The 277983-nt window shown below is 50.3% G+C and overlaps 12 protein-coding genes and 1 long non-coding RNA gene across 34 annotated transcripts; 2 read left to right on the top strand and 11 right to left on the bottom strand.

Moving 5' to 3' along the window:
• Positions 1 to 733: 733 nt before the first annotated feature.
• Positions 734 to 6442, bottom strand: LHX3 (LIM homeobox 3). The gene is made up of 6 exons (XM_048966177.1): positions 6373 to 6442; positions 3749 to 3920; positions 3381 to 3583; positions 3076 to 3227; positions 2818 to 2989; positions 734 to 1152 (listed from the first exon to the last, which is right to left on the bottom strand). Exons 1-6 carry the CDS (start codon positions 6440 to 6442, stop codon positions 734 to 736), a joined length of 1188 nt encoding a protein of 395 aa, XP_048822134.1.
• A 1605-nt stretch (positions 6443 to 8047) lies between these two features.
• On the bottom strand, positions 8048 to 30789 carry QSOX2 (quiescin sulfhydryl oxidase 2). 2 transcript variants are annotated; one of them, XM_048966220.1, is made up of 12 exons: positions 30544 to 30789; positions 26770 to 26870; positions 26435 to 26483; positions 25414 to 25522; positions 25122 to 25212; positions 23501 to 23646; positions 22463 to 22606; positions 20408 to 20537; positions 18109 to 18231; positions 16959 to 17109; positions 13947 to 14135; positions 8048 to 11911 (listed from the first exon to the last, which is right to left on the bottom strand). In XM_048966220.1, the coding sequence occupies exons 1-12, from the start codon at positions 30773 to 30775 to the stop codon at positions 11361 to 11363; spliced, it is 2016 nt and encodes a 671-aa protein (XP_048822177.1). In that variant the 5' UTR covers positions 30776 to 30789; the 3' UTR covers positions 8048 to 11360. The 2 variants fall into 2 exon arrangements, with proteins under 2 accessions (XP_048822177.1, XP_048822179.1); XM_048966222.1 differs by having other exon boundaries at positions 25414 to 25519.
• Positions 30790 to 33118: 2329 nt separating this feature from the next.
• CCDC187 (coiled-coil domain containing 187) lies at positions 33119 to 46591 on the bottom strand. Of its 3 annotated transcripts, XM_048966344.1 has the most exons (13): positions 46484 to 46591; positions 46234 to 46344; positions 45843 to 45946; positions 45570 to 45703; positions 45255 to 45391; positions 44979 to 45166; positions 44407 to 44494; positions 44036 to 44182; positions 43492 to 43655; positions 41314 to 41498; positions 40693 to 40814; positions 39855 to 40432; positions 39331 to 39438 (listed from the first exon to the last, which is right to left on the bottom strand). In XM_048966344.1, exons 1-12 carry the CDS (start codon positions 46538 to 46540, stop codon positions 40184 to 40186), a joined length of 1686 nt encoding a protein of 561 aa, XP_048822301.1. In that variant the 5' UTR covers positions 46541 to 46591; the 3' UTR covers positions 39331 to 39438; positions 39855 to 40183. The 3 variants fall into 3 exon arrangements, with proteins under 3 accessions (XP_048822300.1, XP_048822301.1, XP_048822302.1); XM_048966345.1 differs by lacking the exon at positions 46484 to 46591 and having other exon boundaries at positions 45843 to 46022; positions 46234 to 46340; XM_048966343.1 differs by lacking the exons at positions 40693 to 40814; positions 41314 to 41498; positions 43492 to 43655; ... (6 more) ...; positions 46234 to 46344; positions 46484 to 46591 and adding exons at positions 33119 to 34036; positions 34317 to 34442; positions 34847 to 34990; positions 35624 to 35959 and having other exon boundaries at positions 36599 to 39438; positions 39855 to 40166.
• A 30867-nt stretch (positions 46592 to 77458) lies between these two features.
• GPSM1 (G protein signaling modulator 1) lies at positions 77459 to 128002 on the top strand. Of its 6 annotated transcripts, XR_007380608.1 has the most exons (16): positions 77459 to 77828; positions 83915 to 84097; positions 92550 to 92771; positions 93222 to 93357; positions 93641 to 93783; positions 94656 to 94779; positions 95428 to 95543; positions 95762 to 95917; positions 97018 to 97126; positions 99681 to 99807; positions 109394 to 109464; positions 111162 to 111341; positions 123769 to 123940; positions 125439 to 125647; positions 125808 to 126321; positions 126484 to 128002. XR_007380608.1 is itself a non-coding variant. In XM_048965733.1 (15 exons), the coding sequence occupies exons 1-15, from the start codon at positions 77770 to 77772 to the stop codon at positions 125994 to 125996; spliced, it is 2184 nt and encodes a 727-aa protein (XP_048821690.1). In that variant the 5' UTR covers positions 77459 to 77769; the 3' UTR covers positions 125997 to 128002. The 6 variants fall into 6 exon arrangements, 5 of the variants coding, with proteins under 5 accessions (XP_048821690.1, XP_048821689.1, XP_048821691.1 ...); XM_048965733.1 differs by having other exon boundaries at positions 123769 to 123928; positions 125808 to 128002; XM_048965732.1 differs by having other exon boundaries at positions 125808 to 128002.
• Positions 126333 to 133656, bottom strand: DNLZ (DNL-type zinc finger). Of its 3 annotated transcripts, XM_048965744.1 has the most exons (6): positions 133238 to 133341; positions 132192 to 132296; positions 130114 to 130207; positions 129307 to 129477; positions 127560 to 127671; positions 126333 to 126477 (listed from the first exon to the last, which is right to left on the bottom strand). In XM_048965744.1, the coding sequence occupies exons 3-6, from the start codon at positions 130168 to 130170 to the stop codon at positions 126404 to 126406; spliced, it is 414 nt and encodes a 137-aa protein (XP_048821701.1). In that variant the 5' UTR covers positions 130171 to 130207; positions 132192 to 132296; positions 133238 to 133341; the 3' UTR covers positions 126333 to 126403. The 3 variants fall into 3 exon arrangements, with proteins under 3 accessions (XP_048821701.1, XP_048821702.1, XP_048821699.1); XM_048965745.1 differs by lacking the exons at positions 132192 to 132296; positions 133238 to 133341 and adding an exon at positions 131477 to 132178; XM_048965742.1 differs by lacking the exons at positions 126333 to 126477; positions 127560 to 127671; positions 129307 to 129477; positions 130114 to 130207; positions 132192 to 132296 and adding exons at positions 132519 to 132790; positions 133468 to 133656 and having other exon boundaries at positions 133238 to 133377.
• Positions 133657 to 134640: 984 nt separating this feature from the next.
• CARD9 (caspase recruitment domain family member 9) lies at positions 134641 to 142428 on the bottom strand. Of its 4 annotated transcripts, XM_048965740.1 has the most exons (13): positions 141508 to 142428; positions 140530 to 140753; positions 140257 to 140394; positions 139815 to 140140; positions 139199 to 139378; positions 138876 to 139028; positions 138467 to 138592; positions 138165 to 138356; positions 137610 to 137651; positions 136973 to 137018; positions 135615 to 135685; positions 134899 to 134981; positions 134641 to 134811 (listed from the first exon to the last, which is right to left on the bottom strand). In XM_048965740.1, exons 2-13 carry the CDS (start codon positions 140711 to 140713, stop codon positions 134718 to 134720), a joined length of 1635 nt encoding a protein of 544 aa, XP_048821697.1. In that variant the 5' UTR covers positions 140714 to 140753; positions 141508 to 142428; the 3' UTR covers positions 134641 to 134717. The 4 variants fall into 4 exon arrangements, with proteins under 4 accessions (XP_048821697.1, XP_048821694.1, XP_048821696.1 ...); XM_048965737.1 differs by having other exon boundaries at positions 134641 to 134981; XM_048965739.1 differs by having other exon boundaries at positions 134641 to 134981; positions 138891 to 139028.
• Positions 142429 to 142543: 115 nt separating this feature from the next.
• SNAPC4 (small nuclear RNA activating complex polypeptide 4) lies at positions 142544 to 158971 on the bottom strand. Its single transcript, XM_048965731.1, has 23 exons — positions 158819 to 158971; positions 157469 to 157509; positions 156810 to 156968; positions 156163 to 156288; positions 155650 to 155728; positions 155023 to 155104; positions 154049 to 154153; positions 153356 to 153428; positions 152885 to 153049; positions 152519 to 152666; positions 151698 to 151804; positions 151337 to 151431; positions 150545 to 150639; positions 149253 to 149338; positions 148347 to 148739; positions 147798 to 147887; positions 147356 to 147596; positions 147182 to 147252; positions 146804 to 146878; positions 146529 to 146556; positions 144086 to 146106; positions 143601 to 143733; positions 142544 to 143042 (listed from the first exon to the last, which is right to left on the bottom strand). Exons 1-22 carry the CDS (start codon positions 158961 to 158963, stop codon positions 143605 to 143607), a joined length of 4554 nt encoding a protein of 1517 aa, XP_048821688.1. The 5' UTR covers positions 158964 to 158971; the 3' UTR covers positions 142544 to 143042; positions 143601 to 143604.
• Positions 158972 to 159423: 452 nt separating this feature from the next.
• ENTR1 (endosome associated trafficking regulator 1) lies at positions 159424 to 161777 on the bottom strand. The gene is made up of 6 exons (XM_048965741.1): positions 161432 to 161777; positions 161147 to 161220; positions 160198 to 160309; positions 160010 to 160072; positions 159759 to 159898; positions 159424 to 159538 (listed from the first exon to the last, which is right to left on the bottom strand). Exons 1-6 carry the CDS (start codon positions 161753 to 161755, stop codon positions 159445 to 159447), a joined length of 807 nt encoding a protein of 268 aa, XP_048821698.1. The 5' UTR covers positions 161756 to 161777; the 3' UTR covers positions 159424 to 159444.
• Positions 161778 to 161871: 94 nt separating this feature from the next.
• On the top strand, positions 161872 to 167716 carry PMPCA (peptidase, mitochondrial processing subunit alpha). Its single transcript, XM_048965774.1, has 13 exons — positions 161872 to 161947; positions 162028 to 162230; positions 162309 to 162388; positions 162660 to 162742; positions 163010 to 163104; positions 163262 to 163362; positions 163724 to 163987; positions 164166 to 164258; positions 164527 to 164645; positions 165099 to 165189; positions 165445 to 165507; positions 165872 to 166016; positions 166342 to 167716. The coding sequence occupies exons 1-13, from the start codon at positions 161895 to 161897 to the stop codon at positions 166509 to 166511; spliced, it is 1560 nt and encodes a 519-aa protein (XP_048821731.1). The 5' UTR covers positions 161872 to 161894; the 3' UTR covers positions 166512 to 167716.
• Positions 167717 to 167838: 122 nt separating this feature from the next.
• On the bottom strand, positions 167839 to 177584 carry INPP5E (inositol polyphosphate-5-phosphatase E). 2 transcript variants are annotated; one of them, XM_048965773.1, is made up of 12 exons: positions 177373 to 177584; positions 177014 to 177252; positions 175426 to 176455; positions 174377 to 174500; positions 173578 to 173675; positions 172814 to 172938; positions 172540 to 172659; positions 172050 to 172157; positions 171617 to 171778; positions 170838 to 170953; positions 170283 to 170419; positions 167839 to 169571 (listed from the first exon to the last, which is right to left on the bottom strand). In XM_048965773.1, the coding sequence occupies exons 3-12, from the start codon at positions 176271 to 176273 to the stop codon at positions 169439 to 169441; spliced, it is 1971 nt and encodes a 656-aa protein (XP_048821730.1). In that variant the 5' UTR covers positions 176274 to 176455; positions 177014 to 177252; positions 177373 to 177584; the 3' UTR covers positions 167839 to 169438. The 2 variants fall into 2 exon arrangements, with proteins under 2 accessions (XP_048821730.1, XP_048821729.1); XM_048965772.1 differs by lacking the exon at positions 177014 to 177252.
• Positions 177585 to 177677: 93 nt separating this feature from the next.
• SEC16A (SEC16 homolog A, endoplasmic reticulum export factor) lies at positions 177678 to 204983 on the bottom strand. Of its 6 annotated transcripts, XM_048965771.1 has the most exons (33): positions 203783 to 204167; positions 198490 to 201078; positions 197239 to 197721; positions 196620 to 196765; positions 194502 to 194587; positions 193582 to 193717; positions 192863 to 193061; positions 191679 to 191856; positions 190870 to 191012; positions 190608 to 190669; positions 190257 to 190395; positions 189773 to 190015; positions 189397 to 189494; positions 188845 to 188926; positions 188538 to 188655; positions 188198 to 188309; positions 187818 to 187923; positions 187455 to 187595; positions 187246 to 187359; positions 186429 to 186633; positions 186001 to 186249; positions 185509 to 185597; positions 184517 to 184564; positions 184177 to 184335; positions 183507 to 183584; positions 183290 to 183346; positions 182891 to 183002; positions 182443 to 182580; positions 181771 to 181871; positions 181301 to 181375; positions 180546 to 180605; positions 179618 to 179692; positions 177678 to 179254 (listed from the first exon to the last, which is right to left on the bottom strand). In XM_048965771.1, exons 2-33 carry the CDS (start codon positions 201001 to 201003, stop codon positions 179186 to 179188), a joined length of 6615 nt encoding a protein of 2204 aa, XP_048821728.1. In that variant the 5' UTR covers positions 201004 to 201078; positions 203783 to 204167; the 3' UTR covers positions 177678 to 179185. The 6 variants fall into 6 exon arrangements, with proteins under 6 accessions (XP_048821728.1, XP_048821721.1, XP_048821722.1 ...); XM_048965764.1 differs by having other exon boundaries at positions 197239 to 201078; positions 203783 to 204983; XM_048965765.1 differs by having other exon boundaries at positions 182443 to 182577; positions 197239 to 201078; positions 203783 to 204982.
• A 4351-nt stretch (positions 204984 to 209334) lies between these two features.
• Positions 209335 to 242943, bottom strand: NOTCH1 (notch receptor 1). Of its 2 annotated transcripts, none has more exons than XM_048965963.1 (34): positions 242696 to 242943; positions 241212 to 241293; positions 229683 to 229945; positions 228899 to 229237; positions 226398 to 226520; positions 226011 to 226244; positions 225736 to 225891; positions 225468 to 225653; positions 224978 to 225091; positions 224262 to 224375; positions 223121 to 223354; positions 222719 to 222829; positions 221829 to 222021; positions 221597 to 221742; positions 221245 to 221358; positions 220326 to 220445; positions 220072 to 220224; positions 219495 to 219723; positions 219172 to 219373; positions 218919 to 219072; positions 218597 to 218781; positions 218323 to 218455; positions 217754 to 218011; positions 217561 to 217673; positions 216582 to 217153; positions 215405 to 215833; positions 214446 to 214594; positions 213621 to 213837; positions 213185 to 213275; positions 212778 to 212943; positions 211737 to 212032; positions 211323 to 211470; positions 211135 to 211232; positions 209335 to 210898 (listed from the first exon to the last, which is right to left on the bottom strand). In XM_048965963.1, the coding sequence occupies exons 1-34, from the start codon at positions 242751 to 242753 to the stop codon at positions 209426 to 209428; spliced, it is 7653 nt and encodes a 2550-aa protein (XP_048821920.1). In that variant the 5' UTR covers positions 242754 to 242943; the 3' UTR covers positions 209335 to 209425. The 2 variants fall into 2 exon arrangements, with proteins under 2 accessions (XP_048821920.1, XP_048821921.1); XM_048965964.1 differs by having other exon boundaries at positions 217754 to 217873.
• A 28474-nt stretch (positions 242944 to 271417) lies between these two features.
• On the bottom strand, positions 271418 to 275544 carry LOC125702532 (uncharacterized). 2 transcript variants are annotated; one of them, XR_007380631.1, is made up of 3 exons: positions 275365 to 275544; positions 273629 to 274351; positions 271418 to 273430 (listed from the first exon to the last, which is right to left on the bottom strand). It is a non-coding gene; the product is annotated as an uncharacterized LOC125702532 (long non-coding RNA). The 2 variants fall into 2 exon arrangements; XR_007380630.1 differs by having other exon boundaries at positions 271418 to 274351.
• Positions 275545 to 277983: the final 2439 nt, after the last annotated feature.

The raw sequence follows: 277983 nt of genomic DNA, 5'->3' as shown, positions 1-277983 counted from the left end.
AAAACCACCTCTCGCCATCGTGATGAAGGTGGAGTTATTTGGGAATAAATACATCTATTCATGGTTCAACGCTTATATGGAGGAATGAAACTAGCAGCCTACAAATCAAAAAGATGCGAAGCGGAATCAACGGGTGGTCTTCACTTTACAAAGGAAAGGGGTCGATGGTGAGTGATTGGCATACGAAAGAGCGTCTGGATTTAGAGGAGTGAAGGTAAATTCAGAAGAAAGCAGAACATACCGCCTCAAAAATCAGCTGGAAGAACAGAGATGTTCGCTACCATGGGGTTCTGAAGTGATCCACTATTAACATTTCTCCTACAGAAATACAGACACGGTCGCACCTTGCACCGCGGATGAGGACTTTATTTTCTCTTCAGAAGGTTTTCGGTGCGGGTGGGTGATGGAAGAAGTCCTCGCTTTGGAGAATGAACTGACAGCAGAAAGCAAAATACGTCCTATCAAATCTGTAAAGCACAACTGTCGGTGCTCAGTAAGGACACGACGCCCAGGTTCGTGGGATGCTCCTCACGCTCACCGCTGTGCCACGTCTCCCTTTGCCCACCGTCCACCGCAGACCCACCACCTGCTCGCCCTCCGCAAGCACATCCACGCTCTGCAGGCAGCCGTGCCGTCCTGCACTCAGCACGTCCCTCCTTCTTTCCCCATGGGCAGATGACGTTTGACAGCAATGAGTCCTTTCCCTTCCCACTGCACGGCGGCGGATCCTCTATCAAAACTGAGCGTGGTCGACTTCATCCAGCCAGGAGGCCGGGCTGGCGGGGAAATCTGGGTATCCCCCACTGCTGCCGGTGGAGAGGTCGGAGCTGGGCCCATTCCCGGCCAGGACCCGCATGGACTGGGGCACCCCCTGTCCACCTTGTCCCATGATGCCCAAACCGCTGTCGGGGTAAACCAAGCTGGAGATTAAGGGCTGGTGGCCTGGCAGAGCTTGCAACGAAGCCGGTGACTGGGGAATCCCATAGGGGCTGTTGGATCGCAGGTCGTGGTACTGGTCCTGAGCTGGGATGCCGCTGTGATCCAGAGCGAAGCCCCCATTTGTCCCAGCCTGCCTCCCCAGGGCTGGGGACGCCTCGCTGAGATTGCTGTAAATCCCATTGGAGTGGCTCATCTCGGACATGGAGGGCTCATCTGAAAGGGAAGCGGAGTGCATTTACTGCGAGGGCGATGGCCGCGGCCGGCAGCACAGACAGGAGCTCCTGAGAGCCCTGGGTACAAATGGATGGGTGGGAACTGAGCAGCCATGCACTCGATACTTGTATTCCTTATTATTCCTTATTATTCCTTATTATTCTTTATCATTCCTTATCATTCCTTATCATTCCTTATTATTCCTGCCCTTGCTGATGAGTCTCCAAAGAAAGCCATGGGATTATTTTTTCTGACTACAAACGTGTAATACATTTTGGATCTGAAACACAGGCATGAAAAGCACCCATTAAAATATAAGACTGTGGTTTTAAAATAATCCTTTAACGAGGAACGTGAGTTCAAGTTCTTTCCATCCTTTTTTTATTATTATTATTATTTTTTTTTTTGGTCTCTCATTTCTATTTGGCTTTGAGGTTTATTTCGAATTTCAGTCTCATTTTTAGGAACTACCCAAGCATTCAATCCATGAGAAACTGTGCATTGCTCAGAAGAAAACGTATTAAATCTCAGCAGCGTTTGTTTTCTCAGGATTGAAATCAGGAGACGGAAGGCTTAAAAACACTTCTGAAAAATGAAAATATTTTGCAAATTACCAGCAAAAATTGTTTGCTTTCGTTTGGGGCTTTATGGACAGTGAGAGCCGTTCTGTTGCCTTGGATACAAATCTGCCTTGGCACCCAACTATTGATAATTGTTCAACAATTTTAGTTATTATTTATAGCACATCCATAATTAATGACACCACGGCACAGTGTGTGTGTGTATTCACAGGCTGGAAAATCAAACAGTTTTTAGGAACACGGGAGAGAGCAGAAACACGAAGCTGGGTGCGAATAAACATCCGTGCATCGCAGTGTCTTTGTCGGCACAGTTTTCCATTTCAACTTCTGCACAGCTCTGCATTTCAGCTTCTCTCCCGTGCCCCTGCAAACGATGTCCGTGCCCACACAGCTGAGCCCCGCGGGGATGCAGTGCAGGTGCTGTCAGTGGGGATGGTTTGGCGCTGCCGTTCCTGTGCAGCCACCCCAGCGCAGGGCCGGCAACGAGCGGCCGCCGGGCTGAGGAGCACAGAGCGGTGAGCTCCGGGGTTTACCTGCAGAGGTGGCTGCCCCAAAAACGGGACCCTGTAACGCAGAAATCTTCCAACACGAAGCAAATTCCTTTTTTACAGCAGGGAGGTAACGGCTCCCACAAGACTGGGAAGTATTTAACCAGGAACTACGCAAATAAAACGATTTTAAATGGGGTAATGCAAAAACAGCAGCCAAAGGGAACATATGCGCCTCTCATAGTTCAGTGCAGTAATTCTGAATTCTGAGTTTTGTGTTTCTAACAATCCCTCGAGAAGGCTGCATGCAGGGGCTGCTCCAACAGCCCAGCGCTGCCCAGAGAACTCTCCCTGCTCCGTCTGGGATCACGGACGGGGTTTTCCCGTGCCGTTTCTCAGCTCACGGCTGTCCCCGGCCGAAGCGGCTCCGGCTCTGCCAGGGCGATCCCTCCAGTCCGCCTTCCTCCTCCCGCGCTTGTTTTCCCTCATTATATTACAGCTAAAAATTATTAATGTGGCCCCGATGGGGTGAAGCGAGTCCTGCCCGGGCCGCGGATCAGCAGGCAGCGCTCGGCACAGCCCCGCCGGGCACCGACCTGTGAAGGAGACCTCGGCGTCGCTGTCGGGCCCCTCCTCCTGGATGCTGTCCTTGTCGGACTTGGAGCTCCCCCGGGACCGCTTCATGTTCCTGAAGTACTGCCCCCAGCGCTGCCTCCCCGCGTCCTTCTTCAGCCGCTTCTCCTTGGCCCTGCGGTTCTGGAACCAGACCTGCGAGTAGAGCACGGGGCAGCTCGCTGTGCGCGGGGCCGACCCGACCCCAGCCGCCTCCCGGGGTGGGAACCGCGCGGTCTCACCTGCACCACCCGCATGTCCAACCCCGTCTCCGACGAGAGCTGCTCCCGGACGTGCCGCGCCGGCTTGGGCGAGTTGTTGTAGGCGTTTTTGAGGGTCTCCAGCTGCTTGGCCGTGATGGTGGTGCGGGGCCTCTTGGCCGTGGACTCGGCCTCTGCCGGCACGCTGAGGGTTAGCTCGGAGCTCCCCGTGGGGACCCGGGACCCCCGCCCTCCCTCTTGCCCAACCCTAAGTACGAGCGGAGCCCCGAGGGCAGAGCGGCCCGGAGCCGCCTCTCTCTTCCGCGGGGGCGAAGGGCACGCGGTACCTCTCTGCTTGGCCGTCTCGTAGTCAGCCTTGCACACCAGCCTGCTGTCCTCCATCAGGTAGAACTCGTCTCCGGTGGCCAGCTGCCGCTTGCAGACGATGCAGGCGAAGCAGTGCAGGTGGTACACGAAGTCCTGAGCCCGGCGCACCACCTGGGTCGGGGGGATGCCCTGCTGGCAGGCGGCACACTTCGTCCCGAAGCGCCTGGATGGGGCGACAGGCGGCGGCCGCTGAGCGCGGGGATCCCGCGGGCCGAGCCGAGAGCTGCCGCTGTCCGCGGTGCTGAACCCCGGGACGGAGCCGCTGTCCGCGGTACTGAAAGCCCCCGGTTCCCCTCCGCCCCCCTCCGCCGCCCCCCGACCCACGCACTTGAAGAAATCCTCTTTGCAGTACACGCCGTCCCCGCGGCTGAAGCACTTCTCGGCCAGCTGCGTCTGGCAGTCGGAACATTTCAAGCACTTGCTGTGCCAGTGCCGGTCCAGGACCTTGAGGATGAACCTGTCCACGATGTGTTGATTGCAGCCGGCGCACAGTGGGATCTCTGCGGGAAGCAGCCCCCCATCAGCTGCCGCTCTGACGGTCCCACTGCCACCCACCGCCGCCCGATCCCCCCCGGCCCAGCATTCCCGGAGCTGCCCCCGTTTGAAACCCCGTAGCTGGCCCCGGGAACGGCGTGAAAAACATTCTTTTTCATTCAAATTTGTTGGTGCGGTGTTGTGAGAGCCTCTCCCCGCAGCACGGAGCGCAGAGACACCCCTCTCCCCCCACCCCCCGAACCGCTCACATCCCAGGAAAACACAAACGGAGACGCTGGGAATGGACTTCAGCCCCAGCCGAGCCGCCCGCACCACCTCTCATAGTTATTCCATCCCTTTTCACTTTTCCGACACTTCAAATATTCACCAATGAATAACGGCGGGGCAGCCTGGCCTGGGAGGGGGCGAACAAACTGCCCAAAATAATGAAAATTCTACTGAAAACAAAACACAGCAGGAGTGTTCTGTCACCCTGCAGGTATCAGAAGTGATCTCTGGAAAGAGATGATATAAAGATATAGAAACAGAGAGAGAGAAAAATGAAAAGGTGAGTAGGTTAGAAAGAGAAAACCTACAGATATATGGACATAAATATACAGATATTGGCAGGTACACAGAGAGAGATAGAAATGTAGATGCAGAGACACAGAAATACGGATTTATCAGCACAGATATAGATATAGAAATATACAGACACAGCTGCGTGGATACAGATAAACACAGACATATGGGTATCTGTATGCAAAGGTAACCGTGTAGAGACATACAGAGATGTACGGCTGTGGGTAGAAGCAGAGGTTCAGGTGATGCCGTTATCGCTATAATCGTCTGCTCTACTCTTATCGGCGTCCGAACAAACGACACCCGCAGCGGTAGCGACAACGGCAACGGCGTCAGCCGACCCCGAGCTGCCGGACAGCCGAGCAGCGGCACCGGCATCGCGGCCCGGAGGCAGACACGGCGCTGGAAGGGGCCGGCGGCTCTTACGCTGCATCGCGCTCCGCTCGCTCAGGCGGGACGCACCGATCCTGGGACTCAACGGGGCGCTCCCTCCGCCGGCCCTCCCCGCGCCCTCAGCTCTCCGTTATCCCGCTGCCGCCCCGGGATCGAACCCCCCCGGGATGGTGATTTGCAGCCGTTGGCCGTTCCCGCCCGCAGCTCCGTACTGCGCTGTATTTAATCCCCTTCTCGGCTGCGCTCTGCGGGAGGGAGACGGTACCGCGGTGCCCGGAAACGAAATCCGGGCGGGGCCGCCCCGACGGGGCTGAGGGATGGCGGGGGCCGCGCTGGGCCCTGGGGCCGCATCGGGGGAGGACAGGAACGGGGGGGGAAACGGCGGTCGGTGCCCGGAATTCGTTGTGCGCTGAGAACGGCCGCGAGCTGCTGAGAAAAGGGATTGACCAAAGGATCAAAATAAAAACAAAACAAAACAAACAAACAAACAAACAAAAAAAAAACAAAAACAAAAACAAAAAAAAAACCGGAAAAGAAAACGAAAATGAAAACGAAAATGAAAGCAATTACTCAATAATAAAAGCACGACGAACTCAGCCCGCAGCGCCCCGCACTGCCTCCCGGTGCCCCTCTCTTCCCCGGGCCGCGGGGCTTTTTGCGGGCGTCGCGTCCTGCGGGGACTCGGCGTTTTTGTCTCGTTCCTCCCGCCGTGAATTCGCTCCGGGCTGTTTCGGTTCCTTCCCCGCCGCTAAGAGGAACCACCTCCCGACGCTGGGGGTCAACCGCGCAATTCCCGCAGTGAGCACGGCGCGGAGAGAAGCCGGGGAGAGGTGCAGAGACACGCGGGGCTCGGAACGGAACGAGGGGCAGCGGACCGACGGCGGGGAGCTCCGGCAGCTCCGGCACCGCGACCCCGTCCCTCTCCGCCTCGTCCCCTCCTCGCTTTCGTTTAAAACCCCCGCACCGACGGTTCTCGCCTGCATCGTCAGCGCCGGCATTTTCGCCATTCGTTAAATTGAGAAGGGAAAAAATAAAAAAAAAAATTAAAAAGAGGAATTACGGGGAGATTTTCCAGAGTGGGAACGGAAAGGGTCGGAGCCAACGGGGGTCGCTCAGGGGATGTCCGACCCCGGGCAGCAGCTCCTCATCTCGCCCCGCCGTCGTTGTGCGCTGAGCTGCAGCCGTCACGGGACAGAATCCGAAGCTCCGCCGGGGCCGAGCAGAACCCTCCGGGTTCGGGCCGTGCCCTCAGCCCGGCACAGACGCGACGTTTCCCGCTCGGCAGAGGCGGAGAGTTTCTGGCTACACAGAAGGCACGGACGGACCGAAACGGGCACCGGGAGCAGGCACAGGGCACAGCCGGGATCGGGACACGTCGGACAGGGGAGAAAGGAGGCAGAGGCCGTCGGGCCGCTCGACCTTCCCTCGGCCGACCCCGAGCGCGATGCCACGGGGCACCCGGACCCATCGGCGGTGTCTCCGCGGGGCTCTGCGCCCTCTCACCTGGGCTCCGAGGGAAGGGGCAGAGCTCCGCTGCCTTCTCCGAGCCGGCGCGGACCCTCTCCAGCAGCATCGCGGACGCGCCGGGTGCACGGGATGTCCGAGATGCGCGGGTGGCTGCGGAGGAGTGGCGGAGCGCTGCGGGGAGCGGCGGGGAGCGGCGCGGGGCTGGACCGCGCCCGGGGCGGAGCGGGGCCGGCGGGGGGGCGGGCCGAGGGCGGCACCGAGCCGTCGGGCCGGGCCGCAGCTGGGCCGCGGTTCACCGAGGGACGATTTAGCATCACAAAAGCGTAAGGGCGAGGGGGGTAAGGATCGTTCCCCACGTCCCACGCGTGCCCCGGGCCCCGTGAAGATCCCGCGGGGGGCACCGCGCTGCGGGCGGAGGTCAGGGGAAGCGCCGTCGGGTGGAGGTCCGGCCCCCACAGCTCCGATTGCGTTCGTTCCAGCGGCGCGGGGCCACCGACGCTGCCCGTGGGGAGCGGGGAGCCGTCACTCTCCGTTAATTAGTTAATGAGCGTGAAGAAGTAGCGGGGAGAGTATCTGACCCACGGCAATCAGTGCCCTGAAGCTGGCAGAGGTTAATTGTGTTAATTGAGCATCCAAGAGCGTGCAAGGGGCACACATAGGAGTGCAGGGATGTGCACAGTGGGGCTGAGCTACGTGGCTGTGAGTGCAGCTGTGGGTACCTGCAGTTGTGTGCAGTGCGTGCGTCCATGTCAGCCTGCGTGTGCTCTGGGTGTGCAACTGTGCGTCTGCATCTGGTGGCTGTGCTGCATTCTGATAACTCCTGTGTGTGCAGGTGTTGTGTGTGTGCACATTCTGTCTGTCTGTCCACCTCCCATGCTGTACAGCCCCATAACTGCATGCACACCGCTTGTCCCAGCAGCCGGAGCTGATAATTGTGGTTGTTACTGTGAGACCACTAATCCCTCGAATCCCTTTACCTCCTGCTCGCAGGGGATTACAAATTAATAAAAGCAGCTTAGGGGCAGGAGCCTCCAAACACACATATGTTCCTGGCGGACGGCGGCACGGTGACTTTCACCTGCCTCACAGCAACACCGAGCTCTGCTGGGTGCCACGGCCAGTGGATGGGTGGGTGGGGATGGATCCCATCCCAGGGACGGCTCTGAGCTGCAGGGCGATGGCACAGGGAGAGGGACGGAGCTCCTCGCACGGGGTTACAGCAGCGCCCCCAGCACCGGAACACTTTGGCTGTCCCCGGGGCCACGAGCAGCTCCTGGGGCAGGCAGTGACCCACGCAGCCTCTCTTAAGCTTGGGTTTCTAAGTGGATTTTATGTCTGATCCTCTAAGGAAGCAGTTTAAAAGCCTGCGTGCTTGCAGGCGCTGTGCGGCAGCCGCTCCCCGTGAGCAGCTGGGCAGGGCGGCAGCCCAAGTCTCAGCCAGGTAACCTTCAGCACCCATGTGAAACAAGGCAGCACACCCATTAACTTCGGACAGTGAGGGTGGGTCATCCCTACCCAGCCCCAGAGGTGAACGTCTGCATTTCTCCTCACGGTATTTGGGCTGTAACAGTGAAAAAAAATGGAGTAAGACTTTCCAAATTCATTACCTACAGAAAACAACGGGTATGATTTGAAATGGATGTGCATACAAGCTGTGCCTGCACTGGAATTCAACTAAAAAGATCCCAAAAACACAGATTAAAAACTCCAGCTGCACCACTTTGCCCAAACGTTTGTATTTTTAACAAGCACATCAGCTTACAGTTCAGTACAAAATATTCACTTTTCCTTCCTGGAGTTTAAAAACACCCCTGACAGAACAGACACGAAAACATCAATTACTGAATCTAAATAAATAAAACATTTAAATAACGGAGCTGTTACATCCAATGTCCCCAACATCTGATACGCAGTGCACAGATGGAGAAAACACACCCCAAAGCTTTGGTTCCACTCATAGGTCGCAGTCAGCTCTGAGCAGCAGCAGGACGGATAGCAGTGCTGGGAATCACAAACCAGAGGCATCACAAAGGATGCCAGCGGGGCTCTTCAGCACTCAACCTTTTCCTTCTCTCTCTACGCAGGTCCAGTATTTCCTCTTCACAAACATCTGAAGAGCAAAGAAGGCTCCACGAATTACAAAGGCCCAGAAATCCTGACGGGAAACGGCTGCTCCAAGGATGGTGGGAGCCACAGATGGAAATGGCATTGCAGAAAGTTGGTGCATGGCACAGAAACAGAAGTCCCAGGAGGAAGGGGATGGTGCTGCAAAGCACTGCAAGGAGATGCTGTGTGATACCTGCCAGCACAGCAGCAACATCATGCATCTCCCAGCAGATGTACAACATGCATACAACCAAAGGGCACGAGAGGATGACATCCGTCATGACAAAGATACCAAATAAGTAAACCAAGGTTGGCACAACTGAGTCCAAAGTCAAGAAAACCTTTCCAGATGAGGGCAGTAAAAGCAGTTCAAGTGAGAACCTGCGCCAGCTTGCTGCTAACACCACGGGAGCACAGACAAACCCACACCTTCGTGTCGTGCTGCTATGCTAAGAAACAAAGAACACCACTGCAGTTCCACGTGTCTGGCCATTTTGTCATGGAAGTTATTGGTATGTACCAAAGCAACCTTATTCCAGCAGCACATTTGCTGCTGTTCTGATGGCAGAATCGCCTCTACAAACCTTCAAAGCCTTTTGTTTTCTTTTGGAGATGAAAATACAATGAAGAGTCAAACCAACTGGGGTCTGTAAAGCATAAAGGAAGCTTAAAGCAGTGATGACTGTTCTTCTGCTTCAAAACACCGCTGGCAGCAGGAAGCCCAGCAGTCCCAGGGAACTGCCACATCTCCCAGAGCCCTGCGCTGCCTTTTGCTGTTCCTCTGGATGTAGTTCAGTGTTTTGGTTGGTTTGTTCTGAGAAGCAAAACAGTTTTGATTGGCTGATACCAGGATCTCCCCAGATCCGTCAGTCAGAAGTGAACCAGTTTTCAAGCTTAAACTTCACAGGTCTGGGCTTTCCCATCAGCTCAGCTCCTCCTGGGAGCTCTCACGGGATGCACAGTGGCACAGATCAGCCACCACAGGTCAGCCACCCTTCTACCTGCTTACAAGTTGTTTTCATGTTCAAACCCAGGCACTATAATCATAGGGACTCCTACAAATTCCTAAAGAAAAGAAACCCCCAAGGGCTCCTTGCACCAGAGCTCTCCAACACAGAGCACGGCCAGGGAAGGTGCTCAGCTGCAGGCACAGAGCTCACAGCACACAGATGGCTGTGCAGGGCTGCAGGTAAAACAAGCCTTACGTGCACAGAGCAACAGCACCATGTGAATGGAGAGCTTTTCCTGACGTGTTTACAACAATGACACGGGGTTGTTACCTTATCTGTAGGTTGTTTTGACACTTAAAGGAACCGTTCATCCGCCTCAATTCCATTACTGGAGTTTGAAGCTGCAGAAAAAGCTGTCTGAAAAAAAATCCATTTTGTAAAGAAACCCATTTAGTGATGAAAAAACATCTTTGCTGAGTTTTCGTGCTGAGCTTGAAGCTTTCGATGCTGGGATGTGCAATGGGAAGAGGCTGGCAGATGCAGTACAAATAACAGAATGAATCGGCCAGGGACTGCTCACCTCTCGTGTAACAGAAGAGCTACTGAACATTCAATTAAATTACAAGTTGGAAATGCAGAATTGAAAGGAAAACCCTTTTTATATAACATAATTAATCTGTAGAACTCACTGCCACGAGAAAACATTGAGGCCAAAACCTATTAGGATTAACTAAAGATTAGGTAATGGATAACTAGAACACGCTCAATTACATTGGATAGGATTATAAACTTCACTACCCAGAACATGAATTATCCTCACAGATCAGAAAGGAACTCCTATTCTGAATGGTAATTTTATAACTGTTTTCATGCCTCCTTCTAATAGCTGCCAGCCAGGATCCCTCTCAGATCTGCAGAGCCATTGGCCGTTCTCCCCACTGCTGCCACATGCAATGGAAGAGCTCTTGGACCCACCTACAGTTAAAACCCTCCCTGACCCCACAGCAGAGCTCTCAGCACACCACCAACACAAGCTGGCTGCTTCTGAGCCTGCACAGAGCTCACACCAGCAGGTGACATTCCCATCACTGGACATTCCCATCCCAAACGAAGCATTTCTGCTGACTTCCAGAAGAGCAATGACTGCGACACAATGGAGACATTCAGCATTTAAGGAATGTAGTATTTCTACACCTGAGCATCTGCTCTGGCACACTGATGCAAACAGCCTCAGTTTCCTTCACTACAAATGGTGTTTCTCTTCCCTGCAGTCCACCAGAATTGGCACTTGGCTAAGACCACATTCAGTACTGAGCTGCTCCTCCAGCTCACAAACGAGCCATCCAACGCTCTGTTAATACAGCCAACAGCAGTGCACACAAAGCGTCGCGTCTGAGTCGGTTGTTGCTTACACCTGAACTCCATTAAACAGATGATGGCCTCAGCAAACACAATCAGGCTGCTTGCAGAGATGCACACCAGCCCAGGCCTCCTGTCCTTGCAGAGGCACACACATCCTTGGCTGCAACACGAGGGAATGGAAGAAGTGCTTGAAGATGCTTTCTACTCTATGTATGCAGTGTGAGCAATACTTGAGAAAGTCACAGAGGCTTAGAATCGATTTAAAGCAGACCTCATAACCTACACTGGTACCAATGCTGATTGCATAAAGTCATGCTTACTCTGCAAGTGAGTAAATGGTGTAAGCCAGGGAAAAATCCTCACTGAAAAACGCAACACTTCCCTCACTGGGTATTTTGTGACAGCACCGTGTGCCTCAGAGAGAAAGGCTGGGGTTCTTACAGCAGGCGCCTTACATTAAGCTAGAACACTTGTGAAATGACTTGGGGAGAAAGGGCTTTAAAACAAGGAATACTGCATATAAAATCCCTGATCATTAATATTAAAGTCCTATCTGGTACTGAACAGCCACGTCCAACAGAAACAACCTGGCTCCACCGTGAGCTGTTACACAGATGGGCGATAGTACTTCACCTTCCACCTTTTGGATCTCATTCGGAAAAAAAAGTACATGATCATCAGAAATAAGGATGATGCCACATACAGGACGACACACAGACTCATGTCTATGTTGGAAAATCCAATCCCTAAGAAAATGACAGACTGCCTGCTCTCCTGATGGTGAACGGCCTCAAATGCACCCTTACTGCTGTCTCTGGCAGGTCCGTGGCTCCCTGTGAGCTTATTGAACAGCTTAGACTCTGAATCTCTCATGAGTTCTTGGTTCACGACCACGTTTTCTCTATTTCCACCTGGTTTCTCCTGCAGGCTTTTGTCTTTCTCCTCCCTTGCATCTTTTAGTTCAGTATCACTGGGGTCAGCCTGGCTCTCAGCGTATTTATTAAGAATATTTCCACTGTCGTAGTGATGCTTCATGAACTGCAGAACTTGGGCCTCGTTCCAGCTGTGTAACCCTTTAACTTCCTCGTGACACGCAGGACAGAGGTCTGGAGTTGGCCACTGAACTTTGGGAAATTTTGGGTCTTCTGTCAGATCACCTGTTTGAGAGAAGGACAAAAAAACATCAGAAATGAATGAGGGAGGCAGCTGAACTGTCAGACACCTCAGCAGAAACTGCAGTGTGTATTTCACTTATAAATAGGGAGGCTGGAAAACAAACAAACACCAAAAAACCCACCACAGCACAGTGATGTTTGTATTAAACCGAAGGCAATCACAAATTAAGCCATCTGTGACTTCCCTGACGGGTGCTTGCTCTGTCCCAAAGCACTGCTTCCTCCTCTAAGGTACAAACACTGTCAGTTATTTTCCTCTTCCCTCACTAAAAGATGCAGCACTCAAATTCCAATACAACAGGATCCACAAGTGCTGTGGTGCTGGAAGGCATGAGAACATCACCAGCTGGGCCTTTCAGGGTTAACTGCAGTCATGCTTTGAAACAAATGCTCTTTTGCACTGGATGCTCTTTAATCTTCCAGCCTGGTCTGCAGTAAGCTGTTACAAATATTTGTCTCTGCTATTCAAATGGGAGAGCACAGGTCTGCCTTTCAGATGTCTTACAATAAAAAAAATCACTCTGTAATCACTTTGTTTCACCAGAGAAAGCAGAAGAAAGACAACTCACGTTAAGATTACCAACAGAAAACTTACTGCACCTCGTGTTCCCCCGCCAAAAAGAATGCACACATTTTGTATCAGGAATTGAGTAGGGCAGAGCTACAGACAGCAACCTTATAACCCACACCTGAGGTCTGTGCCAAGGTGCTTTCATTGACCACTCAGACATTGTTTCTCATGAAAGCTATCTATGTTGCCACAAATACAGCTGCAGCTTTTAGGGATTACAAGAAGTTGCTGTTCCAAAGAGAAATTTTAGCAAGCTTAAAATGCATTATTTGACACTGTTCTTCGTTCCAGTTACACTTCTGACTAACAGTGTTTCAGCCAGCTGCTGCATCATTTCAATCAATATCCACGTGGGTTTTCCAGTGACTGAATGCTCTAAAGCAGCACATTGCTCCACTGTAGGAACTCCACACCAGCAGGATGTGACTCCCTGTGTTCTGTTTGGCAACAGTAGCAAACATTCAGGGATGAGTTTTTGCAATACCTCCTCATAGGCTTCTTTCTTCTTGCAGAAAGGAGACCAACTGCTTCTACTCACAACAGTATTTAATTCTTCATAAATCTTGGGAATTCAGCCTAACCATGACATAAACACAGTGCAGCATATTTAAATTGTAACTAATGCTACATTACACAGATCCATAACAGGAGGCGAGGATTAAGTGCAAAGAGAAACCAATTTTCTTTAGTGCTTTAGCTATTTGATATCCCCATAACAGAACAGATTAAATACAACCCAGTATTTTAGCTGTATTTTTAGTCCAACTGAAAACACAGCAATCGAGGCAGCGGGGGAAAACAGATATTCCTCATATGGCAATTTTGTATTATTTGGTTGTTGATCTGATAGTAGTTCAGGCTCTTTTATCCTGAGAAAGCCTCCTCTTCAATTATCACCCTCTCCACTAAAGCATCTTTCTTTCCAGAACAAAATGAAGATGAGTTTTAACATCTGCTTCGATTGTAACGGAAAGAAAATTAATTACTTTTATCCACTAAGTAGCTGGACTGCATTGCTCCTTTTGGAAAAGCATCTCATCAAGCAACAGGTGACATCTCAGAAGGAGCATTACCTCTGAGAAGCTTTTTCACTGCATGTCATAAGAGATAAACTGTTCTACTGGAGTGTGTAACAAGCGTGGATATTCCTCAGTCAAGAAAAAGTTACCAGGCTGGTCTTTAGAGTTAAAGCTGACTGAGATGCTGTAAGTCTTGCTCTGCATACAAACACCCTTAAGGCTGTTAACCTTGCACACCAACAGAATTACGGAGCTGGTCTTAAGCCAGTATTTCATAGGGGACATTAAGCTGAGACAACAGCTGCTGTTGGTTTGAACCCATGTCACAAAGCACTGCCTGCACGCCTGTTTGTTCCAAGACAAACTACACTGTATAAAATGCCAGAGCCTTTCAGCACAGCTACCCTGTGTGCGTTTTCCTTCTTACCTGCAAGTCTGCTATTGACTACATTGTGTTTCTCCCAGAGCCAGAGAACAGCCCTGTCCCAGGTTTGCACCGAGCCCATGGATTCCTTCGCCATCTCCTCAAAGTGCTGAGCACAGGCCTTGCATCCAAAGAAGTGATGGACGTATCTCTGCATGACCTCAAGCACTACTCTGGGATTGTCTTCGAGACCTAGAAAGGCAGGTGAGATGCATTCAGCACCATTGGGACAAACACAGCTTCAGTGTGTGCTCTGTATAACACACCTGACAGTGAACCAAAGAAGGGAAACCTTGTTCTCTTCTCATCCCACGGATAAGAACACCTCCAGAGGCACAGAACCTGCCCCCTTTCCCATTGACTAGCACATGTGTAGTCATCAGCACCAAAACCAAATGCTTGCCAAATTCAACAGCTCACGATGCAGTGCCTCACTGCAGTGCCTGAGCAACTGCTGCAGCCAAACACCTGGGAGGAACCCACAGCACAGGGCTTGCAGATTACGTGGTAAAGGCTTCCAGAGCTTCTGTCCCGTTCTGGCAGTGAAAAACAGAGGCTGGGAGCACATGTGCTCTATGTACATGCTCAGAAAAAGAATCCTTAGCAAAACCTATTCAAAACTGCCAGAGTATTTGTCTGCTGCCTGTGGAAGAGACGCATGGAGACTCCACAGCACACCTTCACTCAGAGCAGAGATGTTATTAAAGCCAATGAGAAGCAAACAATCTCTGCTCAGACGTTCCATATCTGTGATTGAATAGGCACGTATAAATAAAAGCGAGGAGATTACAGCAGATTAAATTACCATCTTACAAGAAAGGCTAAAAAGCGTTTTGGAAAGTTGAAATGAATTTCAGACAAAAGAGTTTCATCACATGAACTGACTACAAATTTAGGAATAAAATCAGTAAGAAATTACTAGCAAACAATCTCTTCATGCAGAACAAATTTAACTGTAGCTGTTCTCCTGTGTAATGTTACATTCCTGAAGTCTCCTTCAAAATTCATTTTCTAAAGAGGGCTTTCAAATTTAGCAACGGATTAAAAGATTCAGATATGGAGTTAAAAATCCACAAGCAAGTCTTATCCACACCAACAGATCCCATTCATTGAGAACTCCTCCATACAAACGAAGGATGCCCAGGATGAGATTTCTGCAGTGATTTTTATCTGCCTTCTGAAGTGAACAATTCAGCTCCTTTGGGGTTCCCGATGTTCATCTCATTGCAGCTTCAAATGACACAGCTCAACATTAAAACACGTCAAATTTAAAGCAATAAAAACATTCAATCAAGAAAATCATGGTAAGTTTATGCTGGCTGCTGCCAGACTCTGCAAGGAGTGGAAACTATCAAGAAAAATCCGGCTGGTTTAAAAAGGAAACAAACAATTGCAAAATGGCTCATTTTGTTTGTTTTTCTTTTATCAGCCCAGCGATGAATCTTCTATTAACATCTGCCATGTATCATCGTGTAATCCTCCTTTTCTCTTTCCTCCCAAACTACAGCAATTCAGGGTAACCCTAATCTTTAAAGTGGACAAGAACCATAAAACCCTACCTGTGGTGGGAAGGATTAGGGAGTACATCATGCTTTTTAGTAGATGGGATTTAAACAAGCAATAAGGAGAGGAAAACCTCCCAAGACATAATCCGACAGTCTCAGACTGACCCAATTCTTTTGCCATAAGAAGTGATCATCACATATCTGCCCCGATTTAAATCGAGGGGTGAAGTGTGCCGAAGAGTTCTCAGGTTCTGCAGTGTATTTTTAACTTCAGACTGACAGCTTGGAAGATGGGAGCAATGCCAGCTGTGATGTTGTACACCTAGATATTCAGAACGCTTTTCAATTCGATTCAGTTCCAGCACTTTGCCCCAGAAAAGGGGCAAAGAAAAAAAGGCCATTCAACTCCTGCACGATGCTGCTGCACAGCTACTACAGCATGCAGCACAACAAAGAGATTCAGCCTATTGTCCCACAAATAACAAACAAAACAAGGCAAAATGAGAGGAAAAAGCCCTACAGCATGATGAGATTAGCTACTCAAAGTATGCCTATTTGCAGGGCATTCAACATTAAGAATTGAGTTTTTCACTGTGACTGCAAACTATGCTGGACAGATAAATGTATCCAGGATTTGAACTATATTTGTATTTAATGTATAATTGACAACTGGAAAACTGCAAACTACTGTTACCATGGCCTGGTAGCACTCTATCTAGAATTCTTTGCAGAAGACATTAAAAGCCTGAAATTAAAAAACAAAAACTAAATGGAACAATAAGGAAACAATGCACTGCCCTGACAAGAACAAAATCAGATGAAGAGCAATATTTCAGCATCAATTCTTTCCATTGTGCTGAGACAGCATCTACCTATGCAGAACGCTTCTTAAATAGGAACCAACATCAGAACACTAACACTCTTTCAAAGACACTGCAAGTCTAAAAACAAGGGATTTTACCAAGCGTTTGCAAAGGAGTGAATGCCTCGCACTGCAACAATTCATGGGGACTCAGCTGAAAACAGATCTGTCTTGAAATTCTGTATTGCTGAAATTTAATTACAGAAGGGCTAATGGCTGTCCAGCTTTTATTGCTGCCAAACCCCGTGGTTTCATCTCATTCTTCTCAAATAAACAGCGCGACCTCACAGCCTCAACAGGCTCCCTCCTTTTTCAGGTGGTTCAGAATTTCTTCCTTTGAAATTCTCCCCCTCCTTCCTGTCTTACTGCTCACTTCCCCAGGGTCACGTACTTTCCTCCTCCATTTACCACGGTTCTAAGCAAGGACAAACTGACACACTTTCTTTTAAAGCCTTCCCACCGCAGGGAAGCTACGCTCTGACCCCTGCTGGCAACAGCCTGCAAACTGAGCCTGGAAAGACACTGCCCATGAATGCATTGGCCAAGAATTTACAGGAAAAAGATAGCTTGAATCCATTACCTATTTTGTTGCCTAGCAGATCAGCTGTGTGTTTTTGCCTTGCAGACCCTCACATAACTGCTACTTACCCGTATTTATCAAAGCTGTCGGTCGCAGCGCAGCTTGCACAGTTAGGGTATGAAACAGCTTCCAAAGGGAGCAAGTATAGCCTCTGAGCTCCGGCCTGCTGCCCTGACAGCCAACCCACTCCGTTCTCTTAGTGAGAAATATCCCAGAAATCTGAAAAGAATACATGTTTCAGATACATGCAGCCCTGGGACTGAGATTAGCTTCAACATTTGTAGACATGCTATTTCTCTCCAAAGCCCATTGCTAAACTCACCCGTCTTGCAAATACATTACATGACATGCAGTAACAGCCAGTGATGTTAAACCTGCCAAGATGCACATCAGGGATGCCTGATTAGTCTGCCAGGATACCTTAAGCAGCTTAACTTCCAGAGACTTTTTTTTCAGCACAGTATGAAAACAAGACACACACACTGCTGTAAGCTGTGTTACAGCTTCCGTGGGCACAATAAAAACTGTGCATCACTCAGCAACATCCATGGAATTTACAGCAGTAACACCTTAAGAGGATCAGATGTGAAATTAATGTTTATTTCTTCTTAAAACTACTACTGCAAATGAAAATCTTGCATGGGATTTCTTTCCAATGATTCATCTCTGATTCCTAAAACACACATGTCTGCTTTCCAAATCCCAGACAGCAATCCCACTTCATGGGGAGAAAGACTCACATTAACTTCTGTGCAAAGACAGCTCCATCACAGTGCTTTTCATTACCAAACCGAGATGGGATTCCTGGCAACGACCAAAGTCAGGAAATTAAGTAGGAATAACGAAGAATAATTTACCCTTCAACGGGCAAATTTCCCACCTTTTACACTCTGAACTTAAGAGAATTCTGCTGATAGCAGGCATAGCAAATAAAGCCAATTCTAACATCTCTGCTCTCCCATGGTTTGAAGCTGACATTAAGGAAGGCAGCAATGCTTGCTGATAAAACCACGCCAGGATTGCCTGCTGCAATTCTCTCATTCCAATTTCTTCATGTGGATTTTTTTTCTCTGGCAATGATTTCACTTTATTTTCATTTTAACCTTCTTATAACTCCATTACGGCTGAGGGACCATCAGTCAGTGATGCCTTAGATTTATACAGAATCTTATCCTTTACTAATGCTGTATTTTACACTGGAAACTGGTAACAGCTTACCCGCATTTTGTTGTTGACCAGATCCAGAATAGCATCATAAGGGATTTTGTCTAATGGAAGGCTCACCAGCCACTCCTGCAGGGTCTCTAACAACTTCACCACAGGCTGACGGCCAGGAAAAAGCTGAGGATATTAAAAAGAAAAAAGAATATAATGTTTTAAAGCACAACTTCCAGCAGCAGCATGACAGTTTGATGTTTACCTAAATGTGTTTTCTCATCTCTGAAATGCATTAGCTCAGTTTAATAGACAAGATTTTCTTTTGTTGTGTGCTTGTTCTGTTTATCAGTAAAGCAGTTTATCAGTTATCTCACAGTAACTCACAAAATTTAACACACTGCATTTGTAAAATGTTAACCAGCATGAAGATGCTCAATCTCAAGCAGAACAACCTTGGGCAGATGACACAGAATTTTCTGTGAAGGTAATTCAGCTAAGCACACAGCTGGAGGAGCATAAGACCAAAGAAAGGCTGAAATCCTTTCTCACTCTTTGAATATAAACCACAGCAATGGTTCTTACAGTATTTTTATTCTGGTTGATGATGGCAGTTACCTAGAAAAATAACTTTCCTTTTCATACGTGTGATTCCCAAAGTGGTTTGCAAATGGTGATTACAGTAACTTGCAAGTTAAAGCAGTCGAGCTCTGTCAGACAAGCACAAGGAGCTGTAAGTCAGGGGTCATATCATTATTATACACTAGAAATGCTTGACTGATTGTTGTATTTACTATGGAATTGAGTACACAACATTTTCTAAGCACCCTTCCAGAGGAAGGAGAAACAAAGCCCCTGCACCTGCTGTCTTAAACACATCCCATGTATTTAATAGGTGTCAGGAGATGCTCTGCAATACAAGTCCCTTCGCAGCCACTGTCCAACTATACAATTAAAACAGCTTACTTCTGTACTACAGCCAGCATCTATAATCCTGTAGGAATCCCAAAATATCATACTTTACTATCTAAAAAAAATAATAGTAGCACAGTGTCTCTGATAGATACATTTCATGGAAGAAAAAAGTAAAATCTAATTCTACAATAACGAAGATTTCCCTAGTAGGGGGCAGAGATCAGACCTCTGGGTTTAGAATGTAGCATCATTTTAAATGCTGTTAAACAGGAAGATAGGAAAACAAGTGTTGGAAGTCCTGATTCACAAAGCTGTTGTTATGGATTGAATGCTGGGAACTCTGTTAAAAAGGAAAGCAAGAGACAGGGTTTAACTTTGAAATCCAGTGCGTGAGCCTGCAGAACGATGCATGTAATGACAGTACCAGCACTGCAAACTCAGCATTCTGACTGCCTCAAATGCAAGCAGTGCACATGTCAGTAAGTGGGAATTGTGAGAACCAAGGGAAAAGCTGTTCAAAACAAAAGAATGCAAATGGAGGACAGGAGTCCCCATGCACAATGGCAATCTGGAGATGAGCGTGCAACAGCATTCCCCACTTACGCACTAATAGCCAGGGAAGCAAATGACATAAGCTGGCCAGGAGCCATCAGGAAGAACAGAGGATGTTTTAGGGATAATATGATGGAAAGATTACCACCACACTTTCTTAAAGAAATGAGGCCAGCTAGAGATTTCTGACCTCTGATGGCTGCAGGGGGGCAAGAAACCGACTGATACACCCAGATAGCTGGGAACAGATCATACAGCCCCTGTTATTCCCTTAAACAGGAACTGGTTAAGGTATTTTAAATAAAGCCAAGTGTTAGCAGTCAGTAAGTACATCTAGAGTCTGCCCTTTTCAGAAGGCTGATGTGACAAGGTGCAATTTCATTTTCTTTCCAAGTTAGATGGCACGTGTTGCTGGTATTACAGGTGATGTGCCTGCATCTCCATTTCTGGAATACTCAACCTCGAGAGTCAAGATTCAGACTGAAGTTAGAAATTTCTAAATAGAACACTACTTGTCAAGCATGCATCCAAAATTAAACAGTGAAAAGAATACTTTTACTTACTGAGTTAAAATAGCTATTTACCCCAAAGATCTGATAAATGGACTGTATTAAGAGCATTCATTCAATATGCTGCAGGCTGCTTAGCCTTTATTCAAATTTGATTTGTCTAAGATGAAATTAAAATGCCTTTCAGCTCTTTAAGGATATCAGAACGGCACAAAGTAACTCAAAAACAACATTTAAAGAAATTCACAAAACTATTTTTAAGCTATTGGGAAAGCACACACTTAAATACATTCTGAAAGGCATTTTGAGAAGCTCACACCACAATAAATTTTATGTTACAGTCATTTTTTTTCCCCCTAAAATAATCAAGGAGTGGAAGCACACACCTTGGCAGAAATGGTAACAAAATCCTTGAAGGTCTTCAGCTCAGCTCCCTCAAGCATCCTGTGTGTAGCAAGCTCCACCCGGAACAGGTAATGCAATCCAGATTCAAGGTCAGCCATGTACAACTTCGATCTGAAACACACACACATAAATAACATCGTGACAGGGCTCTTTCACTCATTTCCTCATCAGTCACGAAGGTAAAATTGATATATAGTAGGTGCCATTAAAGCCTCTACATTTGCCACTCCACAGTGATTGCAGCATAGCCTGCAGCAGGCACAGGGAATACAGCAGTTGCTTCAGGTGCTGGGAATGGTGTAAAGTTCATTGAGACCCACTGCACCTCCTGAACAAGTTCTGTATCACTCAGCTCTGAGCTCAGACATGTGAAGCAAGACCACACTTCAGCTTTTTGTTTCCCAGCCAGCTGCACCTCGCAATGAAGTCACAAACCACTGTCAGCAAGGAAGTAGAAATTACAGCTTCTCTCCAGAATCTGACACAAACAGTAAAATTACATCCTACCAGAAAAGGGAGACTCCTGCTTAACATACACAGATGATGCACAGGGCAGAAGTGCAAGCAAGACTGGCAAAAATCATTACTGGAAAGGACTGAACCTAGCAATCCTCTGCCAGATGCAGCAGTATTGCTGCAGGCTCCTTGGATACAGAGTCCTGTGCAAACAATTTTATTCACAGCTGCTCTCAGTTACACACCTTATGACAGGTACAAGTAAAACAACTAAAGCAAATTAAATATTTTAACATTCTCACAACTAAATGTCTTTACAACAAGAGCTACTTCAGATAGAATCCATCAGGTAAAACATCCTATCTTTCCATGTTCTCAGAGTCCAACCTTCACACTGCACCATGCAGAGCAATGTAACTGAACAAACAGAAGTTCACACAGTATTTTTTGTAAGAGCTCAACAAGATCATGGCTTCCAAACCAAACAAAACCAATCATTCAGCTGCCTCCACCTCTAAAATCACATGCATGAATTAACATATATTAAAATGCAAGATAATCTACATTTTTAACAACTCAAACTACAAACTTACTTTGACATATCTCCTCAGTTAATAATGTACTCACTTAAATTGAGAGGAAAAAAAAGAAAAACTCTGCTGGCTTCAAGTTTCTTGAACACAGATCCATACGTGTGCATAAGGGTCTCCCAGAAAAAGCCCATTTGGAAGATACTTGGACTGGAGATTCATATCAACAAGATTTTGGCTTGCTGGGAAGCAGCTACATTTAACTAAGCTGTTTTAATAATACAATGCTTTATGTACAGTATTTTACAATAGTCATTGAAAGAAGATGACACTAATAGTCTCCAAAAAAGGAAAATAAGTACAAAATGAAAGCACTCAGTCCTGTATCTTTTCCATCTAAAGATGCTGAGGGATTATCTCTCTGCAAAGCCTTTGTATCCTTCTCTCAAACAGAGAATGGGGAAAAGAGGGTAAAGATAAACCTCATCAGATTTGGTTTGGCAAACATCTTTCACAGAGACTTTAGCATTTTCAACTGCATTTGCATGTTTGAGCATTTTTAGTGGGCACTGCTTACTTTCCAATACACACAAAGAATAATCATTTTCTACAGAAATGTGCTACAGCTCGTTGCTTTACTGCTTATTTTTTCAGGGAATTGATTGAAACACTGCTCACAAACACAGAAATGTTACCTGCATTTGGCAGAAGCTGTAACCTTGGTGCTGGAAATGAACTAATTCAGTGCCATCTCAACATACTGAGAAACAGATCAAGCTGAAGCAACAGCTGAAGCACTGCTTCCAGCTTTGGTGCTGTAATTTCTCCAGCAATAAGCATAAATGCCTTAAACTTTATTCTGCAGAAGAACAAAGATCAGAAAGTCTGATCAACCTATTCAAATCGAGCTACATCAGATGGGATAGACAGAAATACCATTTTCATCTGCACCAGAACTTTACAATGACAGGGCAGCCTCCTATGTGGCAAAAAGAAACCACATGTGAATTTTAATAATCAAGCATTGATCTGGAAATCAGAATTGCTTACTTATCAAATTCCTTCCACGGCTTCATCTCTGCGCTCTCCTCCTTGTTTCCTTTAGCAGGCAGCTCAAGTGGTGCAAGAAGTTTCTTTCTTACACCTGGCAGCGACTTCAGATATGAGGAAAAGACCGACCGCAGGGGCTTCAGACTGGGTGCAAATGGACAAAATTCAGATGATTTTTATCTTGGATTAATAAAACATCCAAAGCAAACCAGCATATTTATATCACACTCACTTTGTTCTCCGCTTCTATTTTGATAAATGGTGATGATTTTAGGAAGAGTAACAAAAATAACTGCAATTAGTAGTCGAAATTCCACATGAATTAAAAACATCATTGTTCATCAAAATATCAGCTTGATTACACAGGCAGTGTCCACATGGAGAAGTATTCTGACTTAGAAGCAAGCTTGTCAGACCTTGGATGCATTGCTAATTTTTCTCATTTTTATTCCAAAGTGTTTTCCTTTCAGATACATCACAGCAACAGGCACAGAGACTGTAAGTAGGCAATAATGGCAAGCAAGCTAATATCAAGTCTCTTATAAAAATATATATATAACAATATTAAATGCTTCATTAGGAACAGCACACAGCTATCAGCATATGCAACTCCAAATAACCAGCAGCCACCTATTCCCAGACAGAAGCACTACAGAAGTGGCTGCTTCAAAGAAAGTTTTACAGTAAATAATCTTGTCAGTGCAGTGCAGCAAGCCAAGGGTTATGAGGTTATGAGGCCACAGGACTCTTTCATAGTAACTCTTTCTACTGGCATAATCCATCTCTACATATTATAAGCATTCATAAAGAGCAAACTGTATAACGAGACCACTGAATACAATTAATAACAGCTGAAGAGTGCTCAAGACAGACAATTTTCAAACACAGTGCACTGAATACACACTAAGACACAATGTCATCATACATGTGCAAAAATGACTATAAAATATCTTACTTTGTATAAAAGGAAGCTATAAAAAACAGTTGCTGTAGCTTGGGTGAATCCCCCTATGTTCCCTTGAGACAGAAAGCGCTCACCTGTTAACCAACCCATGCGACCCATTAGGATGCATCAGGTAGCATGAAGGGACTGAGGTAATCCCAAGTTTCTCCAGGAAAGACTTATCAAAATTCACTGCTCTCTTTACAACAATGTTTTCATACTGGATCAAATCCAAGATAACCTGAGTAACAAAAAGGAAACACAAATTAAATACATTGCTGGTGGCATATCCAGTCTTGCAGGACAAGACAGGTAAGTAAGCAAAGTGCATCAACCCTTAAACTGTTCACCAAGAAAGTGCATCTGTGAGCATCCTGTGGACACCAATAACATCAGATGAAGATTTACTCTGCAAGTTATTTACTCCTACCTTCAATTCTTTCTTTGTTCTATTCTGATATTTTTCTTTTCCAGTCTAACATCTGAAGAAAACATGAGAATGAATGAGGAAATGTCCTCAAACCTCAAAATAGAGCAGGGAATATTCCATAGGCGACAGCAGATATGTTTTGTGCTACATGTGCAAGGTAAGTTTCCACTACATTTTTCCTTTCTGGGTGCACATTATCTTTGCTATGTTTCACCTCACTTTTGAACTTGTAATTTAAAAGACCCCTCTTTTAATCAGTAATAAAAGCACGGACTTCATTTCTTCAGCTGTTGTGACTTCTATTAGGTTTGTCTATACTGCCTAACGCTGAAAAACTGAAAGTAATGTTGTTTCTATTTTATCAAGCTGCTTTATAAATACAGAATTCTCTACAACATTAGCAAATATTTAGCCTTCTGAAAGCAGATTCTATTCTTCTTACTCAGATGACAATCTGCTTTCCCTGCAAAGGGGAAACAGTGTTAAAATCAGAGACAAAATGCTAGAGAACTTGATAATCATCACCTCCTTTTTGGTACTGCCTGCAAGGACCAAAACAGCAGCTTCCAGAAACCAAATGTCTGGAAGCAGTCTGCTTCTCAAAGTGATTCTTGTTTTTGGCAGCACACCCTCCTCCTCTTGTACAACTCAGTCATCTTGGCATCAAATCTAATTAGAAACATTTCACAGACACAGGATGTTTCTGCACAGATTATACCTAGATAATTGTGCACTTTATTTACTTTACTTATTCCAGATCTTGGCAGCAAGAGAAAAGTAACAGCTCTAGGCGAGCAGCAGGCTCGTTAAGTGGTGAAATGAAGCCAAATCAAATATTTTATTGGGGGGGAAGGAAAGATCAAAGACTTTCACTTCCTCAGTGGCTCAGAATGGAAACAATTGCATGCTATCATTTAAATTAGAACCACTAATATTATGAATGTTTCTCTAGCAGTCACAAAACATCTGACAATGTTTTTGTTGGGATTTTCCTGCTCTTGAAACAAAAGAACTGTGCTAACAGTGAAACAGCTAAATTAATCTTCCTCTCAAGTGGGAACAGAAGAAGTTAACATAACATGGCATACAGCTGTAAGCAAGTTTTTCTGCATAATTAAATACAATAGCCTTATGTAACCACCTGATATCTCAAAAAACACGACCTGACTTTGACCATCCTTCAATCCAGTCCTAGAATCACAAGCTCTATTGCTTGACTAACATAAAGCTCAGCTGTTTCATAATAACACCCTTTCATACTCACGATGTCACAAATCATGCATTACCTCTCGGCCAATGTAGGAGTTATTACTTTCAACCACAACAGCAGTGTAATGAGGGGTTTTCTTGTCAAAGAGAGAAGTAACTTCACTGGACCTTTTATGAAAAGATAAAGCATTTAGCACAGGAAAATGCAATAAGCTCACTGTAAATCAACAGAACTGCCTTTTACTATCTCGTAGTAGTATTGATAACAACAACACTAAAAAGCTTACTTTATCTTTAGTAAGACTATCTATATTGTGTTTAATTAACACAGCAGATGTACATTAGCTACATTTTAAACAAGGCACTTACGAAACTGGATCCAATGGTGGGCAAGCAGGAGGTCTTGACTCCTGAGAATGGTTCTGCAAGAAGTCAACCATCACCTGGCGAACTGTTTGCAGCTCACGATCTGCTCCTGCTGAGTCCAAGGCACAAAAACATGCAGTGCTTCAGACAACTGACACACAGCTGTGGCAAACACTTCAGGTGCAGGTTTTCACACATTCTCATACTTTCCTGTGGCATTTTCGTTTTTTGTTTCACATTCAGACTGGGAAAAAGAGGCACTGTTTTCTGTCTGACGAACAGGTACCAAGGATTTAATTGTAAGATTGCAATTTAAGGTTGGAATGACAACTTAAGAACTATCAACCCATCCCAAAATTTATAAAATATCAAGACTTACAAATCTATCTGCCTGCCTTGCTGGTTCTCTCTCAAAACAACACTTCATTCCAAATGTGTGTTTGTTTCCACAGCAGTTGCAGATTCTAATAGGCTTTTTTCGATAAGGATATTCGTGATAGATTAAAAACTGCAGACATGTGGCACTCATACCAAATGTGACAGGTGACCTTACAAAGCCACGTAACATAAAGGAATAACTGACCTGTGAGATCATTTTATCAGCTTTAAAAGGAATAAATCAAAATGCAGGAGCTCTCACAAATACCACAAGTAACAGGTACAGCTACAGTCTAATTCTACACAAAGGGTTAATGGTGCAGGTGGTCCTTCTTCTGACCTTTGGCCTTTTAAATGGTAATCCATTAGAAAAGACAACATTACTTTTGTCCCCACACAAACCACCTCAAGCTGTGATCCTGTCAAACACAGGGGATAAGCCTGCTTTCAGTTAGTCAACATCTGAGTGGGGGTTCCCCAATGAAATTCAGGATGCCTGGAAACTGACTGACAGTTCAAAAGGCACCAGAGCCACGACTGAGCAAACTGCATCTCAGGCTGCAGAGATGTGGGCTGGTTTTGTCCTCTGGGACTTCCACCCCCCTCCAGATGAGGGCAACTCACACTTACAGCAGGATATTCCTACCTTTGTAATTTTCTCCAGTCGTAAACTGCTTTGTAAATGCTCTGAAGAACTACAGGGGAAGAAAAAGAAAAGTATTACTGATTTTAAAAAGTCACTTTTGAAGACAAAAGCTCTGGTTTCACACAGTCGTTTTTAGTTTTTACAGCTGTATTACAAAACATTTCTATCTCTCCATTCACAAAATAGTTTTTACTCCTAGCTTATAGTTCCAAAGCCCTGGCTAGAGCATCAGAATTTCTAGTAAATACTCTCTGCACATAGGTTGATTTGTATGTTTTAGTTATCATACAACACCCATCATCTACCTAAGGCAATAAATTCATCACGGCACTTACCCTCACAGTTGGATAGAAGTGGATCCCATACTCCTTACACGTCTCATAGTTCTCTTCCTCCCCGCAATCCAGCACACCAATTCTAATTGCAGACTCCCAGTCTGAAAACAAAAATATGTTTCCATTTTCAGCAGAAGCGACCTCGGATCCCAGCTGCAGACTGGCCTGGTTCCCAAGGAAATCAACTCCACAACTCTGACAGATTCCAGTAGCACAGAAACCAAGCTTTAGGTTGGCCCTTGTTCACAGGCCATTTCCACCCTCAAGATGAATGAAGGTCGTTGAACATCTAAAAGCTCCCTGGCTGGTTGGGCTTCTGTTGTTTGAAGCTGCAGCACTATTCCCAAGACATCTAAATAAGAACAATCTCAACATACAATGTGACAATTATAGATTTTTTTCTAATCAAGTCCAAGAAGATGAAATAGGGTCCAACCCAACAGAAGGTTCCAAATCAGTTCTGCAGTCAGCTAAGCCCATAAACTGAACACATGGAGCACATTCAAATGAATAAAACAAATCCAATAGTTTCTCATCCACGTGGCTGACAATCACCAAATGCCACACTTGCTGCACCAGGCATCACAGCTAATTCTCACACAGGCTCACTGCTTACTGAGCTCACAACGTCCTCAGAGGCCTCCAGATCTGCATTCAGCCCAACGCTTACATTTTGCCCACTGAAAGCTGTCTTTACTTTTTAGTGCTCCTCAGGCACGCTCAGGATATGCTTCTAAAATACCTGAGTTTTAACTGGAGTGCTACAGAGTTGGGTCCCCACATCACTAGATTTCCTAATTTCCTTTATAAATGTTTCATAGGAGTAACCACAAGAGTTGAAGTATTTCCATAAATGCACCTACATAACTTCAATAAAAGCTTTCAATTCATTCATAGCTTTTTCCTTCTCCTTTTGCCAGCTCTGCTGCAGCAATCACTTTAAGGAAGAACTGCTCCAAGAGACTCCTTATGCAGTTACTTTTTACGGCTGAGCTGAATCAAAACAGCTGTGGGCAGAATTTGAAGACACACCGTAACTCCCAAGGATCAATAAAATATAAAATAAGCACTAAAATTAAATTTGCTTTTATAGCAAAGAGCCCAAAAGCTTCATCAAGTTCAAGATCTGATTGGATGCCTGGCTGCTGCTGAAATTTAGCTTGACCTTTCCTTGTCTTTGAAGGAGGATGGGGCAGCTGAGTGGGAATTTCAGAGCATGCCAACAGCCCAAAAGGCACAGCAGTAACTACAAGCATCCTGGAGCAGATGGGCACACATTCACAGCAACACAAAAGATACAACAGTCCATTTTATCAAACAAAATGCAAAACAAACAACAGCAAAAGTTTGGCTGCTGGGTATCCAACCCATCCAACTTTCACCACTCCTCCTTTTTCCACCTGCCTTCATATCCTCCTCCACACCATGAATAGGAGCACTATGAACCCAATGCAAATCGCTCACTTGTAACAATGAAAATGCATCTCTGGCTAAACACTTGGGTTAAAGAGCACCAGCTGGGGGTGTGCTGCTCAGCATTTGCTTCTGCTTAGTGAGGAGCTCCTTGTTTCTAAGAGACGTGAAAACTGCTGCAGCACACGGCCTATATTGGCAACACAGTGTAGATTTGTTTCAAAGAAAACACTGCTGATTTTTAAACAGCACTTTTAAATAGCACTATCATTGCACATCTAGGCTGCTTCCAGCATAACAGCAACGTTTCTGCAGTTCCCCAAAACAATTTCTGGAAGGAAAATGTTGCTGCATTTGGGACAACTGTGCAGAGAAGTGGATTATTTCTGCATATAATTCAAGGGTTGTATGTGGGATCTCTATGAGTTTGTCACTTCTGCACAGAAAACCACTACATGTAATTACAGCCCACAGACATTCTGGTGGGTACATTCAACCACCTTTTAAGTTACCAGAAGTGAACTGTAATACAGCTAAATGTGTGGTTAGGGATGCAGCAGTGACAACTCTACGCCTATTCTGAGAGAAAGCATCAAAATGAAAACTGCAAACAAAGCATGCTCTGTTCCTGAGTTTCAGAAGCATCATCTTTAAGCTTGCAGTCAAGTTGCCAAGGTTGAACAGATGAGAAATGGAATAGCTCTCAGATGAAGCTACCCATAGAAAGCATGAGCGTTCTTAGTCTTCCACTACAACCCATCCATTCCCAGTCTGAAGGGGAAACGTTCTGCTGCCCAATAACACCAGACACCCACTTGCATTTGCTGATATGGCCAACATCCACACACCCCAAAATCCACTTCTTCAATGCAAGTCTTTCTGAAGACTTTGACCACACTTTATTGGTCCTTGAGGGGTTACAGCAGTGCAGTGTACATCGTCATAACTGCAGATAAGTAAGAGAACAAGGACCTGAAGCCATTAAAAGTTACCATGATTGCCTACAAAGATATCACACCGCTGCAGTAAAACATCAACATTTTATTTTGAGAACAGCTCTGCTCACTTTCAGCTCTTCATGATCTCCATTGCAATGCCCACACACCTCCTGGCTCTTTCATGTCTTTAAAAAAAGGTCTAATACTATTTTGGCCACAAGGCAATCCAATTACAAGGTGAAAATGTTACGCAAGCTTATGTAAAGAAACAAAAAAAAAAGAGCTGCAGCTTATACAAACAACAAAAGCCATGAAAATAACAAGTGCCTGAAAAGCTATGAAACCAGCGCTGCTCTGTTTCTTGCTCTTTGAGTTTCTGCTCCGTCCAGCACATGACAAACACCCAGGGCCTTACTCTGGGCAGGTCCATTTCTGTGCCTCTAAAACCACATCTAAAAGCACATCTAACACTGATCTACGCTGTGTGTTCATCATCATTGCTTCTCACATCCAAGGCTGCCAGAGAAGCCAGAGCTCCTCACTGCCTCAAATAGAAACCACATCCATGCACCAGAACTGCTGCCCCCGCTGTGATATCATCTCTTGGGTAAAAAAACACAGTAAAGTTTGAAAGCCTTTAACACATCCACATTAAGAGCAATTTCTCCCAAGATTCTGTCTCAGTTCAGCTCCCCACCACAGCTACAAACACCTCTAAGCCCTGCAGGTTCCTTGCATCAGCTCTACAAACAGAACAGAACGCTGCAGCACGTGCCAATAAACCCACGAGCAGATTGAGACGCAGCAGTGTGAGCATCCCTCTGTTGAGGCACAGAGGCCAACGACCCACTTAAAAGAACAGTGTGATAAGCACAAAAATGTGTGTCCCTCTTTGCATTATCACCTGGCCATTCTTTTTTCCCTTCCAACCCACTCCTGCTCTGTTGGTTTTGCACGATCCAACACCAAACACACGTGGCATCTCCAGCACTGCAGTATTCACGTGCTTTCTGCTCAGATCGGGATGATTCCTTTCAAGCAACCAGACGATGAAGATCTCAGAGAGCTGACACTCGGAAGGCATCTCGGTGCACCCACCATCAGCCTGCAGTGCCACCTGGGCAACCGAGGAAGGCTGCGGGTCGGAAGGGCCGCACAGCTCATCCATCACACACACGGCGGCATTTCAGTGCTCGGCTCCCCCATGTCATTCAACCTGGAGGCTCATCGCTGCTCCCCACAGCCGCTCACAGCTCAGCTCTCAAGCAGGACGCGGTCCGGGCAGCGCCCACGGCCCCGCAGCGCCCCACGTGCGGAGGCCCCGCAGCCCAGCCCAGGCCCCGCGGCCCACACCGGCGGAGACCCCGGCAGCCTGGCCTCGCAACGGCGGTCCGCGGGCAGACCCCGGGCCGGGCCCCCTCACCTTTGACGTCCCCCGCCAGGGCTCGCCAGGTGGGGGCGAAGGCGATGCAGTGTCCGCAGGACGAGCTGTAGAACTGCACCACCCAGGCGGCCGAAGAGTTGAGCAGCGCTCGCCGCACCGTGCCGGCCGCCAACACGCTCAGCGGATCCTCCCCGGCCCGGTACAGCCGCGCCGCCACCCCCGCCGCCAGCAGCGCCAGCAAAACCAGCGGCCCGCCGCCGCCCGCCGCCATGTTGGGACGCCGGCCGCTCGGGGCGGGGCGGCGCGGCGCGGGGCGGCGCCATAACAACGGCCGGGCGCGGGGACGCGGCCTAGCGGAGAGCGCGGCTCTCAGCCCGCCTGCCTGCGGGCACCGGGGGAGGGGAGGCTTAGAGTGCCCGAAAGCGGGTTGTGGCTGGCGGTGCTCGCAACTGCTCCTTGTGATCACTCAAGGACCGAAGAAGAAAAGAAATTGATCCAAATCCTCGCGTTTCAGGCGCTCCGGTGCAATTTCAGGGGTTAAAATCTAGGCTAGGATCGTTACGGCAGGCTGGCTGCAGCGATGTGATATCTTTGTAGGCAATCATGGTAATTTTTAATAGGTTCAGGTCCTTGTGCTCTTACTTATCTGCAGTTCTGACGATGTGCACTGTACTGCTGTAACCCCTCAAGGACCAATAAAGTGTGGTCTAAGTCTTCAGAAAGACTTGCATTGAAGAAGTGGATTTGGGGGTGTGTGGATGTTGGCCATATCAGCAAATGCAAATGGGTGTCTGGTGTTATTGGGCAGCAGAACGTTTCCACTTCAGAATGGGAATGGATGGGTTGTAGTGGAAGACTAAGAATGCTCATGCTTTCTATTGGTAGCCTCATCTGAGAGCTATTCCATTTCTCATCTGTTCAACCTTGGCAACTTGACTGCAAGCTTAAAGATGATGCTTCTGAAACTCAGGAACAGAGCATGCTTTGTTTGCAGTTTTCATTTTGATGCTTTCAGAATTGGGTTGAAACAAGATGACCTTTGAGGTCCTTTTCAACCCAGGCCATTCTGTGGCTCTCTGTGCAGGAATCCCACACACCAAGCAAATCATATGAGAACCAGCAGACTCTGCCACATTTCCCTATTTTTGCCCATTTCTCTGTTTTTTGCCATCACCATCTGAAGTTCAGTCACATCCTTCCATCCACGTGCACTGCCCTGAGTCATTGCTTTCCTTGCACCACGCTCCAATGGAGCTTTTTGTCTCCAAGCAGTAACAGGAGGTGGTTACAGCAATGCAATCCAATGGTATAAAAGGAAAACCTTCTTGCAGGTGCTAATTAGGATTTTAAAATCTTCAGGTATTTCAGAGCACATTTTGTTCAGAAGAACTGCTAAAAGTGCAAAGATGAAAGAGATGGATTACGGGAAAATTAAATGTGGGGTTTAACTGAGAAATAATCATTTTCTATGAAAGATAATGACTCCTCTTGAGGCTAGTATCGAGATTTATTGACCCGGGAGGTTAATATTGATCAAAACCAAGGCAAACAAAATGTTAGACCTTGAAGTAGAGTCATCTTGATATTGAAGTCTTGCCACTGACTGAACAGGTCAATATATCTGGGTGCCAGAATCTAAGGCTTGGAACAGATAATGGCAGGGGATATTAAATATGTCTGACATGTTCTGTGTGTACACTTTTTATTCTCATCAGCAGTAGTTACTTTATGGCTATGTCCTTCTGTATATAGCTATCTTGCAAGGGCTCAGGCTTCACTCACAAACCTAATTGCAAACATAACGGTTATCTTTCTCCCGTGTAACACAGAGCTGTCTGAAATTAAACAAGTTCTTCATCTATTCATTCACATATATAGATGATATTTTTTAATAGCTTTCATTCCCAACACACAACAAGTGATCCTGCTGCTGCTGCAAAACTATAGTGAAAATAAACTGGAAAGCTGTAGTGCTTCAATATATAGATTTGTCATTGTATCCAATAATTTGCCTGTGAGTCCAGGGGAAAAAAAAAAAAAGCCACCATTGAATTAAATTCTAATAATAAGCTGACAAGAAGAAAACACTAATCTTAGAACAAATAACTTATCTGGATTACTGGATTAATTAATCAATGAGGATAAGGGTCAGGAGGATGGGGGGGGCTGGGGAAATTCTCACCCAGGAAGGAAGAGCTCATTTAGTGCTGCATCTCAGCCCCACCATCAGCCCTAGGATTGCAAAGCAGGAAAGTCGAAAGTCCAACCAGAGAGCCAAGACGAATTAAGGGGTGCTGTGGCCAACTCTTTATCATCACCAAGTACTGCAGGCTGTATCAGGCGGTTGGTTTGGAATGAATTTGTAGCAGACTTTTAGGAAAATGTACCCCAGGGAACATAAAGATAGTTTACAGGGTAAATACAGAATTTAATGTGCTTGGGACAGAAATAATCCTTTTCTTTTCACAAAGCAGCTGCCATTACTGTGCTTTGAAATGTCCTAAGAGCTATTTGCAAAACAACAGAACTACTCCCATTCACTAAGGAGAGTAGCAGCGTATACAACAAAATCTGAAATCAAGTAGAATGTCTGTAAAAATAAGAATGAGATACATTCGATTTATTTTGTTTATTCAGAAAGCAATTCAGTATGAAAACAGCTAAACCATCAGTGCTTGAAAACAGAAACAAAGTGCATTTCATTAGTCTGTAAATATGATTTTAAATACAAACACAGGATGTAAAAACTGGTGCACCATCACCTCTGTAATGGTGCTGAGCCCATCTGGAGAAGTTTTAGACTTGTTCCCATTAGAAGAGTTTATTCCAAGAGATCAACAACGATTTACTTTCTGTAAGATTTAATTCCATCTGCGCCCTGATTTTCTGAAGACAGACAGCATTGATTTCCTGAACATCTTTCTTAAAATGTGATTCATCCATCATCATTCACAACCAGGGTGCGATAATGAAGAATAGATCATTTACACATAAATTGCTTTTGAACCCTGTCTGTATAATCATAGACTCCTACACAATTTTAAACCCACAAGGAGCTCTTAAAATGCATAGGTGAATAAAAATGCTATCTTGATAAAAAAAACAACCAAACAAACAGAAGAATAAAATTGTCACCACTCAAATCATGTGTAAAACCACTCTAAGAAGAGTATTGAGCTTAATCAGCGTTTCCAAAGTTCAAAACTGAAGAAGAAAGTTTCAGGTAGCATTTTTGTTACTTGCATCCTTTCATTGTAAATATGAACATGTAACTTAGGCCACACCTGTGTTGGGTAAAGCTCAGAGTTAAGATTATTAATTGTGCATCTCTTGCCTTAGAAGTCATGGTGGAGTTTTAATCCTTGAGGGCAAACTTCTAATCACTGGCTTTTCTCAAATAAATCTTGTTGAGAACTCTGACTGTATCAAGGATCAAGCTGTCAAATATGTCTTCAGTCACGCTCATCTTCACAGTTAATTCATCATCACCATAGTAAGTCCACTGAGATTCTTCTTTGTGGAGCTCCTGAATCTAAAATATAACACAGATATGAATGTTTACTGCAAGAGCATGGTCAGTTCTGGGAGGCACCAAGGAGCTGTGCCTAGCCTAATGATTTTACATATGCAATATTCACTTCAAAGTCATAAGAAATTAAAATACTGAATAATTATTGCAGGTGCAGTGAAAAGGATGCCCATGACCCCTGTAAGTTCCAAAGTTACTTTAAGTAAACAAGATGAAACAACGTGAGCATTTCTGGTTTCAGTGTAGAGAAAGTAAACAGGTCTTTGTTGAGAGGTCTGCTTACCAGGATGAGATCCACTCTGTCTCTCTCACAGTTTCCATACTTAGTCATATTAAGGAATTTTCTTTTCCCTTCTAAGTCATTCCTTTCCAGGTTCATTATTTTAATCATTTCCCCCTGAACAAATGTCTAAAAGATAAGAAAGGGTGAGAAGAATTGTTCTCATGAGAGATCTATCGTTGTGAAGCATTGGAAATGTGTGAAAAGGGCCAGTGTGGAGATCCAGCATCAAATCTAGGAATGCCCCACATTTTAGGGGGCTGGTTTAGAAGCAGCTGATTGATACCGACCAAAGAACACATTTTCAATGTGAGATCACTTCAGGGGTAGCACCCAAGATTACTGTAACCATGGACATTCAGAAGCCTGTTGTTCCTCTTGAAAGCCCTCTGCACTTGGAATATTGGGACAGTCTGTATTTACTGAGATATTTCAGTTGCACTGCCCCAACCCTTCCAACTTTGCCACTGTGTCACTGCAGTGCCTGCTCTCTTTACTCTTGCTGTTCTACAGTTTACATTTCCAGAATTTACCTTAACCTCATCGACATCTGTGCTTCTGCAGCGACACCTACAACAGCAAGATCTCAAGTTTTCTTTCAACCACGGAAATGTTTTTGGATGTGCAGTCACTTGATACTCCGCACGTAGAAGCTCGTGAGTCAAATCGAATATAACCTGCAACATCAAAAACACAGAGCCAAACTGAGTACCACGTGATGCTCTTTCCAAAGTTCTCTTAGCGTTTGACAAAAGATACCAGGCTGCTGACAGCAGGATCTTGCATCTCAGTGCAGAATTTATGATCATAGCTCACATCACAGATTTTCCTCTAGCTGTTGTGATGATCGTCACCTAACATCAGCCCGTACAGCAGCAGGTCTCAGGCAGTAATGTGTGATCATTCACTAAGTACAGGTTATGCACAAGGCCCTGGTGGGACTCAAATCTGCCATGCAGACAGAGGTCCACAAAATTCAGTAATTCCATGAAGATCTGTCCAAGCTCAGAGGCGGTGCACTTGGACTCTAGATTGTAGCTTTCCAGACAGTTTGTTTTGTTCTGACAGACCCAGGGTCTTAACAGAAGAGCTGAAGCAAAGGGCTCGTATCACAGCAAGGATGCCTATCCTAGAAGAATTATTTTGCAGTTCATTAACAGAAGCAATATTTTGCAATAGCTTTGTCAGTGTTCCTCTGCTCTATTCAGTATCAGCAGCAGGCATAACAGTAGGTACCAGCTAATGCAATTCATCCTACAGAACACTGAAAAAAACACAACAAACAACAACCAAACACTTAGAAAAAATACCTGATTATACATCCGTTTGCTTTCTGTTTCCAAATCACTCCCTGTGAAGTCATTACACTCAGACTGCTTTGGCACATTGGTTCTTGTGAAATTCGAACAAATGTTTTCTGGAGTCCATAATTCTTCTACAGCATATGCAGACAAGTTCTTTACATATGAAGTGTAGTGTGGTACCACAAGGGGAACCTCTACAGTTCTCTTCCAAGGAGCTGAGTGCCAGTGATCCAACAAGTATTGCTTTTGTGTTTGCCTTTCCAGAGCACGTTCATTAGAGTTTGGCTGATCAAAGTCTTTAGAGCTTCCAAAAACACCAGCGTCGAGGATTTTTAAAAGGAACTTCAGTGGGGAGAGAAAGAAAAACAAGGTGATGTACCCCATACTTTTCCACTGTTTTTTAGAGGCATTGAAATCATTAGCAAGTGATTTAGGGCTACACTTAGAAATCAGGAATCATATGCTCTCACTCAAGGGCTCAAATAAAGGCTTACTGATGCATCAGAAAGAAATAGGTATTTTAATTGTATTTACTAGAATTCAGAATTAGATTTACCTATTTGAGTTCTATGAAAGTTTTTGCTATTTCTACATTTTTGGTTCTGATTTGGGATTGCTTTTCCTACCCACTCCTCAAACCAAGTCTTGATTGTTTTTTAAAGCTTTCTTTTATAGTGCTTCCCATGAACTACTTTGGAAGCGAAAAATGAACAGGCTGGAAATGGAAGCAGCAGGCATCAAAAGTGCCATTTCATTGGAGTTCTAGGCTCCCCAGTAGGCTGAAGGAGAAGTGAGAGAACACTGCACACACGTCATCCACCAGCTGCAAAGTTCTTTAAATGATGGTTTAGCAGTTCAGCTCCATATGTCAACACAATGCAGTTTTTAATGGAAAAACAACTGGGCAACAGAAACGCTTGCAGCATAGACCCAACTTCAGATCCAACACTGAAGGTGACAAACTTTTCTGAGTGTACTTACAGGCAAAGTAGTTGGAGAAGTCTCTGAAGATGAAGGAAACCTCTTGTCTGTTTTTACTCCTTGTTTTCTTTTAATCTTCTTATATTCCTTAACTGCATCCCCTACAAATTTAGCCACAATTCTTTCTGCTATCGTGTGACAACCATGAATGCTAAGCATATTGAAATCATGCAGTAAAAGATCAGCAACCTTTGCTGATTGCTCAGTTAAGCAAGCAAGTGGATTTTCTTTGATAAGAAATTGTTTCTGACTGTCCCCTTGTTTTAGGCCTTTGGTATAATTCGTCACATTTTCTTCAAAGGCACCTTTGTATTTGTGTTGAGCTGTTTCAGAGAATGCAATTAACGCCTCCAATAGAAGTTTCTTACTGAGTTCAGCTGCGATATCATCAGTGAGTTTATTTCTTTTCTGATCCTCTACCAAGCAACAAACATTTTTGTTTGTGTTCATGCCATCTGCATGGCTAGCCTCACTTTCCTTTGGAGGCACACCTGCGAGCATCCCTTGTTTTATTTGTATCAAGTCTGTTTTTTCTTTATCTGATCCCCAGCACATTAAATTGTTTTGGTGATGACATTCATCACATTTACAGTGGTCAGAATGTGGAAGTGTTTGACTTCTTCCACACTGCAAGGCATCATACAGCCTAGACTTCTTTTCTGACACTTCTGATCCTCCTGGACTTTTTGTATCTTCAGCTTTCTGCTCTGTTACCCCTGCACCCTGCTCACCAACTTCAGGGTATCTGCAGTCTCTTCTGAAGGATTCATCATCATAGAAAGAGTCTGAGTCTTCATCCCCAGTGGAACTGGAACCATTGTTGTTATCCTCCAACAGGTGTGAAATCTCACCAGGTCTGACAAAGACACCACAGTGCTGTGCACATTCAAAATACTTCACCCCTTTGTAAGTTCCAGCATGATCACCTTCAGCTTTGTCCAGTGCGACACCAGCCCAGTGGCCGCTATCAAAGCGAGTCCGTCCTTTGAACATCAGGGTTCCAGGTTGGGTCTGCTTTACTAATACTCTGTCTCCAATTTCAAATGCTGACAATGGGTCATCACTGTCCTCCTCAGCTAATGGCAGCATTACGTATGTTTTGCATTGTTTCATCATGGAAGCAGGATTTTTACTGGCCTGACTAGAAGAAATAGGATCTGACACAGGCAGAAGCTCCAAAGACTGCGAAGGCATCTCCTGTTCTCCTTCCTGGTATTCTGACAAGTGCTCCTTTGCACAGGAAATATCTTCAACTAAGTACTGTTCTGAGAGGTTACCTTCCTGAGTTGAAAAGATATCAACTGGCTCTCGATTGAACGAGGGATATTCCTCAGACGCAGTGTCATCAGGTAATGGGGGAAAAGCATCCATTTTCAGGGATACATCTTCATTCATACACTGTCCAGTCTCTGGGACTGTCATTTGTTCTGGTGGAGATGGGAAATCATCTGTACTGAAGCTAGAATCATCATTTTTCATTGTATCTACACCCAAAGGGGGAGGAGGGAGATCTTCCCTTGGAAATGACAAATCCTTTTTATTAGAGGATGGCAAGTCAGCACTTGCATAGGACAACACTTCATCAACAGGAGACAGTATTTCTGACAAGGTAGCCTCATCAGCCAGAGGAAGGCCCTCATCACTAATAAAAATTGTATAATCTTCACTTCTGAAAGAGCTCTCAGAGTGAAACAGTTGCTTTTTTGAGGAAGAAAACTGTCCATTCCCCTGTTCCTTTGTGGCTTGCCTGTCAGTTTTTGAGTTCTTATGAGCTCCTGGGGCCAACCTCTGCAAAGACCCAATGCAGGTGGTTTCTGTATGGACGTCCCCAGAAATTCCCTGTGTGGACAAGGGCAGAGATACAATCTGATCGAGTTCTCCAGATATGCTTTTCTCATTCAAAAGCTGTGCATGATCATTTTGCACTGTTGCATTTCTGGACAGTGAACACGCTACTGATTTGCCATTTGCAATATCTTTGTCAGGTGGAAAAGAGACAGTACTACTAAATTGGTTATCAGCCACATCTAAAGGTTTCAAAGAACCCATCAGTGGAAGACTTTGATCCCCTAATAAGCTGCTAATTCCGTCATTCCTCTTTGATTTGTTAGTGATAGAATCAGGAGCGTGCTGCTCGCAGTTCTGAAGGAGGTAAATGCCATCACTGCACAAAGAGCTGGCAGCTGCATTTTTTGAGTTCCCTGAGGCTTCCAAGTGCAGCTTATCCATTCCCTCGGTGGGTTTACCAAACTGAGAGGAATCCAGTGCCGTTGTTTTGGAGGTATTTGCTTTGTCTGCTGAAAGGAAAGAAAGCAAATGACCAGTGCACCCATGAGCTGAAGCCTCTCCAGGGCATTTCTGGAAGTTCTGAGAGCATGATGAAATCTCTGTGCTGCTGCCATCCTTGGACACTTCAAGTTCATTGTGTTTGTCACTTTGTAATGTTTTCCTCCCAGAATTTATGGCTATCGGTGCCTCTTTCGGAACATTAGGAGAAGCATCATAGACTAATTCTTCTGGAATAGTGACATCAGCGTCCTCTCCACCTTGCACCTCTAATTCAACATCTGCAATAGAGCATTCTGAAACATCAATCCAAACTGCAGACACTTTCTGAAAATCTGGGAGAGAACAGTCAGATCTGGCACTTTCAGAGCTTGGAGAGAAGCTGTTTGACTCGCACAGTGATTCAGTAGGACCTAATCCTTCAGAAAAAGCTTTCCTCTGTAGTTCTTCAGCAGAAGTTTCTCGAGAATGATGGCCCAAAGGCTTCAGAGACTGGCTGCCATCCACCTGGTGGATCTCAAAAGGGGCAGACGTTTCCACTTCACGTGGAACACCTAAAGAACAAATTCAAGAAAGTGTTTTTATTTTGTAGAAGAAGTTGCTGAGAGGTAACTGGATTCAGATCTATTGAATACTCAGCAGTAAATTGCATTTAAAAAGTCTGCAGCATTAAATTCACTATCAAGTTGGAAATTAGTTGGATACCATAAAAACAAGTCAGGCTTATCAAATAAAGATGAAGAAATGAGTGTTGTAGCAAACAAGCAAATACAACAGTGCCAAGGTAGTCGATCAGAAGAGTCAAAGGCAAAGTTTTCATTAAGATCTCTATTATTTTAGCCCCAGGAGGAACTTCACTGCCTGATACAAGTAGACCATTATTCTCTATGGACAGAGAGTTCTCCAGGAAGAGCTGTTACTAAGATTATGATAAAGAACCACAGAAGCCCTATGGGGAAAAGGCACTTACCTTCTGAAAAAAGGATTTCGGAAGGTGCTTTTTCAGCTACACGCATGATCTGCGATTCTCTTAAAGAACCTGGGCTAACCCTGAAAATACAGCATTGTAATTGGATTAAAACTGAAATCACAAAGTGCACAGCACTCAGAAGCATTCAAAAATGTTGGCGCATTACGTTACGTTTCTCTAGGTGTATTTCTACCCATACACAGCACAATGCTGGACATGGCACCTTGTTCTCAACTGTTACTTCAGATGCTCTCTATTAAGACCAAAGCACTCTGTAGATACATTTTCTGAAGTTGGTTTCAACATTCATTCAGTTGACTCAAAAAGAATTACATGTTCAAAGAGCAGAACCAACTATGAGCATCAAGCTCAAGCAAGGCAACATTTGACACGTGAATAAGCAGCAGAAGGTAGGACAGGAGGTCTTGATCTTGACAGGGATGGTACCTCAGCTCAGCTAATGAACTTTCTTTCCTTAAATGTATTACTTCCATTACTGTAGATTCACTTGACATTGGTGCTGACCTTTTTTCACTGTCTTGGCCATCAAAAGAAAGATCTTTCTTCCTTGTCCCAGCCTGGAGAGGCAATGATATAAAAAAATAAAAAGCACTGAATAAACAAGAAAACTGAAGAATGCCAGTGAATTGCCACTGAAATTTCTCCAGGTTTAAGGCAATACAACACAACAGAACTTCAACGCAGCATCAACTTCATTATGTACAAGCTGAGTTCCAAGTGTGATATCTCCATGACAGACAATACCGTGCATTTCCTCCCTTGAAAATTTTATGCAAAGATAAAAAACAGGTAAGAAAACCATCAGCTTGACACGTGCCTGAAATGGACCACACGGGTCCTGTTCTTCTCTACAAGTCCTGCCATTTCTCTGCTCCCTGGGTGCTTTCTCCACTGTCACAGGGTCATTCTCTTGATCTTGTAAGAATGAGGTGCCATTACCTGAAATGTACAGATTACTCAGCGCAGAAGGAAGATGCGAAAGCCTTTCACCCTACACTGATTGTTTCCCTGTTTTTATTTTGCTCCTACTCCTTGTCACCCCAACAGAAGCTAAAGGGGCACTGGCCTTATTCATCCAACCACCCCTTATTTATCTTCCAGTTATGGAGCAGAAACTGTAATTCTCACTTCCAGAAGTTTCTATGCAGTCTCTCTTCCTATGCACAAACGCCACCCCAACAAGACCACTTACAGCTTGTCACACTTTCTTCTTGCTAATCCTGAGCAGATCCTCGTACCAAAACCCACACTGCAGACAAACAAGGAATAGATAAGCATCACAAGTTCTCTCCCATAGGCTACTCAGCTTTACAGTCCTCTTCTAAAAGATCATTTGAACTGCTCCACAGCACTGCTGAGGTTTCAACTCTCGCCTTCAGTAATTTAATTTGACTAGGTGTTCACAGTTGGCTACAGAAGTCCTTTTTTAATTGTGTACCTGCATTTGTGGAATGTCTGATCACAAAGACCATGCCTGTGGTTTGACTGGTAGCATCACACACTTTCTTGGCCACTGTTCCAGACACATCAGGACCTCGTGCACCCAGGGACTGCTGCAAACTCAATGGCTCCTCTGTCTGTTGCTGGTACTGTAGCAGTGCTTTCTTATTCTTGGTAGAAAAGCTGAAAACAGTCAGACAAGGAATTCATGACTGGGTGTTTCTTTGTGTTCCCAAGTCACAACATGCCTCTGCAAAGTCGATGAAGACATGAAGTAAGAGTTTCTGGTAGCCCATGCTGGTACCTATACTAGTAGCATGTGCATTATAAAAGCCAGTTATTTCTCTCTCTCCCTTCCACTCACAGGACTGTATTTTATACAGGCATACCAGAACAGAAGACTAGAAAATAAATCATCAGCTCTGAAAATGAAAAAAAAAGACCAAACCACAAAACCAACCCCATGACTATCAAGTATTTAAGGACATGAAACCAAGTATCCCAATTTGGCAGATTCATTCTCAATCCTTAGCCAAATGCTTGCCTGCTTACAAGAATTCATAACTATAAGCTCCGTGTTCCTTGTTTCTTGTATTTCACATCTACTGTTGAAACCCCAAACCAGCAGCTTTTTCTGCAGGTTAGCAATTTATTTATTACTTCACTTTATTTTTTAAATAGCATTTCCCAATCCCTTCCATTCCCTGACAGCCCTGCTTATTAACTTGATCTTCCTGGTCAGGATAAAATATTAACATACCTGCACAGGGGGTGGATGGCATCATTACCACTCCACACTTATATGGGAAACAGATCCATACACAGTAATGCAGCAGAGTTTGGGTGCATTGAGCTCCACCAGGCCCTGTCTGCCCCAGACTTATGCTAATACTGCTCTCCTATGAGCAGGCTTGTCAGTAATAAGAAGCGAAAGCACAGCCAAGAAACCTTTTAAAGATCCCTGTGACTTGTAATCAATAACACCATGAGTTATGGATCAATTCCATGACGGGATTTATTTGAAAGCCTTTCCCTGTGAGCAGTGCTCTGGCCAGTCTGCACAGGGTCTGTGGAACACCAAATGAGGGAGCTTCTCCTGCTGTCTTCAGCCGCTTCTCCTGAAGCAAGCTGGACGTTTGTTCACCTGAACCATTTGGACAACAGCCACACTGAGCAGCATGAACACTGCGAGTCCTCACCTGCACTGCTCAGCACCTCCTGCTCAGGGCAGAGCAAATGGGGGTGTTGGGGTGATGGCATCTGGGGAATGGGAGGTCAGTGCTTTCTCAGAACAGTTCTCCCTGAACTCCCACATTACACGTGACTGTGGGTATTTTACTGACACTTCTAAGCATCAGTTTATGCATAACATGAAGCCCCATGTAGCACAGAAGCCTTCTGTAGTTAAATCCCAAAAGACAAACCTGCTCTGAGGGGTTAAGTGATACATAACCTTAGAGTGGATGACAAAGGAGTGATTTTCACCAATTAAATCAATACGTTTCTACTCACTTCACCTGGGTATTTTGAAGTTTAATTAATACATAGTTGCAAAGTGCTCTGAGCTTGTAGTTAGAAGTCATCATGACAATGTGAGTTATCATCAGACACTGTATGGCATCATTAAAAAATATCCAGGTTATTAAAGCTATGGAAATTGAATGGCATAGGTCTGCTGTCAAAACTACAGTTGTTCCTAACGTTACAGAGATGGGCTTCAGTCCCACAGAACTGCTTAACAGTTCATAATACAGATAATCCTAGGGAAATGGCATACACTGGTAAACGTATTCTACTTGAAGAGTTTAGCAAGTAGTATGTAACCTTTATATATCTCCAGATATGGATCTATACCTCAGCTTACTTGGAACTGTTCACATACCTGGCAATAAGCTGGTACTTGCCCCAGTGAGCTTACCATTTTAGATACGAGATGGCAGACTGAACAAACAGAGGACACACAGAATAATCGATGAGGCAATATCGGTCAGAATGTTAAGCAGGGATATTGATGCATCAACTGCTTGACCACGGAGGTTTTCAAAACTTATCATTATAAAACGCCCTCTTGGGAGCATTTAAACCTCACACAATTATCTGGGCTATAACTGCTCCTGCCTTCCCCACCGGATTGGTTTTTGTCTTCAGCTATCACTGCAGAATGGGTTTTACTTACCCATCATATTTTTTGTTTTGTTTGTTCTTTAGCTGGACATAATTCTGTTTGTCCCCACACGCATCAGGCCCTGAAGATTCTGCCAAGGGGGAACCTAACATAGCATTAGAAATCTGTCTCATCTTTGGTTTAATTACTTCTTCGGTTGCTGGGCTCCTGGTAAGCTGAAAGGAAAAGGACTGCGTAAGTTTTCACCTGGGTATTAGCTGCAGTGCCAGCTCTGACTTTGTTATTATCCATCCACATAAACAACCAAAAAGAGCATTGAGACTTCTATTAACAGCCTCATTAGGACTGCAAAAGTAATCAACAGGCTAAGAATTAGTTTAATGGAAACAATCTCATGTAAGAATTGAATGGTCTGAGATGCTGAAGTCCTGTTCAGATCCAGCTTTTATGAGAATCTTTACCTTAGATTCAATTCTAATAACGAAGAACACCTGTTTATTAAGAGAATAAGCAGATGTCCAGCACACAAGTCCAAGCCTAGCACGACCTGCACCCACACAATTAAAAGCTATCACTCATTAAGTGACTTGATAACCTTTTTCTTCCCAGTTAGATGATGCAGTTCTTCCCGGAGTTTCGCTGTTGATTGCTGTATCATTAAGATTTCTCTTTGTTGCTTTAATAAGAGTTTCCTCTCTTGATGGGCCGCCCTGTAGATATTTTGCAGGTGCTGTATTTCTACCTGCATAAAGCAGAGAAAGAAAACAGTAGGAGAGAGCTAAGAATGAATTTTAAAAAGCACCAGAAGGTAGGAAACAAACGGAACAATGCACATGAAATAACACCAGTAACCTTTTCCCTTTAAAAATACAAAAAAAGCAATACGAAATCTTGCTCCAACCACCTCCCAGTGCTGCATGAAGCAGGGGGGGATGCAATGAGCCCCAGATGCTCTTGCAGCATTACCTGCTCTTGTTTCAGCTCTGTTAGGACTCTGCGCTGCTTCTCAGCCATGGCAGAGGCTCCCTTGGTGTCTTGCAGGAGTTCCAGACAGCTGAGAACCAGAGAAGGACAGGTACCATGGTCAGGTGGATAATTTAATGCCATGAATGCAATAGTTTCGAGGGGGAGAGGGAAGAGGGGGGGAAAGCAGCTATAATGCACAGGAGCAAAGCTTCTCTCCAAAGAGCTGTGGAGCTGCAGTAGCCATAGCAGGCGCTGCAGAAGGTCCTGCTGGGCTGTGAGGGCACATCACCATGGAAGGCCGACCCACACGAGGAGACCAGACCACCCTGAGGGTCAGAGGAAGGGACACCTCACACTGCTGGGATGCTGCAGCTGCCCCTTCTGCTGTGCTCTGAAGAGAAGAAAACCAGCAGGTCCTCTCCTGCTTCTTCACCCGCACACACTCCATACAAATTGGGTTTTATATTTGCTCTCTTTCCCCTAAAGGAGGAAGCATTCTGACAGAGCAGGAGCTGCACCCCTCCATCACAGGACCCTCCCCAGTGCAGGCCCACCTGCCCAGCTTCCCTCACCGCCTCTGGTGGCCCAGCCAGGCCAGCTCAGCTCTGGCTTTATCCCGCACGGCTCCCCTGCGCAGCTCCAGGAGGGCGGCCTGGTGGCGGGCGCGCAGCTCCTCTCCCCTCAGGCACTGCTCTGCCATGGCCAGGCTGAAGCAGCAGAAGGAGCTGGAACGTCCATGGTGCCGGCCAGCATCACTCCACTGGGGACAGAGCAGAGCGAGTTTCACACGGGGACCGAAAATACAACAAGATCCAAGCCCAGTAGGGTGGAAGCAGAGCTGGTGTTACCTGGCTGTCCTGGTCACTGCTGTCCCTGGAGCCATCTGCTGTGCAGGGATCCCCGTGGGGCAGCTCTGTTGGAGCTGACAGCAGGTTCAGCCCTTGGTGGCCATGCAATGGCTCCCTGTCCTCTGCTGGCAGAGATCCTGAGGAAGGGAAGGTTTCAAGTCATCATAAATAGAATATCTAACAAATAGAGAAAGAGAAATGACTGAAATTTGTGATTAATGGTTCCAGCTCTTGAATTTTACAGTATATCGTGAGCCATGCTAAAAAACACCACTGTTTACACTGTGCCACCAAATCCTTTAACTCAGAGCTCACCTTCATGAAGGGCTGAGCCAAATGAACTCCTTCCTCCCAGAGATTTCCTTTGTCCCACAGCTTTGGAGTCCACTGGGCTCCGATCTCTCTCCACATTCAATGGAAATTGTTCCAGGGAATGCATCTCTTCATTACTGAAGGTACAAGATGAAGGACATTTTTTTCTTGTTGCAATTAGAGAGAAAATTTAAATCCCCAGCTTTCTTTGAAAAACCCTCAGAGGAGGCATCTGATGGCACCGCTGCAGGCTGCACTGCACACTGTGTCCCATACCTGCCAGCTGTGCTGTCACCTGCAGACTGCTGTCCTGCCCATGTTTGCTCTGCATGGTCCAGCTTCAGCACAGGGGAATCGCTGCCTTTAGAAGCGCTGCGCAGCTGCAGAAACAGAAATGGTCCATAGATGTGAGCGATCTATTTGGAAGGCAGAACTTTCAGTCCTTCTCCCCTTACCCTGTTGGGTACAAATATATTTATTTTAACAGTTATTCCTTATGAGCTCAAGGACCGATGAGATGGGTACTACTGACAGTGAAGTAACTGGGTATGGAGGGCAGGGAGCATCACTCATCCTTGGGGTGTATAAAACATATGGAAAAATAAAACAGCACAGAGGATGCTTGGCTCAATCCAGAAGCAGCAGCACAGGAACTGGAATCACTCACCTTTAAATCGTTCTGAAGCAGGTCACTCAAAGACCTCTGGCTTTCCTGAAGCTCTAGCTTGGCTTTCTCACTCAGCACTGCCAGCCACTGCTTCTGCTGGAGCTGATATGCCTATGGTAGGAAATGACACACTGCATATGGTATTTTTAACTGAGTCACATGGCTCCTCAGAGCTGGGTGCCAAAGGGCAGCAAACCCTGAGAGAGCAGCACAGGTACTGTGCCACCAACCCCTGCTGTATCCTGCATACCCTCTGGAAGGCAGCCCAAACACTTCTCTTTGCCTCAGCTAGCACAAAACAAGGCATTCGTGGCCACCTGCACTAACATAGCATTAACAAACAATAAATAAAGCTTTGCAGCTCTCCCTTGCAGCCACATGGATTTTATAAACCTGCTGCAGAACCAGCTGATGCCAATTATGGCCTGAACACACCTGTGTCCTTGGATAGCCAGCAATTTTTATTTCATTTTATTTTTTAACCTCTGATAGCAGCACTGCAATTGCTTTTTGTCTGGACTGCTTACTGTACCTTCAGTTTGTGAGCCAGCAGGAGGGAAGTTTGTTTTAAGTTGTGCAGATGGTTCCTGTGTTTCTCTTTCAGTTGTGCACAGCTAGGGTCTGCCTCACCTGCAGAAACTTATGAAGTGGATGTTAACAGTCACCATATTTTAATTGAAAAAAATAAAAAGAATCCATGCTGTATTTAACAGGTGCCAGCAGAAGAAAGTATCAGAATTTAGGAGAGGGAGGCAGCAGAAGGAGATTGCTTCGGATTCCAGTGGGATGCTACCCTGAAAATGCATTTCTATGCTGTCAGAGTCCATGGGGATTTAGGGATTTGCCAGGAGGGGCGGCTTGCTGGGTCCCAGCTGGGCACACAACACCTTGTGAGCAGTCAGGATATTTTCAGCAGGGTCCCAAGGCATCCAACTCCCAGCTCTGCTGCGTTTCAGGCCTGGCTGTGCTTCTCAAAGCACTCTGAAGTTGTAACACACGGACATAAACAGGGCTGTTGAAAGGGAGAGGGTGATGCATACATTTTTGTACCTGTGTTTTCCTTATGAATCCTTCCTGGACCTATAATTGGAAGACACCTAAATCTCACATCTGCCTTTATTCTCAGACCAGCTTCTCTGCATGTATTTAAGAAGGAAATCGTCCCTACCTCCATCCTGTCAAGAAATCTGTTAGCAGGCAGTCCTGCAAGCAGTGGGGAGAGGGAAGGGGGTCGGATTCGGGAGGGTTGTGCCAGGAAGCAGGACTGAGGAGCTCCTAACTGTTCTCTGGTCTGAAGTCCAGAGGGTGTGTTTTTGTCACTCTGCTCCTTCACTGCACGAGCAGAATCAGATCCACTGGTTACAAAAGAAGAAAAGCTTCCCAACCTGGTGATCTCTGGGGGAGCCCTAACAGCATCACATGTGCCCTCCATCCTGTCCCTGTGCAGGGCTGCAGCCTTGACGGCTCTGTTTTGTCACGGGGGAGAAAAGCCTTTGCTTCTATGTGGGGAAAACAACCCTTGTTCCAGGTGCGCCTGTTTCCCTGCTACTTCCTTATTGTGACTCTCTCATCTGCCTTTTACAGTATAGGTGATGTAATGTTTACCAGTGATGTTCTTGGCTGCCTTAGGCTTCTCAGATGAATTGCTAAGCTTATGCAAACAGGTTGAGTGTTTACTCTGAGCTGTGCCACTGTCACAGCAACCAGAGTCATAAGTGAAGCGTGGGTCATAAATAGAAATAGGTTTGACTTGATAACATCAGATATAATCATGTTCAGATCGCCTGAATCCAAATGACCCCACATCCCAGGGTAAACCCACAACACGCAGGGTTCAGTTTTGCTTATGTGAATCTCCCAGTTCTGGGTGGTTGTTTGGAAAGGCAGAATCATACAGAATGGTTCAGCCATCACACGGCCAGCAGAAGGTTCGCTTTCAACAACTGTTGGTTTCACCTCACGCTTCCCACTCTGGGGGTCTGACTCAGATTATCCAGTGCTCACAGCTACCAAAGCTCAATGTGAGGGTGGCCTCTTCAGCGCAGAGAAATAAGATGATGTCACAGCAAACCAAATAAATAAAGGGAAGGTATGGAGCAGATCTATTGGTGCTAACTTGTCTGAGTAGATTTCAATACCAACGTGTGAACGATGGGAATCTATTAGGGCACTGTTTACAACTGGGAAGTATTTTCCATTTGTGCCTCATGAATGATGTTATTGGTGTTCCATTCAGAGATTGACCACCAGGATTGATCTCAAGGTGAGCACAAAGTTTTTTTCTGAGATGTTTTCACTCCTCTTGGACATCATTTTCCTAACAGAGGCTGTTGCCAGATGCATTCATTGTGTTACAACATCCTGCGTTAAGGAAAATACCATCTGGCTAGAATTCACGTATGATGAATGGCATTTCACTGCATATCCAGATAGCTTCAATGTACACACACTCTGTCTTTAAAAAAAAAAAAGCTATTTATTAAATCAATTTCCGCTGCACCTGCAGAATCTCAGCAAAGCCCTGTAGAATCTCTGTGACATGTAATTAAAAAAGCTGGGCTAAAAGTCTCATTTTTCTAATCACTTGAAGCTAGGCAGAAGCACTTACTGCTGCGCTACTCAAGGACAGCTTTTCCTCTTTCTGCCCGTGTCAGCAATCAGTCCAAAGCAGTGATTACCAAACTGCTTCCATGCTGCTTCAGATGGAAGCACAGCTTTTACTGCATCGTTCCCTGGATGTCAATGGAGGTGGGGTGACAGTGGTCCAGAAAGGTCTCCTGTAATGGAGACACGGACCCAGCACTAAGAGACCACTTGCTGCCCAAGGCAAGGCAGTCTTTCTCTCAGTCATCACTGCACTGACCTATTATGTGATGAGCTCTTCAGGCTTGGGGTGGGTGAAATCCCAGCCAGGCGTTTCAACACTTTGTTGGTGTGCAGGAACTGAGTTGTAGTGATGACAGGTGAGCAGAGCTGCAAAGGTTTTCTGACTCCAGATCAAACTGAGACATGCAGCACCAAGTAGGACAGCTGTTCATCCTTCCTTTAACAAGACCTGAGCCAAAAGCAATCCCTAAGTAAGAGACTCTAATCTTGAGAGCTACACTTATTTACCCAGGAAAATCAATGCCCTCATCTGCATCCTTGAGTACCTTGGAGAATCTGTATTTCCACATCTGCAGTTTCTTCTCTCTTCTATAACTATGCCACTTGTCACTGAGGGGTAGCTGCTTGCTGGACTAAGGGATTAATGTGGCCGGTGCCACTCCTGTCCTCTGCACGTTTTGTGCTTATATTTAAATCCTCTGGTGCATGGGGTTGGCCAGAGTTCAGCTTCCAGCCAGATGTTGCAGCACATGGCCATACGTCACCCTGCTATTGACCCATCCATGTGTGGCATCTCACACACACAGCAAGTCAGCAGCTCTTGCCACAGGCTAGCAAGAGATGGGCCTGCACCTGGACCTAACCAGCACACTGACTTTCTGTGAAATGTTCCTTCTGTGTCTTATCTGTTGTATTAAATTCCCTCAGCCTATTGCATGCCCAGCACAGGTAAAGCCCCGCTCTGTGTGGCAAAGCAACACTGGACCCACAGAGCAAGAAATACACGTATCCACATGCTTTGTGGCAACGTTTTACAGGTGACTTTACAGGTGGAGCTCACCCAAGCTTTGTGAACTACAAAAAGCGGTGCCTATTTTGTGGCAAAACACGAAGAGCTCTCTTATCTCTGAGCCATCAGTCGGAGGACCATTGGCTGCTGCACTTCTGTGCTGATGGCGTTAACTTCATCGTGTCTCCCTCTCCCACAGACAAGAAGGCAGCTCCCTCTAGTGATGTGAGACAGCACTGGATCAGCAGCTAAGCACATACATCGTAGAGATGAACATACACCTTTTGTGATCCAGGTTAAGATTATGCATTTTAAGAACGATGGGCACCATTCCATTGGTTTCTCAATGCCACAGCTCTCAATCAGTAGCTGTGTGGAAGATGAAGCACTCACAAAAGACTTGTTTAATGGCAATTCTCAGCTTATATCTTGTCTCTCGGATACATAACAGGAAGAAATGAGGGCCTGGCATACTGAAGTGGGCTTTCCCACTCGTAGTCCATGTGCAGATGGCATTTACAGTTCTGGGTTTCACATTGGTTGTGTTCAAAAACAAAATTCAAGAGCTCAGGACAGGCTCACTGTCTCCACACAAGCAGTGAGCAGTTACAAATAGTTTGTGAACATCAGTTTGGTGTATTCTATTATATCTGAAAATGCCAGTTGTCCTTTTGCCGAACGTGTTTACAACAGAGAAGAAGTAATTTCTTTGGCACAGCAATTAGTAGCTAGGTGATGCCTGTGCCTTCTACGTGTAAATATTTATACTTTGCCCTGGCTGTATAATTACACATCATTACGCTGCGTGTGCACGGCAACTTCTGTGTCCTGTGAAAGAGAACAGAAGCAACTGCTGTGCCATGCATGACAGCAGACAATGCAGCCCTGCGTCTGAATGCCCTTTTCCAGATACGAGTGGGGAACGGATCCACCGGTGACCCATATTTCAGGAGGACATTGTCTGCAGGATGACAGTTGTGTGCCTCATCTGCAGCAACACGGCCGTCGTGGGGCTGTGGGCTCGTGGTCAGAGCTTGGGCTGAGCTCACTGTCAGCTCCTATGGACACCCGGGGAAGGTGGAGGTGTCTCCTGGCGCAGGCAGCAGGCAGCTGCTCCCATTGTGCAGGGGCAGCAGCGGGCAGAGGGCTGTCTGTCTGCCATAGCTTCCAGAACTGGGCCTTTCCATATTAATAGTAAATAAATACAATGTCTTTCGTTGATGGTAAACACTTTGGACAATGGACTTCTGTCCAACCCTGAGAGGAACTCATGTGGTCCCCCGGGGACCGGAGAGAAGCGCAGCAAACAATGCTGGCTTCCCCACCAATCTCAAAATCCAATATTACTTATAAAATGTTGTGGGGAAAACAATGAAGAATCCTTAATAAGAGCAAGGGCTTTTTGTAAGTACCCTCTTTGAGGAAAGGTTATCTGATCTTGTTCTTTTGTCTCAGAAAAGCCCTTAAAACAATGCACCATCTGCTGCTGTTTGTTGCAAGCAAGCAGTGATCTCTCCAGCCAGAGCAGGCCTGCATGCTGCTGTTTGCTGCTTAACCCTTTCAGCAGCTAACTTCCCCTTGTTTCTATGCAAATATCTGCTGTGAGCAGAAGTGGCACTTTGCACCCACCCTTCCCTTGGCCTTCCCTTGGCTTGAGCCTCATCCAGCCTGCATCCTTTGTCACCCCCTGTAAGTGCTCTGTGCTGCACAAGGCGGATAACACCCCACGCTTACCCAGTGTATTAATCATGGGGCATTAATTGCAAAGCATCCTTCAGATGCAGCCACAAGGGGATGGAGATGGCTCAGATCTGAGGGAGGTTTGTTCCGTCAGGGCAGTCTGTGGCTGCCACCATCATCGAGGTGACATTCTGCTGAGTTCACCTCTGCGAGACAGTGAAGCACTGAAGAAAAAGCCAAAGCACTCCTGTTGCATCTCTAGCAGAGTGTATCAGTGAAATTGGACGTGACATTTGGGGGGTAATGCTAGCTGCTGATTCTCTCCCAGTAGCACAGGCAGCAGAGGGGGGAGGCACAGAATACCCACCCACCCACCCCATGGAAGCATCCCCTTACCGCAGTGCTGCTCAGTGCTGCCTCGAGCTCTGCAGGGCTGCAGTGTGCGGCTGCCTGCTGTCCTCAGGCTCTCCATGCAGGGATGGCGTTGGGCAGCTGCCCCTCGATCCTGCAGCGCTGGAACTGCCCCACACCTCTGAGCTGCAGGGTCTGTCTGCAGGCTGTGTGGAGGTAACAGTTACTGAGAGAGTTTTTGAGGTCAGGCACGGGTATAAGCATCTGCTGAACTCAAGAATGGTTTATTTCATTTTAGCAAAGCTCCCATTTCCCTCATTTTGTTAAACAGAAACAAAAGACCCACAGAAAAGTCACGGCTGCCCATGTACACAGCTACCCTTCTTGCACCTCAGTATTGTCAGGAAAGCCAGGAACGCTCATTGCTCTGGGACTGCTCTGCAAGAGATGCCTTTTTCAAAATCAACTTTGCTGTTCCTAAGCTTTATTTATTAGGGTTGCACTGCACATCACATGCCATTGTTGGCACCTGGTTGCACAGTCCAGCTCTGAAACTTGGCAGACGTTTCCAAAATCTCTTTAGAAACCCAACGTAATGATCTCAATTCCAGTCTGCCTGGGACTATGCTGAGCATGGCCATGGCCCACCTGAGATCTGTCAGTGTATTTCCATATTTCAGCACAGTTGTCCTGACCACACTCTCAGGTAACTGCCTGACTTTGTTTTTATCCATAACTGAGCTGAACTGAAAAGATGAGGAAGGAGCAAAGGTGTGAAAATGGGCATTTATTGATCCAGCCCCAGCTTGAAATGCAGGTGGGGGACACATCAGAACGATGACAGATGTTTTCTTTTTGATACAGAAAAAAATGATTGTGGAATTTTTATTTTTTTTTTTTAATCAGCAATCAGCTTAGGGAAATCTCATTTCATTTTTCTTGTTAATAAGCTTTTCTTTGTTTGTCATGACCCAGAAACAGCTGAAACGATTAGCGCAGCCTCCGCTAGCGCGCCTTGGATGTGGTCTTCAAGCATTGGGAGCAGAGGGGGGTGGGGGAGAAAGAAAAGAGGCAAAAGGGATTTCTTACAAAGCAGTTCTAGCATTGGCTGGGCAAATACGCTGAGTAGCGTTTCTGCCTCTTTGTTGTGTTAGCTTTTCAGTCAATGCCACTTTTTCCTTTGGCTGTTGATAAATGTCTGCTTCTGTTTGGGAAGGCTGTGAACATCACTGGGAGTCAACACTTTGTACGAGGAGACACCGCACAACCAACAGTCCCTCTCCTCTAAACACAACCAGCTCTGCAGAGGGCATAAATCATCCCTAAATCACCCCAGTTGCCAGGTGAGGTTCTTTGGATCAACACCACCCAAAGCAATGCAGGAGGAGCCGGCACCTGGCAGCCCCTGGACACAGCACCTCCACCTGCCCCCTGCCTGCTCTGCCTTGGGCCATAAGGCTGCCCAGGGCACTTCAATAAATGAACGTACAGCAAAAGTGCCATGATCTCTTTGGCTCCCTGGAGACGTGGAAAGAAAGAGAGCCACTCCGATAGGTAACCGAATCCAAATAAGGATGAAATCGCATCAGCATTTCGTGGCGGTTTGGAGAATTCCCATCAGTGAGTCATTTGCATCAGCAACAAATCTCCGTCAGCCGCCTCTGCAGACTGCAGAGCAGCCGTGCATGAAATGGGAGCATTTCTTATGGAAAGATGCACCTGTGGGACTGCTCGCATGAATATGAATCGCTGTTTTCACAGCTCTAATGAAACATGTAAACACAAAACCGTGCTGTTGTAAGCAGCTATGGTAAGGTCATGTTCAGGAGCGGTGATTTTGTAACGCTGGATGTTTTGTATTCGTGAATGAGGCTGGCAAACAGTTTTGAGCAGGTGGCTTTCTTTAAATGAACTCTTGAAGGGAATATGCATGCCAACCAACGGCAGGCACACAGCAATATGGCAGCTAGCAGCAGCACAACTCAGATCCAACTCAACTGCTGTTACCGTCACGTTTCTAACCTTGCCCTTGGCTACGCTGGTGATGTACACACACGGATTTACCAGTGCTTAAGGAAACACCAGCTGAGCGAGGAGCACTGTGAGTCACCTGCTGGTGTCCCACTGCTCCTCTCCCCAGAACCTCACATCGTCATACAGAGGGGTTCAGACCCAGCCACGGACTGCTGCAGTTGGCTCAGTCCCACCTGCAGGGTGCTGGGCAGAGCTGGGCCATCCCCCCAGCACAGCACCTTCTCCTCCTCTCCCAATGGGAAGATGGGGACGCAGAGGCCGGTCTGCTGCACAGATGTCCTTTTGGGTAATGCCTGTCCAGGTCATATTTAATCTCTGAGGGTTTGGAGGATTTATTCTCCAAGGGAAACCTCTCTGCAGGGGCTGCGTGGCCCTGCTGGGTCTCTGCCATTCTTTATCAGCAGGACAGGGCATGGTCTGACCTGCGGGTAGCGATCCCTATGAGCTAATGGGTCCCATCCCTGCAACCAGGGACATCCCACCTGGAGCAGCCACACACACAGCACTTCCCTACCTAAAAATACCTAATACATCTCAGCAAAGCGTTCTCTGTCTGCTGCCATTTACACTAACCATTGAATTAACGTTGGCTGACTAAAAATAGCCCGAGCCCATGCAGTCCTTCCTCCAAACTTCCTGCTTTGAAACACATTTTCCATAATTGCTGTGCTCTGCCTCCAGCTCTGCTTGAGGAAATCGGGCGCCTGTGAGGAGGTGTTGCTGCACACACACACAGGCTGTGGAGCTGCTGCAACCAGATTGTTTCGCCCACTTTTGGAGCAAAGTGAGGGAAAACAATTTCTGTAAATGACTTTATAGTATTCAGTTGATTAAATCAGTCTTTAATCCCCTGCAAGAAGGAGATCAGTGCAGATTTAACTAGGTACTCATAAAGATAATCAATTTATGATTCTGTCAATGCCATATGGTGAAAGAGGGAGGTTTTTACCAGGCTGTGGAGGGAGGTGAGATCTATGTGTTACTCTTCAGAAACGTTTCTGTTACAAATCCTTTGTTATTACTCAGAAACAGAGCAGAACTGTGCTGTGTGCTCTGTGTGCTCTCTAGGGCTCTGATGTTTTGAGACAGTGCAAAACAGACAGAACGTAGTTAACCTACTTCAAGCATCACCCTCTGCATCAGCTCTCCAGAGGCATTTTATAGCATCACAGGGATCTTTCTGAGGTGTTCCTCTGTCCTGATGTACCAGTTGGTTGAGGTAGGGGCTCTGCTGAGCTCAGCCAGCTTTGCTGGCTGTAATAATTCAGGAGCACAGTGCTGATGGAGCTCCTGCAGTGCTGGCAGAGCCCAGTCTGTGCTGCCAGGAGCTGGGAGCCTCAAGTCCTGCACTGCTGCACTTCTGGCAGCTTCACCTTCAGTGTCATAGAGAGGCAGGTAAGCACACAAGGTGAAATCTGGTGCCCAACACTGCTGCACAGCTGGGAGCCTGCATCTGGGGGAAAACTTGTGTAGGGCAGATCCATCTCTAGGAGACTGAAACCTTCCTATCAATCTTCCAGCCCTCTAGAAATAGGTGGGTCCCTCTTTCAGTATATCTTGTTGTTGTGTCAAAATCTGCCTACTTGGCAATTCTCTGGGTGAGGAGGAAGGAGCAGTCTGGCTCCAGGCTCAATTGGTGCCATTCATTTTAGCTGTGCGTGCGCGTGGTGCATTTAGCAGAGAATAATACATCCAAATTTGTTTACCTTCCAGCAAGGAATCCGTGAGATGGAAAGGCTGGGCTGGATATTGGCTTTTCATGCAATAGGCTCATGTCCACTTTGGAGCCTTTATTCACTGGAAAACCTTTTAAAAAGACAAATGAAAGCATTTAATAAACATGCTCTTTGTCGAAATGAAATGTCTACGCTTTGGCATCAATTCTCTGCCCGTTTATGTGGGAGCACTTCCATATAGCTTTTCTTATCCACCGATTTCTAAGCACATGAGTTAGGCTTCCAGTTCTTAGTGCTGGGAAAGCCAGGCACCAGGAGATGAAGTGACGTGCCCAAAATCAGTGGCAAAACCAGATAATATAACAAGATGGCCATACAGGAGAAGCTATGAAGACTCACCTCCCAGGGGCTGTCCCACGACACAACACTATGATGAAGATTCACAGCTAGGAAAGCCCTGGGCTATGGTACCAAGAGTCTCCCTGTCTCATCTTACTGACATTATTTACCTTCCAACGTGCCACTCAAGCTCTCCCCAGCACTGGGATGTCTCTGCCTTATCCTGTGGGTGATCCACGGCCACTCTTTGCTCACAGCACTCCCACCAGACAAAGAAGCTGTTTTCTTCTCTCTGTCCAGGTCTGCTGTTCCCTCAGTGCCATCCACAAGGCTAATCCTGCCTGGTCCGTGACATCCCCTGTCTGATGGCACATGTAACTCATCAAGGCCTGGGGCTCCCAGCAGCATCTGTGCAGTCATTGTCCTGTCCTGCTCATCTTTGGGTGCCTCTGGCTCAGGGATGGAAGATTCATTGGAGAGGTCCCAGTTTATCCCCGCTGATATTTTACCAGCAGAATCTTTACCACTGCTTGTTGCACTCAGCCTCTTAGTTGCCATCTCAATCTTTTCTGCAAGCTCCTTGGATAGGTTGTGTATGGCTTTCACTCGGTCCCATTTATTTTCCCATTTATTTCTATATGGAGAAAGGCCAGAAGCTGAGTAGTCTGGTTTTGTATCTTTCTGAGGAGGAGAAAAGCTCAGAGGAGGAGTATCTGGAGCTGGGGGGGAGCAGTCCCTCAAGTCCTGACATTTCAGAGGACTGGGAAGCCAGGATTCAGATGTCAGTACTGTTGCAGAAGGTAATGCCTCTGTGTTTGTAAGTGATTGAACAGTTTCTAGAAGCTGATTCCTGTTTAAATAGAAAAATGTCAGAAAAAATAAATCAAAATCCCCCCAAAATCCGAATAGAAACATCAGCTTTTTGCACTAAGCAGTATCCCCAGTTCAAAAAAGAAAAAGAGACAAATTTGTCTATAGATACATTTGTCAAATGACAGATTGAGAGCAGAGCACAAAGTGCTGACGAATAGGGGACGAGTTGGAGTCCTGCCTGGGGCTGACAAGGAATAGCAATGTAAGAGCATAAGAGCAGACTGCAATGTTATCCTGAGTCTGCAGAGCCCTGGTGCCCAGAAGCACTTCAGGATGGCAGAAGTGGGCTGTGCATTGCTCAAACACTGCTGATAAAGCTGAGCACACAGAGCTCTGTGACCACTTTGGACTTGGAGCAGTGAGGGAGAGGTGAGATACGACAGGGGACTCGTCCATTGCTCTGGTTTTATAGTTTGCAGCACAACGCTATGGAAAGTACACAGAGCTTGGTGGGAAGGCTTTCTGGAGTGCAGTCAGTGCTGAGTACCTGTCCCTGGGATCTCGATGCACTGCAGTAGGGGATGCTTTTTCCACCCAGGCCGTGAAACTGTGCTTCAGGGTTTCACCACTGGTTTGTTCCTGAAACGAGAGTGACCATTCCTGTAAGCACTACATAGCTAGGCAACACAAGAGCAGTGGTTGGCTTTTGTTCCACTTAATAATAGGTTCATTTAACCAGAAAAGCACACAAGTCAAACAACAAACCTGCTCTTCTTACTGCAGCAATTGAGATTTCCAGGCTTTTGACCCCAAAGTCACGGGTTCCAACCTTGCTAATGAGCACAACAGCTCTTGCCAGAATTAAAAGTTAATTGCTCTGTTTTTCCAGATAAAATTTTACCTCCCTAACACTTCAAATCACGTGCATGAAGTGCTTCACCTCCTGCAAGGTGCTGCAGTGATCAGGACTGAAGGGCTTTCAATCCAGCCCTCCTCCATGACTTACTTGCTCAAGTGCACGCTGAGGACTTCCTTTGGCAGCAGCTGCTCCCCTGATGAGCTCGCACGTCTGCTCAGAGCACTTTCTCTTTCCAAGAGCTTCTCTCTGTTTCCTGTACACTTCTTGCAGTCTCTTATTCCTCATTTCCACCGCCTGCTTTACAGACTTCTTCTCTTCCAGCTTTTTTTTCTTTCTCTCTTCATTCTTCCGACACATAAACTCCTGAACGACATCACGGCTGTAGGGGTGAGGTTTTCTAAGGTTTACCCTCCTCTTTGGAGGCTGTTTCAGGTTTTCTTTCTCAGACCCTTTCTGCACAGGGGTCCACCTCTGAGGAGATGTGCTTTTCCTGCTGTGGATGCTTCCAGAGCTGTTGGTCTTGGCTCCAGCTGTTATTGATGCAGCCCTTCTCTTTCCTGCACTAAAGGCAGAGGGATTCATGTCCTGAGGTCCAGGTGAAGACAGATGGTGCTGCTGCAGAACCTTTCCCTTCGTGGTATCTCCCAGGAGCCTGCTCTGCCTATGGACATCGTGGCACTGGCTCTGTAAATGGAGGCTCCTGAGTATTTGCTTTGCACCTTTGGTTGGTGCACTGCTGTTCCTTCCAGCAGGGCTGTGGTGGGGAGCTGCACAGCTTTGGATTTCAGGGCTTTTCCCCACTGGTTCTTTTCTATTTTCTCTGGAGCTGTTCTCCATTGCTGACACTGCAGTGTTGGGCCCTGTGGAAGATTTGGAAAGAGCAGTGGTGTTATTCCTTTGGTGGTGAGACAGCTCCTGTATCTGTGTGCATCTCACAGCACATCTCCTACCACGGGGCTGAGGACTGCTGTAAAATCCTCAGTGCTGCAGAGAGAAGACAAATCTCTGCTAATTTTGGCAGTGTCCAACTGTACAAATGATGTAGCTAGTGGCCCTTGGAGTGTGTATAGAATGTAACATACAAGGGCAATGAAACTCTCTCTTAAACCTCTTACACTTGCTTAGAAAGACCTTGAAACCATTCATTCCACAAACAGCCAACCACATTTTTGTTTGTGTGCCAGAAACAAGCAGTGTAGCAGAGAGGACCACTGTACCATAGGCATTTCCAGTGCTCTGCTCTTCAGCTCTGCTTCTCAGCCTCGGAAATGCAGGCGGTGGACCAAGCAGCTTCCTGGCTAACTTCTGTCCTTCCCTCCATGCAGAAACACCAGGGAGCTTTGAACCTGAAACAGACATGAGCGTTAGGGAGCATCCTTCTGTGCTGGTGGCTGCAGGTAGCTTGCTGGGATTCTGGTGGACCTGAGAGCTGGAATTCTCTGTAATTACATCAAAATCACTGGAGCAAATAGATTTGTTTTTAAACTGGTGAGAATCAGCAGGATGCAGCGTGGAGAATCAATGAATGATACGGGACAAGGGACCATGTATATATAATGCAAAAATAAATGATGCAGCAAGCAGCACAAACAAATTATTCTTGCCTAATAGGTGGTGTCACATAATAGGCAACATTTATCACAGTTTCACTTCATAATTTCAGATTGCATTCACAGCATGCCAACACTCGCACTGCCATAATTATGTATTTATTGCAAATGCTCCTCAAGCAGAAAGTGACTAAATGGAAAGTTATTTGATATCTGCATGGAAGCTCCCTCCCCCTGCAAATTCTACCCTGCAAAAATATTCAAGCTTCTTTGCAAAGGAAAGAGTTTACACTGAAACAGTTACCAGCCTCAGTTCAAAGCTGCGGATCAGTGCTCAGCAGGAGCCATAAAATCAATTGACTGAGTCTGCTTTCCTGGACGCACACATCCATGTCTCTAGCTGTCAGAGCGGAGCACCTCTGAGAGCCATTTCTCAGACAGGAGGCACTCTTGGAGGCTGACTGCTTATCAGGGCTGTCCTTCCCTGCAGCTGCCAGCTGGGCACATGGCTGCAGTGACAGCACTGGGCTCTGTGCTGTGGGCACAGCAGGTTCCCACTGGGGCTCACCTCAGTTCTGCAGCCTGGGAGTGCAGCCCGAGGCACAAGGATGATGTTTGCCATCCCTTCTGCAGGGCTGGAGGCATTTCCTACAAATGCATGGAGCCTCCTAGGGGGATTACCCAGCAGATCTGTGAAGTTCTGACAGCACAAAGCATGGGGGGAACTGACGGAATCTGATGGGCTCGGAGTTTTTAAAGAGCTTGCACTTTTAAAGAAACACCTCACTGTATTACTTTACTTTCTTGTTCAGCAGTGTTAAAATGCAGGAGAGGCGTTTATTTGTTACATCATCATGGTTCATAGAATCATAGAATCCTCAGAGTTGGAAGGGATCTTTAAAAATCCCTCTCCCCTGCAATGAACAGAGACATAGAGTCACAGAATGGCCTGGATTGAAAAGAACTGCAATGATCATCTCATTTCAACCCCCTGCTGTGTGCAGGTCACCAACCAGCAGCCCAGGCTGCCCAGAGCCACATCCAGCCTGGCCTTGAATGCCTGCAGGGATGGGGGCATCCACAGCCTCCTTGGGCAACCTGTTCCAGTGCCTCACCACCCTCTGGGGGAAAAACTTCCTCCTCATATCCAACCTAAACCTCCCCTGTCTCACTTTAAAACCATTCCCCTTGTCCTGTCACCATCCACCCTCACAAACAGCCGCACATGCACAGTTCAATCAAGTTGCCCACTTCCCCCAAATGCCACAGACAAATGCATCTGTAGCTCTAACAACACACGTTGCAATTAACAACCTGCACTGCCCCACAGCCTGCTTCCTTGGAGATCTTCCTTATCTATGCAGCGTTTCACAAAAACTCACACCAAAGTTTGAGAACAGTCTGACTTGCTGATGAAATCACTTACAGAAGGAAACCTTTTGATTTAAATATTCCCCAGTGTTGGCTTTTTTTTTTCCCCCTACCTATGAACAGATGAATATTTTATAGCTGCTGTGACTTAATTTTTTGTTAACTACAGCAAATTTATAATTCATCAAATTCCAGAGTACTTTGGCTCTGACCTCCGACCCCTCATTCATCTCCCGTCGCTCTGCCTCAGCTCTTCCACTGACAGAAACTAATAGCCAATAAAGGCACCGTGACACTGGCAGTTACAATGATGAATGTTTCATGTGGCACGGCCTTATTATGACCCACTCTCAGAGGAAGACCGAGCCATTTTTCAAACAATCCATTAAAACAAAAAAAAAGAAAAAAGGAGGGAGGAGGAAATTATTATATATTTCATGCATTTTAAGTAGGGCTGTGGTAGCAGAGTGCATGATGCAGCCGTACTCGTCATTTCATCTGCATGGCATGGGATAACTTGGGTTTTTTGGCCTCCTGTTTGCCAGCAGTTATACATCTGTCCGCTTTGAGCAGCACCCGCGGCGCTTCCACTGTTTGCCCACCCGGTTGGAATGCAGCCATTCCTGCTGCAGAATGATGGCACTAAGGAGGGAGCATCGCTCCGATAGTTCAGATCTGCGTTGGGAACACCCTTCAAAGCAATCCACGAAGGAGCACGTGGGAACCTCACTCCTGCTGCTGTTGTAGGAAGGCTGCATTCCCTGTGTTCTCCTGGCCCCTGCGCTGCAGAATGTGCCTTTTAGAGACACTCTGAGTTCAGCTGGGAGCTCAGTGGCTGACAGACTGTTCTTCCCACCGAGGACATGAGGCTTATTTTCTATGTCTGGTTATTTTTAATCCTGGCAGGCCTGGAATTCAGCTGCCACAGGCAATGGTGTGACAGACGCTTGAAGGTCACTAAGGCTGTTCTTAGATGACACCTGCATCCAACCCACAAACAAAGCCCTGCATCCCTGTGCTGCCTCTGATCACCTTCTGCCTCCTTGGACAAATGCTCACTTCTGTCTGTTCCCTCTTCTTTCTTGCTTGCTTTATTTAACCAGGCTCTGTTCCTTGGCTGCGGCTCCCAGGATTTGGCATCATTTTAATAACCAGATCCAGATTTTGGCAGGTGTGCTTGCAGGTGTTGTTATCTCTGCTCCATCAATCTGTGTCATCTCCCATGAATTTCATTCTTACCTTCACCCATTGCTGCTCTCCCCGGAGAAGAGGACCTGGGCAAGGGCAAGGGCTGCTTCTGGCTCTGTGTTTGAGTCCCCCGCGCTGAGCCACTCTTTCTTTGGTCTACAACCAAGAGGTAAAAATGGAGACAAGAATTCATGTGAAGCTTAAATTAGAAGTCAGTAAAAGGTTGGATATGTTTAACACTCCCCTGGTAGTTCTCTGACGATTACATTCAGGGATTTGGTTGAAAACAAAACAGATCTGCCTTCCTGCTGAGCACCCGCCAGAGGCTGAGCAGGGCTCAAAGCACAGCCTGTGTCAGCTGGGAGGCAGCACAGCACGAGGCTGTGCTCGCAGAGGTGAGCTCTGCTGAATGCTCCCATCCATCACCAGAAAAAGTGTGATGGAACAGATCTGAGGGAAACACCCCTGGAAGCTGGTGGTGTGTGACAGGGATGGCAGCGCCCAATGAATTAACACTAATGCTATTACAGCAATAAGATTTATTATGGATAGCTTCTCAGCTCCTCTTCCCTAGTCCGGCAGAGCCTCAGTAATCCCACTGCCTGAAGCTTGCTGAGTGGGTGTTACCTGCTTTGGCAGGGGGGTTGGTCTCGATGATCTCTAGAGGTCCCTTCCAACCCCTACAATTCTGTGATTCTGTGTGCAATGGGATGGACTCCAGCACAAGGCCATGCTGGATCCCATCTCTCCACACAGCACCCTGAGAGCTACACTCACACTAACCCAATGAGACAGCTGCAGGTGAGTGGTACATCGGGCCCAAACTTAGCAGCAAAGCAGGATTAAACTTTTATTTATATCTGCTTTTAGATCCACGCTAGTTCCACTGAATGAACTACTAAATCCTCAGTAATGCCTCTGAGCTACACGGTTCCTGCCTTAAGTACCTGTGATGCCTCTCCGCACTGCTGTGCTATTATTTCCCATGTGCTTATGCCACTCATGTTGTGCTTTCTGCCTGGCAAAAAGGCGTGGGAGATGGGAAGCTCCATGCAACCAGTTGGGATGGGAGCACAGCCTTCCATGGTCTGAGAATCATCAAAGGAAAATGGAAAAGAGCTCTAAGCCCTGTAAGTCCCACCACCAACCCATCCCCACTGTGCTCACTCAGCTTCTCCTGCAGAGCTTTGCTGCAAAGGCTGTGCTGCCCGGTGCCTTGTGCCACTGACCTCTGGGACACGGAGCAGAAGAGGCAGGCACCCTGCACACCTTTCTCTTCAGGGGTCTGTCCTGAAGCAGCTCTCGAGCATAGGATGCAATCAGGCACTTCTGCTCCTGCGAAGCTGCTTGCTGGTTTCTCTTCTGCTCCTGGATTTTCCTCTTGAGCTGCTCTAACTTCTTCCAGGATGATTTTCTCTGCAGCTCCTCCAGCTTCTGGTCGCTGGGGCTCCTGGCTGATGGCGGGTAGTGCACAGGGAGCAGGACAGCCACGGGCACGGGGGCTGAGATCTGACTGCTCCCTGCCAGGGGGCAATGCATGCGGTGAGGGGAGCAGCGATGTTTTCCCTTCTGTACCTCATGACTTCCTGCATCTACCCACTCTCCACAATCTTCCCTCAGGCTCTGCACAATGAGCTGTGACCCATCTGCAGCCCCCATCCTGGCTGGTGCTGTAGGTGGGCATCCCCCAGGGGACAGCGGGGCCATGGGTGGGCTGGGGCTGGCAGCACGACTCCCATGGAAGCTGGGCTGGGACCTGGCAGGGGACAGAGAGGCACAGTTACTCTTTCTTAAAGAAAAGAACAAGCCTGAACAGGCACAGAATCACACAGAATCACAGGATCACCAAGTCCAACCATCCACCTACCAGTGATATCTCCCCACTAAACCATGACCCTTAACGCAGCATCTAAACGTGGGGCATTATTACATGGGTGGTAGTTGAGCTCCCAGAACACATTCTGCTGGTGATGTTGGTTTGTTCATAGGAGCAGCATTTTGTCTGCTACCAGAAATTTGGCAAATAAAGATAAAATTGGGAAGTGCAAAGGGAACTGTGGTCTGACAAGCTACTATGAGCACGGACAAAGGCAGACAGACTAATGCAGGGAGCTGATGGAAGGGCTGCTTCCACTGGCAGAGTGCTCAGCATTTCTGGGGGTGGATGATCTGGTGACATTTTTATTTCTTTAATAATAAATTGTAAGGTGCTAAACAAGTCCTGCACCCTGGAATTTTAAACCCATTTCTGTGTGCCTCTGCCACCCCATCCCCAGGTGCTGCGCATTGAGGTCACTCACCTGCAGGACACAGGAACCTCACTGCTCTTTTTCTCCTTCAGAGCTGTTTCATCTCTATTTCTCTCTCCATCTACAGTGTAACAAAGTTATGTCAATATTAGGAAATTGAAAAGGTTCACTTTCCTGGAAGGCTTCTCCCTTTGGACACCTTCTCTCACTCAAACAGCTTCAAAGGCAGAAAAAGGATCCATGAAAACCCACAAGCCCCAGCCAAGCTCAGAGTGGATCAGCCCATCATTGAGTTTTTAAGAGTCTTGTGGAATGTGGGTAAACTGCCTGCTTTTTTGTCTTATTTTGTCACCAGGAAAAAACCTTGGAGACAAAGCACAAGCAGCTTTTGCTTTGCTGCAGCTGGTGGGCAGCAGCACTGCATCGTTTGCCCAGCAAAGTGGGGCTGCTCATGCCCTATGCAGCTCCAGCAGACAGCAGAGAAGTCACCCTTCCCTCAGCCACGTTCCCTTCCTCCAGCACCAATGCTCTCCACTTTCCCAGTAACTCAGAACTCACCAAAGCTTTCTCTAAGCCAAAGCTTCCCCCTGGCTGCCTGCGAGTTGGCACAGCTCCGCGTCCGATGACAAAATTTGTTTTCGATCCTTTGTAGCTGTGAAAAGACAGATTTTCTCTTTTGAAAGGAGGCATATGTTTTTGTTCACGGGAGCCTCTTGCTGGCATACAACCCTCTGATTAGTTTTGCAGCTCCTGGTTACTGGTAAGCTCTGGCATGCCTGAGCACGTTCCAGGTGGTGCTTCCTGCAGTTGGAAAGAATGCGACCCATGGGGAAGGTAAGAGGTGAAATCACCTTTCTCTCCATTATCTGCACTCTGCCTCTATGGCTGCCTCACAACTTCAGCAGAGATGATTTTAAAAAGCAGCTTAAGCTCCAAGTCACTGCTGCTAACAGTGAATTCAACAGCACAATCCCAGCGTCAGTCTGCACTGTGCTGGGATAATGCTGTCTGCTCATCCACTCCATGACTGCAGCTGGTTGCACCCGATGGAAATGTTATGGTGTTCCTTACTGAGAGGACAGTAGGACAGGGAGAACTCAGAGGATGTCACAGCTCAGCGGGTATCAGCTGTTGCTCTGCTCAGGGCTGCACCGTAAGCAAGGCAAACCTTTCTCTGTGCTCGCCATCCCTGTGAAAGAGCTCTGGGAAGTTTGGTAAGACGCCTTGCTTTGCTCCTTGTCCCCTTTCAGTCACACAGTGGGTGATGGAAGAGGTTGTGCACTCATTGCAAAGCAACAAACCGAACAGCACATTTGCACTGCTTTCAATTACACTAGGAGAGAATCCTGCAGAGGAGATGCGCAGGGATGTGGCAGAGCACTACGTGTGACAGCTAACGTTCCCTGCCCCACACGTACCACTGCTTTGGCTTTCTGAAGACTGTTCCAAGCCTGGGTCACATCTGTGGAAACAAGAGATAAAACACATTTTTTTAGCATCCCTTTGCATCTGTCTTCACTATAGACAACTTTACTGTGTGCTCGGCTCTGAGCGGATCGTAGAGCTGGGGGCTGAACTGCAGAACTGCTCCTGGAGCACAGTGTTGGCTGTGTCTGTATGTCATGTTTTCAGTGTGTGCTGACTGCTGTCGGAGCTGGTGCTCTTGAAGCCATGCTAGACCTTGTTCAGCAAAGCCCCCATTGATTTTTGCTGGTAGCTCTTGTCTTTGGGCTGAGGAAACTCCCAGAGCAGCTCTCACTGGTAGAAAGCAGCAGGAAATGGGGAGCTGCACGTTGTTCCAAGAGCTACAAGCACAGATTTACAACCGTCCAATGCTTGCAAACTGCAAAGCATTGCTCCCTTGTGTGTCCAGACATGCAGATTAAAAGAAAACCTTTCAATCCTTGGTATGAAATAAAGTTATCCAAGACTGTGACGATGACTGCAGAGAGGAAAGCAGAAGCACATTACCCACGTACCAGCCAGAGGAATGGAGCCTCCGGATGCAGAGCTGCCATCCATCCCTCAGCTGTGCTGCAGTCCTGCTTCCTTGAGATCCACACCTGCAATAATTGCCCCAAAAGTCATTGCTTTCCTTTGAGGTCTTCATTACACCCGTGTTTATTTTCACTCATCCTGCTTAACACTTACTTTTTGTAGCCTCATCCATGCACGGAACACCGTCCCCTTAGGAGCTGTAGAAATGCACCTAGAGGGGCACATCAGACTGGGATCTGTGGAAGAGCTGGAGCTGCTCTGCAGCAGCAAATCCCCGCAGCCGCTTCCAAAGAGAGCTGCGAGAAAGAGCTCAGCACCAAACATCCCATCCTCGGCTGCTTCCCGAAGCTGAACCACACGCGGGCAGCTCCCCGGCACCAGTCCCTGCTCTGACAGCGGTGCCAGGCCGGCCTGCCCTGCCCACGAGCTCTGGGAGGCACAGGGCCGTGCTCGGGAGCCCCGCACCCCGCCGGCACCGCCGCACCTTTCTTTGGGCTCTGGGCTCACGGCCACAGCGGCGGAGAGACGGCTGGGAACGATGGGGAAAACAAACAGCAACGAGAGGAGCCCAGAACTGATTTCAGCAGGCAAATTTGTGGAGAGAAGCCAGCAGCTTTCTTGACACAGCCCTGCGGGCTCCCCAGGGCGCTGTGACGGATAAGGTCGGGCTGCGGGTGCGACTGCTTCTTTAGTGTCACTGTTGTTAAGTTGCAGCGCTTGGAATCCGAGGGCAAGCGTTGCGGTCGGCACTGCTCGCTCCTCACGTTTCAGTTCGTGCAGCAAACAGCAGAGGGCAAACTCCGACCGCAGAAAGGGGACGAAGAGCTCAGCGTAGGGATACTGTTGGGGGGGGGGGGGGGGAGGTTATGCCAGGACAACCCAGGAGAGCAGCGCTGACACCTGAGCAAAGCCAACCCGGAGCGGGTGGCAGCAGGAACGCCCTTTGCTCCTGCTGTGATCACTTTGCTTTCCCTTCTGTACTCGGCCTTTATGCACAGCATCTTTCAGATGGGCAGCAGCGTCCCTCGCTGCCTGAGCCCCACCACGGCTGTGGCTGCAGATGACTGTGACCACCCTCACATCTCTCCTCCGTTGGCAATACGCTGTGTGCTGCTGTTGCCATTTAGGTTATGTGGAGGGGGTCCTGCAGCTGCGTGCCCCACAGTCACAGTTCCATGGTTACACCCCAAATCACTACAATCAGGTTATAACAGCTAAGACGAGGCTGCTGACTCAGTGCTGCTCCTCAGATGATCCATAGACATTTGTTTCCTGTGAGATTCTTATTTCTCCAAGCTGGGGATTTCCTTCCCACAGTTATCCTCTCCCATAAGCTGACACTGGGCAGCTCCTGGATCTACGTGCTGTTGGTGCAGTGATGGAGGGCACACGGACGTGATAATAAAGACAAGCAAAGGAGGGTAAAATCATTTCTTGTTTCTCTACAGCAGTAACCATCAATTGCTGCTGTCAGGGGTTGAGTTTCCATCAGTACTCTGAGGAAAGAAGTCGTATCTTTGGGTCCCACCTCACTGCAGAGCTAAGCACGGTAATGTTCTGTTCCATCAGCATGTTGGTTTGTATTGAATGCGACTCTTGTTTCTGGCTAATGTCCTCAATGCCCGTGCTTTATAATCGTGCAGATTTGCTTGAAGCAGCAATGTCGTTTTGTGAGGGTTCGTTATTACTGGAAAGTGCTCAGATGGCGAGGCAAGATACTGACACCACATCCTTTCATCTGCGTGGATCCCTGTGGTCTCTAGAGAAGTTCTCTTGAAGAAGCAGACTTCAGCTGCTTATGTAATGAATGTCACTGCAGTCTGTGCTCAGATATTACCGGCATTTCAGCTTTTCAAGTCTAACCAAACAAGGAATTCCTGAGCTGCAGACTGGAGTCACAAAGCTCCCACTTTGAGCCGTTCCAAACCAATCTTTTGGCCTGATTAGAGGTTGCAGTGCTAGGAATGCAGAGCTTGTCCAACAGAGAGCCACAGCTACTCGGGTGCGCCGATAAGAGCCGTAATTGCAGGGTCCATGGGCAGCCGTCCTGCTGAGTACATGTGTGCAGGGAGAACAGCAATGTGAAACCTTGGCAGCAGGAGGGCAGCTTTCAGCAGAGGTTTGGGAAGCGGGGAAGCTGGCAGTAAGTGGGAAAGCCCTGGATCTACTCGGGCTGGGGGCCCCTATGTGGGGCAGCAGCACAGGCACTGTGCTGTGCAGTCCTGTGTCTGAGTTTGCTCAGGTCAGGCTGGCATCGGTGCTGGCACTGCTTCTTCTCAGCAAGCTGTTGGAGCTGACAGGAGCCAGGAGAAGACAGATTGCCGGCATGTTGAGCTGCACATCTTGGAGTGTTAGACCACAAATCTGCTGAGAGCTGAGGAACCGAAACCTATTTACCCTTGGGCCAAATCCCACTTCTGCAGAGTGTGAAACTCCGGGGCAGGAGCCAAGTGGGAGCCCAGGTGGAGAGGAGCAGAACTTCTTGGGTTTGTATTCCAGGTGTGTATGAGCAAGATGAATCCGTCCTCTATGGCTCTGTCCTGAGGATTGCACAGCTGCTGTCACATGCAGTGAAGGCAGGATTAGGCCCTGCATTTTCTCTCATGTGGCATTTATGAAGCACCAGCCCTCAGACACCAAACTTCTCTTGCAGGTGCTCTCAGACTGTCACCACCAGTTGCAGTGGACTATCTTGAGCCTGGAGGGACTCCTCCAGAGGTCAGGGGAGGGTTTTGCAGGATGGGATACGGGGACAATTCATGTCAGTAGGAACCTACCAAGAGAGATGCTGAATTCCTCCTGCATGGTGTTATCCCACAGACGGCAGTCTCTGCATTTTCCCCATCACAGCTCATGCCTGCTCTCAACAGGTACACTGACACGCACTGTCACTGCTCAGGAAATATATAAACCAATAACCCTCAAGGCCAAGCAGAATTCAGGATGTGAGCATTTCTGTGAACCAAAACCAGACATCCCTCCCAAGTCTCTGTGGTTTCAAACTGCTGCATATCACACAGATACAGATCTGTCTACCAAATACACCCCACGGGTCCCATAACTTCATCCAGAGAAGAGGAAAGAAAACTGAACCTCTTTTCTTTTTTCCTGGTGCCTGACTGAAGAGCTCGTACTGTCAGCCACTTCTCACTGACATTCTCAGTTAGCAAACAATCACGGCACAAATGTGGGCTTTGATTGCAAGCTGATGTGACATGAATGTTGCAGTAAGCATATGGTGGGAAGAGGCAGCTGATGAAAAAACTGTGTACCATCCTGAATCTGACAGCTATGGGCTGCACCCATTGAAATCCATGACAAAACAGTGGCTGGATTTAAAAGGGACGTAGATACAGACACTTAATGGATAGGGGTCTGATTTGAAGCTGCAAAGAACTCAGGCCTTATTACTGCATATTGAAGTCGTTTGTGAAGGTGTTATTTCTCAAACCAGCAGGAAAACAAGACTGAGATAAGCAGGCTGCCCCTCCGATGATGCCACACTGGCTCCTGAGATAAGGCACACCTTGCTTCTTCAGCAGGTGATGCTGTGGAATAGCAGCACTCATGCTCAGTGCTCAGAGATATGTGGGGATGAGCCCAAACCCGGCTGCAGAATTTCTGCTGATGCCACTGAACCACCTCCCCCAGCCCTCACAGCTCGTTCTGTTTCCCATCCTGTTAGCAATAAGCAGATTGGATTCCCATGGTCTGTGCCACGCATTGAGCACTGAGTGCTGTGCAGTGAAGTGCCAGATGCAGTGGGAGGTCACCATGGGACTGCCTGGGGACAAGCCTGGAGAGGGATGCGCTGCAATAGAGACTCTGACTTTCTTTGCAGTGATTACAGCCAGAAACACAAGGGAATATCAACCTTGTGTTTTCCTATTGATGCCCTGAAATAGTAAGTATAAAACATGTCAGCCAAGAACTGTACCTTCAGAAAATCTGGGTTTCATGTTGCATGTCAAATGATGCCTGGAAGGGGCAGGTGCTCTTGATGTGATTTTATATATAAATATATATATATTATGCAGTTATCAGTGAAAAGTGTTCTGAGGTAGAAATAGGTATTCGTGGACTATTTTTTCTTCTATCCTTAGGAGATGTGAATGGAATCAGAAGCAGAGGGTGGGAAGGCTGCCTGCACTGTGCAGCGGAATGTGGGAGAGCACACGATTGCCCTGGAAACCAGCTATAGTAAATGGAGCTCCTCAGCTGCAGGGGAGGATTTACACCACCAGGCTGGGAGCAGGCAATTTAAGTCAGCCATCCGCAGGTAAATTGGCACATTCCTCTGCACGTCGTTGTCTCCATGCACTGCAAAAGGAAAAATGAAGGATGGGTGGTAGGGGAGAATTGCAGGATTACCAAGTTAGAAAAACCCACAGAAGCTGATGCAGAGATTCTCGTGGTTTGGGGTGGGGGCTGATCCTGGCAAGCAGGGAGCAGGCATGTATTCTCTGTGCAGTGGAGAGGAGCAGTTGGTGCAAGGATGCTGCAGACCTGTGTCTCTGAATCAGACACTGCTCACCTTCTGGTCCTGCTCCCACCGGAGGGCAATGGTGAAACACAACTCACCTGGAGCCACCTGGGGCTGTTGGGCTATCCAGCTGCTACAGAACTGCACAGATGTAAGCAATGTGCCTTATTACCAACTCCAGTGATGACATTCCTAATCTTCTGACTCACTGGGTTCGGGGTGATTGGATTTAAGTATGCAGTTCAGTATGCAGCCAGGTCTATTTGTGGGTTAAACATAACGTACCAAGGCTGTATGCTCTGTAACTGTGCCTCACTGAGCTCCACTTTTTGTTCTAAAGTTACTTTGTTCTGCTTCAGCCTTTCAGCAAAGCATCGAAGAGCCACCAACAGCAGCAAGATTTCAGCCTCCTCCTTCGGGAGATGCTTCATGTTGGAAACCCCAACGGTCCAAGCAAAACACAAAGCTGGCATCTGGGTCCTCCTGTCCCACATTTGTCACTGCCTGAGTCTTTGTGAGAGTGCTGCCCACACAGCAGGCACTGCCAACCAGAGCTCCTGTTTCCCTTTTGCAGGATTTCCTCTCTCCACTGCTTTCCATGTCCCTGTTGTACAACTGCTGCCATGCAGCACAGCTCATCTGCCATTGGGATCCCACAACAGTGGAGTGCAGGAAGCTGAGGAAGCAGAAGAGCTTTACATATCCCATTTATTACAATCCCTGAGGTCACTGACTCTGCTCATAAGTTCACCAGATTTCCCTTTCATTACGTTTGGTTTACTGCTAAATGGCAATCCAAAATATTGCCAGCAGGGAAGTGAGCAGTGGGATAAACTAACATAACAGACTGCCTTTGGCTTTGCCAACCCAGGTTGCTCTCAGATTTGCCACTGCTTCACTGCTGCTATCCCTGGGGTTGGCACAGTCCTTTAACCCAACATCCTTTGTGACTGTGATCGGTGTTTGGGCATTTTTTGTCCTCTCTCTTTGGTAAATAATGTAAATCAACAAAAATACAGTGTTATTATTGGTAAGACTAATCTATACAGAGATAAGTGCAAGGAAAAATAGATACTAGCTGCATACTCATCTCCAATGGAAAACAAACATGGCATATTTGAAGGCTAAATTCACTGCTGATGCAGCTGTGTTACAGTAATAGTTCTCTTTGTGCAGGTGGAGAAGCTGACCCCAAGGGATCACTGTTAGCAGCAAAGTTAGTGGGCATGTTGCCATTGGTGATGGACTGAGGTTTAGACTTGGTGATCTTGGAGGTCTTTTCCAACCTTTATGATTCCCTGATTGCCTTCACCGAGAGAATGAACTCCTGGAAGTGATGGATTTGTTCTGCTGAGCCAGTGAGACCAAGGAGCACCATCACTGTGCAGGGGGTTGGTGGAACACCTGGACTTGTCTCACTGTGCTGCCTGGTAGAAAGGTGATGTGTTTCTAGAGACCAAACCTCATGCAGGTGAAATATGCTGTCCTGCATGTAGCTTGGACTGGAAGAGCTCCTGGATGTGATGTGCGTGTTTCTATGACAACACCTTTTAGCAGCTCTTGTGTGAAAGCCAAAAGCAGCAGCCAGGAGGTGGGCAGCCGTCCTAAGGAGCAACACCACTGCCTTGGCTCCCATTGCTTCTCTGAGCACAGATAAGGAAAGGGCTGGCACTGCTCTCCACCACTCCCATTCTCTCACTCAGAACCACTGCTCTGCTCCTTTCCTGGCAGCCAGCACTGCCCCCAGGCTGCACCCCGCAGAGGACACGCATGTTTGGTCTCAGTGGACAACTTGAACAGACATTGGTATTCATTTGGTCCCTTAGGCCACGCAGGCTGCTAATCACACTGTGTGATCAATACTTCAGTGCAAGCCACAGTAAAAACACGAGCAGCGTTCAGCCGCAGGGCTGAGATTTGCCAGCCTGGGAAAAAATATCAGATATCAATAGGTAGAACTAATTGATATGTCAGATAAAAAGAGAGACTTTACAGATGAAGAGCCAGGCTGTCCAATTACAACCTGACATGAAGAAAATGCTCTCACCCAGCAAATGCTGCATCAGACCCAGAACTCGTGTCCGAACTGCAGCATATCTGAACTCTTGTTCAGATACCAGCTAATGGAGAATGCACTAGGTTCCTAATAATGTTTTGTTGCTTAATTACCTACATTCCAGCATTATACCTTATTGCTAGTCTGTAGTGGCATTCCCAATACTGAGAGCCTTCTGACTGCTCCTTCATGTTAGCACATGAATTCTTGTCTTTCTCCATCTGAGCTGTCCATGTGGTGATGCGTAGCTGCATGCTCCAAAGTGTCCCCCACTACAGAGCAAACCACTGCCATCTCTCCCACTGGTTCTTATTGTCATTCAGAATTTCTCCAGCTAATTGACACAAGCACAGGCTAACGTCGCACTGAGCATGAATCCTTTAGGACACACCAGAAATCCCTCCACTGGATATTTACTTTTGGATGCATGTTACCCAGTGTTCCATCCATGTAATACAAGCTACGTTGATTTTGTTAAGCACTATTTTTAACAGAATGTCATGCAAGATTAAGTCAACTTCCTTGCAGAAGTCTATGTTTGTTATTTCAGCCAAATTACCTTTCTGAACTGAATTCATAACCCTTCTTGCTTGCTTGATGAGCAGTTCTGTGGAGCGACGGATTGATGTTCCATGGCCCTTCCCACTGTGTCCTCTATCATATCATAGAATGGCCTGGGTTGAAAAAGACCACAATGATCATCTCATTTCAACCCTCCTGCTGTGTGCAGGGTCACCAGCCAGCAGACCAGGCTGCCCAGACCCACATCCAGCCTGGCCTTGAATGCCTGCAGGGATGGGGCATCCACAGCCTCCTTGGGCAACCTGTTCCTGTCTGAATGGATCAATATCAGCCTAACAGGTTTAGTGGGCAAAAATAATGGTGGTAGGTGGATGGTTGGACTAGATGACCTTTTCCAACCTTAATGATTCTGTGATCCTATGGTGTCAGTATCAGACTAAGAGGTTTAGTGAGGAAATACTGGCAGTGGATGGATGGCTGGGGAAGGCTTTTCCAACCTTGGTGATTCCATGTTTCTATACGTGGGTCATCTCTGTTGCTCTTGTAGAATACTTCAGTTCACTTTTAGCCTCCTTTCAGGCCTTTGAAACCTCTCTCTTGCTCTGTTATTTGCACAGAAATCAGCATCACTGGTGCAGAGAGCATGCTGTGCTATCATTCCTAACATGGGAATTATTACTCCAAGAAATTCTTTCTTTAACAGCAGCATTCAGGCTGTGGCTTCAGCTCTGAGCACAGCGTGCTTCCTGCCGTTGGAGCTGCTCGGGGGCTGCAGTGGTTGGTGACACAGCATTGGGAGCCACCCCCTTCCTCTGCTTCCATCCCTTGTTCTCACTCATTGGCTGCTTAAGCAGAAAGAAGCGCTGTCAGTTACATGAGAAGGTTTGGAAGTTTGGCCAAGCAATGCAACTGAAGCACAAATATTGACAATGTGTTTTAAAAACAAACCCAAACACACTGGTACTCGATGCCACTGCCAACTGTTATCATGCAAAAAGGAAAGAAAGCTCTCATGTGAAACTATGTGTAATCCCCTTGGCTTTCAAGCAGAACAAAAGATTACTTCTGATTTGGAATTACTTCCAAGCATTCCAGCAGGAGAAACTATTTGCCTGTTGACAACTGGAAACTGGCAATTGGAATTGATAAGACAATCCCTTTGGATCACTGTGACCACCAGCTGATGGCAGTAGGAGCCCTGGGTTACGTGCCCAAGCCATGCACCTCTGATCCAATGCCTCCAAGAAAAGCCTCCTGCTGCTGTTGTTCGGCTTCTGTTGCCTCAAGATCAGATTCAGAGGAAGAAAGGAGTACAAAGAGCCTTGAAAACCAGAACTCTTTCCCAGGTCAGCTATTCTTTCTTTTCTCTCCCCCCAGAGGGATAGCTGGGCAGGTGTTTCCATTAATCCCATTAATTCCATTGCACACAGCAGCACCAGGGGCGATGCTGCACTGGAACTGCCCAACATTGCACGACCCCTCAGCTTCCAGCCCCACATCCACCTGGTGCTGCAGATACGAGTGCTGTTCTTAATGGAATCCTGTTAATTACAAATTTCCCTCTCTCACCTCTCCCTAAATTCTGCTTGCATTAGGAGCCTGCTCACAGAAGGGCACCATGTGGGGTACAGTGGTATTAAAGGTGCTGCTTATTAACTTTTGAGTCATTGATGCCCCTCCTCTTGTTTGGGATGATTGGGTCTCTTTGCTCCCAGTGCTTTTCTCATTGAGACCCTACATTTTCAGAACTGCTGCCAAACCTGTTGAAGTGGATTTAGGGGTTAACAGACTGGCCATGGGGAAAGAGGCAGAAAATGCCCATAGTCTGTGATCACCTGTGCTTCCCTCACAAGGAGCCATCCCAAAAAAGGGTGCGAGAAACAGAGAGCACAGCCTGCTCTTCTTTGGAGGCAGCCTTTAAAGGAGCTGAGAAAATGACAAACTTTTTCTGGAAAAAGCTGAGTAACAGCAAAGCGCTCCCAGGATGTACCTGTCTGAATTAAAAAGGATTGAAGACATTTTGAGGTGATGGCATTTAATTACAGCTGTTACGAACAAGAGTTGGCGATGAGATTGCACCACTTCAGCAGTGACTTCAGCTCGGGTCTGTCTGTGTTGGGAGTCTGAATCACTTCTTGCACATAAACCCCAGCAGAGGCCACCAGCAAGCTGCTTCCTGAGCCGCAGGAAAGCTGCCAGCTAATTAACGGCGATGTGAGAGCCTCGGAGGAAGGCTGGCTGAGCGAGTGATGAAGACATCAAGGCAGTGGGGGGATGTTCCTAGTGATCATATATGCTCTGCTCAGTGCCATCCCGCTGCCATTCCCTCTGCTTTCTGTGGCATGGCTGTCCCTGCCAAGCAGTAGAACAGAAGTTAGAGCTCCTCAGTACTGGTATAGCTTTGGATATTAATGATCTTCCCCAGGATCTGTTCCTCCTTTTTGCTGCTGTTTGCAGAAGCTCTGTTTTATGTTTAAATATCATCACTTCGCTTCCTCTCCATCTCATCCAGTCTGAACAAATCCATTTCCTTCACCTTTTTCTCATAGGTCACACGTGTCATTCCCAACACGTGATGCCATGCGGATGCCATTCACCAGATGAATTACAGGTATTTTTAAAGCATTGGGCTTTCCTTCTATCTGCACACAGGTAAGCCGTGTTGTGCCTTAGGCCCAAGAACCCACAGTGAGCTTCTTGGCACGGCCACATCTGGTTAACCAAACCCAACCCACAGCAAAGTGATTGATTCGTTTCATCAAATGAATTCAAGCCTATGGTGACCCGTTTGCTGCTCCTACTAGAAGAAAAAGAAGCAGAGTCAGATGATGAATTATCCATCAGAAAGCCATGAATGCTGAGGCCAAAGGGGACCCTTATGCTCATCTCAGCCTGACCTCCATCCTGACCCAGGCTGTGGAATCTGCCCCAGTGATTCCTGTGCCATTAACATGTGGGTGTTTGCTCAGAGCTCTGCAGAATACGGTACATCTGGCTGCAGCCCAAACTGCAAGTTGACCTCCACCCTCCTTTCTTTCTCTCCCCTCTCCAGCATTGTTTCTCACAAGGGCAATTGCTCCATCTGCCCACAGCCACTGACTGAGCAGCACTGAGGCCGTGCAACAAAGCACCCCCTGTCTCCTGCACTGCAGCCAGAGGCAACAACAGCTGCCTTTGGTTTTTATCGTTTGCATTGGCACTCTTTGCTGGAAGAGAGGCACGTGGGGAGGCACAAACACCCCTCTGGTGCTGCCCAAATTTTCTGGGCAGCTTGGCCTGGTGGTTGGCGACCCTGCACATGGCAGGGGGGTTGAAACTAGATGATCATGGTGGTCCTTTTCAACCCAGGCCATTCTATGATTCTGTGAAATACCAAAGTCTCAAAGGGCTGTTCATGTTCATGGGCTCGTGAGCAGCTGCATGTTCTCCTCAGAGAAACCATAACCCTGGGTAAGAACAGGCTGGTGTGTGGCACAGAACCCCAGCCTGGCCGGTAGGTTTGCCTGTGGTCCCTCCAGCAAGGTGTGTTTTAGCTGCTTGCTCCCTTTTTGCTGTGGGGAAAGGTGTGCATCAGGACAGCTGTGCACCTCCCTGAGTGAGGAGAGCACTCTCAGCAGGATGCTTGCAACCCCCACTGCTCTGGTTGGTCTGCAGAGTGAAGACCATCCCAAAATTCAGGCAGATGCAGGCTTGTTTACGAGGATTGTTTTGGATTTAAATGCCCTATCAATTAACTCTTGTGGTTTGCTAGCAGGGTGTTATTGATCACGTTGTGCCCCAAGCAGAATCTTTGTGTGCTCTCAGAGGGGCTTTTGTGCAGGTCCATGGGGAGGAACCCCAGCACTCAGGATGTGGCTCTGGCTTTCCTCTGACCACAGGGCTGGTGGTGGGGCTGCTGGGAATGGACAATAAGCAACTGGAACCAGCCAAAGCCATAATGTGTGCCTGCACTTCTTTGGGGAGTCCACAATGATAATGATATTTAATTTGGCGTTACTGGATAAGCAGCACTAATTTGCAAGCTGGCTCCTGCTGAGTGATCCACTCACTAAGTTTTATGGGAGCACTGCGGGCCTCAAAAAAGAGGAAGCTGGATGCAGTGTTTGAAGGTGACCTGCATCCTTCTCCAGGCACCTGAGTGACCATAACCAGCAAAGGCTCCATAGTTCAGCAGGACAGAGCTGCTGCAGATGAATCCAGCTCCTTGCTCCACAACTGTTGCTCCCAGATTTCTGCCGTCAGCAGCACAGGGCAGCACCAGCTGAAAGCTCACTGAGAGAAGGCAGCTGTGCCCATGCCTGTCCTGCCTGCTGGCTTCAGTGTGGGGCTCAGCCCAACCACCCCCAGGTGCTGCCTCTCAGCCTAACGACCTCCAGGTGTGGGCACTTACAGGGCAAAAGCTCTTAAGCTGAGCAAGCCCAGACTCACCTCATTAAGGAATTAAGTGGCTGCATATGGGGTAGATCTTCAGTAGCGCTCTGCCCACCGAGCTGGGCTGGTTGCGCCCCCGGGCACCGCACCCATTAGCGGAGGGCAGCCCCGCACGCTGCGCTGCTCGCTCCGCTCCCGGGGCAGCGCGGAGCCCGCGGGTCGGAGGAAGGGGAGGAGGCGGCCGAGCCGCTGCTCGCCGCGGGCTGACATCAGCCGGAGGAGGGGCCTGCCCGCGAGTTTCTTGGCTCGGCGCATCACTTCCCGCTGCTGCCATACTCCGGTGCCCGGTGCCGGGCTGCGGCTCGGCGGGGCCGGCGCCCATGGCGGGTGCGCCCGGAGGGGACAGCCCGGGCTCTGCTGCCCGCCGGCTCTATTCGAGGTGAGCGGGGCGGGGTGCGGGGAGGGGAGCGTGGCCCCGGCAGCCTTCAGCCCCCGCCCGGAGCTCCGCGGCCGCAGGGACCGGAGCGGAGATGGGGGGAGGACGGGAAGGCGGCAGTGGGTGTTCCGGGGCGCTGGGTGAGGGAGGGGAAGGAGCCCTGGCTGCGGGAAGCTGTTGCATGTTTGAGGAGGAACAGAGCGAGAGACTTGAGGGAGAAAAGCCGCTTTGGGGTGTGGGGGTCGCTCGGTGTGGGGCGTGGTGGGGGCTGGGGCTGCGGGTCCCCATGGCACCGACGCGCCGTGCTCTGCGCTAAGGACAGCGATGCTCAGACCGTGCCCGCGGTGGGCGTTTGCACTGCAGGCTCTCGGTTACGCTACTGGTTTCCAGCACTTTGGGTGCTGCCCGAATTCGCACAGCTCCGGGCTGTCTGCTGCTCGTGCAAAGGCCGTATATTGCCTGTTTTTTTTCACCCGGTTCAAAAATCAAAAAGTCTGAATGGGGGTCGGTTGGAGGCCTCCCAGCATTGCCTGCAACATCGTTTACCTTGCTTGTCCTCACTGTGTTTTGTTTCTCCTCTTGTAGTCAGAAGTGGGGGGAATACAATATCTGGATGCAGGGGGGAGGGAAGATCACTTGGGCTGCATTCAGCATGCCAGCATGTTGTCAGCTCTTTTCCTTGCTTTGCAATAATTTTCAGCATAACTGTTGGTTTCTGCAGTGTTTACTAACTTCTCTTGATTGTGTTGTAAACAGTCTCCATCTCATTCATTAATGTCACTACAACTGTACCTGACCTGAATATGCAGTGGGCAATTAGAGTGCTCTTCCAGAGCACCAGGGATCCTTCTGGAGAAGATGACATTCTCAGAGGTGAAAGATTGTTGGTTTCCTGATGTGGAGGGGAGGGGGTTACAACAGGGTAAGCCTGAGTTTGCAAGGCAAATTGAGGGGAAGAATTTCACCTGTGGGATGGACTTTGCTCTGGAAGGGCCCCTGTTCATTTTGCACAGGTGTCTAAAGAATTACATCAAATATTCCCATTGTTTTCTGGGTGCTGGAATGTGTAAAGTTGTGAAAACTTTGTGAAGTCTGTTCTTCTGTAGTGTTGGTAGGAAGGCTGTGTTCTGTTCATGTAAAAGAAAGCAATAAGAAAGTGGGCTTTCTTAAAGTTACAATTGGAGGCACTGCTGCACGACTGCCTGCAGGCCCTGCAGTCACAGGTGTCGGAAATGGTAGCATTGGAAATGCTGGTTTTCTTTTGTCAGCCTATGCAGTCAGTCTCAGAAGACAACCCCCCCAAAACAGCAGGATAACATTTCTGAAATAGCTGTGCTGCATAATGGGTGACCTGAGCAAAAAACCCATGTGATAGCTTGACACGTGGTGGTTTTGTTGATGTCTGCTTGGGGACACTGAGCAACTGGTAGCTTCACTGTTTGTGAGTGGTGCTGTCATCCTGAATTGGAGCTGAGCAGAAAGTTCATTCTCTGCTGGGGGGGGGGGGGTGTCATTGCTGCCCCAGCCTTGGGCAGGGAGTTGTGGCTGGGGTTTAATGCGTGCTCCTGCAGGACCTTGGGCATCCCATTGACTCTGCTGCCACTCTGCTTGTGGGGCTCAGGGAGGGGAGCTCCTTCTGGTGCTACATGTGTGAGCTCTGGGAGGAGGATGTGCCTTCTGTCCATGCAGCATGGTGTGATCTTCCTTTTATTCTGGCCTCTACGTGCTGCTGTGAGTTGGACAGGTGTTGTCTTGGGGGAGCTGGAGATGGAAGTACTCAGGAGAAGGAGATGGGAGCTGGCTCCACAGCTCAGCTTGCGTTCCCTTTCTCAAGGCCAGCAATGGGAACATCCCAGATGTTGGGTTTGCTCCTGATGTAGCATAAAACAGCACTGTCAGTGTGCTGCAGCTACGTGCTGTTCGTGCTACCCCTGGAACACATGCAGGCACATCTCAGGCCTTGTCTCCTTGTATTCTGGCTTCCCAGCCCTGCTGCCCTCTCCAGCAGATCCAGCTCTCTGCCACCAGAGAATAGAAAACGCATATACAAGTTTTGTTCTGGTGTGGCTGAGGTGTTTTTTTCTGTTCTGTATTTTTTGTGCTTTAGTAATGTCCCAACTTGCATTCTGCTTTCCTGAAGAACAAGTTTGAACTCGGGTCTTACGCAGCCAGAAGCCCTTGGCAGCAAGTTCCTTTGGGTGGAGGGATTTCTTATTTAACTCTTGATGCTGTTTTGCTTTAGGAACAGTTTTATCTCCAAGCTGCTCCTTTGCTGTACCTTGTTCCCCCCTCCTGTGTGCCACTGACCAGCTCCAAGCAACATCCTGTGACAAAATCACACCAACTGAAACAAAAATGCCTCCTGTGTGGGCTGCAGGACCTGGCCTCAAAGTAGGGCTGCTGGGTCCCCGGCTATTGATACATATTAAGTGGGAAAGCTTTCCCATTTGCTGAGCTTCTTTCTCTTTTAGGATACTTTTAGTTAAATGCCCCCCAATGGAGCTGATTTTCAGAGCAGGCTTAGCAACAAAGTGACACGTGTGGGATCTTCTTTCCTTCCTGCAAAATAAGCAGGTGGGATCTTGTAGGAAGGATGCATCCAGAGGCAGCTCTGCCTGTTGACAAATGCAGTGAATCTGTATGTAACAAACACTCAGCCTGGCAGGTACCCCCACCCCCCCAGTGCTGCTGTGGGTAAGGGAACAGGGAAAGGCACTGCAGCTGCTCTAACAATGCCCAGCCATGTTGTGCAACCACTTAAGGGAAGGAAGTGAACAATTATCATTACGATGCAGTTTCAAGGGCACTATTAAATGAGCAAAGTTGTAGCTCTGCCTTGTACTTAGCTGGCTTGTCCTGGGGTGGAGTGGCAGGGCAGCAAGGCCTGGCAGCAGCCTCGGCTCATCCCCAGGAGTGGGGTGAGATCTTAGAGCAGCTTTGAGGCATTGAGCCCCAAAGTGGGTACCCAAACCCCAAGGCTGTGTCATGTCCCCATCCCAAGTGTGCTTGGCTGCTCCCTGCCTCATGGAAACCTGGGGATGGGAATTGCTTAAGTATCTCATTGGTACCTGATAGCTTTTACGTATTTTGGAGGAAATGATAATAAGACCCCTCTGCAAGGCCACAGGTGTTGGAGCAGTTGCACAAACCCTGAATTAGCTACTTGGAAGGCAGTGCTGCTATCTGACCGTCACCTTCAGGGTGGAAATCCATAGCTTAGTCTTCTACTCCCAGTTTTCCTCCAGTGAAAGCACTTTGTCCAGGAATGATGGGCAGTGCAGCCATAGGCCTCTCCCTACATACTAAGAGTAGGAAGGATGCAGCTCAAGAAGTTTCTTCAGCTGGGATGTCTGTGCAGCTGCAAGAACTGCTGGAATGTCTGACAGCTGATGATCTCGTCTCCCTTTCTGCTCCTCTCTACCCCTTGTATCCCTCCGGGGGTTTGGGGCTGATGCATCAGCTCTGAGTGCTGAAGGGGAAAGATAAAGGAAATAGGCATTTCCCCATTTTTTTAAGCCTACATTCATACAAATAACATAACTCCATGTAGGAGCCATTTCATGTTGAGCCCTGGCTGCGCACGAGAGCAGATGTTCTTACTTGGAAACTGCTTTTAAAAATGTATGGATGAAATGCAGTGCCGTCAGTGGATGTGCACAGTTTGCTCCCTGAGCTGCTGTGAGTGCTGGCTGTGCTGTGCCCATGGGAGATGTGCAGTGCTGCACACAGAGGCTGCTCCTGTGGGAGCAAACATTGCCTCCAGCCGTGCAGAGTTCTGCTGTTGAGCCACGAGGGGAGCTGGGGCAATTTGTTCATTTGCAGCCTTGCTTGTGCCGTGTGCCCTGGTCAGCCTGCAAAGGGATTTCTCTTGTGGTGGGATTGGATTGCAGCAGATTCAGGGCAGTGGGATGGACTTGGCTGTGGGGTTTATGAGTCTTGTGCCAGTGCAGGGAGCTGTGGTGCTGTGCTCCCAAAGGGAAGCTGTGGCTCACAGCTGGGGCAGGTGAGTGCTGTGTGTTTGTGCTTTGCTGACCACAGGGCCGCCCCTGCTTGGTGCCCAGCAGCTCTCCTGTGATCCACGCTGCAGTGCTGGGAGCACAAAGAACAGCCTCGTCTGTGAGTATCCATTTGTGCCTGAGGAGAGCTGGGAAATGCCAATTAATGTTCATCTCTCTAGGGCTATCTGTTAATTACTGTCATCTGTGGTTTGTTCTATAGTAGTGGTCAGTGTCCTGTGCTGCTGCTGTACGGGAGTGAGTGGGCTCTGGGGGACTGCATTCATCCCAGGCTTCTGCAGTGCTTAGCAAACATGAGCATTTCGTTGCAGCCTTCCTAGGAAGTTCAGCTGCTGTTTGCAAGGGTGAGAATCCACACATCCTTCAGGGTGAAAGAGAATGAGGGTGGCAAAGCTGGGAGCTGAGTGTCCTGACTCCCACTCCTCCCCTCCAGTGCTTCCTCACCCCCATCAGTGAGGTTAATTGTGGGTTGGAAGCACTGGGTTGGTGTCTGAGCAAGCTGTGCAATGCAGCCTTGTGCTGCACAGTGTGACAATGGGGCTGCTGTTCTGCTCAACGTGGAGGGGGGACAGGAGGTTGTGTGCCTGGAGCACTAAACACCAGGCTCTGCCTGCCTGCAAGGTTGCCAAGCAAATGTGCTGGGAGTGCTGCACCCTATGGGCTGTGATGCAGGGAAGGAGCAGCAGGGTGGGATCTGGTGGCCCTGGCTGATGGAGTGTCTCTTGGCTGCTGTGGGAGGTGGAGGGAAATTGTGTCCTCAGTACTTTAGGGAGGACCCAGTTTCTGCTGAGCTCTTGTGAAGTTATCACAGCTGATGCTGTACCAGCATTCAACCCCTTCCCAAGCAGCTATTTTCTGTGGGGGTTGTACTGTGCAAATGGCACTGGGGGCCGTATCTTACCGCAAGATGTGGATACCATCAGACCTGCCTTGTTTATGGCCAACCCTTCTGCAATGTGAAGGCAGAAATACAACCCTCACTGACTAAACAGATGAAAATCTCTTCGAGTGTATTTCTCTCTTCTCTGGCAAATCGGTGCTCCTGGATTCAGGGAGGAGCAGTGTGCTTAGGGCAGCCCTTGGGTTGGCTTCTCATGGCAAATGAATTGGAACTTGCACATCTTAAAGTGAAGATGGATGTACTGGAACTGTGAGAGGCCATGTGAGCTTTGAGGCATTTCCTGGCCTGTTTGTCCCTCTGGGTGCCTGAGCTCTTGCTCTGATCCAAATAATAAACCATATGAGCTCACAGTAACATGCCCAGGATTTTAAGGCTGCAGCCCTTGGCCAGTGTTCACACTGACTGCTTTCATCAGGGCTGTGATCCAGGGCAAGCGTGAGGAGGTGGGTGGTTGGAGACTGATTTTTGTCTCTGCTGGAGAAACAGTGGCTGTTGTGTCATCTGCACCCATCCCTTTTGTGTGCACTGCTGCAGAATGTGTGCTTCCTTCCATAATGATGGGTGGGAAATTGTCCTCAGCTGTGACACCGAGCCCTGATGTCCTGCCCTCATGTGGAGCTGTGCTTCTGCAGCTTTGGGAAGGGCAGTGAGTGTGTGCAGCCTCAGCTCCAGACAACTGAGTCATCCACCAGGGCTGCCAGCTCTCCCTTTGCTGGTTGCCTGAGGCGAACATGGCACAGTGACAGGAGATGTAAATATGCACATACACACACTTGCCTGCATGGGAGAGAAAAGCAACAGCTCGAAATGGGATTGGAATTTAAAATTGGAAATATTACTGAGTAAAACCATGTGTGCTGGAGGCCGTGGCTGCTCCTGAAGGCTCCTGGAAGCTGCTCGGACCTGGTGGTGTTCCTACATGTGCCCCTGATGCAGTGAGGTGAGAAGCTCTTGTCACCCCTCTGTCATCCTGTCACTGCTACCTGTGCTCCTGGGGTGCATTTCTTTGCACTGCCTGCTGCTGTGCCTTGTCTTCGTCTCTCTGCCAGATGAAGACATCTCTGCAGGAGCAGATTTTGCTGAGACCATGCATTATTGAGGAGCCAGTATAAAATGAGCTCCCTTGTTTTGGATGTGTGTGTAACCCTGGTGTTATTTCCTCCCCTCTTCAGCAGCATAAAGGCAGAGAAGAGCAGTGAGTTCCTCAGTGCTACAGAGCAGACTGTGTGCTGCACAGAGCCATTGCAATACCTGGCAGGTGGCAAACAAAGGCTTAACCCAAAATGGGTCTGTGGAGGGGTCTCTGCTGCCTGTTCCTCCTTCTGGCTCCTCAGCTGTGTTCTTCTATCACGCAGGTAATAAATGGTAGAATATTAAACCTATGGCTTCTTCCTTTCTATGTGCATGGTAACAGATGCTTGCCATGCATTGTGATGGGCAGCAGCAGGGAAGAAATATGGGAGAGAGGGATAAAATGGAATTGAATGTTAAAGGGATGGGGAGCACAGCTTTAGGAAGGTTGGTTTGGAAAGGGAATGCTTTCCTACTGAAATGGGATTCTGCCTCCCACCCAGCAGGCATGGCTGTAGGAGAGGTGCACAGCAAAACAGCACAGTAAGAAGATCAGCTGCTGTTTCTCTGAAGAACATCACTGGTAACTGACCTTTCAAAACACTGTTCCTCTAATTTGGATTCTCCAGCTGCTGGCAGCGCCTTGCCTGGGGTTCTGGCTGTGCTGAACCCAGAGCAGCATCCCATCTCGCTGCCTTGGGCAGGGTGTGTGATTGTTTTGTGATAGTGAGAAGGAAATTATTAGGGAAATTACTAATGGGCTTGCCATATCCAAGAAACAATATGTTTATACAAATCCCTGCTATAGAAGAGCAGTACCAGGGTCTATACCTCAGCTGCAAAGATGAGCCACGCTTTGATCTGTGAAGCAAACTCCCAGCATTATGTGCCTGCATGCTTTAACACGGGGTTATTGGGTTGGCATTGGTACTGGCTTGTTGGAGCAGAGCCTCATGCAATGCAGTGTCTGGCCATGAGCAGGGATTTGCCTCCAAGCTCTTGTTCCATACAGCTGTTCATTGCAGTGCTGCCAAGTGTTTCCAGGGCAGATGCTGTCTGTGAAGATATGTTAGGACAGAAGTGCTAAAAATTCTGGGGAATGCAGCAGAGAGCGATGCTGAACGATGCTCTGGAAGGACGAATAGCAGCTTGCAGAGTGCTGGAGCTCCAGGTTATCCCACAGAGCCAACAGACACCAATGCACAGTGCTAGACAGTGGGTCTGTTCTGCTCAGGTTGCCAAAGCAGTGCGTAATTCTCACCTTGCATGTGAGCTGTGCTGCTGTGAGGCCTGGCTGGCTGGGTGTGCTGCCATACTTTGCCTTATGAGCATGCAGATTAAAGCTGATGGTGCATGTGGGGATTTCCATCAAGTCACCGAGAACCCAAAAGCACTTTTGCTGTGGTTCTGCTGAGTCTGGGTTTGTACAGAGGGGCTGCATAAGCTGTTTAGGGATGTTGGTGGGGGCTGTGGGGCTCCCTGGTGGAGCTCTCAGGAGAACTGCTTTCTTTTCAGATGTGTGAATGTTGTGTTTAGGAAACCCAGGAGGTGCCCTGTGGCTGTGAAACAGACATGGGGAGCAGCAGTGTTGGGGTTGCTGCCTCTTTGGATGCACCATGCTCAGTTGCTGTGTTTCTGCTGATTGTTTTTGGTGGGTCCTACGGAGGGTGGCTGAGTCTGTGCTGTTCCTACCATTAAGGACACATTAAACTCCTTCCAATGGAAGTGCTGGTGCTTCAAATGTATCTGGGTGAGCTCTGATTGCTCAGCATCTCCCTGGCTTGCTGCCTGGTGACTCAAGGGATGCTTTCAGAAGGATCCCAAAGGCCTCTCCTGGTGCACAGTGCTTGGCTGGGGGCTGAGAGGAGCAGGAGAGGCAGGAAGGGAACAGAACCAGTTGGCTGTAGGTTGCTGAGGATTCAGTGGAAGAAGCACACTGTGAACTTTGCTATCATTACCTGTTACCCTGCACCACGATGCTCCGTTCGCATGGGTCTGTGGGCAGGAGAGAGGCAGCTGTTGGAGCTGGGCAGGTGTAGGCAGGCTGAGGCTGCCTGTATGTGGGGGCTGTGGGCTGCAGGCAGGGGTTAGCCATGTGGTGACCCCTGTCCTTGCTGTCACTCGGCAGCATCTCTTCACTTTGCAGTGGTTTTCCTGGGTCTGTGCTCCAAGGCAGGAGCAGCTGGCAGCTGAGAGGAAGGAGAAGCCATTTTCAGTGCCAAACTTGGTGTGAACGCAGCCTTGTGTGTCAGTGGGTGAAAGAAGCTGAGCAGCACAGGAAGAACAGAGTAAGTGGGTCAGCTGTCCTCATTGTATCGCTGCTGGTGAGTCAACTGCTTGTAAACATAGCTGGTTTTGATGTGTGCTGCAATTGGAACTCTGTTTTGTAGCAGGGGCAGCGTGCTGATTTAAATCGCAGCATACATTTTAGTGAGAGGAAGCGCTGACCCAACTGCCAAAGCAATGTTATAATGAAAAGCCATTCAGACTGCACGTCCTCTGTTGCCCTCTGGTTTCTGGAAGTGACTGAAGGAAATAGCGCTCTGCTTCTGGAGAAATCATCCCCTGAGTGTTGTTTTGTTGCTGCATGATGGATTAATTTCATTGATGGCATCAGCGCTGTGCAAGAGAGCTGCAGGCTTGTGGGGAGCTCAGGAAGCTTTCCTGGTTGTGCTCAGATCAGTGAGCTGGTCTGATACACACAGTGACCACACTGCACATCCTGTTGCAGCAGGGCTCTTCCTGAGAGGGAGCTCTCCTGCACTGTTCCTCTTCCAAGACACTTTGCTTGATCCGTACCTTTCCACTGATCTGTTCAGTTTGGGAGTCAGAACGTTTCTTGGTGGGCTGATGTCCAAATTGGAACCTCCTTAATCATGAATTCTCTTAATCACTGTGAAGTTTTTACATCTAAGTGTGTTGAGCATGGGTAATGAGTGAAAGAGTTAACCAGGATCAACAGGAATTCACATTTGCACCTTAATCCCAACTGAGCCATCTCCAATGCTGCCAGTTAATTAGATCCCATCGTGATCCTTTTAACGTTTGAGTAATTTTGGAGTACCATGGTTTAAACTTGTTGCATGGCACCTGGGAAGTGAAATCTCTAACAAGCAATAGGCACAATTGCACTTCATTCTGCTCCTGCTGCAGGAGGTGCTGTGCTGGGAGATTCCATGTAGTCACCTCCTGCGAATCCTTCGTTCTGCTGCATTAAGCCTTGGGCTCTGGACCTTGCATTCTCTTCTCTCCTGCCCATCCTCATGGGTTTGCTGTTGGATGGGCACTGCTGAGGCTGGGAGGTGCTTGCAGCAGGGAGCACTGGGTGCCTTGGGTTTCTGAGCAGACACTGAGGGGGGTGGATTCAAATTGCTGATGATGACGCGGCTTGTTGGAGCCACTAAGAGTTGAAATGGTGTTTTATTCAGCTCTACTAATCAGAGAGTGAATGCAGCTAAATACAGCTGTCTTCCTTGCTGTCATTTGGTATTTATTGGCAAATATGCAGTGGAATTGAATTCCTTGTAAGTACTTTGCAGCTAATGGTAGGTGGCAATTAACTGAAATGAGTACTGTTGAGCACGGATGCTACCATCAGTGAGTGGAAGAGGAGCCAGCACGTGGCCCCAGCAGCTTCCAGAACACCTTGTTGTTTTCCCCTTTGGATTCCCTTTATCGAGACCGCAGAGAAAATAGCTTCTTGTGTGCCTCAGGCTGCCTGCTTCTGCCACAGGTAGCGTGGGTCTGTGCTGTTCTGTGGGTGAGCAGGGAGAGGACAAGTAGGAGTTATCCATGCAGTGTTTGGCAAGGGAAAAGTGAAGATTTGGGAAGAGCGGGTGGTTGGGGTGCTGCAGTGTAGCTCCAAGAGTAGTGTTCCCCCATATGGGGACATGGATCATCACAGAAATCCTAGAGATGGAGCTGTTTTGACAGCGAAGGCGGTCACTGTTAATGGCATCAGTAGCACCTGGTGCTGTTCTGCTTTGCTTCTTGCTTGACAGTGTTCTCAGCATTCCTGGGCCCTTCGCTGTCTTCTCTGTGCTGAAGGTGTTGCTCTATGAGTCCTCGTGTCTTGCCTGTGCACCCCTTGTGAAGGAACATCTTTTGCTCTCTGTTCTTTCGGTACCTTGCCAGGCAGCCAAAAGACAGTCTGTGCCGTGCTGTCATTAGCTGCAGTCTGACAGTGATGGATGACCCTGTGAGATCTGGTTGTTAAGGGCAATATCAGCCCTTCCTGTTCTTCTCAGCTCTTCCTGCCTTCAGATTACAGCCATCCTCCTGAGCAGAAGCTAAGGCAGAGGGAAGGGGTTCTTCTGCCTGCTGTGTGCCAGCAGTGATGCATGCTCCTGTTGTTGCAGTGATGGGGCTGAGCAGTGCGTGGTGCTGTTTCATTTGTGTGTCTCCCAATAGAATACAGTGCAGATTGCAGAGCTCATCTGTGGCCAAACTGCTTTATGCTTGGCCTCCGATTGCTTCTGATAAACGTGGTCTTTTTGCTGTTGTTTCTTAAATGCCTGTATTGCCCCACGTTAGGTACCTTTTGCATAAGGAGCCAAGTGCTCCCAGAGCTGCCCTGGCTGCAGCCCTGTGGCTGTGTGCATAGCTCACATGCAGTGCAGCGACAGGACCTGCTTGGTGCTCCCATGGGAGCTGTTGCTGGGGCCCTCCCCAATACATACAGTGGTGTTCTGATTCCTACATTACAATAGGGGTCTTTAAAACCCTATCCTGACTTGTCTGGATTTGACATGCTCAGTCAACTCCATGCATTCAGGGAAAATCATTTTGCTGTGCTTGTGCTCTTGCTGTGAGCTGGGAAGGCCACCAGGCTCTCCTGAATGCCTGTGATTTGGGATGTTTTCTGCCACTTGGAAGTCCTGCCTGTCTGGAAGAAGGTGCAGATCTCTGCATGTGATTTGCACCTAGGGCAGGGGCAAGGCTGCTCCTTTGAACTCCATTGTCCTTCTGTTTTTCTTCCCCATACTGTGCTATTAGCAAAGAGGTTGCATGCACTGGAATTGCATTTACAGGCTTTGACGTCTTAGCTGTGGAAGGAAGAAAAGCAGCTCGTGTTCTGCAGAGTCACCTCTGAACCACACCATATGGCCCGACACCTTCAGCTTCTCAGCAGCAATTTGCTGGCTCAGGAAGGAGTGAATCTTCTTTCCTGGAATTAAGGGTGAGCAGTAGGTGCTTGCTGAGGTAGAATTGAGCCCAGGCACTCTGCCTGGGTGTCAGCACAGGGTGAGGGGATAGAGGGCTGTGCCTTCTCACACAGGGATGTTTAGGAGGCCAACTAACTGGGCATGTGTGTGTGTATGGGATCTGCCTTCTGCTTGGTCCCAGCCTCTGGAAGCTTCTCGTTCCATTCCTGGAGCTGACGGACGAGGCCTCTTCAGAAACAGCTGAGCTGCTGTGTGATTCTGCCTGGAGATGTCTTCTGTTCTGGAGCAGCTCTGAGCTCCTCTCCTGACAAGAAGAGATATGCAGCACCAGCAGCTCTGGCTGCAGCAGTGACATGGGCAGGGGCAGCTGGTGCAGTCACAGAGGCAAGGTGCAGTGGGAAGAAACCAATTCTGAAAGGAGATGAGTGCTTGCCTTGGACCTGATCATCTGTTGGGTTCATCCAGAGCCCTTCTTCTTTGGGCAGCGCTGAACATGTGAATGAGCCAGGAGTCTTTCGTTTCTGGATTTTAGCTGTGGACTCAACTCTCTTATATGTGAAACCAGCAGATGACAAAGGATGCTCTACTTAGAGGGAAGAGGATGTTACTTTCTCTAGGTCTTCCAAAGCACAAGCAGCACTCCTTTTCCCCTCTCCTGAGGACAGCATACAGGAGAGGGAAGAAGTGAAGCATTAGTGAAGCTCTGGACTCCAGCAGCTTGCTGGTAACACTGCCCAAGTGGATGGAGTGAAAACTGGAGAGCAGTGTGGGTTGTGTGAATTGGAAGATGCCATCAACATCTTCCAAACCCCAGCTCCCCCTGGTGAGCTCTGCAGTGAGAGCTGTCTGCAGGACTGTGCCTGGTGGTCCTCAGCCCTGTTCCCTCCTCCTGCCCGTGGGTTTGGAGCTCTGGGTTTACGTCCAGAAAATGCGCAAGCTGCAGAAGAAGAGGTAGGAAGGGGCTCAGGGGCTTTGTGGGAAGAAACGGGGCTCCCATTTGTCTGTCTGACTCAGTTTATTCAAGGCTGGTTCAGATTGGCTCACTTGAATGGCAGATGCCCCTCTTCTGCTGAAGTCGGCCTCGTTGTTTCTCACAGTTCAGCTTTGGCCAATGGAAGCTGCTGGGCATGCAGCAGTGGGGTGTGTGAGGCTGTTTGTTGCTGAACATTTAGTTGCTTCCTGTGCTCTTTGTGTTGTGTTTCTGAATGCTTTTAAAGCCTGTGGTGACTGAATTACACGCTGCGTTGCTTCCTGGAATTAGCCCTGGCTGTGGGAAGGGCAGGCGAGTTGCAGGAGTGGGTTGTGCTTCTGTTTAGCATTGCTGTCTTCAGCTCCTGTCCCTTCACATGGCAGCAGAGGCTTGGCTGAGCGTGGAACAGTCTCCCCTCCCTCCTTGGTGTGCTGAGGTCCCGAACTGAGCAGTGATGCTAATTAGATAAGGCAGATATGCTGCTGAGCAGCCTGTTCAAGGGCAAACAGATTTCCATTAGGCTGCGTGCACTGGAGGGCTGTGTCACTGCTGTGTGTCCAAGCACCAGGAAAGCTCCTGGGGAGTGTGAGTGTGCACAGGTGTGTGTGTGTGTGTGCCAGGGCAGAGCTGGGGCATGCTGTGTGCTTCTGGCAATGCTTCCACCTGCAAATGGAGGCTGAGCAGGATGCTGCCCTTGGAATACTCATCTGGGCTCTGCTATTGCAGGGTGGGGAACCATCACTGTTCAGATCACACAACAGTTGTGGTCAGTCCATGACTGCAGTGCCATGAATTAGGCAAGCTGTTCTCCAGCTCAGTTCTTAGACTCTGTGTCGGGTGAACTCAGGCTGCTAAAGAGAGCCTGGTTAGCAGGATGAGCTTTGGTTGTTGAAATGTGAAATGAAATAATGCAGAGTGTGTTTCTGTCTGCAGCCTCCCAGCTGGAACTCAGTTTCTGTGACAGTGGCTCCATCCCCCCATTTTGAGTTCTTTCAAGTTTCTTCTCTGCTAAGTTGCCTGAATTTATTTTTGCTCACTTAGGTGCTCTTTTTCTTTCTCCAGTCCCCAGCCCTCTTAGGGACTGTTGGCAGATGCCTGTCAGTGCCAGACAGGGACACCAGATGCCTGCTCTACTGATCTGCAAACCACACAGCTTGCCATGATCCTGCAATGGGCCCCTTCAACTCAACACACTGCAGCAGAAGCTCATTCTTACTAATTTTCTTGTGGCTTGGCTCAGTGATCTGTGGAGAGGAGTTAAACATTTTTAGTACCAACAGGCAAACATTTTCCTTTTTCCTGTATCAAACAGGGATTCAGGCATGGAGCAAAGCTGTACTGGCACTGCAGGCAGCCTTCTTGCACATGCGAAAAACCCCTTGGGTGGGGGCTGTGGAGGAGCTCTCTGGGTTGAGGTGGGAGCTCTCAGGGGTTGTGAAACAGCTCCTTTCTCCCTGCTGTTATTTGGTGGCTTTAGGGGCTGAAGAGCAGTGAGATGGAGGAGGTTGCAGGGCTGGGCCTGGATGTGTTGTGAGGGTGATTTTTGGGGGAGGCATCTCTCAGTGCTCCACATGAGCCTGTATAGGGGGCAGCAGTGGGGCTGTGGCCACCCATGTGAGTGAGTGTGTTGTTCTCAATCTGCGTAGCACAGCCAAGCCCCCTGCAGCACTGTTTTACTGAGAATAGAACTAAAACCTCCTTTGAGTGTTTATCATCTTTGGTCTGACCCTTGCTTTTCTGACTCAGGATGAGTGAGCTGTAATTTTTCGGAGCGGATGTCTGCCTTTGACCTATGTGGCTTTGGGTTTTTAAAATACATGAAGCAGAAAGGAAAAAAGCCAAAAAGAGCAAAGAGAAGGCTCTGAGCAGAGACGCAGGAACACGCTGCATTCATCCCCCCCCCTTGTGCAGGGGCTGAGTTTTTCAAACATAAGCTCTCATAAGTGTGCCCTGTTCTGGTGGGTGTGAGGCTGCTCTGAGCTCCTGGGAATGGCTGTGATGTAGGACTCAGTGGGGAGGAGGGCATTCCCTTCCCTTGAGTCAGTGGCAGCAGCTTTGCTCCTCTGTGCTCACAGCCCAGCTTGCACTGCTGCCAAAGGTGTTGAGAAACGGGGGAGAGCAGCTCTCCTGGAGGCTGACATGCAGAATGCCTGTGGAAAAAATGACAGGCAGAGCTAATGGAAAGCAGCCCTGCTGCTCAGCCAGGGAGTTCTGTGCAGCCCGGCGTTGCTCTGGTATCCAGTGAGGAGATGCTGGGCTTTGGCTGCCCTCTCTGTTCCCCTGAGGAAGCAGCATAGACACAAGCAGCCTGGGTGTGAGGCTTTGGCACCCCCTGGAAGAAGAGCAGATGCCATGCCATGCTCAGGATGCCAGCACGCAATGTGGGTGCTGGGTGGCACGAGCTCCTTGTCCTGCTTCCTACCATGAACTCAAGGGCTGCTTGTGGCTGCTCACAGGTGCAGTTTGTAGCTCTGGGTGCTTCTGTCTCACATGCAGGAGTTTTTCTTGATGCAGTGAGCTGAGTTGGCTTTGAGTTTGGCCATGGTGACATGGGCACACCGGGTCTAAAATCTCTGAAGGTGAGTATCTTGCTTTTGGCAGAATGGAAGCATCGTGCCTGGAGCTGGCCCTGGAAGGAGAGCGTCTGTGTAAGGCAGGGGACTTCAAAGCTGGGGCAGCCTTCTTCGAAGCAGCCGTGCAGGTGGGGACAGAGGACCTGAAGACTCTCAGTGCCATCTACAGCCAGCTGGGCAATGCCTATTTCTACCTGAAGGAGTACTCCAAAGCCCTGGAGTACCATAAGCATGACCTCACACTGGCCAGGTAAGCACGTTGGCCATTCTTCATCCTAATCAGAATTTGAGCAAAGGAAAGTTCTGTGGCATCTGAGCCCAACGGCCTGAGGGAATCTGCTTTAGAAAGGAGAATCCAAGCTAGCTCTGAGGTGTGGAATTCACTGTTGTATAAAGAACTCAGGAGGAAGAGGAAGGGATATGGAGGAGGGCGGCTGGAGCAAGAGCAGGGCAGTGCCTGATTCCTCCCTCCCCAGGCAGTCATGGGAAGCACACCTGAGGTCATTAGAACTCTCCAACTAAGTAGAACAGTGAACAAGAGTGTCATCAGAACACTGTGTCATGGGGACACCATGGTGTCCCTACCATGTGGTGTTTGCTACAACTTTGCTTGCTATAACTTGAGTTTTGCCCACAACAGCTGGTGAATAAAATGTCTGTCAGCTCATTTAAACTTTTCCCTTCTTTGGGTCGTTTGTAGGACCATTGGGGACCGCATTGGAGAAGCCAAGGCAAGCGGCAACCTTGGGAATACATTGAAAATACTTGGGCAGTTTGATGAAGCTGTTGTTTGTTGCCAGAGACACCTGGACATTTCTCAGGAGCAAGGAGACAAGGTAACTGCTTCGTAGCATCCAGCAGGAAACACTTCCTATCTTGAAAATTAATTCACCTTCAAGCAGATGTCGACGTGGTGGAGGTGAGCCGTGGCAGGAGCTGGGATGTCAGACTTCCTTCTGACTGCATCTGATAGGAAAAGCTGGCAAGGCAGTGAGGGTGGTAAAGGAGAAGGTGGGCTCCCTGGCCTTGGCTGAGCAACTTTGCCCAGCCATGGAGGAAAAGGCCATGTTGGAATGGGGAGTGTAATGCCTTGCTGCACCTTGCTCTTCTTCCTTTTAGATAGGTGAAGCCAGAGCACTCTATAACATAGGAAATGTTTACCACGCCAAGGGAAAGCATTTGTCTTGGAACATGGCCCAGGACCCAGGCTACCTGCCTCAAGAAGTCAAGGAGACGCTACAGAAAGCTTCAGAATACTATGAGTAAGTATTTAAGTGTGGACACCCCTCTGTGCTGCAGGGAACTGGCATCAGTCACTGACAAAATGCTGTTACCAAGTAAGAATATTCCTCCAGCTGTGAGGTGCCAAGGTATGCTAATGAATTCATCCTAAGGAAGGCAAGGGAAGGGCTGCATGCTTTTATAGAGCTCGAGCTAATACTTTTCCTACTACTGCCTCAATAAAAGCCTTTGCAGCTTGGCTTTGCGTGCACTAAAGTTCAATAGTCAGCTCCTCAGCCTGGGAGGAGAGCTCCTGCAGCCCCTGCTGCTCTCTGCTGGCCTTGGTGGGAATGGATCCCTGTGCACTTGCTGCGGTCACAGAGTTGCTTCTCCCAAAGGATGAGGCTTTTCCCTTGAAGCCACGTTTCCCTTTTAAGGGATCTGTAGTTCATCCTGCTGTAACATCCCTCTCTTTCATAAGCAGTTGTAAAGTTCACTCTGATGTCCAGCACAGGAAGGTTATTGTCCAACTTGTTTTTAGGCCAGTGGTTTTCTCCTACTATCTCAGCTTTGTTTCAGTAACACAGGTGTTCTTTAAACAGCCTTTTTATATGAAGAGAACACAAAGATCTTGCATTGCTTGTCTCCTATCTGAGGATGTGTTAGTGCTGATGTATGGCTCACTGGCCCTTCCCCAGTGAGTGATGCATGTTGCATAGACAGTGATTAGATTTGTGCCAGCCAGGAGCTGTGTGTGTGCTGGGAAGAACCATAACAAGGCAATATGGATCTTCCCTTATCACCAGGTTCATTCCTACCCTGTTGGGGGTAATATCTCTTCTCTGATGCTCATAGTAACCCTTGTGCTGTGGGGTGGCTGCAGGAGGACAAATATTGCTCTGCTTCCTTGCAGGAGGAACCTGTCCCTGGTGAAGGAGCTGGGGGACAGGGCTGCACAGGGCCGTGCTTATGGCAACCTTGGCAACACGCAGTACTTGCTGGGCAACTTCAGCGAAGCCATTGCCTTCCACAAGGAGGTGGGAAAGCACGTGGGGATCATCCTGGGGGCTGGGAGGGCTGATAGGGAGCTGAGTTTCTGCTCAGCCCTATGGGGCATGGACCCCCATGTGTGTCAGCCCCTGCCCTGATGTGCAGTGCTGCCTTTCTGCATTCCTCATCAGCACCTGATGAGCAGCGCAAGGGAGGGGTGCTGTTGGCTTGGAAACCAAAGGAGATTTCTAAGGGCAATTTGCAGCTGGGCCTAGGAAGGGCTTTTCTGTGCTTAATTTGTGCCAGTCTATATTTTAATAAATGCAAGCCATGAATTTAATTAAGCTGCTGAAAGAGCTGTTGATCAGGAATAATTGTTGTTTGTAGAGCACAGCTACTTTCTGTAAAGCTTTTCGGAGGGCTGAGAGGAGACAATCCCTGCCCCAATTCAAATGCAATTAGAAGTTTCATGTTGAGAGCTGACACTGCTTCTTTCAAAGCAAGGGGTGCTGAGCATGTTGGGCAGTCGGACCCTGCCAGAGCTGCTCTGGATGCAGCCCTGATATGCACATGCACCACTGCATTTCTGGGTGTGAAATGTTGCAAAACAAAAGAAGCTAATCTCCCAGCAGGGTTGCTGTGTAACACAAGCCTGGCAGTGCCAGCTGTAACTCACTGATCTGTGTCTGCTGCAGCGCCTGGCTATTGCCAAGGAGTTTGGGGACAAAGCAGCCGAGAGGAGGGCATACAGCAACCTGGGCAATGCACACATCTTCCTTGGGAGATTTGACATCTCTGCTGAATACTACAAGTAAGTGCCAGGAATTGAGGCAGACTTGGGGCAGATGTTCCCTGCAAAACCCCAGTGGATTCATAGGCCTAAGGGGAGATGATGGGACTTGGTGGCCAGCTGCTTGTGTGATGCCTGGCAGCAGCAAGCAGTGCCACCACCTTCCAGCTCCAATGCCGTGTACATGTGGATGTTCTGCTGCCTTGCAATGACCAGCTCTCTTGTCTCCACCCATCCAGGAAGACACTCCAACTCTCCAGACAACTCAAAGACCAAGCAGTAGAAGCCCAGGCTTGCTACAGTCTTGGAAACACATACACACTGCTTCAAGACTATGAGAAAGCAATTGAATACCATCTAAAACACTTGGTGATAGCTCAGGAGCTGGGAGACAGGTAAGGAAATGCCTCTAGGAGTGGCTTCTCTGTTCTTGGGCTCTGAGCACTGTCCTGTCTTGGTCATCTATTGCTGTGTACTGCTGGAGATGACGAGTAGCAATGCATAATACTGAAGGTCTTTAGCAGTCTCTCAGGATGTGGTCTTCAATCCTATTGTTTGTCAGAGGAATAAAAATGATGTGAATGAGACCTTTATCCCGCTGAAACGCAGAGATCGTGTGCTTATGGCTGTGCCTTCTTGTTCAGCATCGCTGCCAGCAGCTCTGGGAAGCTGGGTGTCCTCCACTAGATGGAGCAGAGACACACAAATGGGAGCACCGTCAGGGCAGTATCTGCTCGGGGAAGATCTAATCCCACCCAAGGGTGAATCATGCTGTGGGGGTGCATCCTGTGGGCTCCTTCATTTCTGGGAACACGCCCCGTGAGCAGAAGGCATTGAACTGGGTGACAAGAAAAATGTTTAAATGCTGATCAACCCGCCCCAACCTCTGAGGAGGGAGTTGCAGTCACGCTGAACCTCCCCCTGCGCCCCCATGTGCTTTTTTTATTCCTTCACCCCCCACATCTGCACGTTGGCAGAGCTGAGCAGGCTGTGCTGAGCAGTCGGGCTGTGCATGCTGGTGCAAGCAGGTGCTGGAAACAAAGGCACCTGTGTGCAAGGTGAGGGGCTTCCCAGTGACATGCTGGTATCCAGCAGGGGGACACTGCATCCCTGCGGTGTTTTCCCCTTGCTGGATGATAGCTGTCCTGTTGATGCCTTGTGTATCCCTAGAGAGGAATCCGTGCAGAGCAGATGAGAGCTCTCACTTCTGCTCTGATTGATGCTCGTGTGTGACGTCAAGCTGTTCTGGGTCCTTGCTACACCACCTAGCTTTTGGCTGCTATGGGTACAGCCTCATTTCTGAAACCATTGCTTATCCTCTGACCTTACTGCCTTTAGTGTAAGGGATTAAGCTGCACAGCGTTTCAGTTTTTTAGGAGGATGTTCCATGGGTGAAAGCAGAGCTGGCTCAAGGTGCCCCTGAAGAAGCTGTGACTGGGTTGCTGGGCTGGGCTCTGCCCAGGATTTCTGTGGTCAACAGCTTCCTGTCTTGCAGGGTGGGAGAGGGAAGGGCCTGCTGGAGTCTTGGAAATGCCTACGTCTCCCTGGGGAGCCATGAACAAGCTTTGCACTTTGCAAGGAAGCATCTTGAAATCTCCCAAGAGGTAAGAGAAGGTAGCTCAGGTCAGAGGGAACCAGTCCTCTCTAGTGGGAAGACTTTTTTCTTATCTAAACTGATTTTGGAGTAGTTCTTCTCTAGCTAGGGCTCCTGTAGATTTCCTGTCTGTCTACTGCTTCAGTGCTGCCTGCAGAGCTTGGCTGGAAAATATTCTTGTCATGGGAGGCTCCCAGGCTCCTGCCTTGTTAGTGCTGGTACATCTGCCGTTCCCTGCTCTCATCTGATCCTCCTAAGCAAGGAAGGACCTGGGGAGCAGCTCTCCAGCCTGCACACCCAGCCTGCTGGTAGGACCTCTGTCCTGAGCAGCAAGTTGTGAGATCTTGACTGCCTGGCACCCTGTGGTTGCAGCTGTGTTCTGCTTTCCTAGTGGGTTCCTACCTGGCCAAGCAATGCCTGCATCCCTCCAGCGGCTGCAGCAGGTGAGGGGTGCCAGCTCCATGTGGTGAACTCGAGTGTTGTGCAAATACAACTGACTGCTAATGCAGGATTCGTGCAGCCTCATGCTAGCCCTGCACCAGTGCCATACTCTGGCACGCAGCTGACTTCCATAGAAGTGCCTGCCTGGCTGCAGCTTTCCTGGTACAAAACCAGAAAGTGTTTGCAGGAGCCTTTTCTGCACAGGCTCAGATGTACAAGAAGGCATTGTTTGCTTTCCAGTGTGTTATGTGGAAGTCAGCTGCAGCCTCTTTAGTGTTCTCCAGATGAAGAAATTGACCTTTTGGAGCACTAATTGAAATTGCTGTATGTAAGTGCTCTGTGTGCTCTCCTGTCTGTGAGATTGGCTGAATGGTGGGGTAGGGCTGACATACCAACCTAATCAAGTACTTAATTATACTTATCAGACCTGCAGGAGAAATACTGTTCTTTAGCCCTGAACATCTTAGGACAAATGAGCTTTTCCAGCTCCAGCCTGCCAGGACAGGCAGTGGGGGCTGTGTGCCCTGCAGGGGGTGGTGGGAGGGAGGAAGGGATAGGGGTCCTGAGAGGGTAGGAGGGCTGGTGGTGATGCTCTCTCATCCTGGTGTAATGGCTGTGATAGCAGCATGTCAGGAATAGGTTACTCATGGCAGGTGACAGTAACCCCCCTCCTCCAGCTATAATTATGGAGTAGTGCAGAGGCCATGTCTGTTTGTGGGGAGGGTCTGCATTAGCTTCTAGCAGTGAGTGATGCTCTTGTAAAGCTGATTAATTTTGCCTTGAGAGCCAAGTTAGATGCTTGTGCTGCTGTGGTGAGCATCAGCACTTTGCCCATGGAGAAGCTTATTCAGATTATACCTCTGCTCACTAATATTTAAAACCCATTTCCTGTCACCATTTCCCTCTCCTGCCCTGACATCCATCTGATGGTGACATTTGAAATCTGTTCTGAACAAACATGGGCTGCTGCAAGGTGATCTGAGATTGTGCAGAATTCCTTCTGAAGGGAGGGAAGATGCTGTCTGTAAGTCCTGAAGGCTCTCAGGTGCTGATCAGCAGTGCCTTCCTTGCACCTGTGTGTGGTGGGGATGATGGAGGAGCAAAGGCAGCCAAGCTGAGGGCAGAGAGCCTCTGCTATGGCATGTGGGGCAGCTGCCCAGACTGTTATCTGCCCTGACAGTGATGGGGCCCTGGAGAGAATTTGGAGTGAGTGGAAATCAGGGAAGTACTTAATAGAGCATCAAGGACTGTGTGACCTAACCAGGACGTGGTAATTTCTCTGGAGATGATGTCAACAGCAAATCTCTTGTAATTGGCAGGGGATTTATGCCTGATGATAAGCTATTTGATCTGCCTCCCTTTACTGGCGCTCAGGGCTTTGTCATAAATAATGTGGGGATTTATGGTTCTGTTCTAGGACGATTCATGCTGCAGTCTATCTCAAAGGACCACAAAAGAGCTGTTGCAAGGCATTTAATGGGGACTCAGGCTTCTCCAAGGGAGCAGCTAAGGGCTCTCTGGAACAGAGGCAGCTGTTTCTCTAAAGATTAGCAGCTGCTTCTGAGTGACCTCTCTGTGTTGGCTGGTGATATGCAGTGCAGTCATTTTCATGCCTGGTTAACCTTTGAGGCACGCTCAGCTGCTTGTCCTGTGCATCTCCATTAAGTAGCAAGAGCCACTGGAAAGAGCTATTCCTGAATATCCAACATCAGCTCCTTCATGCTGCTAAGAGATGGGAATTTTGTCTCCATTTTAGCTCTAAGCCAGGAGTAGAATGGGAATCTCAGGTTTTTCCCTCTCCCCATCCCAGCAGGTGAAACATGCTCAGTCAATTCAGAAGGGCACAAGCAGCGTGGCGCTGCATGAACACATCCATGTCCTGGAGCTCTGTGTGGGTTGGGTCCCTCCTGGATTCACATCTCCAGGGCTCTGAGTGGAGGGCTTCTGTAACACCTCAGTGGACACCCAACCCCTGAGTGTCTGGGGTTGAAAAGTTGGCTGGGATGGTGCTCCAGGATGCCTCTCTTTGTTTGCTGTGGTGTGGGTCAGGCAGCACTCTGCTAGGGGCTGCTGGCTTACAGCATGCTGCCTTTTAACCAATGCCTGGTTGGTTTCACCCACAGATTGGGGACCGGACTGGAGAGCTGACAGCACAGGTGAACATGGCCCAGCTCAGGACAGCCCTCGGCTTGGGCCCTGGTGATGAGGATGTGGGCATGGCTTGTCCTTACTCTGGCTATGAGGCACAAGGTGAGCATTTGGGCCATGTGAAGTGTGGGAACGGGGAGCTGGGGATGTGTGTAAGTGTGTGACATGAAGGGAAATATGAACACCAGGAGAGAGTCTGCAGTATGTTTGCAGGAAGAAGAGAGTGAAGAGCATGTTGTTTCTCAGCAGAATCATTCATTATTGCATGGATGGTGTGAAATCCTTGCTCTGACCAAGGCCTGTGGGCAGCATCTTATTCCCTCCTCCTGCCCTGTGCTTGCCATAAGCTGTGAGGACAGGGAAGGATCCACCCCAAATTGGGCACAGAGCGAGTTAAGGAATTAATCTGCATTGGGAATGAACTTCCACATGCCAAGCAGCAAGCCAGCTTTTGTCTCTTGTAGTGCACCCTTTTAGCTGATGTGACTGATAGAACAAGCTTTCAAAAGGTGACTGGCAGGGATTTTTGGCTGCTGTCATCCTGATTAGCACCTAAGGAATCAGACTACAGCAGGAGCTGAAGGCAGGTTGTGAGCATCGCTATGCTGGGTGCTGCTCCCACCTATGGGGAGGCTGAAGCTGGAAGCTACAGGACTTGATGGCACACAAAATTGTTCCATTTACTGCTCTGGGCCGTCCTGCTGCCCAGTGTGGATGAGTCCTCACTGTCAGCCTGACACATCCCCAGCTTGGGGACCTTCTGTCTGTCCTGCAGCTGCCACTATAAGTGTCTGGGTGTGCCTGGCATGAAAGCTGGTTGCTCTGTAGCTGTGGACAGGTTTATTAATTCAGACAAATGAAGTCGCATCCTGGGAGGTGCAGGCTGATTAAATATGACCTTGTTAGTGCACTTGCTTTCTGAGACAACGTGTTCTTTTTCCTGGTGGGAGAGCTGGCTCAGGGAAGGTGATGGGATGCTGCCTGCAAGTGTTTGCTCTGTGTATTGATCTTGAAGGTGTTGCTGCTATGTCAGTGCTAAAGATTTTCCTGAGAAATGGAGCTGCGAGGGAGCATGCCCAGCAGTGCAAGGCTGGAGTCAGAGGTAGGGAAAGCTGTGTGCTCCAGCCCAGGTGAGATGGAGCCGAGCTTCAGGTTGGCTTCTGAGCAATCTCTGCCTTTTGGTGTTGCAGAAAGGAGAGCCTGATTTTTGTTTTTTTCCTTCATGTTATTTTCACAGCTTAAGGCTATAGCATGACTGCATATTCATAAGGGTGCTAAGTTGGTTGGGTAGGGCAGGCATGCTGTAAAGTGCACAAATACCATCAAACAGGTAGGATAAAGTTTCACAGCAAATCTCAGTTCTGGGGAAATCTGTGCAGCTGAGAAGCCCTGAGCCAAACCATCGGGTTGCCATGTCCATCATGGGTTGATTGCTTCCAAGCCTTGTGTCTGCCCTTCACTGAGGGCATGGGGGGAGAAAGGAGTGTTTGGTATTTTCTGGCTCCTTGCTGAGCTCTTTGTGATTTTAATTAATGTTCTGAGAGCAATTGGATGTCAGAAGACAAAGCTGGAAACCAGGGAAGTGGGACAGTGCTACGAAAGTCTTGTGAAAGCATTGACCTTGTGAAGAAATGCAAACACGCAGAGCTTAGAGCAACAAATGGATGGAGCTGGGGAGTAGCAAGCAAACAGGGGTTGTCTCTGCTTCTCTAAATGCCAAATATGTGGCCCTGAGAAATGCTCTTGCCCTCTTTCACATACTGTAAGTAAATAATTGAGTCCTGATAGGATTTTGCTGTTGCAGAGAAGGAAACTTGCTGTGTCTGTGGGGGATTTTTGTTGTTAGAGGTCAAGGCCAGTGTGAAGAGTGAGAAGTGCTGCCTGGTGCTGGGAGGTGCCCTATGGGGTTGGCTGCCTGCTCTGCCCCATACACAGCTGCTCTGAAGGGCATGAGCTGTGCCTGGTGATCCAGGAGCCCTCCACCCAACCCCTTCCTTGGGCATCCTGCTGGCAGTGCCACCTGTGTGCATTGCACTGAAGGTGACCTGGCAGTGTTCCTTGGCAGCTCCCTGCTCTGGAGGCTGGCACCTGCTGCAGGCTGTCTGCTGGCTGTAGGGAAGGGACTTGCTGCTGCAGAAGGGCTGAGAGCAGACCTGGCCAGGCAGTGAGTGCAGGAGGGTTCTCAGTGCTGTTCTGAAGGGAAAACTGACTCTGGACCATTTTCCCTCCATGCTCAGCAGTGTGTCAGCATCAGCTGTCATCTCATGGCAGCAGCAGTGCTAGGAGACACTGAGCAACACCTCTGCTGGCAGCTGGTGTGGGTGGGAGGATGCGGGTGTTCCAGGAGGTGTTGGCATGTAGCTGCTTTCAGAGTTCCTGGCTTGGTTTCTGTGCTGTTTGCAGTATGCAGCTGCTGCTGTTGTCCAGCTGTGCTCAGTGAGCTTTGAGGGCAGGGAAGGGACCCCCCTGTGAACCAGGCTTCCCCTGCTCTGCACATCCCCTGCTGAAAGAAAGGTGGGCGCAAGGCTGGGTTGCACTTGGGTTTCAGGAGGGGTTCTGTGATGGGCTCTGCTCATCCCTGGGTGATGAGCTTCAGGTGGTGGGCAGCCTGGGCAGGCACAGACCATCTCCTTCCTGGGCAGCGACCAGATCTGTGTGGCTCTGAATGTGAATCTTTTCATCCTCAGTGCGATTTTTGAGCTGCTTCACAGGAATCTTTGAACCCTCAGATAAATTGGGGATAGGAAAAAAAAAATCTGCTTTTATGTTTCCCCAGTCTGTTTGTTTGTTTGCTTGTTTGCTTTAAATATCTTTGAAGTATCTAAGAAGCATTTAGGGCTGCTGGGATGGGTTGGTTGGCCCAGCCTTGTGCTGGTGCAGAGCAGGAAGGAGGCAGCACTGTTCTCCTGTGCCTCAGGCTGGGATGCTGTGCCACAGCCTTCCCTTTATGTTGTGCTGTCAGGCACTGTGCTGGGGGACAGCCAGCTGTGGCCCTCTGAAGCAGAATGCAGGGTGGCCTGGAGGATGTTTGTTTTGTGCTCAGAGAGCTAGCTGCTCTGCTGATGAGCTCAGGTTTGTGCTTGGTCTGCTCCAGGGTGTGGATGCTCACTCCCACCAAGGCAACTGCAGGATGGTGTCCAGAGGGTTCTGAGTGCTGCACTGGTCCCTGGGGGAGATGTTTAAGGGAGAAGGGACAACAAGAGTGCTGCCTGATCAGGGAAGGGAGCTCTTGGATGGAGACTCAAGGCATCTGAAGGCTGCCCCTGCATTATCTTTGTGATGAGTCTTTTCTAATTTCTCTGAGTAACCTCTGCTGTCACAGCTGCTAAATCACTCCAGCAGCACTGATGGGGGGTGATGAACCTCTGAGTCATTTGGAATTGAATCAAGTTATTTAGTACTCAACTCAGACTGTCCCAGCATTAACTTCATGGGGCTTAAAAAAATATTCTTCCCAAAGTTTGAGCAGTGTTTAGTTCTCTTATTTTGCTTTGTACATGAGCCTCCTTCCCAATGTCAGTGTGAAGTGCAGCTTTGGTGTTAAGCTCAGGCTTCTCAGAGCAGAGGAAATGCTTCAGGCCTGGAGGAAAGGATGTTGTGCTAATGGAACTCAGGTGCATGTTTCATCTTGGTGCCAGGGAATGAGGAGCAGGGAAGGAGCCTGTGCTTGATTCCTTTGGCAGAAAAGGTACAACGTGGCCCTTGGCAAAGCCACCCATTAAATCAAGGGACCTCTTGTTGTGGGAAAGCAACTTCATAGGAGCAGTTAACTCCTTCCAGCAGCCCAGATGGGAGCTGGGAACCTGACATCCCCTCTGGCTGCTGTTCCAGCCCTGCTTTCAGCAGCACAGTTCCCCAGGCAGTTTTCTTTGGTAGCCAACACATAGGAAATAGCTATGGTTATGAGAATTTTGTCTAATAGTGCAGTGTTACCTTTAGCATCGAGGTACTCCTGTTTGCAGTGCTGCAAGTAGAACCAAACAAGTTCTTCCTCACCCAACTAGAATTACTTCTCATCTTTAAAGGTCTTTGCATGCTTGACTGTGGTCTGCTTTAGCACTTCATTGGTCAGGGTGAGGACAGAGCCTTTGGCCCCTCAGGCAGCAGAGTTTTGCTTAGCACAGAGACCTGGGAGCTTGTAGGGACAACCAGAGCTCAGAAATGTAAATTCCTGTGTGGCTGAATGTGTCCCAGGAGATGGAAAGCACTGCAGGCTGGTGGCTGATGCATGAGATCAAACAGAAGGGGAGGGATTAAGGATATTGCCCCTTTTTTTGTAGGGTTTTGTGGCCTTTGATCACTGTATATTTTCACTATGTCTCATTCTTTTGCCCTGTAGGACACAGCTGTTGTAATTGGGTTTGTTTGGCTGCTGGAGGTGTTGCCTGGGCTAATGCATGTCACTTTCTAGCTCACTCGGTTCCTTTCTGATCCCTGCTTGTTCAATGTGAGCTGGCAACAGAAGATCAGAGGACATGAGGCTCTGCTACATGCTGGCAGAGAAAGTCTTGCTCATAGAAGAAAAACCAGGTGCTCTTGCCAAGCCTATCCTGGCTGGTCTTGAATTGGCCCCAAGGTTCCATGCCCCCTCCCAGCTTGCTCTACTGGGTTCAGTTTATCTCCCAGAAAATCCTCCTGTCCCCACAATGTTTAATCTATGAAGCCTTGCCTGGGGGAGGCTGTGGTCACACGAGGCCACCCCTGGCACAGCTCCAAGCTTTCCCAAGGCTTGTATTTGACTTCGTTAGGTGCTGTGTCATTAGGTGCGCTGTGTGTTCTGTATCCTGCATATACAGGCAGATGCTTCACTATTGGGCCTGAATTGCCAGTGCTTTCTTTGCAAAAATTCCCATTCCAGCCTCACCTAGAGGATAAATAACGATTATGGATGGGTGTAAGGGGGGGAGCTGGTCTCAAAGATGTGATCGATGTGACAGCAATCGGTAAGAGTTTGTAAGGCTGTGAGAGGTAGGATGGCTCTCATCCTACCCAACCCAGAGCCTGCAGCTCTCCTGAGCTGTGCTGGCTGTGCCCAACCTGACTGCACTCTGTGGAGCTCCTGGGTGCAACATAGATGTGCAGCGCTGCTGCCATGCAGGGTTCAGTTGTCAGGTGGGATCCTGGAGGATGTAAGCTTTGGGTGCCAAGTACGTAAAGTGTCTTCTGCCAAACCAGGCAGATGAGAATCCTGATTTAAAAGTAACTTCTTGTTCATGCCTATTGTTTGTACATATGCATTTTTATGATGGGATGGTTTTGTCTTCGGGGGGAGGAGGGGTGGAAGGGGGGGGAAGCCACTGTAAAACTGTTATTCTGGAGAAGGTTTTTGTCGTGCTCAGGATCTTGTCTGGAGGGTTGATATTTGCTCAGCTGTGTGCTGGTCTGTGTGCCAATGAATACAACACTGCAGAGCAAACACCGGAGCCCAATCTTCCCAGCAGAAGAGGTTTTGTTCCTGCCCTTTGGCTTCCAGCTTTGCTACAGAAGGCTGAGAATGCAGGACCTTGTGTGGGTGCAAAGCATTTCTGAGGAAGTTTGATGTGACAACGTGCTGGAAGTGACCTTCCTGCTGCTCTCCCTGGCCCTTAGCTGTGGGTTGGCTTTGTCCTTTTTGTGTCCTTTCTCTTCCAAGCCATATGTGTTCATAGCTTTTGTCTGAACCACGGAGCTTTCACATAGTTGGCAGGGAGAGAAGGGTTGTTTTAGCCATCTCACCGTGTCTTCAGCCATAGCAGAGGCCAGAAATGTTGGGATTTTCCTGGTCCTTTCCAATCCAGTAGGTGGCTGGATGAGCAGATGCTCCTTCCCATAGATGGACACACAAAAGCTCAGTGCCAGCATTTTTATGGCTCAGTCATCATAAATAACTGATACTATTTGCTTTCTCTATTTAGAAGAAAGCATTGCTCTATCCCAGTAACATCAACTGGGAAAACAAATGCCAGCATTTATCATTTATCATGCAACTGCTGGCACTAATAGAGGTCGAGTGGATTTATAGTACCAGAACCCATTATGTGTTTGAAGACTAATTAAAGCCTTAAATGAGACGCCTGTTTTGCTGGATTCTATTATTTTCCTTGCTGCTGTGGTTTTTATCCTCCTCCTTTCCTCTCTGAAGAGCACTGGCAGTAATAATGGAGCACTAGCTCAGCAGAGATGTCCTGATTAGGTGTCAGCAGTGTGAGATTTGAGATGCTCTGTGCCCATTGAGATTGCTGGATTGTATCTCTGCAGTTGTGGCTGGGGTTTACAGAGCTGTCTTTCTCCCCAGCCGACTGCTCGGCTGCTCTAATTGAATCAGATTTAACAATATTTGGAGCTGTCTGCCAGAACCAAGGATCTGAAAATGCTGGGGTCTGTGCAAATGTGAGAGGGCAACGGTCTGGTCCAGAAGACAAGTTGGTATTTCAGTTGATTTGAGTGCAGAGAGAAATGGCCTTTTCAAGTACTTATGCTGAGATTTGTGCTCTGTGGGGTAACTGCTGCCCCTGAGCTGCTGTGTGTGCTGCTCAGCCATGAGAGCTGGAAGGAGGGCAGGAGCAGTGTTGGCCATGTAACCTTTCCCCAGCAGTTTTCTGTGGAGTTCACTGTCAGCTTTAATTCAGGTACAGCCACCCAGAGGGAGACAGCTTGTTCCAGGCCTGCAAATAGAACTGTCGGGTGCTCTGTGCTTGGGAGCTTGCTCTGTCTATGGAGAAGTCCTCCTCCTAGGAGTCCTCATAGCACATGTGAACTTGATGAGAGCTCCTGGCAGGGCTCCCTGAGCTGCTGCTGCTGCACATGTTGTGCTCGATCTTGTCAATGCTGAGATCCCAAGAGTGCCAGCAGGATGCAGGAACAGAACTGCCCCCTCTGCCTGCCCAGTTTTACCCTACTGCAGATCTGCGTGGCGCAGTCCATGGCTGTTCTGTGATGAAACACTTCCTTGAGTTCTCTGCGGCTACATCTTGTATGGTAGCAAGGTACTGAGAGAGAATTCTTGCTGTGTGAGTGTGTCTTCTGGGAGGAACACAGCTGGTCCCAGTGCCTCATTGCCCAGCAGGGACTGGAAGCCCACAAAGTGATGTGCTGAGCAGATGCTATCAGAGGCTTTTGCAGAAGAGGCTGGTGTGATCTTTTCCCTAAAGGTGAGAAGCAGAGTTGCCCTACATCATTCAGCCTGAACAGCACAAGGACAGCAAGGGCTGTGCACTGCCCAACTTCTGGCTGAGAAAAAAGGTTGGGAATAAAGCTTGCTGTCCGTGTCATCATAGGTAGCACGAGGATGGGGGTCTCTGCATCTCTGCAGAGCATGGATGTGAGAGAGAAGTGTCTGGAGGTGAATAAACTGGGTTAGTGTTCCAAGGACAGAAAAGCAGGGAGTAGCTTGAGATGAGGGATGCAGGAGCCAGCAGAAGCGAGGATGTCTCACTTACTCCCCATTGCTGTTTTCCTATCAGCTTTCCCTGGAATTCATTTCTCCCTCTTAGGTGGGGAGGAGCTGCTTCCAGTTTTAAAACAGAGGAATGTGGAAACCGTTGAACACCCCAGGAACCAAACTGCAAGGGCAAAAACCAAACATTTAAAAAAAAAAACCCTCCTTGCTTCAATGTTGAGTTCATATGGGGGGGGGGGGAATTTTGGGAGGGGGGAAAATTTAAAAAGCAACAACACCCCCTGAGTGCTGAGAAGGACAACATCTGAGGAGCTGCAGGAAAACAAGCCATGAATGCAGGCAGTCAGCAGCTGTGCTCAGCTGATGTTCACAAGAAGGTTTCAGCTCGCTCTTATTAGAGACCTCAGCAAACCTTAAAGACAGAGAGAGCATTTAGAAATGCCCCTGAGGTTTTTGGTTACTCTGCAGTTGGCTTGGTAAACATGCCAATAAATACTGGAGAGAGGAGAGAAAAGCTTACAGAGGAACAGACACGGGTTTTCAGCTGCTCAGTCTGCTGCCTCCACCACTGTCGGTTGGTGCTGGGGAGGAGGAGGAGGATGGGGATGTCTGTATGGCATTAGGGCTGTGCTTGCTGCTGGGAAAAGGGACTTTGGAGGAGGTAGGGGCAGCACACACAGTCTGGAGCTGTCTGGGGGACCATCCTGCCTGGGGACAGCGAACTGATGGGACTCCTTCTGTTGCAGTGTGCTTGTGAGTATCTCTCTGCTCTGCTGGAAGATGGGCTCTGGAGTGATTGGGAGAATGGAACTGGGTGCATTTGGGGCCCCTCTTGGCCTTGTAGCTGGTTGTGTTTTGCTCTGGAGGCAGATAGCTGTGTTGGAATGCTTGGAGTTGGGTTTGTAGGTCCTCTCTTGGCTCACCTGAGTGCGAGGTCTGTGAGCTAGCAGAGGAACATCAGCACCAAAATAGCTGGAAAAGATTAATTGTTTTGTGTGCCCTAATTGCTGGGGCAATCTGACTACGTATATTTAATTAACAAAGGAGGAAGGCAAGTTTTCTCAGACCAGAGATTGATGGTCGCTGGCCAGTGGTTTAATACTATTGTGAATGCACCAAAGCACCTGAGGACAGAGGTGTGTAATTAACAACTCTTCAGGCCGTTAGAAGTGATGTGTGTTTATCTAATCAGGCACACGCTGCTTCTTCAGGGCTTTCCTGGAAGCAGTCATTAGAAGCTGCTGTGACGCACGCTGGCTTCCAGGTGCAGAGCTCACCTCTTGGGCATCGCTGCCAAACCCACGTGTGCCATCTGATTTATCCATCTGATTTATCTTACTTTGCTCTCCTGGCAATGTGGGAGGAGACCCCTCCATCCTGCTGGTGCCCACAGGCAACCAGCAGAGATGTGGTAGCTTAGTTAAGGCAGCTTAGTTAACATAAGCCAAGGGCTGAAATAAAAACGGTAAGATCTGTGCTCTTTAATGAGGGCAGGCAAGGCTGTGGGATAAGCAGCAGTGCTGTTTAGATGCTGGTGGGAAACCGAGGGACCCTCGTGCTCGATGAGTTTGCTGTTGCAGGAACTGCTTGCAGCTTGGTGGTTTCCGTTCTCAGGGCTCTGCACGAGGATGGCTTTCAACTCACATGCGCTCCTCACCCTCCTGCAGGACATCCCCCCCAAATTTGGGAGTTGTTGTCATGGGACCTCAAGTCCAATGGTTCTCTTTCTGCCTTGCTTGGCTTTGCTGATGTGGGGCATTGCCTGGCTCTCAGCTAAATAAAACCTTCAGCTTATATGAAATACAACATATCACATGTGCTTTCAAATTCTGTGACCTGTGAAGGCAAAGTTCCCATGTTCTTGATGCTAGACCCGTGAAAGTTTGCTCTTTTGCTTAGTTTTCTAGCCCTTGTGACTATAGAGAGGCTCTGAGCTGCGTCCCAGACACTTTCTTTAAGCTAAAAACAAAGATAAAACAACAATCCCACATGTTATGTTTTTGTTATCATTTTTCTCAATGCCAGACCCCTGGCTTCTCATGCTTGAGATGGGGGCAGCAACTCTGAAATTCCAGAGATGAGACCCATAGTCACGGTGTGGCCCTGCTGCTGGTTTGTGCAGCTCTGGCTGTTGCTGACTGTGCTGTGATAGCACTTTGAAAAAGATTCAAAACAACAGAGAGAAAACACATCTGAACCTCAAGGACAGAGTGCAGCTGCAGCATCCCATCTGTCTGACTTTGCAGCAATGGGAGCGGAGGGGCTGTCCTGCTCTGACACCTCCTGATGCAAAAGTGTGTTGTTTTGCAGGAGCCAGGCCCAAGAGAGTCCAAAGGAACAGCATGGACAGCTTAGACCTCCTGAAGTTCCCTTCTGAAAAGGTAAGCAAAGCAGCCTGCCTGGCCCTGGGGACTGAGTGTAGGTAGCAACCTGTGGTGGCTCGCTGAGGGAAGGACGCAATTGGTGTCATTGGAGTCAGTGGGATTAACCAAAGAGGGTTTCTAGAGAGCTTGAAGGAGAGACATTTAACTGAAAGCTGAAAAAGGCTATTCTGAACTTTAAGTCCTCTATCGAGGAGGATAAGGGGAGTGGTTTAGCCCCTTTAGTGGCTGGTGGCACATCTCAGTGTGTTTTTAACCCAGCAGAGTGCTTTGCTCAGTGTGGGGAGGAAGGAGAGGTCTGAAGTGGGAGCTGTGCCTTGCAGGAGGTGGAGGGTTTTGTTTCAAGAGGCTCTGAGGACTTCTGCTCCAGTGCACTGCTGGAAATGTCAGATCTGAGCAGAGCAGCACTCCATCTCTCCCCGGGGCAAAGGCTGCTTCTACAGACAGCTGCAGGCACTGAGCCTTCCCACCTATGGGGCTCATTTACATCCCTCAGAAAATCCTGTACAGAGTTGCTGGTCTGCCCAGGGGCAGCTGTTGGTTTGCTGTAGGGCTTCATCAAGCTCACCTTGGGGGAAGGGTCTGGGTGGGCCCTGTGCTGGGCCTTTGGGCTGGAGAGCATCACGGGGACAGCAGTGCCAGCAGGATGCTTGGCTGCATGTCCCAACCCAGTGCTTAGTTTTGCTGATGTTTAGTTTGCTGCTTTGCTGCTAATGCTGTAACAGCTGAGCCTCCTTCAAGGCAGAGGGGTGGGTGAGCTTCAGAGGTTCTGGTGGGAGCAAATAGGAGCTGTGGTTGGGGCACAGGACCCTGGAGTCCAGAGGGCAGCAGCGTGCCCTGCTATCACCAGCCCTGCTCCTAGTTTTGATCTTTGCTTTCAGCTCCCAGCTGTCAGTCTTTGTTTATTCTTCTTTCCACCAGACTAAAAATTCTTTATCACACACTGTCTTTCACCCCGAAGGTGCTTACATGCTGTAATTGAGTCATCCATCCTTTTGGCACGAAGGAAGCAGTTTGAAGCCTCTATCCACAGCAGCAAAGCAGCTTCTGTGCTGCCACTTAACTGCCTGCTTTTCAAGGTGTGGACACCAGCCAGGCTGCAGTCGGTCCTGCTGATAACATCTAAAGAATTGAAACTTATTCATTCTCACTATTCCTGTTTGTACTGTGAGGGTTGGAAAACTCCTGTGCAGGCATTGAAGAGAGCAAAGGAGGACAGCAGTGAGGGAGCAGGGGACTGCCTGTAGCCACCTGCTGCAGTTGTTGTGTCCCCCTGCACTGCTGTAACACGGGGCTTGGTGAAGGGGCTGGATGGGGCTCCTGCCTTTCCTGTTGAGCTGCTGGGGTAGGGTCAGCCCTCCTGGTGGAGGCACCTTTCAGCCATCGCTTCCTGTGTCTGTAAATAAGCCAGCCATGCCCTTACCCCCACATCCCTGCTTTTTGTTTCTTTTTGAGGGGATGCTCCTCCTCTCTCACCTCTCCCAGTGGAGGAGTTGACTATTGTGTGTTGTTTGGGTGATGCTTCCCTGCCACTCGTTAAAATCATCCTCTGTAACGATACACAAAACATATCAGCTCACGCAGCCTAAAAGCCACATTAACTTCTTTTTTTCTGTGCATCTGCTGTACTCTGAATCTTAGGGCAGCGGGTCTCGATGCAAACAATTTGTACAAGAACTATTTCTTGCTTTCCCAAGGACCAGAATGGGGACAGCCATCACGTGGGAGACCTGAAGATCTCGGGAAAAGAGTTCTTGTCTTTACCTGTGAGGTCGAAGAAATACCGAGAGCACCAACTGGGTTTGGAGAGGAGGCCCCAAGGGCCGTGCGCATCGCCCCTGGATAGCAGCCAAGTCCGAGTGCAAGTGCCACAGTCGGTAGGAAGAAGTGGTTTTCTCCTCTAGTGCTCATCTGGGAGCTCTTCTTAGGATATCATCGTTCCTTCCTCCTTTCCAAGCTCTGGGGAAGGGTAGTGGCGTGGCTGTTGGATGGGAAGCAGAGCCTACGTGCTCAGTGTGCAGAGCGTGCTTTAGTAAGTCGGTGATTGGGATGAGATGATGGCAAATCCTTGCCTAGGAGCTTCTCTCTGGAAGGAAATCAGATGAAGCATGCTTGCAAAAGGGCAGGAGTTGGCCATGATGTTGGTGACTTACGGGTTATGGGTGTTTGCGTTCCTTGGTTGGTGCTGAGCATCTCTGACTCAGGCTGTGCTTGGTTCCCCAAAGCTGATGGGCATCTGAGTCCTCTGGAAAGCTCTTACTGTGTCTTTTTTGATGTTTTTAGCCCAAACAACTGAGTTGTTTGTTGGGCTGCTGTGTTCTGGTTGAGTTGATGCTCATGCTGTGACACTGGCAAACATGATGCACTGGGGAGGTTTCCTGCAGCTGCGTTGGTTTTGTTCTCAGTTTTGAAGATGGGAATTGCACCCACAAACCATGGCACATTTCTAAGACCTGGGAGGAGGCTCAGAGATGTTCAGGCTCGGCGAGAAGCCCTGAATCCTCAGCTTGCTGCTGCTGGGGTGTGTTGTAACACACAACTTCCTGATAGCATGGATGCTCCTGCTTTAGTGGTGCATTACAGCCTCAGTGTATGCAGCTCTGTGATCACTCACTTGGATCCAGGTGGAATCAATCCAAGCCAGGAGACAGACACCTGTTTTTCCTTGGTGCTTAAGAAAAGAACACAATACAATATATTTATGTTAGGTAAGAAAGGGTCTGAGCTTCAGAGCTTGGGATGAAGCCTGCCTGTAGAGAGGGGATATTTGAACGTGGTTCCTTGCTCCCATACTGCAGGCTGCAGGTAGAACACGTCCTGATCTGCGCAGCCATGCACATCCCCTTCTGGCCACAGACAGTCCTGGTTTTCTGTTCCGTTGTCTGACCGCTGCAGACAGAATTTCTACAACAATTGTTTCTTTTAGACTTCTCTGAGCTGCTGTTTCATTCCCAATGGTGTCAGTGGAAATGGCCTAATAGGAAAAGCATTTCCTGCTGCTCACCGGTGCAAACATGATCGTTGGGAAGGAAAACAGAGCTCATCAGCCAGAAAGGAGACAGCAGCACGGGGGCATCCAAGGGAATACGAAGGCAGAAAAAAAAACAGCCCGCTTCTGCCAGAAATAGCCTTGTATTTTTAACTCGGACACTCAGCCAGAAAACAAACAAAAGCTGTGCTCCAGCAAGAGTAAGGCAAAGAGTGTTCCTGAAGTGTGTGTGAGCACACAGGGCTCAGTGTGTGGGAAGGGCCCCTGGGATGCTGCCAGCCACCAGTAAGTTGTCACTGTACGTGCAGGGGTTTGGTGAATGGTGAGGAGGCAGGGAAAGGCTCACTGAGGTGCCCAGGCTTTGTGGTGCCTTGACTCTACCTGCTCACTCTGGATTTGTGGGAGAGTTCATTTTAAGTTCAGCCCCTAAGCATTCCTGGTGCACCTGGTGGGTAAGCAGCAGAGAGAGTGAACTTGAGACAGGCAGAGCAGCAGGGAAACAGAGCATCTCCTTCCTCACAGACACTAAACATACCCATTTTGTCCCAGGAGAGAATAGATGATGCACTCAGCTGTGCACTTGGCTTGAGGAGAAGGGCAACTGTCTGTCTTATGTTTTGGAGAATGCCCGTCTTGGTAGCTAACAGACTGTAGCCTGTGTCCCATAATAAGTGTGATGTGTTAGATGGGGCTTGTTCTCAGAGGTAGCTGTACCAAAGGAAGGTGGAGGTGTGCATAACCTTTTTCCTAAAAGCTTTTGAAATACCTTTGGACATCCAGGAGCTCTGCATGGGGATGAGGGAGGGAAGAATGCTGCATCCATGCCTGTGCACAGCCCTGGAGACCAGACTGCAGGGCTGAGCCTGCTGCTGGAGGGCTTCACCTCACTTTGGGGGTTTGGGTTTTGGACTCACCAGCACCGTGTCTGTGCTATGTGTCCATCCCAGCCCTACAAAGGCTTTGATGTGCAGAGCCCTACTGGGACACAGCTTGTGCCTCAGACCCTGCCCTGCCACACACGCAGTGCCCTACACGAAGGGCTCTGCTGCCTGGGCAGTGGCTGTGCAGTGTGCTCTAGGTTACTTCAGGTGAATCCTGTCTGGTTTCTGTGCTCCCAGCTGACAGTGATGCCAGCCTGGCTTTGTAGTGAAGCCCAGACCTCCGAACCTTTCAAGTCAACATCTTGCATTTGGCTTTTGTCCCATTGCTCTGTTGGATGGGAGTGTGGGTGGGCTTTGTTGAAAAGCTCTGTTTCCATCTGTGCCTTTTTAAATGAAATGTAGCAAACCCCACCCAAGAGCAAAGAGAGGCCGGAGCCCAGCTCAGACCCTTTCTATTGCTCTCCCTCCCACAGAGCTGGCTTTGGTCAGGCTGTTCAGACCGCAGCCCCCTCCTATTCCTCATCTTGCGAATGCTCAAAGCAAAAAATCTTAAATCCATCAGTTAACAGCAAGTACTTCGTTAGCAGTGTGCCCCAATGGCTGATCTGGGTGAGTATGGGATGTCACCATACCTGCACTCGGAAGGCACGAGCTCAGAACAAACCTCCCAGGCCCTGAACAGGTCTCTCTATGTCTGTTCACCGTCTCCTCCCCACCTGGGGAGAGGCACTGCTGCTCCCCTGCCAACCCCAGGAGCTTACAGAGGCGTGATGGTGGCTGTAAAGTTGTTTGAGCTTTGGATGGCAGAGCTGCGGTGTTGTTATTAGCATCAGTGATGATGATGCTAATTACTGAACTGCTGGGAAACTCCCCATGGGAGGAGGCAGGGAAAAGTGGAAGGGGAGGTGAGGCACTGGGGATGGAGAGGAGCCTGGCCGTGCTGGCAGCACTGCCGGGCTCTGGGAACAGGGCTCAGTCTGTTGGCAAAGCTGTGGCGATGCTGGGATGGGTGGGAGAAGCCATGGCTCAGGCTCTGCGTAAGGTAGGATGTGGGTGGAGGCCCCTCTGTGGGCTCACAGCTTTCTGTTGGGGGTGGGAGGGTTTTGGGCACAGAGGGGCTTCATCACTGGGACATGATGCAAGGGTCCTGCTTGCCTGTCTGCATTGGGGCTGGTGTGGGATCTGGGATGCCCAGAGCTGTCAGTCACTGCAGGCTGTGGTGTGGGAGCAGCTGTGGGGTGAGCCACACGTGGTTGTGTTTTCCCCCTGTTGTAGCAGCAGTCTGTGTATCAGGGCTCGGTCCTTGTGCCTATAGCTGGGTGGCCAGGCCTGAGATTTTCTGTTGGGTTTTGCTGTGTTTAAAACAACATCAAAGCAGGGGGTTTTTGCACCATGTGAAGCTTGCAGACATCAAAGGCTCGGTCATAATGTAACCCTTTCCTCCTTGGGGGAGAAGGTCCTAATGCACAGGCTCCTAGAGGACTGGCAGCAACCGCATTTTGCAGAGGGTTGCCCCATGGGAGGGGACTTCTAATGCTTCAGAAGCATCAGGTGAGCACAGGTTGGTGTGGTTGTGTCCTTCACTCCCCTGTCTGAGAAAGCAACATCTCTGAGAAGGCAGGAGAGGGCCAGGGGAACAAAGATGCTCTGTATTCTCAAAAAAATCTGCCTGGGGATTTGTCCTACTGCTGGGCATGGCTTCTGAGGGCAGCACTGAGCTGAAGGCACTGGGATCTGTGGGACTGTGTGAGCCTGGCTTCAGGAGCTGCGCAGTGCTTACTGGGCTGCTGGGACAGAGGAAAGGACCACCCCTCACCCACTACCCTCCTTGGGGTGTCAGTGGTTCAGAAATGGTGCTGATCATCTGGACCTCAATCTCCCCAGTGGAGAGCATCAGTCTCAGGAGCCCTTCCTGGCTCCTAAACCACCCCAGGCCTTGTGGGGGCCATTTGTAGTTCATGATAGAGGAGCTGTGTGCAATGAGGACTTGCAGAGATGGGCTGATGTGTTTAGACACAGAACACACGCACAAGCATGCTGTATCTCCAAACATTTCCTGGGACAAATGTTTTTATAAGACCTGCTTTGTGCTTACAGTGGGAAGCAACCATAAAAGAAGGGAGAATGTTGTAGTTGACACCCCTGCAGGCAGGGTGCCAGAGTTCTTCCATGTTGTTGTGTCTCTCTCTGATGTCCTGGTGGGTCGATCCTCTGTGTGGCCCATGAGAGCTCAGTCCCTATGCTGTCCATTCAGAGCTTGATGTGAGTGCCCTGTGCTTGGCTGCTCTGTGGCTCTCTGCATCTTCCCTCTCTTTTGAGATGATGTAATGATCTGATTGATGTGTGAACTCCCTCCATGCCAACGCACGCCCTCCTTTATCTCCCAGCCTTTTGTTTAGCTGCGTGGTATAATTATGCCATTATGGCTGGTCGGACTTTCTGGTGTGAACATGCTCCAAGAAAGCTGGAGCTGGAGGGGTGGGTGGCTGCTGTGATGGGTAAGGCTGTTCCTGTGGCACTCCAAGACTGCTGTGCTGGAGTCAGTCCTGCTGGAGCCCACCAAGCTGTGTCACCATCAGGCTGTTCCTTCCTCTTTGCTTAGTGAGATGTCCAGCAGCACTTGGTGTGGGTGCAGACCTGGGAGATGTGTCTGCAGGGCTGGTGGACATTGAGAGAATTCCAGGATGCAGGCTGCTCTGAGAAGCAGCAGTAATTTGGTTGCAGCATCTTAAAACACGCATCCAACCCTTCTGACCACATGTCTGTCTGAGACTCTTTGTTAAGCACTGAGGCCCTTCTTTTTGGCTCCTTTTGTGGCATGGTTGCACACATGAGCCCAAAGTGCCTTCCTACATCAAGGGCTGCAGCAGGGACAGCAGAGCTGGAACCGTGTGTGTTTTCCAATGCAGAGTCCTGACGTGCTGCTCCTTGCTGGGACTTTATGCAGGGAAATGAGTGGGGAGGTAGAGAATCACTGCAGAGGAACTGCATGGGGCGGAGGGGGGAGGCAGCAGTGTTTTCTGGCATGCGCTGCCTCTGCTGCACTCGTTGCCTCAGTGGTAAATTATCAGCTTCTTCCTTAAATATTAACAGCTGCCAGGTAATGAATTCCCCCTCTCTGTTTTATAATGGCACTAAAATTGGGAATTGCCTTGCTTTTCTCTGTAATTATCCAATGAGACCACGTGAGCACGAGGGAGGCTGGGTAGGACTGGTAACTCTGCAGCCCTTTGCTGTGCCTGGGGAATGCAGCGGGGCTGGGCTGCTCCTTGGGGCAGGCAGTGCTGTGGGGTGCATGGCTGTAACGTTCTTCCTTACCTTGCTCTGCCTCCCGTGCAGAAGGGCAGGTTTGGGAGGTGGGTTTGTGGATTTGAAGCAAGCCTGTGCTTGTGAGCAGAGAGGAGAGCACACCCAAGTGCAGGAGGGCTGTGCAAGCCCTCAGCTGTGCAGAGGTCACACTGTGGACCCCAGGCCTGGATGCTTCTCAGTGTCTTGGCACAAGTGCTGGGGACTGAAAGAAGGCATATCTGAGCCCTTGTATCCCAGCTGTAGCTGGAGGGTGGCCTTGGAGCTGAAAACACTGGAAAAGAGACTCCAACCAGAGGAAAGTAACCTGAAATTGTTGTCCCAGGTCCCACCGCAGCCGTTTACTGGAGGTGAGGACAGGAGCTCTGCAGCCTGGCCATGCTGGAGCTGGCTGACCCAGCTCCTGAAACACATTTCTTTTTCCCCTGGCTCACCCTAACCGGGTTGTCAGTTACTGGCACTTTGAAGCTGTAATTGAGGTCTGCTTTGCTCCTTGTGCAGCCTTTTCTCCCAGCAAATTGTCAGCCCTCGAGTGGCACAGGGCAGGGAGAGGGACGATGAGCTGAGCATTTCCTAGAAACTGTCACTTTAAACAGAACAATACTGACAAAGAGGAACGAATTGCAGCTAGACACAGAGCCATAAAACTCGGAATGTTTGACTTCTCTCTGAATCTGGAACTCCTCTCTCATTCCTGGGGGCTGTGCTGTGCCCCGGGCACTCGGTGCGTCTGCGGTTTCACCTCCTTGCGTGCAATCTGCACATGCCAAAAGAGCTTAAAACGTCAGTCTGGGTTCTGTTTGGGTGTAAATCACTGTAACCCTGAGGTCACTGGGCAGCGACAGCGGATGACACAGAGACACCTCCAGTCAGGGGGGATTTGGTTTGCTTGTCATGCACAAATATTGTTGGTTGAGGCAGGTGGGAGTGCAAGAAGCAGTGAGGCTGTGGATGTGCTTTGCAGACTGCAAAGAGGAGAGCAGGGAGGTCTGGATGCTGCTCCCTGGGTCTCTGTGCCCCCACACAGAGCTGAGAGTGGCTGCTATGGGGTTTTGCCTGTGTGTGCCCCAATGTGAGCTGCCAGCTGGGCAGCCCCAGGAGCCCCAGTCTGGGGTTAATGTGGCAGTCACGAGGCTCCACTCACCTTCATCCATGTTTCCCATTAGCAGTGCTATTTTCAAACCTCCCCGAGGCAATTAACACCAATTAATCTAAAAAAGACCAAACAATGTGTGCTTTTTTTTCTTTTTCCAGCACACCTGGCTTCATCCCATTCCACGTGCAGCCCCAGAAGGCTGCAGTTTGCTCCTGGCAGGGAGTGAGCCTGGAGCAGGGCTCCACGTGCAATTGGAGGGGGGACCCCAAGGGTCCCCATGACCCTCACCTGCCCACCCCAGCTCATGGTATCTGTGCATCCTGCACTGGGCTGGGGGAGCAGGTCTCTGCAGCACTCCCTATGGATTTGCTTATTGGGATGTACTGCAAAGCCACAGAGCCACCCCAGGACTCACCCTGCCCGCAGTGGGGCTGGGATTTCATGTTCCGTGGGCTCCGTGCATGGTGAGAGCCCTTGATGTTGGAGGAGGCCTTCAGGCATTGCTGGATATGTGTAAATAATAATTAGGAGTCAGGCGTTTGCTGCGGCGAGGGGCGTTTGTAGGAGGTGAGGTGTGCACTGTGGGTGTGAGCACTGTTTGTTAACCTTGCTTCTGCCTTCCTGAGTCGGGAACGTGGGTTATATCATTTAAAGCAATGGAGTGTGTGTTGCTGCAATGAGCTCTGCTTGGCTTTGCTGCTTGGCTGTGTGGGGAAAGCTCTGCTGATCGCGTGTTGAGAACTCACTGCTCTCTGGCATCAGCCCGTGGCCCTGATGGCTTGGGGCAAGGAGCTTGGACTGCTCCTGGTGGGTAATTGATCCTCTGGAGTTGGCCATCCCCCTACCCAGCCTGAAGGGGCTGATCTGGAGTGACTGTGCTGCTGATTTGTGTCCTTGGGTTGTAGTTAAAAACGTGAGGGCTGAATCTGGGCCTCGGTGGTGATGGGAACCCAACCTGGTACTGTAAGAGCGGTCAAAACCTACAGGGAAAACTCACTGCCTTAACTGCAGAGCGTTGTTGTAGGACTGTCTGCATGCACCAGGGCTGTGTCCAGCAGAGGGAAGAAATGTAACCCCTGGGATTAATGAGGCCATGGCACGAAGTGGCTGCATCTGAGCATGCTGGCATGGTGAGCAGCAGAGGTGTTGGAGACACTGCCATGGGCACTGCGCTCCAAGGGAAGGCAGAGATGGGGCTGTGCTGAGCTGCTGCTCTCAAGGTGTGGGTTTGCACCATGCACAGCAGCAGGGCACGCTCCCAGCAGGTCAGCAGTTGAGGCATTAGGGAAGGAGGGAGTGTGGGTGAGCTATTTTGATTTTGTTTGAAACAATAAAGCCCGAGCTATTTGCAATCCTAACAACAGAACCAGCTTTTAGCACCGGCGTTTATAGGGATGAGTGGGCGAGTTGTTTAAAGGGAGAAAAAAAAAATCTTTGAAAACAGTCCAAGGAAGGGTGATAATTTCATACTGGAAGGGAAAAGCGTTGGGCACGTCTGTGTTTGCAGTGCTTGTGTATGGGGCTGCTGGGACCACAGAGGCCAGGGCACGCAGGGGGCTGCAGGGGGGGGTTCAGGTGGTGACTCTGCAGGTCAGGGATGCTCTGCTTGCTCTCCTTCACTGCATCCTGTGCCCAGGTGCAAAAAGTGCTCTTTGGTGTTCCGAGGGCTCAGCTGCTGGGTCAGCCCCATCTTCTGCATGTCACCCTCTGTGCCTGCTCCATGTGCTCTGATGGGGCTGTCTCCAACTTTGGCTCTTCAGATACAGGGCAGGGGCTCAGCTGTGGCTCACAACCCCACTTCTCTCTGCCCTAAAGCATCCCCTCAGCTCAGCATAGTGGTGCAGAGGCAACAGCCATGGTGCAGATGTGCAGCTCACAAGAGGGGTGGCAGTGCCTGTGCTGGTGTGCAGCAATGTCCTGCACAGAGCATGGCAGTGGCCCATTTCTCATCCCTGCCCCCTTCTTTCTTCATTTGCTGCAGCATTTCTTACAATTAAATCATGAACAGAGTGGTAGCTTAGTAGTGAGCTCTGCAGGCAGCAGCTTCACTTTAGACAGATTCCCAATCTTCTCTCTTCCACAGCCCATGGCACCAGACCCACACACTAATTGGTTTTTGCCTGCTCTGTCCTGAAGCCCAGACTGTGCAGGGTGATGGAAAACCTGTTTTTATTCAGGGTAATGACATTCCCCACTTCTGCAAAAAAAGGTGGGCAGGAGGGTCAGAGGGCAGCGTGGATGGAGAGCCGAGGGGCACTGCACTGTTTTGTTGCTGCTTCTCTTCCTGGTGACCCATCCCACAGTCCAAACCCACGTTTGTTTGCATTTCACAAATGTAAAACCTGTCCCCGGGCTGTTGCACGGTGTTCCCATCCCTTCTGTGCTTAGAATCTCATTACGACCACAACGTTCCCTCTGTTAACCAGGGCTGCGTTTAAATTCAGATTCAATTCGTGGCTGTGTATCTTCTGCAGCAGGGCCAAAAAAAATCGCATCCCTGACAGCACGTGGAGCAGGAGGGCTCTCGGGAGCCGACGCGGGTCCCTGGGTATTTCAGTGCTTTAAATCTGAGCCATCAGATCGTGCCTGCAGGCGCACGGTGCGTCCGCTGCCCGCGGAGCTGAGCGCTTTTGCAGATGTCGTTCGGCAAAATCGATCCCGATCTATTTTTAAGGCGAAGTGTGTGCGGCGGGTGGGAGGCGAGGAGGTGGAGGGAAAGCTAAATATTCACATAGCTCCGCGCTGCGTCGGAGAGCATCGGCGAACAGCGCCGGGATCGTGGCAGCGAGGTGAGGGCGAAGCGAGAGCGGGGATGCGGCTGCGGGGGGAGAACGGCACGGCGGTGGGGCTGGGGCTTCATGCCGGGGCTGGCGGTCCTCTGCTCTGTGTAAATCTGTGCTCCGGTGCTGAACGGAGCCGCTGGGGAGCGCACGGCAAAAAGAGCCGCCTGCGAGCGGAGTTGGGAGAGCGGCTGCCCAGGTCGGTGAGCGCAGCGCGGCTTTCTGCGGGCTCTGCTTTTTTGTTTCTGGAGCGTGGGGGGGATGCGTATAGAGAGACAGAAGGGGGGGGTTCCTCGGGTCGTGGCTTGGATAGAGCTTGTGGATGCTGGAAAAGTGAGCTGCTTTTAAAGTTGGCTGCTGGATTCATTTTGAACTTTGTGTTACCGATGTCCGTGCTACTCCCTGGGAAGCGGATGCAGCAACCCGAGAAGCAACTGGTGCCGTGTGGATGCCTTGCAGGAGCGGTGCTGGGGGAGCTCTTCGGGGTGGGTGGAGCGCTGCCCTGGGCGCAGGCTGTGCGAGTTTGACAGCTCTGAGCCAACGAGCAGCCAAGGCAGCAGCCAACTGATGGGACTGGAGCAGCCCCGCTGCTGTGCTGGGAGCAGAGGCGGAGGGTGCTTCACCTCTGCATCAAACTGAGGCATCCAACCTGGGTTTCCTCCTGCCTCCTCCTACTACCCCTCCTTTGTCTTCTGGATGCTCATCCCAGCACCCCTTCAGGTGCCCACCCTGCGCAGCTGGAGCAATGAGGTTGGACCTAATGCCAGGCTTTGGGGTGCACAGCAGCGCTGCTGTTGGCTCCTCCATGGGGTGCTGGGGTGATGGAGCAGGGGGCAGTGCTGTGTGTATTGCGTGAAGTGCTGCTGGTGCTGCTCCTGCTTGGTGATTTTGGGTCAGCTGCCTGAAAAGAGAGTGGGTAAGTGCTTGGGATGCATCTGGTTGGTAGGGGAGAGACAGATAGGAGATGACACACGGGCATGGATGTGTCGGGGCGAATATCTGCTGGGTCCAGAGCACAGTTTGTCTGGGAAGTGTCTGCAGTCAAAAGGTCAGCTCTGGGGATGGGGTGCAGGGTCCTGTCCCTTCTCTGCCACGTGGTGAATCCCTTCATCTCTGTGTTGTCTAATCACTAAAATGGGATGAGGAGGAACTGTTGCTGGACAGGTTGCTGAGGAAGCGCTCTCCAAGGAATGGCTGTGGGAGCAGCACTGAAACCTGCTGTGTTATTCCCTGGCCCTGCTGCATGGGGACACAGAGGAGAAGCCAGTCTGGCAGAGCAGTGGGGTTTGGCCCCTATGGCTGCTTTGTGCCCAGGGGACAGAGCTGGGCTGAGGCTGAGAGGTTCTATTTAGCACTGGTGAGCACGCAGCTATGCTTCACCAAGCAGTAATAACCTGCAGGTTGAGGAGCTCAGGGCAGCCCAGTGCTGGTACTGTTGCTCCCTGTGTTCCCAGCACTGCAGCTGTGTTTGACACATCCTGGATCCCACCTGGCAGGCTGAACAGCCTGTTGCTTGCACCAGCACACAGCATCCCTGCTGCCTTCTAGGGAGGGAGGTGTGTTTCAGGTAAGCAAGTGGGGCTGCCAGGCTGCTGGCTGCTCTGCTCTCTCGTAGAGAACAGGAGCAAAGCTGCAGTGCTGTGTACGTGGCCTTTCTGTGGGTAGGGGGCTGAGGCTTTGTATGGGGTGTGGGGTGAGCCATGGGGCTGGGGCCTGTGGCAACACTGTGGTGGTGGTTGTGCTGTTGTAGGACTGGTGCTCGGTGCTGTTCAGGGATGCCCAGGCTCTCAGGAAGCCACAGCTCGGCAGCAGACGGTGCACCCCAGGGCACAGCCCGTCCATCTGCCTGCACAGCTCCTTCCTCAGGGCTGGCAGCAGGCAGGGCTCTGTGCAGTGTCACACTGGGGCATTTTAATTAGAGAGGTGTGGGGCTCTGAGGGGGTGCCAGGCAGAGCATCCTTCCCTCTCTTGGGTGCGTTTGGAGCAAAGGTCCTGATATTGTAAATGGACCCCTGGTGGGATGTGCTATGGGGAACGTGGTCTCCCTGTGAGCTCTGTCTGTTGCGTCCCCTATGAGGTGGAACTCCTCCTTGGGTTGTGCCACTGCCCCCTCTGAGTCTGTGCCACCCCAGGGAGCTGTGGCATGAATGAGCAGGCTTCCTCTTCCACCTTCAAGTTTGGGTCATGTGAGCCAGCACGGCAGGGCTGTGGTAGAAGCTGCTCATCCTTGGCTGAAGCTCGTTCAGGTTGTGGTTACAGAGGCTGATGGTGCAGAGGGTTCGTCCGTGCTGCTGCTCCATTTGTGGGTCAGCACCTGGGAGGAGGTAAGAGGGGATTCTCCCTCCCCTCTCTGCTCCCACATTGCCAATGTTCCTCTCTGGCCCGCTGCTAATTTTGACGCTGCCCTAAATAGAAGCTGAGTGCATCTCATCTGCTTTGCTTAGCATACAGGAAAATTGTTTTCCTTCGTTTACTGACTCTGGCTCACAGCTTTAACCCTGTCAACACACAGCTCACCCCAGCACAGGGCTCCCTGGTAGCACTCCGCATGCCCAGGGAGCAGCCCTGTGCTGGGATGAGCACTGCACACCCTCACCAAAGGCCCTCTGCAGAGCTCTGCTGTGCAGCAGGGAGCACAGGAGCTGGGCTCGCCCTCCTGGCGCAGCACCCTGCCCATCTCCGGCATGGCACAGCAACTAGAGGCTGCTGTGAGTGCTAAATCTTCAGCAACACAACTTAAATATATCACTGTCTGGTGCGAGGTTCTTATATGGGGCTCTCATGCAAGAACCATTTTCCTGAACTGTAATTTTGTGGCATTTGCAGCCTGGTGATGGCTGGAGCAAGCAGGGTGCTATGGCACGTCGGAAGGAAGTGGGGGCTGTGATGTGCAGAGGTTACATTTAGCAGCTCAGGAAAGAGGGGTGCTCAGTGTGCCTGAGCCTGGCACATGGCAGCACCGCAGGGGGGCACCCCTTCCATTCCCCACCACTCTGTTCGTGGCCTCTTCTCAGAGGTTGGTTTTCTTTGGATCGTCCAGACCAATGGGTGGTGAGGAAAGGGGAAAAGGAGAGGCTGTTTCTGAGCTAGGAGCACAGAGTTTAAGAGGCAGTGACCCTGGGCAGGTGCAGCGCATGGAGAAGGACGGGCATAGCGTGGAGTCCAGCTCTGGGCAGGGCAGGGTGGAAGCATTGCCAAGGCCACGCGGTGAGAGGCGGTTGGGGAGTGCTGACTGTTTTATTGTCTTTGCAGAAGATCAACCGGACCCCTTCGGATGAGGAATGCTTCTTTGACCTGCTGAGCAAGTTCCAGAGCAACCGGATGGACGATCAGCGCTGCCCACTGGAGGAATGCCCGTCAGAGGCTGCAGAGGCAGCAGCCACACCAGTCCCAGCCCTGGAAGAACGGATACGTAAGCATGGAGGTGTTGATAAGTCGCCGTGGCTCCGGGTTGTGCTGCTCCCGTGGCGTGGCTGGCTGTGTGGTGTTGCTGTGCAATGGGCTGGGTGGGCTCTGGCAGGAGGGGAAGATGCTGCTGGGTGTTCTGAGCGTGAGCACAGTGGAAAAAGTTCTGGGTTTTGTACAGCTGTTGGATGCTGCGATGATAGGTGTTGCGTAAGGATGGAGAAGGGCAGCAGGATGGATAAACAAGAGGAAGCTCTGGGTGCGCAGGCAGCGAGCTTTGCTTGTAGGAAGAACACATAAATGGAGGAAACCATCTGACAAATAGGATGGGAAAGGCAGGCCAGGGCCGTGTTTGTGCTCTGGGTTTGTGTCTTTTTTATGACAGAGCGGTGAGGTGCTTTGATTAAAGCTAACAGGGTGTGCAGGTCCCTCTGTTGCTCACAGGGATGCAGGTCGCTCCCAGGTGAGCAGTTTCTTCTGTGCTAAAAATAAGGTGGAAGCAAACATCACTTTTTCAAGATGTGTTTCTGATGCAGAAGTGCATTTGGCTGGAACAGCTGTGTACCTTATGAGCATGAAGCTTTATTAAGAGCGTTCAAGTAGGCATACTTTCTGTTCATCCATCACTTGGTCTCTGAGCTTTTTGGACACGTTGCTTGAAGTTTCTTTGCGAGCTGAAGGGCGTCAGTGCTGCAGTTACTGTGCATTCCTACAACTCCAAGAGCTGGGGCCGTTGGAGCAGCAGTGTCAGGATCTTGGGACAACCTCAAGTGCTTTGTGCTCCTGGAGGCAATGCCTACCAGGCTGGATTTCTTACAGCTCCATTTGCTTGTCCCCATCCTAAGTGCAGTTCCTGTTCTGTGAGTGTTTTGCTGCCCAGCAGCTGCGGGGAGCCAGCAGAACTCATGCATTGTGTGCTGCCCTGGTTGGGGGCATTGCTCTGCTGTGTGGTTTAGCCAGGCCTTGACTTTGCACATTACCTGCCTGCAGTTACACCCTTGGGACCTCTGCAGTGCCCAATAAGGAACCACCCAGTAAGCAGTGCACAGGAACTGTACAGTCACTTGCAACTGCTGGTGTCTGCACCAGGGTGGAAATCAAAGTGGCAGCAGCATCCTCCCAAAATCTGTGCCTTACCCTACATGCTAGGCAATGCAGCAGATGCAGACTGCAGGTTTTTGGGAGGTGGCTGCCATGTACCTGCAGGTAGGGCTGTGCCCTACCTTTGGCATCCAGAAAGGGTGTGAGTGGTTGCACGACTGGGCCGTGGGCTTTGATCCCTGCTTTGATGGTAGGTTTTTGCCTGCTTGCCTTGTTGGCAGTGGGATTGTTCCTGCTTACCACGCAGGGTGGAAGGGAATGGCGCTGGTCACAGAAGCTGGTGTCCTACCCAGCTCAGCCCTGGGAGGCTTCTTAAACAGGGGCTGAAGTCAGTTGGTTGAACAGCGTTTTGGTGAGAACTGGGCCTCTGTGGTAAGCAGAGATGTGACCCTGGTGTGCTCCTCTCCCCCTCCCAGCACACTCCTCCCTGATGGCATCCCCGCAGACAGAGGAGTTCTTCGATCTCATTGCCAGCTCGCAGAGCAGACGGCTGGATGACCAGCGTGCCAACGTGGGCAACCTGCCAGGCCTCCGGATAACACACAACAACCTGGGGCACCTGTGCATGGAGGGGGACGCCCAGGAGCCAGGGGATGAGTTCTTCAACATGCTGATGAAGTGTCAGGTACAGCAGGGCTGAGCGGGAAGGAGGGGTGGGCTACTTTCTTCACCATCAACAAGCAGTGCCCCCCCTGCTCTCACCAGGCTGGCTGTGGGCTGTGGGCAGCAGGTGCTCACCTGCAGGCTGTCAGCATGCAGCCCCAACCCCTGTTCTTCCCCTGTAGTCCTCCAGGATAGACGACCAGCGCTGTGCACCACCAGACTCCATCCCCCGTGGTCCCACCATGCCAGATGAGGATTTCTTCAGCCTCATCCAGCGGGTCCAGGCCAAACGCATGGATGAGCAGAGGGTAGATCTGGCCTCAGCACAAGAGGAGGCAGAAGAGGAGCAGCAAAGGCCTGGTTCCAGCTAAGAACTGGGGTTAAGTCTGAGGGGTTTGTTTTAGTTTCATTTGTTTGGGTTTTTTTTTTGTTTGTTTTTGTTTTGTTTTTCAAAAAGAACTTAAGTGTAGGTGGTTTCAAACCCGAGTGCTCCTGCACCACCAGACTTCTTCCAGGATCTGCACCTCAACTGCACTGCACTTGTTCACAGGAAGGGACTGTTTTGAAACAAGGGTTTTTTTAGGAGATGTGGCTTCTGTAACAATGGGCACAGCTCAAGGGAAGAAGACCTTGGTAGCCCCTCTGCTTGTCACCTAAAGCTCCAGGAACTCACACTGGCAGCTGAAGGAGGAGCAGGTACTGAAATGCAGTCTTGATCTTCTTTATTTCTAAAATACTTTTAATAGGGGAAGGGAAGAGCACCTTTTCCATTTTGCAGTCACATCTGCGTCATGAGACGACACAAGTTGTTCTGGATCCTTTCCTGGAACATCTTCATCAGTTTTGTTCTTTCTGCAGAAGGAAATGGGCCCAAATCAGAAGCTGCAAAGGACCTTTTAAAGCTCACCCCACCCCTGGCTGCAGCTACGGTCCCCCATGCTTTGAAGTTTGTTCTGGGGTTGCAATGAACTCTGCAGTGAGAGATGTATGCTGTCCCCTCTGCTTCCTCAGCTGCTCCTGTACAGATTTGTGCCAGAAGCCCCAAAGCAGGAGCTGGGGCTCTCCCACTTTTACCTTTAGTGGGATCTGGAGACCTCCAGAGAACAAGCATGGGACAAAGCCTGAAAGGTAAGTGCCAGCTATGCAGCCTGCATTGCAGCCACAAGACCAGAGCTGGTACTTTGGAAAGAAGGAAGAAAGTCTTCTGCCCATTTATTCAGCACAGAAATCAAACTTAGCTGAACTCATTGTTTCTGGTGCAGCTGAGCCACAAGCCTCACATGGGACTGTCCAGTGTGCCTAAGGCAGAAACCTGCATCTGGCACTCACCTGCTTTGTAAGCCAGCAACGTTTTCTGGCTGTGGCTTGTCAGGAGAGCAAGCAGAACTACCCCCTGCAGCTGGCAGTGGAGGACAATAGCACTCCCCTCGTTTCTCCTGAAAGAAACCAGTGCTGTGCTGCTCTGTGCCCCAGCAGACCTGCTCTCAGCAAGGCAGCCCTTATTCTGCACACTGTCTCGTCTCACACTAGCAAGAAATGGAGCCCTGGTGACAGCTTCAGGTTGGGATTGTTACTGGGAAGTCAGTTTCACCCTGTATGCAAATGCAAGGGTCTACATTTACTTTCATCCCTTCTGGTAAAGTTGGAAATGCAAGCCCAGAGAAGAAGGGCAGCAGAGATTGAACTTCAGGAGGTGGAATGCTTGACCAGAGAGGCTATCCTGGACTTGGAAACTCCAGTAATGAGTTCTGCCAAAGCAGATGTTTCCTATAGGGAACAAATCAGCACTTTCTAATCAAAATGCATTTGACAGAGACATTTCCTACCAGCAGTAAGATCTTCAGACCAGTGATGCTGCTCACCAGGCATTTAACCTGCCTATACTGACCATGGGAGGGGTGGCTGCATTTCAGCTGCTACCAGGGAGCACTCACCTGCTGCCCAGAGTGCTGGGCTGAGCCTCTGCCTACTTCCTGGGACAGGGCAGACAGCTGAGATCAGGCAGGAGAATGTGCACAGCCACGTATATACCCACCTAGCTTGTACCTGTAAAGAGGACAACATTGGAGATGAGGACGACTTGACCAGCTCCAGGCTTGGCCCTGTGCAGCTCTCAGCCAGGTGGTGAACTGGAATCTGACCATTAAGCTTTCAGAGGTGTTAATTATTTGCCATATACTTGAATGTATGAGCTTATTTATTTTTTACATGTGCATTTGCTAATGTCATTTTAATGGGGGATTTCCAACCCACAGGTACTTTTTTCTAAAAAAAAAAAAAAAAAAATAATCTGCCAAATGAATTAATATATTAGAAACAAATGCAGCTCATGGGTAAGGGAGGATTGTGCTTAATAAATATTTGTGTCTAAGCTTCAGTGGCAAAAACTCCTTTTCCTTATTTTTTGGCCACCTTTCCTGCTTTGCTGGCAGCAGAGCTGATGGTGGCTCTTGGGGATGGGAGAGGGGGTACAGGGTGTGTTCTTGGGGCAGCTGTTACCACATGTATGTGTTAAGAAAAGGGTGTACATGTGCACATTCCTATCCCTTTACCTTACCTGCACACAGCTCTGTCTACCTTAACTCCCTTCAGCTGCTGTAGAGAAAGTTCCAAAGCCCTGAGCACTCCCTACCCCTAAACACACATCCAAAGCAGCCTGTGACTGTCAAGGCTTTGCTTCTCTCAGTGAGCTCAAGCCCTCCTATAGGTGTAGGGATGAACCCTTCCTCTCAGGCTAGGTGCTTTGGTACCTGCCTCAAAAAACAGATCTTGTTTCCCTGGTGGCAGCTGGAAGAAAAGGGCAGGAATTTCTGCTCAATGCCCTGCCATAAGCCCTTAGTGAAGATACTCAAAAAGCAGCAGGCAGCAGTGCAAGCTCATTCCAACACAGCAGGAGCGAGCAGGCCATTAGACTTTGCTAGAGAGGGAGCCAGAGAGCAGCAGATTTTGGATCCTGAGGCTTGTGAGAATAAAGCCAAGTCCCAGTTGGTCTTCCTATGCCTGGTTACCTTGTGTAGGCTACTGCCAGTCCCAGCCAAAGCTAAACAAAGAGCCACCAGCTTGCTCTCATCAGGCATTCTTAAGCTTCTCCCTACCCAGATACATGAAACTCTGTACTGCCAAAGGCTTTGTGTGTGACTTAAGGACAGAACTGTGCCCCCAGCTATGCAAAATTTTGAGATTTAGATTCTCAGGAATCTAAACAGATGATGATTCCTGTAACTAAGTGATGAGAGCCTATCTCACCTGCTGTCTCACTGTCCTGAGCAGCTGCAGAAGGGACTATGTGTTCTCCTGTAAAAGAGAACAACACAGCATCCTCCAATAGCAGTCACAGTGTGCAGAGAACAAGAAGAGCTCGGTTTTGTGGAGGGAGCAGCTCACTGCTGGCACCCATAGGAAAAAGGAGGGATTGCTGGGGCTAACTTGGCCTTGGATTGCAAAGGGCAGCTGCTGCAGCAGCTGTAAAATACAGAGCAGGGTGCTGGCCCCAGTGCAGGGCTGTCATGGGGAGGAAATCTATAAAAAACATCAGAAACACAAAATACTGCTCCTTCCTACCTCGCTTTCTAAGTGTCCTGAGAGGCACTTGAGAGCTCGTGCTGAATGTGTGCCTGGTGGGAGTTTGTGCACTGCAAACTCATCTGCCAAGTCACATCAGGTCTGAGTCTCAGCACTTACCTCAACCCTCTCCTGAGCCTCGTGCTGCTCCTGTCCCAGCCATGATCTCCAGCAGGCTGGAAGGGCACGCAGCCCACGGGGAGGGAGCTGCTGGCTCTTAGCAGCCCAGCACTGTGAATTCCAGTCTGGAGCCAGACAGCTTCCAGAGGCTCTCCACAGCAATCTCCCCAGCTGCTGATAAGCCAGGACACAGTGAGGGTTAACTCCTGCATGGTTTTGCAGCGACAAGCTCAGTATCTGTAGCACTGAAGATCACAGCCCAGGGACATGCACAGAGGTATCAGCCACACACCTGCAGGGGCTGGGCAGAGGGCTCTCACCTTGCTTCACCTCTCTGCCCCCACTGCAGCAGGGCTGCATTACGTGAGACCCCATGGAAGCAGCACACTTCACAGCCCCCCAGCTCCCTTGCACACACACTCACTGTCTCTCCCCATAGGGCTCCCATTTCTATGCACTCTACCAAATGCTCCTGCACCACTGCTGGGCGGACCGTAAGAACACCAGCATCTGCTGCAGCCAACAGCTGCAACCCCTCAGCGTCCCCCAGCAGCTGGATGAACTCTGGAATTCGAATGTAATAAAGCAGGAGAGGCAGAAAGCCAGAGGCAAAGTATTTCCTATTTCACAGCAAAGCTCTTGCAGGATAGGATGGAGGAAAAGAATGCAGCTCTCATCAGCTGCAGTGAAATGCTTCAAGGAACACAGCAAAGGTTTATGGCAGCAGTGCATCCTGTGAATGCTGCTCTGTCTGCCTCAAAATCACTCCTCTGTGCCTCAGGCACCCATCAGTGCACCGTCACTCACCCTGCTCTGCTGCTCCAGGCTTGGGCATTGCTGGTCCCCATCACACCGCAGCTCCATCAGGCTTTTTCCCTTCTTCCAGAAAGATATGCCTCCCCTTTTTCAGAAAGAAAAAAAAAAGAGATTAAAAAACCCCAAACTTCTTCAAAATAAAGCACGACATTCTTTTAAATGCAAGCCATTAGCAACAAACCCTCCTGTTTTGTTATCAAAGCCCACCAGAGATGTTCAACCCTCTCCCCTTCCAGCTGAAGGTCCCAGAATGTCTTTAAAAGCACCAGCTTCCTTCCCTGTTGCACAGCACAGTCTGTATTTGGTTCTGAGGAGTCCCATGGGCTGCACCCTGCCTGCTGCAGCTGTTTCACAGCACTCTGAGCTTCCTGTGTCCTATTCCAGGACTCTGCCCTATAGAATCACCCTCTCTGTGCAGCCTGCTGCTTCGTGCTCTGCCCAAGCTGCTGGCCTAAGCCTTCAGAGCTGCATCCAGCAGCAGGACCAGCAGTAAAGCAGCCTCTCCCCATCCTCAGAACTCACAGACAGGTGCCCATGGGTGAGCTGCACCGAGCTCCAGGGACCAGAAATACTGCAAAGACATTTAGCTACAATTCCTACTGTGAGAGCAGAAGCTAGAACAGCCTGTGTGTAGCCAGGGGCACAGAAAGGTAAGGAAAACACTATTACAAAAGTTAGGTTATAAATGAACTGTTTCCAAGACAACGCAGATCCTGTAACAGCAGCTCCATTCCACCCCATCAAAGCCATGTGAGCAACGGCAGCACAGTGCTGTTTTCAGGTACAACACCAGAACCACTTTTCCAGCAGAGCTAACAGGAGCCAGCAGCTCACAACAGGGTGAGCACACCGCAGCCTTCCACTCCTATTTCTTCATAAATACATGGATTGCTCCCCCCTCTAATTGGCTCAGAGAGAACCGTGTTTCATGAGGATGTGAACACACACAAAACCCAGCTGATGGATGCCCTTCAAAGCTGTCTCATCACCCTGAGCTTAGCTATCACCAGAGAAATGTGATTGTTTCCTTGTCACTCTGACCCATACTAATAATGCAACATATGTAGAACACTTCAGATGAATGAGCTACACTCGTTAATGCATGCAATGCACTCACTGACTACTTGAATGATGAATCCATGAGCAGCATGCTTGACTGAAAGAACTGGGTTTGCTCAGCTTTGGAAAGGAATTTTTATTGCTCTTTAATGGAAGAGTGATAATAGAGAAGGCTCTCTTCATAAATCCAGCATTTAGAAAGAAGGTAATGTGCACAGGATGAAACATGGGAAATTTCTGTTAGGTACTGGGACTTATTTTATTCTTATATCATAGGATAGGTCAAATATCAGACCTAAAGAGGCTATGGGGCTTCCATCCTCAGAGAAACTCAAGCCAAGACCCTGAATGTCCTTACCAAATTGAACCTCCTGTAAGCATGGTGGTAGTGCTTCTCCAACCTCAATTACTCTCTGATACCAGTTTAAAAACACAAGAAAGCAGATACTTTGTTGTATTAAGAAGTTAACAAACCTCAAACCCATAAAAATTATGCAAGCAAAAGGAGCCCAAAGAAACTGCAGTATGATCACCTTACTGCCTGATTCATCACTACCAGCACAGAGCACTCGGGTAAACACCTACATTTTTCATTTATGAAGTTATTATTTTCTCTTCTAGCTGATCTTAACATGCAGCAGTGGCATTAATAAGCACCTCAATGTCTGTCAAATAAGACACATTTCTAGGTGCTCCACTTATCTCCAACGTGCTTTACAAATACTAATTGTTCCTTCACGCCCATCCTCCCCCTCACCAGTAAGGAAGTTGCATAACCCCAACCACAGGGCTGCTCACTGCATCACCACCCCACGAGGAATTTCCGAGCAGGGGCAGCCATGGGGCAGAGAAGTGGTGTAAGCCCAAATAAAGACCTTCAACCCCACAACATGTGGGGCACAGAACCTTAACTCTGGAAGATACCACAGGAAAGAAAATGGCAGCACTGAAGTGAGTGCAGTATGAGCAGTCCAATGCTCCTGCAGGCTCATTGGGCTTTGCAAACTCACCTGTGGTCAGGGCCATGTCCTCAGGTGGTCCCAATTGCCTCTTCTGCTCAGCTGCCATGTGACGCAGCTCCAGGAGCACTGCAATCAGCTGCTGCTGTGCAACACCTGGACAAGGCCAGAGGACACTGCTAGAACCTCCAGTTAGTGCTACACCTGCTTGAGCCAAAGCACACGGTCAGAAATTATTTGCTCCATTCTCACCTGAGAACAAAGCAAGCTTCCCAATGCCTCTGAAGCACCTACAACTGCTTTAAGAACAGCAAAAGTGCCAGCTCTGTCATTATTAGCTTGGGCAAAGGCAAAACTACACCAACCAAAAACACGACAGAAAGAGGAGACACATTTATTCTAAGCATAGTCCACTGAAATCAAGGAGGAAACATGAAAGTCTCTCTTGCCATCAGCAGAATGGCACCAATCCCACTTGTCACGTCCGTTCCTTGCCATCAGTCTCTGGGAGGGGGTCCCCACTTTCTCCCTCTGTAGGACGGCTCTGAGGGCCAGCATCTGCCACGTCTTCTGGAAGCAGCTCCAGGGCTTCCTCAGCAAGCACACGTCTCACCTTCTCCCCTTTGGCTGCCAGGATCTCCTCGATATTCCTTAACAGCAATGTGAGAGCCAACAGTGATGCTACAGCAAAGGCCAGAGGGAAGAGCCTGGTGCAGGGCTTTGCTTTCGGTCATTAACATCACACAGTGAGCTGACACACGAGTACCGACAAGAAATCCTTCTGTAAGCCATCTGGGAAGCAGACAGAACTATCCAAACCTCCTAGGGCTGTTCTTACCCCTTAGGATCAATAATTCAGCAATTACTGCAAACCTCGTTTTTAAAGGGAGTGAGAAACCAACGAGGTTCAACAGCACGAGCGAGCTGACAGCATCTCTGAGATGCTCACAGGTGGGGGAACCCAGCAGCGACCGAACGGAGCCTGAGGGAGCACCGAGCAGCACACGCAGCGGCGCGCGCGATGCCCGCATCCCAGCCCGCTCCGCGGCGCGATGCCGTGAGGAGCCGCGTGGCACGCAGCCCCGCCCCGCCCGCACCTCTTGCCCTGCAGGTCGGAGAACCAGCCCAGGTTGTCGGCGATCACGTGATGGCTGTGGCAGCCGGGACACGTGACGATGACGACGCCGCGGCTGTAGGCCAGGCGGGAAATGTTCTGCGCCGAGCGGCGCCGGCAAACCTGCGAAGTGCAGAGCGGCGGCTCCCGTCAGCAGCGCGGCACCGATCCGCGGGGCCGCTCCCCCTCCCCCCCGCCGCCCCAACCCCGCACCTTGCAGGTGTACACCAGGCGGTAGTGCGATGCCTGCAGCCGCCCCACGCTGTCCGGCGGCGCGGTGCACGCATAGCGCGGTGCCGGACGGTGCCGTGGAGGCGCTGAGGCGCTGAGCGCGGCGCGAGCGGCCGCCCGCAAAAAGCGGCGCAACATGGCGGCCGCGCAGGCGCAGAAGGGGCGGTGCTGAGGCGGCGCGGTCGGTCCTACAGAGACCGCCTTCTGCGTCCGTACGTTAACGGCAGTGCTTTAAACACAGAATCACAGAATGGTCCGGGGGGGAAGGGTCCTCAAAGATCATGAATCTCCAATCCTCACACTTAGTATTAGACCAGGCTGCCCAGTTCCCCATCCAAGCTGGCCCTGAACACCTCCACGGATGGACGGGGCATCCACAGCCTCTCTGGGCAGCTGTTCCAGCACTCTCAGAGCAAAGAACTTCCCCAACATCCAACCTCAATCTGACCACCCTCAACTTAAAGCCGTTTCTCCTTGTCCTGCTGTTACCTACCTTATCAAAGAGCTCATCCCCCCCCCCTCCTCGTTGTAGGCTCCCTTTAGCTACTGAAGGCTGCCATGAGGTCACCCCACAGCCTTCTTTGCTCCAGGCTAAACAAGCCCAGTGCCTCAGCCTGGCTTCCTAGGTGAGGTGCTGCAGCTCCCTCATCATCTTTGTGGTCCTCCACACCTGGACTCTGTACACACAAGAGCAGAGAGGGACAACCACCTCCCTGCCCCTGCTGCCACCCGTCTTCTGATGGAGCCCAGGACACCATTTGCCTTCTGATCTACAAGCACACACTGCTGGCTCATGTTCAGCTTCTCATCCATCAGGACCAGCAGGTCCTTCTCCACAGGGCTGCTCTCAAGGACTGCTCCTTCCAGTCTCTATGGGTGCCTGGGATTCCTCCAGCCCAAGTGCAAAACTCTGCACTTTGCTGTGTTGAACCTCATCAGGTTCACCCAGGTCCACCTTTCAGGGCTGTTGAGGTCTCTCTGAATGGCATCCCTTCCTTCTACCATGTAAACCGCACCACTCAGCGTGGTGTCATCAGCCAACTCGCTGAGGGTGCACTCAATTCTGTCATTGTTGTCATGTTAAAGAGCATCAGTTCCAAGACAGAGCCCTGGGGGACGCCGCTCATTACCAGCCTCCATCTGGACATAGAACCATTAATCACCAAACACCGTGCTGTTTATTGAGGGATCCAAAACGCTGTCCAGATGCAAACCAGAGCCTCGGCCGGCCCCTAGCTGCCCTCAGTGTCTGTGTTGTCACTGCCTGTGCTGGGCTCCCAGTCGGCCTCATGGCGGCTGCCAGGCACCCTGCGCAGGGCACGCTTCCTGGAAACGGGACTGTGTGAAACTGAGCCCTGAGGGAACCAAGCTTGGGAAGGGAGAGCCGTGGGATGGGGTGGGATGGGGCCCGACCTGCGGTACCGCTCAAAGCAGTCCTTCATCCTCCTCCGCTCCTTCTCCGACAGCTCCTCGTGGGCTGAGCTGCACTCCTCGAACTGGAGAAAAAAAGGCAAAGAGATGAACGAGGTCGCGCTGAAGCTTGGATCAATATTTTTATCACATTGGGCACAGCTGCTGCGTAAAGATGACCCCTTTTAAGGCTGAGGTGGCTCTACCTGCTGAGCCCCTCTTGGATTTGTTTGCGCCCCGAATCATTTCACTTGGAAAAGAAGGGGAGAAAATGGAAACTTGTGGCTTAAAATGACAAAATAGAGCTGGTTGCTACCACAGCCCGTCGTTTGGGAAGTACTCCGGTGTGTAGAGCCAGCCTTTCTATCTGCTTGGGCCTGCAGTGCAGCACGCTCATTCCTGGGCTGTCTGCTCTTGTGTCCAGGATGCAAACACAGTTTTACCATGCTTACTATTCTCTTTCAGTTGCAAATTTGAAATCCTGTTTCCTGTATCAACAGTGGTACTTGAAGACAAACTGAAAAACATCCACATCCAGAGAAAAAGGCCAGAAATAATTAGAAGTTTCGAAGCAAAGTTGAGAAATACCCAGCAGATGAGTGCTCAGCTGTTCAGAGTTCACCCTTTTGCACAAAATGCTTTCTGGAAAAGCAGCAGCTGCCTCTGTGTCCCAGTTACAGACCCCAGTCTGACTAAAGAGAATCGCTGTGGGCTCTTACAGAGGGTGATTCTGCAGGCAGATTGCTTTCTCGAATGCTGAATTGCTGGTTTTGTTCTTCACAGCAGTCTTCTAAAGGAGAATAAAAAAGCAAATCACAGTTTCAATCACAGTTGCCATGTTGAAGTAACTTCTCTTTCCACCAGCTCACCGAACAGCAATAGCTGTACAGTGTAAGAGCTGCCCAACATTACGCAGCATCAACAGCAAGCTGAACCCAGGCCTCAAAGCATTCAGTATTCAATCTCGTGATCACTGCACAAGACCCAGCTCATTTTACTTGACCTCTGAGTCTTGCTTAGGGTGATGGAATTCCCCACAGGATCAGAGACACCATCTGTCTAATTTCTGTTTGTGGAGGAGCAAAATGAACCAGTGCAGAGCAGCACCTCTGTCTAACATCACTAACAGAATAATAATGGACAGAACAATTAAAAAAATAACAAAACACACTAAACATTAATCACAATTTGTCCCTGCTCCCCAGCAGCTAAGATGTGCATAACAAGATACTCAACAGGTCATGTTTTAGCAAAACTCCTAATGCAGTGATCAGACAACGTGGTATGCAATTTTGATTGGAGTGAAGTAGAGCAAGAAAAGGCTTTCTGTTTCAATGTGGTAGCTCCTGTGAAAAATCTGCCATCTCAATGAATGATCATTTAAATCTTTCAGGAGAGGACCTTCCTTTCCTTCATTTTGCAACGTTTCAAAAGCAAATGTCAAGTTTTAAAGGACCCTGTTTATTCTTGTCTGCACTGCTGAATCGTTTCCATTGGGGCTGCAGAACCAGTGACAGTATTAATTATGTGGTTCTGCTTTTGTGAAAATAGCCTGCAGCGTAAAAGAGAGGAAATAAATGTCTCTGCAGAAGGACACATGGTTCAGCTGGAGTGGAAGGAGGCTTGTTCCATTCTCAGCTCAGCCACAAACACAACAGGAGCTGTTTCTTAAAGGCATTGTGTACCCGGGTGATTTTTGCCAGACAAATTCAGAAGGCAGATGACTGAAAAAAGTCATCTTTTGAGCACAAAGCAAATAACACATGGAGATTTTTCCCTCCAAAAAGCTGTACAAGCATTCACTGTTCCCAGATGCCGGGAACACGATCTCCTTTTTTGCAGGTGAGAAGGGTAGCAGAATGCCTCGGGGTTGCAGAAGCCTAGATTTACATGCACCTATTCTGAGTCATCTCAAGGAGGTGCCAAGCATCCCCTGCTGAGCAGCATCACTCACAAACTGAGTCCTCATCACTCAGGGTACCTCTTCTGCACTAACATAAAAAGCATTCCTATTCCTGTCCCTCTGGGCAACCCCATCAAGAGCTGCACTGGATGTTCTCCCCAACAAAAGCCTTACTTTTAGGCAGGTGCGTATCTCCATCTAGACGACCATGAAGAGTGAGCTATTGGGACACAAACAGATCAAGATGATGAGAAGCACTCCTTATTCTTTCTCAGACAGTAGCTAGGAACAAATGTAGGAAGGTACATAACCAACCTTTCCCCACTGTATCTTGCTGTAAGCAAAATAGGAAACATTCTGAACTTGAAGCTGCACATCCACACACAGACTTATCCTCCACAACTACAGCCTCAAACATTTTGTCTCTAGACAACGTGCCAACCTCTACCACAATTAAGTTATGAACTAAGTTAGAAAAAAACCCCACCCTTTACTACACAGGATAATACTCATTTTTGCCTGTTCTCTCAGGGAGACATTAGAAGCAGCACAAAATGATTTGAATCTTCTGGTCTGCTTGGACTCAATAAATCTTATCACATGTGCATCCCCAGGTGCTTAGAAGTCTCAGGACACAAGAAGAAGCTGCCCTTAGTCACTAGCCTGCTTTGCTACCTTTGGACTTGATGTCACTGCCATAAGCCTGATCCACAGAGAGCAGAGTGCTGTTTCTTTGGGCAAAGACAAGACAACTGAGGAATTGCAAACCATCCCAGGAGAAAATAACATATAAACAAGGCACCCTACTCACATCCTGGGAATCTCTGGAGGAGGTGTCATCCAGGTCAGAAGTCTGAAATAAAACCATTAAGTTCATCATTCCTCATGAGCAAGTAAATGACAGCATTGGAATATACAGGAGACCAGAAGGTCCAGAAAATGGAAACGTGGACTTCCTTCCTGCTACACTCATCTGACCATTTGGAGAAAGTACATAAGATGCCACACTAAGTAAAAGTCCTCAGACATCTAATTTAACTCCATGAACTCTCATACCCTGCTCCTGTTTCACCCAAACGGCTTGTGCAGGCTCTGGAGTTCACTTGTGAGTAGCTGCCAATGCCAACAACCTCCAGAAGCACTCCAAACATGCAAGGCTTCAGCAAACCAGGGTGAGTTCATAAAAACCACCGCGTCCTCCTTTTTTCTAAACAGTACGTGCACAGGAATGGTTACCCAAGCAGGTGGCCACTGCTTGCTGAAATCGGACTGGTTAGGTCTCAAGGTCTCAAAACAGTTTTATTTGGGTCCTAGACTCAACTTTTCAACTCATCATACACATGACAACCCCCACAGGCATACATACCAGTGCAGGTAGCTCCAGTTGCAGCCTTTTCAGCTTGGCTTCAGTAGCCAGTAGCTGACTCTCCTTTTGGAAGAGCCGCAGCTGCAGCTCATCGCATCGCTCCCCCAGCTCCCGAATCTGCTTCCGATAGGCGTCCCTCTCCATCAGGTTCTTGGAGTACTGTGCGTAGAACTGTTCTCTGGTCAGCAGTGCCTGGTGTAAGAGGCAACACCACACAACACCACATTCAGGGTTATGATATCTGCCTGCTTCAAGCAGCAAGCCAGGGATTAGCAGCAGCTCCTAGAGGAACGTTTTATCACCTGGTCTCTTTCTGAGGCCACTTCCTCCATCTGCTGTAAGACAGCTTCCATCCGTCTTTTATACATCTGGGAGTCCTTCCTCAGAGACGTGCACTGTAGTTCAAGTATCTCTTTTTCCTCTGCACACTGTTGAGACATGGCTTGTGGGATTCTAAGCTAGAATCTCACCACTTCTGCTCTATACCACAGATTGCTACAGCCAGACTTCCCTGCAACACGAAACTCAGACTGCTCTTTTGGAGCAAAGCCAACCAGAAGACCAGGCAGTATGACTAAAAAGCCTACTGACACGTCACATTTACGTGTACCTGAGCTGCCAATCATGATAAAAGCTCCCATCACCCTGCAGCCTTTATCTGCCCATCTCACCCCGCTGACCCCCAGCAGGGATTCGTACTGCACCACACACTTTGTCTCGGAGCACCTCGGCTTGGCGCAGCTCCTTGCGAAGGTGGTAAATGGTGTTCAGCAGGTCCCGGCGCTCCGGTATCTGGCTGGTTGTATCCTTCTGCACAGTCTCACAAGAGAGACTCTTCTCCAAATTCTGTTCCCTGGCAACCTGCTGGACAAAGAAGAACGTGAGATACAGCAGCCATCTAACTCCAAAGTCCGACTTGGGAGAACAAGCCCATAGCTGACCCACCAAATATTCAGCACAGCCCCATCGCTGTGCTGGCTGCAAAAAAATAATTAATCATTTCTGAAGATTCCTCACCCAGTCACCTCACCAACCTGGAGAGTGTTCTCCAGCTCCTGATTCTTGGCCAAAAGCAACTCCTTCTCCTGCTGGATCTCCCACATCACTTCATGGCTCGGACGTTGCTCTATGGCATGTTTCAGTTTCATCGAGTGCTTACGCTCTAGTTTGCAGTCGTCCTCAGCCTTCATGAGGCTATGCCTCAAGCTATCAATCTACAAGGCGGTTCAGAGCTCATCAGTAACAGACACAAAAGTCTGGTTGCAAAAGCAGTTCTCTCGTGGCAGAGTTCCCCATTCCTCAGACAAGCACAGTGCAAGCTTTTCCCCAATTCTATCTTCCTCAGGAAGGTTGGTGTTCTGGGGAGCTGAGAGTTGCCTTTGTGCTAAATGGGTACAAGATGCTGGTTCTACACTGCCTCTGTGAGAGGGTCCAGTCTCAAATGAGGGGAAGACTTAACTCTTCAGAGCACAGCTTGTAATACATGGGCCTACAGGGCTGAGCCAGGGACCACTACGACATACCACCTGCCAAGGAATACACACAAAACCTCCTAACAGACTAGGCCACGTCAGCCCAGACACATCTGACACACAGCTCAGCCCCTCAGGGATCAAGTAAAGAAGGAAGCTTAGGAACGGGGTCACTCACCTCTAGCAGCAGGTCCCTGTTCTTCATGAGGGCGCTGCTCTTCTCCTCGCTCTGTCTGGCGTAGCTCATTGCCAGGCTGTAGTTCTCATCCTTGCACTTCCGCAGCTCCCTGCTCAGACTGTCCCTCTCCTCCTTCATCTTCTGCACCCGCTCTTGGTGCTTGCGGAGCAGGCTGTCCCTCACCCACATCTCTCTGATCATGTTCTCTTTGGTGTGCAGCCACACGGTGAGCTCCTGGGCCTTCTGCCGCTCCTCCTGCACCGTTCTCTGCAGCTTTGTAATCTCATTCATCAGGAGCTGGCTCAGGCCAGATTCCCCAGCTGTGTCTGTTGGGTGGACAAGTATCAGTGAACTGCTGTCCTGTCTGCTCCCACAAACACACACACACCAGATTTCCACCCACGTATCACTAAAAAGTTTCATTTCAGAACTCAAACATTACCTATAATCAGAGAGAAAACCCTGCTTGGCTCCTTCCCAGTTATTTTCTTATACAGCTGTGGATAATAAAGCTCGAGGCTCTCCATGAAAGCCTCAAAGCCCTTGCGCCCTGTTCGCTGAAGAATGTCCAAAAGAACACCTGAAACAACAGCAACGGTTCCATTAATTTATTCCTCTCTTTACCCATTCCTATCAGAGCAAAGAATTGCCCCAATCTCCCCAGATGGTGTTTCTGTGGTCTGAGCTGGAAGAGCCAAGGCTGCGTTTCACCCACCTGCTTTGCGTTTGCGCATGACCAGGCTGGGGTCATTGAGAACCTGTTCCTCATCATCATGGTTTATCACCTGGCACTGGCGAAGATAAGGTGTTATACGGGAAGGATCTATCACAGAGATCAGCTTCACCCGAAAGTTTTCCAGGCTATTCCAACATGTCTCATCGTTATCTTCCTCCAGCATGGCGGTGAGCGAGAAGTGGCAGCGAGCTGCTTTGTCCTTCCTTAAAAAATGAAGACAGGAAACAAGAAAAAAAAGCAGACTCTAAGCCTTGGGGGAAAGTGTGGGTGGTGGTGTTGAAATCAAGTACACAGCCTTGAATTTAATTCCATGAGTTCTGCTGCCTCTTGGCCACCTCACAGATCTCATCTGTACAGCCTCAGCACAGCTTCAGCTGCTGCTCCTCCACAGCTAGGAAACAGGTAAACAAAAACCCAACATTTCTGTGTCTAGACTTCTAGTTCAGTTCAGTTTTATCAATTCAAATAAGAAACTGGCATTATTTGTACCTCTTTGCCCCTATGTGGTAAGACAATTCCACACTGAGCACCTCCTGAAATCCTGCTCATTAGTTACTATGCTCACGTCACAGTGGCTGCAGTAGCTGTGTCATTTCCAGCATCTGCCAGCAACCTCAGCATTCATGTTTTCAGCTGGTTTGTAGGACTGGGAGCAGAAGGGAAAGAGCTCTGACTACGCAGGGGCTGAGATTGCACACAGATCTTACAGCACCACTCCAAGCACTCATTTCTCTGCTCCTTCATGGAACAGGACTGACACAAGACTAACAGGTCAGTAATTATTATGGAGAAAAAAAACCCCAAAAGCCCACCTCACTCTGCCTGACATCAAAGCAGCCCCAACAGATCATGAGCAGAAAAGCATTCCCCTGTTGATGAGAAGCACACCCTCCCCTCAGAACTGTAACAACAAAAAATCTGATCAAGATAAATCATTCTGCATTATAATGGACCAACCTGGGCCTCTGCAGACAACAGCCTTCACTGCTCTTCTCCTGGTCTGTCTGCTCTGTCTCTGCAGAAACCTGCCTGGGCTGCAGCTTTCCTTTATACAGGTCATTCCAGGAACCAATCTGTGAAAAAAGAGGAAACTACTCAGCTACCCTCTGAAATAAGAGAAAGAAGAAAAAAGGAAGTCAGAAGGGATGATGGGGGAGGAGGATGAAAGCTGATGACGCTGCAAATCACCAGCATTGCTTCTCTTACACTCACTGTGCCTTGGATGCCCAATCTTTACCACTGCTACAAGCTACAGTCAGGAAAGCTTCTTTGTGTAGACCAAGAGTGAAAAATAAAAAACCAAACAGGTACAGATCCATCCAGCTTACTTCAAAGCACGAAGCCAGCACAGATCACACGTACCACCAGCACCTGGCAGCACCAGCCCTGCAGTGAATGGCACACAGAACAGTGGGCAGAGCTTCTGCTGTGTGCACTTCTTGGAAACGAGCATTAGCTGTAGCAGTTTGTGGAAGACAGAGCACACTGCAAGAGGAAAGCCATGTCAAGGTACTTCTTCCTGCCCCACTAATTGCTTAGTACCCAATTAGAGTGATTTTAATGTCCCACTGCCCCTCTTTTGCAGCTCTGCCTAAAGGGGCCTCACAGAATTGCACACTGAATGTACTGCTGTGACTTGGAGAGGCTGGGCAATGCAGTGGGGGTGAAGCTTCCTGCAGCACCTTCCCACTGATTTTTACCAGCTTTGCCTCAGCTAGCCCTACACCTCTCTGTAAGACAAACTGCTCTTTTGTGAATGAGGAAACGAGCTTTTATTGTGATTTGCTGATGGCTGTATGGGAAGGCTGTGGAAGAATTAGGGAAGAATCAAACCTGTTCAGTTCTGCCTTTGTAGCTGCCTGCATATTCATTCTCCACATTCTCTCCGGCTTGCTTTCATGTAGCCTGCAAGCTTCGTTTCTCTCATTAGCAATCACACTCATCCACATATTGCTACAAGCAGTATTTACCACAGAAACACAGAAGGCACAAATAAATGAGAAAAATAAACATCTGTATTTCAACCAGTACTCGAGACTCATTTGATAAAATATTAACCTGCTTCTTACTGAGCAGCATTCAGTCAGCTGTCAAACAAAACATCATTACAGCATTAAAAAAAAAAACATTCAATGAACCACATATTCTGAACACAGATAAACATTCACATAAACAGGGGGGAGCACAGCAAGGAAATAACCATCATTGCTGGCTTCCCCAGGTCCCCAACAATTGTTACCCCGCAGCACTCGTGGCAAATGCTAGGCTGAAAGAGAGCAGAATTGCTCTGTGCCTAAAAAACACCCCTCCAGCAGTTCTGTTTCATTACTTGCAGCTTGTCTAAATGAGCAGACTTTTTTTGGTGGTGGGGAAACCAGCCTGGATGTTTCCCTCTGCCCCCCAGCTCTGCCTGGTCAGCTTGTTGCAAGTGTGAGAAGTGAGCAGTGCAAAGGGCATCTCCTGCTGCAGGGCAGACCTCCTTCAAGTGGCTCCTGTAACACAGCACAAACAGCTCTTAGTTGCAGGACTTTTAAATAGGGAAGCAAACATTTTTGAGTTTCTAAGATCAGTTTTAAAGGAGAAAACAAAATAAAAACAGAATCTAATTCAGCAAGCAAATCAAATGGCAGTCACACTCACTTGGTCCATTTCTCTACAGGCCTCAACACATTGAGATCCTGCTCTTGTACACCTGAGAAGCTGCCCAGTTACACACAGAAAGGAAACCATCCAGGGCTTCATTAAACCAGCTAGCTACAATGCTAATAGGCAGCAGCAGGGTCTGAAAGGCTGCCAAATCCTTAAACCTCATAGCTTCATAGGTAATTTTATAATGTAAACACCAACTTCCCCTCCTCCTCAACCTGAGTTACTCTTAATGTATGACTAACAGGGCGAGTGCAGACTCTGTGCCCTAAGGGAACAGAACTCAAAACCATTTCAGTCTTCTCCTATGGTCGTGATTCATTCTTTGGGCTGCACCACAGGCAAAAGCATTTCAGGTTCTCTCTTTAAAAACGCAAGGTTCACAGAACAGCTGCTGACGTTACCTCCTCACAGCCTCCTCCTTTTCCTGAACCTTTTCCTGATGCGCAAACTTCTCCTGATTTGAGGAATGCTGGCAGTCCCATCAGTGCAGGTGCCCACGATGGACTGTGCAGCAACCTCTTCGGTTTCCATGCCCTGCAACACAAGGGGAACAGACTATTTGCACAGCAGCACGAAACCTAGGAGGATTTGCAAGAAAACCCTTTCAGCCATCTTTTATTTTAGTTAGCACGGCAAGATTTAAAACAATGCTCCATTTACACTCAAAATTAAGCACGGGACACAACACTGTATTACCACAATCCTAGCAAACAAAACATCCCAAACACATACAATTTTCAGCCAACACCAGCACTTCTTCCTACAGAGTATGATTCTGCCCCTGCTCTCCAGCCAGAACACACCTGATGTGGTTTCTCTTTGCCTGGACACAACTCTTTGCAGAGAGGCTGGGTCTCCCACAAGTGAGACTGCAGCTTTCCTTTACCTTATCTGGAAAATCAGCATCTCTGTCTCCAGGCTCATCACCACCTGCTCCATCCGACCGTGCATCCAATTCATCCCCACCGCTCTCATCCTCAGACGCCTCCTCCTCGCTCTGCCACTCCTCTTCATCACTCTCTCCATATTCCCTCCTGCTGGCTGACAGAGTTGTTGCCACTTTTGGAGGAGGCAGAGTTGCTAGTACAGCAGGGAGCGTAAAGGCTGCTAGAAAGCGGGCTTTCAGCAGGAGAAAAGCAGGGTCATCACCCAGTTTCTCATGCACCAGTTCTGTGATAGCATTCAAGTCCACCTCACCCTCAGTCTGACTGCCATCAGGGGACAGAAGACGTGCTGCCTGTTTTTCCAGAGCTGCCTTTTGCAGAAGTAGCTTTGAAAGAGTTTTTAAGTTGCACAAAAAAGGTGGGAAATAAGGCAACCTGGTTTGCAGTGGTGGTACCTGGACACCTTGCTTCCCACTCAGCCATTCCTTCACCAGCTCCTCATCTTCAAAGGAAATCAGGCTATAGTCAAGAAGAGTCTTTTCGGCACTAGAAGTGGTTGGCTGGGCTGGAGCACTCGCAGCCTGTGCAGGGGGTGGTTTGGAGGCAATAGGTCTGTACTTCAATGCCTGCTCAGCTGAGCCTTCAGGATTTCCTGCAACACTGTCATGAGGAATTGAAGCTCCTGCCTGGAGCACAACCCCTTTATTAAGGACATTCGAGTTGGAAGATGATCCATTTGTAGATGAGTCCTGGTTTTCTCCCAAGCTAACAGCACCCGTCACACAGTGGGAATCAGATCCCTGAGTGCTTGCAGGTGGCTGCATCTGGGGCAGCAGCTGAGCATGCGGGGTTGGTGCACCACCTGGAGGAGCATTCTGAGCTGCAGAAGGATCAACAGCCTTAGAGGAACCGTCTGAATGTGCAGATGTAGCAGAAGAAACGCCAGATATGCTGCACACAGGACTGGCTGAGCTCACGGGGAAGACACTTGCAGAATGGTTTACACCAGCTGTCTTTCCTGCTGGGCTCCCTGAAGCTAACTGGGGATTTGTTTTTGTCTCTGCATGGCTTGGCTGAGGCATATTTACTCCAGAGGATGCAGGAGGCACTCCTAAACCACAGACATTGCCACTGGATGTCACACTTGCCTGACTTTGACTCCTCACAATAGCAGCTTGCAGACCTTGGGGAACACCCACAACGGCCTGCACAGCACTGGAGAGCAAAGCCTGCTGCGTTACAATCCATGTGAGAGGCAGCACGCTGTCAGGAGTCAAACGGGAGCCGGGCTGTGGAGCTAGAAGAGCAGGCAATAGATTGACTGGCCCAGGACGATTCAGTTCATAGGTAACTGGTGTGGGAAGAGACAGTTTGCTGTTGCCAGACTCTATGCCAAAAGGCACCACCGTAACTCGATGTGGCACAAAAGCTTGATTTTGCAACACTACTGGAGCTGAGCTACCAGCTAGGACCTGACTGCTGCACCCTCCTTGATCTGGGGCCTTTCCTGCTGCACCTGGATTCAGGCTTGGAAAAACTCCTCTTTCAGGGGTATTTTGTGGAGCTTGCTCGTTTAGTTCCTTACTAGATTGTACTTTTGTCTCTTGTGAGGAACGAGGGCTCTCCCCAGCTTTTGACACTGATGGAGAATGGTTTTCAAGCACGACAGGGGTAGAAGCAGAACCAGCAACAGAAGTAAACGCTGGCGGGGCAGCTGGCACATGTTGTACGTGGCTGGCTGTAGAGCCAACTGCTCCAGGTTTGCTCTCCACTTGTGCAGAAGGAATCACTGGCTGTGGTGGGTGCTGGATTATCAAAGGCCCTGAAAGCATCACCTGCGGGGCAACAAATACTTTTGTCTGCACAGCTTTCTCTTTTAGCTGCTTCTCCATCTGCCGCTTCTCTCTCAGCAATTCTGAGACAGTTTTAGGCTTCTGCCTTTGAGCTTGGGCTAGAGGAGCTGGAATAGATGGGAGAACTGGAGGAGCTGTCTGCCTCTTGGGAGCAGGCTGCGATGCATTGCCTATAAGGTGAATAAGGGGGAAGAAAAACAAGTCTTCAGAAAGGAGGAAAGACTTTAGATGCTATTTTGTAGCTATTAGATGTCAATTACCCTGCATAGGAAGTAGGAAAATTCCTGACTGGCAATTCTTACAACACTGTATTGTTGTGAGTACATGCTTGAGAGCAGTCTAACAGTGACAGCCTACAGACCATCAGGCAGGCACGATGACACCATGCCCACAGCCCTTCAGTATTTTCATCAGTCCTTACCAAAATGAATGCATTAAGCCAACAACTGAAAGAGCCAAGAGCTACGAGAAAGGAGCAAGGCAGCGCGTTTCGTTTCAAAGTTCTCCTTCAGTTCCACTGGTTATTAATACAGTGGTGATGAACTAAGTGAAAGTTCCTGTGCATCATAACACCAAATGCTCTGAGAGGTACCTGAAGAAGACTCCGAGTTTTGGGAAGCCTGCAAAAAAAAAATAAAAAATAAATTAATTAAATTATACTTGAGACACATAAAGATCATTAAAACAGCACAGATGTCAAAGCATCATCTGTCAGCTCCCTATGTAAACGGCCACACAGGCAGCACTTTACTCTGCTTCAAATGAACTGGTAACACACAGACAATACCAACTCACCACACTCACTGAAAAGCCTCTGTTTTAGACAAGACTCCAGGGAAAAGCTTAGAAATAGTTGGTGCACAGTACCTGCTGAGGCCTGACTGCATCAGCCCTTCTCTCCCGAATGATCTTCATGCAGCCATTGGTGTCAATCCGAAAGAGCTGCAAGAGAAGCATTTTGTTACAAGTTGGTTCAGAAAAGGAATGTTGGTAGAGCCAGCAACACGACAAGGCGGATGGGAGAGGCTTCACATGAAAGACTGGTACACATTCACACTTGCAGAAAGCTGTGACAGCATTAGGATGGATGCAGGGTTTACTAAATATAACATGCAAGCCAAGAGAACAGATCAATCTAGTAATTAGATTAATTCAAGTGAAAGATTTATAATTGTTTTTAAGCATCAAGTATGAAGATTACCACTCCTGTAAAGCAGATAATGCTATTAAGACAGAAAAACCTACCTGAATGAAAAGTGTGAACAGAGGAGTGCTGGAGAGACTGACCGACTTGAGCTTCTGTTGAATAGAATAAGCTAGAAAAAAAGGCCCACCATCAAAAATCAGCTGAATATTCACTTGTAAGGTGCCAGAAAACAGGGACATAAAGGAGCACCATCTCTGATAGGTTAGCATTACCTTTTGTTTGATCAAAAGCCATCTTCCCAGTTCGCGAGGTGCAAGGCAGCAGCACGTCGCCCACCCAAGGTGTCACGGCCATGAGGAGCTTCCTGTCAAGGTTCATTTTCCTCCATCTTGCCCTCTCTTGACAACGAGTTTTCCCCACCGTGTTCCACAGCCCCCTGTGCTTCTCAGCAGCAGATGCACCAACCCCAGACGTCTTTGCCAAAGCAGCAGCAGACATTGTGAGCTTCGATTGCTGCGCGTGAGCGAACACATAATTAGAGCTCCAATGAGGAGGGTTCTAACAAAGTTAGTCCCTGTTTATTTTCATAATTGCCCTGTGATCTTTTCCTCTCGGAACAACAGTAAAGTAAGATTTATGATTCCATGTTTGCTTTCCACTAAATATAGTTTGTGCCCATACCACAAAAGCAGGTGAGACAAACGAGGTGCTTACAAGTCTCCTCTGGAAGCACGTGTTTTCTCTCAGCACTCTTCTCACATCCTCCAGGGTAACCCGCAGCACTTGCTTCCCACACCTGGAAGCCTTAAAAGAAATCACAAGGGAAGGTGTAAGGAAAAGCACACCACAGAAAGTTACTGGTGCTGATGCTATTCTCAGAGGGTGCAAAAGCTCTCAACGGTCCTGTTACTGGGATTATCCACACACCCTGGCCATTGGAGTAAGGGGGTTTATTTCAGCAGCCAATCCTGCTTTATGAAGATATGAAAACAGTTGTGTGTCAGTGACACTGTGGGTAGAAGAGTTATTTTCTAGGTATAACGTGGCAGGGAGGGGCAGTGCCAGGAATTCCTGTTTATTCACACAGCTCCGTTTCCAACAGCACCCCACAGTGGTACAGTGAGAAAGCAGCTAACAGGTGTGAAAAATCATCATCTACTCATCTCATCAATTGCTCTCTTTACTGCAGCAAATGCTCCTCCTGGCAGTTCCTAATCCAAGCTCAAATTCCATCCAAAACAGATCAAGAAACCCAGGACTCACCTTGTTAATCTCTTCTATGGGATTCTTCACAGTGATGTCCGTGGAATGGGGCCGTGCCAAGCCCCTCAGGATGGTGCTCAGTTCTGTTGCTTTATTAGTAACTCCTTCCTCAGCTCCTTCACACCTTGCATGTGGAATTTTACTGCTGCTGGTCCTTGCATTAACACTCCCAAAAGAGAAAGGAGATGAATTTTGGTGCCTTCCTTGGCACGACTCCGGCACATCTGCTTGTGTTGGGATCCACAGATCAATGCTGGGAAAGGTGCATTCCTCCTTACTCGTCTTCTCCTCCTCAGAAGTGTCTGATAAGTCCAGTTCTACATCTTCACTGCTGCTCTCTGAACAGCTGGAGCTCTCCTCTCTATGCTGACGTTTCACCGACCTGGACCGTTTCTTCTTAGCCAAAAAGAGCACAGATAAGCTTCAGCCAGCACTCACCCTTGACCTGCAAATCTCTCAGACCAGTAAGTTAAAGAATCTTGTGGGGCAGTATTCTACCAGTGAAAAGTGGTTTCAGAATGGATGGTGCAGCAGCACCTGCTGGTGCTTCACCAATGGAACCACCACAGTGGTCTTAAGCAGCCAGAATTTATGGAGTAGCTTGTACCACAACTGGCAGCTCAAGAGGTACATACAGGAAAACATAAGCATGTGCTTATATAACATCCTTAAGGGCCTTTCGAGGCAATAAGGAAATTATATAACATACAAATATATAACACTTCATTCCTCCAGGACAAAAAAGGCTGCTTTAACACAATACTAATTAGACCACAAACATCCACGACAAAACACCACGCAAAACGGAGGGCAACTGTGGCACTGATTTCATAGGATTTCACTTTCAGGTTGGAGAATCTTATCTAAAGAGATGGGGCTGTGACACAGGAGGGCTCTGCACAATACCTTCGACCCAATCATGATCTTCCATTTGCTCAGGCACTGCGAGCGAGTCCGATGTGGCAGCTCAGCAGCTATTTTACTCCAGTGACCTAAAAAGGAAGAGGAGAGCACAGCTATCTATGCAGCAAACTGAAGGAACAGTATTTCTCTTTCACAAAACCAGTCAGATGTCAGCACTCAGATTAAAATGAGGGCTGTTACATGGGTTTATTTATCTGTTGGAGCGGAGGGCTGCTTTTATTATCTTTTAAAAGATGTTCAAATCACACAAAGCCTCCCTGATGTTACTCAGGGAAACGCTGCACCTCCTTCAATAACAGTGTGAGACTTCCTCAGACCAGCACCAAGTTGCTGTGCTGTATGTTTTCATGGAATCCAAGACATGAAATAAATCAGGAAATAAATATATTTGACCGAAACACAGTAAAACTGATACATACATATGTTCATGAAAGCACTTGACAAGAGTTCTGTGCTTCAGTAGCACCACAACCTGTAAGCAGAGGCAGTGCAGCCTGATGGAGGCAGTGCAAGTGTGACATTTACATAAGAGAGCGTCATCCCTAAAAGGCTGGGAGCAAGCAGTTCATAACCTAACGAGCCTTCTGCTATTTTAGAGCTGTTAGTGAGACTGGGAAGGTGTCTGTCTTGCTTTAGATTGCACCTAAGAAGATCCAGCAGGTTCACCCACCCTGATAAGCTCATCATACACAGAGAGGAGTGCTGTGACATTCAGAGTGGAAAAGAGCGGGGAATGGGAAAGGAGATTTCCTTTTCAGGGCAGAACACCATGCACAGAGTAACTGACTCATACAGGGAAATGCATTATGAATGGATGGTGAAATCCTGCTCCTTGTCTTTGATCTTTCAAAGATTTCTTTGGACTTTGCTCCATCATACACTCAGCCAACGTCAGAAACTAAAATGAAGAGGTACCAGGGACCAAAACCCTGGCAGCATCACATCCCTCCCTCCTCACAGCAGTAACAGCATGCTCAGATGGAGGCTGAAAGGTTAAAGCCTAATGCTGAAAAACAGCATTAGAGAAAGTAAGAGAACTCTTCCACAGACTGTGAGCTCTGTGGAGCCATGACAAGCACAGCTATGCAGCCCTTTGCTGCACAACTCATTAACAAGTGAGCTTCCAGGAAAAGGCTGCTCTGTGTGAGGAGGCTCGAAACCATCAGCTGGAAACAGAGCCTGCCACTGCTAAAAACAAAAGAGGAAGACTCTCATATAAGCAATTGGTATATAATACTTTTCTGAGCTAGAAATTAAGCCAGAGGAACACTCACCCAGGCCGTGCTTCTGCACCAGATCAATCAGTTGCTCTTCTTCCTTTAAGCTCCATTTGCCTTTCTTTACATCACGGTGCAATGCTTTTAAGTACCTTCAAATAAAAACCAGTTAAGCAAGGAACGTTTCACTTCATTCACATGGCTCTGATCAGTGCTCCATGCTCTGAGGCTCAACACAACCAGATCTTTCCTTTCTCTAAGGCACCCATCACTATTGCTATAACACAGCACAGTTGCCATCTCTTTGATCTCACTAATATCAGACTACATGGTTAAAAACTATAATAAGCCGTTGTAAAATGGATTGCTGGCATCAGAACATTCTGCACTTGGTCTCCTGAAGCTGGGTTCAATGCTGACGATGGCTCAGCACCTCTCACAACACTGATGTCAGCTGCAGGAAGTGACTGACCAGGCTGTTTGTGCAGCCCATACATGAGTGACCACCTTTTCTCCCTACATGCACTCACACTTCAGGATCCCTTTGCTGTGCTTTGGACAACAGCCCCTCCAACTTCTGCTACACCAAGGGAATGATGTGCCACAGGCAACAGAGCATCTTTCTCCCTGCTGGACTCCAAAATCAGCTCGACCTTCTCTAACTACAGAGGCAATAAAGCACCACAAAGGCTGTGCTCACCTTTAGGGACCGGTGAAGATTGTATTCAGACCATAACCACGTTCACAACAGTCTTCAAGAGTTGTAAGCAAAGCAAACGTTTGTAAAATGAGCTGCACTTGGCTCTGGACAACAGGCCTGAAGGCACAGCTGTTCCATGCTGTTCTCACCTGTCACTGCACTGAGCATCACTCCTGCCTGGTACTTCTGTCCGAATTTTATACCAGTCACGCTCTCCATACTTCTCAACTGCAGCCAACAGCATCTGTGTCAACCACAGAAAGGAAGAGTTACAACTCCTGGTCAGTAATGCTTCCAGCCAGCCTGAAACAGAAGCAGCTGCATGTTTCCTCAGAATTATAAGTCTTGGCTCAAAGGTTTTTGGGAGTTAAGACCTCCCAACCTGTAAACTGACCTCACAGCATTCTACATTCCTTTGTGCAACATTAAAGCTCATGTGTACACAACCATGCAATGCTGCAAATCTAACCTTCCACACACCATCATTCTAGGGAATTAGAGAGAACTCACAGCATCCTCCTCTGGTGTCCAGGGCCCTTTCTTCAAGCTGGGATCCACACTCTTTGTCCATCGATAAATCAGCTGGGCAGAATCTCTTCCTTCCATGTAATAGGCAACTAGAAATGGAAAGGTGTATTTTATCCTCTGCTGCAAGCAATATTTCTTCACTTATTAACATCTGGAACTGTCATCTTTTCAAACAAACAGTAGATTGTCACAACAAGAACTGAAAGAGCACAGCACACACGAACTGCTACCATTTACAATGGCACTACCAATATAGACACACAGCACCCCAACAATCCATACTGCAACAGGACTCACAAAGACACGTTTCAGCTCTACCCAACAAATTCAAGGCAGCAGATGTTGTCACACAAAGGCTGGGATTTAGGACTCCAGAAAACACTTTGTTACTACTTTAACCTTCAGTCCTCACTGCTCACACTGTAATCCCACAGAGAGCTCTTCTAGAAACCACTATAGGTACAGTAATGTGTGCACATGCACCCTGATGATCATCCTAAATGATCCTGTAGGTCCTTTCCAACCTTGTGACTCTATGATTCTGGACCGCAGCACTGCTGTACCTCACACACATACTGACACACTGACACCTACTGGGCCATAGCACTGCTGCATCTCATCTAGGTATAAAGCACACAACTACCGTGGAAATGGAAACACTCAGAGCAGATAAAGCACCAGTAACTCCTTCAAGCAGAGCAGGCCAGGTGCTCCAGCATGCAGAAGTATTAATACATGTAACCCAGGAAATCAAGAAACCATCATATGTGAATGGAAAACAATTTCCTTTGTAGGCTGCTTACTTTTCTTGTAAGGGATGTGGCTTCCCACTCTCATCTCTTGAACAAGCTCTAAAAGCATCTTATCTTCATCTCTGGTCCATTCTTTCCTTTTCAAGTCTTTGTTGTAGGCTTGGTATTTCTGCAAGCACTGAAAAGCCGTCCTGTTTGTCTTCATGGAAAGAAAACACAGCTGCTTAGATAGCTGGACATTGAGGAGGAAAAAAGCAAGAGGGCAAAGTTCCAGTTGTTTTTGTACCGTTCATGAACACTCCTCACAGAAGCATGAACTAACAATGAATTACTGTTAACTGCTTTCCAACACTTTTGAAGAGGCACCATCAGTTACCTGACTTTCCAGCTCACGTTTCTGACCTCAGAACTACTCACCCCCAGTTCCTGGGCTACAGTCTGCCAGTCCAAGTAACCGTGTTTAGCAGCAATATCCTTCAGCCTCTCCGTTTCCTCCTCTGTCCATTCATTTTTGTTGATGCTTGGATGCTCCCAGTTTTGCCAAAACTTCTTCAGTTCTTCTGAGCTGCGCCGTCCATCAAACTGAAACAGAGAGAGACAAATCTACTTTGTCTTGTGTCAGCGTTCGTTTCTGCCCAATGTTTGTCCCAGCTTCAGTTTGTGTTCCATGCATGTCTTAGTGCTGATTTTTCAAAATCAAACCACCAGATTTAAGCAGTGACATCAAACTGTAAGTGCCTACATGCTTACCATATTGAGATCACACGACAGTCAGCTTAAAGAAGGGCATGAGGGGATCAGTGGATGGAAATGACAGCAGGTCAGGTAATTCTCATGAGAAAGGGGCCTGATGTGAGAAGTAAGACAACAGCTCATCTCCCAACTCACATGAATGTTTGAAATCTTCTCCCAGTCGTGCTCATCAAACCTGTCTCCTAACAAGTCACTTTCTGGAAGTTGGCTAGAGCAGAAGATAGAAAGAAACCTCCACATTAAACAGTTAATTAAGCAGTCACTTTCTCAGCTTGATCTTTCTTCATCATATTCTTCTCACCTGCTATTAACTCCCACCAAAACTTTACTACTTCAAAGCTTTAACATCGATAACTTCACTCACAAACAAGATTTCTTCCTTTCTGGACTTATTAATTTTACTTGAATATAATGAGTGCACTGCTGGAAAACAGCCCCCTGCAAGGTGATGCTGTTTAGCAAGGGGAACAGTTCAATGCAATATCAGAGCAGATTACTCCAGATGTGTTAACAGGCAAAAGCTCAGAATTAGTAAGGTGTTCAGAGCACCCCTCCTGCTGAAGCAAGAACCATTTCCACCAGTATCTCTACCCTGGCCATTAGGTGCATTTGCATATGAATGCACAAAGCAGGACTCTGAGCAAACAGCTGCTGATATGAGCTCTGTAAAGCCCGAATAGCACCTCATGGCTTTATTTGTGTTGGCTTGCACAAAATCTTCTCCGAATGCCACAACCAGAAGCGCCCAAGAAAGGAGGGCACTACAGAAGTCAGCCTCCCAAAATCCTTTTGCATTTTCATCAAGAACTTATAAAGAAGATTTCTCACTTAATTGCCTCTATTTCCCGTTCCACTTCTTTGATTTGCTTTTCCAAGATCTGTTTCTCCATTTCAGTCTTGACATTTTCCAGTTTCTGATTCGAATAACTCAACCTGTTCAAAGACATTTTCAACATTACTTAGTAAGACTACATGGGAAGAAGGTCGATGGCAGCAGAAGACACGTGGCAAAAGAGGCTTCCCCACAAGCATCCTTCTTTCCTTCAGCTTATTTCCCACAGTAAGCAAGACTGTTCTTCCACGTTCTCCCACGTACCAAACTCATCCTATTTTGCTGCTTCAGTGCCAACAGCTGACCCAGAACAGCTCTCAGATTAATCATTTTGGTATTTACAGAGAGATTCAGCCATAGCTGCAACAGCAACAAATTAAGTCTGCACCAGTTACAGGCACATACATCTCCCCAAGGACACGCTGTTATGACTCACTGCAACATGGCACAATTTCAGCTTCAAGCCCCGAGGCTGCTTGAAGTTACACCATTGTGTGAGCAGGAGGAAACAGAGGGCTACAAAATGCCACAGCATCTTCAATACAAAACCTCTTCCCTTGTTGGTTATCTGCAAAATAACCACCAAGCCTTTGCAGTGCAACCTGAAGGCTGTAACCTCTTGCTTACAGTCAGAAGATTAAAGCCCTGCCCTTCAATATCACACACACAGGATAGAGATGTCAATAAAGAATGGAAACGCTGCTGCCTACAACAGTCACTGCCTGCACTGCTGCCCACAGGACAGGGGACCTGGGGACACTAAACAGGTCTCCCAGGCCCAACAGTGACAAAGGAAGGTCTTTTCCAAGCAGAGCCATTCTACGATTCTAAAGCACCCATGCTGTGCTTTGTAACCTTACTGACATTGCAGTCAATTAACACGGGAACTCGCTGCAGGAAGATGGAAGCTCCACTTGTTTCCCCTCCTCCCTTCAGCTGCCATGCTCCCACAAGTCTGCACACTACGTACTTCAGTAGCTTGGGCTGTAGCAGGCGCTGCAAGCGGTCACTCACAACTGACTTCTGCAGTAATACCTTCTCTTTGCTTTTCCCTGGGCAAAACAAAAACAATCAAGCATTCAGTCATCAGTGCAAAACCACTGCCAGAGCATTCCCCACATCTTTACCATTACCTACACAACTCTGTCCTGCAGAGGGCCTATAAGAAACCAGGTAAATGGATTCTGCTGCCCACCTGAACCACTGATGTCGTGCCTGAGCTGTGCAGCCTGCAGCCTCTGCTCAGTTCTACCTCCAAAGAAACCTCAATGAAACCACCACAGGTGGATGTAACTCCCTGGATCTCTAAGCAGCTCTCCTCTCACCTGGGGACTCCCCTTGCACAACCCCACCTGGTTTTGGAGGATTCAGAGATGTGGAATGATGCATCAAAACAAACATGAATGAAAGAAGGAAGGAAGTCATGAATCCTTCAGTGAATAAATGCATACATTCCCATTTGCTCTGAAGTACTCTTCCTGTGAATTCCAGTATGAAGTACTGTAAGTATTGATGTTTGAATACAGATATGGGGGAATGGATGGTTACATACATTGTATTTCCTGTAGAACACTGAGCATCGCATACAGCTACTTACATTTTGTTGACAGCAGTTGTTCAAAGGATTTTATGCCCTGAGCTGCCTTTTCCTTGGCATCTTCATTGGAAGGAGGGCCCTAATAAAGATGAGAATGGATACATGGAAAACTTGTTTATTCTCCCTGGGACTCCATCATGAGCTGCCACCAAAAAGACTGATAACTCAACTAGAACTGCTCAGTCACCTTCACATCAGAAAACAAAGACAACAAGAGCTTTAAACGAAGTGGAACTGGATTGTGGAGATGAAGAAGCACGATCAAAATTAAGCTGAAAATAAAAGGAATGTTGGAATCTGCCCCTGTTCAGAACTCTCAGGTGTCACAGCCACACTGAGGTTGGACAAGTGTTTCCAAAAGAGGGTAAGCAAGCAACGTGTGAGGAAAAAAAATAAGAGACTGCAAACTCAGGAGTGACATCCACAGTTAGAATGGAACACAGCCATAGTGCAGTTACAATTAAATGCATCACTGGAAAAAAACCAATATGTAAGCCAGTCCTATTTACTTACTATTCCTGTTGTCTTGTCCTTAAAGTATGGCTTCATAAAATGGCCCAGAAATATGTTTGATGGTAAATTTCTACCATCTCCTGTCCTTGCTGTTTTTCTGCCATCGAGCTCCCACAAGATTTCCTTCTGCAACAGAAGAATGAAACAATGTCAGCACCTCCTGTGAACTGCCTAATTTCAGGGAACAGCAGAGTCATTCAAACCATTGGCTGCACCAAACTGCACATCGGTGCATGTATGAAAGGTAAGGTTTGGAACCTCACACATTTGTGTAGTACAATGGAGATGAGAAATGCAAAAACATAAATACCCCCACACACCAACTTGCTACAATAAGCTAAAGCACAAGCTATTGTACACTCAGTGACAGCAATTCTGGTGATAGGAAATGATGGAAACTGCATGAAAATAAGCCCTTCCAAGGTCAGCATTCAGGTGACACTGGTTTGAACTGACACATGAACCTCTGTATCCTGGTTCCCACACAAGCAAGACCAATGCTACACCAGTACACAGCTAAGGGCCATTACTGCTGCAGCTGATCCCTGCACTTGGTACATTAAGGATGTTTCACTGTGGTTGACAAAGGATGAAAGCAAAAGGTAACTCTGAAAAGCACAGGATTGTCCCACATCTGTTTTGCTCACCTGCTGCTCTTTGTTTTGTGCAATCAGAAGCTCTACTTCCTCCATCTTTTCCTGGATAACTTCCTGATACACGTAATTCATCTGCAGACACGTTTCTGGATCTTCCAGCAGACTGCTTTCAAGATCATCGTCGCTACTGTCCTCTTCTCTTCCCACTTCCTTGAGGAAAACAAAACTCCATTTTAAGGGATTAAGGGTACAGGAGAGGGAACGCTTGCTTTTAAAAGCAAGAACTGGCATTGTGTTGAAAAATGATTTCCAGGAGAGCTGGAAGCACAGAACTCCCTTCCTGACAGCTGCTCTGAGTGCTCCCAAAGGCAGTTACAGCTACCAGCCCTGCCCAGCTCCCTTCCTGCCCATCAGCTCAGCCTGCACATCTGACTGCCAGCCCTGGTAAAACCCATTGTGGTGCCAGCAGCTGCAGAGCTGCAAGTAAACTGCAGAACACTTACATTTACATTGGAGTCCCCTTGCTTGCTAAGTACACAGCTCAGGACCATCCCTTCAGATTTCTACTTTATGAGTCCTACTGAAGCAATTCTCCATGTTAATGGTGGAGACAAGACAGCTGCCCCAAAATTCCTGAGAATGATGTGAGATTTCCCCTTTCTTCCCGCTCCCTTCACCAGGCAAACACAAAGATTTGCTTAAACAGTTACCATTTCTGCTTGGACATCCGAGCTGTCACCTTCAGCATCGTCTGTTGGAGCACAAAAATACAAAGACATCAATGGCAGCGAAGAGAAAGCTTCAAACTGAGGGCTTTCCAATTGAAACACACAGAGCAAAGCACCGCAGGGCATCTCACACACAACTGCGAGGGGTTTTGGGTACTGCTGTTACTGCCGAGTAAGAACTTCAGTTTTACACCAGACACACTCTTGGTTTTCATTTTAAAGTAAAACAACTCCAGATAACAAAAGAGCTGCACCTCGGTCCGGCGGCATTGAGCGCACAGCCAAGCGAGCATCTGAGCAAACAGAATCACAGAGTGGCCAGGGTGGGAAGGGACCTCCAGGATCAGGAATCTCCAACCCCCCTGCCATATGCAGGGCCACCAACCTCCGCATTTAATACCACACCAGGCTGCCCAGGGCCCCATCCAACCGGGTCCTGAACACCTCCAGGGATGGACAGGGCATCCACAGCCTCTCTGGGCAGCTGTTCCAGCACCTCACCACTCTCTCTGTAAAGATCTTCCCCCTGACATCCAACCTAAACCTACCCTCCCTCAACTTCAAACCATTTCCCCTTGTCCTGCTGTCATCAACCCTTTCAAAGAGTTGATTCCCCTCCTGCCTGTAGGCTCCCTTTAGGTACTGAAGGCTGCCATGAGGTCACCCCGCAGCCTTCTTTGCTCCATGCTGAACAACCCCAGCTCCCTCAGCCTGGCTTCCTAGGAGAGGTGCTGCAGCCCCCTGCTCATCTTTGTGGCTCCTTTGGACCCTCTCCAACAGCTCCGTCTTTTTTGTACTGGAGGTTCCAGACCTGGAGGCAGTGCTGCAGATGGGGCCTCACAAGAGCAGAGTAGAGGGGGACAACCACCTCCCTGCCCCTGCTGCCACCCGTCTTCTGATGGAGCCCAGGACACCATTTGACTTCTGAGCTACAAGCACACACTGCTGGCTCACGTTCAGCTTCTGATCCATCAGGACCCGCAGGTCCTTCTCCACAGGGCTGCTCTCAAGGACCGCTCCTTCCAGTCTCTATGGATGCCTGGGATTCCTCCGGCCCAAGTGCAAAACTCTACACTTCGCCGTGCTGAACCTCATCAGGTTCACCCGGCCCACCTTTCCAGCCCATCCTGGTCCCTCTGAACGGCCTCCCTTCCTTCTACCGCGTCAACCGCACCGCTCAGCTTGGTGTAAACCACACCCTGCGAGCAGCCCTGCAGCAACACCGGGCTGAAGCCCTACAGAGGAGCAGCGCCCGCCGACGCGAGGCGCCGAAGGGACCAATGGAGCCCCGCCTCCCCGCCGGGCCCGCAGGGAGGGCCGCGCCCCGAGTACCCGAGCTGAGGCTGGAGTCCGACACGGCCACATCTCCGCCGGTCACGTCGAGCCGCAGGCTGCGCTCCAGCTCCTCGATCTCGCGGCGGATTTTCTCCCGCTCCGCGTTCAGCTCGGCCCCGGCCGGGCCGTTCCGCCGGGACATGGCGGCACCGCCGCAGCCCCAGGGCACGACGCGAACTGTGCCGCCGCGGCACCGCCCCTCTCCGCCCGTCGACCAATCGCCGCGGGGCGCATCGGTCAGCTGAGCCCAGAGCACGTGACATGAGACAGCCAATAGGAGCACAGCTTCGCCAAGACCGCGACCCGCGAGTCGCCTCCGCCTTTAATCGCTCCGTTACACGGCGGGCAGCGCCCGGCCCTGCGGCCGCACCGAGCCGTTCCTGCGAGCAGCGCGGCAGCCCGTTCCCGGGCGAGGCCGGGCCTTCCTGCCAGCCCTGTTGGCGCCCTCCGGAGCAGGGCAGGGCGCTGCGGTCCCGCTCGCTGTTGGCTGAGCGCTGCCCTTTGTGGGATCGGTCCCGCCCCGTGCCGGCTCCAACCTCAGCCATCCGCAGGGATGGAGGAGCTGCTCCTGCAGCAGCGCTCAGTAAGGAGTTCTGCGCTGAGCTCCGAGTCCCTGGTTGGTTTCATTGTCCATCTTCAGACACCTCAGAAATTCTGTCTATGGATTTAAGGAGATCGGCGACGAGCTGCAGTGATTCTGCTCCAGAGACCAGCTGCCTGGGTGAGAGAAACACAGCGTTAGACTGGAGAGGATAAAGCACACAGGCACTGTTTTCTGGAAGAAAACACATTGCAACTAAGCGAGAACAGGGACTGACCTGCAGTGCATAATAAAGAACCCAAGTTTCACTCCCCCTAGTGGGGATGCTTATTCTCTGGCTGCTGTCAGCATTTAGCACCTGAGATAGAGCTAGCAGAGCGCTTGGAAACAACTTACTTTATTGAAGATCGAGAGTTTGTGATAACAGTCAGAAGGTTCTGTAAGGCTGTGTCTGCGTTTTGTCTCACCACAGCCAGGCTTGCTGACTGCCCCGACCTCAGAGCTTCATTCTCCATCTTGTAATTCTTCAGCTGAACCTTGGAAGGGAAATCAAACCCTTGATAACGAAAATATAACACAGAACTCGCAGCACTGAGTGAGGTGCAGCAGCAGCCAGCGGAGGCCTTTAGAACATTATTGCTTTGTACCTGAAGTAATGCATTCTCCTGTTTCAGTTTTGTAGCGGTGTTTTCTGCCTTTACAGCCCGTTTCTGAAAGAGAATGGAGGATGAGCGTGAGATGTTGGAAGGCTCGCTGGTATCGCTGGAAGCGATTTGGTTTGTGTTGTAGCACCTTTGCTCTGAATGCTGTATGAGATGGGGGTGGCAGCACTTACAGTCATCAGCTGGAGATTCTGTTCCACGTGCTGCACCATTGCTTCCAAGTCCTGAGCTTCCTTCTCTTCTTTAATTTTGTTTTCCTCGAGCTTTCTTTCAAGCTTCCGCACCCTTAAAATAAGATAGAAAATAGCATTTGGTAAAATAACCACACGAAAATTCCAGGGGAAGAACTGAGAAACTCTGTTCTTCACATAACAAAAAAGTAAGGCATCTCACAGAACTGCCTTTGTAGGCTGCAGCTCAAGGGATTTCTGCATTCGTCATCCACCAGCACCAATAGAAACAGCTGAACACAGCATAACTGTACAGAAAACGTGTGTGTTCACAGTCAGTGTGGAGCATTCTGTAACAGTCACCCCATCACCACGGGAGCAGCAGCTGCCTCATGGCGAGGAGCAGCACAGCAAAGAGAAATCACTACCATGGATCAGTCAGTTGTTCAACCTCAGGATTTTAATGTCTCCCAACATTGAGTTAATCACCTGCCAACATTAAAATGCTCTTCTTGCTTTAAAGGAGAGAAATTACCTCCTGTGGAATCTTGCCATTACTTTTACAACTTAAGCTGCGTGAAGCCTAAATGCACTCACAAAACTTCACCTCACCGTGCATAAGAAAAACGGATCTGATAAACCAGAATCAGATTCTTCTCTGAAAGAGCCCCCTGGAATGGGCTGCCCAGGGAGGTGGCGGATTCAGTGACCCTGCAGGTGTTCAAGGAACGTTTGCACGTTGTGTTGAGGGACACGTTGGGTGAGAGCTATTGGTGATGGGTGGGCTGGATGATCTTGTAGGTCTTTCCCAACCTTGGCTCCTGTGATTCTGTGGTAAAGCTTTTTAACAAACAGAACAGAGTTCACTTCACTTCTAGGAAGCTTTTCTCTCTTTCCAGGGGGCACCCTAAGACAATTCATTTACTCCTTCCCCACGCTGTGCCTCACTCACACGTCTGCTTGAGTTCCAGAGATCTCCTGCAGCTCACGGATCCTCCTCCTCAACGCGGCATTCTCTGCTTTCAGCTAAAAGAGAAAAGAAATAAATCCTTCTTAGAGGCGAGGAGCGGTTTAACGGCCCCCAAACACCCCGAGGGCGGGACCGCGAGACACGAGAGGGCAGAATTACATCTGGTGCCGAGCAGCTTGGTTCAACGGCCCGGTTTGGGGGCAGCCTTTCCCTCCCACAGCGCCGCATCCCGTCGCAGCGGTTCCCCATCCGTCCGCCCCCGCTCACCTCCTCGTAGCAGCGCTCTCTCGGAGCAGCGCCCGCCCCGCCGCCCTCACGGCGGCTCACAGCGCGGTGCTCCCGCTCGGCAGCCGCAGGCCGGTAACTGCCGCTCCACCCCGCATCATCTCCGTCCTCTTCCGCCTCGGCGGGAGGCGCCGGGCCGGGCAGCGACAGGGAGCCGAGAAGGGGGCCGGGCAGAGCCGCCCGAGGAGGGGAAGCGGGGTGGGGGCTGAGTTGGACGGGCTCCTCGACGCCCCGGGCTTTGCTCCGCACGAACTCGCGGAAGGAGAACGGGTTGGGCTCGGCCGCGGGAGGCTCCGCCGCCGCCATCGCTCGGCGCTCCTCGCCCCGCCCCCCCGCAGCGCTCCGCCAATCCGGGCAGACCGACCCGCCTCTTTCCCGACCGCACGCCGCGCGGCGCTCACGTGACCCGGCGCCGGCCGGAAGCGAGACTCGGGGGCACGGCAAGATGGCGGCCGCCGCGGCGTGGCTGAGGCGCGGAGCGTGGGGCCCGGCCCGGCGGTGAGCCTCGGCGGGGGAGGAGCTCGTTATTCTCGGTAACGGAGGCCCCTCCCCTAATGGCGGCTGCGGCTGTCTCGTAGGTGCGGGCTGGCGGCCGCCCGGAGCTACAGCGGAGGTGGCTCCTACCCCAACGTGTCGCTGACGTGCCCGCTGCCCGGCGTGCCCAAAGCCGTGTTCGCGGCAGCCGAGGGCCGGGAGCGCTTCGAGACGAGGGTGACGGTGCTGGAGAACGGGCTGCGCGTCGCCTCTCAGAACAAATTCGGGCAGTTCTGCACCGTGGGCCGTGAGTGCTGGGAGCGGGCGGGGCGCCGAGCCTCGGGCTGGGCCGGCGGCGTGCTGATCTCGTGCTTTCTGCCGCCAGTCCTCATCAACTCCGGATCGCGGCACGAAGCGAAGTACCTGAGCGGCATCGCGCACTTCCTGGAGAAGCTGGCGTTCTCCGTGAGTAGCGCGGGGTCCGCGCTGTGTGCAGGGCTGGGGACAGCGGCGGCGGTGTGGGGTCGGTCTGTACGAATTGGATCCCGGCGCTCTCTGAAGCCTGCGGTGCTCCCATCTCTGAATTTAGTATTTAGGGAACGGTTTGACTTACAGAACTTAAAAGGGAGGCTGCGGTGCTGTGCTGGAGCAGGAGGTGCCCGTTCTGGGCTGCAGGGAGAGGTTATAAATTGTTGTCACTCTGCTGCTTTGTGACACTGACGATCTTCATTCTTAGTCCACAGCGCAGTTTAGCAGCAAAGATGAAATTCTTCTCACCTTAGAAAAGCACGGAGGCATCTGTGACTGCCAGGCTTCAAGGTACGAGGGACTTCCTCTGTTCCCTTTGAGGTGACTGACAGTCACTGTGACAGTAGAAGTTGCATTATTCTTCTGAGCAGCAGAATCCTGCTTGTGGCATCTGCTAAGAAATCCCAAAAGTGAACTGGCGGGATAATAAGAGCCAATAGAGTTGCCTTTTCAAAGCATTTATTGAGTTATGGGCAAGCATCTTTAGCTGTGATGCCCTAAAGCACCGTTACTGAGCGAATGTGATTCTCAGAGCAGCACCCTCTGCTTGCCTTGCAGGGACACCATCATGTATGCTGTTTCTGCTGATGCCAAAGGCTTGGACACGGTGGTCAACTTGCTGGCTGACGTAGCCCTGCAGCCCAGGTTATCAGGTTTGGGAACATAATATCTGCCTCGGAACAGGAATCCCAAAGCACGACTGGAGAATTCTCCATTGGATCGTGCTCACCAAGAAGCTTGAGAGTTCTCCTTCAGCACATGAGGATCTCGCCTGGCGGCTGTTATCTGTCACTTTCTCTCTTATTACAGATGAAGAAATGGAGATGACTCGAATGGCTGTACGGTTTGAGCTCGAGGACTTGAATATGAGACCTGATCCAGAGCCTCTCCTCACAGAAATGATCCACGCGGTAAAACACTGAGAAGTCTGTCCTGTGTGCAGCGCCCTGTGTGAGACACACTGCATCCTCTCCCTCAGTTTCCCCTGAGCGCAGGGTTAATTTCAGACTTTTGAAAACAGATTTTTCTGTTACTCAGATCTCAGTGGTACGAGGGAGAATTTTGCTGCCTCTGCTCTATATTTGATACAGGAAAGATTTTAATCTGAGTTCATAGTGTAGTGATCATACATTGGCTTTGTTGAGATGCTGATTTATGCTAACGTTACTGAAACAGTGCTCAGTCTGTCCTTTCTCCCAAGTCTCAACCAAAAGGTGTAGATTGAGGGGGTGAACTAATATTTGCTACTTCAGTGTGTCTATTTCCTTTTAGGCAGCCTACAGAGAAAATACAGTTGGACTGAAGAGGTTCTGCCCAGTGGAAAACACTGACAAAATTGATCAGAAAGTCCTGCACTCATACCTGAGCAATTACTACACGCCGGACAGGATGGTGCTGGCAGGGGTGGGAATTGAGCACGAGCAGTTGGTGGAGTGTGCAAAGAAATATCTGCTTGGAGTGGAGCCAGTGTGGGGTAGTGCACAGACCAAGGAGGTGGACAGGTCTGTGGCTCAGTACACGGGAGGCATTGTCAAGGTAAAAGGAAGGTGGAACGGCCTTTTCCTTTCTGTTAGAGTTGCTGATTTGAATATGATCCCAAACTGGCTGTGGGATCTGCCCTAACCTGGTTGATGAGTTGATTAATAGGAATTTTGCAAGCTGGATAAGACAGATGTGAAAATCAATCCTAATGGTTTGTCTGCTTTTCACACAGGTCGAAAAAGACATGTCAGATGTGAGCCTGGGCCCCACTCCAATCCCAGAGCTTACCCACATTATGATTGGGTTAGAAAGCTGCTCATTTTTAGTAAGTATCAACCTAAGATACTGTGTATTGGTTGCCCTGTACTTGCAGAACCTCAAGCTACTATGTCTCAATATGTGAGCATTGGCACTCTTGCTGATGGAACCTGTATGCAGAAAGAGCTTTTTCACTCACCAGTTGATAAAGGCACTGATCTTCCCATTCCTCTTGTGCCATGTTTTGAATTCTTTTTCTCTTTACTCATCCCTGATCCTTGAGAGCTCTGCTGGGTCTCTGCTGTTCAGTGACTGAATTTCATCCTGATTTTCAGGAGGAAGACTTCATTCCCTTTGCAGTATTAAATATGATGATGGGAGGCGGTGGCTCTTTTTCAGCTGGAGGGCCTGGCAAGGGCATGTTCACCCGACTGTATCTCAATGTGCTCAACAGGTTTGTTTGTGTTTCTGCAATCCATTTAGCAAACAGTCTTCTACAGCAGGCTGTCATGGAAGGCCTTGTCCTGTGAAAGGCAGCACTCCTAGGTTTTACATCAGCTTATTCTGCTGGAAATTCGTGAGACTGATCTGCTTGCTAGCGAGCATTCTGAAAGGGTGAAAGGTCAGAAGTGAGCCAGAATCCTTTCTTCTTCCATTAGCCCGATCCATTCCTTCAGGCAGGGAATATGCACAGAGTTGGCTGTAGGTGCTAGGAGTACTGTCCCAGTTTTCTGTTTAGTCTCACGGATTCAGAGGGTAAGAAGGAGGAACTGTCAGCTGACCAATGCTTCTGGTACTACTGAGAAGCCTGAAAATGAGTTAGGAGGGGAATTACTGCCCGTGGTTTTTTTAATTTGATATTTATATTCTATTGTCTAAACTTTAACGTTCTGTTTGTGCATCACAGGCACCACTGGATGTATAATGCAACTTCTTACCACCACAGTTACGAGGACACAGGTCTCCTGTGCATACATGCCAGTGCAGATCCCAAACAGGTATTGAGTCCTGTACTCAAGGGCAGGTGTCCTTAAGCAGTCATTGCATCACTGATTACCAAACAGGGATAGGATTGGATTTTTGTACTTGATGATAATGTGGTAGCAGATATCTATAAACTTGTAATATTGCAAAACTACTGGAATCCAACAGAGCAGTCTTCTGAAATCAAACTCGATGTTGAGCACGTTATGCTGTCTTAACAGAATGTTAATCACTGTTGTAATTTTGTTTCAAATACCTGTTTTTCTTAGGTCCGAGAGATGGTGGAAATCATCACAAGAGAATTCATTCTAATGGCAGGAGCGATAGGAGAGGTCAGCAACATAACTTGCAGGCTGTGTGATGGTCTTTGAGCTGAAGTATTGCATTGTATTGGCCCTGCTGGGGTGAAGTATTTCATGTGTTTCCATGAAAGAATGTCCATTTTAGCAGCATGCTCACGAAAGAGGAAGGTCTTGCATAACTCTGAAGTGCTCCACTGCTCTCCAATCTTTGTAGAGCAAAAGAAAGGCTGTTTGGGCTGGAATATGGCACTCATCCGAGCAAAAGAAAGGCTGTTTGGGCTGGAATATGGCACTAATCCAACCACTTGTGTTTTCCAGAGGACGTTGCTAGCTTGTATTAGAGAGCAGTGGCCAGTTATCTTAGAAGATGTTTGTATCCGCTGCTCATTTACAGGTGGAACTTGAGAGAGCAAAAACACAACTCAAGTCTATGCTCATGATGAACCTTGAATCTAGACCAGTAATCTTTGAAGATGTGGGAAGGCAAGTGCTGGCAACGAACACCAGGAAACTGCCTCATGAGCTTTGTGCACTGATCAGTGAGTAAACCAGTTTTCCTTCCCTGGATAGATTTGTGGGTACAACCCAGGGGTGGCAGCTTAAATATGTATATTGATAGCATAGATGAAGTGCTCTAGTATGAGGAGTTAAATACAGATTTCAAACTGATCTTCTCAGTTGCTTGCAAGCGAGTATTGTTTGCTAGAAGAAGGGAGAAAGCTGAGTCGTGGTAGAGAAGGTCTATGGCTAGTGATGATTTGGTTTACTGAGCACCGTGGGGTCTGAGTTGGTACCACAATAAAGCTGGTTTGTGCTATTCAGAATGTGGCTGTTACAGCTCTGGCTTTTTTTTTTCCACTGCAGGTAAGGTGAAATCCTCTGACATCAAGAGAGTGGTCACTAAGATGCTCCATAAGAAACCAGCTGTGGCTGCACTGGGTGACTTGACAGATCTGCCCACCTACGAACACATCCAAGAAGCCCTTTCCAGTAAGGACGGCCGGCTCCCCCGGCTCTACCGGCTCTTTCGATAAAGCAGCACTTCCTGAATGTATCTGAGAGACTTGCTGCTGCTTTCATTTTGTTCTCGTGCATTTGTAATACTGCTAGACAGCTCCACTCCCTCCCAGATCTTTCCAGGCATGCTGTGCAAACACACTGACGTTACAGCTGAGCAAAGCTGCTTCACAACATTGGGCTACAAAGAGCTCAGTGGATTTACAGGCCCACCCTGGCTCAGGGTGAGTATTCTGATCCTCAAGAGAAGATGGGTGTATACAGCTTTCTCTTGGTACTGGGGAGAGCATAGCAGCCCCAAACATCCATCACTGCAACCGAAAGCACGTACCTGAGAAGTCACTGCTGTGTGTTACCTCTAAGCCATATTGCAGGAGCAGCCTTTTCAGCAGCAGCAGTGTGGATGTGACATCAGAGGCCCCGCTGTGTGCCTTGGGGAAGGCAGAGGCCTCCCTGCCCCTGCAGACACCTGGCAGCAGGCCAGATGGGATGAAACGAAACAAAAGGCTTCAGGCTAATAATTAGAGGTGTGTTCCTCTAATTAATAGCTTTCCTTCGCAAGGGTGCCCACCACACTTGTTTTAATGAATTTGCTTTAGATTACAGTTCAGTTTGATATGTTGTACTCCAGTGAGACATCCTGTGAGACCTGTATGGGTAGAGGAGGACTGCTGAAAATGCTGCTCAAGAGAATATTTGCATACTCTCTGATCAGAGAATATTCCAGCTATCACCATGGTGAACAAGTATTTGGTCAAAGTGACTTGGGAAAGTATTGGTTGATAGCCATGCAAACAGAATCTGAAATCCAGGTTCTGGTCCGAGCATTGTGGATTATTTTACTGCTGTAATTTACCATCTGTAATACTCTTAGAATTCATATGTCTGGGAATAACTTAATAATTATGCTAGAACCCAAGGGAAAGTAGATTCTCATTTGAAAGTGAATTATGCTAAAGAATAAAAGTTTTTCTTACTCCCAAACCAATATTTGAAGGAGTTGCACCTTAAACTTGTACCCTACCTTTCTTCAGAGTGTCAGTCAGATTAATTTAAGGCCTGGCACAAAAGAAGGCAGATCTGTCAGCCTTACACTGGCGTGGAGCTCAGGAAGCAGTTAAATTCAATGAAATGACAATGTTTAGAAAGCTGGTGATACTGAAAGTAGCAGACATGGGACTGCCATCGTGTTCCAGAAAGAAAAAAAAGGCAGATGTTTAACATATGGAAAAAATGGGGACCCAGAAGAGATGAGAAAGCACCTTGGGTTGAATAATGCCTGGCTGTATGGACTTAGAAGTGGAGACAGCTGCATCGCAGCATGTCATGGCTTGTTGTGTGTTGTGGGGAGCAGCATGCCACGAGGCAGCTACGATCTGCTTTATCACCATACCTTACATAACTGGAACAAAACACGTTACATTGCTTCTTACAGAACTCACAGAATGGAAGTCATTCGATTGCTGTGCGTGTTTTTAAAGGCAATAAAGATATCTCTAAATGACTGAAGCAAGTAGCAAGAGTTCTGAGATGGAGCAGTTAAGCACTACCTTTCCTGAGCTGGCAGCTGAAATGCCCTTCATTTGTTCAGTGCAAGTAATAGCAAAGGAGCCTGTCTCACTTTTTAGCTGAAGAAGAATGGCTGAGGTCACCCAGAGGGTTAGCAGGCATCACAAACGGCTGGAGTTCTGACAGCCCTGCAATAAGACTGGCTCTCATTTATGGTACCATATGAATTTATTTTTATTCCTTTAAAAAGAAAGGAAATCCGAATAGCTGGTGGCTACAGCCAGCTCAGTGCCATGATGTTTGTACCGCAGAACAGAAGCCCTGTCTTGGACAGGTTGCATAGTTAGCAGCACTTCCAAATTGTTTGCATGGTGTTATGTACTGAGGTGATGAATAGCCCAGCCACTCTGTGCCTATAAATATTAGCTGTACTTAACCTTTCACCAGTGCCACACCAGTTCATGTGTGTGTTTATCTCTAGGGGAACAACACATCAAAAACAGCAAGTTATTCACAGTTCACTGAATTGGGAAAATGAAAACAAAGGGAATTTAACTGTCATCAGAGGTAACAGAATGGCACTGATCTGACTTGCTGCAGTTTCCCTGCTTCCTTCCTCAGTCCTCATTCAACATCTCAATCACTTTGGTGGAACATCACCCAGTAGCTGCATTTAGACGATTGTTTCCAACTTGAGCGTCCTGCTGCAGAAAGGGGGGAGTGATCTGAAGTAGGGGGTGCTTCCAGCAATCCCAACAGACAAATGCATGGTGGGAGAGATTTACACACCTCCCTGCTAACAAAAAAGGCCTACAGAATAATTATTGAAAGGCAATGTTTGTACACCTCCAATGTACGACTGTACACTCATACAGATCCTGCTGCAGAGGTCCAAAAAAGCCCAACTCAGGAGTAACCATCCATAGACAAAACTGACCTGTTCCCTAAGTGGTCCCCATTCAGCATTTTACAGAATACTGCACATTTGGCTACAGGTAAGGAATAAAAACCCAAACCCACAACATACGAGGGGGAACCTGACCAAATCAAACAGACAAACCAACATTTTCACCCTCCTGCAGGTTTTTCTTAGGTCCCTTGCCCCCAGCCATGCCAGTTCCAAGAGATGTGGACCCTGTATGGAGTCACCTTAGAAGAGACAGCCTGCATCTGGTCTTCCCAAAGACAGTACGGTCAACAATATTGCGTCTGTTGGAATGGATGCCCTAAATAACCAACTCTTTTTGCTTCAGCAAAAGCATTTGAGCTGTATGGATTACCTCATGCAAATGAATCCAGGGTGAGGTTTAAGACATTCTTCACAGGCCCCAGCAACTGCCAGAGGTGCTAAAGCAGACAATTCCCTGCAGATGTTGCCGTGGCTTGAAATCCTCTTTCCAGGCACCTCTAACACAAGCGTTGCAGAGTTCTTAGCTCAGGAAATGCTACATATGCTGCTGGATTTTTGGTCCTTTTGCTGTCGTCGATTCTGAAGTTCCCTTGTAATCCGCCTCTTTATTCCAATTAAGTAGAGCTCTCTGTCAAACTGCCCCGCAGCAAGTGGAATACTGCAATACAGAAACAAGATTAGGGCACAGATGTATTCCTGTTTGCCCAACATTTAACAACTAATTCATAAAACAAGGGGCCAGATATTTTTTTTTAACCTTTTTTTAAGCCCCCCTCCATCCAAATCCCAATTCTAATTGATCAAGTGCTCCAAGAAATCATCCTTTTCTAGATACCTGGGTTTCAAACTCCCTCAGCAGGCTACTTACACTAAATTTCAGTGACTTAACTGCATTTTCTGAGCAGTTACACTGGCACAGAGCTGACAGTGGAATAGTAAGAAATTTGGAGAGTCTACAATTCATATGCATGCAGCTATGTTGGAACACAGCCACCACTGGGACAAACAGCACCAATCCCAAAACAGGGAAAGAGAAACAGAGGATGAAATGTGCCCATGCTTAAAGGCAAACCAGAGAGCTGCATTCTCAGGTAGAACACAGACTCAGCCAACTGCAACAGGCTCCATTAATCTCCCTCAGGAGGATTAAGAGACCCGGCAGCCAGGATTTCTGATGTCAGCTGCAAGGCTTAAGCACCATTACTGCTCTGACCACTGGCAACAAATATAGGCTAAAAAACAAACACAAGGAAGTGCAGGGAATTCACTCTTACTTCAGGGATTCTCCCAAATGCTGAAAGGGAGCAGCACATCCTCAGGATCACTGCAGACACGTACAGCTGAACAGAGCAGCACCACAGGTACTTACTTGTCCCTGCCAGGCCTCACTTTCACACGGAACAAAGCAAACACAGGACGGTGGTCTGAGGTTTTGATCACAGGACAAGATGAGTATTTAACAGCTTGGATGTCATCTCTGTACCGACTGCGGAACACTACTCGATCCTGGGAGACACAGAGGAAACTCACAGTAACTCCCTTTGCATGTCTGTGCTGGAGAGAAGCACCAGTTCATTGATTAGACTCTACTGAGAGAAATTCTTGGGCAGGGATGCAGTCATGAAGAATGTGTCTGATCCCAACAGCACTTTTGTGTCCAGTTCTGAGCACAGATAATGCACTGTAACATGATGTGAGGCAGGAAAAAGTAAGACAGGCAGTCTGTGACAAACTCTCACGTGTTCAACAATTCCACGTGCCCTGCTATCCTTGACAAATTTCAGTATGGCTGTATCTCATGCAGACCTACTACAGGAGGGAGCATATTCAAGGCAGCTTTTTAATGCAGGTGAGAATCCCCTTTGGAGACAGGAAGATGCCTAAGCAGCCCTTCCAAGAGTGCTGCTCTGCAATCCAATCTTACCGTGTAGGAAGGAGTCCTCTGCTTGGAAGTGGTGTCATAGCTGTCCTTGCCTATGTCAAACTTGTAGGAAGGACGGAAGTGAATGTCAGCCTCCTGGAATCCCTTGAAAATAGACCCTGTATGGGAGGGGAAGAGCAATGTAAACAACAAACCCCTTCCATCACACTGGCACTCATGCTGCACTTATTCAACACTGTTGAACTAATGCAAGCGTGTACATGCATGACTAGGGAAGACTAGGCTCTGGAAATGTAGGAAGTTCAGGTTCTTATGTGAAATGATGATGAATAGCTAGTCTGTGCCTATTTAAACAAACACTTGGTGCATGTGCTTCCCCTTCCATTAAAAGCTCACAGTGCTTTGTGTTTGCTGTCTGTTCAACCTAAATGCCCTTGGTGCTGTGAGAGAATTAGGTCCGTTTTACAGAGGAATCGGATGAAACAGAGCAACAAGCAGCTTGGCACAATATATGACAGTACACAGCAAAATGCAGGATCACAGAATTGTAGGGGTTGGAATGGACCTCCACAGATCATCGAGTCCAATCCCCCAAGAAGAATCTTGTAAGTCCTTTATGTTAGCTCTGCGATTCTGTGATTCAAAATGCAGAATTCTCTTTGACAGACTCCCACTAGATTCAACAACTGCTGAGTTCCCTTTCTAGTGATCTTCACAAGAAAAAGCAGGGGATATCTTTATAAAACAGGGAGTTGGCAGTAATCATTTTTGTACGAAGGAACCTTTGTTCCTGCAGGCTGGGGAGGACAGCTGCTACTTACCTCTACCCATTTCACTGGTAAGCTGGTCATAGGCCAGCAGTTTGGAGACGCCTGTTTCTGGATGCTGGCTCAAGATGGAATCCACAGTTTCACGGTCCTTATTTAGTCGGAAGTTGAAGTCACCAAACCAGAATACTTCATCAAACCGAGTTGTAACATCACCTGCAGATTCAAGGCAGAGGCATCAGTATAAAAGGAAACAAACGGCTCCTCCATTTCAACCTTTTCTCTCAAACATCCCCCAAATTACGATTCAACTGAAAAATAGAAACTGTGTGAATAAGAGCCATCCTCACAGAGAAAGACACGCAGCCCCTTTTTACATCAACTAATTCAAAAAAAGCCATCCCATTTCTCTTCCTTTGTGCACTCCCCTTCATTCTGCACAACCCCTGCTCACATGGGCTCACACAGAAGAATGTTTCACACTTACCAGAACTGGATCGATACGGGTTTGTGTCTGGAACGACCTTAGGAAGGGTAAGTGCTTGAATGGTTTTGCTGTAGTCCAGCTTCCTCTCATTCACCTTACTGTCTCCAGCTGAAATACAGAAATCCCACTACTGGCAAGGATGCATCATTTGCATTCAGCTCTATGTTTTTAATGATAACAAGAGCTTTTCAGTGGGAATCAGACATTCCTGTAAAAAGGAACACTGCCCCAGGGAGCATGCAGACTTACAAATAATGGCAGAAAGTGGAAAAAGGGAAACAAATGCACAGAACTCATTTTTGTTTTCTAAGCAGCTTCTTTTCAAGTTGCTACCACACATATTCCCCTCCTTCCCCTCTTCAGCTCAGCAGCGCTGAGCTTTGACTTCAGTCTGTCCTGCTCTTTTGCCCCCCTGCAGCCTTCTTTCTTTTGTAAATCAACCCCTCCTTCCTCAATCAGGACACTTCTAACAAAACCGTAGGTGTCTCACATGTGAAATGGGAGGTAATGAAGAGAAAGGAGGTCCCAAAAAAGGTGAAGCAGATTCCCAGAGCTCCTTTGGTTTTGATCTGAGATACGATTCGGGTTGTCACTGTGGCATATTCCACTTCTGGAAAGAGAAAGGAAAGCTGCTGTTAGAGAAAAGCTCCAGAGGCAACGAGTATGGAAGGGAGGAGAGGAACAGCCCCGGAGAAAAGGACAAGACACCTGGTAGCAGCAGTCCTTTCACCTCCCCATTCTCCAGCTCATACTGGATCACACACCTGAGCAGAACCAGATCAGGTCCCTTCGAATGAAGACCGACATGTAGAGCACTCCGTGTGCAGCAGAGTACAGCATGACGTAGTGGGGGCCCAGAGTCTCTTGGAGGCGGATCTCCCACTCTCTTCTGCAGGAGAGAACAACAGCTGGATCAGCACAGGAGACAATAACCAGGAAAGACAATCAGCACTGTGGAAGCAGAGCTGTCCTTCTGATGAAGAAAGGCAGCTAAGGATAAGCAAGACCTCCGCTGCCAAAGCAATAGTGCAACAAAGGCTGCTCAGTCTAAACCACGACCATGGAGCAGGGTCTGCATGTTGGTGACTTAGAGCTCTCAAATCCAAGGCAATACAATTCTCAAAGGAAGAGTGATCTAAAAAAAAGCCAACAACAACAAAAACAGGGACTGCCATGGGGCTGTGACCTGCTAGTCAGCCTCACACAGTAAATTTTGGAGGGATGTTGTACTAATGAGCACAGAATTGCTAACACTAATGGTCAGTGAGCTCGGCTACACCTGGCTCAGATTACACTCTTACTGAACAGGAGTTGTGTTAGCTGCCCTGCTAATGGGCCACATCCTGTATGGATCTTTATAGATCTTTGTGACATTTTCCTCTCACACCATTTCCCATGGTGCTCAGGCAATACAATTCACAGACATTACCAGGTGGTTTGTGAAGAATATGATTATTGCCAGACTAATTAAAAACAAAGCGACTAGTTAACAAGAAGAAAGGATGGTTCATTACATTGTTTTTGCTACCTGTCTGGACAGCCTTCTTGAACCCCAATGACATACATGTCCTGGGCATAGTCAGGATCTGTTGGCAACAAGAAGTCATCCAGATTCTCTGGAAGTTCCTGTTATTAACAAAATAAATTATAAGAAGATTTACTACAAAAGGAGAAGTGCAGATAAAGCTACAAGCTGTACAAACAACCCATGCTTCTAAAGTAGGATACTACTAAGAATACTCCTTCCAAAGGTAGATTTCAAGTGCTGTCAGCCCAGCAGCATCCAGCACTCCACAGTTCTTACTGCAGCTGGTTACTACACGGGCTGATAAGGTGACATTTCTCATTTCCAGGATGTACTTCTTCACCAAGCTCACAGGCTTTTTACTGAACACCACAGGGGCTGATGGTGTTCTTCCAAGCACAGCTTCTCCACCATCTATTTGAATCCACTGTGAAGTCCTATGCTAAGTAAAGATGCAGGTAGGAGATGATACTCTTTATGGATATTCTCTAAGTACTGAACAATCAGTCGTCTCTCTTCACGTGACCCTACCAGCAATAGAGAGTCAAGGAGCTGCCATAAAGCCAGAGAAGTGCTAGGAAGCTTCTTGCTGTTTCCACACCAAGTACCTGAGGAACTCCAGCACTGAGGCTTTATCTCTAAGCTGAGTATCATGGAAGGCCCTGCCATTTGGCTAAGACAACGAATCAGATTGATTAGGAACACGGTCATGACAAGAAGAAACCATCACCCCGCTCCCTGTGATAAATACAGGGTAATTCCACTGCTGCCAAAAGCATGCTGGAGAACTGTGTGCACATACCTTCTGGCCTTGCATGTTCCAGGTGGCCACAAAAATTCCAATATTCCGATCAGGGAAATATCTGCTGAGTTCTTCTGCTCCCAGTAAGGCACCACTTGCCAGAAGGCTGCCTTCCAAATAGCTTCTGTGAACAGAAGATCCACAAAGGAGTGTCTAAGAAAACAGCATTGTGACTGGAATACAGATTTCTACCACTCAAACCTTGAGTTAATAAAGAATAAAACTTCAGCTCAAGAAAACAATGTCTTTATACACTATTCTGCTACCTTTGAGTTTACCAGAACGTCTGCAGTTTTTAGAAGCCCAAAGATAAGAAGCAGTAGACGTGCAGGGAAACACAAAACAGCTCAAAGCAGAACTACTTTCCCTTTCATTACTGCCACCCACTCCTTGGATCATTGATCAGATTTATCCCCTGAGGTCCTGCAGTGCACTGTGTACCTACAGCACACCATTTTCAGCTCAGTACTTGATGTCCTTTGCCTTTCAGCACGCTTCCCAACCTGTGCCACATCAGAGTGTTTATGCTGTGTGCTGGGAGGTCTTTGCAGAATGAGGATTCCACGCCTTCACAGGCAAAATCAGTTCCCCCTCCATCAATGATCTAAGCTTAACTACGAAGACAACCAACTTGAGTAAGAGGTCAGGGCCCCAGTAGGACAAAGAGCTGTACTGAGACTTGAGATTATTCCTCAAAAGAATCCTACAAAATCTGAGGCAGAGTGGAAAAATTCCCAGCTGTTAGCATGCACAGCTACTGCTCCTTAGCTTTCAAAACAGCTTACTTAAACTTTACAAGAAAACCGACGGTAAATCTTTTACACACAAAAACACCACACAAAGCAGAACACAGAGTATTTGTACCAGTATTTGTAGCAGTATTTCCACCAACAAACTGTTTCCAGCCTCCTCAGTAAGTTAAACAACAGAGACCTTTGGTGATCTACCGACCAGTGACAAGTTCTCTGCCTCTGACCATCAGGATTGCACGGGGCAGCTGGCACCTACCACACACAGCACACTTTGCCACCAGCAGCTGGGGGACGTACCTGCTTCGGACATCCTTGGAACGAATGGGAGTGAGCAGGCTGAACGTAGATTTCATGGAGTCTGTGGAGCAATTATCGTAGAGCACCCCGTTGCCATGCAGCCCGGTGTCACTCAAGCTGTTGCTTACCCTCCCAAACTTGTTCTGAGAATAATGTCGATAATCCATTAAATCTGGGTCAATCTTATTAGCTGTCCTCAGCGTATGAGAGGCCACGTTGAGCTCCATGGGCGGCAGAGGTCGAGCTGGAGTTATTTGGGACAGCCGGGGTTTGCTGCCCACAAAGGCTTTCCCACGCAGAAGCCCGCCGAAGGCACTGGAGATCTCAGAGGCTCGTTTCCCCAGGTCAGAAGTGCTTCCTTTGCTTTTCCCCACGGGACTTTCTTCTGAGGCATCTGGTGAACTGTGCAAGGAGTTCGGCTCACAACAGGGGGTTCCTCTACCCCTGACAGGAGAGGTGAGGGCTGCTTCCTGCAGAGAACCATTGGAGGAACTCGTCTCGTTGGGATCGGTCAGACTTTCCTGACTAGTTCTAAACCTCCTCCACCTCTTCCAGTTCTTCTCATCCAAAGATGCAGCACGCTCCAGCCGGGGTTTCCTCGGAGGCCTTGGGGTAATTGATTTAATTTTCACGTTAGCTTTGAGTTCGTCCGGTAGAAGCTTTAAGGTTTCATTCAGGAAGGCATCCACACCTGGAGGAGACTCAAAGGTCAGGGCGCCGTTGCCGCTGGGCTCCTTCTTTGCTGCTTTGCCCGCTTTTTTAGCTTGCAGGTCCTGTACTGCTCCACCTTCCGCCTTCTGTGTAACGCACGTCCCTGAGTGCTGCGAAAATCCATTGAGAGAACTCATTCTCCTCCTGGGTTACAGCTCTGGGCTGCTCCACACGCACTTCCTCACAGCATAGCTTTTTTTCCTTCGCTTACTCCGTGTCTAACAAATCTTTAACCAAGCCAGAAAGACGTGGAGCCTGGAGACAGTTCAGTCTTTGGTTGAGAACAAAGGGAAGGTGCGTGTGCGGACAGCTGCATTGTCTGCAAATTTCAAGGAGTAAAACACATGAATTTTCCTAAAAGAAACACGTAGGAACGAGAGCTTCCTGAGCTGCAAACTCTGGACTCAGGAAGCCAAGCTCCCTGCAGGCCCACGCTATAGAACAATGCAAACCTTAACGTGACCTTGCACCAACATTATCCTAATTTTTACAAGAGCAGGACGCTGTCCTGGCCTCCCACATGCCCTCTCATGCATATTCAGCATCACTTCAAACGTATTTCCTTAAGAAAAGAGCTGCGTGCACCAGCAGCACGACGGCAAATGAAAGCTGCCCATCCATCCCTGCCAGTTCTTGTAACGTTCTTGTAAAGCCCTGCTGTGAGTCACGGCGCTCAGCCTCCAGCCAGCGCCACAGGCCAGGAAATTTCCAGCGGCCTCTGAGCAAGGAGCAACCAGCAGGGAGCTCACAGCCGCCATTCCTCCTGCACTGACCCCAGGAGCCGCTGCTGAACCTCACAGAATCACAGAATGGCCTGGTTGGAAGGGACCTCAAGGATCACGAATCTCCAACCCCCCACCACAGCAGGGCCACCAACCTTCACGTTTCATAGCAGCTCAGGGCCCCATCCAACCTGGCCTCGAACACCTCCAGGGACGGACGGGGCATCCACAGCCTCTCCCGGCAGTTGTTCCAGCACCTCACCGCTCTCTCTGTGAAGAATTTCCCCCTGACATCCAAAACTCAGAAAGCATCCCCCCAGTTTTAGGGACAGCGCCAGGTTCGAGGCGAGCCGCCTTCAGGAAGGGATGGATCGGCAGAGACAGCTTTGGAAACCTGCACGGACACCTCGGAAGGAGCACGGTAGGACCGGCCGCCCCGCACGCAGCCCGTCCCGTCCCATCCGTCCCATCCCGCACGCAGCGCGGCCCGCACGGCCCGTCCCGCCCCGCTCACCGCTGACAGGAACGCGGCCCGCGCTCCCTCGCCGGGTTCGCCGCCGCGCAGGGCAATCCTCTCGATGTCTCCACTCACAGCCGAGCGAGGCCCGGGCCCCGGCACTGCCAGGCGGGCCCGCAGCCGCCCCGCCCCGCTCCCGCCGGAGCCGCTGCTCGAGGCCCGGCGGAACGGCAGCCCCGCGGCCCGGCCCTAGCAACGGCGGCGGTAGCTCCGAGGCCGCCCCGCCCCGCCCGCTGCACGGCGCTGCAGCGCCCCCTCGCGGCTGGAGGACTGAAGCAAGAACCACAGGGAGGAGCGAAATGTGAAAGTGCTCCAGAGCGCAAAATATTTTATTTAAGAATTTACAGTGTCAAATCTTACACTTAGGAAAGATAGCCGCTCCCAGCTCAAAGGAAGCCTTCTTGAATTAAGAGGTCTGGCAGTCTCTACTGCAAGGAGAAAGCTAGAGGGAGCCCAGAGGCTTCAGCCATAGAAAAGTCACCGCGCTGCGCCCGGCCCACCACGCAAAGGTTTGCAGCTCCCCCCACCAGCGTTTTGCATAGCCCCTTTGGAACGGATGTAAGGCTATCGAGATCTCACGAACAGGAAAACAACCAGGGACCAACACAGGCAATTCCACATTCACATCGCTTCTACTCCTGGGCAGAGATTCAAGTAGAAAAAAAAAAAAAAACAACAAAAACCAAACAGTTTGGTGGCAAATTCTAAATAAAATATGGCCTAAGGATTTAATAAATATTTAAAGGTTTATTTCTCTCTTTGCAGATGATTCCGATTCTTCAGTCGATATGAAAGTTGCATATCATAGGTTGAGGTTTCCTACATTAGACCTAAGGATTGTGAAGTCCAGCGGCAGAGGTCTAACCCACCTACATTTAGTACATCTGAAACTCAGCTGTAAGCTACTTAAGACCTTGGTTATTTTAGTAATGGAAATTCAAGAACAGTACTATGCTGATTCTGGCATTGAAGAGGAAGAGAAAGCGAGCTTCCCAGCTGTTACCACCTCAATGATGCAGTGCCAGAAGTTTGAGAGAAAGCAAGTAACCGTATTGCACTTCAGTAACACCATCAAATAGTACAGCATCAGCTATTATACAGAGAGCTTCTTTCAGACTATACAGTTTGCTTTACAAGTAGTCTAAACCACAAACTACATACATACTAGATAAGATCCAAATCAAATTAGTATTAGATTACAGTCACAGTTTTCATTCGATATAGGTCAATTTATTTGGATGAGCTGTGGCCCCCTCCCCCCCCTCAGAAAACAAACTAGCATGAGGCATTCCCCCAATGAGCAACTTGAATTTCATACACTGATAAACCAAGTCCTGTTTTCTAAGCATTACAATTGCATGGTCCTCTTAAGGCCACAGTGCCATGTTACAATGTGGACATGTTCTCCCCCATGGGGAGGGGAGCATCCTTCAGAAATTAAAAGAATCCCTGAAACTGCGTCTCCAAAAGTCCCACTAGAAGGTTTAAAGTAATTTTAAAGAATAAATTGCCTGTGCAATTTACGAATAGTTTTTGTAACAGACAACAACTATTCCCTCTCTCGTGTCTATTCTTTATCACAGCGAAGCTATTTCTAGCCAGTTCTTTAAAAGGAAGAGTTAGATATATTCCACGTTTGGTAATGATTTATGTAGATGAGGTGCAAGCTGGGAGACCCATGGAAAAAAAAATCATCCATCATTCAATTACTGTCATGTCACCTGCAGCTGGCTCTGATACGTGCCGTAGGATTGAGCAGTTCTTCATATATCCAGGAGGTGAATGAGAACTCCAAACAAAGCCAACCAAACTACTTCAATGTCGGATACTTCCTCTGCCCAATTCTTCCTGGCCTTGAACTTCCAGTGACTGCAGGAGACTGAAAAAACATGATGCGAATAAAACCAATATTGTGTAAAATATGCTGTACTGGAGACAAAATGCAGATGCTGTCAGAACTGTTATTTTAAGGGAGCCAGACTGGTCTGTGTCCACATCCTACATGCAGCAGCCCAGATTAACCAGTAAAAAAAAAGCTATCCAAAAGAAGATGGAATTTGTACTGATATTTAAGGCCACACCAAGTTGTTTTAAGTGACCTCAGTCCGCGTCCACCTTTACTAAGCAAGAAGGTTCAGCACAGCTGATTTGCTCAAGCAGCATTTATTTGTTAGAACTCGAAGGACTAACAAGCCTATGGTTTTGTTCAACATTCTGAAGTAGCAAGAAGGCCTTTACTCACTTGTGCAAATTGAGAAGGATTGTAGAACTGTACTGCTCCTGCTGATGGCTCCCCCGAAGGTGGTGCAGGGGCAGGCTAGAAAGGAGATGAGACTGAAATTAGAAAACTGCAGAGCTTCACTGCCTCTCATACTTGGTTTGCTTAGTCACACAGAGCAAATATTCACAGTAATAATGCCAACAATACGAACGGAGCAGCATATTGTAACACTGCAACAAGTGCTGGTACAGCTCGCGTATCTTTAATGTTGTTTGCTTGATGTAGGAATAGGCAAAACAATGTCACATGCATCCACTGTAAACAGCTCTGAGAATCCACAGCATGCAAACCAGAACAAGGCACCAGTGCAACTTCACTGAGTTAGTACCTCCTGCTTTGTTAGTAGACCTAAGACTTGCCCCAGAACAAACGCTCTATGTCAAGTTTTGCTTTACTAAGAAGTATCAGAAAGACTTTGTGTCATTCCTTTTACAGCGAGCCCACAGGACTGAAACTTACAGCAGAGAGGAAGCATTCATTGAATTCCTACAGGGGCTTTTGTAGATGAAAAGGGAACGGTATCACTACCAACCTGAGACACGCAGTCACAGAATGAGAAGGATTTGCTCGCATGGGTCATTTAGGGAGGTGGTGTTTTGCTGTTATTAACTGATTGACTACGTTGGTATCCCAGGAAAGAGCTGATGAACATTATTAAGTGATTCTCTTAGGAAGGTGAACAAGAAGCATGCCCAGGTTACGTGCATTCTCATTAACACGAGAGTGTTAAAAGGGACACCGCATCGTTAGTCACTTTGACACTGACTGTTATTTCAGTGAAACGAGGGGGAAAAATGGCTAGAAGCAGCATTAGTACATGAGCAAATGCAAAATAAAGAGGGGAAAAGTAAATATGTTGACATAAATGAGAATAGCCAGCCACATGTACCTGATTAAAATGCTGGCTTACTTCACGTGATAATGAACTCATTGAACTAGAGCGCGAAAGCTACAAAACAGCAAGAACACACAAATACAAAAAAACACAAATAAAAAAGTCATGCATGTCACTGCCCCAAGCTTTCAGTTGTTTTACTTCATTATAAAAAGTCTCACTCTGCCAAAGGTTAAACCAACTTCACGTTAAAAAAATTAAAAATGTAAAGCCAGAAGTTAGTTTAAATCAAATGGACTTCTTAAAGCACAAAATTACACGGATATAGGAAACATTTAGTAGGAATAAAGGTAAGGGTACTCTGCCTGGCACACAGCTATCTATTCTCATCTGTCTCTCACATTTAATATTAGTGAAATTATAGGCATGCACGAAGGCAAGCAGACATCCTCAAGTGCTACTGCTATTTCACTCTGAAAAGGTACTCAGAAGTTTACTTATAGAACAGATCACACTACAGAAACACACTGAGGCTGAACTTCTCCTGTGCACTTAAGAGCCTGTTGTACCATTTTGGAAGCAGCTGTATGATTTCAGCTTGGCTGGTCACCAGCCACTGAATCAATCACATAATCATAGAACAGCCCGGGTTGGAAGAGACCAAGATTTCAGGTCCAACCTTTTATAGGTAAATGGAATCTACATGAGATTATCTACTATTCCATTCAACTGCTGCTTTAGACAGCCCTGTAAGACCACTATTGTTGAAATGCACAGGTCAGTAGCTAATTACACTGATCAAGTCTTACCTCGCCTGGTTGGAAGCCATCAGGGTTGGAAACAGGAAGCCCAGATCCAGGTGGAACCACTGCAGGGTTTAAATACTAAAGAAAAACAATGCACTATTTGTTAATCTTCATTCCTCTAACTGATCACAATCCTATTTCACATTTTTACTGTAACAATCCCATCAAAGCAAAGCAGCATTGCAATCCATTGAGTCAGAAGGAACACACAGTACATGGCTACTTCCTGCATTCCTGGTCCATGTCCTGACACACTGCACACACCGACCTTGCAGCTCTGCCAAGTTAGGAGATGCAGGTCTTCATGCACTCCCTACCTCCATTTTCACTTCCCTCATCCAATTCCTTAACTAAACATAGCAAATGTTTGCATATAACAACAACATGCTTTATTTATTCTGCAGCTAGGAAGCTTCTGTTGGGAACCATGAATTATGTACACAAAGTTAGAATATCCTGCACATGCAACTCACCTCTTGATCAACAGCTGCAGATGGATCTGGGTTGGTTTGGTTTGCAGCTGGTGTTTGCTCTGCTGCACCACTGCCTTCCACTGGCTGAGGGTCCCCTGGAACTATAAAGTGAATGAGACTTAGCCAAACACACCAGCTCAGGGTGCTTGACTTCACAGAAAGAGAAGCAGCAGGGTCATAAGCAGAACTGAATTCCTACAACACCAATCTTCTACCAGAAAAAAAAGAGGTAATTTAAAGAGTGTAGCATTAGTATTTGTTAGATGCCTCAGTTTTGTTACAAGCCTGAAAGCAGGAGATGCACGCAATTCACAGAAACAGCCTTGGTGCAACAGAGTATGTAGGAAATTAGAAAAAAGATGATAAATAATGAGAGCACTATGTTTAGCAGAACAGGTACACTACACTATTCACATTTTCCTATTATGATGGCTCTAAAAAAGCTTAAAAAGGCACAGAAAATCCTACTTTGTTTTCATGTCTTCTGGTAAACTCAAAGCAAATAAAAAACCACCTCTGATGGCAGAGTACAGAGACAGGCCCTACTAATTTGTTTCACAGCAATCCCAGACCAACCTTTCTTTAAGAGTGCTCAACTCCACTTCCAATTTCTCTATCAAATGTTCAGAGGCTACTTAAGACGCATTGGCAAATTATCCACTCATGACATACCTGCGTTTGGAACAAATACATTGGCAGGAATTGGCATTGGTGCCAGAGGTGCAAATAGGTCTGATGGTGCAGGAACAGCACCGCCTGCCTTGGTTCCACCTGGATTCAGAACATCAACATAACGGGCTCTGCTTCCTGCTAAGAGAAATTCAGAAATAACAGAAATAAGCCTTGTGTAATTCATCCCTGTGCCTGTTTTCAACTGCCTGCTGGTTAAACTGTCTTTCAGAATCAGCAAATAATACTGCAGGGATACAAACAATCTCCAAGCCACAGGGTTACTGTGACAGCAATCACAAGGCAGAAGCTAGGCAAAAGAGCTGCACAACATCACTGAGTTGCCAGCTGTCTTTTCTGGAGGTGTTTGGGAGCAAGAGTCTTATCTTCATATTTCATACAACATAAAGTCTGAAGTCTTCCATACTTCAACCATAGAAGTGTCTGTTACCTGCTCTTCTAGAGAACATGTTGACAGGGGCACTGGGTGGGCCTCCAGGCCCAGATGGAGCAGCCTGAGGAACTTTAGGAAATCCTGTTGGAGGTGGTGGTGGAGGCTTACTCTGCAGGGAGAACAAGAAAAAAAAACCCTTAACCACATCATAACTAAGTTTACTATAAACCCCCTCCTAAGCTCAGCTGTCATTTCTGGATCCATACAAGCATCTGAGGATACAAATGGTTTTCTAAGTAGGTAGACTATACAAACACATAACCTGTTTATGAGCTTCAAGATGTGGCACATTTTAACCCAAATTCAGTAAAATGCTGCTCATAAAACCCAGTAATAGGTGAAAGAAGACTCTAAGCCAGCTGTCAGCTTGGAAAAGCAAACGGTTCAGGTTTTTACCTCTTCTTCTGGCTCATCCAAATTAACCCAACGTTGCTTCTTTTCATCCCAAACAATCTGCAAGGAAATCACAGGCAAAGATTAGGCCTTCAAACTAAGCTGAAATAAACATAATTTAAGTTTCATGCACGCTTCTTCACTTTTTTCTTCCTGACACCCAGGAAGCCATTTTGAACAGCCTACAATTCACAACAGCTTTGTGGTTTAAAGGCCTTACTGATTTGTTCTTGTCGTCTGGAAGGTGAGCTTCATTCTTTCCTTTTCCCATCAGCCAGCGAAACCAGTTTGCACCAGTCTAAAATATAAGCACACCTATTCAGTTCTCCCAACACTGTCTTTACAGGGAATTTAAACGACAATTTCATCTGGTAACTTGTTTTCTGTTAGGGACTTCAACTCTAACTTAAAAATAATAAAGGAAAGATGTCCTCAGCTAAACTAGCTATAGGGAAGAAGGAATTCAGAGGTGATCGGCCACAGATGACAACTAATGCTCCTAAATAGCAATCTGAGAGAACAGGAAAAAAGGACTGGTATAAGATGGAAAAAAACAAACAAATACTGAGAACACAGAAGTGAATCCACTGTGGTGCTAAGGGCTGGATGAAAGAAACGGGTTTTGTTTGTTTATAAATAAAGGGAAGTTGCTTTGAATTCAATTCCCAATGAAAACAAGCAGCTAGTAGTGCAAGCAGAAGTGCTTGTAAAGGTAGGCAGCAGTAGCACAAATTACAACATGGGCACATGGTAACATCTAGAGGTTGCAATAGTCAAGACAAAAAACACCATGAGGCATTTTACTCAGGTGCTCTGCAATCAGTGCCCTGGCCTGAGACTGACCACGTATTCCAAGCATCTCCTCCTACCACCTTCCTTATCAAGTGTACCTTTCTAGATGCTAGCTCTTTTTTCACTTCTTTCTTAGTCTCCTTCCCTACAGGAACAGGTGGAGAAGGAGGTGGCTGCTTTGCTGCAGAGTTAGATCTCTCTCGTCCCACAGAATGAGCAGAGGACTCTGAAGTTGTCCGGGATCTTTGTCCATAGCCCTGTATTATAAATATACAGGAGAGCACAGAGTTGTTCCTGCTGGAATGAACAGAATAGTCCAGCTTGCTACACAAATTTTTTTGTTTGAAAAGTTAGTAATAGGTTATAAATACATCAGTAAAAAGCATATACACATAAGGTTATGAAATCAGCAGAACAAACACCCTAATCGTGGCATACCATATATGCTGAAGACTGAGATGCAGATCTGGATCTTCGTTCTGGTGCCTGGTTAGATACAAAGCCAGGACATGCTTAATAAGCAAGCAGCTCAGTATCTGCTGGTACAACATGCACTTCTCATTACAAATTCCCACAGCATTCAAGACATTCAAGCCGGTTATTTGGATATTTCTATGCCTTCTGACATGCAGGAGGCACAGAAAAAGAGCTGAAGTCTGACCATGTCATTACACTGCCATATAGCTAGTGCACTGAAAAGTTACATCAGGTCACTGCTGTGCAGACAATCAGTCCACAAGAGGCAAGATACAGAACTGCTGCACCAGGCAGTGATTGATGTGCTTCCATCCCCAACTTCACTTTCAACCCTTACATACAGCAACTTTCTAAAAGAGAAACAAATGAAAGAAAACCACACCAATTTCTTTTATAAGTATAGCTAAGGATCCTCCACAACCTTTATCAGTTGATTAATGCATCCCTATTAAAAATGCTTATACTAATTCACTCCAACAAGAAACTAAAATAACTTCCAAGGAAAATATCAACTTCAGAAACATGTAAGCAGTGAAAATACCATACGTGTAAAAAAGGCTTTTGGAATTCTGATAAACACTGGGCATATTTCCAGTCATGATTAAATGCTGGTCACCACAGTGCTTTTGGAGCTCATTCACAGAACTGTGACTGGTTGTCTCACTTGTATGCTTCAAGTTCGTCTTGAGAATCGCTTTGGAGGTAGCAGGGGAAGACAGGCCAGAAAAAAGCCAACACTAAACTCTTCAGATAACAGCATGGCACTCTCATCCAGTTAAATGGCTGAGAGTTCCATATTAGTTCTTGATTCTTTATTCACTGAAGGGAACGAAGAGCAAAGGAGAAAAAGCTTCAAAATCTAGATGAAGTGCAAGACAAATCCCCAGTACCTCGTGTTAGCAAAGACATGTAATGCAGCTGACTTTTGCTAGAAATGTATAAAATAAAAATACCATTCTAGCCATTCTGTTGTAGAAATCTTCCTCTCTCTGTTCAGGGAAAGAGTTTCGTGAAGGAGACTCTGAGGCAATTCTCTGCATTCCTTAAAAGCAAAATTAGACTGTTAGCTAGGGGAGGGGGTGTAGAGTTTAACAAGATCCTAGAAGCTGATGACCAGGACAGAAGCCCTGATGCTCCAAGTTCCAGACCTTACAAACAGAACAGCCAGCTGCACTGCACTCAGCAGTTCCATAAAACAGGCAATTTTCTGCATCATGCCTCAATTGCAATTTGCTGATTCCAACCTTCCTTTTAAGATAAGTCCAACAAGCAGGATGAATACTAAAGCTTCCACAGATATTTCTGTAACTTTACATTATCTTTTTTAACTCAATTACCCAAGACCTCTCTCACTATTTTATGAGCGTTGAGATGCTCCATACTAAACCCTACAATATTTCATTCCCCTTAGAAAAAAAAGGGAGGCATTTACAAAGATTCCAGACCTGTTTCCAGGTTCATCTGCTCCTCTTCCTGTGGTTCAGTTTCTTGTGGTGGCCCTCCTGGTGGCAGCGTTGACCCTAAATACAGTGGTGATGGCTCAGCTCCATACTGATTTGAAAACCCTGGAGGTGCAAAGCCAGGTCCTGGCCCAATAGGCTGAGAGGCCACAGGATAGAAAGGGACACTTTGGACAGCATCCTGGTCACTAGGTGGAATCCCAGCAGCTGACCCATCAAGTATAGCCTGAGGAGCTAAGGCACAAAAAAAGTCAAGGATTACAACTAAACAGAACCTTTCAACCCGTGAATAAGATCATACAATGCAGAACTGAAGTCCCACTGTTTCCACTGTCCTTTTCAGGAGTTCCTCATATTAGAAACCCAAAATATCTATTTCGCTCTTTGTCGTGCAGAGGGATGTAAGAACTAACCTGAAGGCATCAGCTGCACGCTTTGCATCTGCTGAGCCATGTTGGGCAACAAAGATGCTAACAAAGCATTTTCAGCACCTGGGCCCACGTCGTGGCCAACTCCTGCTCCATCATATTGACTGGGATGGTCCAATTCAGAGCTTGGTGTGCTGCATGGGTACTGCTGTGGTGTGGATCTGTCTGTGCTGTAAGCTATTGCACCTTCCTGCACACACACAAAAATAAGACCTTATTAATTCTACCTGATGTTGAGTTCATAACCAAGGGAACATACAGCAAAGGAAATCTTAAGAGTGAAAACAGTGTAATTGTTGCTTTTAACCTTTTAGTCAAAAAAACATAGCTGTCATCCACTTGTAAATCAAGTTCAATCAAAACACTTAGGTTTTTGTATCTAACAGAAGCATAGTTAATTAGGTCAATTTTCATACTGCTAGTGGGTCTCTTGACATAACTGTCTTCCACTTGGTTTAAATTTAGCTATACTAATCCACAATAAATGTCTTTGTTCATGTTTGCTTTGTTGTTTTTTTAACCAATCTAATGAACTTTGCAATTGTCCTTTCATTACAGTACTAAAAAAGTCCATTTTATGTAACATAGCTACCTTTTAAGGTAGTCAGTACTAAATCTTAAGGCACCAAAGTATATTAAATCCTCTTGGTTTCAGTTATAATACTTGTCTTTTACAACATAGTATTTCACGAGGTCATCACACACAAACATCAAGTTTTTGTAGTTGTCAACACAAATAAAGTAACTTAAAACTGGTTTCACATTAATCCTTAGAAGGGAATATTTCATGTTCTTGCAGTACCTTGATCTGTCCATCCACGTGTCGAAGCCTTACTAACCATGAAGGTTCAACAAAGGATTCCTGGTCAGGTTTCTCTTTTATCTGGGGATCAAACAGGCGCAGCTGCGATGACATCTAGAAAAAGGAAGTTAAGCAGCCAACAAAAGGTAACTTCACAGCTTATCACCTACAATACAAAGCTACTAACGTGCAGATCTTCCCTGAGTTACCTGGATTAGCTGGCCAATAAGTACAGGTGAATAATACTGCGGATCTTTAAGGACAGTTCTGGAAATCACTTCACAGTAATGGAAAGCCTGAGCAGCAAGTCCCATTTCAGCTAGGCGGCAAGCATAGATGAATTTGAAAACCTACAGAAAGCAAGCAAAATAAACCAAGTGGTCAGAACATTCTTGGAAGCATCACAGGGAAAAAAAGCACACTGATTGATGGGAAAAGCCATCTTGCACTCTTGTTTGTGAATATTTCACGTTGCATGAGAGAGAAAATATTTTGTATGTTGAATAAAGCACATATGAGAGATTAACACATCACAGAAATCTGAGAAAATAAGGGATTGAACAGGTCTTCACCTGGAAATTGGGCAAGCAGCCAGGCTGGGTTCCCAGTGACTGTGCATATTCATAGGCTTCCGTTCTTTGAATAGCTTCATTGGTGGCAAACTTCAAAAATGGCAAGCTGTTGTGGAATGGGAGAAGAAAAATATTACTTCACTTAAAGAATATAAACGTTATCAATGACACAGATCTGTCTATTAGACATACAGCCAGAAATATAGCTCCATCAGACACAGGGCAAGTAACTTCAGCTCCTCAAACAGCAACAGGGCATCAGGCAGTTCTCACAGCCAGCTGTTGCTAGTGATGATGATGAGGGGCACAGTGCAACTCTTTAGGCATGAATCTTTCTGCTTGGCATCAGAGAAGTTTGTTTTAAGAAGGGAAATCCAAACCTGTGATTTGATCCAATTAGGACAAGCTTTGTTGTCTTCCTCGTGTAAACTCCAAAACCAACTTGGGCCATAAGGTAACAAAAGTGAGCAGCATCCAGCAGGCCTTTAGAAGCTGCAGAAAAATAAGCAATAGAACTCAAAATATTATGTCTTGATGACACATATTGAATTGCCTTTGTATTCAAATAGCTTCACAATACAGACAAGCCCATACAGAACTGCCCCACTTGACATTTTACAAAGCAATTGTTTGTTACAAGGAAAAAAAAAAAGCTGAGTAATTAATTTTTTTCCAAAGGCTTTTCTTTCAGTCATCCTCATTTAATTCTTAAAGAGTTACCAAGAGTGTCTCCCATGGTAGCAATGGTCCTGGATTCCAAGTCCACGTTATTGGTCAAGTTGGATAACACCATTGCTAGATGTGGCCTCCAGTCTCCCCATTTCTCATCTCCACAGCACTGAAATTAGAAGAATTAATTACAGAAATCAGTGGCAGGAACTCTGCACGTTTAAGTGTTGAAACCTAAAAAGGACTAAGAGAATTTACCTGACCTAGAGCAAGCACATGGAAGGTTCACTGCAATGATTAATAACATTAATAACAGTATCTCTTTCAGACTCAATTGCAGCTCACACTGGAACCTTACCGTGGATGCAGCTGGCATCCTTCCAGACATGAGCTGGTAAACAGTCTGCAGAGGGTCATTAATTGGGAGACTGTTGGCAAACCTAGAGAGACATTATACAGAAAAACAAGAAATAAACACTGGGTAAGGAGTTAAATTGCACTGAACGTTCGGTCACTGTTCATCTTGCTTAGTGTAAGAAAAGGAAGTGCTGTTTGAAAATCCTACACTGAATAAGCAATTGCCCAAAGGATAACAACTAAGAGAAAACCATTATTAATTACTTGGACCTGCCAATATGACATATATCAATTCCATGCCCATAGGATGATAGGGTTCAAATATCCCTTAAATTAACTTCTCAAATTTAATTTTATAGCCTCCAGACCTCAGACAAGTGAAAGTAACAGATTACATGCATCAACTGAATACACAAATAAAACTAAAGCATAAATCTTGCACAAGCCAAATGGCTAACTCGTGATTTTAACATCAAGATTTCTGAAGCACCAGATCTCTCGTTGTCACAACAGGTAACCACACCATACTAACAAACAACAAGCAAAGCTGTACCTGGTCATCACTCTTGCATGTGTTCTGTTGTCCATCTTGCTGGCAAGTAGCAGAGCATGACCCCATAAGCCATGCTTCATGGCTGACTCCAAAGCATCCTAAGTTAATACACAGATTAGTTTCCTGGTGGTAGCTTAATATTTAGCTCAGATAATCAGCAATCATTTTACTGTAGTATTCTGACATTTCCTTGGGCCACATGCTAACACCAGAATTTAACTTTATGAACTGCAGAACATTTTCCCATCAGTATACTGCAGCATCATGAATTATTGCATGCACTGCAAGCTGCAAAAATAGTTTTCACTGAGAGCTTTCAGATTTTTGAAAAATAAAACATTCACACAGCATTTGGAATAACAGCATGGACACTCACCTTCTTACGTCCATAAAGCAGCAGCTCTCTGAACCTCTCTGTTTCTTTCTCAAGACTATCAATTGTGGTTATAAGACTATCAGTGAGAAACGAGAGCTGGGCTTCACCAGATTCCTCCTCTACTTGTTCCAAAGCCTCATTAGTGAAATCAATTAAATTTGCTTCATTAGGGGACTTCCCAGGAAGCCATACTGTTTTATGGTCTCGGAGCAGAAGTTCAGCCAGGTCTGTTCCCACAACAGTCTATTGTGTGTGGCAGGGGGAAACAAACAAGAACAACTGTTATTTCAACACTGCCTTTGTTTTGCTCATCAATTCAGCAAGCCTCTGTCAGAACCTCAGCACAAATGAGCATTTTACCTGCCCCCAATCTATCAGCTGTTCCAGAATAGGTGACTATGTATAAGTACCATCTTTTACATAAATACCATCTTTGTGCATGAAGTATCTTAGGCCAGATAAGAACTCGAGCAGTAAGACATACCCCATTCTGCCTGCACAGCAGTACAATGAAGTCCCAAAGCAGACTTGCAGATTCTTTGTCAATTAAATTTTCGTTTTTAAAACATTGTGTAGCTTTATTTTGTGCAAAATTGATAACATCCACTTTATGGGTGTCATCTCTGGAAAAAAAAAATGAAACAGAAGTAAAACATTATTCATGTCACTATTGTGACTAGTATCAGGAACAAATTGTTTCTTACAAGTGAAAAAACAAGAAATATTTTGAGTTAATTTAAACCCTGCAACCTACAATTGTAGGACAATAAAATATTAGATGAGGAAATGGAATCTAAAAAGTGAGGAAGTTTTTTTGAGGTCTGTTAGGACATACTTAGCAAGAGGACCAGGAAAGGCTCTCATTTCTTCTTGCTCTGGAGAATGTTGCATCATAGTCTAAAACACAAACACAAACCATGAGACTTGTTAAAAGTTACCACTTACAGCTACAGATCAAACACAACAGATAAATACAGAAAGATAACATGCACTGATATATAATAAAAACAATCTGTAGATCACAGCTCCCTTCCCTCCCACCCCGACAAAAAGAAAGGTCAATATTTCACTGCCCATGTTTTTCTTTAAAGCATTACCTCCATGCTGTGTATTTCAACCAGGGCTGGCTGTCCTTCTGAAGGCAGGTTTGGCAGCACTTTTATTAAGAAGCCCCCAGGGCCAAACCTGGCACACAGATGAGGCACTGAAAATTTCTCAGGCGTTAAGGGCCTTAAGGGCACTGAAGGAGGGAGAAAAGATAAAATAAGAAAAACTGATGATCTGACCTGCAATTGAAGTAAAAAAAAAAAACAAAACCAAATTCAACTTGACTAAACATTAAAATAAATGAATTGGCTCCATCCAATTTCTAAAGATCTTCTGAAAATTGAAGAATTAAAGAACTCTAAGATTCACTTATTGTTTGAACTCAGGATCTGTCTCAGATGTGTCTGTGAGATCTCTGTACAAATGCATGACATCTTCAAAGAGCCAATGATGCACCTGAGGCTACTCTGCAAAACCTCTTCCAGAGAAATGATTAAAAAAAAAAATAATAAAATGGTGGATAAATCTGAAGTTTAACTTAAATCTTAATCACCCCTTGAAAGCACAAGCAGTGAAGTTCAAAAACGTATCTAAACAATGTTTACAGATGTAAGAAAGATTTAATCACCATCTAAACACTGCCATCTAACTATTGCCCTCCCATGAAAACTAGTTATGCTAAGAACAGAGCAGTTCTGCTCACATACACACACAGCAGGTCGCAGTACTTTCCTGCTGACCGACTCAACAGGTGTAGGAAAATGGTATCATACACTACAACCACAAACAAAAGCACAAACCACCACCAGCAGGCAGCCTCACAGTCCCCTCCCTCCTCCCTCCCCAGTGGTGCCAATACCTTGATCTACAGCAGACCATCCAGTTTCAGTCGGGTAGCCATAATCTGTAAAAGGCTGTTGTCCATCAAAGTTAGGAGCATATCCACCATACGGGTAATCTGTGTGCAGTGGCACTGCCTGTGCAGCAGTTTCATACACATTAGCCGTTAAATCGTGGTTACTTCTATACAGCTGGCTCTAAATAGATGATATTAGTGGCTGTTAGCAGCAAAGTTACACAAAGCAAGCAATCCTGCAAGCGTGGGTCCATACAGCAAGCATCCCTCCCACCCACCACCCACTTCAGTTCTTCAGAAGGCTCTTAGAACAGTTTTACCACATCACTTCATTTGGTAACACTACCCTGCAAGTCACCTGGTGCAATAGGCTATAGAAGACAGCATCTGCTAGTGTTCTCCCTCCCTCAGTGTTTTCACCACTATTTGTTCATGTTCAAGTATGTTCAGTTCACTCCCCACAGAACATCGAGGTGTTTGTGTCAGCAGTACCATTGTGGCACTGCTTCCAGGCTCAGCTGTTGCTGGATCAACAACTACAGATCAGAATCAACGTGAATCTTTGACAGAAAATCTCACCTGATTAAATGTGATGGGTATCTAAATGGCACTCAGTGCCTAAAGATTAATGCCTAGATGATCACCAACACCACTTCCAGTACTACTGAAACCATTGGAATTCAGACAGGAGAACAGCCTAACACTTACAGGAAACACGATGCAACACATGATCTGCTAGTAAAGACTCTACTACAATGTCCTGAATATTCCTTCTCTTTTTCAGGTATTTGTATTTATAGCATAGGTAGATCAGCTAGATTTGGTTTTGATTTTAAAGTCAAGATAGTATGATATAAATGCTGGGTTAGACTTTTAACAGATCCCATGCTGGCAATGAGAAAAGTGACATAACACAAAGGCAGACATTATCAACTACAGCCAAGCACAGTGAGGGCAAAGTTCTCACAGAGCAACGCATGCATGGCAACTTGCACAGCTGAGTAAAGTTTTGGTTAAAGATCTCCTGACAGCTGTGCTGAACACCAAGTTCACTTCCAGAGCACAATCCTTCCAAGATTAAAAAAAAAAATAAAGATTGACTTATCTCTAACTTCTTACCCACTCCTAAGAGAAAGACCCAGCAAAGCTGAAAGAGCCAAGTATTGACATGACCCTTTGAAACTCACCTGTTGGGAACGAGAGCTGAAGCTGCTCCGGTGACTGTGCACACTGTGGGAGCTCCTCAGGCTGTGACCTGAATGCTCACTGTGAACGCTGCGCCTGTCGAACTCGTCACCATAAGGATCTCTGGGAGGCTCAGTTTCATCATCAAAGCTTCCAGTAAAACGAGGATCGTATCTCCAACGATCCTCGTATCGGTCATGTCTAAAGAACAGCAACCAAAATAACGTCTAAGAACAACAACATGTCTAAGAACAACAAAAATAAGCATATCCAACCATACCCAGAGGAAAGTGACTCTGCTGTACACCTCTCAAGAAGGAAACTGTACCTAACTTCAGAAGGACTTTTAGACTACTTCCTAGATTCAGGTATTTATTACAGTAAGCAAACTGAGACTGCTTAAAGAACTTCATCTAGAATACTCAAAATCAAGACCAATGTCATGTTCCAAGGCTGTTTTAGGCAAACAAAGAATGCTTATCTGGGGGAAAAAAAACAAAACAAAACACAAACTATATTTGCCTTAAATCCTTGAGGCTGATATTGACAGTTGTTCCTAATTTATTTATGTTAAAGCAAAACAACTAACAAGAATAACTGTGAGATGCATAACATTACACTGTGAGCCTTTATTCATACCTAAATGGTAGCTCTCCAAATAATTAGCACTAGGCCCTTCTCTGCCCTAGCTCTGGAAAGAGCACAGATTGAACAGACAGACCTGTTGCTGTATGGGTATGCTTCTCTCTTCTGGTAAGGGTTGTGTTCACCATCATACAAATACCTCTGGTCATAACTTCTAGGATCTCTGTATCTGGGGTCATAGGCTGATGAGTAACGTTCCCAACGACTCGGATCTTTGGAAGACAAAAAGAAATGGTTTAGATACTGGAAGTCACTACCTACAGCTTCTCTTTCCTTTCTCCTTAATTACATGCTGATTTGGACAGAAACAAAGATTTGGTTATTACAGTTAGCTAGGTATTCTTGAGAGGACAGTGCTTACCACCAGACAGATTTTTTTAACAACTTTCATACTTAACCACAGCATGATAACATCACAGCAAATAGGAACAGAATATTTGCTACCAGCCCTCAGTGAGCCTCAGCATATGGACAGATGTTGCTTATAATCCTCACTGGCACCATATAAGAGATTGCCTTCAGAACACCAACACCACAAGGGCCCTGTGAGCGTCCAGGTAACCACGGACAAAACCAACTTCAATTTCTGTTCACACTTCACCTAAGTTTTTTCTAGAACACTGCCTGCAGGTTAAACACCAAAGATGTGTGCCAGCAAATGGCAGGTCTGCAAAGCACTGAAGTAAAACAATTTTACACTTAGCACAGAATGCCCTCTTAATGACAAGGCGAAGATAAGCCTGAGACGGAAGAAAAACCTTTGTTTTCTATTAATACTGAATAAAAGAAGTACAGGAAAGATAGCATGGTGTTAAGTACTAAAGCAGGCCCAAAGATCAACTTCTAACAAGTGTAGCTATTCTGATTGTGGAAAGGATATCAGCTTCTTTTTGTGATGACAAAAAAACAAAACCAACAATAATTCTCCAATCTTGAAATTCATTTTCTCCACAAATTTCTCTCTATAGAAAAATAGAGCTCATGTTGACACCTTACCTCCGTAATCATACGTGCTCGGGTAATAGCCTGGATAATAATCAGCCCATCCAGTTTTTGCATAATAATCTTCAGGATATCCTTGTCTGAAAGAAAGAGCACAGGCATGAGGAGCCATTATTCCTCCTTAGATCCTTCTGAAGCCATCAGAGGATACAAAGAACTACAGAACTGCTGGTTGAGCAAATGAAGACAAAAACCACAAGAACCTGACTAAAAACACAAAACAGATCACTGATATGCAAGTACAAATGCTGTATTTATCTTCAGTAAGTCACACCACTTCTGATGGAAAATGAAAAGTGTGGCCATTAAAAGCTTTTACCGTATGCCATTTTTGAGACACTATCCCACAGTTCTTGAAACAAAGCCAGCAGAGCAATGTTAGATGAAAAGACAGAATGCAGTGTGTACAGGTGTGTTTGCACACACGCATTAATGTACAGAAGCACATGCATGAAAACATGTTTGTGTGGATCTAAACATTCACATGTGTACACATTCACAAAGACTCCTACGTATACATAGATACATCTTTGCACAGGAAGGAAAGGGATCTGAAAACAGCGTGCAACAACAGGAACTTCCACACTCTTCTCCTACACTCCATTCATAGCACAGTGCAAGCTCTCAAGTGGCCAAACAAGTCCTCACCAGAAAAACCAGTGGGAATCTTGCTAGCACAGCACAGATCTTTGCAGAGGAGTTTTGATCTTATCAGATCAGGTTTATCCACCCAACCCGTCTTCTCAGCCCCCCTCAGAAAGATGCTGCTCCCTTAACCTCACCAAACTGAATTTAAGAATCTGCTTCACCAATTTGTTATGGAAATCAATGCATCACTGACATGCTGCAGGAAATTCTCAGGCACAACCTTTGTGTGACATGGACACTTTGTGCTGCTGTCCTGCAGTGCTATGCTACAGCCTACATCCACATCCACATCACACCAACACTGACAGACAGCAGGATTTGATCTGTCCAAAGCCCCCATGAAGATTTTAACCTCTTAAAAATAACACCCAAGAAGAGCACAAATCAGCAGGAGCTGAGCTCAGTGCTACTAGATGTTATCTCATTGCGACAGGTCACAATGCACTGAGATTCACTTCAGACAACAGTAGAAGTTAGCACACATGGTTCTGCCTTTTCTCTTTTTATTTTCTATTCCTCAGAGCCAAAGCTTTCTACAATCTTACAGTAAGTAGAATTTTGCTTTCAATTTGAGATCTGCCCCATGAGAGACCCACCAAGAACAACAAATACTACTGATACTACATCATTTCCAGGATGTGTTCTCTGGGGGTCTCTTGGAAAGCTGCAACTTACTCACTAGATAATACAGCAGTAATATTTCATCATGAATTGGAAATTCACACAAATCACCTGTGCAATAATGATCAAGACCCAGCAATCCCTGGCAGGTGATTTGCTGCTTTCTGAGAAATACTAGGGATTTCATTTCTGCTTTTTACTCAGTAATTGCAAGCAGCATTTAAACACTGCTTCTCTCTGAATTTCATACAACTAACCAGATTACAGCTCCCATTTTTTCATGCCTGACGTCCACTAAAAGTTTGTTCACAAAGCTGAAACAATCACACAAATTCACTTGACACAACACCAGGTACATTTTGACTGGATTCATCCCTGTCTCACTGAGCCACACGTGCTGCTCTGCCTATCAAGCGAAGCCCACACAAGTCTGCCAAAGTGCCATTTATGAACAGAACCAGAGAACCACTCTAAGTGCCAGCAAGAAAAAAAACTGGCACTGATTAACAAACCCATGAGCTACACACGCTGCTCTTTCACAGCACAAGTGCACAGAGCTAACTTCAGCACTAAGTCTGCTGCAGTGACTTTCTGCCTGGCAGGAAAGCTAACAACCAGCTAGAGAGCTGGATGAAAGGAGCAGTGAGCCTCAGCAACAGAAAAGACAGCTGGAATCCTATCAGTGCCTTTTCAGACATGGCATTTGATACCCTACTTCCCTATGGCAACGCAGAAGGAGTTTTTGAACTTCCTCACTGCAACTTACGCTGTAAAACTCTGAGGCACAATTACACTCAGTGCTTTAGAACATACCAGACTTCATTCAGTGTAGGGATTGCATACCTAGAAGAAGGCCTATCAGAGCAGTGACTAGCTCTGGAGCTAGGACGTTCAGGCTCAGAATACCGGTAACTGCTAGGCTCCATATAAGCAGTGCTGCTGCTGTCGTAGTACCTGTACCGTGGGTCATACTGTCCATAGCTATCCTCCTAGAAGAGACATTGACAGGTAAGGTAAGAGGCCTCCCAGCTTCAAGAATAAACCTTCATAAGCAAATTGCCACAAACACCCCAGCCATGACAAGACAAAGAGATGCAGACCAGTAGTCTACAGGATAGATTTTGGTATTCCTCATGGCAAGGTACATCCAAGTCCATTCATATCCAAAACTTAAGAAACATTACTTCTACCACTGTGATGCTGCAAAACTGCCAATAACTGAGGCAGCAGACGAGAGCAATATCTGAACATCTCTGCCAACTACAATTAATATTAGCAACTGCTTAAACTTGTAAGTACCTTCATAGTTTAAGTTATTACTGCAATTAAATTTTGCCTGTAGTTAAATCTTGACACGAATGCCATATGGAATGTTTACCTCTATACAACTATTAAAACTTGTAATTCAAAGATAAAAATGATTGATATCAAGGGGGGAAGAAAGGAGAAAATGAAAAATTACCAGGTAATACAGATGAGCTGCTGTTCTGGGATCTGGAGGAGGGTAAGGTGGTGGATACGGAGGCTGGTAAGCATCGTAAGGATGTCTGTAGTAGTAATAAGGGTTCTGAGGTGGACCGAAGGCATCCTGAGGAGTCTGAGGCAGGGGAGGACGCTGCAGGTCTTGCTGTGCACTTGGCAGCGCTGGCTGACCGGTGGTGGCAGGAGCTGTGGGAGCCACAGCAGCTGAGGGCTGACCAGAGCCCGGCTGCTTATCGGGGCTGGGCAGCTGTGCTGAACTTGCCTCTTGGTTCCTGGGCTCCTGGTTCTCACACTGCTGGGACGCCTGCGTGCCTCTCGGCCCTGCTGCAGTCTGGTAGTTTGAAGAAGCTGAGGACTGCCCAGAAGACGCCGGCATCTGAGCTGCCTGCATTTGTGGTTGGGATGGCAGTGCTCCCTGTACAGCTCTGTCTGGCACAGCCTGATGCTGTACATCTTTTGTCACCTGTTGATAGAAATGTTGTTTGTCACGCACCTCGGGACCAGCTTGACCAGCACTGCCAGCTGGCTGTTGAGGATGCACAGGACCACCAGAAAGCAGCTGATTATGCACTTGCACGGAATTACTTGCACTGCTTTTCTCCAACGTCCGTGACACTGTAAAATCAAGCACTCCAGCAGCTTCTTCTTTGCTATTTGAACGATTTACAGAATTTTTGGTCTGTACTACAGAATTAACAGGTGGAAGCAATGCACTTGTGTTTCCACTGGGAAGATTCATCCCAGGAGAGATGGATGAATAAGCCCCTGACTTGCTAGCAAATTCAGGAGCAAAACCTTCAAAATTAACATTCTTTTGCCCTTCAGGAGCTAAATTAGATGGTGTTTTCACGAGCAAGTTTGCAGGCTGATTAGAAGCGATATCAGAGGAATTAACAGGGCTTTGTAATAAATTATGTTTTAACAGATTACTATTTGGAGGAGCATTAGCTAACAGAGATCCAACTTGCATCACAGGCAACAGTGCATTTTCCCCAGAGATGATTCCACCAGCATGTGATGTTTGGGGACCAACTGAAGGCTTGTCCCCAACCCTGGAATCCTTCATTGGCTGACTGTTCTCATTGCTGCTTAGCTGATTAGATAGAGAAATAGAAAAATTAATTGGCTGAGCCAAGTTATAACTTTGATTAGGCTGAGCAATTAGGATAGGCTGATTTTGCAAAGACTCTGTAGGTGGAGAAGACAACAAACTTGCATAACCAGAACTTGCCTGAGACTGAAGCGCCTCTTCTTCTCCCAATTTGGGAGGATTCTCAAGATTTTCAGATGATATATTTCCATCTTGGGAAGGCTGCACAGCAATACTCCCTGGTTTGGTTGGCTGCTGATTAGACAGGCCTTCTTCTGGTGGCTGAATTACTTCTACAGTTTGTTTGGCAGGTACATAAACTGCAGGAGCAGCAGGAGCTAGAAGAACATTTCCTCCAAAATTAGGTAACTCATTGTGAGCCCAAAGAGTTGTTGCTGGGCTATCACACTTCTTAATTGCTCCCTGAGCCCTTGTGGAGGACCTTCTCTCAGACAAAGACTGCATGTTTTCTGTAACAGGTCCAGAGTGCAATGTATTTCCAGCTTCACCACTGACTGCTAGAGGCAGAGGGTATACCTGAGGCATGAAAATAGTTTCTAGATTATCTGGTGGCTGTTCAAGATTGCCAGGTGATGCAGCAGGCATAGCTGTACCCTTCTTGGTGTTCTTCTGGTTCGGGTGGTTCTCCCTTAATTCAACCACCATTTTTGCTTGGTCAATCTCTGCAGGTTTTATACCAACTCCATGGGACCTCACGGGCTCAAAAGAACTATTTGCACTCGTCTGAAATACTCCTGTGGGCTTAGGAGGACTCGGAGTTGGAGGCTGGGACAGGTTACCATGGTAGCTCTTGTTTGGATTCATCTCACTTGAATCATCTCCCAGAGGAGAAGAGTCTATCTGTTTAAAGAAGCAAGCAGAAGATTCCTCATCGGGCTTCCCGCTTTCTTGCTGAATAAATGTACCAATCTGCTCTTGAGGCCTTGCTGAGCTAGAAGCGCTCCTATGGCTGATGTTGCTATAGTTTGAAGACACACTATCTGGTCGTACAGGATGAGCTAACGAATCAGGTGCCTCCAGATTTGGTCCTCCTTCAGCATGGCTCACAACAGCATTCTTCGGAAGCACCTGACCCGGTAAGGACCCATATCTGTACAGATCAGGATGAGCAGAAGGGGATGAAGCATTCATGTTACGCGGCTCACTTGGCAGCACTTCTTGGTTCTGTATGCACTCCAAGTTCTCCACGTTTTCATACTGTGACCCACCATTCCCAGGTGCATCACCCACACCTGCTTTGCCATCACTAACAAACATTGATTGCTTAGCAGCCTGTGCCTCCTGCTGACTTAGAATTTTAGGAAAATACTGGACATCCATCCCTTTTTGTATCATCTCGTTGGCTGAACCTGTACCCATCTGAGCCTGAGAGAGAACGTTAGCTGGAGCCCGCTGAGGATGCCCTGGCTGGTGATACAAGGGTGATGAATGTGGTTGACAAGCAAACTCGGGTTTCTCAACCATGTAATTTTTTTCAGATGAAAGTATTTCTTCATTTTCTGCCTCATCCCCTTTGAAAAACATGGAAAGGGTTCCTGAGTCTTGGTCTGTAGGAATAGGTCTATTTGATGCTTCAGACATACCTGGAGACTGTTTCTGGAGGTTATTTTCCTGAGCTGTAGGAATGACAGAGCTGGAGTCTTGCAACGGTGTCTGTGGGTAAAACTGCTCCTGGTAAGGTTGATTTAACCAAGCATTTGTTGTTTCTGTGTTCTGTCTAAAGACATTTCCAGGCTGGAAGCTGTTCATGTGATGACCACTATTTGCAGAGCCATTTTTCCCATTTTTTTCACAACCAACAGCTAAAGGCGCTTGCACAGCATTCTGTGGAACTCCTTGATGCACAGGACCACGCTGTAAATTAGTCTGCGGAGGAGGATGAGAAGTGCTAACAGAAGACTGGGAAACATTATGAATGTCAGTCTGAGAATGTGGTTCAGAATAGGGCACAAAATTTCGAACTGGAGACTGCAGGTTACCTTGAACAGGTCTCCACTGAGACACGGGCTGCTGAGGAGCTGGAGGGAAGAGTGCTGTTGCAGGGGGTCCAGAAGAAACGTCGCTCGGATCTCTGCTAACATCTTGCCTACCTCCAGGCTTGTTTGACATAGACACCATTCCAGGATGCACACTGAAAGAATTCTCAAGTGCTGTTCCTGCATTATAATGCGACGGTACTGCAGACCCATGGAGTCCGAGATCCGCATTTGGATGCACGTCCGCAGTGCTGTTTGTAACGTATCCTGGGGATGGAGCAGGCATTGGAACATTAGAAAACGTACTGCTGTTTGCTCCTGGTTGAGATACAGAAGCTGGCAGTGACGGATGCAGTCCATGAGGATTGTCCCCTACGTGAGCTGGCGAAGCATGCACAACGGCTGGCTGCGGAAACGCCGCTGGGGAAGAACTTTGCATAACCAGTGCGTTGCCCTTGGATGGATTATCTAAAGGGGCAGTAAAACCCTGCGGAGTCTGTCTGCCAAAGGCAAAAGGGTCTGTCACAGGCTGCACCGGGGCAGCTGTTGCATTTGCTCGTTTACTGAGCGATGTGCTTCTCCAGTACGTGTTCCGAGCAATGCCTGCAGGAGGTGGAGCTGCTGCTCCTGCTGGAACAGTCTGCGGAGGCTGCTGCATGGTGGCCTTCCAGCAGGGTCAGATGCCAGATGAAAAACAAGTAGTGGATGCTGGAGACAAATTCCTTCTTGCACTCTGTTAGGACAAAAACATGACAAGTCATTTTCCTTTCCTGCAATGTATGTCCCACTTCAGCAACTTCTACCTTAGAAACAAAACAAACAAAAGATGTCTCTGCTCTCTAGAACATGTAAGAAATTCACACCCAGCATTGTAATTCTAAATCCAAGCACTGTTTTAATGAAGCTTAACACTGAGTGAAACACCACATACTGAAAAGGCAAAAGGAAGCAACAGTCAGAACGCAACAGCATCTGTAAGCACCTCTGTATGCTGAATGTAATTCAAATGCATTGAGAAAATGTTACTGTCAGAAACAATGCTTCCTAATCTCTGCTGCATTATTGCTCAACTGAACAGATCTTTTTACAGGTTAGATGAGAAGCACTCAAGGAGCTCATCAAACGTTCCTCACTTGAACAGAACGTGTTCCACTTTTGTTTAAATAAATAAAATACCATTCAGGACAGCAGTAGTGTTTATTTTGAGAAAGAAAACTGCATTCATCAGAAATATTCTCCCACATAGATGAACGCTGCTGCACAATAGCAGAACTGCATTTAAAAATATTAAATGCAATCCACTCCCACCCACACCTACTGATTAATTGATGCTCTCACTTTCACCTCAGCAGGACTTCAGCACAGCACCACGGAGCGACAGTCACACTGCAGGACAGGTACAGAAGCACTCCGGCTCTGCCAGCAACAACTTCACAGAATGGTTTGGGTGGGGAGGGACCTTAAAGCCCAGCCAGCCCCTGCCACGAGCTGGCTGCTCCCCAGCAGGTCAGGCAGCCCAGGGCCCCATCCAGCCCAGCCTTGGCACCTCCAGGGATGGCTGGTTAGGAACTCATATCGAAAAGTCACACTCGTGTAATTTTAACAGCAGTAGAAAAGTTTAAATGCAAAATAATAATAATTCTGGTTTAACAAAAAGACAGTGGGGTGAATGCTGCTTATCTACATGCATTCCGTAGATACATAATGAAAACTTATTATGAAAAAAAGCATGCTGTACAGACAGCACAATTTGTACAGACTGTATCAGAGTCAGCACAGCTTCCCCTGCAGAACATCTCTCCTACTCATCACCATAGAACCCAACATTCCAGTGTATAATCTAGGCTTTTCTTCCAAAGGGCCAAGAACACCAATCAGCAGAGGCAGGGTCTCTCCATCGCTTCTCATTATCCACACTTTTCATAGACCTGTTTGACTGCTTCAAACCCTAAGCTCAGATCTTGTTATTAACAGAAAAACTATTTGTGAAGTAATCAAGCACAAAAGCAAACTGTTTTATAACTCAGATACCCAACTCCAAGTTTCTGATGTGGGCTTCATTCCTTCCTGTCCTACCAGATGTACACACACACACAAAACCCTTACACTTTTCCCACTCTTGTAACAACCTGTACTAGTAATTAGCTAATTAAAGTCGGTGCGAGTTTTCTTTCTCAGCCCTGCTTTAGAATCCCCATAACAAGATTCCTATCACTGCATTACAGAGGTTCAACACAAGGGCACCAGATTCCTTGCAGAAGAAAAGTTAATATTAACAGACTGCACACAGTAGTAAAAGCGTGCAATATCTGAAGAATTAAGTCCAAATAAAACCAGCGTGCCCATGGCAGTTTAGCTCAAACAGAAGATATCAGCTCAGAGATACCGATCCTCCCTGCCTCCAATCCACAGAAATGCCTGTAAGAAAATTCTACGTCACTACATAACCAAAGATCCAACTCTTTGCCTTATCTAGTTTGGTAATTCTGCACTTTCTGATGGTTTATTAATGGATAGGAGACCAGACTGATAAACATTAATCACCAGCAACAACAACTGTTTCCAGATATGCCAAGAAAACACTACCAAAAAGAAAGAAAATGACCAGAACTAACCATAGCCTTGTCCAGACAGTAAATTCATCTAATATGCCTACACTCACTACTTCAAAGTCCTCTGTGAAGTTCTATTGATACTAAGAAATAAACTTGGGGATAATTAATTTAATCCCATTCCCAATGCTAGATAAGCTGCTCTAAAACATAAACGGGCCCACAAAGCAGGTTACTGAGCACCTTTATGACCAGTTTTTGGGCCATGGGTTTTTCAATTCTTCCCAATGCAAACAGATGCGTACAGGCAGAAACAGACTGGGGACGTTCTGCCTTAACACCGCTCATTGCTTCCTGCCTGCCTCATAAGCGGGAACCACGGCTGCGATGGGAGAAGAACCCTTCGGGAACCAGAAGCACAAAGCTTAATGGGATTGACTGGTGGTAATAAAAAATAAAAGCGTTAATTATTCCACCACCAGACCGCCAGCAGATCCCTGCATCTTCAGGCAGCCACCCGACTGAGCCAGCACCAGCTCTGCTCCAGCAAAGCAGACACACCTGACCCCTCACACGGGCGACAAACAACCAACAGCACACAACCCCCGTCTGAATAAGTTCTGCCGGGTGCGGGCCAAGGCGGGGCCCCTTCTGTCCGTGAGTCGGCCACGACGACGCACATCAGTACGACCCTGCCCCACGATCGGCTCCAGGCCCCACGTTACACACTCGGCCCGTTCGGGATTCCCGGCCCCACCGCCGCCCCGCCGCCTCCCTGCGAGGCACGGAGCGCTCCCGGGCCCGGTGCCGGCACTTCGAGCCCAGCGCTCGCCGCTCAGCCCTCCCTCCCCGCGCCGCCCTTGTCACAGCCCATTCCCGCCGTACCTGGCGGCCGCCGCCGGCCGATCCCCTCAGCGCCGAGCGCCGCCCCCCCTCGCGGTCGCAGCTCCGTGCCCCCCCGCCGCCGCCATCTTGGCACATCCGGCCTCAGTTCCGCCGCCGACCGCCGACGTGTCACGGCGCGCGCGCGATGACGTCACGGCGCGTGCAGGGCCGGCGCCGCGCGCTTGGCCGAGTTCTGTTTTCTCTGCCTTTCTTCCTTCCGCGTTCCTTTGAAGGCGAAAAGGGGGACGGCGGGACGCGGCGGGTTAAAGGCAAAAAAGATAACAGAAAAAAAGTAAAAACAACCAGGCGAAAGGCGGAAGCGGCTCTGACAGCGCCCGCCCCTCAATGCCGTGGCCTGGCGCAGGCGCAGTGCGGTTGCGGCCTCTGTAGGCCCTCGTTCGAGTCTCGCCATGGGGCCGCGGGTTCGAATCCCGCCTCCGGTGGCTGCCGGCACGAGCGCTCGTCAGCTTTCCTTTTCCTTGCTGTGCTGCCCCAGCGCCCTTCTTCACCCTGGGGTTCACTGTAGGCGGTCCTGGTGCTTCCCGGCTTCTTGAGGAAGCCTCCCCGCGGCATTCCCGTCTTCTCCATCAGGGGGTGCAATGGCGAAGATGGCCGCCAGGGCGGGACAGAGCACCGCGCTCCTGCCTCAGCCCAGCGGGCGGGAGGCTGCTGCTCCTTCGCGTCTCCGAAGTCCCGGCCTCTCAGGGCTGGTTTGTGAGGGAGATTCATCGCGTGGTTTTCGTCACGTAGGGAGCGCAGAAGTTGGCAGGTGCCGCAGCTCGGTGTGCGCAGATCGATCCCTCCGCAATGTATTCAGGCGGTAGCGTAATATCAAACAGCTCTGCAGGTCTGAAGATGCCGTTCCGTCCTGCTCTGTGTTCCAGGGGCTGTCCCACGGGAACGCGGAGCTTTTAGGGAGGCTCGTTGTTCTGACGGAGAGCAGAGTCTCCCATCTGCCAGAGTTTGCACGCAGCAGCAGCGGCCGCTCTGTTCTGTGCTGTCGCAGAACAACAGGAGGGGAAAACACGACTGACCTAAACAAACATCTTAATCAGGGGTCATTATCAGTGCAGGAGGTGTTCCAGCACGCCTGGTCATTAAGGCAGGGTAATATCCTCAAAGCAGCACTTTGATGCTGCTGTGGGAACCAGAGGAGCGCTGGCTGCAGTGCCTTTCATCTCCCTCTTTTGTAGGGAGTTCCATAAAGCAGCTCGTCAAACACCACTTCCCTCCATGGGCACGGAGGGCAGATAAAGCCCTGCTGTCCCCTTGATATTTTCTCCAACAGGTGTAATCTGAGGAAACGTGATTCTAATTAGTCTGATTGGCTTTTAAAACATACATATGCATGCCGTAAATAGCACCGACGGCTCATTCTGCAGCTATGTATTTATATATCTAATCCTCTTAAGCTCACACACTCAGTTCAAACACCAACGATGGCATCTCACCTTTGCTTTTCTCCTGTTAATTATGTGGTCATAAAGAATTGTCACATTGAGGCACCCAATCCCTTTGGAAGCTTTCTGATCTGCTTTACTCCGTCCACGTTAACTGATGTGTCATTCCAGAGAGGCTACACCTGTGATGAGTTTGGCTCTTTCTTGCATTCTTGAGGGGGTGATTGGAGCTGCAATTCAGCAATCAGGGCTCAAGCAGCTGTTAGCAACCTCCTGAGCAAACACCGACAGACAGCCCGGAGGTAAACACAATACAGAGTAGCGATTTCTAAATGTCTAATTGAGTAGGAATAATGAAAACAAAAGATAATTAAAAAACCCTGCCCTCCAGCACGTAAACAAATAGTTCAGATGCACCGATTCCTCAGAGCACCAACATGCATACCATCGGGACAGCTTGGAGGTGATCTTTTTTACTGAGACACTTCTGAACTCTTCTATAGTGTGGAATATGATAATAGAATCTTAGAATGGCCTGGGATGAAAAGGACTTCAAAGATCATCTCGTTTCAACTCCCCTCAGGCAGGGTCGCCAACCACCAGACCAGGCTGCCCAGAGCCACATCCAGCCTGGATCTTAGTGCTTCTCAGCCTTTTCCATCTGGAATCCTAAAGCAACTATGCCTGCCACGACCCACCCATCCCCTGGCACTTTCTGTTGGCAAAAGGACTTGAAATTCAGCTCCCAGCATCTGTGGTGGTGAGAGGATTTGGGGCTGTGGTTGGACAACACGAGTTGGGTGGAGGGGGCTGGAGGAAGGCAAAGCCTTCTGCACAGAGTCTGTGGGAAAGTGTGGAGGGAGAGACGCTTTCTCTGTTGAAAGCCTTCTGTGACTTTTAATTTGTATTCATTTATGGCCAGTTTATTAGTATGCATTCACACGCCAGTTCTTTTCATTTTTGGGGTGCTGTGGGACAAATAGCTACGTTCCAATGGGCACAGTGGTGAAGGGTTGATGGTTGGACCTGATCTTATCAGTCTTTTCCAACCTTAATGATTCCCTGATTTTGCCCTTCCTCAGCATTCAGCCTTATTCCATGCTGTATTCCTGATGTACCCTCATGGATCTGGGGGAAATTGCAGGCTTTGTGCACCCCAGCTTCTGAAACTGAGCCACATGTTTAGTTGTCACTTACAGTGTCATGTTTTACAAATCCTCACAGCCCTTTTTGTACCTGTTCAGGCCAAATTCCTGCCTTGACCACAAGTGGACTGGAGTGTTACATGCTGGGCCAGATAGGAGCAGGAAAAAGTCTTGCTAATGGCTCCCATTGGCACAGATGTGCTCCAGACCCCAAGGCATGCCATGCTTATGGCCACAGGCACGAGCTGTGGGGTGGGTACGTGTGGGAGAAGCCAGGAGGGATGGGCTGCATGGAAACAGGGCTGGGTGCTCCCAGACGTGATTCATGGACAGCACATGCGTAAGTGATGGTGGAGGCTGACAAATTCCCTCCCTTCAATCCAAGATTGAGTGGCGCTGGATCATGTACGACGTGATGTGGGGTGTCTGAGACCAGCAAAAAAGCCAAGAGGATGGCTCACTTAAGCTTGCACTGAGCGATAAGGATGGATGCTGGTAGCACTTGCTACAGCAGCTGTGCAGCTTCTGGAGTCTGGCAGAGTGCAAAAAGTGCATTGCTGCAGCTGCTGACCGGACGTATAGCAATGTCTGAGGGCCGGGCACCCGAGACGTGCACACACATGCCAGCTCCATGCCTGAATGGAAAATAGCAGCATTCCAGGAGGTACTGAGCTTATCTACTGCAGGGAGGAGGTCCAGAGCGTGGCTATTTATATCAGCGTATTTAGGAGTGCGCAGTTGCATTTGGAATGCGGAGTCCCTGTGGGAAGAGAAAGAATTGAAATAAATTACCTTACAGATCCGAGTTCAGCGAATGTCACTGCATGGTGGGCGCAGGGCATGGAGCTCTGTGGACCTCGGCAGCGCCTTCAGATGCCTTTCTGTCTGTATCCGTGTAAGAGAACACATCTGAGGGCCAGAGCTGCCATTTGCTTAGCAGCGTATGAAGCAGGAAGCACTGCACATAATTCTTGTCGCCACCTGTGGAGGGCTGCTTCTACAGACCCCAAATAATTAAAAGCATGCAGCTGTGCTTTACCCTTGGCTGCCTCCTCAGCCACGAGTGTTCTCCTAGAAATCTCCCGCTAGTGATAGATTGGAATGCACATGGGAGATTGCAAAGCACATTTTCCCCCTCCTGGGTTCCATCCTGCCAGCAGAGGCAGCATGGGAGGCTGCGACACCCAGAGCACAGGAGGACAGCAGGAGGCTGAGTGCACTGCTCACACCTGGGGGTTTTGATAAGGAGAAAGCATCACTGACCAGAGGACAGCCCTGCAGCATGGAAAGCCAAGTGGGCATCCAGCCCAGATTGCAGTCAATCCACAACAAAAGCACCAAGTTCCAGTTTTAGTAAAATCTAGATGCCCAGAAGCATCATTTATTGCAAATCAGTTAACCAAAAAAAAATACATCATTTTTGCAAACTACAACTTTGCATGTAGATAACTTTATTACAGAAGATATCTTTTCTTAAACTACACTCTAGTTTATAAAACATAGGAAGATTCAACACCACGTGATGTTTTTATCACTCATTTTAGGGATGTCACAACAACAACGGCCTGAAATGTTCACTAAGATGAGTGCTCAAAGCTCTGTGCTTTGAGAAATCCATTTTATTTGGTGTCCTAATAGAAAGGAATGAGGAAGAAGAACCTTTTTCTTAGGCTTTGTGGATTAGCTGCGCTCTATCTGCCTGTCCCATAGCTCTAGTCACAGGGCTTTGCACCCGAGCGAGTGAGATCCCAACACCTCTACAAGGTGATATATTTCTGATATATTTAAGACTTGCTCATTTAGATTTTTGAAACAAAATCCACCTTCTTTTTAAAAACAAAACAACAACCAAAAAAAATACGTATTTACAAACATTAAATCTGCCACAGGCTTATACTATATTTTACACAGGATACACAGAACGAGTGAACATCAATACAAAGAAAGATGCAGCACTCCAGACTCCCAGGAACAAAACGTCAGCGGCTCCGAGCGCAGCCAGGCTGTGCTGCCCCAGCTCAGCCCAGTGGCTGCAGGGCTTCCTCACCCCTCGGGCTGTCTGCCTTCAGACATTCCCTCTACCATAGGCAGCCATCCTTAAAATAAGGATGTGGTTTACAAGTTTACATCGGCGTTTCTTCTTTTTTTTTTTGTTCAACAGTTACTCAAATGCAAACACACACAAAAAAAACAACAACCAGCAACTAAAACAAGAGGAAAGGTATTCAAAGTAAAAGTTCAGTCTCCTTTGTGTATGAGCTCCACAGCTGTGGGTTTGGTGCATACCCCTCCTTATGGGTTTGCCCTCTCAGGAAGTTTGGCAGATGCTCTTCTTGGGCTGTAGGGTGGCTGTTGGTTTGTTTTATCTCAGAACCTGTCCTTACAGGTCTATAAACGTGATTTATTTTTTTTTTTAATCATAAAAATCATTTAAATATATATTTATATATATATAAAAACGAGAGAGAACAAAAATTCCTATCATTGAGGCAAATATACAACTCTATAATACTGAAATTTAAACAAGGACCGGTACCATAAAATGTCCTCTCAGATAGAACAGCAAAGGAAACATTTTAAAGTACATTTCAAGAACCCACCCATACTGAATTTATTTCCCTATGGAGTGGCATTTTTAGTCAATTTTTTTCTTCCTCTTTTCTTTCTCACATCTCTTTCCGAATTGAAAGAGAAAACAAAAAAAATAAATTAATGGCATTGCAGAATCCTGAATGGTCGCTTATAGCTTTACATAAACATCTCCTCTCAAATCAGCACAACGAACCCCCGAACAAAAGAGAATGTCCCATAAAAACCTCATCTTTACGATTCCTCGAAACACAACTGGTGTCTCACATTGAGTTCTTAACAATAGAACATATAAATAAAAAAAGGGCAGTGTTCTCGTGTAAAATAAAAAGTACATAAATAAATACTAAAAAAAAAAAAAAAAAAGGAATTAATTTGTCTTTTTTTTTTTTTTTTTTAACTTTTGTATAAAAACATATTTAAAAAAAAAGGATCCTTTAATAAAAGCATCCAGCGTCCTGTTTAACAACAAGAGCTCTCAGGCTGCAGTCCCTGAGCCCCACTGGGTCTCACTTGAAGGCCTCGGGGATGTGTCCCATCTGTGACTGCATGCTGGTGGGGGGGCTGGAGATGCCCTCGGACCAGTCGGACACGTTGGAGTGGGGCGAGGAGCTCGACCACTGGTCTGGAGACTCAGGAGAGGGAGTGAGGAAGGGGTGGTCGGGCACCTGGAGCTGGTGGCTGGGGGTGTTGTCCAACGGGGAGGAATAGCTGTGCTGGGAAGGGGGGGTCAGGAACTGCGTGGTGGTCATGGGCTGCGCGAGGGAGGACGGCAGAGAGGTGGGAAGCAGCTGTGAATCTTGGGGCAGGATGGTGTGCACCGCCATGGCGCTGCTGCTCACCGGCTGCATGTCGGGCTGGCTCAGCTCAGTACCGAGGAAATTTTGGCCCATGTGGCCGCTGGCGTTGGAGCCGGGGTTGTGGTGCTGCTGCGGCTGAGGCTGCTGCTGGGGCTGCTGCTGGGGCTGCTGCATGCCGGGCTGCGGCTGCATGCTGGCCTGCTGCATGCCGGGCTGCTGCATCTGCTGCATCTGCTGGTTCTGCAGCAGGTGGGGCTGGGAGGCCAGCCGGGTGCTGGGCATGGCCTGGTAGCTCATCATCTGCGACAGGCTGGTGCTGGGCAGCCCGTTGTGCAGGGAGCTCATCATGCCGTGCTGCAGGTTCTGCGCCTGCTGGTGCGTGCCCGGCTGCATGCCGCCCCGCATGGCGCTGTACTGGTTCTGCACCATGCCGCTCTGCAGCCGGCTCAGCCAGTCGCACTGCCCGCTCAGGCCGGCGGCTCCACCGACAGAGAAACTCATCGGGGCGTTGCTCATGGCCGTGCTGGGGCTGGAGACGGGGAGGTGCGAGAGGCGCGGCGGCACCGCCTCGAAGGCCATCCTGCCAGAGCCGCCCAGGGTCATCTCCTGCTTCCCTGCCATGTTGAGGTGGTTGATGCTCATGTGGGCGTCGGGCATGCCAGGCAGGTGGTTCAGCGGCATGGAAGGGGACTGCTGGAACGGAGACGTCATCAGCGGAGGGGAGGCGACGTCGGACAGGTACCCATGGGGTGACTCCAGGGAGTCCACTGGGGACAGCACGCTGGAGTTGTCGAGCAGACAGCCTTTTCCATCTTGTGATTTTTTCCTCCGGGCTTTCAGGTCTTTGGAATCCTTGCCGTTGCAGCTCAGGCCCTTGGTGCTCGGCTTTCTGGCTTTCTTGCCCTGCACGGCCGGCTTCAGGTTGCCGATGTAACTGCTGGGGGAGCAGAGCGGGGGGGACAACGTGGGGGCCCCGAGCGGGCCGCTGTGCAGTGGAGGACTCCGCACCAGGTTGTACTCATCCAGCAGGCGCACGATGTCGTGGTGCATGCGCTCCTGCGCGATGTCCCGCGGCAGCCGGTCCATGTGGTCCGTGATGTCGCGGTTCGCAAAGTGGTCCAGCAGGACCTTGGCTGTTTCGTAGCTCCCTTCTCTGGCGGCGAGGAACAGCGGGGTCTCCTCCTAGAAACCCAGACGTGGTTAGGTCCAAACTCACTCATCTTCCAGGTAACACCACGTTGTACCCCTTACCAAGCACTGCATACGGCATAACCCTTAACACCAAACCCCACACCTGGAGTCACAGCAGAACAACAGTCTCAGTGCCAGGCAGTGTTGTATTACAAGCTCACACTGCCCTTTAACGTAGTGCCCAAATACTTCTTTCCCTGCCCACTGGTCAGCCCCAAAGACCCTACCTTATTGTTCTGCATATCCTTATTGGCACCGTTCTTCAAGAGGACGACTGCGGCTTCAACATTGTTCACAGCAGCTGCCCAGTGCAGTGCTGACTTGCCTACAGGAGAAGGCCAGGAAACAGCAAGAATTAGTGAGTGGGAAGGGGACTAATAAAGCAGCTCTCTTCTTCTTTAGCCTCCCACTGTACCCAGATCATCCACAGCGTTGACATCTGCATGGCAGTTGATGAGGTCCTCCAGCATCCCCTCCACAGCCAAGCGAGCAGCAAGGATCAGTGGGGTCGTCCCGTCGTGCATTCGGGCATCGAGATCAGTCGCCCTGTTCCTTATCAGGATCTGCCCCAGCCAGAGGAAGCATAAATGTTAGGTGGGACAGACCTCAGAGTTGCACAGAGCTTGCAAGCCCCTCCTGGAGGGTGTCACAGAACCACAATGGTTGGGTTGGAAGGGACATCAAAGCCCATCCAGCCCCAAGCCCTGCTGTGGGTTGCTTGCCATCCACCGGATGAAGCTGCCCAGGGTCCCATCCAACCTGCACCGCAGACCCAACACGCGGGACCAAATGCTTTCTGCAGAAAAACAGGGGTGCAAGGACCCGTTACCTGGAAGACTCCTTGGGCATCGGCAGAGACGGCGGCGTGCAGAGGGGTCCTGCCCATGTTATCCTGAATGTTTGCATCAGCACTGGCCTCCAGCAGGCGTTTGGCAGCGTCGGAGCGCGAGTAGCGGGCAGCCAGGTGCAGCGCGGTCTCGCCAGTGCGGTCGGTCTGGTTGTGCAAACTGGCACCCTGGTAGATGAAATCTGAGATGACTGCAGGAGCATCGTCCTCCTCCTCGCTGTTACCAGTCTCCAGCCCTCCTCCGCTGCACGAGGCGATCATGAGGGGCGTGAAACCATCTGAAAAGCATGGGGGAAAATCGGTGAGAAAAGGCTCGCTGCCTTCCTGTAACACGGGCGGCTCAGCGAGATGCTCTGTCTGCAATAGATGCTTATTCCTGTGGGTGCACACAGACTGAGTTCTTGACTGCTTCTGCACATCAAACACGAATATCCTTCCTCTGATATGGATGTGAAATTCCTCTGTGGCTATCTCAGCACTCTCTGGTTTTTCTGCTCCGTCTCCTAGCTGGCACACTGACATGCAAGGTGTGATCAATACGGAGGGTTGCTCAGCACAGACTTCAGTGTGGTACAGCACAGCCTTAGCTATTTTCATCATTTCAGCAGATGGTTTCAGAGAGATGGGGAAGACCAAATATTTGAAATAGTTTAAGTGTCTACTAATTATTAATACAGCCAAAAGCTTGGAAAGAAGATCATGAAATGTGCATTCGGAAGTGGATAATCTCTAAGGCCCCTTCCGACCCAAGGGCAGGGGAGAAGTGGAATGACTTAATAGTTCTCCTGTATCCTCTGATTTCCCTCTCCACGATTAAATAAAGAGATCTTGCTGAAAATAGAATTTGGCAGTGTCTCATGCAGAACAGCAACTGTGCCATGCAGAGGGGTGAGAGGTAACTGTGACATGTGGCTGAGAGGGCAGGGACAGCACGTTAAAAATGGAGATGGGAGCTGTGGGACTGCCCATCTGCAGGCAGTGAGGATTTGAGAAGAGCCAAAAAGAGAAGGCAGAGAGCCTTACCTGGACCTCGCACGTTGACATCCATGCAGTCTGCATCGATCTCGCCCTGCGGTGGGGTTGGGGCCATGGAGGAGATGCGGAGGTCGGCAGCATCCAGGTGCTGCTGAGTCCACTGCCTGTGGTCTGTCTGGTCATCTGTATCAGGCAGCATCGCTTGCTCCTCGAACTGAGGGACAACAACAAATGCTGAGTGTGGGATGGGGGAGCTGAGCTGAGCTGCAAGGTGGGAAGTTCTGCAAGCTGCACGGGTGTGTTTGCATTGCAAGCAGGTTTAGGTTTAGAAAACGGCCTTGGGAAGTCCCAAGGGACATCTTGTGTGCTGCTTTCCATGGAGCTCTGTTCTTTCCCTGCCACAGCCCAGAGAGCAGCTGCTGCAGCGCAGAAAGGGAATCCTGCAAGCAGCTTACCCTGAACTTCTTGGTGTCCAGGGTCTCCTCGTCACCCCACTCATTTTGGTTGTCGTCCATCAGCGTGCCGTCAGAGGCATTTTTGAGGGGTCTTTGAAAATAAAACCATGCCAAGAATTAGTTCCTCTGCAGGGACAGATCTGTGATGGGCTGTGCTTTAAACTTGCACAGAAGAACCAACGAGGCTAATTTTCAGGACATTCCCCTCAAGGTGCCTTTCATACTCTCCCAAGAGCCAACGGACCAGGAAGCATTAAAAAACCTCCTCCAAACTGAAGTGTGGTTTTCCCAACGCAGAACAATACAAAACCCCACTTTTCTCCTCCCCACCACCCCACCACAATGCCCTAGAGAACAAAACCAATGGGACGGTTCAGAAGAGCCTCCAAACAGCCCCACTCTGCTGTGCCTGGCAGATAACAAACCCGTTACTCACTTCAGTCCAACAGAATCTTCCCCAAGCGGCTCTCGGCGCTTCTTCTTGCTCGACTCCGTCACTTTGAAGCCCTCTGGGAACCAGAGCTGGCCATGCTCCCTGCGCCGCTTGCGGGACACCAGCACTCCCAGTCCAATGAAAGCGAGCAAGACCAGTGCAGCCAACACCACATACATAGGATACAGCTGGGAGTTCCTCGCGGGCTCCGCCGTTTCACCTGCAAAGCAATGGGGCACAGAGAGATGCTGAGACATGAAGCTGCATAGCAAACGAGTGACAGAGTGGAAATGAAGCAAAATTAGTTAATAAAGGGACCCGAGGCTGATCTAAATCAGCCCCCTCCCAAAATAAGGTCATTTTATACGCTATTAATCAGAATTGCAAACTATCGGCAAATTCTCCGCTGCGCAAGGCAGCCTGCATCAGGAGACAGCTTTACTTTTTTCTCCTTTAAGGAAAAGGATTAGCAAACTTCAAATCACTGCGCTTGCATTGAGCTGTTAAGACAAAAGGATTTAGGGGGGATTTTCAAGATGCAAACTTCAACTCCTTGCATGTCACTGATTGATTGGAGCTGGTTGGGCTGCGTGGGCTTTTTTTCTTTTTTTTTTTACTTTTATAGTGATAATGATTTTGAAATAAACCTGGAATAAGCAAAAATCATAAGCATTTTTGGTGTTGTTTTTAAAAACAGACTTAAAGGAATAAAAAGATGCATTAATTATGAAAACCAGATTGTGCTCAAATGTGGCACCTGAGCCAGCAGACCGATAACTGAGCACGGATGAGGTGGGGAAGTTTCAGGCTCTCATCAGCTGCACTTACTCTTGACGGCCTCTATTTTGTAGGGAATGTTCAGGTTGCCCAGGGAGGCCAAGGCCCCCAGGAAGGCTGCCACATCGGTTGCACTCTGGAAGCACTGGGAGGACGACTGGATGCACTGCCGGTTGTCAATTTCCAAGTAGACGATGGACCTGTGAGAGAAGAGTCAATGGGAGATGAGGGGCCGCCATCAAACACCCTGCAGGGCAGTGGGCAGCAGCAGCAGTGAGTCCATCTCGTCTCTTCCCCGTGGCTCGAGCCCTGGGCTCACACTGGTGGTCAATTGGATCTGCCTCCATGAACACTGCAAAGCCTGACTCCTTATCTACAGGAATGCGAGAGAACCTGCTGCACCATGCTCTGAAATTACCCAGACACTACAACATCGTAAATAAGGCTGTTTGGGAGCCACAAGATCTTTCACATCAGTTTCACTGCTCAAACTCCTTTGGTTTCGTTGACTTTTGATTAAGTCCACAGAGAGGGAAGGTCAGATCTATATGTTTATACAAAAGAGCTCCAAACACAGTCTGCAGCGATTGAGTTTTACAACAAAGCTCTCGGAAGCATTTCCCAGGGAGAACCTGAGGCTTAGCCCAACGCCTTCCTGTGAGCAGACATCAGCTGGGCCAGCCCCCCCGCCCCACAACATCCAGTGCGGGAGCCCCACAGCACCGTGCAGAAGTTCAGGTTGGGTATTAGGAAAGATTTCTTCTCCAAAAGAGCAGTAATGCATTGGCACAGCTGCCCAGGGAAGTGGGGCAGTCACCATCCCTGAAGGTGCTCCAAAACTGTGGAGATGTGGCACTGAGGGCTGTGGTCAGGGGACACGGTGGGACAGATTGGGGTTGGGGATCTGAGAGGGCTGTCCCAGTCTTAATGATTCTGTGATTCTATGCCATTATTATCAATGCACAAAACCAACCCTGCTCTGTGACAGAGGCACCCACCGGTCCCCTTACCCTCTGATGTCCATCTGATCCAGCTCTCTCTTCTGCCTCCTGCCAGCCCTCGAGTAGAAGCTGCTCTTCACTTTGTTGATGACAGCACTGGACATATCTGCCCAGTCCTCCGTTGACCTCTTGATGTAGTGCTTTTTCAGCTCCTCCTCGTTGCCGTAGTAAGGGAAGATCATGTACTCTCCCTTGGCGTTCTTCTTGAAGACCACATTGGTGTGCAGCACGCGGCTCAGCTCCCTCAGGAAGTTGAAGGAATTGTTCTTCAGGTTCTCGGGGGTGATGAGCACCACCACCACCAGCGTGCCATCCGCCAGCTTCTCAGGCATGTTGTTTGCACAGTCCAGCCCGTCCCACTCACACTCAAAGTTATTGCAGCCCTGGTCACAGTGACCATCTGAGAAGTGGTCCTTACAGTACTGGTCGTACAGGGGGCTGGGCAGAAGGGAAGAAAAAGGAATGAATTAGAGCAGGCACTGTGAGTGCTACGGGTCAACGGTTGGACTAGATGATCTTAGAAGTCAAGCTTTAATGATTTTATGATTCTATGGTGATTGCTAAGGAAATAGTTTGCGCTTCCCAATGAGCTCTCTTTTGTGTAAATATTATGTATCTTAATGGATATGGGACCAGTTGACATGGAAGGCAATTGTGCCATGCAGCACTGCAAGTGCTCATCTGAGGGGTGAAAGATAGCAGCTGTTGTGTCATAAGACACAGCCTAGATGACAGAGAACAGGGAAAAGTGCTGTGAGCTACATTACAAGTCACATATCAGATGCAATGGACAAATTGCTGAGACTCAGAGAAGACACGAGGACACAACATAGTTACTCAGATTAGAATTTCTCCAGGAATCTGGGAGCAAGTCCCTGCTGTTGTCAAAGACAATGATTGCCATGTGCCTGGATGCCCACATCATCACGCTTCCTGCTTGGTCTTCCCTACACTGAACCTCACTGTGCCACTCCTGCTGGTTGCAAAATTCACATTCGTGGCACGATGCAGGTCAGGGCAGTGAAGCCAAACCGAGAGCTACCAAGTGTGCACAGAACTCTGTAGGACCAGGGGGAGCTATGGGGACTTGAGATGCAGCCCTACGTGCAGGAGAGGAGAATGAAGGCACAGCCAGAAGACCGCAGCGCTCACGGCTTCAAAGCAAGAGGACCAACAAGCCACTTACTTGCACTGCCCCTCGTACTTCTGGCAGTCAAACCCATCATACAGGCAGCCCGCGTTGTTGCACTGCGAGTCACACTTGCCATCATTGAAGTACTTCCAGCACTGCAGCGACTGCGAGCAGTTCTTCCAGGGGTCATTGAAATTGAGCGAGCAGTCACCGCCATCCCAGCCGCAGGCGTGGTTGTTGCACTTCCCATCGCAGATCTTATTGCCTGCATAGCTCGCGCAAACGGCGATCTCACACTTCTCCTCAATTTTGGGTGGGATGATGTCCTGCCCGAAGCCGCCTGGGAAATCGAAGTCGAGGATGTGGCAGTTGAGGCCGTTGAAGTTGGCGGGGCAGTTGCAGTGGTAGTAAGGGGAGGCATCGCTGAGGAACTCGCAGGTGCCCCCGTTGTAGCAGGGGTTGGAGATGCAGGGGCTGCTGGCCGGGTATTGGCACTCCGGGCCCGTGAAGGCTGCTGCACACACGCACTTGGAGCTCTTGTGCATGGAGATGCAGGTGCCACCATTCAGGCAGTGCAGGGTCCCGCAGGTGTGGGAGTCGTTCTCGCAGGTGGCACCCACAAAGCCCTGGGGAGGGGACAGCAAGGAGGGGTCAGTCACTAAGACCCATGTCCTGATGCACAGTGTGTGCTGGGAAACTCAGCCCAAATGCAGCGAATCAGATCTAAGGGCACGGCTGCGGTGCCACCTCTAAAACTAGCGATGGGCAAAATCACCTACGGCACAAACCCCATTAGAGCATCCCCCTGAAAACAAAGGGAACTCTTCTCCATCTCTGCCTGTCCCAGCTTTACATAGCACAAACCTTCATCCACCAGGCAGAAAGGATCCTGCCCCACAGAGCCAGGTGTCACACCGGCAGCGCTGCTCCTCCCTGCCTCAGCAGGTGAGGAAAGCTTGGACGCATGGATTCTCCTCCCAACAGAAGGGGCTGATTTCCCCACGTTCAAAGCAGGAGCACGGTGGGAACTTACCGGAGGGCACTTGCAGATGAAGCCACGGCCGGTGTTGCTGGCCACAGCGCACGTTCCCCCATTCCTGCAAGGTTTGCCCTTGCAGCCATCCACCACAGTGTCACAGCGGCGCCCTGCAGAGGGACAGGAAGGTGTGAGGAGCGAAGCAGGGCACACGAGGTGCTCGGGGTGCTCTGCAGGCAGCGGTGCTCACCTGCGTAGCCGGGCCGGCACTCGCATTTGTAGTCATTGACCCGCTGCACGCAGTTCTGGGTGCCGCGCGCGTCGCAGGGGTTGGAGAGGCACTCGTTGACGTCTCCCTCGCAGCGCTCCCCTACAAAGCCAGGGGGGCAGATGCAGCTGTAGCCACCTACCCGATCCGTGCACTTGCCATTGTTAAAGCACTTGGGCCCCAAGGTGACAGGATCAAAGAAAGGGCTGCAGTCATCCACATTGATCTCACAGTGCACCCCTAGAGAAATGGGGGAACAACCCACACAGCTCATCAAACAGTATCTTGGGGCTTAGAGGTCCCTCGTGCGAACCTTCCCTGCGAAGGGGCTGAGCCTGACCAACTCAATGGCAGTCTGAGCCACCGCTCAGCGGGAAGCACGCAGCCCATGCAGCTCGTGCCCAAGGCCGCATGGCCTTGATGGCTGAGCCCGCCAGCAACGCAATCCTCTATTGCTGCATTTGCTTCTGCAAGCCCGAGCAGCTAATGAGCAGATACCAAGGATATCTGCATTCCACCCACTAATGCCCCAGCCTGGGGAATTAATTTACCTTGAGTTCCTCTGGGGCAGGAGCATTTGTAGGTATTGATGAGATCGATACAGGTTCCTCCATTCTGGCATGGGTGGGACAAGCACTCATTGATCTCCTCCGAGCAGTTAACTCCATGATAACCAGCCACGCACTGTGAGGAGAGGAGAGCTGTCAGAGACCTTCACCCAGTTGCTGCACAGCGCACAGGACACACAAACACCTGATCTACTCCCGATCCACCCGAGTTACCGCAACTCCCAGGAAGAGCCCAACACAAGAGAGCAGCTCCCACCTCACAGGAATAGCCCCCCAGGTAGTCCGTGCAGGTGGCTCCGTTCTGGCAGGGGTTTGGGGAGCACTCGTCCACTTGCTCCTCGCAGTAGCTGCCCGTGTAGCCGGCCTGGCAGCGGCAGAAGTGAGTGTTGCCACTGTCCACACAGAGCCCTGAGTTCCTGCAGAGATGAGCGACGTCGATACCTGCCAGGGAGAGCAGTGAGATGTGGGGACATCAGGGACACCCAGGGAAGTGGCGCATCCCAAAATGGTGACAGCAATCCTTGGGAAATCTGGGGAAGCCCAGGCCATGCACAGGGTATACGATGGCAGGGATGTACCTTGCTGCTTTGCAGCCACCTCGCAGGAGACGCTGGGGACATCACAGTAGAGCCCCGTCCAGCCACTGTTGCACTCGCAGCGGTACAGGTTGTTGGTCTGCCAGCACTTGCCCCCATTTTTGCAGGGTGAGGAGTCACACCAGCGCACCAAGTTCTGTGCAGGGAAAGCAAAGGAGGAGGTCAGGCCCAGAGAAGCTTCTGTAGGATGAAGCCCCATCCCTGCATACAGGGACCCCTGGAATCTTCTCACTACCTGGCAGTTGAGCCCAGTGTATCCCTGAGGACAGGTGCACTTGTACGTCCCATAGCTGTCCTGACACGTGCCTCCATTCAGGCAGGGCTTGGAATCACACTCGTTGATGTTGTGCTCACAGTAGCTGCCCGTGAAGCCGGATGGACAGAGACAGGTGAAGGTGTTGATGCCATCCACGCAGGTCCCCCCATTGAAGCAGGAGCTGGGAGCACAAACACCACATCCTCATGAGTCACCCCCATGGCTGACACTCATGGTACTGGACGCCAGTCCCGAAACCCCTCTAAACCCACCCAGGGACCCCAGCCCCACGCTGGCAGTACCTCTCAGTGCAGTCGGGTGTGTTGTTCTCACAGTGGATGCCGCTGAAGCCGGAGGGGCAGGTGCAGGTGTAGCTGTTGACGCAGTCGGTGCAGTTGGCCCCGTTCTTGCAGGGGTTGCTGGCACATTCATTGATGTCCTCCTCACACTTGAGCCCGCGGAAGCCGGCCAGGCACTCGCAGAAGAACGTCCCGACGCCATCCGAGCAGGAGCCACCATTGTGGCACGGATCTGGACATGGGGCATGCGTGCATTAGGTGCAACGGGTCCAATCCTGGTGTTATCCCCACACACAGAGGGATGGGACAGAGGCCAGCCCAGCCCCAGCTGGGAAAGCATGAGGCACACGGGACACACTTGCTCACTGCCTGCACGTCACTGTCCCCCCCCCAGCCTCCTTCCTGCCAGCCACCACCTGGCCTAGATTGACGCAGCCTCGCGGGGATGGGGCCGAGACATTCCCAAAGCCCAATACAAGCCTGGACCCACACACAGACACAGCTTTCTGAGCACGGGGAGGCTGGTCCAGCCCCAGGGACCTGGAGAACACACACAGCCCTGGGTGTCCCTGGCTCTTACTGGGCTGGCAGTCGTCGATGTCGGTGTCACAGTTGCGGCCTGCGAAGCCCAGCCGGCACAGGCAGCGGTAGCTCCCGTTGGTGTTCTGGCACGTGGCCCCATTGCGGCAGGGGCTCTTCACGCATTCATTGATGTCAATCTCGCACGTCTGGCCTACGGGACAGCAGGATGGGGACCGTGTGAGCTGGGGGGCACCGGCAGAAGCACCAGGGCTGGTTGCTGTGCCCTGGGCCCGCCTGGCAGAGCAGGCTCACCTTGCCAGCCAGGTGGGCAGCTGCACGAGAACCTCTTGTAGTCCTCCGACTCCCGGCACTCGCCGCCGTTCTTGCAGGGGCCGCCGGCGCAGGGGGCCAGCACGTCCTCACAGGTGGCTCCTGCACAGGGACAGGTGCCCACTGACCACCTCTCAAGGGAAAATGGTGACCACGCAGCCTCCACCTGCCCTCAGCCTGCTTCCTCTGCAGGGCCTGGGCCATCCACCCAGAGCCCTTTCCTCCATCTCTTATGACCCCTGGCCCCCACAGATCTTTAAACGCCTGCAATCTGGGCCTCATTAAAGGGCTGCACATTTCCTCTGGAAGGGAAGTGCTGCTCAGGGTGTCTTCCCTTCCAACCCCCCCCCCCCCCCCACTCCATTGCTCTTCCTGTTTACATCCAGCCAAGGGGCACGTTCCCTCCGAACCCTTATCTTCCCTGTCAGCCAGTATCTCCCAAACTGCCCTTTGCTATTTTCCAGAGCCTTCCCCTCCGCTCCTGCCCTATCCCCATCCCTTCCCCCCAGGGGTTTCTATGACCACTGCCGAAGGCAGGAAACAGCTCATGGCTTCCTGCTATTGTGCTCTGGCTGCTGCTCTGTGCGAGCGGAAGCGAGAGGACGGCAAACAGGAATCAGCTCAGCAGAATCACCAGGCCCTGAGGCCTCAGACTGCTTTTTCCAGCCTTGGGCACCACAGTGGGAGAACCAACAAGGTCCCCATGGCAGTGGGGTGGGTTCCCAGTGCCTCTGCCCACTCCAGTGGAGGAAGACGAGGAAGCTCTGACCAGCTGGTCTTCAGTGCTCCTCTCAGTTTCCTCCAGCTGTGCTGCAACACAGGGGAAGCGTAGGGGAAAACCAGGAGCAGAGGGACCTGTTTGCAGCCTTATAGGAGGGCTGAGGGGCTCCTGCCCCCTCACCTGTGTAGGGCAGGAGGCAGTTGCAGGTGTAGCCGGCCACATCGTCAATGCACGTGCCTTGGTTCAGGCACGGGTTGGAAGCACATTCATTGATATTGGTCTGGCAGTTGGGTCCTGGGTTAGAAAAAAGGAAATAGAGCTTTAAAAACAAAGTGGGATGGAGTCACGGGCATGGAGAACCTCCTGCTGTCAGCTCAAGCCATGGGACCCCAGGCTGCCAAAGGTCCCCAATTCCCTGCTGGCATAGGAACCTCCACTGTGCCTCTAGTGACACCTCTGGTCAGTGGGGACATCCTCCTGGAGCTCCCACCCAGCCCCTAGCACAGGGCAGCATCCTCAGCCACATCCTTACCGCTGAACCCTTCCCTGCAGGTGCAGATGTAACCGCTGGTCATGTCCTTGCAGGTGCCACCATTCATGCAGGGATTGGATTCACACTCATTATTGTTGATATCACAATTTGTGCCGCTCCAGCCCGGGTCGCAATCACAGCGGTAACTTCGGGGAAAAACAAGAGCATAAAGCAGAGGTTTTGGTGCCACCTGACCGTGCTTTGGTGTGAGCAGTGCTGTGCCCCAGCCTACCCGTTCAGCCCATCGTGGCACCTCCCGTGGATGCAGGGGTTGCTGTTGCACTCATTCACTTCGGACAGGCACTTGGGGTCATGGAAGCCCTCGGGGCAGAGGCAGGTGAAGCCATTGATGCCATCCTTGCATGTGCCCCCATTGTGGCACGGATTGCTGGCACATTCATCGATGTTGATGTTGCACATGCGCCCTGGGAAAGAGGTGAGCAGCAAAGTGTCAGTTCTAGCAGGGACACGGCACTGAGGGTGCACGGCCTCCTGGGGACACGCAGACTCCTTCAGATATTGGAGGCTCAGGTCTCTGGGCACACACGTGTGCCAGGCCACTTCTGGGGTAAGGGGAGTTCACACGGCTGCCTTGCACTCCTGGCTAAATTCAGTGCAATCAGGAGGGGAAATCACTGCAGTCAGAAGGGGGCCACGCTGTGGGCTCCTGTGGTTCAGGAGGGACACTATCGAAGGGAGCCAATTTCAGCCTGTAACCCTACCTGCTGAGGCTGACAAAGGACGGCTTTATGGAAGGCTCCTGGCAAGCAGGAGCACAAAGAGCCGCGTGGCCCCGCAGCTCTCGCTGCTGCGAGCGGGGAGCCGGCGGGGTCTGCTGCTATCAAAGCTCTTTGCTTTTTGCAGCAGTTGATCAAACAAACCAGTTAGACAAGGCAGCAACCCGATACCCATGGGAGTGGATGCAATGGGAGTCAGATTCCCGGCACTGGAACGCCTTTGATTTTGACTCCAGCTGGAATCGCCCGCTCAGACAAGTGGGAGGTGTTGGGATGGGGTGGCAGCGCTGCCGGGTGCCCAGGCAGGGGCAGAGCCTCCCCAAGACCTCAGCCCCCCGGCCCCTCACAGTGCCCCAATCCTCACCTCGCCGTGCCCCACTCTCACCTGTGTACCCCGGCTCACAGGTGCACTCGTAGCCGTTGATCTTGTCGATGCACTTGCCATAGTCACAGGGGTTGCTGGCACAGTCGTCCAGGTTGATCTCACAGTTGGGCCCTTGAGGAGGAAAGCGGGGGTATTTGCAGGGTGCCCCCGGCCCTGCTGACGATGCACAACAAACCCCACGGGCGCTGCTCCTGCACCACAACAAAGCCTCCCCCGCAGACAGCTTCCAGCTGGGGTGCGGGTGCTAAACTGGGAAAACTCGCCCTGGCCGAGGACACCCCTGCCCCAGGCTATCCCCAAAACCAGGGCGGCTGCTGGCAGTGCCCTCCCAGCGCATCAAACCATCCTAGAAAGGCTGGGTGCCTCGCTGGCACCGCCGCCCCAGGTGCTCCCCTTGCTTACCCGTGGTCCCCTTGAGGCACAGGCAATTGTAGGCGTTGTCCCTGTCCTGGCAGGTCCCCCCATTTCTGCAGGGTTGGCTCTGGCACTCATTGATGTTGATGTCGCAGCGGTGGCCCGTGTAGCCGGGCTGGCAGAGGCAGGTGAAGGCGGCGATGCTGTCCTTGCAGGTCCCATAGTGGCACGGGTCAGGGTTGCACTCATCAATGTCGATCTCACAGTGTACACCCGAGAAACCTGGAGCCATTGGAGACACACGGTGAGGATGGGGCACATTGGGGGGCAGATGGACAGTGATGAGGTGAGGATGGAGGACACTGGGGTGATGATAAGGGACACAGGGTCATGACATGAGATGTTCCTCCCCACATGGCAGCATCCATCCTCTCCAGCAGTCACATCAATGCAGCAAGATGCCCCACAAGTGCAGGGCACAGGGCAATGGAGGCCCCCAGGCCACGGGGCCTTTCAGTGCCCAGCTTGCAAGCTTTGTCCCGGGGTGCACAATGATCTGCATTAAGCTGCCTCAGCTCAGGAGTGGGGCCCCATGCTCGCCCGTGTCTCATCCCGGAGCGTGCAGGGGGGGCGGCCGCATGCACCCCCGAATAATCACCCCCCAGCAGATCCTATTCTCCTGGCCAGCTCCCTCCCCAATGGGCTGGGGGTGGAGAGCTGAAGACAAAGTACAGCTTTGACTAGACCCCGCCAAGCCCACATAGCAGCTTTTCATCGGGGCTTGGCATTAGCAAGACACTAATTAGAGGCCATTCAGCTGGAAGATTTCTGGCGGGAGCTGCTCCACAAAAGAGCCACTGTTTGCCACCAGGGCTCAAGTCATCATTCTGTGCAATCGCTCCTTGGGTTTCGGTGCTTCGAGCCCCCGCAGCCCTGCACCTTGCATCCCCATAGAGGCAGCTTTATTCCTTCCTTCCTTCCTTCCCCATCGCTGCCGGGGCCACACCTCGTTAGCACCGGGTTCATTACAGGACTGGCTGGAAGCGGGTATCTGGGGTGAGTTTTGGGAAGACTGGCACATCCCTTGCTAATAACTCATTGATGTGGTTTTATGGCACTTCACGTGGCAGAAGGTGACTCAATTCTGCTCAGATGTGCCCAAGCCCCCTCAAGGACACGGAGGCCTCACCTTCGGAGCACTCGCAGCTGTAGGTGTTGGGGCCATCCACGCACTTGGCCCCATTCTTGCAGGGGGTGCTGGCGCACTCATCGATGTCGAACTGGCACAGGTGCCCATTGAACCCTGAAACAAGCAGACGTTGCATCCCCGCCAATGGCTGCAGCACCCCCTCCCCACAGCCCACAGGTCCCGCCAGGCCCCCCACATCCCAGCCGGGGCGCCGGGTTTCCATGGGGACGGCTGCGCAGGGCCCTGAATGCGGGGCTGCGACCCGCCATTGAGAGCATCTTATTTACATCTCTAGAGGAGCAAAGTCTCTGAACTTCAAAACCTCCTTTCACAGATTAACCGTCTCCCCATTCTCCGCTCCACCCCGTGACTTTGACACAGCATTCAAAGTGGCTGGCGAGGCCCCCGGCCCCCAGCCCTCCTTCCCAAAGAGGGGCCTTTTCAAGTGCAAAGCCGAGAGCTTTAATCCACCTTCCCCTCTCCCATGGACTGGTGCAGCAATAGGGCTCAACCCATCACTGGAATGGCAAAAAAATCCCCAACCTGCTCCACATATGGGGATGCCACCCAAGGCACAGTTTTGCTGTGAGCATCCCACACTGCTGCAGGGCTGAAGCTCTGCAACAGATAGAGCCAACTTTTGGGGCTCTGCACTGCCCGGGTAGGTACCCAGCACCAGGGATGCTGTAAGGGATGCAGAGAAGGGATCCACGTACCGGTGGGACACTCGCAGTGGAACTCGTTGATCTTATCCAGGCAGTTGCCATTGTGAAGGCAGGGGCTGCTGGCACACTCATCTGTGTTGATTTCACAGTAGACGCCCTCGTATCCTGCAGACAGACCCAGCACCCTGTCAGCTCGGTACCATGGGACCAACGTGCAACATGGCAGGACAGGCAGGTGGCACCAGGGAGGTGTTTGGCCTTTATGAGGACAGCCCAATAGCCACGCTCCAGCTGATGGGACCTTATGCATAAGCTCCTGTGTGACCATCCACCATGGATTTCACATCCCAAGCCAGTAAGAGGGAGAGCGCGGAGGGCTGGTGGTGCCCAGGTCCCTACTGCCAGACCCATCACCGCACAGGTTTTTGGTGCTAGCCTCAGGCACAGCAGCCTCTCATAGCCACCAGCCCAAATCCATGCTCATGAGCACATGAAGCCTTCCCTGCCCACACCCAAGATCACGGCAGGTGTGCCCACACACCAGGCATGCAGATGCACTGGAACTCCCCAATCTGGTCCAGGCAGGTGGCATCGTTCTGGCAGGGGTTGGAGAGACACTCATTGACATCGATCTCACAGCGGGGGCCTGAGTAGCCCTGCAGACACTGGCACTGGAAGGACCCCTGGGTGTTGATGCATTTCCCTGCGTGCTCACAGGGGTTGGCTCCTGCAAGACACAAATGCTGCTTATAGGATGCTTCTCCCTTCTGTGCAGAACAAACTGCTTGGTGCCAGGACACAACACTTACCCAGTGAGCACTCATCCACGTCCTGGTTGCATGCCGGCCCCATGTACCCCGAAGGACACGTGCAGATGGCTTTGCCATTGACAGGGTTGGTATCACAGTTGGAGCCCTCGTTGCAGGGGTTGCTGATGCAAGCATCATCCAGGTGGCACAGCAAACCTGTGGGGAACAGCACGATGCTGGGCATGCAGCTCACCGTGCATGAAGACCTCGGGGGAAGGAGGGGGACACCTGAAGAGCTGCAACCAGCACGAGGTGGTGCAGGAATGGGGCCTCACCTGTGCGCCCATGGGGACACTCGCAGTAGAAGGAGGCCACCCGGTCGTGGCAGGTGGCCCCCTGGAAGCAGGCGGCCATGGCACAGTCATCGATGTTCTCACTGCAGTCCTCGCCCGTCCAGCCATTGACACAGACACAGTTGTAGCCACCATGGTTGTTGTGGCAGGTGCCCCCGTTCTGGCAGGCATTGGGCATCAGCTGGCACTCATCCACATCCTCGGTGCAGTACTGACCTGCGAGGGAATGGGGCACCATCAATTCCTTGGGCCCAGATGGGCGTCTCCATGCTCTCCCCACCCAGCTACGCATCCTCTGGGCAGGACGTGTCCCCCAGCATGTCCTCCTGCTGTCCCCCAGCATGTCCTCCTGCTGTCCCCCAGCACTACCTGTCCACTCGGGCGGGCACTGGCAGTTATAGGTGTTGACGCCATCCACGCAGGTGCCCCCATTTCTGCAGTTGTTCCCTGGACAGTCGTCGATGTTCTCCTCGCAGTTCTGCCCGGCGAACCCTGCACAGAACAGCCACTGCATCACCTCCCTGTGACCATGTCCCCACCCAGTGCCACCGTCCCCACAGCCCCGCAGGGCTCCCAGCACCGGGGGGGGTGCCTTCCTTCCGCCATCCCCACAGCTGGGTGCTGTTAGCAGGCAGACAGCCCGCCGGCGCTCCCCGCCCCGCTCCTTTGAAGCTAGCGCCTGGTTTCATCCCCAGCCGATTCCTGACATGCACATTACCCCAGGAGGGAGCAATCTCCCAAGCCTGGCAAGCAGCCCCGTCCTCTGCACAGGGTGCCAATGCCCCCGGCCCCGCCACGCTCACCCTGAGCAGTGGAGGCTGTGATGGGGATGGGACAAACCAGGGCTGCTCCCACCGCCGCTCACGGCACCCGGCGCTGAATCACCCCGCTTTAATTTCACGTTTAAAGAGCCTCATTGCCAGTGCTTCCCCCACAGGGGAATTCTTTGTTTCCAAGCCTCTCGCAGCGTGAATCATAGCACAGTGTAAATCTCAGCTCTCCTCTCAGCGCAGCCCGGCTGCTCGAGTTCACGTTATCACCTCCATCTGATAGCACGGCGCGCATGGAAACCGTGCGGCACCTGACCTCACCCCACAGCATGTGCAGCAGAAATGAAACGGCCCTGACTGGGATATCTGCCATCTCAACCCCCGGTACGGCCACTGGTCCTTGCTCTGGGCTTGGCACCAACACAGGGATGCTGCTCCGTGGTGGGGATGGGCAAGATGTGCTCCTGCGAGCACTGCCACATGAGGACCATGCGGGGAAGGACACACACCAACCCCAGCACCAGTCCAAAGCAGATGAGCAGGTAATTCTGTGCCTCATTTTTAAGCAGTTGGGCTGAGACTGAGCAGCAATAACCAGCAATGTCCTGCCTACCAGCCCTAACACTCTGAATGAGCAATTTTGAATCCTCCGAATGAGTAATTAGTACTGCAATTACTTTAAACTCAGGGTTACACTCTGCAGCGATGGCATGATAAAGCAGACAAGATTAGTTTAACTTTCAGAAACCCGCTGCAGTCAGGAAACAACAGGGGACTTTGTTTTTGCTGCATACCAGCGTATCAACCCCTCTTATCATCAGCACCGGCCCCGGTTCCTGTGCCTCTGCCAGAAGCCGATGCAGCCCTCGCACAAGCCGTGCCCTACGACACAGCTGCCAAAGAACCCCAGTGACCCCCTCAAGGACCAACCCTGCCTTCCTGTAGGGCTGTGCCACCCATGGGAGGCGAACCGGCCGGCACAGCATGCAAATTCCCTGGCAGCAGCCGCCAGCCGCAGTGGGGTGTGAGCGCCGATCCCCCACGGCAGCAATGCTCCCCAGGGCGATCCCTCACCCCGCTGTGCCCGACGCCAGGAGAAGTGCAGTGTCAGCAGTGCAGCAGGCAGGCCAGCACTGCTCCTTGCCACCCTCAGCTTGCCCGACCCTGCGGCAGTGCCGCTCCTGCTGAGCGGTGCCTGTGGGAGCTGCTGGCTCTGTAGGGCCAGGCTGCCTTCCCTGCATCACCCCAGTGCTGCTGGTAGCGTAAGAGCTCTGCTCCAGCCTGGGTGAGCAGGTGCAGAGAGGAAACTGGAGTTCCTACAGGGCCATGGTGACCACGATGTGGGTATCTGGATGTGGGCACATCGTTTTGGGTCCCAAGATATGGACACCTGGATTTGGGTCCCAACATATGGAAGCCTGGATCCGGGCACCTGGACATGCAAGCAGCTAGATAAGGGTACTAGGATGTGGGCACCTGGACATGGGTACCAGGATGCAGACGTATCTCTGCCAGCTGGGACAGTCCATCCCCATCTCAGAGGGATGGCAGCACAGGGATGTTCCATATAGGTGGGGCAGGAGGGAGAACGGGCTCCCATGGCAATGCTGAGCTCCCGCAGGAACCCTTCATTTTTGAGGCTGCCCTTCATTTCTCTGCCCAGCAAGGCAGGCTCCTCCCACACTCACCGGAGGGAGCAGCAGTGAGCACGGGCAGGGTCTCCCTGCCCCAAGCCCATCTGCACTCGGAAACTTTCTAAAATAGCTATTCCGGGACAATAATTCCAGTCTGGAAGTGGATTAAGCTGAAGCGGAAAAAGGCACTCTTATTCTGGAATATGAGCATCCGCACAGGGGCCTCTGCTGAAACAGTTGTTTTGGAAGAGCTATTTTGGTGAATCACCACGTATGAAAAGCCCCCAGCTGACCTCCCTGCTTAAAGCACAGCTGCCCAACATCTTCCCAGAGCCATCCAACACAGCGTGCTGCAACGCCTGGCTTTGTCACTCTCCAGGAGGTGATATGCGTGAAGCACTGTGGGCTCAGGGAGGGGAAAGCAAAGGAGAAAAGAGCAGCAAATCAACCCCAACACCTCCCCTACCTGGCAGACAGGTGCAGTCGTAGGTGGTGTCCCCAGTCTGACGGCACGTGCCCCCATTCTGGCAGGGTGAGGGGTTGCAGGGCACATAGAGATGCTCGCAGTTCTGCCCGGTGTAGGCTGGCTTGCAGGAGCACTGGTAGGTGCCCACCTCGTTGGTGCAGCTGCCACCATTCTTGCAGACAGGTGGTGAGATGTTGCATTCGTTCACGTCCTGCTTGCAGTTGGCCCCGTGGAAGCCGGCCGTGCAGCTGCAGATGTAGTGGACTTCAAAGGGGACGCACTGACCCCCGTTGGCACAGGGGTTGGAGGCGCAGGGATCGGCCTGCTGGCAGGTTTTACCTGGGGAAGGAGGGAAGAGGAGGATGCAAAGAGCAGCTCTTAGTGCTGGGGCGCAGGGCCACCTCAAGAGCTGTGTTTGCAGGGGGGTGCCAATAACTCCCCCCAGCTGAGCATCTCCCAGGCTCAGCTATACCAACCCTCACCATTTGTCTTCAGCACTGACAGAGAAAAGCTCAGCGCCCTTCTCCAGCAGCGGGGTGTTCAAGGAGCAGCCCTCAGTAAAGGCTGCTCATCCCACCCAACCACAGAGTCATTCAGCACGGAAAAGCCCTCTCAGATCCCCAAGCCCAACCCATCCCACCATGCCCACTAACCATGTTTCCCAGCGCCGCATCTCTCCTATTCTACAACACTTCCAGGGACACTGAATCCACCTTGAACCTCTCCAGGCACAACTCTTGTCCCTCTCCATCCCATCCCACTGCCACTCATCCCTACCCCTCACCTGACCAGCCTGGCGGGCAGCGGCACTTGTACTCGCTGAGTGTCACCAGGTCACAGGTGCCCCCGTTGCGGCAGGGGTTGTTGAGACAGGCGTTGTCCAGAGGTGTCAGGCAGAGCTCGTCGGTGAAGCCCAGGCGGCAGACGCAGCTGTAGTCGGCGGTGCTGCCACGCACCAGGGGGATGCAGGTGCCGGCGTTCTTGCAGGGGGAGCTGAGGCAGGGGTTGGGCAGCTGGCATCGCTCGCCCACGTGGGCACTGCTGCACCTGGGGGTGAGAAATGCCATCAGTGTGACCCATTGTAGGGATCGGGGTGCCTGCTCAGGTACCGGCACCACGTGCACACCCGGCCCTGCTGTGTTGGCAGTGGCTCTGGGCTGAGCTGCACCTTGAGAGGAGAGGAAGATGAAAGAGGCGCCTGCAACAAAGGCTTCCCCCATCAAGGAGCCTGCACAGACTTGCAAAACCACAGTCTCCAAGCCCGGTATCCTGCTTTTCATTCCAAAGCACTTCTTGCACTCCCCTTGCACTGAAGAGGAAACCCAGGCCTGGGGGGGGGGGGGGGGGGGGGGAAACGCGTGGCTCACCCCACAGAACTGGGAGCACCGGCCCCACACACCCCCAGACCTGGTACAGGGAGCCCTGCAGCAACCCTGGGCTGAGCCCCTGCTGTCTGCCCACAGCCCTGCTCTTCACCCTTTGTATCAACAGACCTCAGCCACATGGGAAGAAATACAGGCCCAGCGTTGGCTGCTAACAGGTGGGGCACAGCTCAGAGCAGCTGAGGTCCTCCTCCATGATAAACCCTCTCCAAGCCTGGTATCTCTGCATGGGGGCCCTGAGAAAAGTCCCCACACGAGGGCCGTGGGCTCAGCCATCTGCCACCCACAGCCACAGGGATGGGGATGTGCTGCAAGGGGGCAAATGGCGTGGACATCCTGTTCTGCACTGGCCATGTTGCCATGGGCACTGTGGTAGAGAAGACACAGGAGGAGCAAGGCAATGCTGCAGCCCTGTCCTGCAGTGCCAGCATGCCATGCCCTGAGTAGGAAGCATGGAGAAAGCCACAGCCTGGAAAGAATGCTTGTCTGCAAACTACAGCCCAAGCACCTCAAAGGCAGGACACGGAGCTCCCAGTGGCAGCACAACCCCAAAGCTGGGACACGGGGCTCCCACAGCCACCACAACCCCAAAGTTTGAACACAGAGCTCCTATGGGCACCACAACCCCAAAATTGGGACACAGGGCTCCCATGGCCACCACAACCCCAGCTGCAGGACATGGGGCCCCCACACTCACAACCCCAAATCCTGGATATGGGGCTCCCATGGCCATAACCACTGCGCTGTTGCAGGAGCACATCTCTGCCCTGCTCCCCCTCTCCTCTTCCCCTACTTTTCTCCTTCTTTTTTTTTTTTTTAGTTTTTTTTTTTGTTGTTTTTTTTTTCTTTTAACCCAATTCTGATTTCATTGTCGGGGATTGTGTGAGAATTTGTCAGGATTCTGAGACATTTTGAGTTAATGAGACGGCATTATCCAGGCCAAATGAAAAAGAAAATGTGTATAATAATAAATCAGGGCATCTGCTCAGCACACAAAGGGCGGCGGGGAGCAGGTGTGCATCCTAATGAGGCAGAGCAGCTGCCTGTACCCGATGCCCGGCTCCGAGCACGGGGCGCCGGCGCTTCTGGGTGGCTGCATGGGGACAGCGAGGATCGGGGCCGCGGCTGCCTGAGAGGAACCATTGTGCGGGGCTGGGCGAAGGCACGCCGCTGGCGGAGCGCTGAGTGTGTGCAGTCATCTGTTAAGCCCCCGCCTCTCCACACCACACACGCTTTTTTTCTTAAAACAATCCTCAGGGCTCCGCTGGCGGCGGATGGGGCGGCGTCACGGGGTCCTGAGATGGGAGAAAAGGGGAGGAAGGGGGGGGGGGGGATAAAAGAAGGGGGGAAAAATGGTGTTGGACAAAGAGCTGCGGGGACAGCGCGGGAATCGGTGATGCAGTGCCGCCGTGCCTCCACCAAGATGGGGCACAGGGAGAGCCCTCCCTCCCAATTAGCGCTCGGATCGTTTCCAATTTTGGTGTTCGGAGCTCACGGCCAAGAGCAGGGCACGTCCTCCCCCCCCGAGCTGGGCATGGTGATGAGCGGGGAGGTTCGTTAGCAGGTTTAGGGACACGGTCAGTGCGCATTTGGTGGGGGGACTTGGTGATCTTAGTACCTTTTCTAACCTCAGTGGTTCCGTGATTCAATTGGAGGAGCTCACCTGGGACGGCAGGGGAACCAAAGGGTGCTGCGGGGCTTTCTGCAGAGCCAGGGCTTGGGGCTGCATCAGCGACCAGCACAGCTCCCACCACACCAAATGCATCAGATTGGCCCCCAGGGCCCCACCAGCACACCCAGCTGCTGCCAGGAACCTCTGAAGTCACAGAACAGCTGGGTTGGAAGGGACCTCAAAGATCACAGCCCTGTTTTTTTTTTATGGCTTTCTGCCTGTTTATAAGCTGAGTTACAGCACAATTGGGACAAGGTGCTGGGGAGAGTGCAAAGGGGCAGAGAGGGCTGGGCACAGGGCTGCCTTGTGCACTGGGTCTGGGCTGGTTGATGATGGGCATGAGCACGAGCACTGCATGGTGCTTGCCTGTTGGATTTCTCCTCCATTGCCAGCCGCTGGAAGCGCTGGTTGAGCAGCAATTCAGAAATAAGCAATACAGTGCAAGCACCATTCAAACCAGCACTGCCCTTGCTGTGCCCAACAGAGGGTCTGCACAGCACCAAGGGATGCAAGCAGCCCAGGGAATGTCACCCTGCGGATTTTCCTTTAGCGATTCCCAAGCAATAACTGCCCAGACTGAACCCAACCTGCCTCTGGGCATTAGCATAAGAGACATTAAAGCTACGCTTTAATTACAGACATGAGTGCCAGCAAAGGACAGGGCGGGTGCTTCAGCATCAAAACACCTCCGAAGGGCCACTAGAAAGTGGCTTCAAAGTGCCCAGGCTACAAATACCAGCGCCTCTCCGCCCCAAGCAGCAGCTGAGAAACACTTCTCCCCTTCAGCTGTTGCAAAAAGGAACACCCCACACCCCCCAGCTCTGAGCTGCTGCACCATCCCTGAGCTCACTGCTGTATCCCGGCACAACAACAGCACTGCACAGACCCAGATGTCCCTGGTGTGCAATTTGCAAGCAAAAAACGACGCAGAAAGACCCAGCCGAGGTCAGACAGCAGCTCCCAGGGGACAGCCTGGGAATGGGAACGGCGGCTCCAAATTCCCAAACTCCCAGCACCGAGCTTGGGCCAAGCACAGCTCTGCTGGGCGCGGGCACGTGCCTTTGTTGTGTCTGCTGCACATCCTCAGCATGTCCCCAACAGCAGCACCATGCTGCAGCGGGGCTCTGAGAAAGCCCTGCAGAGCACCTAACTAAAAGCATGAACGAGAGGTGGGAACAGGGGCGAGCTGGGTGGGCTTCACATCCCAGCACCCCACGAGCAGAGCTGCAGGGCAGCGCCCAGCCCCATCACCCCTCTGCTCATCCACCAGTGTGGATTTCTTCAGCGTGTCAGCAACAGGTTGTGTCCCTGCACAGCAATGCAGGCACTGAAAGCATCCCATCCCGAGGCAGATGTTCCTGTGACCTTTCACCCCTGCTCGATTCAGGAGCTTTGCTGCTTTCCTATCGGCGCTAAGCTGCCATCTGCCACCAGCAGCACAGCTGACAGCCAGGCAGCCCGGCAGGGCTCACGCACTGCTTTGTTCTGATCTGGGACACGACAGCCCTGCAGGAACCCACCCCCATGGGACTGGGGGGCGTTTAAAGGTGCTGGGCTCACAGGGACTGTCCCCATCCCTATCCCCAGCACCACACGACAGGAGGGGACAGGAGCCCAAGCTGCTCCTGCACAACCCCCTCCTCATCTGCTGGGAGCACAAGTGGCCAGCTTGTTTCCCCTAAGGCAACAGCACCATGGGAAAGCTGAGCAGGGAAGGCTCAGGCCTTTACTTCAGGCCCATCTTGGGGTGATTGAGTTAACAGGGCTGGGCGATTCCCTGCTAGGGCTGAGCATCCGCCACCAGGATGGGAGCACCTCCAGTGAAGGACCAGCAGAGCCAGCGGGGCTGCAGCAAGCAGAGATGGCCTTGTGTCACAAAGCACAGCCACTGCCTGCACGGCGCACTGGGTGCCCAAGGAGGGTCCCACTTTTGGCACATCTGAGCGACGCCTTCATCATCCAGACAGCATGGAATGAACCAAGTGGCCAACAGGACAAACAGATCTCAAGCATTTGCAAAGCACCAGCCAAGGGAAGGAGAAACAACCAGCAGGAGTCACTTTTCCAGTTGTGTCAGTGGCTTCTCTTGGCACAGCCTGCGAGCAACACCGCAGCTCCCAGCGTCACACCCCGCTCCTATGGCACGCTCATTGCCCACACTGGGAACCCCATGCCTCAGCAACGAGGGATTTGGTCCCTGCATGGTGCTGGCCCTAGGCAGTGCCCACCCGAGCCCTGCATTCCCCCTGCATCACGCAGCACGGTTCCTGGCACCCAGCAGGACTGCATTGCTCCGCTGCGTTCCCAGCCCTGCCTGCTCCTCCTCACCACCCCAAACCAGCGCCGGGTGGAACCGGTGGTTTCTGTGCAAAGTCCCATCCTGGCCTCACGTTATTAAGCACGCCGGGACACCGGCCTGGGAAAAAAAACAGTTTCACACAGGGAGGGTGGTTGGCAAAGCAACAGGTTACTTCGAGTGACATCAGGTTAATAAAGTGAGAGCAGATCTACCGTCTCGTTTAATTAAAAAAAAAAAAAAGCATGCTGCAATCCCAACGCTTTGATGTGTTTCTTTGGTTCAATTTCGGTTTTGACCTAGCCCATCTAATCGAGATTTTAAGACCCAGACTTTCATCTGCAGAGAAACACATGGAATTCCCAAAGCTGGACGTGCTGACGGACTGAGCGGTGCTGCAGCCATCGGTCCTCTGACCAACGCCGAGCAGAGAGCAAAAACATGGCTCTGCTCCTTCAGCAGACATCAGTTAGGACAGTTAGGGAATGGAAGTTCCCATTGTAGTGAAAAACAATATAATCCCATTAGGAAGCAGAGGGGCTGGGCTTTTCACCACGGTGGTAAGCTGCTACCTGGGAAGGAGCTGCTTTTCTATGGAGCTTCATTCACAATGAACATGAAAGATGGCTAAGGAAGAGACCAAGACAGAACTCACTCCATTCCCACCCTCAACAATGGGCGCTCGAGTTTTTTTTTTCCTCCCAGATGATGCTTTTTATATCCTCTGCTGGTGTAAATCCACACAGCCCCATTGTTTGTGGGGCTGGGCTGCCCTAGCAAGGCTCTGCTCTGCTCATCACGGTCACTCTTGGTGGGCACATCCAGCTCCTCCTCAGCAAGGAGCTCAGTTATCACACATCCACTAAGGCTGGAAGAGCCCTCTCAGATCCCCAAGCCCACCCCACCAGTGCCACATCCCTCTGTTGCCCCCAGGGACGGTGACCCCACCAGCCCCTGTGCCGCTGTGCCAGTGCTGCCCACTCTTGGAGCAATGACGAACGAACTCTGACTTTTTTTTTCCACCCCAAACCACGTTTTGGTTAAACACTGCGCTCCCTGATCCCCATATATGGAGAACTCCCCCAGGAACACACGCGGCCCTTCTATCTCGCTCTCCTAATCCTGAAAATAAAACCTGAGATTAGGATCTGAGCGGCTACCAAGAGTTTAAACAACCTATATTTAGCTCTGGTGTTTATAAATAGGAGGAGAGGGGCGTTTCGTGGAGCCCCTACAGCACAAAATCCACCGAAAGCCAAAGCCATTGCGCTGCAGCAGACAGACTGCAGGCGAGGAGGGGGATGGACAGACAGCCACAGATCCAACCCCCTCACTAAAGCAAAGCGGAGCTCTGTAACTCAGTCACCAGCGACAAACCCCCTTGGAAGCGATGCCTAAAGCACCCCAAGCAGGATGACAAGGCCCCAGGACCAGCGCTGCTGCTCAGCTCAGCCAGGGAGGCCGGGACGGTGCTGCCCCGACACCTTGCCCAGCAGAAATCCCTGTGTCAACACGCAGCCCCACGGAGCAGCGCAGACAATGGGGCCGCCGCTGCCCTCCGCCCGGCGCCCGCATTCCTGCCCCGCGTCCCATAGAAACCCCTTTTCAAGGGGAGCAGCAGGCCCTGTGAAAGGGCCGTCTGCCGCCCTGCCTTTTGACTCCCGGGCCTGTGTCTAACATTTTAATAGGGGCCGGGGGCTGGGGAAGGACCCCCCCACACCGGGTCATTCTCCCAGCTGCCCTGCAGCCGGCACGCGGGGCTCTGCCGACCGATGGGCGCGAGCCGGAGCTGCATTCCTCCACCCACCCGAGGGCAGCGACCCGGTTGCTCCAGCTGCTACCAAAACCTTTGGAAGAGTCTTTTTTTTCCCTCGCTCCTTCTGTGCAAGGATGCACAGCACGGTGGTGAGCGCTGAAGCGGTGAGAATTCACACACATGTGGGTAATTGCCACCTTAAAATAAATCACTGCACCTTCAGAAAGACGCAGCCCCTGAGCAGAGATACCATATGGGGTCCCCACTGGGACAACACATCGGCAAAGGGACACGGGACAGAGCAGCTGGAAGAGCTGCAGTGCAAAACCCTTCCATTGCTCCTTTGGGAATGGCTGCAGGTGGGCACGGAGCACCCTATGGCACATGGAGCACCCCAGAATGTGCAGAGCCAAGGAGGAAAAGCAAGGCTCAGCCTTGCAGCCCCAGCCTGACTCTGGTGGCCCACACGTGGCCTGGTGGCCCCGCTGGCTCTACCAAACCCAAAGGCAGGGGCTGCCCCACGCAGCGCACCAGCCCACCGTCACCTGGCTGCTCACCTGCAGCCTGTCCCATCCATGCAAGAAAGGTGACGTTACGGCATCATTACTACTTAATAAATCCATTTCCCATATAAATACCATTAATTTCAGATCTCGGGGAAGGGAATTAGGGTGAAAACTTGTTAAGAGAAAATGACTTGTGTGCAAATTTTTGCAACTTGACCGAGCGTGAAAGTTTCCCATTAAAATGCAACTCTGCTCCCTTTGCTGGAAATGTGCGAGGGCCCAATAACCACAGCCTAAACTTTAACTGGCTTTTCCAATATTAACTCCAGTCTGCTGTGGGGGAAGGGGAAGAGGTGATGGGTGAAAGCCTGGAGCAGATGCCACCAGGTGCCACGGCTCACTGTCCTGGGCCTTGAGCAGCAGGTGGGAGCTGCCACAATCTGGGTTGCTGCAAAGACTTCCCACCATCACACACCATCAGACCCACACAGTGTCTGCTCCTAGAAGCCTCAATGCAACACAGCATTCCTGCTGCTCAGCCCACATGCTGCTCAGCAGTGCCTCTGGCCAATACAAAGTGCAGCAGATTTGTCCCAGACCAAAGCACGAGTCCAGCCCTGGTCTGGTGAAGACCCAACAAGCACCCATGGCTCAGGGCATTCGTGCTGGGGGTGGCACAGACCTGCTGCTGCCAGCACCCATGGAGGCCAACCCCAAGGAGCATCCCAAGGAGCTGACATACAAGCTCGCACCTTTGTGGTTGTGTAGCCTGGCTGGAGGATGGGAATTCAAGGAAAGGATGGTAAAATGGCAGCCAGCCCTCTGTGGGCACAGACACACGGATGGGGTCACCCCAAACCCAGTGAGGTGCCACAACTCAAGCAAAAGCCCTCTGCATGGACTTCCAAGGCACATCCCATCCTCTTCCAGTCCAATACACAGTATGAAACCTCAATGTCTGAAGTTACACTAGCCACAGAGAACTCTCCATCCAGCATTTACCAGCTCGTGGTAACTGCACCCCGAGGCTACTCCCTTGTTAAATACACCGATGCTCTATAAATTTCACATTCCACTCATGTACAGCACTCAGGACACCTACAAACACGAGCAGAACGAGGGTCACCACACCTCCAGGCCTGGAAAGAGCGAGTTGATTTCCAAACAATGTTATTTTAAACTTCGCTAACTGCCCTTAATTGGGGAACAGCTTGGCTGTGCGGTCATAGATACGTGTCAGCTACATGCTGCATACAATAAACCATCACCACCCCGGAGGTGGGAGCTGGGCTGGAACTAATGGGTCCTGCAGGGAACAGCCGTACTGAATGCAGGGGATTGCAGCCAGCATGGAGACCCCATCACATATATCCGAACAGAAATCAGCAATCTACCCAGAACACAAAGTGAGTTACGGGGTCGGCGCCACGTCCTGAGTCAGTGATAACCACAGAGACGTGGGACGCAGGCAGATCCTTCTAGAAAAGAGCCAAAACACCGCCGTCCTGGTGACCCCAGCAGCGAGTTCCTCAGTTAGAAGTGCAGCAGGTGGTGCTCTGTGCCCCCATCTCCCCTCTCACCCATTCCCACTTTGCTCTTTCCCAGAATGAGCTCAGGCTGCAGCCGCCATGGAGAGCTCTCCCCGTGGCTGAATCACTGCTCCTCCACCGCTCTCAGGGCTTCCTCTGCCCGATTGTTCAGCACTCCACCCTCTTCCTCTCCAGCACGGAGACGGTGGTTTTTTCTTTGTTATTATTTCATGGAAATAACGTTGAGTTAAAGCACATGAGAGACAGAGAAAAAAAACAAAACCAACAAAAAACCAAAGCAGAAGGAAACTTCCGCCCTTTGCAGTGAGATAACAATGACTGAGCAGTCAGTGACTCGGAGGGCACAGCGTGCTGTGGGGCTCACATCACTCCTCAAGCCTTCCTGCGTGGCTGCAGAGAAGGTTCTGAGCTGAACAAGCCACCTCTTGCTGCTGCAGTCCTCTCTGAGTGCTCCTCTCACTGCACCCAGCCCAGCGTGCTCACCACACTCCCTGGCAGCAGAGGAAGCACTCTGGGGAAACCCATTTTTCTCCTTTTTCAGTGCAAGCACAGAGATTAATTTCATTGCTCTTTCCCTCTGCAGTATTGCTCCTCTGGGCAGCAGTGCTGACCCAGACCCTCTGCTGACTTGAACGGGGCAATGCCGAGTGGAACAGGATCCAGAGAGATGCTGCTGGGGCAGGGCTGGAAACGCAGCCCCCTCTCATGCCATCTGCTTCTACCTGCTGCAGCAAGGGAGGCCCTGGGAATGAGAGTCACGTGGCACAGCAGCCTAAAATCAGCCCCACTCATTGTGGGGATGCCAGGCAGAGACAGTGATCCAGCAGTGTAATTAGCAGCCACCGCTATGACGATCGGATGATTTCGTTTCGGAAACCTTCTCATTTGGTTTGGGAAGATGTCTCAGTCAGAGCGGAGTGCCACTGTGCCAAGCAGTACCACGAAACCACGCTAGGAGCACCACGGCTGCCAGGCCCATCCCCAGGGCCAGACCTCTGGGGGCTGTGGGTCTGCGCCAATGCTACGTGTGGGGTGAAGCATCCCAAACCGCACCGCTGCTCCTGCCAAGGGGGGGCAGGCAGCTCTTAGGGGCTCAGACAGAGCCCCTCCAATGCTGAGTTCAGTGGGAGCCCCAAACCCTGGCCGGGACAAGCAAGATAAGGCCCTGAGAGCTGCACACCCCAAACCACTGGGAAATAATAAAGGCTTAGAGTGCTCCTCACTACACACTGGTGGTTTCCTTTCCCTAACAGGGCTGATAATGGGGCGTGCAGTTATCAGAGCCGGCTCTGCCCCGCGCGGCCACTCGAGCAGCGTCCCCTCGGACACGATTCATTTCACTCTGCTTTCTAATTGGATTTGTGGGGACGGCACAATGGGGCTTTATGGCCGGAGTCAGTGAAGTGCCAGGCCGAGCAGAGAGGTGGCCAGCAGCCAGCACACGGCATTGCACGCCGGCGCCAGGGGCAGTGCCAGCCTTCCTGCAGCGCTATCTGCGCCGCTGGCTTTGCTTTGTTTGAGGAGCTTGGAAATGGAGCTCCTGGTGAAGAGATACTCAAACCAGTGAAAAAGAGCACTTTGCAGGCTGCTGTCGGGCACCTGGGAAAGCTGCACCTTGCCCAGGCTGCCAGCGTCCCTAATATCATCCCATCCAACCCCACAGCTTACTGCAAAATGAGCTCACACGGACCTGCAGAGCTGCCCTGGTGCCTGCAGCCAGGCTGTTCACACCTCCCAGTGACACAATTCCCCAAAGTTAACTTTATCTCCTGAAAGCCCAGCAACCCGAGCTACTCTGGAGGCTTCTCCCCCAAACGGAGCTCGCACGCATCAGACCTAATTAGATTCCATCACCATCTGCACATGAAATGTAAATCAGGAGTCGCAGAGACTTAAGGGAAAAAAAGGAAAGAATGACCACAAGGAAAAGGAGGGGTGTAAGGTTGGGGAGGGGGCGGAGGGTTGGGCATTCTGGGAAGCCATACATGATTAGTCACACAGCATTAATCTGCCTCCCTTAACAATAGCTGCCGAATTTCGACCGAATCCCAGCTGTCGCTCTTTGAATGAAAGAAAACAAGATTTAGAGCGTCAAGCGTTGGTAAGGGCTTCTGTGCAAAAAAAAAGTGGCGTGCATTCATTAGTGGCTCACAAAGGGACCCAGCCTTTGTCCATTAAATTGCTCATGTGCCTGATTGATTTGCTGATTTATTTTCAACCAAAGGCTTTGGGGGGCTCCGCTTGGAGGAGGGGTGGGGGCTGCCTGGGCGCTGCGGGCAGAGTAACGGCACCCAGAGCTGCAGAAAAGCAGCAGGCATTGTCAAGGAGAAGTGCCATTCAACAGGTCGGGGTTGGAAATGCCTTCAGGTTCCTTCGCCGAGAACTTCCTATTGGGAAACTTGGGGTGGGTGGGAACGTCTCCCGGCCCGCTCTCAGCTCAGCCCATGTTTAACAGGCAGAAGGGAAATCTGGCCGGAAAGCAGAGCCTTGCCCATTCAGATTTCTTTTATGGAATAGTTTTAAAAAGGGAACTGCGCTCTTATTCATTTCTCTGGGTTATTGTTCCCTGGGAGCCCGGACTGAATCGGCCATCGCTGCGGTGGGTCGGGTGGTCCTTCAAAGGGACCCAAGGCTTTACACATCCGCTTCCCCACCATCAGCCCTGAGAACACCCCGTGCCAGTAGCGGGCACGGCTGGCAGCGTGGCACTGCAGGCACTGCCCCATGGATGGACACCCACACGACACAACCATCCTTGGATACTTATTGGAGATGCCCTGGAAACCAGCTGCCAGGGACTGGAGGGCAACGCTATGGGGCCAGAAAAGGGGGGGGGGGGGGCTGGAAGACAGACAGACAGACAGCCCTCCCACCCCCCCGTCGTCCCTCCCTCCAGCTCCATCAGCAGGGCACTCTGATGGGTTAACACCAGCCAAACGTGGCCCTCTGCCCATGTTTTTCCACCCAGCCAGGAACAAAGCCCAATCCTGCCAAACCCGCGGCGACTCCTACACGAGCAGGTTATTCTTGCCACTCAAGGAATGAAAACGCATTTCGCCCTATTAAATCCAGAGCCTTCAAAGCAAAGTCAACAGGCACGTCAATGCTTCAGCTGAGGGAGATGGAAATCCTCCTGCCCCTCCATACTTACTGGCACACTTCCGTCCCATTGAGGAATGTTTCACACTTGCCCCCGTTGAGGCAGGATTCGGCCAGCTGCGTGCACCGCACACCTGTGAACAGAAGGAGAGCATCAGGCACAGCTCAGAGCCCGGGGGTCTGCACCCCATTGTGGGGATGGGCTCACGGGGACCATGGGAATGGGCAGGACTACAGTGCCCCAATGAGGAAAGGGGAGACCTAAAGATAACCTGGGGTGGTCCTGGGGGTGGGCTGTGCCTTCCAAAGCAGGAGGGCGGATGGGGAGAAGCACCGGGTAGGACATCTGAGTGACAAACACCATTTGGGAAAAACCATCTGCCTGCTGGCCCGTGGGCTGCCACGAGCTCAGTCCCGGAATGAGTGGCTCGGCACAACTTGCTATGAGTAAAGGTTTCATTGTCTGGCCCTCGGAGCCGGATTCTGCTCAGTTACCACAGCAACTCGCTGAAAAGTACCAGATTCACTTCCGATTTCCACCCCGGCTCACTCTTCCCCTTCTTCTGCCGCTCTCGGTGCAGCCAAAGCAGTTTCACATTGAGCGAACGCAGAGCCGCAGCCCGAACCGAACCTCCCCCCGACGGCAGCGGAGCGGCCCCGGCAGCGCCGGTGGATGGAGCGGGGAGCGGGCCTCGCTCTGCCCCTACAAACAGCGCCCCGAGAGGCTCCAGCTCTGCCCGGCCCGTCGGGGCGGCCCCACTGCCCACCCCTCCCCCCCCCACCCCTTCGGCCCTCGACGGCAGCTCTGCACTTTGCGGCTCTGCGCACGGATCCGCCCCGGGGCCGATGTCGGGGAGGCGAGGGGGGGGGGGGGGGTGTTCAGGAGGGGGGCCGAGGGGCACCCGGCTGACTTTCAAGAAACAGGAAACCGAGAGAAATTTGCAAAACGGTCAAAAACTCTCGCGGAACAACAGCACGAGCGCGCCCGCTGTGCGCACCTCCGTGCAGCCGAGCCCCGTGCCGAGCTCCGGGATCCACACAGCCCCCAGTGCCGAGCGCGCAGGGGACCCCCGCAGTCCTCAGTACGGAGCTCCGAGACCCCTCACAATCCTCAGAACCGGGCACCGCGACCCCCACGGCCCTCAGTACCGAGCACAGGGGACCCCCGACGGCTCCGCGCCCCGCTATCGCGACCCCGAGCTGCGCCCGCCCGCAGCGCCTCGCTCCGCTCCCCGACGGCTCGGCTCCCCGCGGTCGGTCCCGGATCACCGACCCCGCTCCCCCTCCGCTCGGTTCCCCGCACGCGAACTCCGCGCTGCCGAACTCCAAAGTTCCGTCCCCGTTTTTCAGCCCGCTCCCCCCGCGGCACTCCGAGTTCCGGACCCTCCCGGCGGCCCCGCGCTCCGCTTCCCGCGGATCCCCCGCCGCCTCCGAACGCAGCGGAGCACCGCACCGCACAGCCTCGCCTCGCCTCGCTCCACCGCGCCGCGCCGCGCCGCCGGCAAACTTCCTGCCGGAGCCGGGCCGGGCCCTCACCTCGCGTCGGGGCGGGCAGCAGGGCCAGCAGGAGCCCCGTGGCCAAGAGCCGTTTCATCCCTTTCTGCTCCCGCCGCTCACAGCCGCATAGATCCGGAGGTCGCCGGCCGAGCCGGCTCGAACCGAGCGGAACCGAGCGGAACCGGAGCCGTGCGGCGCGCGCCGGGAGCCCCGAACACACCGCGCCCCAACGCCGAGCGCAGCGACTCCGAGCGCCGGCGCCTCCCGCGGCCGCTCAGCCCCCGCGGGCCGGGCCGGGCCGGGCGGAGGGCGGAGGGGGGGCGGGACGGCGCGGGGCGGGACGGCGCGGAGCGGCGCGGGATGGGACGGAGCGGGACGCCCCTCCCTGCACAGCGCGGGGGGCAGCGCTGGGATCCCATCCCCCCTCCCCACCACGGCCACAAAGCGGCTCCGGACGCTCCGGTGCGGTCGTAGCCACGGCTCTAGTGCGGTTCTGGATCGCTCTGCGCAGACCTCCGTAGCTCGTTGCGGCTCCGAGCACTGCTTTGCGGTCCCTGGGTAAACCTGGGGCAGCTCCTGACACCCTTACGGAGCCCCTCCGTGAACCTTCCCAGACTGCCCTGGACCCCCTATGCAGCCCCCCCGTGTAACTCTTGCATAGCCCCCAAACAGCTTTGCACTCTCCAAGCAGCCCCGGAGACCCCTGTGCAGCCCCCTCGTTTAACTCCCCCCATGCAGTCCCTACATTCCCCCAGTGCAACCCCTCGCCCCCATTCCCGTAGAGCCCCCAGCCTCTGTGCAGCCCCATCCCAGGGCTTTACACAACCTCCTGCAGCTCCTGTGCAGCCCCCCCCAGCCCCACGGGTCGCAGCAGCTGCTCAGCTCCCCAAAAGGGGTGAGATTCTCCCCACCACAGTGCAGTGCACCTCTGACCCACTGCAGATGTGTACGGGGCTGCTGAGACGTTTCCCACCTGTAGGCCAGGCGGGGTGCTGCTGTGTTGTGCTGTGGGCTCCTAAACTCGGGGCAGAGCCCGGCCCATGCGCTGCAGCAACAACCAAACAAACAAATGCACGAGGGGAGACAAGCAGCCAACCCTGCCATGCAGCCTCACGAGCTGCAGGCGTGTGCAGCTCCTGCATGTGGTGCAGGTCCCAGTGCCTCCACCTCCAGCCATCAGCACTGCCCTGGATCCTTCAGGATGGGAGCATGGGCATGTCCCACCCAAAATCCAGCTGTGTCCTGGGCCTGAGGGCAGCCCCCTGTGCTGCCAGCACGGCTCCCCCCACGAGGTCACCCCACGCAGTGTGCACAGTTCCCATCGCATCTCAGCAGTGGCAGCAAATTGGAACCAGGTTGTGACTTCAGCAACCAAAATCAAGGCTTGAAACTCCTATATGTGCAAGGGGATGCGTGGGACTCCAAGCACTGGAAGAGGAAGAGGCAGTGGGGTCAGTGCTGGGCTGATGGAGAGGGCCCCACCTGTGCCCCCCATCGCAGGGCATCCCCGCACCAGCGCTGCGTTCATCCCAGCCCATGCCATGGTGCTATCCCACTGCTTCCTGCTGTAAATTATTTCCAGAGCAAGTGTGAAACGATTAAACAAACCGAAGGGCAGAGTCTGCTCATTAGATCAAAGCTGCGAGCCCTGAAGCGCTCCCTCATTCTGCTCCTTCCCCTTCTTCCCACAAGGGAACAGGCCAGGCTCAGGGGTGCTCACTGGGGGCTGGGGGACGTGGGGCCATGGGGGCTGGGTGATGCCGAGAGCTGTGCAGGACTTCAGAGCATCCCAGAACCACGCGCTTTGCTTTGCTGCATTGCTGCAGGACAGGGGCAGGGTAAGCAGATGCAAAACAGTGCAGGAATTTGGTGTAATGCCCACCTGCACAGACCTTTTGCACCCTTGGGAAGTGGGTACCCCCATCCCACCCCCTGCAGTGGCTGTGCAGTGGGATGCAGCCCTTACCCCTGCCCTGGCTGAGCGATATCTGTGTGCCACCAGGTTGTGTCACCTCCACTGGAGACGTGCAGTGGCCCCTGGAAGTTCCACCACCCTCTGGCTATGGGGATCTGTGCTCTGCTCCCCGCATCTTTCTCCCCTTTCTCCCTCCTGCTGCAGCAACCTCGCTTTGCCCGGACATGTTCTCTGCGTGCAGAACCTCTCACCGTGCTGCGTTTCCTTCCCCACATCTACAGAAATGCCCTCAGACAGGTGGCCACAGGGGTCCCCAATGTGCCCTGTGCCAAAGTGGGGACCAGTGGGGAGGTGGCATTGGCCACTGTGCATGGATGCAGTGGCAGCACCGTGCGCCTCGGGGTGATGGCACAGGGCAGGACCCAACCTGGACACACACGGTTTTGTGGCCCTGGTGCCCTCTGTGCCAGCCCCAGCTGCACCCTGAGCCACCTCTGTGCTGTCCCATTGCCCACCCATTGCTCCTGCAGGGATTCCTGCAGCAGAAGGGGAGGAAGGAAGGAGGCAGAACCCCACGCACGGCACACATCTTTTTGCAATACGAGGTGGATGTGACATCAACCCAAAAGCGAGTTTCTCAGTTGGAGCGGTTTCAGGGGTTAAATGCAATGGGGGTTTCAGAGCCTTTTAAAAACACTGTTCATAAAAGGCTTTAATAGAAACCTTGGCGCACGTCCATGTGATTAGTGATGTAAAAACCCGAAACCTCCGCACATGCTTAAAAGTTTTAATAAGTCCAAATTAAACGAGTGAAACTCTGGGAATATTTTTTTGTTACTGCGAGCTAAGAAAATTACGTCCACGGAGCAAAACTTCGTACAAACACAAACAGGTAACGCACATCTGTAAATTATTTTCATGTCTCCAGGGGCTGGAAAAAAAAAACCCGAGCGAGAGCAGCGTTCTTATATATATTTTGCCTTGACAGCTCAGGGAAAAAAAATTGCCAAAAAGCAGAGTTAGAGAGCTGGGCTGGCGTGGGAAAGTTGGTTTAGCGAGAAATGTGCCCGGGGCTATTTAAATAAAAACAGGCGTTTTTAATGGCAAATGCCTGTTAAACACAACCAACGCGCTGCCGACCGCCCCGGTAAGCGGTGCGAGAGCTCCTCTGTGACACTTGCGTCTCTTCATCACCACCGTGGATGTTTTTGCTTCTGCGTTCGGTGCAGTGGATGCAGAGGGTGGCAGAAGGGGCCCTGCACCGTGTGGGGGTTGGGGTGGTGGCGGTCCGTGCAGTGCTGCTGTCCTCGGGGAGAAGAGAGCAGCGTTACGAATGAGGTGCGAATGGAAGCGGGTGCATCATCCTGCGGTGCTGGCAGAGAAAGATGCTGCCGGTTGTAGGGATGGCGATGTAAAACCCAAACTGCCTCATAATGGGATTATGCTGCAGTTCCCGGGGGATCTGGAGAAAGGAAGGTTTGCAAGAATGGGATAAAGCCTGATTTGGTTGTTTGCGTGGTTTTTTTCCCCCTCAAAGAGCTGAGTGAAGGAATTGGAATGGGCAGTGCTGCAGCTGCACCAGCACAGCGCTCTTCAGGGGCCCAGTGGTGGCACGTGGCACAGGGGGACAGGGGGACGGTCCAGCTGGGTGCTGGCAGCAACTTCTTCTCAGAAGCAGTGGTGCACTGGCACAGGGTGAGCAGGGAGCAGGGCAGTCCGGGCACTGGGGGTGTTCCAGAACCACAGAGAAGTGGCACAGAGGGCTGTGGTCACTGGGCAAGGTGGGGGTTTGGGCTTGGGGATCTGAGAAGGCTTTTCCAGCCTTCATGGCTCTGTGACTGCATGACAACACCTGCCCCAGCCTGCAGGTCTTTGTACTTGTGGCCACTGGGAACCGCTGCCATTGCAGTGCTGCTCCTGGGCACTGTTTCTCTGCGTGCAACGTGGGTGCAGGAACAGTCCGTGTGGGATCAGGAGTTGTTCCAGGGCAGCAGACCTCCCCGCACTGAGTGTACCCTGGTAAAAGGTGCTGCCAAGCTATATTGCATTGTAAAATCTGTGCCGTGTTTGGAATGAAATGCCTTTATGGGCCGGGAGGGAGAGCAGGTGTTGTGCACGAGCCTCAGCCCAGCCCTGGCCTCCTGTCCCCGGCGCTGCTCTTATCCGCCTCCATAAAACAACTGAAACATTCTCTGTTGTGTAAACAGAGGCAGACTGGGAGAGGGTTTGTGGAGCTGCCGTGACGGAGTGTGTCTGGCACCCGGCTCCACAGTGCCACCTCCGAAACGCTCCTGCATCCCTCCCTCGTGCCTCTGACCCTTCTGCTAAAGCAAACTGTGCCGTACATCTTAGCCGAGAAAGTGCTCACCTGCAAGAAGGAGCCAGGATTGGGCCTCCTGTGATATTTGCCTTTAATAATTGAAAAGCATTCCTTGCAGCAGCGAAAGCCTGAGTGCAGCTCTGTGCACACACGCTCAGGCATGAGCCCAGTGCGGTGCTCCCGGACCACCACGTGATGCTGGCATCACCCCGACAGCTCCCAACACCCCTTCTGTCCTTCCGGGTGGAAACTGGAAGATATCAAGGTTTCATTTTGCAGAGTGGCTGCAAAGCAGCTCCTTTCCCTCTAAAACACGGATGGAAACGACCAACCACACATCCCCTGTGCTGCCGCAGCGCCAGGCACGGGGCACTGCTGCATGCAGCACAGCCACACGTGTGCTGGGCCACCAGCGGGGAACGCTTCCCACCCAGCTCTGACCTTGAGCACAGACACCTCCTGGATCGGGGCCAAGCACAACAGCCGGTTCCTTCTACTCCCTTCCTTCCCAGGCTGCCATACTATCACAGGGCTCTGCTGCCCACCGAAGCCCTGCGCACAGGGATGGGTGCCATGAGGACACAGCCCCGTGATGCTGCTTCCACCCACCTCCGTGCTCATCTGCTGGTGCCACGGAGCATCACGGTGCTGCAGCCGGAGCTGAAGGGTTTGGAGAGGCCCCAGGGCCCTCTGCCACCGTATGGGCAACCATAGATGAGTGATTTATATCCTGGGAAATAGCTGTGGATTTACTAGAGGATTAGGCTGAAAAATAAAGAAACCAAGAAAAACCAAAACCCCTTTGCTCACTCAGCAGCCATGGGGCAGGATAGAGTCATCACAGAGGAAAGCACACAGACACCACTGAGGGCACTCTGTGTTGTCCCCTTCTACCCTCCCCCCCCCCCCAGCTGCCCTTTGCTGCTGCCCCGTTCTCTCCTGGTTGAGCTCCCTGTTCCACTCATGGGGCTTCTCCCCATCCCCACACCCAGGACGATCCCCATGCCCTGAGGCAGTGGCACAGACCCTGCCGTGTGCTGCACCCCCCAGCACAGGCTGGGCAGGCAGCGGCTGGGAACGGCCAGCACAGAGGTGTGAAACCTCCCCAGCGCCAGCAAGCTGTGGATCAAAGCCGTTCCCATGCAGCGGCTCTTCTCAGAGCAGTGACTCACAGCCTGGAGGAAACGCCTGTCCTGCAGGGCTGAAACGTGGGGACTTTAAGAGGGGGACACTGCTGGCACCCCACTGCCCCTCCAGCACAGCATCCACTCCATGCATGGCTGAGCTGTGCTCTGAGATGCACATGGACTTCGAAGCGTGCCAGCCGTGCCCATGCACCATTCAGGGCCGCTGGGTGTTGAGTGCTTGTGCACACATCTGGCTGCGGTGCAGTGCAAGCTGGGTGAGCAGCACAATGTCACCCCCTTTTGCTCCCCAGCGTGTCGTGAGTGCACAGGGGAAAGTGTCTTTGCCTTCCCGCTGGGAGAGAATGCCTCCTCTCCCATGGATGTCCAGCAGCAAATACACATCAAAGCCCGTCTGATGGCAGCGAGTAAACAGGAAGGGAGAGAAAGACAAACAGGGCTACTTGCAGCCAGCGGGGAGAAAAACAACTCACTTTCCAGGCTGCAACCCTGGGGAGAAATGAAACAAATGAGCCCAATGAGCCATATGAGCCATATGAGCCAAATGAGCCAAATGAGCCAAAAGGGCTTGGGAACGCCTTGCCAAATTCTGCTGAGGCTGTTGTGGTCAGGGCTCCTGGGGTGGCTCCCACTGCCTGGGTGTGTTGGTGCATTACCCCGACACCTTGCAAGCACCGATGGAGAAGGATGGAGGCACTGCGTGGTTTTGCTGCAGAGCACAGCCCAGTCCTCGCCCAGTGCCGCCTCAGCGCCCCGCAGGAGGTTGGTTCCCAGGGCAGGGGTGCGCCAGGGTCTGGTTAATAGGATTAGGGGCTCCTCACCCGGTCATCCCATCCTAATCCCACAGGGAGGGGAAAAGTCAGCCTGCGACAAAAGGCAGCAGCCGCCCGTGTCAGGCTGTGCCCGCTGACCCCTGTGCAGGCGGCGGGGATGGGGCAGCAGTTGCAGAGCGTGCGGGTGGTCAGAGCCAGCACTGAGCTCCTTGTGTGCACTGCAGCTCTGCTTCCACGTGCCTGCAGGATGCTGGGCACGGAGCATGGAGCTGGCACTGCTGTGCTCGGTGTCAGCAGGATGAGGCGATTCCCCGCCTCGCAGCAGCTGCTGTCCTGCAAAGTTCCTGTTTTGCAGTGAAATCTCCAGCTCCATGCGTGGAAAAAACAAGTGAGAGTGGAGCAGGTGCCTGGCCCGGGTGCTGCTGCAAACAAAGTGCAGAGAGGAGCTGGTTTGTGTTCACCAAATGGTGAAAGTGAGCATAAAACGAAACGAAATGAAACAAACCCTGAAATGAAGGGGTTGGGAGGGAGTCAAAACTTCTGCCTTGGAACAAGAGCCAAGCACAAGAGCTGGGAAAATGAAAAGGCAGCCTCTTCTGGGCAGGGATGACCCCATGTGCCCCCCAGCCGCAGGGCATCGCTGCCGCCTGTTGCACCGGAGCGCATTGGAGTGACGGAGTGATGGGACCACAGTGTCACCAAGGACATCCCAACCAGCACAGCTTGGCTCGAGCTCACATAGCTTCACTTTGCTGAGAGGGATGTTTTCAAACCTGCACTGGAGGGAGGAGGTTTTGCCAACGGAAATATGCAACTGACTGTAAATAATGGCTTTTATCTTCAGAAGCACCGTGAAGCGTGCGGGAGGCGGACGGGGCAGGTGATGCAGAGGGGTTGGGTTATGGCTCCTGTCCCCACCGCCTGAGATGGGTTCATTGCACTGAGCACTGCAGAGCTGTGAGAGGTTCGGTGTACAGGAGTGCTCCTCCCTTGTCCCGGTGCAGGTTCCACTGCTGGGATCGTGCATGAGAGCACAAGTTCAAACAACAGCAACAACAACCAAAAACAAAAAACAAACAGCTGGGAAAAGGAGACCTGTTAAATAGAACCTGTTAATAATGAAATAATTGTTCCTCTGCATGTGATTCAGACAGCTGCCTAATTGTTAATTACCCCAATCCGAGAACAACAGGTAATGTGCAGAGCTGGCTCTCTCTGCCCACTGCTTGCTGCTGGTGGTGCCGGAGCTGCAGCGTGTCCCAGCAGGTTGGGATGGAGCAGGGCAGAGGAGCTCATGGCTCTGCAAAGGAGAGCTGTGCCATTGGAATCCCAGCACCACGTTCTTCAGGAGACACTCTCAGTCCATTCGGTTGCTGTTTGCCTGTTGCTCTTTGTCTACAAGCTCATGCACACCTGCGTGCAGCTGCCAACCAGGCACCCCCCAGCACACCCTTATGTTTTCGGGGCCAGGAAATGCTGCTGGGTTCCTTTCTCTTGCAGCAATCTGGCGCCAGTGAAGCCGATGCTGTTCCCCACGTGCGCAGGCCAGCAGCCAGCGGAGCTCCGTGCAGGATGCAGAGCTGACAGCAGCCCTGGGGAAGGTGGCACTTTCTGTCCTTTAGCAGCCAGAGAAGTGCAGGGACTCAGGGTTTGTCCCTGGTTTTGCTATATCCTCCAAGAACAGACAGGGATGCATCCTTCTGGGGGAGAGCTGCACATCTCCATGCTTGCTTTATGGAAGGTCCCATGCTCAAGGCCCATCCCCTCCACTCCTGTCCCTGTCCTTTCTCATCCCAGCATGGTGCAGGGACCATGGCTGCTGCTCCTTGCAGCCCTGGCCGTGGGCACGTCCCACTGCCAGCAACGTGCTGGGGAGCGAGGGATGCTCTGCTCGTCCCTGGCTTCCTGCAGGCAAAAATAGCAGCATAGGAAGCCCTGTGCTGCAGCCCTGCGTTGTTGTAGATCGGGTGTATTTATAGAGTGAATGGCCCCACAGCACTCTGCCCTTCTGGCTCTCACCTGTGCTTTGGGGAGGAAATATTTTCCCCCTCTCAGTTCACAGCTTTCCCACCGCAGAAGCCTCGCGATTCCCACCAGCACCAAGTCACTGTGGGCCCAGTGATGGGAGCTGTGTGCTTGCACCCTGCCATAGGGCGTGGGGACAGCCTGAGCCCCTTCCTGTGCCATCCCAGGGCTGCAGTGCCCATCCCTGCGGCTGCGCAATGGGCAGTGCTGGCACAAACCACCTCCCACCGTGCTGACAGCAGTTTATTTTTCTAAGCAAATCACCAAAGAGGTTAAATAGACATTTTCCATTCAGGTCCCCAAAGCAGCGATAGTCCGGAGCCTAAAAATAAATCCCTTTCAATTGTGCCCGGTCCTGAATTAGATTGCCTTTGGACCAAGGCCTCGTTCCGCCCCATCCCACGCTCAGATCTTTCTCTGCACTCCACGCATGGGACGGGCTGTTCCCGTGTCCCCCACGCTGCCCCCAACCTCACATCACTGTGTGCCAGGGGACCCTGCATGTCCTCCCCTCTGCTGCTGGAGCTGTAACCCCTGTTACGTCGCAGTGAAATAACTCACTCGAAAGAAAGGGGGGGAAAAAAATCCGCCCCAGACCCCGTAAAACTGAAATTGTAGTTCTCCGGGGATGCAACGTCTGAAATATTCCCACAACCTTTGCATAATGCATTGCTCATGTCAGACCTCAGGAGACAGGACTTAATGGCTAACAGCACCAGGCATGGCACACACGTGGGGGCTGAGAGCCGGGGATCCTTTTCCTTTCCGCTCGGCTCCAACCATTCCCTTTTAAAAACACACACGGAGAAAAGGAGCGCGGAGAAGTGAAGGAGCGTTGGTGCCAAACAGGAAACATTCAATAAATGTTTATCCCTCAGCACAATGGTGGGTTTTGAGAGCTTTCTATGGACGTGCTTTCAGGTAGAAGGCACCCAGGTGACTCTCTTGGTGCTGGGCTCAGGCTCTGCCCACGGCTCTGGGGATGGATCCTCCCTCACTGCCACGGGCACCCGCAGCCCCTCACCCCATGCCTGGTTTCCCCAGCAGCGCTGGGAGCATCCCACAGAAGCACAATGCTGCTGAGCCCCCATTCCTGACTCGCTCTTTCCCAACGCTTTCCCGATCCCATCGGCTTTTTCCAAACCTTCCTTCCCCTCCCCCAAGAAAATGTGAAAAAATAGCTCCATCTGGATGCTGTTTCCACCCAGGCGCAGGCCCCGGGGCCGGGAGCCAAGAGCGCGGCAGCGCCTGTGAACAGCCGACGTGGGAGCGGGGAGGATGTGATGGGGAAGTGTGAGAACAGCCCGGGGTCTGCAAACCTTCGGCCTCACCACGGGACCCGCTCTGCCTTGTGGGATGGGGCGATGCACACCCCTGGTGTTTGGGGATGGGTGGATGGAGGGGGACGTGGGGATGCTCTGTGCTGGGGGGCCCCGTTTTCCCCTCCTGCAGAGCATCTTGGGGACGCTGTGCTGCTCCTTCAGCGGGAGGGGATGGGCCGGCTTCCTGCTTCCCAGCCTTCCCATGCCAGCACGTGTTATTTATGACCCTCAGGTTTTCCAATGAAACAGAAATGATGGGAGGTCGGGGGCGAGCCGGGTCCCGAGCGAGCGAGCCCGGCGTGGGAGGGGTTAACTCAACCCGGCGTGGGGAAGCCACCTCCATCCTCCAAAATACAATCAACCAGGAAATAAACAGGAGCTCGTGTTTGTTTCAGTTCACAAGTGAAAAATAAAAGGATTTCCTCCGAGCCGCAGCGCCCCGGGTCCCGCAGCCCGGCCGGGAGCTGCCTGCCGCCCCGCGCCCATTGTTTGCCCCTCCAAATGGGACATTGTTCCCTACAATGGGAGCTGGAAGTGCTCCCCGGGCTGTGTGAGCAAAGCAAGGCTGCCCATGGGGTTCACCCATAGACCCAAAGGCACCCGACGTGCCGTCCACCAGGAGTGGGATGGCAGAGGCACCCCGGTGTGTCTGTGGTGACACCCAGCCCTGGTGGGGACATGGGGGACAGGGTGGGGCTCTGAGCCCTCTCCCAGGCGGGTTGCTTTCGTCCCCTCCTTATCAACTGCATCTCCTTGCAACAGCAAAACCTCACGTTTCCTGCTGTTGGGTGATATTTGATGACTGCGGTGTCACAACAATGGTGCTGGATGAGTGGAAAGGAAAGAAAGGCTCAAAAAGGAGCTCTGTGTGGGGGCACGCTGTGATCCTGAGCCCCAGCGGTGAGGGGCTGCTGGAAAGCTTCGGGCCCAAAGGGCAGCGTGCAGCAATGGGGCCCCGCTGGGCTCTGCGCAGTGCTGGCATGGGCTGCACACCTTGGTGTGAAGTGCTCCGGGGCTGCAGCACGCTTTCACTGCCTGATGGATGTGTTAAGGCAGTCTGAAAACAAGGGGAGTTTGCATTTCAAGCCTTTCCCCACCTGCGGGGTCAGAGCACGGGCAGGGAGTGGCCTGAGGCTGCTTAGGAAAACCTGAGCCCAGGTAGGAGGTTTTGCAGCTGAAAGCCAAACCTGCTCCTTTCTGCTCTTGGGAGCACAGTGGCTGCATTGCTTCAGCCCAGGGAGCACAGATGGGACACGCAGGAGTTGCATGCAGAGCAGCCCCATGCGCAGCAGCGAAGGCAATGCAGTGCCTCCTGTAAATACAGTTTGTCACTTTTTTCTTCGTGTTCTTCTCTCTTGGTCCCAGCCTGCTTGCCCTCCCTCCTTTGTTTTGCCTTTTGGCCGTGCTTTTGTAACCAGCACTGGGTGGCAACGTCCCAGCGCCACACTCGGGCTGCTGGAAGCTTCATTGATGGCTCAGATCACTGGGCAGCCTCTGGGTTGGGAAAAGGCAACAACACAATGACACTCGGAGCAAAACTTGCCAAAATGGGGATGAAAAAAAAAATAGTTTTTTTTTCTTTTTTTTCTTTTGGTCTTTGACAACTGTAACCAAAACCCCTCGGGCTCAGCTCAGCATCTCGGCTGCTGGGAGCTCTGCTGGGATGGCTCCATGGCTTCCAGCTCCATGAATTCAGAGGCAAAACTTGGGACAGTTACGCAGAGCTCAGCTGGAAGTTTCAGAGGGGTTTTGCTTCACACCAAACTGTCACATTGGAGGTGATAGTGCAGTGACACCTTGGTCCTAATGGCATGGCAGGATGCAGGCAGCTGACCCTGCCTGGGGCTCTCCCCTCCCCGACACACCATCGGTGTCCCCATGGTGGGACACGAAAGGCACTGCTGTCCCTGCAGCTCCTCGCAGGCAGGTGGGACATCTCACAGCTACAGACAAAGTGGGAGTGCAGCATTAAAACCCAGGGGGGTGCCTGTGGGAACGCTGCCCTGGGAGCAGCCCCTTCCCAACCCTGCCCCAGCCAAAAGGAGGGGGGAACCAAATATAGTCCCTCGGTCCCATGGGAACACGCACAGACATCGCCAGCCTGCATTTCCCTCGCCCGTCCCGCAGCTGTCTGCGTTCCTAGAAAACCACCCCCTCCAGTTCGTCCCCCAGGTTGGATTTTGCCCAGCTTTGCAGCTTTGCAAACAAATCTGGGAACGTTAACAGCGCAGCAGCCAGAGCTGCTTTGGTGTCCCTGCGGTTTATTTTTCTTGCGGCTGCAGCCGGAGGGGCTGCGTCACCCAGAGACCTCAAATCCGGGGGCAGAGAGAAGGATCCCACATCGCAGCCCCTCCTGCACCAAAGGGATGCTCAGCAGTGGGTGAAGCTCAGCTGCTCGCTCCCACCCTGCCAAGGCTGCAGCCCCAGCCAGGCGTCGAGCCGGCAGGTCCCGTCCCACCGCAGCCACGTGGCTCAAAGAGAAGCAGCGCAGCGACAGGAGGGGGAGAAGCGGCTCCGGTTGTGTCTCAGGGAAGGAAAAAAAATCTCCCCACCTTGGGGAGAGGGAGAGAGGAAGCGAGGGGGGAACCCCATGGGAAAGCACATACATGTTTGGGCAGCGAGAACAGAAGTGCTCATTGCTCATGAAAACACACAGAAGTTCTTTTCAGGCATCGGCTTCCAGCAACAAAGCCAGATTGATGGAAAAAAAAAAGAAGAAAAAAAAAAAAGTGCTTTTATTTTTTGCGTTCGCCAATGGAGAAAGCTAAAGAAAAAAAAAAGAAAGAAAGAAAGAAAAGGATGCAAAGAATAATCAGGGGAATGCAGAGAGTCAGTGGAGGGAGCGGGGTCCCAGACAATGCAGACAATGCCTCCTGCCCCCGGGGTTTTTAATTCTTGTGCTCAGGAAATCAAACAAGCGTGCTATTATTTATTCGGAGTCGGCATCGGTTTCCGCGTGTTCCGTGGGGCTGTGCCTGGGCGCCGGGCTCGCTGTGTTTGGGGCCGAGCCCGCAGCTGCCGTTGTGCACCGAGATTCGGCCCCGTTGCCCCACGGCTCACGGATCAGGTGCAGATTTTGGGGTGCCGAGGGGTGAGCAGCGCCTTTTCCCGGTGCTTTGGTTCTGCATTGGGTGCGGGCAGGAGCCGAGCGATGCTCCCTGGGCCGCTGTGCTCCCCTCGTCCCTTCCTCGCCCTCATCCCCTCCTCATCCTCACCCCTTCGTCCCGTTCCCCTCGCAGAGCCCCGAGAGGAGCCCTCGGGATGCCGCTGTGTGAGCTGCAGCTCAAGTGAGCGTTATTCAGCTCCGCTAACCTTGGCAGACAGACCCCAGGGAAAGGGACAAAAGGACAATTGTTTGCAGCAATTTTGCCCTCAATTGGTTTCCCCATCAGCTTTCAGAGCGGCGCAGCCCGCCAGTTACTGGCTGACTAACATCATTAAATTCAACTCGCGCCGCTGGGAGCGGGAGAGGGGGGGGGGGGGTGGAGGAAATGGAACTTTTGGGGCCCCCCGTTGCCTTTCCATGCCCCAAATCTCGAATGGCAGTGGGGAGCAGGGGGAAGCTGAACTGTATTCGTGGCCCTGTTGCAGGAGGGTGTCCGTGGGCCCGGTGCCTCCATCCCAGCCCCATCAGCTGGCTGCAGCTCAGTGCCCGGGGCACGATATCCATGCTCATAGTTGGAGCCATCCCAGTGCCCAACTGGTGCCTGTGCAGCCATCCTGATGCTGCCATTCCTGTCACTGCGCCCTGAACCAGAGACATCACAGACCCAAACCCGTGCTGGACAGCCCATCAAGACCCAACCCAAGAGGGTTCTCTGTGCTCCTACATGCAGTGCAAAGACCCCATGCATGGGTGACACCTCCCAGGACACCTCTGGGCATCCAAACTGCGTGTGAGTGAGATTTGGGTATCCGTATGGGGCCTGTGCCCGGGCACATCCCTGCAGCACAGCAGCACGTGAGCAGCTCATTCCCAGCTACTGCTCCACATGCTGCAGTGCTGCGGGGCGTGGAAGCACCCACACCTGAGATGGGTGTCTGCAAAGCTCTGGGGTGAGCAGCACAGTGAGGGGCAACAATTATTATTAATGCAGCCCAGACCAAATCTCTGTGGGAGTGGGGGTAGGAGTGAGTGAGCATGGGGCAGCGCTTGCACCCCCGAATCCATCAGCAGAGGTGTGCCTGGGCTGCAAATCTGCAGGTATCCGTGTGCCCAACAGACTGAAAGCGCCCGGGAGCCTTGCCCTGTTGTTTATCTCCTGTGTAATTAAGTCATTAACAAAGCAAATGAAGTTTGGTTTCTGTCTTCAGGGCTGGATTTGGCCCTGTGTTCTCCCTGGTTTCAGGGCGCAGTGAGGAGCACAGGGTGTGCTGTCCCTCTGCCCTCTCTCTGTGCAGCCCCATGGGATGTGGGGGGGTTCAGCCCCCACCAGCAGCCATGGGTTCCTTCGTGAGATCTGACTCCAGGACTTTGTGCCAGGACCTGAGCTCAGGATTTCCAGCATGGAGCCCCCGATCCATTTGCTCAGTGCCTTGGAGCCCAGGAGCCCTCCTGGCACTGCCACAGTCGAATCTGCAAAAAATGCGTGCCAGAAACCTTTTGCAGAGTTGGCTCTTCATTGCTACAAAGCAGAGTTTTAGCTTCCTGTTCGTTCCCTGTTCCCAATCCCATGCAGACAAGGAGAGGTGGGACGTTGAGCCCTGTGCCGTCCCAAGCACTAATGGAGATTTTGGGTATTTTTCTTGCCAAGCCACTTTTCATCCACACAGATTGCTTTTTGCTGCAGGGACCTGCGAAGGGAGAGGCTGCGTAACAAAGGCAAAACTTCTCGGCACATACCGCACAAATATTTGCCATAGCAGCAGGAACGGAACAGCAGACTAACAGCCAATGAGGTGATCCTGCTCCTGCTCCAAGTCACCAGGCAGGAAAGTCCCCCTGCAACGCTGTGCTGGGCTCTGCAGGTGAAGTGCAGCCCCGCAGCACTCCAGCAGCTGCCACGAGGTCAATGTATTCCTCCCTGCCGCTTCCTTCCCAACGGCTGCCGGTCTGCAGGCACAGAGAAAGGCTGCAGGGGAGGGAGCAGCCCCAGCACGGGCACGGAGGGGTTTGCAGGGAGGTGCCATGGTAACCCTGCGGCGTGATGCTGAGCGCCGCGCGTCCTGGGGCAGGGAGAAGGAGAGGGGACAATGGGGCCGTACTGCCTCCCCAAGCTGTCCTACTTTGCGTCCTGCCCCATCTGTGATGCTTCAGCACCGGCCCCATGTGAATCCCCGGCTGGCACAATGCTGTCAGGAGCCCCAACAACCCCAGCCAGGCTGCAGGGCGCTCGGGGACAACGTCTTCCATAAATATTGTTGGCTCCTTGGATGCCGTAAGGGCGTGCAAACACCTTGTGTCGGCCAACACAGCTCCACGGGGCTTCTCCCATGGCCGCCCCCGTGCCTGTGGGCGCTGGGTGCTTTTGTGCAGGAGGGGAGCAAAACTTGCACGCCCCAGCAGGAGCTGTGCAGGGTGCAGGAGCACGCCTAAATCAAAGGGGAAATTTAATTAAGATTTCCGACAGAGCGAGATAGTGAAATGAGCAGAGCTGAGCCCTCACCTCCAGAGCCTACCTCTGTCTGTGCCGGCACGCCAGCCTTCATTTGCATCTTTAAGTAGAATGTTTTTAATTGATAGTGTGCCACAATAACACACAAGGAGGGAAAACCAAAGCGGCTTTTTCATGTCTGGGCCTCAGCTCTCCTGCAGAGCCCCAGGTCCTGGGGAGCACAGCCGCACGCATGGGGCAGGGCATGGTGATGCTGCAGTCCCAATGGGGATAGAGTGGGGATGAAGGGGGGATGGAGTGAGATTGGAATGGGGATAGAAGGGGGGATGGAGTGGGAATGGAATGGAGATAGAGAGAGGATGGGGAAGGTATGAAGTGAGGATGGAGGGGGGATGGAGAGGAGATGAAACAGGGTTGGAATGAGGGTAGAGAGGGGATGGAGTGGGGATGGAAAGGAGGTGAAGAAGAGATGGAATAGGGATGCAGAGGGGATGGAGCAGGCTCTGAGTGCTCTGATTACCCAGAACTCGTGCACGAGGAACGTCGGGGGATGTCGGTGCATGGAGAGGGAGAGGCGGCACGGCATGCTCAGCAAAAGCCATCTGAGGAAACGGCGCCAGCTAAATCAGGCAGCTTCATTCAGCTCCGGCTCTGCCCCGGAGAAAGGGCCGCCTCTGTGGGGCGGCGAGCAGCCGAGCCAGCCGCCCACCTGCCCGCAGCCCTCGCTGCAGCTCCGGCCCAGCAGGGCAGCTGTCCGTCCGTCTGCTGCTGCCAAGGGCCGCCCTGCAGCACGGAGCGCTGCGCAGCGCTCCCTCTGACGGCACCGGGCACGGGCCGGGCTGGCTCGGGAGGTGTGACGGCTCCCGGTGGCGTTGGCGGTGAAAGGGAGGCTGCGATGAAGCCTTTGGATCCATTGACCCCCCTCCCCCGTGCCCCTCCATGCAGTGGCACAGCTCGGGGTGTTGCACCCCAGCACGGCCCTGCCGTTTGCACCACACTCCCGGCGCTGCCTGCCCCCATCCCCACTGGGCTCTATCTTTAACCTGTGCTCCCCCCCGTACCATTTGCTCCAATTCTTGAGATGCTCTGCATGTCACAGAGCCCCGACCCCCCCGGGTATTGCCAGGGGGATGGAGAGGGGCTTTGATCCACCCCACATCTCCCCCAGTTGCTCTGCACAAGTGTGGCCAGTGAGCAGCTGGAAGAAGGGGCCGGAATAGGAGCACCCTGCCATTCCCAATATTTTCTGTCTGGTTGGGGTCCTGGGACACACTGGGGACATGTGCTGTGCCCATGGGGACATGGAACCTTCCCCTGCACCCCGCCAGCTGTGATTGCTGCTCTGGAAGCACAGCCGCGCTGGGAGCATTCGCTGTTTCCGGAGAGGAAAATGACATAATTCATACCCAGAATAATTCCCTCCTTAGAGCGAGCCCAGCCGTATCTCCTGACTGACAACGAAGCCCAAAACACCCTCATTGTTCCCTGATCTGCAGCTCAGGGTGCGCGGGGTGGAGGAGCAGAGAGGTGGTGTAAGGGAGCTCAACATCAGAGCTGGCCGAGGGGGGATAACAGCCCCAAGGACAGCAGTCCCTCATTTTGCCAGGAGGTTTGGCAACAGCTCCAGAAAGAGCTGAGGATGCCTGATTCCTGCTCACCCCAAAATAACTCCGAGCAGACATGACTTAAGTGGGAAAGTGGCCCGGGGGCAGCGGCGCTGGGGGGGCACGGCTGGAGAGCCTGCAGGGTCAGCACTTGGAGGGGGCATTGCTGGGAGGGATGCTGTGGTGACATTGGACTTCGTGGTGACATTGCTTTGGTTCTCGTGCAGCCCCTCCCCGTGTCCCACTGTCCCCAAGGGCTCTGGGGTGGGGATTGGGGTTCTGCCCCCCCCGTGCTGCCTGCCACCAGCAGGACGTTTCCCACCAGGGCCGGGCCGGGGCTCAGAGCAGCGGAGGGGCTGCGCCTGGTTATCTCCCCAACGAGGGGCCTGGAGCCATCAAGATCTGCTCCAAACAATCACTTCCTTTCCCAGGCACCTTCCAAAAAAAAAAAAAAAAAGAACGACAACAACAAAAAAAAAAAGAACAAAAAACCCAACAATAATAAAAGACAAAAAAAAAACCAACAAAAAAACAAGCAGACTTTTCCCACTGCCGCCGCATTTCCCTGCCTTGTGTTTTCCTGCCCCCACACATCTTTCTTCCTTGCTCGAAGATTGTCCCCAGCTGGCTCCAGCGGGGCTCTGCTCTGCTCCCTGGGGCCGGCTGGGATCGATCCTGCTGGGATTGAACCCGCTGGGATTGATCCTGCTGGGAGCAGGGGGGCTGGCTTGGTGTGTGCGTGGTGCAGAAGGGACACCAAGTGTAGGGCAATGCGGGGATAGGGCATGCATGGGGTACAAAATAGGGACTCTGCAAAATAGAGATGGATCTTACACTGTAGGATGCTGCACGGTGTAATTTTTGGGGCTGTGATGGCAGCGGGGGTAGCTGATGGTTCCCATGGCTGGAACCCCCTGGGGAGCGCTGGTGAGGCAGATGCGGGGGCTGAACCCAAGCAGTGCCTTCTGCCCAGTGAGGAAGGTCTGTAATTCATGGCAGCTGAACCCGGGCAGCTGTGGCCAATGGTTCCCAGGGCCTGGGTTTGTCACTGGGGACAGCACCAAATCCATCCCCTGCTCCTGCCCTGATCCGCAGCACTGCTCTCCTCCCGCCTGGCTGGCCGAGTCACTGCCAACAGCTGCAATGCCCAGGCTGCAATAAAATGCCACAAAATCAGCAAGGAAGGGCTTCTCCCACTGCTTTGGGACGGGGGCCCATGTGCTGCCAGAGGAAGCCAGGGCGATATCTCCCCTCAGCTGCTATCTTTGTCTCTTGCACTCACAGTTTCCCCTTCGCAGAGCAGCTGGCTCTGTGTGATAGGGTTGGGGTGGACAAGAGGGAAAAAAAATCCCATTTCCCAAACCTGGGGGCTTTGGTGGATGTGTTTCCCTCAGTCGAGGGGGCTGCATGGCCTCGGGGCTCTCTTGGAGCATCCCTTGGTCCCACTCCTGCTCCTGGGGTCTCCCGTTGAGGAGCGCTGCTCCGTGATTCATCCCCTGCTGTGGGATCCTGAACCCGTTTCTACAACAGATGTTCCTGTTTGTTTGTGGGTTTGCTTTGCTCTGTGTTTGCTCCTCACGGCTGCCAGGAGGATGTTTATTGCGGAAGATGGGATGGATGAGACCTCACCGCTGCAGCCAAAACTCCGGGTGCTTTTACAGAGCTTTTCTCCACAGCAGCAAAATGGAATATGCTGGGAACAGAGCCCAGGCCTGGGGTTGGGCACTGGGTTTGGCACTGGATTTGGGCAGCCTGGGCTGTTCTTGGTGCGAGGGGAGGTGACAGCGTGGGGACATCCAGGGAGCAGTGTGTGCCACATGGGGCAGCCCCACCACACCACGTCCTGCAGGAAGCGTTGGGAACAGCACTGCTTTGTCACTGCTGCGCCTGGGATTGCACAAAGCAACACGGTTCCCCTCTGGACTTTCGTCACTGGGTGATCACAGCCGTGCTTCTCCCTGACTGCAGCCTGGGGCAGGATAGCAGGGACCACAGTGATGCTTTTCCCATATTTTTGGGGGGTGCTCAGGAAGCAGGGCTGTGGGAGAGCTGTTTGCCATCGGCAGCAGGCGGGGATAGACCTGCCAAGCTGAGCGGGGGGCAATGGGCTCCTGTGCACCAGGAGTGACCTCAGAGCCTCCCATCACTTCCAGCCTCTGGATCTGCCTGGCATCAGAGCCTCCAGTCGGGACGTGCCTTGCAGGTGAGAGCTGAGCACCTGCACACCGCAGCAATTGGTGCTTTCCAATGATGCTAAGCAAGGATTGGCCTCCTCCGACCCACGGCCTCATTTGTCAGCAATAAACCTGGGGGTTCGAGTCTGCAGCACAGGGTGGGTGAGAGAGATTTTGTGCCTCCTCCAGGGCAGGGCTGGGCAACAGCAGCATAGCTGGGTACGGAGCAGCTGGGGGGGCCCATTGTGGGACACTGAGTCATGAGAGGCCCTCACTGTGGAAATCGGAGCCAGGTGCAAACCTGATACCTTAAGTAGGGACTTTTATTTGAAATTCCTTTCCTTCACAGATTTTGGCTTTTTGCACAATCTGGGAGCCCCACAGCTTTGCAAACGGGGGGATCTTTTGTAAGAGGAGGGAGGGGGAAGTTTTGCAAGCTCAGAAAACCTGCACATCTTTTGAAAACAAGCCTGACCTTGGGGCACAGCCATTGCTCCTGTGGCTGCTGCCTTCCCCTTTCTGCCCGGAAAGCTGCAGCTGCAGTCTTGCAGGAAGGGTCACCAGTGCCACGAGCTGCATGGGGACACACAATAGGGCACGGTTCCTCATCCTCTATGGCCACAGCTCTCAGAGCCACCCAAACCCATGCAGATATCTCCAGAGCAGCGTCTGGATCATATTTGGACATGTCCCACTGCTGGGCTGTGCTGCACTGCATCCGGCCCTGCTCTCCTGTGGCCTGCACGGTCTCAGTTACCTAATAGGAAGGGGTGGGTGTGGGTGTGGGTGTGATAACTGCACGCAGATAATTTCACTTCAGGGTAAGTCAATAAATTACTAAAGAGCCTTTGATTGTGCTCTGGGTGATGCATGTTGATTCAAAAACCTAAGACATTTAGCCTCAATTATGTCTATTTGTATGTCTTTCCTGCCTCCCTTCTGCAGGGCGCAGGGGAAATAACCCTGCCTGTCTGCGTTCCCACACCTCTCCCACCTCGGCTGTGCTCCAGCTTTCACTCCTGTGCTGATAACGAGCGGCAGAGAATCAGTTCTTGGCCTGGCTCTGTGCTGCACCAGGAGCAAATGATGCGTTGTGGTGCTGGGATGGGGCTCTGCAAACCCAGCTCTGTGCTGCAGAGCGTATTTCCCATGGCACGCATGGGGAAGAGCCAAAGGGGTGAAGGCAAGGGCAGCACTGGGGCTGAAGCACGGCCCAGCTGTGAGCCCCCAGCCCTGGGGTTGCTGAGTTTCTCCGGGGGCATCACAGCTTTCCCCACACCAGGAATGCAAAAATCCAGTTGTGGAGTGGGAGCCTGTGCTCAAAGCCCTTCTGCATGAGCTGAGGGCAGCCCACTGCTACTCCTGGGTAAGAGTGCATAAGACACAGACATTGCTCTGCAAACCAGAGGGCAGTCATTGCTGTTTCTGGACTGACTACGTACATGTTGTTGCATGCAAATCTGACAGTGGCTTTTCAAGTGCAAGTCTCCCATTGAAGCAAAGAGTCCCCAGACTGGGGCACGTATTGCATGGAATTACACTTGCTGCAACACTTCCCCAGAAGCTGCACCAAGCTTTTCCTTCCCCCATGCCCTGTGCCTGCAGAGGTGCACTCAGCACTTTGTTTCTCTGCTCTCTGCTTTGCTCTATTTTTAACTTGCACAAAGGAAACACGCATTACCCTGCGGTGAGCGCTCACCCTCAGCAGACACTTCTGCTCAGCAGAGCTGCCACATGACTCAGCCCAGGGAGACGGCTGCTCGGGGCTGAGCAGCAGCAGAGGTCCTTACCTGATGGGTGAGATGGCATTGGAGGGAGGAATGGGGCCGCAGGGGCTGCAGAGGATGCCGTGCCATCCAGGAGAGGTGAATCCATGCACCAAAGCACTTTGCTGCCTGCTGCTTTGCTTTTATATTGAGGGGGCAATTGGTGAAGTGCTCCCAACATCCCAGCAGGCTCCTGGCAGGAGGTGTTGGCCCCAACAGGGCGAGGGTGCTCTGGGATGGGCTCCGCTGCTGCTCAGAGCTGCTGGGAGCTCAGCCCTGAACACAGCTGTGTTCTGCATTGATGCACGCTTGGGGCAAAAGGAGCCTGTGATGGGACATCAGTGTGAGACAGCAGCCGTGCAGAGTGGCTCAGCTCACTGCCAGGATGGAGCTGGCTGCATGGGATGGAGCTGGCTGCATGCCTGCAGGACAGGGCCATGCACTGCAGGTGACAGCAGCAGCATGTGCATGTTGCATGCCACAAGCCACTGAGTCACCAGCCGGGTCTCCTCCTGCCCCACGGGCAAGCTGGCTGGGTCACTCCCAGTTCCTAATTGTTGTGATCTGAGATTCATAAATCTCACCAGAAAGAGGAAGTCTGGGAAGCAGAAAGCTCCCACAAGTGAGGCCGGCTGAGCACAACCAGACACCGACTGCACCATGTGCTGGGACTGCTTCCATGGAGGAGACAGAAAGTGCTGTGCTCTGTGCTGGCACTGCTGGGTGCCCTGACAGTGGTGTTTCACTGAGGTACCCCTGGGACTCCCTGCTGCCAGCTCCCAGCGAGGCTGAGCAGAGCTGCCACAGAGGAGCAGCGATGGATGGAAAAAAGCAACCCCTGCCCAAAAAGTCACACCACACCCATGCATCTGAAAGGGCTTCAGTGAGTGTTGGCTATTTTTGTCGTTGCCTCTGCCCTTCCTGGCCTGGGCTGGGACCAGAAGCACTAATGCCATGAAGGAGGGGATGAGGCAGCTCACATCCTGGGTAGGATGGAGGAGAAGTACCCAGGGACCTTGATAGTAGCCGCGTGGAGGTGCTTGCCCACATTATGACCACTGGACCGTGATGCTCTGTGCTTTCACAGGCTGGATGTGGCCTGGGGGTTCTGCTGATGCTCCCGGGGTGTTGCAGTGGGCTGTGAGATCTGCAGAGATAGGCAGAGCACAGAAACATTGCCATCTGCTGTCACACCCGGGTGCACAGCATGGCCGGACCCTGCACTGTTGCAAAACTATGGGACACTGGTGGCCGTCCTTGCTGGGCTCAGCAGGGCAGGAGTGTGGCAGGAGGATGAACTGAGTCTTGCAGATCTTGCAGACTGCCTGTGGTACTGCACAAACTCCTACTGCCCACTGCCTGGAGATGGACATCACCCTGCTCAGCCCCAACGAGTTGAGGAACTTTTGCTTTGGGGCAGCGTCCAGCACAGCAGCCGTGTGCAGACAGAGAGGGCGAGTCTGAGTAATTACAGCCTCTCCTGCAAAGGATTTGGGAAAATGTGCACTTGGTTGCAAAAAAAGGTTTTGATTCTCCTTTTGTCTTTTCTCCCCCTGAACTCTCCCCCGTGCCCTCCAGCCATGGACCTTTGGGATTTGTGCCTTGGACCGAGTTTGCTCTGTTTTAAGTTCCCTGGGAATCTGGCACCGGTGTTACCCAGAGGAAGGATGCAGCTTCCTGAGCACCAGATTTGGCACAGGGGCAGAGACCTGGGAGCCCCCCCTGTGCTCTGGCCTTGACTTGCTGCGCCTGCTGAGAGCAGTCAGCCTGCAGGCACCGAGCTGCAGCCCTTAGTGAGGCCATCCAGCAACTCCTCATGGCCTGGCCTGCAAATTTGTCCTTCGGCACCAGGTGGGCACCCGCTGTCCCACCCTCCTCCCATCCTCATACCCTGGATCAAAGACTTGGAGACAAGTCCATGTGGCTTCTTTCCCTGGCTTGGCCCCCCTCCAGCCTCCTCCCTCCCAGACAGGGGATGCTGCTTCTCCCCCCTTACCCTTCCCCGCACACCCCCATCTCCCCCCTCTGTTTTCCTCCCCGGGGCCATAGGCAGGTGCACACACCTCTGCTTTCCCACCGCCCTGCACTGCTCAGGGCTGGGCTGCTGCCAGAGAGGGATGCGCTGCCTCTCGCCTGGCCTGGCCATCACCTGAGGGCACGGAAAGGGGAGGTGGGCGTGCTGAGTTTATGGATCAGAATGGGGCTGCATGGCCGGCGCCGGGCAGTGCAAAGCCCTGGGATCACGCTCCCATGTGCTCCCTTCGCAGAGGGACCCAAGCCCTGCACTGATCTGGGCACCCTGGGATAGGGATCTCTGCAATGTGGGACCCCAGCTCCGGGCTTCTTGCCCAACACAGCAGGTCAGGAGGGCATGGTGGTGCTGCTCCTGCTGGCTTTGCCTTTCTCCACACTCGTGGCTCTGCAGCTCATGGTGCTGGTGCAGCAGGGATGGAACTGCAGCTCTGAGCTCTCCTGTTCAGGTGCTGCATCCACAGGGCATAGGCAAAGCCCAGCACATCCCAGTCCCTCCTCCTGCAAAGAGCCCTTCCTCCACTCAGCCACGACCTGGCAGCAAAGGCAGTGTTTCACTCCTATGTCAACATTTGGAATTAAAAAGGGAGAAAATAGTCATTTCTGTCAAACCCTGGGAATGTGGATGTCCCACAAACAAACAGAAGCTCTGTTTCTGCACTGAATGACCGTTTTAAATCTGGTCGGCAGCCAAAAAGTGATAAAAATGATTGCTGTTCCGGCACTAGAGAAGAGTTCTGTTGGAAATGTCACCCCCCCACGCACCCTCCCCCCAAATCTCACTGTTATGAAAACACCATTTTTTATCAGGAGGCCGGCAGGCAGATGTTTGGCTCAGACCCCACCGGAGCCAGATGCACCCAAACCATCACCATTCCCAGCCCCCTCCGTGTCACTGTCTGATGGACAGCTGTCAGTCACCACTCATAGGGGCTGAGACAGAACTGCTCCCCGTGTGTCACCTCCCAGGTGCCATGGGGATCCTGTGGCTCGTGGGCTTTTCTGTGGGCATTCACCCACGCAGGGGTCTCCCCATCATCTTGCATCAAAGTGGCGAGTGCCCTTGATGGGGCATTGAGGGATGGCTGCAGTGGCTGTGGTGGGGGATCAGGAGACAGATGGCTGAGATGGGGGATCAGGACAGAAGTGTCACAGCTCTGCTGGGCCCAGCCATGCTGGGCTGCTGTGTGATAGCTGCCTCCAGAGAGCGTGGAAGGGAGGATGCTCTCCTGCACGCATGGTGCTTTAAGGAGGGCACAGGGAAGGGAGGGTGTTGTGTCACTATGAGCCAGGCTTGTTGGGGCTCGTCTCCTGTTTATTTATGAACGGTGGCAGGTTTCCAGCAAGTTGTTTTCATGGTGTAACATTAAACTCCCAACCTTTTGTTCCTAGGTATCGCCCAGCTCAGGTACAACAGCTCCAGCCAGGACAGCATCGAGCCCTCCAGTAGGGTAGGACAGAGGCAGAGGACAGCTCAGCAACTTGCAAAAGCACAAGGAGAGCTCCAAACATCCCCTGTGCTGGCGCTGACACGGATGGTTGGGGCTTTCCATGATGATCCTGCATTTGGCTCGCCCTCGCCCTGGGGCAGTGCAGTGCTGGTGGGGACATGGGACGTGCCAGACATGCAGCCAAAGGCCATGCCAGCCACGGGGTTGGGCACTGCTGGCATTGGTTGTGATGCTTGCAAGGAGAACACGGATGGGCTGCTGCTCTCACCTTGCTCAATCCGCGGCTGTGCAATTCAGGGCACGTGCCCAGGTGCAGCGCTGCCCTGTGCAGCCGCTCCATGGGATGAAAATCCCACGGTGTGAAGCTCCTCCTGCATGGAGCGGGCAGGTGGAGCGCCTGGAGGCACCATTCCCATCCCAAACCACACGTGTCCCTGCTTCGAGATGGAGGCGAGAGCAAAACCTGCGGCGCTGAGCGGAAACACGCGTTTGCTGGGAGCGCTGGAGGCAAAGAGTGCGTGTTGAGCTTCTAAGGCGTGTGGCTTTTGCTTTTGCACACGCAGACAAAAATAACAACAGGAAACACAGGCAGGCTCCCAATTAATTGATAGCGCACCCCATTCCCCGGGTGGATCTGCATCCCTATTTCTGGGCTGCCTGAAGGCTCTCCTTGCCCCAAGCAGCCGCTCTTCAAGGAAATTGATTTTCAGGCAGGCTGTGCCTTTTTTGTTCGATTCCTTCAGGCTGTGGCTCAGTCTCACTTTCGTTTAGGAAAAATACCATTTTTTACAATTGCAGCTTCGCTTAGAAAAGTCACATAGGCCTGGACCAGCAGAAAGGGCTCTTCTCCAAAGGGCTGAGCTTTGTCCTTCATGTTTTTCTCTCCCCTTAGAGAGCGTGGAGGGACACAGGGCCATGATGGGGACCCGTCCCAGAGCTCCTGCCCGCACCAAACCCTGCACGAGGCAGCATGCAGTGCTCCTTGGCTGCAGCAGGGAGCTGGCTTATGCCCGGACATGTACCACAACCTGCTGGGAGACGAGGGCTGGTTGCTGTTCTGCAGCACTGGAGAGAGTAGTAGAATGCAATGCTCAGAGCATCTCTACAAGAATCAGGTTGGAAGGATCAGAATTAAGGGTTATTTCATTGCCTGTTTAAAAGCAACATGTGAGTTGCCTCTGCTGCATCTTCCATCTCCTGCAGCTGGTCTTCAGCTGCACACCAGCTGATCCCAGACCCGAGCTGTCACAGAATCACACAGAATCACAGAATTGTAGGGGTTGGAAGGGACCTCCAGAGATCATCGAGTCCAACCCCCAGATGTCTCCCTTCAGATGAGCTCATTAGTGTTGCTGTGAGTTTGACTATGTCCCTGACTATGGAGATGGATAGACACTGCCAGGGTGATTCTGCTGGTGGAGCTTTGCTTATTTCCTTCCCAACTGGCCACTTTGGGGGGCCCAGCCCAACCCATTGCTCTACCATGGGCAATGCACTGCCTGCAGGGCTGTGCCTGCTGCCGGCCACGGGGGAGGAGTGTGGGCATCATCCGGCCCCTGGTCGCCCATGGGCAGCTCCATGCCCAACATGTGCATGCAAGCCCGAGCTGAGCAACTTGCCACGTGGAGAGATGGAGGAACCCAAAAATCCCAACTTCACCATAAAAATATCAATCATCTCTAAACATCCGTGCGCCGCTGATCCTTCTCTCCCTGCTCGGTATTTTCTCACGCTCTGAAGCTGGCAGCAGGCACTGGGAAGCAGTGTTGGAACTTGTCCTGCTGTCCCATCAAGGCTGGTTATCTCCAGCATCGAGCCCTACAGCTGGAAGGGCTGCAAGTAGGGGCAAGGCACGCTCCTGCTTGCCGCTTTCCATTGCGTCACTTGCACAAGAACTGAGTGAATGCCCCAGGGCCAGATCCCACACACAGCACCTTGCCTGGTCCTGCACAACACAGCAGGTCCTGGCAGCCCCACGCTACCAGGACGCAGGGACCCTAATGATGCCCTCGAGCATCACTGGGAGCCCTCCCTCACCTTCCCTTCCCGACAGCTTGCATGGAGCTGGTGTATGTCCAGCTTCCCAAAAGTCATCGTGTCTAAGGGCTGCACCCTTGGATATGATTTCTGCTTCCTGGTGGGGATGAGGAAGCCTCTTGGCAACCACCTTTGGGGCAGAGCATGGCCAGAGCTCCCACCAGGGCAGTGGAGACAGGAAAGGATTGTCACCCTTCCAGGGACAGCTGCATTGGTAGGAGACAGGGAGGCACCTGTCCACAGCATGCAAGGCACAGCCCAACATGGTGTGCTCAGTGTGGGATCCTGCTCGGAGTGAGCCTGCTTAATTAAAGTAATTATGAGGCAAGTTGCTCCCTTGCCCCTCCCTTGCCTGTTCCTCCATGAACCAATGGGTTTGAAAACCCAGCTGGCTCCGTGCTCTCCTCCTACTGCAGCACTGCAGCCTCTGTGAATAGCAGCCTGCAGAGCTCATGCTGTGGCCTCCGTGGGCTCCTCACTTGTACCAGCACGTGGCCAGAATGGCATAGCATGGCACAGTACGTACAGTTTCACTTGGCATGGCACAGAACAGCACATCACATGATGGGATAGCACACTGTGGGATGGCACAGCATGGCAGGGCAGAGCCACGGGCATAAGGTGGGTCAGTGCAGCCCGGGGGAGGGCAGACCTTGGGCTCACATTCTCCATCACAAGGAGTTCAGTGCCCAGCGCTGGTTTCCTGCCTGGCCCACATTGCCACCAGAGGTTGTGGAGATCATCGTGTGATCATTGCTGTCACCAGCACTACAAGACCCACATCCCTGATCCTTGCCACCTCTTTCTATGTCTCAGGACAGGGACATGGCCCAGCCCGTGGCTCTGCTGTTGGACCTGGGAGCTGTAGGGCATGGAGGTGCCTGCTGGATTGAGCTCCCTTTTCCCCAAGAAGAGGAGGAGAGCAGCAAGGCAGGAAACCAGCGAGCTTCCTACATACCCAAAGGGTTTCTCCTGTGTGGATGATCTGCTGGGCTGAGCTCCCCTTTGCAGTCTGAGGTGACACCAGCAGCAACACCGTCACCTCTCCGACCTCATGTTATGCCACCTATGTGCACTGCAGTCACTGGCAGAGGCTCCTCTGAGGCCATTTCTCAATTTGTCTTTGGCCAGCACAGTGCTTGCTCTTCTAACAGACAAAATAGTTTTGTTTCACGTCCCCCAGGCCACGGTCACTCAGTGGGTTTGCAGTGGGACGGCCTTTCCCGTCCTTAGAAACGGCTGAGTGCTGTAAAATAAAGTCCTCTAAGTGGTATGAAAAAAAAAGAAAGAAAAAAAGGCAAAGCTGCAGATGTTTGTTTACTCCCAATAATTTCCCGTTTTGGTCATTTCCCGGCTCACTCGGGTGGGAGCCTCTACAAGCAGCATCACATCCGTGCCAGGCTGTGCTGCACTGCAGCGCGGGGTGAGGAGCGCGGGATGCAGGGAGCAGAGATCTGCTGGGCAGGAAGGATGAGAAGCCAACAAAATCAGGCTGTGCTGATGGCAAGGAACCAAACGTCCCCCTGCGCCCTGACCTTCATTGTGTGGGGAAGGAGGGAGAGCTGCCACTGAGAAAACGTGATAAGGATGGCCAGCAGGATGGGCAGCCGGCGACGCGGTTTTGTGCTGCGTGTGCATGCAGTCGGCTGGGGATCGCGTGCGGCGAGCTTGGCTGCGCTCAGCAGAGCGGTGAGTGCTGGGTGCTGCAGCAGCTGGGGGTGCATCGCTGCATCCTGCAATTCTGCAGCTGGGAGAGGGGCTGGAGGAGACGCAGAGCTGCTGGAGGAGGCAGGAGTGGGGAGCGGAGGGGAGATGCTGAGCTGGAGGGCACGGCTGTCTGCAGTGGCTCTGCCCCTTCCCCAAAACAGGGGAACCCAGGAGGTTCTTTCTCTCAGGTGGGAGGCTGCCCCACACCCAGCCACGGGCTGCACTGCCAGCTCGGGGGGTAGGACTGGAAGCAGGGGGGCCAAGAGGTGTCCCCTCCCCGAGGGCTGTGCCTGCACAGCACACAGCACAATTAGGGCCGAGGTTTAACTGAGTGCGCTAATTTGACATCTGGCGATTTGATCGGGCTGAAGAAACTGTTTACATTCACCTTCCACTATGTTTGGTTTGCGATAGCAGCAGAACAGAAGGCGATGCTGCGGGTGTCCTGTTCTCAGAGCTTTTATGGGGGTTTCCTATGAGAAAAGCAGAGATAGGGCTGAGCCTGGCAGCCGCCCATCCAGGCCTTTTTCTCCCAATTTTTATTTCTCTCCGTTTAGCCTTTGCCTCATCTCAAATAAAAAGAGTGATTTAAAACTCTTCGCAATAAAACAGTTTAAACAGAAGTCAGTCCGGAGCGCTGCATAACAGGGGAGAAGGCTTGTGTTATTTACTTAATTACAGGCTGATGTTTGTCAAGTACTTGTGGGTGAATTGCTTGCAAATAACAGGTGAGTTTACTCATGCTCGGAGCCCTGAGCCCTGAGATTACAGCTGGGTGTGGAGGCAGGAGGGTGCTGGGGCTGCGGGTGGCCTCCAGCAAATCCCTGTTGCTGGGGCTGGATGGTGTGGTTGGGGTGCTGAGCCCCTCGGGGGTCATTTGTCTGGTCTCAGACACACGGCAGCTTCTCCTTTTGTAACCTACAGATCAGACTTAACTATTTATGGAGTCACTTTGGAAAATGTAGCACATCAATAGGAGAGAGCGGAGGCTGCTTTGGCGTGCCTGGATTTTTGGTGCTTGGCTTGCAAATGCATCCTGACCTCCTGGAGGTCTTTGGGGCTCTAAAAGGGCACCTTAAGCTGCTGAGAGTGGAAATGGCTGCCAGGTGCTTGGCTAATACAATGGAGAGCATAGGTGGGTCCTGCCTTCCACGTTCATGGAATTGGGAATGGGCCACAGCTGGTCCCAGCCATTTTTGTGACATCCCAACACCCGGGCATGGGCACCTCTCCTTTGTGTCCAGGCTAATGGAAACCACAGCTGCCCTGCGTGCACAGAGCAGGGAACTCAGTTTCAGCAGAAAAAACAACGTGCAGGAGTTAAAAACAATCCCTGCTGCCACTTCTTCCCTCATCACAGGACACTGAGAGCAAAAACCCAGCTGCTCGGGTGAAGGAGCATTCCCAAAGCTTTGCCAGCAAGTGAAGACATCTGAAATGGAGACAGAGACCAAAGCGACGAGGAGCACATCAAAGACAAGAGCTCCATCTCCACCTCTTGCCCTGCTCAACCCCATGGACGTGCAGCATGAGGGGTGAAGGAGCTGCCCACCGAGCACCTGGTGCAGGTGCTGGGCTGAGAGCAGAGGGGAGCTGCCCTGACACGGGGTGATTCAGATCCGAATCACGCAGCGCCCACTGCACTCCACCAGAGCTCTTGACTTGCTGCTTCGCCCGCGCTTGCACACTGTGCTGGGGCTGATAGGGAGCCGGCACAGAGCCATGGGTGATCCCTCACCGTGATCCGGAGTGTGGGAAAAACGCAATCGCTGCAAATAATCAGAGGCAAAGCCAGCAGCAGCACGCAGAGAGGAATTCGGAGGCGCATTCCAGCAGGGATGACAGAGAAGGGGCTGGGAGCTCAAAAAAGAAACGTGCTGTGATTTGTTTTATTTTGCTTTTTTTCCCCCCCCCCTCTCTGCAGCACCATCACACCCTGCTCGGCTTTCGAGTAAAGCTGCTGCATGCTGCAGAGTGGCACAGCAGGCAGCTGGAGCATTCTGTGTCTCCAGCAGAGCAATGGAAGAGCACCTCTCTGCACCTTCCAGGCCTACAAAGCCTACAAAGAGCAGTTCTGGGCCACATGGACTGCAGGCAGGACTGCTGGCAATGGGAGATATGGTGGCCACCAGCCCGGTGTCACCGCTACTCAAGGCAGCAGATCTCCTGCACAAAGCATGCTGCCTTCCCAGCTCCTCCTGACCCACTTTCCACATGGCACAATTAAAGCAAAGCAAAACAGAGCAGGAGGAGGGGACTCTGCAGGGCTGGCACAGGCGTTGTGTGGGGACCAGCACAGGCCAACACACAGGGCAAAGAGCACAGAAGTTCCAGGGAGCACAACCACGACTTGGGCACAAATTCACAGCCTCCTCCTCAGCGCCCACCTCCCTGCCACCAGCACTCTTCTCACAGGGGTGCCTGATGGGCAGAGGGTCCTTCAGTGGCACGAGTAAGGGATAATTGCGAGAGGTGCAGGGTGCCTGGTGCTGTATTTCACTCATTGCTTCAGGCAGAGCAGCCATCCGGGAGCTGAAAGCATTCAATTGTTCACTGATGCTTTTCTTTGAAGCCCGCATTCATCCTCCAAGGTCTGTATTGATTGGGGACTCCAGGAAAGCATCTGCCCTTCTCTGCCTTCATCAATGACTTTCCCACATTAATCCACCTCTTCCCTTGATAACCACACTAATTACTCTCAGCTAAGTTGACTCTGGCAGATCACAGGAGGATGAGAAGAGCAACCTGCTCTGCAGCCAGGCTGTGCCTTAAAGCTGCAGATTCCTGCCCTGGAGTGGCCCATTGCCCCAGAGAGAACTGGTTGCACTGGGCATGTGAGCACCGTGCCATGGGGCTGGCAGTGGGGCAGCACTAAAATCCACCAGGGCCACGCTGGGGATGCATGCAGCTGAGTGAGGGGGTTTGCTTTCCACCTGGGGAGCTTCTGTGCTGCAAGGGAAACACCAATGGTTTCACATGGATGGGGACAGCAGACCCTGGCCCACTGGGTGCACATCCACACCCCCTGCACCCAACAAGGCTCAGGTGCTATGAATGAAGGGTTTTCATTGTGCTGCAGGGTGTTTTAGACCACCCCACAAGTTCACACCCTCCAGCCTGGGGTGGTCAAGGAATGAAATAAGTTACCTTTCACTTCTTCACCTGGGTTTCCTTGAAGGGGGAACAAGATGTGCCGATCTCTGAGCTCTTCCATTGTCAACCACAGCAAGATGGCATCAAGAATGGCAACCTGATCTAGCTGTGCATGTCCCTGTTCATTGCAGGGGAGTTGGACTAGATGACCTTTAAAGGTCCCTTCCAACTCTAAGGATTCCATGATCTCCAAAACATATTTCCAAGAACAGAAGCAGCCCTGCAGGGATGGACTGTGCAACAGGAAGGAAGGCTGAGTGGGATGGGGGGGGAGGTGGAGATGGTGACAATGAGGCACATTCAGATGTCCCATTGCTTTCCACATCTCGACCTGTGCACCCAGAATAGGAGTGGTCAGAAACACGACAAAGTGATGTGGCAAATGGGTGTGAAACCCTGAGAAATTCTACTCCTGTCCCATACCTGCTGCCTTCACTTGGAAAGATGTAGTAAATTTAAAAGTGTGTCAATCTAGCAAGGGGAGGGAATTGTTTTATCGTGACACAAGTCAGCTCCTGAGCCAGAAGATAACAGCTTTAGGGCTCCCACAGAAAAAGCTTCCCTGGATCTTCTGACCCAAAGCCCATCTTTCCGTTTCTCTCCAGAAAACAGCATTTTGCTCATGATGTTAATGTACACCGCAGGAACTCAGCAGTGCAGCAGGTGAGAGCAGCCTCTATTGCTCTGATATTCAGAGCCTCTTGTCCTTTTCCTCACCTGGAAGAAAAAGTAGCTCTTCAGGCTGCAATAAACTCAGACTTGAAATTAAAAAAGAGCAGAAGCAAAGCTTGCAGAAAAGAGAACCATGCGTACATGCAAGGAGTCCTGGGGCCTTAAAATGGCTGCTGAGCTGGTGGTGATGAGGGACAGCCCCATCAGGTGAGGCTGCAGTGAGCAGGGAAGCCTCCTACCCCAGTGCACGAGGTCTCTCATGTCTTTGTTTAGATTGCAACACAGGCTCCTCTTGTCCATCCCTGCCTGCCATCTGCTGCCCTGGGCAATGGAGGGGGCACCCCGTGCCAGGGGGAACACCCAGCAGCGTGGGGTCCCTGTGGGGTCTGGAGGTCCCCATGGTTGGATGGAGGGTGCTGTGCCCCATAGAAGCCTGTGGGGCTGGGCAGGGTGAGTGCTCCCCTCCATGCTGCTGTCACCATGGCAGTGTGAGTTTTGCTGCTATCACGACCTGGTGCAAAGCACTGCTCTGCACCTAAACTGGCTGGGAATCACGGCTGGGGTGACCCCACACGTCCTCATTCTCCTCAAAGAGGCTGCAGGGTGCATGACCCAGCCCCACATGCACCCCTCTGCCCCCAGATTTCTTGCCCCATACTGGTGCTTATGGAAACACGGCGTGACCGTGGAAGACACAAAAGCCCCTCGAGAAGCCCTATAAGGACAAGGGAAGCCCCCCAGCAGCCCCATGGGGCTTAGCCCCTTCAGCTGCCCCCCAAGCTGGTCCCACCAGCCCTGGAGGCCATTCCTGAGGCACTGTCGCCATCTAGCGACACGCACCGGGTCGCCCGCAGGACGCTGGTGATCCCACGCCCATCGCTGTCCCCATCATCTGCCAGCCCTTGAAGGGGCGAGGGGCTGTGAGGGCAGAGCTGGAGATGGGCAGAAGGGAATGGAGTTCTATGGGTGACACAGAATCAATAAGGTTGGAAAAGACCTCTAAGACCCCCAGGTCCAACCCCAACCCGTGCCCACATCCCTCAGTGCCACATGCTCACCTTTCTGGAACACCACCAGGGACAAAGATTCCCCATCTTCCCCTGGGCAGCCTGTGCAAATAATTCACCACTCTTTCAGATAAGAAACTCTTCCTAATATCCAGCCTGATATGACTGTGTGGTTGTCCCATGCCATCAGTACATCTGTAACTCCTCAAACATCTGAACTTTGCCTCCATCTCTGAACATGGAACAAAAGCGTTGGCCATCCCAGCAGCTGCAAGGGATCCATCTCCCATCTCTCTCCTCCATCTTCCTCTCACTGGCTGCTCAGAAAAGGGATTGAGCCTTGCCTGCCACATGTGAAAAGCCCCTGCCTCCCTTGTGTTTTGTGAAGGAAAATCTCCCTGGGAGAGCAGCCAAACATTCCCAGCCTCCCACTGGGTGTCTCAGAATGCTGGGGCCATGGCAGCCCTGAGGGTCCAGGGGGAGCATGTCAGAGATGCTGGAGGGTGAGACAAGAACATCTTTGCTTTGCATCAGTAGCCAGAGCCTGCACTGCGTCTGTTGCCTCAAGAGATGGAGTGTCACCACTGGGCTGGGAGTGCTGAGCCCCACGTACATCCCACCAGCAGAGACATGTGGGTTCAGCTGTGAGCTGGACATTGGCTGTGCCTGCAGGCACTTGGAAGGGTCCCATCCCCCCAGCACGAGATGGGCTCTGTGCTGTGCCATGCTGGGTCTGCGCCACATCTGGCTCCATTTCCTCCTTTACCATCACCAAGCTTTTCCCCTCCTTTTCTTTTTGCTGTTTCCGAGTGGTTTTCCCCCTCACCTCCTTTGGACCACAACCTCATGTACTGGAGACCTTTCAGACCCAACAACTCTTTCAAACACAGCCAGGAGAGCCCCAGGGCTCCATCCTGCCAAATCAAACTCCAATTTGCAGCTGCTATGCAAACATAATAGTTGTGTATGCGGGGGCTCTGCTGGCACGCAGAGCAAATAAACAGTAACACATGGCAGAGCCTAGAAGAGCAATAACCTCTGCTGCAGCTAAGCCTTGAGGCCAGGAGCTGGAGTTTGCAGAGGACTTTCAAAGAGCAGCACCCAAAGTGAATTAAGCACACCTGACCACTGCTGCATTGCACACTGCTGTCCTGAGCCCTCAGCAGCAGGGCTGCTCTGAGCAACAAATGGGTGTTTGTAGACTGTAGCTGCACTAAAAAACACACAAAGTTCAGACAGGGTCAGGCCCAAAGACAACTTTCCTGACATATTTCCTTCTTGGATTCACTTTGCTCACGTGCTCCACATGAAGTGAGAACCCCCCCTTACTTACTAGAGGTTATTTAATAGCCATCAAAACTTTTTTTTCCTTCCCTCCTTCTCTCTCTTTAAGCTGGGACCATCAGAGAACTCGCCACTTCCCAAAGCACATTTTGTGTCTGAAAATGATGAAACAAACCATCTGGCAGCTCCAAAAAGAATCTTTTCATTGGCAGGCACTGATGCAAAGCACTCCAATGTTTATATTCCATCCATCTTTCTTCCCATTCCTACACGAAAGCCACAGCCTCAACCCAACCTGCCTACAAAGGCACCCCAGTCATTGCCAGACACTGAATTTATTCGTCTGGCTGAGCAATGTGCTCCCAAAGCACTCAGCTCTGCAGCTCTCCTACTCCACCTTCCTGTCACCCAGTGGTGCTGCTTCTCTTTGCTCCGTGCATCTCCCCCTTGAAGCTTTCCCAAAACGTGACCAGCGTAGGAGCGCTCCTGAGGCTGAGAACAACACCTAAAAAGCCCTCTGACCCCCTCAGCACTCTCCTCCCACAGCCCAGGCATTGTGGGTTTGCTGCGATCCCCAAAGCCCTCATCCATTTTCTGATACCAGCAGCTCTAAGGAGCGCACCAGTGGCCGCAGCGGGGTGTGCTTCTCCTTCCTAAGCATGCAGGCAGACACAGGCCATGTGTACAGGCAGCATTCCCCCCCCCCACAACTGCACATTCCCAGCCCTCAGCCTTGCTTCCTCCTCCCCATCACATCTATATTTAGTCCCAGACACAGCAGAACGCGGCACACAGCTCCTGCAGAGCGCCTGGCAGGCTCAGGGCTGGGATTACTTATGGTAATTCCTCGTGCTGGGAACACCCCGTTAGCGTTAATAACGAGGAACGAGGGCAGTTCGCGCAGCACAAAAAATGATCAACCCCTGCCGTGCTGAGGGCTGTGCAAAAGGCTTGCCTCCATGTGAGCCAGCAGCCCTTGGCCGATGGGAATGAGCCAAGGAAAACCTCCCACGGCTGCTGGAGGAGGGCAGGAGGAGGCAAGGGGACCAGGGCCCCACCGAGCTTCCTCTGATCTGCCTGGGTGTCCCCACGTTGCGCCCGAGCTCCTGCATGGCCCTGGAACGGCCACCACCTATCATGTCACCATACTGTGATCGCCACCCCCTCGTCCCACAGCCCAGGAATGTCTTTGGGGGAGTGCATTCTCCCACGTTACTCTTTCACATCAAGGGCAAAAGAAAAGGCAGATAAGGGTTGCATGGGATGGCTCACTTTCCCTTCACATCAAAGCCCAGCGTTTATCTCCAGGGGCCCAGCTGGGTATGTGGAGCTCCTCGTGTCTCCTTCTGGGCAGGCTGGGAGGGGAAGAGGTCAGGCTCTGTTTCT

The sequence above is a fragment of the Lagopus muta genome, chromosome 19 (genome assembly GCF_023343835.1).
Source record: "Lagopus muta isolate bLagMut1 chromosome 19, bLagMut1 primary, whole genome shotgun sequence".
Lineage (NCBI taxonomy): Eukaryota > Metazoa > Chordata > Aves > Galliformes > Phasianidae > Lagopus > Lagopus muta.
Note: the sequence above shows the minus strand (reverse complement) of the source record. Positions and strands in the feature narration are given on the sequence as shown.

Excerpts from the sequence above, each read along its gene's own strand:
- GPSM1 (XM_048965732.1), top strand. The coding sequence starts at position 77,770 with ATGGCGGGTGCGCCCGGAGGGGACAGCCCGGGCTCTGCTGCCCGCCGG. Across the intron at positions 94,780-95,427 it reads CCATTGCCTTCCACAAGGAG|CGCCTGGCTATTGCCAAGGA; the intron begins GTGGGAAAGCAC and ends TGTCTGCTGCAG. Across the intron at positions 123,941-125,438 it reads ACGGATACGTAAGCATGGAG|CACACTCCTCCCTGATGGCA; the intron begins GTGTTGATAAGT and ends TCCCCCTCCCAG.
- SEC16A (XM_048965764.1), bottom strand. The coding sequence starts at position 201,003 with ATGCAGCAGCCTCCGCAGACTGTTCCAGCAGGAGCAGCAGCTCCACCT. Across the intron at positions 193,718-194,501 it reads GAGCACGTATGATTACGGAG|ATCCGAGTCGTTGGGAACGT; the intron begins GTAAGGTGTCAA and ends TGTCTTCCAAAG. Across the intron at positions 186,634-187,245 it reads ACGTGGATGGACAGATCAAG|GAAGGTGCAATAGCTTACAG; the intron begins GTACTGCAAGAA and ends GTGTGTGTGCAG.
- QSOX2 (XM_048966220.1), bottom strand. The coding sequence starts at position 30,775 with ATGGCGGCGGGCGGCGGCGGGCCGCTGGTTTTGCTGGCGCTGCTGGCG. Across the intron at positions 20,538-22,462 it reads CCGTGGAAGGAATTTGATAA|ATCGAAGTTGTACATGGCTG; the intron begins GTAAGCAATTCT and ends TGTGTGTTTCAG. Across the intron at positions 17,110-18,108 it reads TGGTCAACAACAAAATGCGG|ATTTCTGGGATATTTCTCAC; the intron begins GTAAGCTGTTAC and ends TATTCTTTTCAG.
- SNAPC4 (XM_048965731.1), bottom strand. The coding sequence starts at position 158,963 with ATGTCCCGGCGGAACGGCCCGGCCGGGGCCGAGCTGAACGCGGAGCGG. Across the intron at positions 155,105-155,649 it reads ACAACTGCTGTCAACAAAAT|GGAAAAGCAAAGAGAAGGTA; the intron begins GTAAGTAGCTGT and ends TGTTTTGCCCAG. Across the intron at positions 154,154-155,022 it reads CTACAGCCCAAGCTACTGAA|GTTGAGTTATTCGAATCAGA; the intron begins GTACGTAGTGTG and ends GTCTTTGAACAG.
- NOTCH1 (XM_048965963.1), bottom strand. The coding sequence starts at position 242,753 with ATGAAACGGCTCTTGGCCACGGGGCTCCTGCTGGCCCTGCTGCCCGCC. Across the intron at positions 226,521-228,898 it reads CGACTGCACCTGTCTGCCAG|GGTTCGCCGGGCAGAACTGC; the intron begins GTAGGGGAGGTG and ends TGTTCTGTGCAG. Across the intron at positions 210,899-211,134 it reads AGGATATGCAGAACAATAAG|GAGGAGACCCCGCTGTTCCT; the intron begins GTAGGGTCTTTG and ends CTGGGTTTCTAG.
- LHX3 (XM_048966177.1), bottom strand. The coding sequence starts at position 6,442 with ATGCTGCTGGAGAGGGTCCGCGCCGGCTCGGAGAAGGCAGCGGAGCTC. Across the intron at positions 3,584-3,748 it reads TGCAAAGAGGATTTCTTCAA|GCGCTTCGGGACGAAGTGTG; the intron begins GTGCGTGGGTCG and ends CGCCCCATCCAG. Across the intron at positions 2,990-3,075 it reads TGGACATGCGGGTGGTGCAG|GTCTGGTTCCAGAACCGCAG; the intron begins GTGAGACCGCGC and ends CTCTACTCGCAG.
- ENTR1 (XM_048965741.1), bottom strand. The coding sequence starts at position 161,755 with ATGGCGGCGGCGGAGCCTCCCGCGGCCGAGCCCAACCCGTTCTCCTTC. Across the intron at positions 160,073-160,197 it reads AGAATCTCCAGCTGATGACT|AAACGGGCTGTAAAGGCAGA; the intron begins GTAAGTGCTGCC and ends ATTCTCTTTCAG. Across the intron at positions 159,899-160,009 it reads AGGAGAATGCATTACTTCAG|GTTCAGCTGAAGAATTACAA; the intron begins GTACAAAGCAAT and ends TTCCCTTCCAAG.
- PMPCA (XM_048965774.1), top strand. The coding sequence starts at position 161,895 with ATGGCGGCCGCCGCGGCGTGGCTGAGGCGCGGAGCGTGGGGCCCGGCC. Across the intron at positions 161,948-162,027 it reads GCGTGGGGCCCGGCCCGGCG|GTGCGGGCTGGCGGCCGCCC; the intron begins GTGAGCCTCGGC and ends GCTGTCTCGTAG. Across the intron at positions 164,259-164,526 it reads TAGAAAGCTGCTCATTTTTA|GAGGAAGACTTCATTCCCTT; the intron begins GTAAGTATCAAC and ends CCTGATTTTCAG.
- CCDC187 (XM_048966343.1), bottom strand. The coding sequence starts at position 39,999 with ATGCTTCTGAGTGCTGTGCACTTTGTGATTTCAGTTTTAATCCAATTA. Across the intron at positions 39,439-39,854 it reads CGAAATCCTTTTTTCAGAAG|GTGTTCCACGTGAAGTGGAA; the intron begins GTAAGTGCCTTT and ends TTTGTTCTTTAG. Across the intron at positions 34,991-35,623 it reads GCAAACGGATGTATAATCAG|GTTATATTCGATTTGACTCA; the intron begins GTATTTTTTCTA and ends TTGATGTTGCAG.
- INPP5E (XM_048965773.1), bottom strand. The coding sequence starts at position 176,273 with ATGAGTTCTCTCAATGGATTTTCGCAGCACTCAGGGACGTGCGTTACA. Across the intron at positions 171,779-172,049 it reads CCCGTATCGATCCAGTTCTG|GTGATGTTACAACTCGGTTT; the intron begins GTAAGTGTGAAA and ends TTGAATCTGCAG. Across the intron at positions 169,572-170,282 it reads GTGAGGCCTGGCAGGGACAA|TATTCCACTTGCTGCGGGGC; the intron begins GTAAGTACCTGT and ends TCTGTATTGCAG.
- DNLZ (XM_048965742.1), bottom strand. The coding sequence starts at position 133,623 with ATGTTGCGCCGCTTTTTGCGGGCGGCCGCTCGCGCCGCGCTCAGCGCC. Across the intron at positions 133,378-133,467 it reads GCCTGGTGTACACCTGCAAG|GTTTGCCGGCGCCGCTCGGC; the intron begins GTGCGGGGTTGG and ends TGCACTTCGCAG. Across the intron at positions 132,791-133,237 it reads TCCGACCTGCAGGGCAAGAG|GAATATCGAGGAGATCCTGG; the intron begins GTGCGGGCGGGG and ends ATTGCTGTTAAG.
- CARD9 (XM_048965737.1), bottom strand. The coding sequence starts at position 140,713 with ATGCTGGAGGAAGATAACGATGAGACATGTTGGAATAGCCTGGAAAAC. Across the intron at positions 138,593-138,875 it reads CCGAGGTGCTCCGAGACAAA|TGTGCAGAGGAAAAAGAGAT; the intron begins GTGTGTGGTGCA and ends ATGTCTCAACAG. Across the intron at positions 138,357-138,466 it reads TGGCCTCAGAAAGAGACCAG|GCACTGCTGACCAGAGAACA; the intron begins GTGATAAAACGT and ends CTCTTACACCAG.